Raw genomic sequence first — 281,292 nt, 5'->3', positions numbered from 1 at the left:
CAGCACAAAGATCCAACAAGATCATTACACAGAAAAATCTGAAATCAGAAAGTAATTCTCATTTTTAACAGTGCTGTCTCTAAATCCTGACTGAAAGTGTTGAATAAAATGTTACTATATTAAAGTTCTGAAAACGTATGTGAAAGAACTAACTCACTAGAAAGAAGATATTTAAGACTTTAAATATTCTCTGAGATCTCATACTCATGACTTTATGAAAAAGGAACATTTTGTTTTTTCTTTCGTCACGGAACCACAAAGCTGCACTTCGCAAAGTTTGAGCAACAGTATGGAACATATCTTGTTCATCCAAATGAGCATGTTGTAATCGGCCCAATTCATGGACGTGTCTCAATGGTTCATGTCTCAAAGTTTAGATCGTTATGATAATACGGGAATTCTGGATCTAAATGGAATGACCATTTAGTTTATGGCATCTGTTGAGTTTGTGCATAACATCTTATATTGAAACTCTCATTCCTGGTTGCTCTTTAAGACATATTGACAGACACACACACACACACACACACACACACACACACACACACACACACACAGGGTCTAATGAGAGTGTTTCTCAGCCCCCGTTTGGTGGATTAGCGCTCAGGGCAGCAGAATGGATCTGATTGAGAGAGAGAGGAAACCAGCAGAGAGGTGAAAAAGGAGCGAACAAAGTGAAGGGGGAGAGTAAATAGCACTAACCAATGGGGGGGGGGGCTCTTTCACCAGCTCCCTCCATGAGAATTCACTCTCACTCACTCATTCTCTGCACCTCAACGCACCACTATCTCCTGGGCCTTTTGGGATTCAAATGATATCTCATTAGGTCTTATTGGATTGCAACCTTCATGGGCTGCATAGTGTTTGAGTTGTACTGATTGATAGAAAGGACACTGGTGTCTGGAGTAAAGGGCCCCTTTTGCTTTTCTCCCTTAATCGTCCTTCTCGCCTAATTTCCGCTCCTCTTCCTTCCCTCATTTATTCATTCTCTCACTCCATCTTTGTCTCTCCTCCTTTGTCAATTCAACATGTTGCATCTCTCTATTTCCAACTCCTTTCAATGGAGTCAGGATCCATCCTGCACTCTCATCCTCTTCTGTGCCTTCTCTCTGGCCTCTGGAGCCACAGGGTGTCTTTGTTTGTTTCTAATGTACCATTAACTCTCAGTGCTTGTCAATGGCCCTCAGAACCAAAGGCCAAAGAATTACCCGACACAGAGCGGGAGAACCCAAAACAGTGCAGAGGGAGAAGAGAAGTCGAGCCAACCGATACTTGTTTGGGGTTAACAGGAGGCAAACGGGACAGAACACATCTTAACTTGTTCTTGCTTGATGTTGGTTGGACTTTAAGCATCCAGGCTGATAGAAAGCAGAGGAACCTGTACAGTTAAATGTTACATGTAGCAGTCCCTCCCACCGTGGGGCTGATCAAATCCCTACTGTAAGACACATAGAGTAAATCCAGCTTAATGTGTGTCTGGCTGTGTTTACATTTAAAATCATATTCAATAGGGAAAGTTCTTAACATTACTTGCACACAGTCCTGGCCCTCACTGGCCGTCTCTCTCTTTCTGGAGTAAACATTTGTGAACTTCAGTTTTCGAACCCAAAAGATTGGTCATTTTCCAGTCTTCATAAGTCAGATGTGTGGGGTATTGGGATATCTGCGGTATCATTTATGATGTGCAAACTCTGTACCATCACAATAACCCTGCATTTTACCACCAACACTTTTGTTAGGTTGTGTTGGGAGCCAGTCAATTTCCCCTGCAACTTGTTGTGTCACCTCAAAGAAAATCACCGTGGGCTTGACAGGGGAGTGTTTTTCAGAAAGATATTGAAAGGACTATCCACCTCTGAAACACATGTTTGTGCATTTTCAAAATCCTGAATCAAGGATTGGGATGGAGAGTAGGCCTAACTGTTCATCACAGAAGCCATTTTATCCTTTAAACAACCCAATGTGTCGTAGCTCTTAGGCACATACAATTCTGTTTTGCAGTTAGGGAGAAATGTAGTGGCAACAAACACAGCTGCACAATCACGGTGGTCTGAAAGATGAAGATTGAAGTGACCAAATTATTATTCAATGTGTCCAAACGCAAATTGAATCACTGCCTTGCTTTACTCACGCATGTCAGGGGGACCACAGACAGTCTCTGGTTTCTCCACATAGTCTGGTCTGGTCTCAGGACTAATGTGAGCTTCTGTCTTTCCTCCTTTGAACCACGTGTATTGATGATCACAGGGGCAAAGACTTGCAGCTGTGTAAAAATTGATGGAATCCACCGCCCACAAGTGGTGATGGGTCGATCTGTGTGGTTTTAAATCAGTAAGAGGGAGCAGAGACAAGAGGGCAAAGCAATGGAACAAAAGGGAAGGCATTGATGGGGTGAGACAGAGAATTGATACACAACAGGAATGCTAATGGCTGAGAGGACCAGGAGCCGGCCCCAGGGGCCACACAGCCGACAGACGGACAAGATACCGGCAGACAGCCAGGAGAGTCCCAAGCCTGCATGAGGGAAGTGATGGACGTTTGGATTAATGCCGGGGTGAGAGTGTGAGACTGGGTGGTGGTAGAGGGTTCATCCAGGACCTTAGTGTGCTTCCTGTTCTTCCAACACTTCTACACACTGGCTCACCCAGCACAGCTACAGTCATCACATGACACACCTGTCAATCCAAACAAAAACTCTCGCCATGATGTTGTAAAAACAACTATGTTAACTGAGTAAAACATAAACAATGTAACATAAGTATGGAAAAGAGATCACCAACATAACTTTCAAATATTTAAAAACTACTCAAAGACCTCGTCTTGGGTGATCTCGACTTTTACTAACTGCCTTGTTAGTCATCGCAAAACAGACTTTGAACACAAATTTAAAAAACGATAGAAACAAAATAAATCTCAATTCAATAAATATTAAAACCACCGTGGTTAGTCTTTTGTGAGCATGTTTTCAGGATGAAAAATAGAAGAAATTGATTTTATATGTTCTTCCTACATATATTGTTTAAGAAATGTGCAATACATCGGGATGTGATCTAAAATGGTTGAAAATGTATTTTTTAATTTCAGCACGACTTTAAATTATTTTCAATTTATGTCAAATGGCTATTATATGGCTTTTTAAAACCTGCACAGCTAACCACAGGGTAGCGCTGACTAACCAATCACATTCACATGTAGGGCATTTAGCAACGCAACCTCCAATAAGTACATTTGTTGGAAGAAAGTGCAACATGACATTCTGTAGCCAGCAATCATTTTCATAAGTTAGCCATTGATGATGTTGTGGCCCGCCATCTTGAATAAAAACAGGGTTTGACCCTTTTTTGGTTTGTTGATATGAATGCGGTGTTCCTCTTGTCTGAGACCCAGTGGAACACAGAATGACAGCCGCTGTGCCCTGCAACCAGCCAGAAAAGACCTCGTTGTTTATGTGACTATAGAGATGCATTCCGTGACAAAGCTTCTCCACTCCCTCTTTCTCTCCCTCTCTCCAGGATGTCTGTAGGCTTTAACAGATGGATTAACCTTTTATCTCGCCTCTCTCTGGGGACTGATCCTCAGCTCTGCTTTGTTTTGCTTTTTGGATGACATGAGATCATCTGGAATCAACGCTGTGCTCACCGCCTCTTCTTCCTCTTGCTAAATCCATTTGTATTTTCTTTTCTGGCCTCCTCCTGTGTGCTCTCTTGACCTCTCCAAAGGAACATGGCAGCCCATTCACTAATATTGCCTCTTGTTAGGGGTGAAGATTAGAGTTCCCTAAACAGACACGCACAGATCAGCTAATTGTGTCTGTTGGTTGAAAAGCTTCTACCTTTAAAATGATTTCGCTGCCTAACTTTCAAAGAAAATCGTCCAACCAGGTTATGATATCTTCTCAATCTGAGAGGATTATTTAGATGATGGATTGCTTCAGGTGCATGATATCAAAGCACATTTCTGCAGGATAAGTAGCCCTAATTCCTGCAGGATTTGCAGGATATGTGTGAATGAGCTCAAAAGGAATGAAATAATAGAAATGAAATAATAGAAATGAATACAATATTAAAGACACACAACGTTGACTTGTCAACAGCATTTATAAAACTACATTTTTGAAAATCATCTAATTTTAATGGAATTACCTGTGGGTACACATGTTTGTCACAAGTTCAACTTTGATACATTTCAGTCCAAAATGGAGGCAATGATTATGTGTGGATGGAGATACCAATTATTTAATATGTTTTTGACGAGCCATTTCTTGTTTCATCTCCTGTATGTAAGAATCTCACACCGTGACACGGTTTTGAAGCCTGACTTCAGCATGTTGGCCAACACCATTTTGTTTTGTTTTTTGGAACCAGAAGAGACCCTCATTGGATATCAGTTACTGATTGGACGCTGCAGCTGACTCTGGTAGAGTGAACCTCCTCTGTTGCTCTCCCTATAATCATAATAATAATAATAATAAAAATAATGGCGCCTTTCAAGGAACCCAAGGACGCTTTACACAATGGGACAGAAAACCATAGGTCGTGATGAATATGTGGGTTTTGGGGAGTTTTTTTTTAAAGTGTCCAGCGATGCAGCATTTCTAATCTCAGTAGTGATTTCTTCCTTATTAGATGGATGCTACCGGGACTTTAATTAGGGCCCGAAGCACCGACAACGTTGAACGTTGACGAAGGCCCTATTGTAATTTGAATGTTTATTATTGAAAAATATAATTGATTCACTAAACATCAGAATAAATTGTAGGTCTGAACAAGAACAAAATAACCACAAATAACGTATAGAAAGATTTATCTTGAGTCATGATTTATTATTTATCCCATTAACTTTTATTATGGATATTATTAAAGTAAGATAGAGAAGAGTCTGTCTGTCTGTCAGCAAGAAACATAATTCATCTTCCTTGCTATTCAATCACATGATAGTTCCTGAGCGTCGGCTTTAATGTGAGGAAAATATTTTAAAATATTACCCCAAAAATCTAAATCTGGGTTAACTAAATAATATAAATGATTCTGCCAGTAGAAATACAGAATACATGCGTCTTTATGAGTATTAATACAGGGAACATGTGTCCAGACAAACTGAAAAGTCTGTTGGATCCAGCTGTGATCAGCTGCAGGGAGTGAAAGTGAAAATGGAACTGAGAGATAGAGATATTTTAGTGTGTGTGTGAGAGAGAGAGAGAGAGAGAGCGAGAGAGAGAGAGAGAGAGAGAGAGAGAGAGAGAGAGAGAGAGAGAGAGAGAGAGAGACCATGGGATGGGTGTTTTAGAGTGTGTGTGATGGTATATGTTTTGTGTATAAAAAAGAAGAGGAGGCTAACGGCTGCATGTGAGTATTAAACACTGCGTGTGTGTGTGTTTGCGTGTGTGTGTCTGTGTGTGTTGAGAACAAATCAGTGGCTGCATTTGTGCTGCGCTGTGGTTCACACATCTGTACTTGTTTATATGTGAGAGAGGGAATGTAAATGTGTGTGTGTGGTTCAGATCCAGCCTTTCCTCAGGCCCTGCCTGGCATTGTGCTGCTTCCTGTCCAGGCAGACATTATCAGTGTGGGATCAACAAAGGGACAAAAGGGCTCCGGACACACACACTAGCTAGGCTGCTTTTTCCCAGGCCTCTTGGAGCCATGGATGGTTTGCCGTCTGTCTGTATAACATGACATAACATATCATAACATCTATCTATCCATCCATACATGTCAACCACCATTATTCTGATTCCTCTTTTTACTTAACCCCCCCATAGTCCCCTCTCCCTTTTCTCCTCTTCCTTCCCAAAGATTCCTCTGCACTTCTCTTTTCACTTCTCACAGCTTTCTTTACACGTCGTATCTCCCCCTCTCCCATATTCCCTCCTTCTCCTCCCCTCCCCCAACCCTTGTCTTTCAGCCCTTTACACTGGATCATCCATCCATCCATCCATTATCCTGTTAGGGGTGGCTGGACTGGAGCCGATCCCAGCTGACGTTGAGGCAAAGGCAGGGTACGTCCTGGACGGATCACAGAGCTGACACATAGAGACAGACAACCAGACACGTACAGACAGACAACCAGACACATAGAGACAGACAACCAGACACCTATTTATCACTGATTAACCTGCATGTGTTTGGACTGTGGGAGGAAGCCAGAGAACAAACGCTGACATGGGGAGGACCAGGCATCAACTGCAGGTTCTGAAAAGTGAAGCCATAGCTGAAGTGCCTTAAACTTGCTTTCTCTCTGCTGGCCACCAGGGGGCGACTCCTCTCTGGTTGTATCGAAGTCTATGAGAAAATGTTCCTACTTCTCACTTGATGTATTATCTCAGTAAACATTGTAAACATGAGTTTATGTCTCAATCTCTAGTTTCAAGTCTTCTTCAATCCAGCATGATGTTCAGGGGGATGCTTTAGGGGCGGGGCTACCTGATTGATAGGTTGCTCTTTCCAGGGAGTGTACTTTAACAAACTTCTCATTGACTCCAAATTTGGTCAGAGAAACACCTTTGTGATGAAAATGTATTAAAAGTTTGAGTTACGTAGAAACTGACTGCAGTAGGATTAAATCTGTCCATACTTTGGCATGCTTGATAAAGGTCATGGTCCGAGGAGGTCCACATGCCAATGTTGACTCGTAGTCAGAGTGCCACCTACTGGCAGGAAATCAGAGCTATGTGACCAACGTCATCTGATTTATATGACATTTGTATTCTGTGGTCTACACTTGATATAGAGCATAATAACATGTTTACAGCAAGTTCTCTACCAGGGGAGCATAGATGGGTTCCATGTCCACAGTTCCATGGAGAACCTCATCCACTGCTTACTAGGGGAGCATAGATGGGTTCCATGTCCATAGTCCCACGATGGTGTTGGGAATGACAGTGATGAAGCCAACGAGCTACTCCAGCAGTCCTGGAACATCCTCAGAGGTTCCAGCAGTCCTGGGACATCCTCAGAGGTTCCAGCAGTCCTGGGACATCCTCAGAATCTCCAGCAGTCCTGGGACATCCTCAGAATCTCCAGCAGTCCATGGGACATCCTCAGAAGCTCCAGCAGTCCTGGGACATCCTCAGAAGCTCCAGCAGTCCTGGGACATCCTCAGAGGGTCCAGCAGTCCCGCGGCATCCTCAGAGGTTCCAGCAGTCCTGGGACATCCTCAGAGGCTCGCAGCTGCAGTGTCTGCTCCAAATGTCCAGATCCCTGTGTTGCAGGAACATGATTATTGTTGAGGTTTTATTTTTGTTTATCAGTGGTGCAGTTTATAAGTAATACCACACAGTAGAAGTTGTTACAGACAAATGTTTCCTGTTTAATGTTTTACGATTATATCTGATGTTCTGTACAAATCTAAATAATAAATATCTGAATATATATATATGATTGTTGACTCATGTTTTAGGCCTGCAGGTCTATTTCCCTCCTGCTCTGGAGGAGAGACCCTGCTGCAGTGGTTGGCATCATGGCTGAGGAGATGGGGTGTAGTGGGGTAATAGCAGGTCTTTGCTCCATCACCTCATCCATGACAACAAACATTTCAAGTGTGCAGCAGTGACCTCTCCTCCCTCAGTGCTGACACCGTCAGTTCCTATAAACAACATATACAAACACTTCTCATCATCATTGTTTAGATCAACTATTCACCACTAGTCATATATTATAATATGTACTGTAATACTGTACCACATGGGATCAATTTAATGGACTCTGATGTTTGAACACATTGTAGATATTACCCAGCACTGACTTTGCCTGATTATTTAGAAGAAAGACAACTTCATCTTGTTTCTTTTATGCTTCACATCAAGAATGTAGTGTTCAACACTTTAAACTGCTTCCAACTCACTTTGTATTTCTGCATGAGGGTCTCCCACTTCTTTGCCCATCCGGGCTGTAGCTTCCCTCCATCCCATGTTCTTTAGTTAACATCCTATATGAAGATCAGCATGTAGAAAAGTGTTACAGCTGAAAGGAAGACCGGAACCGGCTGGTTTTGAATTGTTCCCAGTCTGCCGACCGAGTGTTGCGGTGACTCAGACTGTAATCCATCAGTCAACTTTATATGTACAGCACATTTCAAAACGACAGGAGTTGTACCAAAGGGCCTTGTCAGCTGCTATGAAGGTAAGAACTGGACTGTTGGTGGGCAGATGGGATGAGTAGCTGGTTTTAATTTATTTATGTTTGTTAATGGATGGTGAATATGACATTTTGTCAAATTAAGCTTAATTGATTTTATTGTTTTAAAAACAACAGGAAGGACAAACAAACTTGGATCAGCTGGAAAATGCATCGTTACAAATCATCGAACACAAAGCTGAAAAACAGGACTGTGTGAAATTTGAAATTTCACTCTCTTTCTTGGTTCTCAGTGGAAAGTGCTGCTACAAAATACGTATGATAAGTGATGCATTACTGTAGATAGAACTAGCCAACAGTATGTGAAGGAGGTAAAAACATTTACAAGAATAAAATGCAACATACCCATTAATGCAGCATTATTATTAGTAATCCTGAAACAGTCTCCACATAGGGAGGGAGGAGAGGTTGACGGGTCAAAAAGCTGAGGATGTTTGTCCAGGAAACTGCTGTTCTCGTTTTTCATGTGCAAAAGGGACCCTGGAGGGGAGAGCGTCATAGTTGGAAGCTTTGGAGTTATTTGACATATTAGAATAATTGTAAGAACATGTTTTGAAACCTTCTTGCACTTCTGAATCCACACAGTAAACAAACCACGAGGACAGCCTACTTTCACCTGGGTAACATTACTAAAATTAGGCCAATGCTGTCTCAAGAAGATGCAGAAAAACTCGTCCATGCATTTGTTACCTCAAGGCTGGACTATTGTAATTCTTTATTATCAGGCTGCTCTAATAAATCTCTTAAATCTCTCCAGCTGGTCCAGAATGCTGCAGCTCGTGTTCTGACTAAAACCAGAAGAAGGGATCACATTTCTCCTGTATTAGCTTCTCTGCACTGGCTGCCAGTAAAATCCAGAATAGAATTTAAAATCCTTCTCCTCACTTACAAGGCTCTTAATGGACAGGCACCATAATATCTTAAAGAGCTCATTAAACCCTACTGTCCTCCTAGAGCACTACGCTCTCAGAATAAAGGGTTACTTGTAGTTCCTAAAGTCTCAGACAGTGTCTGCCTCAGGTTCGGGAGGCAGACACTGTTCCCACATTTAAGAGTAGGCTTAAAACCTTTCTCTTTGACACCGCTGATAGTAAGGGCTGGCATCAGAGCGGAGGGGGGGGTGGATGTATGATCGCCGAGCATTTTTTTAAAATTATCTCGGTAATTTGTCTGCGTGAGAAACACTAGATGTGGCGTGTGCTGCTTTGTCCTCTGACAATGTAAACAGACTGGGCCCGGTTTCCCGGTAACGTCCACTCTCAGCGCGTTACGAAGACTCCTACGTTATGACTTACCAAAGTTGTTTACCTCTATAGTCGTGGTTCCCGAACGGTCTCTTAGGAGTCTTCTTAAGAAACACTCCTTACGTCGTACGTACACGGCGCTGTCCAGAAAGAAAGTGCTGAAATCGATTGCTCAGAGTTCGATTTTCCATTTCATGCACATGTGCATGACAGCATTATATAATAAAATGTAGGGCTATTGCAGTGTTTGCGAATAAAACATTGCTAGAAATCCTTCTAGGCCTAAACATTTATTTAACCATGGTCGAACATACTACCATAGCCTATACTGATTTTAAAAGAAATATAGAAAATATAGAAACAGCGGAGGAGATAGAGCCAATTACATCCTTAATCACATGCGTATTTGTTGCCGTTGTAGTCGAAACGTATGCAATATAGCAGCGTCGGTCAATATATTCATGGGGTTGAAGTTGATCCTTATTAAATTATGTATCCCAACTAAACGGCTCCGAGGACGGCGACGTCTTTGGTTCAGCACGAGGATGCGTTGTACCACTGCCATAGTTTTGCCACCGTTCACAACCGTCACCGGCGTCCATTTATGACATTTTAGCCACTCAGACCCTAATTGTTTGTCAATGTGCCAATTTCCCAAATTGCTTGCAGGATTGTGCATGCCTTGACATTGACTAGGCCTAATGGGCTAATTAAATAACACTGTAATATACCTAGGCTACTTGTGAGGTTGCGGTAAAGCTTAGCCTTGTGATGAAATGCATGCACATTTTATTTTTATTTTCTTCATGAATTTCTTAAAACCATTTGTTACAGCCACTTTGCTGTTTTTTTACTTTTAATATAATTTATTTTTGGCTTTGAAGTATGGAAAGTTTTTGTATGACAAAATGATTTCGCAGTATCATCTTATTTGTTCTCGTATTTGACGTTTGTCATCGTCATGGGGGCTGACGAATGTTTGTGTTGGCCGATGGATGAGTGGAGCCTGGTAACATACTTTGTTTTGACCACTACTGAGGATATAAATTATTTGTTTGATATTTTCTTCGTTAAGATGGCATTTTTTACCTAATTTACAAGCGCATTGGATTACTTTTTTGTTCCTGGAAAGGATCGAATAAATATTTTTTCTATATCGAGAGTGTGCGTTACAATCCATCAACGTTTTTACATTCTTCATCGCCACAAGAAACTTCGGTCGAAATGGACACCACACGATTGGTGAAACACAACACTGGCAATGTGCAGTTCCATGCGCAACGGGGATTTCTGGATTACCGTACAGTGCGGCGACTAGCGTCAGGAGCTGAAACATCGCTACGGTAGAGCTAAGAAGGCTCTAAGAGCGCTCCAGAACACTCTTACCAATGTATGACCTACGAATGAGATTCGTAGCAAAGAACGTTTCGGGAAACACACGAAATGTTAAGTAGGAACTCTAAGTAGGGGTTACGAATGACGTAGCGTTAAGAAGGCTTTAAGAAGGCTTCGGGAAACCGGGCCCTGGTCTGTCTCAGTAACGGGCTGAATGTAAAGGAGGACTAAGCTGACTTGTTGTTCTATGGAGGGAAAAGGATTCATCATTCTGACTTCACAGCAGAATATTTCCTTGTTTTTTTTTTCCATATTTGCATGTTCTATTGTGGACCTTTTTGAAATGTTCTGTTAGTGCATATAATAAATATGCCTTGTTCAAGCTGACAGTTAATATTGATGGCCTTGATGGTTTCTTTGGAAATCTGTAGTTCACATGAGAGAATCTGTGCTTAAAGTTTAAAAAAGCTGCTATTTAACAATAGTATTTAAATTTAAATACTTCCTTTGGGTTGATTCTACATAAATTCCATAATTTTACATTTAAATATCCATTATAACATACTTTATTCTTAAGAAGAAAGAAAGCGATTAATTGCGATTAATTACGGCAAATTGTGCGATTAATTAGTTAATTTTTTTTAATCGATTGACAGCACTACTACCAATACATGCAGATGGAACCCAAGAGCCTGGTCTGCTAAGGCAGTTTCCCTGGGACTTGGGACTTGAAAATCAGTTTTCAAGTCCTGTGTAAAGTTTCCATATAACTTTTGCTGTGATACTACTCTATAAATACAATTTTAATTGAAAGGACAGAATCTGTGGTCACCTGCCTGACCTGAATGACAGTAGAGTCACACCCTTCCCCCACACTCCAGCTAATGTATGATACAGCAGGTATTTTATGAATCTCAAAAAATGTGAGGCAAAGCCATCTGTGAACTCAGGGTTATTCAGGCAGGCGGTACCGTTCCATGTGTGTGTGTGTGTGTGTGTGTGTGTGCTGATCTGATGGATTAAGAGATTCATTTGAGAAAATGGTGGAGTCACCCGGCTCCTTCTGTTGTTCCCTCCATGAGCCTCACTGCTGTGTGTCCACCAAAGTGGCCTCGGGGGGAGGGGAAGGTGAGAGGAGAGGTCTGCAAGGCCTCGGTGTGGACAAGCCCACACAAACCTCTTCTCTTGGTTGTGTTGCTGTGGCAGAACGTGTGCATGGAGGGTGGGGGAGGGTAGTCTCTCAAGACAAATCTTTCTACCTTTCTTTATTTCACAACTATGAAATAAAGGGAGGCCAAAGAAAATAAGCTCCCCTTCTTATTGCACTTTCATTTTGTTATTGTGCTTCGGTTTTGCTGTGTGGGTTGGTGGAGAGACAGGGACCCACATTAGTTTCAATTTCAGGACAGCATTAAGATGTACAGAGGGAAAAAATAAACAGAAATATGACAGTGAATACCACAGGCTGTCCGGGTGACTGCACCATGCGCTTAATAAATAGGGAGTCATTGTTTCAGTCGCCTGTGAAAGAAAATGACACTTTCAGTGCCAGCTTGAGAGTTATTTTAATTTCCAAACATGGCAGAGTAAAAAGGTCCTTTCCCCCATTGGCACCATGCCTCTAATTGTCATGCACGTTTGTGTTTGTTGATAAGGTCACAAAAGAACGTGACATTGTTTTTGAGGCAAACGTAAACTTTGTGTAGAACAGAACAATCCTCAGTTGACAGAGAGCTGGCTTGGTGTCAATGTGAACAAGTGAAGGGCTGCAAGTCACAGCCACGGAGATAAGATGGAAGTTGCATGGGGGGAAAAGCACACAACATGACAGAAAATTCAAATTTATAATTAAATTGTTGGCATAGATGAGTTGGTACCATACCTGCCAACATTAGCCTGTGGATACGAGGGAAGACTAGTGCATTTGTTACCTCAAGGCTGGACTATTGCAATTCCTTACTAGGCTGTTCCAATAAACCTCTTAAATCTCTCCAGCTGGTCCAGAATGCTGCAGTGCATGTTCTAACTAGAACAAGAAGAAGGGATCACATTTCTCCTGTATTAGCTTCTCTGCACTGGCTCCCAGTAAAATCCAGAATAGAATTCAAAATCAGGTTTGCCTTGAACCAGCTCTTAGTGTTGCTGCTATAGGCCTAGACTGCCGGGGGATTATAGTGACACACTGAGCCTCTCTCTCTCCCTGTGCTTTCTGGTCTAGCAGGTCTCCCTGGACTGTGGTGGAACCTGATCCGGACTGCATCGTTGCTGTGGTCTTGTTTGACTCTTACCGCCAGTATTTTTAAGGCGGCTGACTATTGATTAAAGTAACTGACTAAAATCGGCATCTCTACTGTTACTAACTTGACTACTCCCGGGATCACTCCTGGGAGTCTGGCTATGCTTTCTGGTCCAGCAGAGTCCACTGAGGGCCTGACCAATGCAGACTGCTAACTGGCCTGATGCTGGAAACACCATATTGAAGCTCCACCTGCTGCTGTGTGACTGCTCAACTACTCCTGCTTTTTGGTCTACGGCGACGTGGTTGGGATGGATCCATCTCTGCGTGGCTGTGCCTGCTGCCATGGACTACTACTGTTGATACTATTACTTTTAGATCAAATTAGTTGAAGAAAACAGTTAGTGTTTTCTCCCTTCTGCAGGCAACAATACAATCGCGGGGCTCGGCGATTTAGTCAGCTGACTTCAGACAAAAACGGGTCGTAGAAGTTATCCGTCCTGCTGGCAGCTGGGACGAAGAAAGTGTTTTTCTTCCTTCCGCGGGTAAACAGGGGAGTCGCACGGTCGCGGCGGTCTCCTCAGGATCCAAAATGATAAAAACAAAAGAAAAATAAAGCGAGTAGAGAAAAAAAGAGGGAAAACAGTCTGTTGCTCGTCCAGCGAGTTTGGGGAAAAGACTGCGGCCTAGGACAAAGGAAAATGCTGCAGACGTTAAAAGTTCACCTCCTGTTGTAATGCGTGTCACGGTGGAGAGAGAAAGTTCTTAAGGCGGCGCCGGTTTATATAGCTCACGGCTGCTCCCGGGGACCCCCTGGGGTACCTGTGGTTGTCAGCCAATAGGGCACCAGTTGTGTGACGTTGCACTTCGCACCTAGGTGCGAGGTGAAGCCAAAATGGCAGTTGTAGTTTTTTATCTCCTTTGTTCCTTTGTTCTGACCACATGTGAAGGCTTTTGTAGGCCGCACTGTGTAGTCCTAATGGTGAGGTCCCAACATATACGTGTTGATGATACAACTGCGGCCTCGTACGAGCAACTACCAGCTTTTTATCTTCTTCGGATCAACATTCTCAGCTCGTTAAATCCCCCGGTGGAGCTTTTTACTTGTGATGGCTTCACAGAGCGATTAAGTCACATGGAAAGTTCTGTCGGTGCGTGTGGTGGAGTTTTCTCAGAGGCCGTCCACAAGTACCAAAACAAACTTTTTTTCTCCGTTTTTCCTTGGCGTTGTTTCAAGAAAATCTGCATCCAGACGAATCCACTGAAAACGATGGCAACAAGTGAAAAGGTACGGCTAATATCCACCCGACCACCCGATCAATAATTACCCATAAGATGACAATTTGGCCCGTATAAACAATAACCATCAACAGCCGTCACCCTAAGGAACTTGACGAGGCGTTGTCACACGTTGTGATGGATTAATTAGAAAAATAAATGCGTTGGTTGTTTGTTAGCATTGTAAAAAAGTAGCAAATCTGCAACTTTTTTCCCAGAATATTGCCCCCCTCTCGGCTCCGGTTTTTTCATACAGTGGCCCTGATATCTGCTGCAGCACGTTCACAAGCACGTAGGCCGCCATTGTTGTTGTTGTTGTTAAGAGATGTCGCGGGGAAGAAGTGAGGGTCGAGGAGCGGGGCGATGACGTCAGCGTATGCGTTTTTGCCGTCTACATGAAAACTAACACGAAACAGAGGGGTGCCGTTTTTTCTATTTCACCCTGAGATCTGGTTTCAAAAAAGTGCGTTTTCAGGCAGCGAAAACGCTGGATCTGTATGGACGGCCAGCCAAAACGCACAAGACTTGTGAGTTTACCCACAAAAAACATTTCCGTGTGGACGGCCTCTCAGGCTGGTGTAATAACGGGCCATTATCTGGCTCATCAGTGGATGAACGGTGGCTGGTCTTCATACAGCAGCGAAGAACACACAGCGGGAGTGGGCTTAGATGAAAGAGGGCAGGTCGTAGAAGTTATCCTTCTCTTTCGTGAAGAACGTTGGTCCACATCTTCCTTCTGCAGGTACAATAAGATCACTGCTTGTGCAGTGCTTTCAAAGTGGAAAGGGGGCAGTCTGGGCTGGAGTTTTGGTGGACTTTGTCCAATAGGAGCTCAGAGTTTGAGTTCAAACCAAATTTCACACCTTGGTGAGACTTTTGGAAGCTGGTGGGATTTTGGCTTTTCCTTGTAGTAGTTCAAGCCTTACAATTGTTTTCCCACATGGTGAGGTCCCACAGTACATACTATTAAAGGCACATGCCAACAAACAACAGTGACAAAAACATACAAGCGGAGGTGTAGCAGTAGCAGAAAAATGCAAGCAGAGACGAGAGCAAGCAGAAAAGCACTGTAAGAAAGCAGGTCTAGTCAATTATCAGTACATTATCTGGCCAGATTGACTCCCGACACAGAAAATACACCGGATACAGAAATTATCACAGGAGATCACAATCCTGCGATGGACATCCGTGCACGTCCTCTGTGAACAGCCAAATATTTTCCAAAGGTGCAGAGAGGATGCAGTGGTGCTTCCATGTTGGTAAGGCACGGCCAAAGATGAAGCAAAGATCTCTTGCAAAAGAGTATAGATGTACACCCCATCAAACCTAATTCTACCCGTCACATCTAACTCCCCCGATGCACTCATTGCGTGTGATCCATACCAACGCCTATAGGTAAAAAAGAAAAGTTGGTGTCAGGTCTGTCTTTGTTCCCTAGCAGAATTGAGCACCGGGCATGTCTTTCCATTGAGCATTGAAGGCAGTGTGCTGAAGCTGAAGCAAACCTCCTGTTGATCCAAACATTTCTCATTTTCATCTGGAGACAGGCGGCATAGGAAAAGAGTGCAAAGGGCTTCATAGCTTTGATCAAAAGGCTGCTGGAGAAAAGTATTACATAAGTGGAAGAAAGAGTTTAAGGAGTAGCAGCATGTCAGAAAACAAGTGAAGAAATCAGCAGGAAGTGTAGGGGAAGATGGAGATGCAGCGAGAGATTACAATAAGTGGAGAGATGGACGTTGGAAGGCGGCTACAAAGATGGAAGAAGGAACACATGAAAGGCTGCTGGTGAGAAGCAGCAGGGAGATGAGACGAGTGCAGGGAGAGAGCAACTGACTGTTCCACATCCTTTATGAAAGGAAGTATAGAACAGGATTGTTGTGCTGCCCTCGCTGTATGTGCGGAGTAGACAACATGGCCGTCAGATCAACTCTTTCTCCACATCAAGACTCTGTAGACGCCGTTCCTGGTCCACATGTTTATTGGCGTAAAGAAAGGTGAACTAAACACACAAGAAATGATGACTGTATATTAATATCAACATAAACACACAACGAGCAATAGAAATATACTGGCTAAATTATCAATATGAATTAAAGTCATACATTTTAACAGTGTTCCTTTTTTAACATTTTAATAATATTTTAACCTCAAATGAACTGTATCAATTATATTCTAACATATCATTAATTATTTGTGCACTTATTATTTGTATTTATACTCATATTTTATTATTAATAATAATAATAATAATAATAACTTGGATTTATATAGCGCCTTTCATAGTACTCAAGGTCGCTTCACAAAAAGTGTGTGTGTGTGTGTGTGGGGGGGGGGGGGGGTTTAGGGATCAAAGGACTTAGCGCAAAGAAATGTTTTGAGGTGCTTTTTGAACATGGGCAGGGATGAGGCAGAGCGGATGTGGAGTGGGAGACTATTCCAGTTTGTAGGGGCATGGGCAGAGAAAGCCCTGTCCCCAAATGTTTGCAACCTTGTGCGGGGTATTGCCAGCAGGTCCTTGTCAGAGGACCGCAGGGAGCGTGACTGAGTGTAGGGGTGGAGGAGATCCTTGAGGTATTGTGGTGAGAGTCCATGGAGAGCTTTGTAGGTGAGCAGGAGGATCTTGTAGGTGATGCGTGACTTGACTGGCAACCAGTGGAGCTGTTGGAGGATGGGAGTGATATTCTGCCAGGGCTTGGTGTTGGTTAGAACCCTGGCAGCTGAGTTCTGGACACGCTGGAGCCTGCTAAGGTCCTTGGCGGGCATTCCAGGCAGGACACCGTTGCAGGCGGGAGGTGATGAAGGCGTGGATGAGTGTTTCTGTGACTGAGTGCGTGAGTGAGGGCCGGATTCGTCAGATGTTTCTGAGGTGATAGAAGGCAGACTTGGTGGTGTTGCTGATGTGAGACCGGAAGGTCTCACATCAGCAAGTATTATATACTTGGTTAGCACTGTCGCCTCACATGTCATGTGATAGACTGGTTACCTGTCTGTCTCTACATGTCGGCCCTGTGATAGACTGGTTACCTGTCTGTCTCTACATGTCAGCCCTGTGATAGACTGGTTACCTGTCTGTCTCTACATGTCAGCCCTGTGATAGACTGGTTACCTGTCTGTCTCTACATGTCAGCCCTGTGATAGACTGGTTACCTGTCTGTCTCTACTTGTCAGCCCTGTGATAGACTGGTTACCTGTCTGTCTCTACATGTCGGCCCTGTGATAGACTGGTTACCTGTCTGTCTCTACATGTCAGCCCTGTGATAGACTGGTTACCTGTCTGTCTCTACATGTCAGCCCTGTGATAGACTGGTTACCTGTCTGTCTCTACATGTCTCCCTGTGATAGACTGGTTACCTGTCTGTCTCTACATGTCAGCCATGTGATAGACTGGTTACCTGTCTGTCTCTACATGTCGGCCCTGTGATAGACTGGTTACCTGTCTGTCTCTACATGTCAGCCCTGTGATAGACTGGTTACCTGTCTGTCTCTACATGTCAGCCCTGTGATAGACTGGTTACCTGTCTGTCTCTACATGTCGGCCCTGTGATAGACTGGTTACCTGTCTGTCTCTACATGTCGGCCCTGTGATAGACTGGTTACCTGTCTGTCTCTACATGTCGGCCCTGTGATAGACTGGTTACCTGTCTGTCTCTACATGTCAGCCCTGTGATAGACTGCTTACCTGTCTGTCTCTACTTGTCAGCCCTGTGATAGACTGGTTACCTGTCTGTCTCTACATGTCAGCCCTGTGATAGACTGGTTACCTGTCTGTCTCTACATGTCAGCCCTGTGATAGACTGGTTACCTGTCTGTCTCTACATGTCGGCCCTGTGATAGACTGGTTACCTGTCTGTCTCTACATGTCAGCCCTGTGATAGACTGCTTACCTGTCTGTCTCTACTTGTCAGCCCTGTGATAGACTGGTTACCTGTCTGTCTCTACATGTCAGCCCTGTGATAGACTGGTTACCTGTCTGTCTCTACATGTTGGCCCTGTGATAGACTGGTTACCTGTCTGTCTCTACATGTCAGCCCTGTGATAGACTGGTTACCTGTCTGTCTCTACATGTCGGCCCTGTGATAGACTGGTTACCTGTCTGTCTCTACATGTCAGCCCTGTGATAGACTGCTTACCTGTCTGTCTCTACTTGTCAGCCCTGTGATAGACTGGTTACCTGTCTGTCTCTACATGTCAGCCCTGTGATAGACTGGTTACCTGTCTGTCTCTACATGTTGGCCCTGTGATAGACTGGTTACCTGTCTGTCTCTACATGTCAGCCCTGTGATAGACTGGTTACCTGTCTGTCTCTACATGTCGGCCCTGTGATAGACTGGTTACCTGTCTGTCTCTACATGTCAGCCCTGTGATAGACTGCTTACCTGTCTGTCTCTACTTGTCAGCCCTGTGATAGACTGGTTACCTGTCTGTCTCTACATGTCAGCCCTGTGATAGACTGGTTACCTGTCTGTCTCTACATGTCGGCCCTGTGATAGACTGGTTACCTGTCTGTCTCTACATGTCAGCCCTGTGATAGACTGCTTACCTGTCTGTCTCTACTTGTCAGCCCTGTGATAGACTGGTTACCTGTCTGTCTCTACATGTCGGCCCTGTGATAGACTGGTTACCTGTCTGTCTCTACACATCAGCCCTGTGATAGACTGCTTACCTGTCTGTCTCTACTTGTCAGCCCTGTGATAGACTGGTTACCTGTCTGTCTCTACATGTCAGCCCTGTGATAGACTGGTTACCTGTCTGTCTCTACATGTTGGCCCTGTGATAGACTGGTTACCTGTCTGTCTCTACATGTCAGCCCTGTGATAGACTGGTTACCTGTCTGTTCCTAAGAAGGAAGCTAAATCCACTTCTTATATACAGTCCATAGACCCTTTTACAGTTTGTGAACAATGATGACATAAGGTAGTGTGTGCATGTATTTTGGCAATGGAAGCACAGCAGAGCGCAAAAGCTTGTCATGCTGTGCAGGGCATGTAACAAGCAAACATTTAGTTGCTGCTAACAGTTTAATGGTCTGGATGTCTGGGAACCAGCGCATATTTTCGATGACATCTGCTCAAAAGAGCCTATTCTATTGATTGTGTCTGTGGGAGGGTGCCTGCATATTTGTCTCAGATCTCAGCAGTAATTTAAGTTGTTCTGTTTTTCTTGTCTAGTCTCTTTCATTTCCCCTCTTGTCTCTGTACTTATGTACACTGTATAAATGAAGCAGATTCATTTCTCATCAATTAGGAGTGCAGGTGTGCTAGATTGTAGTGTGATTGGGAGGAGAGCATGAATAATATAGTATTTCCTATCATCATTAAGTAACGTGTATTGATGAGAATCAGTAATTACAACCAAATTATCATCTTTGAATGATGACTTAATAAACGATACATGATTAGTTTGCTTGGAGCTGTGTTGACACTGTTTTACACTGACCAAATCCTCTTAAGGCATTGGCACAAGAATAACATTTCATTGGCCTGTGATTTTCACTGGTTATGCAAAGTGTTTTGGGATTTAAAGGAGAATCATTGTTATCCTTTTCTTTCCACTATCCTTTTTTATGTTTCGACTGGCTTATCTGGATTTGTAAATGGTCCTTGGGTGATTATTATTAAGTCAGATCTCACACCACCTGCTTGCTCCCATGTTAATTAATTACATTTGGAGAATAACCTATTCCATCTGCTTCTTTTTCCTGTCCCTGGCTTTTCTGCAGTCTGCATCTCTCATGTGTTTGCCACCGTAGGACACACTGACAAATAGACTACGAGCACCCAACAAGACTCCATCATTCCATTCCTCTCATTCCTGCAATTAGTAACACGTGGATGAATGGATGACATCCTCTCCTCCCTCTGTTCTTCCCTCCTCTTTGTAATGTCTCACACTGGGACGACTGGAGATGATTGCCTCGGTGAGTAGGGGGGACGAGACACAAGACGCCTCTTCTGTTCATTGAATCCTCCCTCCACCTCCTGCACATTCCTGAGACCAGAGCTTGTGACGAGGAGACATTCCCAGGACTCTTGTTGGGTTCAGGAAGCTGAAAATATATATTCACAAAGCTGGAAGTGGTAGGGAGGTCAGGGGTAATAATGGCCTTATTCCTTTCACTTGTAGTGCATTTGGTGACAAGGAGGTGCAGTTAGGACAAACACTGCACATGTTATGTATGGTACGATATTCAAAATTGATGTGTCATGTAAACATCCTCTTCTGTCGGGTATTCTTGATCATTTTCTGATGAAGACGTGTATTTTCCAGTTTGTACAGCTGGAGTAGAGATTAATGGCCACAAGAAAAGAAGGATAAACACACCTACGTTTACCTAAGTATCTAAATGTAATAATCTGCTCCTTTTGTTGCGTCAAACAGCAGAGAACAGAGTCAACATGGGATTCACCGGCACGCTGATCAGGCAGCGAGCTCCTCAAACAGGCCAGATGATGAAGACAATTACTGGAATATTATTGTAACATTCATTTTCATCAGCTAACAGATTAGTTGGAATATTATCTGTCAGAATAATGTCAAAAACTGGAATATTTGCTGCATGTACACTTTCATTGTTATCCTAACATCTTGATTCTGTGTTTTATTGAATATGTTTATTGTTTTAGCACATTCATGCTGCTGTTACACCTCCCTTCTTTATTCAACCCGTCCTCAGCATTTCGGAGCGGTGGGCTGCTGTGAAACATCCTGTGAGCAGTTAGGTGTCTCACCCAGGGACACTTCGGTGTGTGGACAGTAGAAGCTGGGAATTGAACCGCAGGACCGAGGTCCGGTAGGTCCTCATCTGAGTAAAGTAATAGCTGTTCAGCAAGTATACCTTAAGAACAACAGCGCTATGATCAAAGTGCTATAGGTAAGAACATAGAAGTGCATTTTTTGGGGGGGGACACGTTGCAGACCTGAACAATAAGACGTTCACTGACAATGTGATCGATCTATTTTCCTGACGGGGTTCCGCTCTGCCACGTGTGATCGTCAGATCCCCCCGTTGCTCCTCTGCCGTCCAAATAAGGTCACTTCCCTGCAAAATTTCCAATATGGCGACAGCCAGAATCAAAGACGGCAACGGCCACATTGCCAAACGCAAAACTAAGAGGAGAGTTAATGTTGGAATTACATCAATGAGGGGGACCGACCCGCAACTCCAGATGCACCTCTATACAGTCATACAGATAAATGCAGATTTAATTATTTACACACTGTTGTGGTGCAGTTAAAAGACAAACGTTCATCTTATAGAATACTTTTCCTTTGACAGCATTCAATTGAACAGAATGGACTGCAGCCTTTGAAAGGTCTTCTCAAAAATTGAAGCAAAAATTGTATGCACAATTAGTCCACAGGATTAAAAACAATAAAACTGTCTCTAAGTGTATCAGTCACACAGACTTCACAGGCTCAACGTACACGCTGTGCATTGTTCAGCTTCATTAATCTGCCTGCCATTTCCTTCATCCCCCGCCTTCATCCATGTCCCATTGTTCACCCTTCGGCCTTGATTGCTGTCCGTCTGCCATGCATTAACATTCCTCAGACATGTAGACACACAAACACACACACATATGACGATGCTAGCCTCGTCAGCAACTTGCAGATAAACACAGACCAAAACACACACATTTGTACACACAAAACATTTTCACTGTCGACTGTTCGGTTGAGATAAAGTCATTCAGTCTGGTTCTCAGGCAATACAGTCCCACTCAGACACAAACGTACAGGACACACACACACACACACACACACACACACACACACACACTCTTCCACATACACATCTCTAACAGCTAATATGTTTCACACCAAACGTTGGCAAATGCAGAAATAGCTCACTCAGCCTTTGAATCTCCTAAATGTGTTTGTAGTCCGCCTCAGACTCCAGCCCCGGTTGTCTCTTTCTATTTAAAGAACACACCAGTGCTTCCACAGATTTCAGCAGTTATCATCATTAGGCATTTGCACCTTGGCTTCACTTTTCAGAGCTGGAGGTCGCCGCCAGCTCTGGACAGGGACTTTTACTATGAGAAGTAAACAGACCGACTAGTGAGTCTCGAGCACATCACTTCATTTAGCTGGGAAGTTGTCAGCTGTGTGTCTGCTGATAGAACCTGTCAGGGTTTCACGACGTACTACAGCTGCTAGCACGTAGCGTTAGCAAGTACGGTGGAGAGAGAGAGAGTTTGTCACGTTGAGTATGAAGTCAGCTATAACATTACAGCTGTGAATGTAGCAGTGCATTGTGGGGAAAGTGGATTTGTCTGAATAAATGCTACAACTACATGCTGACAACAAGCTAACGGCCAGCAGGCTCTTTTTCAGAAGAGAAACACGGAGATCTCCGTCTCCGGGGAAAATTAGGGAATCATGCACGACCATTCAAAAGTACTACCGGGTTTCTAACGATGCAGAGCTTAATGCAAATGGGTGAAGTAGTCCTTTAAGGTGGACTGACCTTTAAGGTGGACCAGCACTATTCTCCTTGAAGTGACAGGCTGTATTTTAATATTCCTTTAAACTGTTTAACTGATAGCATGTTTCAGAGTAATTATTAATATCCCTACTGCAAACTTGTATCAGGAAAACGTTGAATGTTAAATCTAACAACAGCATCACGTTGTATTTTTAATTTGTTACAATGAGAAAGGATTGAATGATGAAAGTAAAACATGTTTTTAAAGTTATTGTTATAACTGTAATGTTGTAATGAAGTACTCATAACGGTACCCAGTACCAGCAAGCACTGTAAGTAGGTGTACTTGGTCTGAATAAAAGTGATATATTTGTGCATCCATAACAAGTTATAGCTTATAAAAGACCCATCCACCAAAAATCTGTTTCTCTCGGCTTTTTCTGAGTGAGAGTTCTAATCTCTCTTCAAAGAAAACTCACTCGTTTACTGAAAAGGTGAATAAATATTTGACTTGGTAATTGATCCACGCTGCACTGCACAATGCTGTCGCTGTCTTCTATGTGTCTGGGCCAACAGAGCACTGTGGACTGATATTGAACTGCCATTGTGTCATTGTGACCAACATTCTTACGTTTGGATAACATACAAACCTGCAATTCTTTACAAGCTGAACTATTAGTACAGATTTGACCTGAGGCAGAGAATAGAACCAGTGCAGCGCCTTGATTTATGTTGTGTACAATGTGTACAGCTCAATAATCAGAAGTTATGAGGGAGAGAGAGAAAGCACACACACACACGGAGACACACACACACACACGTTACCCCACATAATCCTCATGTCTGCTGTTTTGTACCACCTAGTTAATCAACAAAAGGAGGGCTAAAATACAGTTTTATTGATCTCTTTTTGTGCTTCTTTGTGTGTGTGTGTGTGTGTGTGTGTGTGTGTGTGTGTGTGTGTGTGTGTGTGTGTGTGTGTGTGTGTGTGTGTGTGTTGGTTTCTCTAGATTATGGGGACATAGTTCTGTGCTTACTCTGAGAACATACCGGACTTGTAAGGACGAAGTGTCCTTAAGATGAGCAGCACTTATTGAGATGTTACGAAGCTCCTACAGCTTTTTCCCTTCCAATCAATATGTTTCTGACTCAGAGGAAATACGACAGAGGAGCCATAAAAAATGACAATCTGCAACTTTAAGGAGCACAGAGAGAGAGAGTGAAGTCTGTGAGCTACTTTTTAAAAAAGTTAAAAAGAAATCTAATGATAAAGAATTCACTAAAACTGTGTATACTTCTCCCCACTCTGAAAGTTGTGTAATATTTTGTTTTCTGTATGACACTTTGTTTGTGTGTATTCCCAGTTCTACCAGTGCGTCCTCGTGAGTAAGGGTCCAGGTTACTAAGCAAGCTTGGGGTGTATTAAATTAGTGTTTCATGTTTTGTACCTGTGCTTTAAAGACTCACTCATGTATCGGTCTGCACCGATGGCTTCGTGCTACAGGAAGTCACAACGTCTCTTTGTCTTTTTATGGCATTTATCAACAGTAAAAATAGAATAAGAACCTCAGCCCTTAACCTTTTTGGAAGACGTGTTCCTGCAGGGCATCAATGAAATGTGTTTAAATAAAGAGCAGGAGTGACATCTATACAATGACTTTATAACCTCTATAGGGGTTCAACAACAGTTGAGTGTTATGCTGTCCGTCACAATCAACCTTATTTTTGTAAATATCCATTTTGAACATGATGGAGCGGTTTTACAGAACACATCTAGCATGTTTATAGAAGCGCTTGTTTGTGGAGACGGCGCATATAAGCTCAAGGTGTCCATTATAGTTTGAGTGAGCGAAACAGCCCCAATAAAGTCCTCTACTTTACTGGTTTATGGCCGAGCCTGGGGAGCTCTGCAGGCTGTAAAACCGCTACTGTTCACACTCTCTCTCTGCCACACACACACGCGCACACACACACACACACAGACACACACATTGACTTCCCTCTCATACAGATGCCCAGCCAGCTCTGATGGGGGCCGGTAAACTCACGGACTGAGGCAGAGCTGCAACTAACCTGTTCAGACAGATGTGTTCCCAGTTCAGCTGCCCCGCTCTGACCCCCTGACCTTGACCCTTTTACCCTCATGACAACCTGGTCTTTTCAGAGTAACATTGGGGTAAAGTGATCAATGAAAGTTTCTCTTATATTCTGGTATTTATGTCCTTTTTGCGAGTTAGAGGTTTCAATCTTCTCATCCATCTTTCAGCAAGACTGAAGGTAAGAATATTATTACTCTAATGTTGAAACTTGAATTCCCCTTTTTTTACTTCCATCTTTGGTCGCCCTGATATTCAAGTTTGAATTGTATTTGGTGCAATTCAGTGTCTGAATTTCGCCGAATATTTAGTTCAGTCAGACAACTCACGTTTAACATATTTATTGTAGCAGCAGCACATAATTAGAGTTTGGCGTCTAGGCTCCGGCCTCATCACTCCCCAGCTAAACTTACAAGAGACAATGGGTAGTGATGAGTAAATATCTTAACCCCCCCTCCGGAGCCTACAGGTGGATGCTGGGGAGGATGGAGAGGTTTGTACGAAGTTGACAGCAGTACTGACGTGCAGCAGAGGCAATGACAGCTGAAGGGGGGACACGGGAAACGTCATAGCTTAAATAGACCGCCAAATAGGGAGGATGTGAGTGGGAGAAGATTATTGGACTATGAAGTATGTCACATGATTATGAAGGCGCGGCTCGAGTTGTCTGCTTGAACTAGCTCGCAGGCTTCGCTCCATTTTGGTCATTTAAATCTTAGACCATAATAACTGTTCTCAAATTAATCTTTGATCTTTTCCCAGCTGAAAGCCAATGTATTTACTGTTGTTGTTGACTGATTCCAGTACAAATCTTGATGTTTAAGCAACACGTTGTAATTCCATTGTTATGAGTATACATAGTGACCGCCCTCTACTGGTTAAAATGACTGTTGCAATTGAATTTAGTTATTGGGCTGATCTGGAGCCAGCTTTTATTGCCAACCATCATCAACAAACCCCCCTTGATTGTAATGATGGTGGTTATGGGAAATGAGCTGACTAGACATGACTTTTTTTTCCAGTTCTAGAGGCATTTTTTTACTTTTGAGGATAGAAGCAATAGAATTGCACAAAACAAAGTAGATTTAACATGAAATAATTATTTTAATGAGGTAAAATACTTCAGTTTCAATTCAGTGACATTTTAATTTCAACATTAAGTAGGTTATGTAGATGTAAGGTGACTATGCAGTCTTATTTTGCTTTTATCATTTAAAAAGACAATATTATACTATATAATATACAGTATTTTAAATGTCTTCCTGTAGTAAAAACTCGGATCCAGTTCATTGCTCCGTTATTGAAACTGTCTTCCATGACTTTAGTAATTAGTGACAACCTAGTTATTGTTCTTTATGAGAGATGCTATTATTTTCAGTTCATCCCCCACACTACTTAAGGGACTCAGCTTACACTTACCTAACACCAGTTCTCTGGCCATTATTCCCAGTTTCCTGCCATTCCCAGTATCCTCTTCCTTCGCTGCAGGGATCAGCTGGGAATGATGTCCCTCGGTGCTCCCAGCTCCTTCCCACGGGCCGAGTGATGGGAACAGCCAGCTAATGGCTGCTTTCTCATGGCTACACCGTTTCAGTGTCACCTGCTCCCACAGACTCACGCTGGCAGCAGCCGTCAGCCACGCAGGGAAGAAAGTCAGCGCAGAGGCTGAGAACGCAGCCTGAACAGAAAAAAGCAAATCATAAAACAAAGCACACCTAGCTGCTCATACATACGTGTTATTTTCACTGAGCACAGAGGGGCACATTTATGTCAAATGTGGACGTTTCTAAACAAGAATGTTTTTCATAAATATGTTTCTGATTGGCCTCGTATCACACTTTCAGAAATAATTATTTATCAACGTTATTATCACGTTCCCATGTACATCTTTCTGTGATTAAACACATTTGTAAATGGTTGGTGAGACACAAATACTTCTCACTTTAGTTACTTAAGCACTACAGATGGAGTTAATCATGAAGTGCAGTATAAATATGTGTTTATGAAGCATTCATTTACACACTCACTCACCATTAGTGCACGTCATGAATCTACTTTATCTTATGAACCACCAACATCTCCCAAATATCTGGTTGGTAAATGGATTAAAACTTCATTTAGAAATAGTGATTCCATCATTTTTATGTATGAAAATATATCATTAAACACAGCATGGGTGACTTTATTATTCAAGAGCATTTTATAACTGTGTTTATGAATTTCACACTAATATGTAGGACAATGATTGAGAAGTATTCACTAATCCTTAAAAACTAATGTTGTGAAGTTATGATAAAGTGTTACAACAACTTTCACTGAATATAAAGTACATAAAGTCATTAAACCTACTTCAGCTAAATGAAATGTATGCATCTGTATTAACAAACGAATAATGTCATATAGAATAAAATATCATTAACGGGACATTTAACTACACAACCACTACTTCTCTTTGATAGTGTAAGTTCATGAATCTCATAATGCTTCTGTAGTTTTACTAAATGGAATACTTTTGTGATGTTTGAACTTGAGTAGAAGAAGGAGACGAGCAAACATGGGCTGGTGTTTAAAGTCTTGGCTCTGGTGAAGTCACCGCTTTATGCAAATACCATGACGTAGAAATGATTTCATTGGCGTCAACTGTGCAGACAGAGACACAACAGCTTTGGGACTGGAACGCGCCAAGACAGAAAACAAAAACATCGAAAAGAAAATGCATTTTTCTCCATTTTGGGTGATGGTTTCTTTCTCAGAAGGGATTTTAATTGACAGAGCAGATCTGTGTGCTTCAGCAAAATCCTTTCAGTTGACTGAAAGAAAAAGTCAAGAACACGAACGCATCAATGCAGAACACCATTTCTGTTAGTCTTTGCATACGACACCATCTCAAAGAAGAAACAGCAGAAAGACGGATTTACAGTCTTCGCTACTCGGCCAATAGCTATCAGTTACACTCTGTTCATACCATAAACTACATACGTAACTTAGAGCTGGACTCTCTTGAACTTGATATTAGCAGCTAGCTCCACCCGGGTCACTGAGGTAAACTGGGAGCAGCCGGACATCAACAAGTGAACCAGAACCTGCTTCTAGCACCAGACATCAGTGTGATTTGATACCAATGTGCACATTTTAATAGTGTTTATTAGAATAATACAGTCATTTTAGATCAAATAAACAACACAAGGAGGTTAAAACAGGGAGGCGGAGCTAAAGTAAACACTGCAGACACAAATGCACACAAGATGTGTTGAAGACAGGAACTCTGCTGATGGAGAGAAGTCACAATTAGACTGGCATGGTCCTTTAAAGCTGTCAATCAGGGTTCAGTTTGAGACACACACTTCCTTCTCGTCCACTTTGACTCTTTTATGATGGGACGTCCTGCTTCAAGAGGCCATCCATCTCACTAGCTCCACCTCAGCACAGCCACACACAAACCCTCGAGTGGGTGTCGGGATCGGAGCACGGCATTGAGACTAAAACCACTCGCTGAACAAGACGTTTTTTTCTTTCTCACTTTGTTAGGCTGGGGGTGAAAGTTCACCCCAGAAAAGAAAGGGGGTCAGATGCATTGATTTGGCCTTGTGACATAGGACTGGGGAGAGGGGAGGGGAGAAAGGGTGAGGGAGGGTCGACCTTTGGTGGGGAATGACCTCTTAGTCACTGTTGCAGTTTCTGGGACTGGTGGTGTTTACTTGAGCACTGGGGGGACACAGGGGTATTAGCTTACCCGAGTGCTCAACTGGGAGCTAACCAGGCGTCCTATTCAGCCAGCACTGTCAGTCAATATCTTCCCCTATTCATCAAAGGTCACTGGCCCGATGACAGGGCAGATGGGTTGGCTGGTACTGTCGGCCGGGACTGTTGCTGGGGTTTATTGTCCTGGGATCTCATATGGAGAAGAAGTCTTCTAAGAGACGGAGGTAGTTAAAGAGTAAGTGCACATTTAAGGTGTTTTTGAACCTGTAGACTAAATGATATGACTGCACTTTCATGAAACACATCAACGGTGGGGTTCATTCAAATCATAATTTCTTAGTTGAAAATGGCTGAAAACTGTATTTTCTTCCATATGCTACAACAAGAGCGTGAAGATGAAGCATTAAGTTGTTTAATCTTTCTCATGTAGTGCCACTGAGTAAGCTAGCTAATATTAGCTCCACCATGTTTTCATGGCAGCATGAAGAAATCATTTTTGTGATTTATTATAAGTTATTTATTGTAGTCATTTATTTAGTAATTACTTGTTATAAGTAGGGCAATTACAATACCAGATTACCATAGAAAAAAATGTTTTATCTCTAAAACATTTGATATAATAATAATAACAGTAACAATTATAATCATAGTAATGCTATCAGTAAAATGCATTCTTTAACTTAGTTTTTGTGTCATTTTTGGCAAATTCATTCATAAATGGAGTGGGAGTGTTACCATAACGATATCTAAAATGATTTAATATTCTCATGTGTTGTGATCTGAGACTCTTTATCGCCGTGTTTTTATGTTCTGATTATGACACACAAACCAGCCATGTAACCAATAAATGCTTTTCATCCCAACTCCACACTCGAGCACCACGGAGTAAAGTCTGCCTGCATCTGTATGTGTCTGTCAGTGTGTTTGCTCCTTGTGTGCATGCTAATGTTATCCACAGATGGCGACGGACACACAGCTGGCCGCTCTGATGTAGAACACATGCATTTTGCATTTAATCTGATTGCAGTGCGTGTTAGTGTGACTATGAATCAAAGGCAGAGGTTTAGACGGGGACATAAAGGCCGACCCTGGCAGTGTGAAACACAACTTGACAGGACAACTGAGAGGATATATTACCACAGAGACGCCAGGTTGTGTGTGTGTGTGTGTGTGTGTGTGTGTGTGAGAGAGAGAGAATCTCCTCTCCACCACAGGGTGTCATTCTCAGTACTGCAGACTTAACTGAGCAGTATAGTCTCATAACAATATTCACAGGCATATAACAGGACTTCGGGAATGCTTTACACACACACACGCACGCACGCACACGCACACACACACACACACACACACACACACACACCCCAGCAAACTTAATAAATGATGAGAATAAGGGTTGTGAGTATGTGTGGGTATTAGCTAGTAAAGGCTGCCCTCTAGTGGATTCTTATGAAAACTTTTCTCCTTGTTCACAGTTGTTTACATTGCTTACATTTACAATTGTTACAATTGCTTACAATTGTTAGCTCAATGTGTCAAAACTCTATAAAGAAGCCTAATTAGACAGACATTAAACATCTCACTTTCATCTCAAAATGAAACTCTGCAATCAAAACCTCACGATCCCTTTTCAAAATAGCATTTTTGCAAAAACATGGTCCACACATGAACCATTTGAAACTCTTTGAAAAAAGACACACTTACTTACATTTTAAATGAGAAATAACGGGAAAGTAATCAATACAATATAACCATGTTTGTAAAAATCTGACGAAGCTTACCTGACATCTATTTGTGTTTGTGTTTGTTGCCATTTTTTTTTTGCCAGGTTTTGCATTTTGAATAAAAGTGTTTTCCCAACGAGAGCGAGCGATTTCATTCTTGAACGTGTGCGTTTTATGTATGAAACACTAGTGTTTTGTAAGAAGTGTGTTGTAGCATTTCAAGCAAGTGCAAAGCTGAAAATGTTTTTGCATTTTTGGTGCCTTTGTTTCAGGCATGGTTACAAAAGTGTAAGCAATTACAAAAACCTTTTACATTACATTATACATTTTTCTTATTCGGGAGGATGTACTTTACATACATTGGCATTTTTATGCTGTAAAATGTTGATTTTGGTTCATAACTGTATTTCAAAGTGAAAAGGAAGTGTTAATTTTTTTTAAATGTAAACTTCAATAAAGAAATGTTAACTTGCAACATTTCAAACATATTAGTGTTTTTCTTTGTCATTACCAGGCCGGACAAGGTGAAAAAAATCAGTATTTCAAAAAGGAAATGCAAAAGAAAAAGAAAAATCTGATCTTTTTGAAGCAGATTTTTTTCTTTACAATCCCTAACTTATTAGCTTTACTACTTAAGGGATGTGAAAGCTCCCTAACATGTAACATGTCCTCCTTGCTCACATATAAATCACTACATGGTCTAGGGCCGAAGTATATCACTGATATGCTCCCACTACATAAGCCTTCTAGACCACTAAGATCTTCTGAGACCAATCTGTTAGTGATTCCCAGAGTAAACAACAATCACGGGAGAGCATCATTTAGTCACTATGCAACAAATAGCTGGAATAAACTTCCTGAAGATGTAAGACTTGCCCCAACTCTGACAACTTTTAAAACTAGACTGAAAACTTTAATGTTCACCTTAGCTTTCTGCTAATCTGTCTGCACTGTTTTTTATTATTGCAAATATGTTTTTATTCTCCTTGTCTTTCTGTAATGCATTTTAATTTTGCCTTTATTTTCTTTTAATTTTTCTATTTTTTCACTTTATTGTATGACATGTTATGATGTGAAGCACTTTGAGTCTGCCTTGTGTATGAAATGTGCTATACGAATAAAGTTGCCTTGCCTAAACATTGTCAAATAAAAATGTACATTAATTCTCCTTTTCACATTTTTGAATTTATAAGATTAATATAATCTGTTATCATATTGGTATTGGCCACAACAAAGAGATTGGTTATCAGCATTGGCCTTGCAATTCCAAATTGGTGCCTCTCTAGTAAACTCTAGTAAAGATGCGACACATATGGAACTGTAAAAGAGAGAAGAAGAACTTGTTTGTCTGTTTCATATTCCTGTGAAAACTGAACTGCTGGTTATGAAACCTAGTATCAGTATCATCAGTACCACTGTTGTGGCCACGTTTTACCACACTGTACACACACACACACCCAGACACTTCTCTCATGTACTTACACTCTGCCTGCTGCAGCGACAACAATGTGAAAGATAAAATACTGTATCATGCTGTGATGGAAACCCCCCCGGGCTAAAAATACACTGAAAAGATAATTGTGTACAAACATACACACACTTTATAACACAGCACACAGTGAAAATTAGTCTCTGCATTTAACATAGGGGCAGTGGGCAGCTACTGCAGTTTGTTTAGTTTTTATTTATCATTGCCCAAATTGTCAGTCTTGGTGATTCTAAAGGTATGCTCCAGTCCCTTCGGCTCCTAGCACCTGCTGTGGCACATGTAGTTCACAGAGGCTGAAATACCCATCAACATACCTCCAGGTATTGGGCCAAGTGGGGCCGGATCCATATCATATTCAATATGATTGAATTGGGTAGGGTCCTGATGTTTCTGTTTGCAAATTCATGTATGACCTTCAGGTTCAGCTATAGGTGTCCCACATTTGGAATCAGGTTAAACTCGTTGAACCTATGAAGACCTTCATTTTAGAGCAACAACTTTGAGGTGTTCAACTGTGTAAAGTGTTTGTAGAGACATTAACGGTTCGCATCACTGATCCCTCCTGACTTTGATGACCTGCTGACATTTCCTCGAGAGCCACCATGAGGTTGAGAGTGTTGATTCAGAGTGAAACGTCTCAAGAACCTTTGGATGGACTGCCAATTTAAGATAGACATTCATGTTCCTCTAAGGAGGAATGTTAATAACTTGGCTGATTCTTTAACCTTTCCCCTAGTGCTGTCATCAGGCAATACTTTGTTTGACCAAACCTACCCCCACCCTACCTAAAACTAAGGGCACACCCATCTCAGTATACCTTATCTAGATTATCTATCTTTGTGTTAAGTAAGCAACGATGGTGAACATAGTGAGCATTATACCTACTTAACGATATGTTTGCATTGACAAGATAGCATAGTATTCAGCTGAAAGCCTCATGGCGTCTGTGCAATATCCAAAAGCGCCCTGCTCAGAAAGGGACTTTAGAGAATGTTTGAAAAGTGTTCAAGCTGTGTCCTTTCTGCTGTCTAAAAAGGAAGAGAAACTTATTCTACACCAGATTCTGCAGAATCTGTGCAAGAGCAACCAACCCCCTGCATGCAAAGATGTGACTTCTTTATTTTCTATAAAATGTAATACCTGACAGACCTGGCTTGTCAGGCTCCTGTTTGGCTCCATGTAAGGATCGGCTATATTTTATAGATGATGTTTTCCAAAAGACAGAGTCCTGACTTACATATGGTCCTGAAGATATAGCCAATTATTTGTGTTCATAGAATCAAAACATTTGGTTTTAAGAGGGCAAAGAAGTAAGCTTAAAGCTATGTCTTACTAACAAGTTTACTAATCAATATTATCAAAGGAAACACAAAAGCACCAGCACTTCTCCTTTACCCAAATGTGATAGTAATTGTGGTTTTATGTCGCTGTGTCATGGAAACAGAAAACTGATTGTGGTAACAATTCACGCTACGGCTAGTCTGTCTACCAAACAGCATCCTCTGTAGAATTAGTGTGTTTTGCTTTGTTTTCTCTTTGGAGGCTGATCCTAGACCAAGTTTGAGGGCAGGAACGTAGCTGTTAGCCCCCTGATCAAAGCTGACTGGGGCCTGAGCACTGTCAGTTGCCATGTTCAGCACCACCATTCTGTTTGGGATTATCACACCTATGGTTCAGGGATTAATCCCAGCAGAGACATGGGAACCAGGGACAAGGGGGCTCTGAAGGTCTAGTGTACAAGCAGATGAGTGGTGTACTGCATAGAGCATCCTAGGATTTGGACCCCATGAGCCCAATAGGTTCCTTTTTTGAAAATTGTCGTTATTGTTTTTTTAAAACAAAACAGCCCTCGGCTGTCATGCAATTCTGAAAATGTAATCATATAAAAACCAGATCTGCCCAGCCCTCCTTTGCACAAACCACATACACCCATAACCCACACACATCCTACTCAGCAACCCAGCCCCTCAGGTCTGACCACTCATTTCTTGTGCCTATACCCAAAAGCAGTAGGCTGAATAAAAATGTACAGGATATTAAAACATTACGAAACATAAAATGCAATAGGGAATAACAGCCCTTGTGTGTTAATTTGGATGTCAGTGCAGGATAAAAAGAAACACAACAAAATCTTTAACTATGAAAAAGGACATGTCTGACTCACACATGACAGTGAGATTATTAGTCCTTATTTGAATATAAAAGGTGTACTATGTTGCTCCACGTTGTTGACTGGTGGGGCTGTGGCCTTCAGAAAACCCACAACCATCTCAACTTCTTTTTGAGCATTGAGGTGGTGGAGCTACAAAAAGCTGGCAACGACAAACATAACTCTAGCAAGCTGCATGCTACTGCACTTACTAAACCTTTATGTACATCGACAGCCATGGACTGCAAAGTCATTGAACTCAACCTGTGCAGTTGGCACAGGTTGAGTGGAACATTTTAAAGGTTGGGTTAGGCTGTACGCCAAGCCAGAAATTCCACGCTCAATAAAGGATATTTGGTGGATATATACAATTCAATTTTATTTATAGTGTAATATCACAACAAAATACACTTTTCATTGACACTTTTCACAAAGAGCAGGACTAGAACATGCTTATGATTTTCAAAGTGAAAAAGTGTTACAGCCCAACAGTGGCAAGGAAAAAGTGCCTTAACAGTAGTGATGTCCAAATGAAGCTTCGTGAAGCATTTTCTTTATTTTCTGAGCCCAATAGATGGCGCTCTCTGTTCAACAAAGGGTTGAAAGCAATGGAAATATATCGGCCTTTAACCCTTTGTTGAACAGAGTGCGCCATCTATTGGGCTCAGAAAATAAAGAAAATGCTTCACGAAGCTTCATTTGGACATCACTACTTAACAGACTATAGGCAGAAATCCATAGCAGACCAGGTTCTTGGGTTCCATCTGCATTTGGTGTTGGTAGTAATGTTAACAGTACACGCCCCTGGTGGCAGGCAACTAAAAAAGGACAACGAAAAAGGTCTTGCAGGGCTTGTCAGGATGGCGGCAGTGGAACTCCCGGATCAGTCAGTTGTCCACAGTATGTCGAGCTGTGGTCAGTGCTGGAGAGTCTCGCATGGGTGGCTAGGGACAATCTGACAATGAGTGAGTGAGCGGGCTAAAATATTGGCTTGATTAGAGATGGGAAGCAGCTGTGTGAAAGAGTCAAAATCTTTTATAAGCTCACTTGTAATCTGTTGGTAGGAGCTACAGTGAACTGAGTCTCTCTCCCACAGCGCTGTCATCCACTGAGCGGTTTTACCTGATAGCAAGCTAATGATAAATGCTACCTACGGAACTGTAGGAAGTAGACTGCTGTTGAAAGACTAACAAGCACTGGTGAAGGAACCCCAAATCCCCAGCATACTGGAGTGAGTGGAGGCTGCACCCTTGTCAAGCCATGACAAAACTGTTGGATTACTTTGCTCCACAGTACCTTGGCTTTTATTGTAGTGGTTTGATCTTTTTAGCTGCTGCCCAGGCATACTTGGTGAAGTGGTCTAGCATAACCAGCATCTTCTGGATTACCTATAGACAGGACATCTAACGACAACAGTTCCCAAGGGGCAAAGGTCTGAATAGGCATCAGTGGTGCAGGTTTAGAGTTAGGAGCCTTTATGCAGAACCCATTGCTGACATTGGGCACACCAGTCTGTTACATCTTTGGTTAAATGTGGCCAGAAAAAAAACCTATTCTGAATCAGAGAAACAGTCTTTTCGGGACCCCAGTGTCCAGCCTGCACATGATACAGCTGCCAAACATGATTATGCTCACCTTCTGGAACCAAGAGTTGCACTATGGGATTACTTTCCTTGGGGTCTTGTCGTGTCCGACACAGCACTCCATCAATCAATGACCAACGAGGCCAGTGATGCAGGAGCTGCCTGACTGAACTGTGTTCCTGCTGCCGCTCTCTCTTATGTACGTACTTCAATACTCTAGCCAATGTGGGATCCATGCTATGAAGACTCAGCCACTGGGCTCAGGAAACAATGGTATGGCATGGCTTGTTGAAGGCCTGTATTTGAGGTGCTTTTTCCTGCACTGATGCACATTGCCTTGGCCGACTGGGCTCCGATGTGGGCTCCGACGGAATTTCCAACCCCTCCCTGGCTTCCTTGTGACACGTATATAACTAAAAGAAGTGATAACTTGTTCTGTAGATTATGTATTTGATTAATGTTGATGTTGTCATAATCTCTGGCGACCTACTCGCATCAGTTGTTGTTGCTAACAACAACAACAACTCTATATCTATAACACAACGTTGTGGTATAGATATAGATATATCGTATGCAACTTTATTTATGCTTTAACTATAATGTGCTATGCTATTGTGGTACCTACTCTTTGCAACAATGCTATTTAAACTTTGTTTCCACAGAAATTGAGAAAAAAAGTATAAAAAACAAAAAAACGGCTGCCTCTCCTGTATCCTGACACAGCCCTAATCATTTGATTTGTCATGTTATTACCATGTTCCTTCCACAACAGAATTATAGTCTGACTCATACTGTGTGAATATGTCAGTGAGTAACACAGCAGTTGCCCGCTGTGCCCCCAACCAGTATCATAGTCCTCGGACTACAAGGTGTTCTGGTGTCTTGTCTGTCCTCGCCAACACAGAAACTCAACAGGAAGTGATCTCACTGTCTGAAAGAAACAAGAGCCAGTTTTTCCATCTGCTCATCTCACCCTCTCTTTGGGATCTGGTGGTTACATTCTTTTGGTTCAGTTTCAGTTCCTACCAACAACAGCTGTTGCTGTACAAATATGAACAGCTCATGCAGCAAGGCCTTAGCTCACACTCTTACCTTAACTCCAAATGTCCGGGACAAACAACATCCTGTTATGGATGGAGCACACACATTCAAAACTTTAAACTTTGTCTCCGGACTGAAATGATCTTGAAGCTCACAGAGAAACTATCATAGAGGTTCTGGATTTAACTCTGGATCCAAAACATCCTGACTCTGTGTTGTTAGGTTTTTGCAAAATAAGCACTTTGGTGGGGGAAAGATCATGGTTCCATTTAAATGTCAATACAGGTCACCAAAACCTAACTGGTGTCAGTGTCTAAACAGGAAAGCATGTGATAATGCTTCAGCTGTTAAAAGCAGATATTATACACAAGCTGGAACCGTACAAATAGACAAGCAGTAAAACGCACTGTTAACCGTTTTCTGTGGTCCTTTACAGACGAAAGTGGTGATTGTTGTTGGTTGTTATGGTGATATGAAACGTGTGAACGGCTCTGTGTCAATCCTGCGATAGACTGGTGATTTGTCCAGGTGTATCCTGCCTTCACCTAATGTCAGCTGGGATCGGCTCCAGTCCCCCTCCCGCTACCCTCAACAGGATAAGCAGTCGCTGATATTTACATTTAGGCCATTTAGCAGACGCTGATATCCAAAGCGACTAACAATAAGTACATTTTTACATTTTGCTGGGAAGTGAAGGGGGGTGAAGCATGGCAAGCTAGCAGAAGTAGAGTACACTAGCTAGCTAATGATGCTAATTTGATGTTGCACTTGTTACAGAAAATTAGCTGAACAATGAGTTGTCAGTGACCTGACAATAGCAATGTTGTTTCGTAAGATAAGAGTGTGTGGATGTAGCATTACATTGTTAAGTTTGACAAATTTATTCTGTCTTTTATGCTTCATAACGTTACTGCACTGATAGTTACTGTAAAACCTCACATCGCATCGTTTGTGGGCAGGCCTAAGAGGGGACACGTTAGCATATTGAAAAGCACCCCAAAACAACAGGTAATACGCAGGAAAAAAATGAGGAAAAGCCACAAAGACAGGATGTCAAACAAACACAGGACACAAGAGGCAGATAACTTAAAAAAAAACATGAAATTAACTAAACAAAAAAACTAAATCATGTCCTTCAGTCTTGAAATACTGAAGGACCCAACAAAGGCCCAACAAAGATACAGCTACTGACATGTGGTTGATGTTGCTGTGATAACATTCTAGGCCACAAGATGGCGCCATAGACAGCCATTCTATGGGTAAAAATTGCTTCCTTGGAAATTGAGAGGCGGTTCCCAAAATAGGAGGAGAGTGGGGCTGAAGAGTGAGGAATGGGAAGAAGGATGAGAAGAAACCCGAGAAAATGGAGTGTGAGTCTGTCATGCTGTCACATCTGAAGCAATCTATCCAGTGTCCCGGGATGTTTTTGGTCTGTCCTTTCTTCTACCCCTCTCCCTCCATCCTGACAGTCTCTCCCTCTCTCTTCTGTTGTCAGACAGCCAGATGAGGTTTTCCAGTCAACCTGCAGACAGGAAGCTGCTCTCACTGCACGAGGAAGCTGGATAGATCAGCCCGGAGCCAGACGGCAGCAGCAGCATGCCATCGTAACCAGCACTGAGCCGTCCACGTAAGTACGCTAAGCTCAAATGCACATGTGCTGTCCTACAGTTGGCTTGTTTCATCAGTGATTTGTCTGCTGCATGCACAGAACACGAGTGCTGCTGATGGCTCACACTCGCAGGCTGTAAAAGATGATTGTTCTTTAATGTTCAATCTAAAAATATAAATACAATTATTTCTCGAATGTGACATGAGCTCACAAATTCCAACAAAAGATATTTACTTGTTTCGTATGGATAAAGGTATCCTTTAAAATCTTTACCGTAACCTGGATGACTGAGAATCTTAAACCTCTTTACAAAAAGTGTGAAATCCAGGAAATTCAAAATGGCCACAATCAGCACGAGTGACCATATCAATTTCATATTTCAAAGGGTTACACTCAGATATGGGCAGTATTTCTGTTATATGCATTTAAAACTTCATTCAAATACCCCCTAGAACCAACACTGGGATCATTTTGACCCCTGACACCACAGCATCAGTAATCGCAATAGACAATTTTGAAGCAGTTTCATTATCCTGTTTTTTTCATAATACACCTGATCTGACCAAAGAACTTAAAATTCAGATTGTACAATTACTATATAGTGTTTAATACAGATCCAAAAGCCATATATTTCGAAATAATCAATCAATAAACTTCATACAAGCAAGAACTAACTTGTAAATTAAAAAATAGTAAGGAACAAAATAAGGCAGTGCACACACATGGCTCGGTGTGTGGACACCGCGTTGCTTAGCAACCGGACCAGTGACAACAATTTTTGCGCGGCTGACAGCAGATAGCTCGCACTTTGGACATTGGCTGCCCAAAGCTGCTGTCAATGGCGGTTGGAGATCAAATTTTTTTTGTAACATTTTTTCCCCTTTTCGACCAACCACCATAATTAGATAGATGATCAATCATTTTAGGATCAGTCAGGATATGTAGGGGTTTCATTTTAACAGAGTTACATGCATTTGAAAAAGTGGGGATAAAAATGACTCCCTTGGCGGTTATAGTGTTAAATACAATTACTTTTGAGTATTTTTTAATTGATATTTGACGGGACATGCACATGTTTCCTGCATCAACTAATGCAGTGGACTATCTATCAAGGTAAGAAATGGATCTGAAGTGCAAGAATACTCTGAGTAGAATAAGGCCAACCATCTGGTTTGCCTGAATAGAACCACTGGATAGAACAGGACCAGATCTGGGTAGAATAAAAACACATTTGGGTAGAATAGGAACAATTGTGGGTAGAATCTGGTCAGATCTGGTGGGAATATGACTAGATCTGGGGTTACCAGGATTTATCTGGGTAGGACCTGGGTGGAGCCAGACCAGATCTGATTAGAATCAGACCAGATATGGGTAGAGACAGACTAGATCTGGGTAGAGTCAGACCAGATCTGGGTAGAGTCAGTCTAGGTCTGGGTAGAGTCAGTCTAGGTCTGGGTAGAGTCAGACTAGATCTGGGTAGAGTCAGACCAGATCTGGGTAGAGTCAGACCAGATCTGGGTAAAGTCAGACCAGATCTGGGTAGAGTCAGACCAGGTCTGGGTAGGGTCAGACCAGGTCTGGGTAGAGTCAGACTAGATCTGGGTAGAGTCAGACCAGATCTGGGTAGAGTCAAACTAGGTCTGGGTAGAGTCAGACTAGGTCTGGGTAGAGTCAGACTAGATCTGGGTAGAGTCAGACTAGATTTGGGTAGAGTAAGACCAGATCTGGGTAGAGTCAGACAAGATCTGGGTAGAGTCAGACCAGATCTGGGTAGAGTCAGACTAGATCTGGGTAGATTTGGGTAGAGTAAGACCAGATCTGGGTAGAGTCAGACTAGGTCTGGGTAGAGTCAGACTAGATCTGGGTAGAGTCAGACCAGATCTAGGTAGAGTCAGACTAGATCTGGATGGACTCACACTAGATTTGGGTAGACTCAGACTAAATCTGGGAAGACTCAGACTAGATCTGGGTAGAGTCAGACTAGATCTGGGAAGACTCAGACTAGATCTGGGTAGAGTCAGACTAGATCTGGGTAGAGTCAGACTAGATCTGGGTAGAACAATTTTAGGTAATTTTCAAAACTTTCCCTTCGTGCAATTCCTGATGACTTTTTTCTTATTCAGAACATGAGTACAAATCCATTCAATGGAATCCATTGAGTTTGTTTTTGTTGCACTTTGTTGACCCACATTTTAGGTAAAATGCATGGACTAAATTAGAAACACATGGCCGTTGAAATCACAAAGAAGCCTACAGAAGCTGAGTTGTGATATAATCTGTCAGCCCAAACCACACAATCTGCTTCCACTGTCACTGTGTATTTGTATGTGTAAAGACTGAGCAAAGAAGGAAATAGTGTGAAACTGTAAAAGCAACGAGTTTCTTGTGAATATTGACTCAAGCAAAAACTGGACTGTTTGTATATTCGGTGTACTGTTGGAATATACCATTCTTTTCTTCGGTAAACTGATGATCTCCAATGAAATTAAAGCGCTGTTATTCGAAGAAATACAGCATTTTAGTCATTTAAAATGGATGACAGAAAAACTTTCCCCCAGAAATGTTTGGAGTGGGAACACATTGTGGTGGCTGAAGAACTGCAGAACAATTATGAAATGGACGTTATTTATCAAAACTGTTCTTTTGTATAGATATTGGGTTGTCCATCCACTTAACTGAGTCCATGGAGTTAGATCCACACAGTGAGTACGGCTCAAGAAGGAAATTGTTAGCTTATTAATTATCAGTCAAATAATCAGAGAAGGCATCCAGATGATCCATATTATTTTTGATTCACATGTGACAGTGATACTACAGAACTGTCACTTTCTGCCCCAGTTCGTCTCTGCCGTCACTGGCCTGTATAATACAAAGTATCCCTTGGGCAAGAACTTGTCGCCAGTGAGGATAACCATGATTATGATGAGACCTGTAACAATATGTTTAAGAAAATAACTAATGTAGGCTAAAGCTAATGGAGTTAGTGAAAGTTGTATTAAAATAGCATGAATTGAATGTTTTCAGGCGAGAAAGTAACCATTTTGATTCCAAAAATGTGGTCAGTTTATCCAAATAACGTCTGCTGGGAAACTTTTCAGAGCAGAGCCTCTGGTGGGATGCCTTGAGACGGCTGTTGATTGAGCATACAACAGTCTGCTCGTAAAATCATACTTCATCATTCATTCATACGTTCATTTAGTAGGCGGTAGGCCATGGCTCCTTGACTTTACATAGTCCAGCCTGGCACAAGTTGCATGTACTGGATAAGATAGATACTCGAAAAGAGAAGGAGGTAGGCCTTATGTGATAAAGATCTGCTGATTTACATGAAATTCACATTAGGTGGTCACATAATATACAGCATTAGACTTATGATTAGTGTGTTCTCTATCGCAAAATAGTGGACAAAGAACGTGAGGCTAAATATGTTTCCTTTGAAATTGATCTATTCTAACATTCTCACGTTATAACAATATATTTTTCACATTATTATAACGTACTTTACTGACACATGGTTGAAAACATGATCAATTGATTCGGATGCCGTGAACCTGAGTAACATTCAAACATTATTCTGTAGCACCTCTATGACTTGTGTATGTTTTATACCTATACATTTGTCAAATGTATTTTCAGACCATACAGTAATCTAATCCAAACTAATCTAAAATGAATGATTTATGAAACTGCTACTCATTGAAATACTGCCTCTGCACTGTGTCTTATATCCAACATAATCATTTTGGAAAATTAAGTTTTGCCCTCATTCTATCTAACCAAACTGACACGCATGGTCTGAAAATTAGCTGCCTATGAGACATGGGAGTTTTGATCACAGCCTCATTACTTGATTGAACTACACAGCAGTCAATAAATATAAATGGTCTGCATTCCCAATGCAAGACAAATGCTTCAGGAGTTTCCACTGTATCTAAAGAATTGTATTTAATTGTAGAGAGAGCCTGAGTGATATACACGTTATATACTGTGTGGGTACACATATTGGAGAAAACACTGTGTAGTAGCCTACTTACCAATAACACTTTGTGTATAATTTGGTATTTACTAATATCAAATTTCATGAAAAATCCAAAACGAACAATGATTTGATCCTCAGCATTATGGGTGTTCCCAAGGCCTGATATATTATTTCTCTGTGCTAGAGAGCTATACTTCCCAGGGGCTGTAAATACCCAAATGTGTATCTGATTCTTATTTCCTCTTATTTTAGTAACTTTAACTTATTTGACTGACTGATTTTTTTTTTTGGACAATTATATATTTGTGAGTTTTGAAGTTTTGAAGAAATAATTCAATATTTAAAGCATACATAATATTTATGTTTTTCTAAAATAACTATCAAATGACAATTGTGAGCTTTATAAATGCCGTATGTGTATAGTATTTTTTACATTTCGAATGAGCCAGGCTAACTGTTTCCCCATGTTTCCAGTCTTTACATTAAGCTAAGCTGAGGAGCACAGAAATTGTATTGGCCAAAATATTCAAGTGATGATAACGCAAATGCCAATTGTTGTTAGTTGTTATGGTGACAACACAGTTCAGTGGGGCTGTAAAGTTAGATAGCTAGCCAGATAGCTAGCTATTTTGCTAATTCCACAGCTTTAATGAGAAAAGTGTTGTTTCCTACGGTTTGGTAAGAGTGTATGACTGAAGCATTACATTCTTAAATGAAGTCTTTCTCTGCATGGTAGCGTTACTCGTCCACTCATACTTGTTACTGGAAAACATCAGTGACTCCGTGACTTGCTGTAAGTCTGTTTACTTTTCAGTCCACTGTAACGGTCGCAATGGCAACAGTGTTCACATGTAGACATAAAAATGTCAGCAGCTCTGACATCCTGCTACATTGAATTGGAATGTCCTTTCTACTATTTTATTTCTATGAACAAATGGGTTAATGTTGGAGCATCTTGGTATCATTAGAGGCGAGACAGTAAACATGGTCAGCAGGAAGTGAAATGATGTAATCCACTGAGTCACCACCATGCTAAAACATTTTTAGAAGCTTGTGCAGTTTTATTCTAAATTAGGCCTTTTTTAAATGTGTCAGCCCAAGTATTCTGAACAGTATTTCAACATTTTTCAATGTATATTTGCCATTTTTTGGAGTTTCTTCTCCGTAGCAGCTACTGAGTGAGAGAGAGGGGAATGAGAGACATTTAGATGAGATGGGTGACAGAGGAAGAGAGGGACTGTAAGTGAGAGGAAGAGAGGATTAGGGTGGGTGCCTGCGGTGGAGCATGATGTCAGAGGAATGCATTGAGCCTCTCCTTTAACAAGCTGGAGCCGCGCAGGGCGGCCGTGCGGAGCGCCGGCCACCTCACGCTCTTTCTCACAAACACAAAAAGTGTCGCCCCATTCTCTGACTGTACATGTACCTGTAAATTATGTAATATTATGAAGTATTAATTTTCATTTCATTCTAAAACCCGCTGCCACTTGAATGTGGAATGTGATTTTCATCTTTGTTTAGCCCTCCAGTCCTGCAGCTGTAGCTTGTTGCAAGGGTTACAGAGATGGAGGAAGCAAAGCAAAAGAGAGGAGAAGAGAAAGGAGAGTTGTGGAGAGGGCAAGGAAAGGCACATGGAAAAAGAAAGAAAGTGACTTAAATAATGTGTGGGAGAGCCAGACGCTGGGAACAGCTGGGAAGACGATGACTAATATTAGCAGTGAGGTAAGACGGTGGAGGATTGAGAGGACAGGCTGTGTGTATGGAGGGCAGCTGCTACTGTAAACCAACCACAGTTAAGTCAAGTGTATTTATAGCAGCACAGTCATGATACCAGAAATGGGACTTTAACGCCAAATTGTAGTTTAACCCCATATGATCCACCTTTCCTGTTTTTTTCCACCTCTTAAGTACCTTTAAGGTTTAACCATAAACTCATGTTTACAATGTTTCCTGAGATAATAAATCTGCAACCAGAGGAGTTGCCTCCTGATGGCCAGTAGAGAATGCAAGTTTAGGGCAGTTCACCATTCCTTTGGTTACCTATGCTACGGGGGGTAGGACCGAAACATCAACCTCCTTCTTGGCCCTCCAGTACATGAACCCATGGGGGAAGCACATAATGGCGAGGAAAGATGACCACAACATGGTAGTGCATAAAAACAGGCAGGGCAGAGGTGGGCCAAGGCCCTGTTGAGGATGGTAGACAGCCTTCAGTTGTGGGCCTCAGTACCGGTAGTCCCTGGAGGCTCTCCTCTGCATCTCATACTTCCCCTGTTGGAAAGAGTGAGGCAGAATCAGTTGTTGGACTTTATGGACCCCAAGGTCACTTTGGTATGGAGAAATTACTCAGATGCTGGCAGCCCAGCCTAGGACCATGCTCCGTTTCAGGGGAGTTTCCTGTCTCAGGAGACGGGTGCAATAGGTGCGTTGCCCACTGTGGGTCATCCTCTCCATGCTGGGGCTCCTGAGATGGACAGGCTTGAGGAGGGCTGGGTGCCTGTGAAGGTTGTGCATACCAAAGAAGGTGGCAAGACCAGGATCCATCATTGCATGTTACAAGGTAAAGTGGTGTTGCACACTCACAATGTGGGAGGAAAAAAATAATAGACTGAATGTAGGGCAAGGAGCCTGAACACGGAGGCCTACTTGAAAATTAAAACCCTGAACAATTCACTGTGAATAGCAGTGGCTGGTTTACTACAGCGGTAAGTACCCCAAATAAACAATGATGCTGTGATTTGTAAATAGTCTGAAGTCATGCTTTGTTAGGTCTGTCTGTAATACAACAAACAAACAACTTTTAAAATGCTTGTTTTATGAATGGAGTCTTGTTGATGGGTGCTAGGCTAAGCTAACATCGTAGCTGGTCCATCAACACTCCAAATAAGGTAATCTAGACAAATATGGCATCGACCTTGTTGTTTGTACCACAGACAGTCTCTGGTTTCTCCACATAGTCTGGTCTGGTCTCTGGACTAATGTGAGCTACTATTGTAGACCTCTGGGGGACCACAGACAGTCTCTGGTTTCTCCACATAGTCTGGTCTGGTCTCTGGACTAATGTGAGATGTATCGTAGACCAATGCTGATAGGCTTTTGAGACACAGTGTCACGCTCAAGTTGAGATATTTCAGCACCAACCAATGTGAATCTATTTGTGTCTTTGCATTGCCTTTGTATGCAATCTTGCTTATGCGCAATAGAGATGCATCAATAGTGATACACATGGAAAATCGGTCCCATATTGACTGAAATCAGGAAACTGTGACTTTAGGCTAGAATAGAATAGAATTTAATTTTATTTATACACGGACGATACAGTAGTTCCAATACAAGGAATGCAACTGATGTACTATACAGAGAGTTTATAGCTATTGCTAATTTTCAACTCTTGTACATGAACAACATAATCAGCACACAATTACATAAACGATCAACATACTAAAACTAGATTACACATTAATATATGCATAATCAGCATAATAGCATATAAAACCTACATAACATAGTACACTAATGTAGGCTACATACCACAAAATCATTCCTGTATATTATTACATATAACACCTTTAAAGTTAAATGTCAGAACACAAAGAGTTAATGGGAACAGCTTCGTTTTTTTTTAGCCAATACTTAAATTTGGTTGTAAACAGTTTTATATTAGGAATTAATTTGATTCCAGTTTAAGAGGCTCAGGGGCTAGACTAGGGCTAATTTGATATATGATGCCATTATTTTAATAACTAACAATCTGGTGTTGCCTTACAAAAGAAAGCATGATCCTGGTCTTTTCCAAATATTGAGGTATAGTGCTTATTTATTATACACAGCTATCAGATCCGTACTATATATCGACTGATACCCAACGTTTGCTGGATTTCATCAGCTTGGGTTAATTTAGTTAATTTTTCATCAAAGATTGAAGCTTTATTTTTTTGAGGCTCCACAGTGGATATTCTACATAGTCTACATAGTTTAAGTGCTTTTAAAATAAAAAAAATCCCATTCTTGGAAAAGATCTTACAAAGAAATCAGAACTAAAGTCTGGGAACCTTTCCATAAATAATGTCCCATGTGCCGAGTAAACAGGCTGCAGAGAAAAGGGAAGTGCTTCCTGGTGACACAAAGGCACCTCGGTCAGAATCAAATGTGCCAACGTCTTGCAAATCTTCTAATTCTTTTTGTGTATATCCCAACTATCTGCAGACCAACTTCACTTGAGTGAGGAAAAGGCCAATGAGCCAAATCCCACACACTGAGTCTATAGCCCCTGTTATAGACGATTCTGCTGAAATGGCAGAATCCTAATGTTTAAACAGAACACCGTATTGCCTCGTTTCTCCTCTGATGCAGCTCTGTGACGACCTCTGTTGGCGTCTCAGAAGGTTAATATTCTGTTACGCCTTTCTGCCTCAGCGAGCATTTAGACTGAATACGGGGCAGAAAACGGTGTGATCGAAAAGGCTGTCTAAAAGGGGCCATTGAGAAGTCCGGTTGTTTGCCTAATTTTCTGTAACCAGTGTAGCAATAAAGAATGATAAGCTAGCTAACTAGCCAGGTGTCTGCCAGTTAGCTAGATAGTTTTCTAATTCCACTTCTTTAATGTTGCACTTCAGCCAACTAAAGTTGTCAGTCATCTGACGATATCAATATTTTTCTTACAGTGTGATGATGTTGCAATGATGATTGTACACATAAAAATGTCTTCCTGCTACAATGATTTGAAGGTGAATGTCCTTTACTCCTATTTTATTTCTATGGTGAACTCAATCAGTCCCTCGACCAATAGCCTATCAATACAGGAGTTAGCCCACTGAAAGTTAGCCCACTGAAAGTACATCCACATCTGGACTTATTACGGTAGCAGAAGCTTATTCATGTTTAAATGTCTCCCTGCTAGCCCGTCTGTTTTCATGGTTCGTCCAAGCTGTCTTGTTGCTACTTGTCTAATCATCAGATGGCTTTTAGATCACTTTATTTAATTAAACTGGTACTTTCCAGAATAGTAATGTTAGCTAGAAACATAATTTTAAATAAATGCCTATTATTTTCAATGGTTACTTTTCATTTATTTTCAGTCTTGTTTTTATACAGTGGTTGATGGAATTAACATCCTAACCACATTGCATTTTAATTGGATTTATACAAAAGTTTATAGAGCCGGTGCCGATATAATGACGTAAAATGTGAAAATGGCATCTTTGGTATCAAATGCGAATTTGGATGGGTGATGGATCAAACCTGTTTTTGAACAATCAAGTAAAGACTGGAAACACTGAAAGTCTGTGGAAGTCAAGAATACTTATTCAGTCCACTTTTCCTGAATGTGGAATTAAAGAGGCCAAGGTTTCATGATGCTGAGAGTTTTATAAGCAACCCAACGCCATCCGCATTAGCCTGGGGCCTGGAAGGACTCAAAGTGGCTCAATTATGTGTGTGTGTGTGTGTGTGTGTGTGTGTGTGTGTGTGTGTGTGTGTGTGTGTGTGTGTGTGTGTGTGTGTGTGTGTGTGTGTGTGTGTGTGTGAGGGAGAGAGAGAGAGAGGGAGGGCTAGACTGGAAAGAGCTGAATTCAGTTGGCTGTTGGTCTTAAGCTGGCCTCCACATGTTGTAAAAAGAGCTGAAGCAGGTTACTGTAGAGCACAGAGAAAGAGAGTTTCTTTGTGTGTCATTTGCTTTTAGTGAAGTAAAGTTATTGGAGTGAGTCATAGAGTGATGATTAAACCTGGGATACTGCTGACTCTGTTCTTTGATGAAAGTTAGTGTCAACACCTACATTCTCAGTACTGTCCTCTACTTATATGTACATGCTAACTTTACTCTTTCTGTCTGTTTACAGCTTCTGCCATCTCTCTAAAATCAGGTCTCTCCACATGGTGAAGATGTAGTCACTTTGAACTCGATGGAGATGTCTCCAAAAACTGTCTCCTCTGTCTTGTTGCCATGGTCACTATGGTTGCTATTCTTCCTGACGGTTGTCACCCAGACAACATGCTCTGCACCCCTATGGGAAACGTCTCTGTCGGTCAATTCCACACTGTTGTTCCACAGTGGCTCCCCGGGCTACAACCTGAGGAACTGCAGCTGCTTCACACCCATCCGGGACTGTGACGAGGCTCTGGCCAACTCACTGTGCAGATGCCACACTGTTTTGCGCTCTGCTCTGCCCCCTGCTGGGATCAGAGAGCCTGGACGACTCACCTTGTGGGTGAAGGAGCTCTGGGTCCTGGAGGAGCTGCTGAACAGGAGCATGGTTGGCCATTTGCGGTTGTCTTTTTGTGGAATAAAACCAATTGACGGTCAGTCCCTGGCTCTGCTAGGTCTACGGACCCTCAGGATCCACAGTGCACTACCAGAGGTTCCCTACCCCGACCAGGAAATTACAATCTCCCCAGCAGCAGGGGTTACAGTGGAACTACAAACCCTCTCATTTGACTTCTATTCTTCCTTCCATGTGACCTTTCTGGATGTAGCAGTTCTCAACGGACTCTCTGCCCTAAAGGCATACAGTGTGGTGGGACCACCTGCTCAATCCCTCTCCCAGCTATTCCCCCACCTGACTTTGGCCCTTGCTCTGCCATCCTCTACTCCTTACAACCCTACGGACCCCAGTGACCAGACTGCAGAGCCTCTGCAAAACTTGCTCATTACTTTTGTCTACTAACAAGAGCAAGCTATGGTCAGGTTTACAAGTGACAAACTATGCACAGGAATTATATGTGTTCTATATCATTTGTGACTTGCTGGATACTTTTTGCTCTCCTTTTCACAAGAAAAATGGAATATAAAACGTTTGTACAACTCTCTGCTGTAGTATAAGTCTGGTCCAAAGGTGGCTTTGAACTGTACTCAAGAGAGGCTGACATATTTCTCAATTTATTGACTTCACAGCTGTTACATGGGTGCTGCATTTCTGCACTCATAACAGGGACAGAAATACGGTTTGGGAACGCCAGCTACATTTTCACGTCTTATTACAGCATATATAAGGTGCCGTAGCATAATTTAAGAGGTGTTGATTTGCTAATCAGGAATCTGTAATGACCCTGATTATTACATCACAAATGAATTGCTCTAGCATGAGACAATGCTTTGATTGTGCATACACTTCAACACCATGGTACTCCTTTAGCTAACATGCATAAATATCATATCATAGCCTTGTTCAAGCTATATATGGGAGTGTTTTACTATACAGATTACGATTACAAATGTTGGCACTCTTTATAAAGGGATTGAAAAGCAATAACAGATGGCTATATATGTGGTTCACTGATCATTTACTAATGCTTAATAGATCAGAGGGCTGTGAACTGTCATACCTATAGACTGAACATTTTGAATTCATCACAATTTATGTATATTTTTCCCACGTCCCAACAACGGTTCATATTTCTAATAGAAATTGAGCATATGAAGCTTTAAATAAGAGCAAGTTTTGGAGTACCAGATTTTGAAAGAAATACCTGGTGTTTATCATGTGTGTTTGTTAATAATATTCTAAATGTTGCTAATATGATGATAAAGGATAGTTGGTGACTTACTTTCTAATAAGTCATGTAAAACATTTTTTGAAATTAATTAATTGAAAACCATTACTTACATCTGATTAACAACATTGGGGCTTCATCAAAATTGATAGTGAAGAGATAAACACCAGTCTTCAACTACTAATTAGAATATAATTTGAAGTGATCTAGAAAGCATTAGGAAATTATTTATTAACCATTAATAAAGTCATGAATTAGAATGTACAAAGTATTTAATAATGTGCCTTAAGGCTCATTTATGCTTCATTATCAACGTTCTAAACATCGCTGCCCTCATGCTTTCATGCGTCCTCTACGTTGGAATGGACGTTGAGCAAAACATCCTCTAGAGGGCATCGTTCACATTAGAAAGTTAGGCCTACTCCAATAAAGTTTAAAAAAAATAAGTTTATCACAACAACAAACATGGCGACTGGACAATGGAGGAGATAACGATCCTGCATCTATTGAGAAGGAGGCAAAATCGCAGGCAGCGTTGAAGACGGCAGTGGTCTGAGTGTGGACGGAGACTTCCAGTCATTGGTTTTAGCGATGAGAGAAATTGACGACGAACGTCATTTTCAGTATATCAGGATGTCCGTCGGGGCTTTCGACAACTGGCTTCGCCGGGTGGCTGCTCACATTAAGCATGGGAACTCGCACAATTCACCGGTGACGCCGGCTGAGCGACTAGCGGTCACCATTCGCTTCCTTGCGTCAGGGATCAGTCATTTTTAAAACGTTTTTTAATTTGTGTATGCTATTCACGGCACTTTCTGTGTACAATGCCCGACACTGCCCCCACGATTTCCGTTGGAACTGCAATGTTTGGTCCGTATCTGTACGCATCCGCAAGCTTGCAGGATACGTATAGAAATACGGACGAAATGTACGCAGAGAACGGACAGAAGGCTCCGTCCGTATCCGTATGCGTGTCTAGCGTAGAGCATAAATGAGCCTTTAGTAGAAATTGGTACACAAATCCCTCTATAGGGATGGATGACTCAATGGAAAATGAGCTTACAGGTGAAGTAAACGCAATCTGATAACATGGCTCAGTATTCAAGCTAATGCATTGCGCATTCCAGCTATCACATCAAACAGTCAGGATGAGAGCTAATACCTACACATGACTCTTTGATGTCCTTAGCCACTCCCAAAATCTGGTCTGCAGAGGTGCTCCTAAATTCTATGATGTAGCTGGAAGTCACACATGCTATGGTCATACTGATATTTCAACACAAGTTATGGAAATCACATCAATGCGGCCACACCTGGCCTAAAAAATGTTACTTCTACATAATCTTTACATCTGCCACATTCATGTTTGGTCCAGAATCTCTGACAGCAATGCTAGTACAAGCTGGTTTTTGCATTGCATCACTGAAAATTACCTGGCGTGATCAGATGATGCACAGCAACTGAACATGGGATGAGTGTAACCATAGCCACAACTGTAAGCCACCTGCTAGGACAATATCCAAGACAAACCACACACCTGCGCCCAGAGAGAGTGTTAGTTCTTTATCGTCCTATCTGGGTGTTGTCAGACATATCAGGGCAGCAGGATAGCATGGTCAGAAGCGAAGAAGCCTCTAATTAGCCAATAGGAATAGAAAAGGAGTGGAACAGATATTGAACTATTTTCAGTGGTCATTTAAGTACAAACGAAAATGGTGATTTTTGTTGGTTGTTAAGTTGAAAACACGCCAGTGTAGCTGACGAGTGTTGTCGCAGCTTGCCAGGAAGAAAGCGGACTCAGCTCTAGGGACGGATGTCTGGATAGTTAGCTATGTAGCTGGTTAGCTAGGTAGCTACTTAGTTATCTAGGTACCTAGTTAGTTAGGTATGTCGTCCTACTGAGTAAATTTGAGTAAGGTGGACCCAGCTTTGACACTGTTCACGCTTGGCTCATTTTCTTTAACCGGTGTTGCATGTTGGCTAGCCAGTTGTCTAGCTAGTTAGCTAGCTGGCTTGCTAATTCCACTGCTAATTCCACTGCTAATTCCACTGCGTAACTACTCCACTAATAGTTGTTACTGGAAAACTTCAGTGAGTTCATCACTTGGCCACAAGTAGGATTATTTTATACAGAAGTGGCCTGCAACAATGATCACAATGGCATTTATTCCTCTGCTTTGGGCACACTGAACTGTACTGCTGTTAATATTACTAGTACTACTAATATTACTACCAACACTCAATGCAGAAGGAACCCAAGAGCCTGGTCTGCTCGAGATTTCTGCCTAAAGTTAAATCGGTTAAGGCAGTTTTTTCTCACCACTGTCGCGCTGAAACGCTCCTGGGTGATGTTGGGACTTTGAAATGCATTGCGTGCATGAGCGTGTTCTAGTGAAAAATGCCCTGAGATAACTTTTGATATGATATGACACTATGAATAAAATGAAATTGAAATGAATTGTACAGCATCAGTTGCTTACGGAGTTTCCTGAAGGGTTCTGAAGAACCCTCTTTTAAAGAAAGGGTTTCTCTGGGCTTCTTTGTGTTGCCCTAAGAGTTTTTCAAGGATTGTAGAAAGGATGGGTGATAAAGTTCCTTGTAGCACCAGGTTATGTCTGGATGAGAATCATGTCCACAGTTTAAGACCAGTATAAAGTCTGCTAACTCAATGGGGACCACCAGAGGCATCCCAGTGGGACTTAAAGTCTTAAGGAGTGTTCACACCGAACGCGACGCAAATCTTCACATTCCGTTTGTCGCACGAGTTTGGTTGCAGAATCAGTTGTTTATCCACATGTCAGTTGAGTTCATTTGCGTCGCCCAGGCTGGACCCACCGGAGAGGACGGAGGGGGGGTTTAACTCTGTGTAGACACCGATAATGTTTCATCATTTAAGGCCGAAATAAACACTATTACTGCTTTGTACATGTTGTGATGCAGATACACCAGGAAACTAAACAGCATCCTGTCTGAGTTAATAACGTTACTCTGAATAGCAAGCCAGAGATCGGCTGGTTCACAGCAGCGTTCGCTATGCTCCGAAATAAAAAAAACAACGTTGTGATTTAACTGCAATACAAGGATAAAGAGTATGCCGAACGATTGGTAAAAAGTCAGAAGTCATGGTTTGTTAAGTCTGTCCGTTAAGACGATACCCAAATAACTTTGAAATGCTTGTTTTGGCAATAGCGTTCGGCTCCCTCAGAGTTAGGCTATGCTAACACTGTAGCTGCTCCGTAAACTCTGAACATAACGTCGTCTCAGCAGAAATATGGCAGTGACCTTGATGTTTGTACCACAGGTTTGTCTCTGTGTGAAACATAGGATCCTATCTCACGCCGCCGTGAGACCACAGACCACTCGAAGGATCGAAACGCTGATTGGCTTTGCATCAGTGTCAACGTGAATTTGGAATTGAATCATTTCGCCTCATTAGCGTAATTTTGTGAATCGTTGCGCTATTCGCGCCACAGAAAACTTGCGTCTGTCAATTGAATTGACATGTAATTAGGTTGTGCAAAAGATTTTCGTTTTGTGTGAACACCCCTTTACAAAGCAACAGGGGAGTCAATAGATGCACCCAGCCCTTTTTATCCCCCCTGGATCAGGGGTGTCAAACTAATCGTAGTTTATCGGCTACATAAAGACCAATTTGATCTCAATTGGGCCAGACCAGTACAACTATTGAATAACAACCTATAATAATAATAATGAAGTACATTCTGAAAACGTGAACAATCCATTTACAAAACAGTAGTGATGTCCAAATTAAGCTTCGTGAAGCATTTTCTTTATTTTCTGAGCCCAATAGATGGTGCTCTCTGTTCAACAAAGGGTTGAAGGCTGATATATTTCCATTGCATGTGACCCGAGGACACTCCAGCCCTAGCTGATTGATCTAAGCCTAATGAGTAAAATCAAAGCCACATTTGTCTAAAAGGGCTTTTTAGATGTCTGGGTTGCGTAATCTGCTCTTTTAGCAGCATTTCTATGGGTGGTTTGCAACATGTGGCAGTTGGCCTACATGTTGAAATACTGTACCATACAGTCTCAATGCTGTTGGAAAAGGAGAAAGCAAGAGGTAAAATTCCTGCTTCAAGGATCAATAGAGCATTATAAAAAAGATGCTCTAGATGTACTGAGGCAGCTGACTGCAGTGAACACTGGCTGGAACCAATCCAAATAATCTGCACCAGAGCTGGATGATACTGTTGTGTCTGAGTGTCACACTGCTCTGTTGAGGAAATTAGAAAAAGTCAAATTTAGTCAAGGTTTTTTTTTGTTGACAAGATAAGGACATCTGCCCGTGGCAAAAACAGAGAAGAATGTAAAAGAAAACAAAAAGTGGAAGACAATGGTGGTGTCCGTCTGCCGCGGTATGAGCTGATGGAGAGGCGCAGTAGGCTCACTGTTATGAAGGCTGCAGTCTGCTGCTGCTGCGTTTTTTCAGCTGCTCTTATTGAGTGCAGATGGCCTAATAAAACAAGTTGTTTTGAAACAGGTTAAAATGGACGCCCAAAGAACATGATTCCCAGGGTTAGGATCCTCTCGCACCAGCCAACAAATCTCACTCTGTTTGGATCTGAACAAGGACTTTGGCCCGGTGTGGAGTTGGATGAGTTGTGCGGTCATTAACACCCACTTCAAGACGTATTGGCAGCGACTGTGAGGGAAGAGGGGGAAGTGAAAAAGAAATTTGCTTTGAATCATGTTGGACCTGATTCAGTTACTCTCCGTCTGTTTATCAGAATCTGAAGCCCCTTGATTTTCTTGAATGGTCTGTGTCTGTGGATTTTGTCGTCACTTTAACCAAATGAGAGAGGCGTTAGAGGACAGTTTGTAATCGTCAAAGTTGGTTTTCTCTGCTTTATGTTCTTTTTCTCTTTCCAGCTCATATCCTGTGAGAGTTTTTGCTGAACACTTTCACAAACAAAATCCGAGGCCAACACTTCTGTTCCGCAGATCATTCAATGACTGTTCTGGGTGTGTGTGTGTGCGGCTCAAACACATATGTAAGGTTGCAGGCGTGAACACTTGGGTGAGTCTTTATGTGCATATGCTCAGATTTATCTCACTTTTGTCAACATCACAGTAAATGTGTCCATCACAGTTCATTTAGATCCCTCACTGTTGCAGCAGCAGATGCAATGTGTTGCATTACAAGTGTTGAACCAAAGTTGCTCAGACAACTTGTGTTGCCTTGTAGAATTCCATTGTGAGTTTTAAAATTGTTTCATGAATCCAAAATGTTGGAGAGGTAGAGAAAGACGGCAGAGGTCATATGCTGCTCCGTTCCTCCCAACACAAGACTTCACACCATACGGAGTGCCTCTTCTTTATGTATGAAGAATCAAACGTGTTTATTACTATAATTAATCAGATAAATGCAACTTGACGTTTTGTCAACCGATTTAATTTATGTATTCACTCTCCTTTTTGCTCTGAGTTGGGCTCCACCAACTCCTGAGAAAAAGATGTCTTTAGCTCCTAAATAAGGTTAGATAAGATAAAACAACAAGAGGCAAAACAGAACAAGAGAGCCGTGAGAGTGAAACAGGAAACCTTCAAGGTTCAGCAGAGCTGAATAAAACTGCAAAGTCCTAATTGAGTGGGTTCAGGCGCTCTATTCCAGAAGAGCTGTGGTGATTTAAACATGCTACTTGCACTGTAAATACCTACCCTATGCTCTTCCTTAAGTTTGCTGTGTTTTTGACTGGGTTCGGGTTGGGATGTACTATATCACTCGCTCTGTGCGTCACTTTGCAGAAAGGTACAATGTGCTGATATTTTTCCTGTTAACTGGGCTGCTGCATCTTGGCACTGAATGCCTCTACTGTGTTTTCAACACATATGGAAACAGGATGGTGACTACAGCGCTTGGGGTTATTTTTAAAACATGCATACCACTTTACATGACTTAATTTGCTCTGCATATATGAAAGAGTTCCTACTGAAGCCTTCCACACACCTTTCGTTTGCCTTTGGGTGCAGATTCACCGCAACATTGGTGCTCTACGGGCATATTGTGCAGCAATCTGCTAAATAACACATCTCCACAAGCCATCTTTTAAAGGAAGAGTTTGAAATGGGCTTGTGTCCGTAGTCAAGACTGTAGATGGTGGTCTGAAGAATCAGGCACTACAGACACGAAAGCAAAACAATATACTGCCATGGACGGAGGCAACAACAGAACCTATTTTAGCCACTTAAAAGAAAAAATCAAGTGTACACTATATTTCGAATATTTTTCCTCACTTCAGCATGCCACCATAGCACCAATACTAATCTGCTAACTGAACTGAAAGTGAGATTCATCGATTCACATAATCAAAGTCACTTGTAAACAAGTTTCACTTTCAGTCCAGTTGCATGTCAGAACATATTTGAAATGTAGCATACATTTAAAGGGATTTTTTTTAGGTGGCTAAAATCCATGTTGCTCGCGTTACGACTGCCATCCACTGTAGCTAATACCCTGACTATGGATTATTACCTCATACACCCCCTTTTCAAAACTCCAGAACTATCCCTTTCACTCAGGCTCACAAGCTTAAAGCATTCCTCAACAAAATGGGTGAAAATGAGATCACCAGATTTTTGGGGTTTGACATCAATCTCACATGTTAGAGGCTCAGCTTCCTCTTCTTTCTTTTCTCCTCCCTTGATCTTCATTACAGCACCTTAAGTATTTGCATCAGGGAATGTTATTATTGAAATGTAAAAGCCAGGTTTGTTGTGATGATGTGTAACCCAGGGCTGTGTGCCTTTAGATGACCCGTACACATCGCAGCAGATCTGTATTTTTACAGCTTTTGACATGTTTGGCGGCTCATGGGTTCATCATGTACTGTTTCAAGAACAGATTGTGTATTTGGAAAGGTTTGATTTGTATATAACTTGGCTTATTGAAGCAAATTCCCAGAGCTTATGTGTTAATTAGGAAAAAACGATGTGGATTATTTCTTTTGTCCACTATCTTTGACCCTCTATAGTCTGGATAATAAAATGTTTTTTTTAAAACATTATGTGCGTTTCGTTTCTGGTTGTATTGTGTTAAAATCCACCTTTACTGCCAAAGCTCATGTTCCAATGTAATACTTCAACCACATTCTCACTCCAAACCAGTCAGTCCACCACTGTATATGAGACTGTATATGAGAAGTGGATGTAGTCATGGTGACGTCACCTGTTGGTTTGTCGACTACGGGTTTGAAGTAGGGGATTTAGCTAAGGAGGTAGAGCGTTTAGCTGGCAACCGCAAGATTGATGGTTCGATCCCCGGCTCCTCCTAGCTGAGTGTCTGGTGTCCCTGAGCAAGGCACCTCACCCCAATTGCTCCTGACAAGCTGGCTGTCGCCCTGCATGGTTGACTCCGCCGTCGGTGTGTGAATGTGTGAGTGAATGGGTGAATGTCAGTCATTCCTGTAAACCGCTTTGGAGAAAAGCGCTATATAAATGAGGCCATTTACCATTTTGAAGTCTTGAGGATGGCATTTTGGCCGTTGCCATCTTGGAATTTTTGCAATCAGTGAAGGAAGTTACCATATTTGGACTGTGGAGGAGCAACAGGTGGATCTGACGAGCACAAGCAGCAGAGCAGCAACCTCACTGGATCTGGATCCATCTGGATTCTGGTGTGGAACTGCTAAGAACGTGAGCTTCATAATTCAAGGTCAACTTTAAAGCAAAGTGTTAAAGTCATTTTAGTAGCTAACTAGCATTGTTAGCGACCTGTTAATCACGTGGTAGTGACCTGTCAATCACAAGTAGCCCCACCCCTAAAGCATCCCCTGCTTTCTAGTCCGTCTGACTCTAACTGGACCATCATGTACTAAATGAACATCATGCTGGATTGAAGAAGACTTGAAACTAGAGATTGAGACCATAAATTTGAGACCAGAGCAGTCGTGCCCTGATGGAGAGAGAATGCAAGTTTAAGGCACTTCAGCATTTGGCTTCACTTTTTTAGTAACGGAGTTTGCCGCCTGCTCTCATTCCACTTTACTTCCTCATTCTGCAGACCAGTAATAGAGAGAGAGAGGTGATTTTGGTGTTTTCAATCTCCAGGGACCTGAAGGCATCGCCGTTACACATGCGAATTACCACATATTATTACTGTAGCAGTTGCAGTTCCAGATCTCAGTAATTACCTTGGTGACGTGTTTTACGCTTGCAGTCAACTGAGGTGTCATATGAAATAATCTCTTGAGAGGATAAGAGAAACCCCGCTTATAGGGGATCTTTTAAATATCTCAGAAAAGACATATCAGACAGCAGAGGAGGATAAACACTGATTCTCCCCGAGGCTCTTCTTTTCCGAGCAGGCATTCAGTCAGTTAAATAACTTATGTAATGGCTTTGTTGAAGCCAGAGAGAGCTGTCTCAAGTTTTTATCTTTCATTTCACTGCCCTCTAGTGGCCTCTGACCCAAGAGCAAAATACACACTGCTCATTCTGGAACATGGAATAACATTTAGAAAGTGAAATTGTGCAGACACTCATTTGCCAATTTGTGAACAAAAGAGATTATTAAATGCAAAAAATGTATAGCATTTACCTCTTGTCGTCAATAGACTGTGATGTTTTTGTAAGAATAAAACCATTTCAGTGATTGTATTTAGAGAGACCTCCGGTTTGTGAAGCAAAGATGGCGATTGTGCGCTCTGGAGCGAGTACCCGCGTACCACTGATTGGACCTCCGGGTGAGTGTGAGGGTTGGTGAGTGATGTCATCAACCAGGGGGCCAAGGCAGATCCTCCATCTCCTAATAGCCCAGTGTTGCTGGACTTTATAATGAATTCCTCAAAGATGCGTCTGTTTAGTTATATACAGGAATAAATGCAGTGGAGGGTTTTGTTTTATTTAAAAAGGCCACCATGCTTTGGAATATAATGAAAATAATATTTGATCAAGATTAAAAATGATAAAAATATTATTGTAATTTAAAATTCTACAGTATTCGGCAACTGTAGAATAGAAAACAATGCAATAACCAATTATTTTTGCACAAATCTGGCGGCACAAGAAAACATTGGTGAATGCCGGAATCTTCGTGAAAAGTGCGTAAGTGGGGTTTAAGAAGAGAATTCTTCTTAAGAACAGCTGGTAAATGAGGTGAATGTTATTAATATGAATGTAGGCTTTTACAAACCCTACTGTGACCCCTTCAGGACTGATCAAATGTCTACCTAAAGTAACACTAAATCTCAAAAGAAGCCATCATAAGTATTGAAATGCTACATTAATATACTCTTGTTTTTTGTGTTGCAGAAGGAGCTGGACACATTCAACCAGCTGGAAACAGACACGTTTGTACCAAAGAAAGCCATTTCTGATGTATAATGTTCCACACTTTATCTTGCAAAAGATGATTTGAATCCATTAGAGTATGACAGAGTGAACAAGTGGACATCGGTCTGTGGAAAACAGATTCCCTACGCCTGTTGACCTGTGAGGTCTGCTGGTTGGCGATGGAGGAAAACAACTTAGCAATAAGCCTTTACAATGACCTGAGAGCTTTGATGAGAGTCCTGTTGCTGCAGCCTGATCAGTGATGTCCTTTGTAGCATGTAAGGCCGTGTTCACACTACACTGCGTTGACGGACTGGTGCCAGACGAGGGTAGGCGTGTCTGGTTCATGGGGGAGATGCTTTTGCGGACGCAGCCAGCAGCCATTGAAATTGCTTCCCGCTAGCCGGCTAATTCAGGCTACTTCCAGCTACTTCCAGCTTCATTATTATCGTGCATATATATGCAAATAAACTACTCTGACAAGGTGTTCCGTTCCAAACATTGTAAACTCCAAAGCCAGTGATTTAATTGAAGTAACTCTGATCTAAATTCTGCATGGTTGCTGTGGTTACATGCCAGTTCCAAAGAACAGGTGCAGGTGTGATCTAAAGGCCGCCTTGTGAACTCAGACATGTCTATGAATGTGACTTTAATGGTCTTGGAACAGGTCCGTGTGCCCTGTGCAGGACCTGAAGAAGAGGCTGTCTCTTTCTCTAAAAGATCTCAGTGGTTGATTTCTGGTGATTGTTTCGACATGTGACATTCCGGGAACTGGATGCATTTCTCGAGGCTAATGCTGCGTTCCAGGCACAATTATTAGCCCGTAAGTTACGACTTCAAGTCACGAGTCACAACTTGGTTCCAGGCAAGTCATGACAATCGCTTCTGCGGCTCTGTTCTGATGGCCTTCGGGCCAGCAAGCCAAGCTCTGCCTGCACAAGTGGCTTCAATGACTTTCATTAAAACCTCACTACACTTCCGCGAGCAGAGCTATGCTTGCTGGTGCGAAGATCTTCTGCGCGTGAGAATAACAACAAAACCTGCCAAACCGTCATGGCCGACCGTGCAGCATTTATATTTTTGTGCGAAACTTTCAATCGCCAAAGGAGCCGGGTCCTTGTTCAACTGAGCGAAGAGGAAGAGGAGGAACTGCACATAATGAATGTTTGAAACCTACTCCCTTCAAGACAAGAAAATAAGGGGCGTCCCATAGGTGGCCGTTTTGCCAGCTGTTTAGTTTGTTGTGCTAACATTAGTGTAGCTATTCCTGAATGATGTTAGCAACAGCTAGCTATCTTAATGGTCATCTTACTGGATCCACCAAGATGATGTGTACTTTTTCCTTGTTAGGATGACAATAACATCAACTATCGCTTCCATGGATTTGAGTGTACATCCAGTGTTGTTGTACAATGATATTCAAAACATGAACTGGTTGATGAACTGTCTGCACTATGCTGCTACGTTGGTGCTACGGTGCTAAGGTGTAACTATCAGGAAGCTCAGAGGCTTTACAATACATTACAATGCCTTTCTATAATAAACAGTAAAAGTTTGAGAGGCCAAACCGGACAGTCATCTGAATGTATCTGACCAGCTTGTGGCGAAAATGTGAACAGTAGAAGTTTACACTTGAAGCCTAGTTTTGATGGTCTGCTTCAACTGTTGAACACGCACACCAATAGCCTACACACAGTTCAATAGCCAACAGTGAAAACCAATCATTTCATCCCACAGTGAAGTGAATGGGCTAGCTGCTAAAATATGAATCACATCATGATCATTGGGTTGAAAGCAATGGAAATATATCGGCCTTCAACCCTTTGTTGAACAGAGAGCGCCATCTATTGGGCTCAGAAAATAAAGAAAATGCTTCACGAAGCTTCATTTGGACATCACTAGCAAAAGGTAGGCCTATGCCCCATTAAAGAATGGCTGTTCGAAGCATCCTGGTGTTTTATGCCAATAGCCATAACACAATTAGATACATAAACTACTTTTCTCCCTTTGCTGTTATTTGTTGAGGGCCTATATGTTTTATTTACAGGTCTCTCTATTCCTCTGGTACCTGGCCAACCAGAACAGCAAGTTTGATGTGTCCCAGTCATCTGCACACAGGTAGTTTTAGATGTTGTTCCTGTTCTAAACATTCTATGATAAGAGTCCATGTCAGCTTGTGTTATGGTCAAAAGTGTTATTGTATTCTATTGTATTCTCTTCTATTCTACAGGTGTGTGGTTGAAGTGATGCAAGCCTTGTGCACAATGGTGCCAATGTTCATCAGCTGGCACATGGATTGTGAGAAGCTGTCAGTGTCTGCTGCATTCAGGGCCATGTGTGGCATTGACAACATCATAGGTGCATTATTATTGCTTTTACTCATCTCCAGGGGATCAGAACATTTTACATTTTCACTGCAAGGTCATTAAAATTGTGCATTGTGGATTGCAGGGGCCATAGACGGATGGCACATCAAATTACAGCAGCATTTGTAGGAGCACCTAGTAAGTGCTATATGAAATCCCTGAATGGACGAGAGGAGGTGGACTCTTGACATTCACACAAAACTAAACGATACTTCGACAAACTTGATTGCATGTGAAAAAATATTTTTTTATATTCAAAAACATTACATTTGTAAACTGTGGCATAATTAAAAAAGGATCAAAATATTATTTGTCACTCACCGTTGACTATCCAAGTTTTTTTCAAAATAATGTCTCATGGGGGACACCGGGTGTTTGTGTCTTTGCCTCAGTATTCCATTCGATTTATCATCAACATTATGGAGTATTTTGAATATTTCATGCTGGACAGTTGGAGACAGTGTGACTCCATTATTTATTCACAAATGAATCTTCAGCGATACCTGATCAGGTATATTAAAGATAAACTTTATGTAAAGTGCACTTTTCAAAGCTCAAAGAGTCACATTTGAACAAGAACAGACAATAAAAAGAAAGTACATTCTAATATTGTGTATATATATATATTGTAAATGTAATTAGTCACTCTCTCATACACACAAACATTATTCAGTGCATGGCTCCATCCAGTGTGTGGTCAAAGTGTATAGTTCAAAATCAAGGACTTTGACTCAAAATTGCCCTGGAGATATCTTCAGGCCGGGACTCTCATCAAAAATGTGAAACTGACCACCAATAATAAAACATTTTTATGGTGAAGCATCAAAATTCTCCATACCAACACGGTCTCAAACTGCCTCACATGTTGTGCAGCTCGGTGACATGTACACTGCACAGACAGCATGTCAGGTACACACACACAGTAACACACGTCATGTGTGTCTCATATATCCGGAGAATTCCTCTTCATCCTCCGACTCTTCCTGCTGTGACTCACCATCGCAGGTTCTCAGACCGCCAGACAAAGTGTCCTCATGTCTGCCTTCGTAGCTGCTCGCACTAAAGTCTTCTTGTGTAGGCAGCATTAATGCCACAGCGGTCTGATCATCCGACTCCATTGGCCGGTCTTCGTGGCTCAGAGGTCGCTTGTAGTCGGTGTGCAGTTGAGGCTCCTCATTGGTCAGTTTCAAAAAGTCTGTGAGAGAATCTCTTGTATACTGCTCCTCCTCCTTGTCCCCTTCCTCACATGCAGCCAGTGCAGAGAGGGTGATTGAGAATAGATTGATATTGCCTGAGTTCTCACACAACTCCTCCTCCTCCTCCTCCTCCTCCTCCTCCTTCTCCTCCTTCACCTCCTCCACCTCACCAGTCAATGGTCCCTCAGGCATCAAAGGAACTCCTGCTCCTTCAGCTTTGGCCTCTGTGTCCTGTACTTCCGCCTCCACTGTCAAACTCCCAGAGTCCCCCGACACCTTGCTGTTCCCCGACACATCAACAGAGCCCTGGCAGGAACTCTCACCTGAGGAAAGCTCTGCATCTCTGTCTATGTAAACATTTTCCCCGTCCTCTACCTCATCTTCTTCCTCCTCATCAGAGTTAGTGCCATGTTGTGGAGTTGTGGGATGGTTTCGCTTCCTCCGTATCTCCGTCCCTGCACCGATGGAGATCTGATCAGGTATGGTCCTCTCCGGTGTCAGGGTGTAGCCTTGGCTCATAGCCTCCTAGAGTGGCAACAGATGACAGTGTCAACTCAAAGATGCACCATATCTGTTAAATACAGTTGAGTGTCATATATTCATCCAGGTCATATCACGGTGAAGTGATCTCAGGCAACACATGTTCAGTGTGAACACCATGGGCTAAGTTCAGGCTACAATATCTCCTAAAGAGCAGTAAGTTAGAGAGTGATCCACTAACAGGTGGATGTTTTCATTCATGTATAATGCCATGTCACTAAGGAAGTGAGTCCTCTTCCACCAGGTCCACTTAGTTGCACCACCATGTTTCTACCATAACCCAGAACAGTGAACCACAATCTGACTCTAGAGAGGGCCTTCCGTATTTTTACATTACCTGAAGGCTACCGAAGGCTAGAACAAGATAGTGAGCGGAGGGATATTCAGTTTACCTTTAAATGCCACTATGCTTAAAGTGGCAATCCATACCATTTGAATTTTACTATCTATCTATGCTGCGTTACTTGGAATGGGAAATCGGTAACTTCCAACTGCTGAGTCAGGCTCCCTCTATTCTAAAGTGTTTGACCAGGTACATTTCACTACTGCTGACTCACAATGGAGGATCAACAGCCAGAGAAAGAAGACCATTCAACTTCCAGTCCAAGAAAAAGAAACAACAAACTAATGGAAGTGAAGAAGGAGAGTCATCAAGAAGCAAAGTGACGCCAACGAGGGAGAACCACGGACCTTCATCACGCAGATGAGAGACAGTCACACTGTTGAGTGAGGGAGATGAGTCCCATGGCTCGCCTACAGTTCCATCTACCGCCACAGAGGCCGCTAGAAGCAACGCATCTCAAATCTTACTGACTGCCACTTTAAAGCAAATTAGTCTCAAGACAGAATTGTTTGTGCTTGTTATGAATGGCATTCATGGCGTTGCACTCAGTTGCTAACACAAAAAGTGACAGAAGTAGTGTCAATGAAAAAAAGAGAACTTGACGGAGATGTCTTAGCCTCGCTTACAATACGACAAGAGTTAAGTATGTAAACATGTTTTTTATTGTAAACGTCAGACTGTTTACAATTCCAATGTCCTGTGCTTGTATATGTACTTATACTTACTCATACTTATATTTAAATCTGTACATAGTCATGTTTATGTTCATCTAGTTGTTTTAGCTGTATGTCTATTTCTGTTTGTGCTGAGAGGAACAGAAAGCCAAAGTCAAGATTCCTTGTGTTCACACTTACTTGGACATTAAAACTGATTCCGATGATTAAACTTCAAAAGGTGTAAAATAATAGTTTGACATTTTGAATTCCATTCCATACAAAAACCCAAATTGTAAACTCATGATAGATGGAAAAATAATAGTTTCTTACAATTAGTACGCTGGGCATGGCCTTCAGTTTACACAGGAATCCAGTGTAGTAGAGGAAATATATGGAGGCCATCAGGACACCAAGAACAAGAATCAGGGAAGCAGCAACTGCACCTAAAACCACAGGGTCTAAAGACACACACGCACACACGCACACACGCACACACGCACACACGCACACACGCACACACACACACACACACACACACACACACACACACACACACACACACACACACACACAGAAGTAAGTCCTTCAGCCTGGAAGTGCTAGTACCTGCCTTTGGTTATTGATTTCATTGGACCCCGTAACAAAAAGCGTGACCAAGACAGGAATTTCATTTTGAGTGCCTGGTGTCCCTGAGCAAGAAACCTCACCCTAATTGCTCCTGACGAGCTGGCTGTCGCCCTGCGTGGTTGACTCCGCCGTCAGTGTATGAATGTGTGCGTGGATGGGTGAATGTCAGTCATTCCTGTAAAGCGCTTTGGAGAAAAGCGCTATATAAATGAGGCCATTTACCATTTATTTTCATTTTACACTTTTTCTGAAGAGACGCTCCAAATGAAAAATTAGCGCTGGGAAACCTCAGACATATACAGTGATGTAATGGCGTGGCTCTCTGGGCTCTAGCCTGTGGAAACGCAAACAGGTTGTCAGAAGTGGGTTCTCCGGCTTCCTCCCACAGTCCAAAGATATGCAGGATGGGGATAGGTTCATTGTTGACTCTAAATTGGCCGTAGGTGTGAATGTGAGTGTGAATGGTTGTCTGTCTCTACATGTCAGCCCTCTGATAGACTGGTTACCTGTCTGTCTCTACATGTCAGCCCTGTGATAGACTGGTTACCTGTCTGTCTCTACATGTCAGCCGTGTGATGGACTGGTTACCTGTCTGTCTCTACATGTCAGCCATGTGATAGACTGGTTACCTGTCTGTCTCTACATGTCAGCCCTGTGATAGACTGGTTACCTGTCTGTCTCTACATGTTGGCCCTGTGATAGACTGGTTACCTGTCTGTCTCTACATGTTGGCCCTGTGATAGACTGGTTACCTGTCTGTCTCTACATGTCAGCCCTGTGATGGACTGGTTACCTGTCTGTCTCTACATGTCAGCCCTGTGATAGACTGGTTACCTGTCTGTCTCTACATGTTGGCCCTGTGATAGACTGGTTACCTGTCTGTCTCTACATGTCAGCCCTGTGATGGACTGGTTACCTGTCTGTCTCTACATGTCAGCCCTGTGATAGACTGGTTACCTGTCTGTATCTACATGTCAGCCCTGTGATAGACTGGTTACCTGTCTGTCTCTACATGTTGGCCCTCTGATAGACTGGTTACCTGTCTGTCTCTACATGTCAGCCCTGTGATAGACTGGTTACCTGTCTGTCTCTACATGTCAGCCCTGTGATAGACTGGTTACCTGTCTGTCTCTACATGTCAGCCGTGTGATGGACTGGTTACCTGTCTGTCTCTACATGTTGGCCCTCTGATAGACTGGTTACCTGTCTGTCTCTACATGTCAGCCCTGTGATAGACTGGTTACCTGTCTGTCTCTACATGTCAGCCCTGTGATAGACTGGTTACCTGTCTGTCTCTACATGTCAGCCGTGTGATGGACTGGTTACCTGTCTGTCTCTACATGTCAGCCATGTGATAGACTGGTTACCTGTCTGTCTCTACATGTCAGCCCTGTGATAGACTGGTTACCTGTCTGTCTCTACATGTCAGCCCTCTGATAGACTGGTTACCTGTCTGTCTCTACATGTCAGCCCTGTGATAGACTGGTTACCTGTCTGTCTCTACATGTCAGCCCTGTGATAGACTGGTTACCTGTCTGTCTCTACATGTCAGCCGTGTGATGGACTGGTTACCTGTCTGTCTCTACATGTCAGCCATGTGATAGACTGGTTACCTGTCTGTCTCTACATGTCAGCCCTGTGATAGACTGGTTACCTGTCTGTCTCTACATGTTGGCCCTGTGATAGACTGGTTACCTGTCTGTCTCTACATGTTGGCCCTGTGATAGACTGGTTACCTGTCTGTCTCTACATGTCAGCCCTGTGATGGACTGGTTACCTGTCTGTCTCTACATGTCAGCCCTGTGATAGACTGGTTACCTGTCTGTCTCTACATGTTGGCCCTGTGATAGACTGGTTACCTGTCTGTCTCTACATGTCAGCCCTGTGATGGACTGGTTACCTGTCTGTCTCTACATGTCAGCCCTGTGATAGACTGGTTACCTGTCTGTATCTACATGTCAGCCCTGTGATAGACTGGTTACCTGTCTGTCTCTACATGTTGGCCCTCTGATAGACTGGTTACCTGTCTGTCTCTACATGTCAGCCCTGTGATAGACTGGTTACCTGTCTGTCTCTACATGTTGGCCCTGTGATAGACTGGTTACCTGTCTGTCTCTACATGTCAGCCCTGTGATAGATGGTTACCTGTCTGTCTCTACATGTCAGCCCTGTGATAGACTGGTTACCTGTCTGTCTCTACATGTTGGCCCTGTGATAGACTGGTTACCTGTCTGTCTCTACATGTCAGCCCTGTGATAGACTGGTTACCTGTCTGTCTCTACATGTCAGCCCTGTGATAGACTGGTTACCTGTCTGTCTCTACATGTTGGCCCTGTGATAGACTGGTTACCTGTCTGTCTCTACATGTCAGCCCTGTGATAGACTGGTTACCTGTCTGTCTCTACATGTTGGCCCTGTGATAGACTGGTTACCTGTCTGTCTCTACATGTCAGCCCTGTGATGGACTGGTTACCTGTCTGTCTCTACATGTCAGCCCTGTGATAGACTGGTTACCTGTCTGTCTCTACATGTCAGCCCTGTGATAGACTGGTTACCTGTCTGTCTCTACATGTTGGCCCTCTGATAGACTGGTTACCTGTCTGTCTCTACATGTCAGCCCTGTGATAGACTGGTTACCTGTCTGTCTCTACATGTTGGCCCTGTGATAGACTGGTTACCTGTCTGTCTCTACATGTCAGCCCTGTGATAGATGGTTACCTGTCTGTCTCTACATGTCAGCCCTGTGATAGACTGGTTACCTGTCTGTCTCTACATGTCAGCCCTGTGATAGACTGGTTACCTGTCTGTCTCTACATGTCAGCCCTGTGATAGACTGGTTACCTGTCTGTCTCTACATGTTGGCCCTGTGATAGACTGGTTACCTGTCTGTCTCTACATGTCAGCCCTGTGATAGACTGGTTACCTGTCTGTCTCTACATGTTGGCCCTGTGATAGACTGGTTACCTGTCTGTCTCTACATGTCAGCCCTGTGATGGACTGGTTACCTGTCTGTCTCTACATGTCAGCCCTGTGATAGACTGGTTACCTGTCTGTCTCTACATGTCAGCCCTGTGATAGACTGGTTACCTGTCTGTCTCTACATGTTGGCCCTCTGATAGACTGGTTACCTGTCTGTCTCTACATGTCAGCCCTGTGATAGACTGGTTACCTGTCTGTCTCTACATGTTGGCCCTGTGATAGACTGGTTACCTGTCTGTCTCTACATGTCAGCCCTGTGATAGATGGTTACCTGTCTGTCTCTACATGTCAGCCCTGTGATAGACTGGTTACCTGTCTGTCTCTACATGTCAGCCCTGTGATAGACTGGTTACCTGTCTGTCTCTACATGTCAGCCCTGTGATAGACTGGTTACCTGTCTGTCTCTACATGCTGGCCCTGTGATAGACTGGTTACCTGTCTGTCTCTACATGTCAGCCCTGTGATAGACTGGTTACCTGTCTGTCTCTACATGTTGGCCCTGTGATAGACTGGTTACCTGTCTGTCTCTACATGTCAGCCCTGTGATAGACTGGTTACCTGTCTGTCTCTACATGTCAGCCCTGTGATAGACTGGTTACCTGTCTGTCTCTACATGTCAGCCCTGTGATAGACTGGTTACCTGTCTGTCTCTACATGTCAGCCCTGTGATAGACTGGTTACCTGTCTGTCTCTACATGTCAGCCCTGTGATAGACTGGTTACCTGTCTGTCTCTACATGTCAGCCCTGTGATAGACTGGTTACCTGTCTGTCTCTACATGTCAGCCCTGTGATAGACTGGTTACCTGTCTGTCTCTACATGTCAGCCCTGTGATAGACTGGTTACCTGTCTGTCTCTACATGTCAGCCCTGTGATAGACTGGTTACCTGTCTGTCTCTACATGTCAGCCCTGTGATAGACTGGTTACCTGTCTGTCTCTACATGTCAGCCCTGTGATAGACTGGTTACCTGTCTGTCTCTACATGTCAGCCCTGTGATAGACTGGTTACCTGTCTGTCTCTACATGTCAGCCCTGTGATAGACTGGTTACCTGTCTGTCTCTACATGTCAGCCCTGTGATAGACTGGTTACCTGTCTGCCTCTACATGTCGGCCCTGTGATAGACTGGTTACCTGTCTGTCTCTACATGTCAGCCCTGTGATAGACTGGTTACCTGTCTGTCTCTACATGTCAGCCCTGTGATAGACTGGTTACCTGTCTGTCTCTACATGTCAGCCCTGTGATAGACTGGTTACCTGTCTGTCTCTACATGTCAGCCCTGTGATATACTGGTTACCTGTCTGTCTCTACATGTCTCCCTGTGATAGACTGGTTACCTGTCCAGGTGTACCCTGCCTTCACCCATTGACAGCTGGGATCGGCTCCAGCCCCCCGGGACCCTGAATACAGGATAAGCCGTAGACGATGGATGGATGGATGTTTGGGGGAAGCATTCCACACAGGAAACATGTAACTTGTGGAGACAGCGTCCTTGAATCACCGACATGCATGGTGGTGCAATGGTGTACGGGCCTGATCATCGCTGCTTCCAGCTTTTATTCTTTTGATCGCAAAAACAAGACGATCACGAGAAATTAATTAAATTAATTTGGCACACCCGTCAGAAAAAAACCTTCTTGGAGCTATACTGTATGACCAATAGGATGTAAGCCATTTTCAATTAACCGCGAAACCGTTTTTTGCCATATCCACGCCCCCATACAGCAACTGCTCTTAGAGTTGTAACCAAATTTGCTCAGTTTGAGGAGCTCTGCGATGAAAAGAACTACGTTGTCGTGAAACACAAAGTTGTTGGAACTTTACTAGTACATTGTCTAATCCGTTGGACATTTCACATGCTTCATACAGTCCTGGCCTGACTCCATTATAGCACCAAGTACTGGCAGGTCAGTATTATGCAATAAACGTTCACCTCAGATTTAAGTTGTGTGGTCTACACACGTGATATAGAGCTAAATAACAAACGTTTTGCATGTTTTTTAGCGCCACATTTTTGTGATTTGTGATGTTTTATATAGATCAGTAAAATTGATTATCGAGTATTAAGGAAAACAACCTGCAGGATTCCCAGGCTGTCATGGCAGGAAAAAGGGATGAAAGCAACCAATCCAATGCAGCCCCAAACACACCCACCTGTGATCCCAACATGTATCCAAGTGTGTTACAAGAGCACTGCTCGCCGTTAAGTGATCCAAACAGCACTGGCACTGACTTAGGGTTATTTAACTGCACTGCACGCCCCCTCTATTTGAAAATGGACCCCAATAACTTCAAATTTCAGTTCAGCATCTTAATGATAACACTATAAAACTGTCACAACATAAAAAACTGGCCTCTGAAAGTTCAGCTCACCTCTGTTTGGCTCCACGATGCTAGTGAAGGTGCATTTCCAAGCAGATGGCAACGTGTTCCTGTTGTAATTAATCTTCGTGTGCACCTGTACGCAGTACTCCGTACCGCTCTCGAGGTTGCTCACAGTATAACTGGTGTTTCGTGTCATGGTGGCCTCCTGCAGGTAAAAGAACTTAGTTATACAAGAAATAACATGGTTGTAATGTGACCCTCAATCGTGACCCCAGCACTCCATTCATTAGTCCGCTGCGTGATCAGTAGAAGAAGATATGAGCCACTGCTGGATAACAGGAAAAATAAAACGTTTGAAAGGAAACTATGTGACCAAATCAGAGTAATGAAAAGTGCTGAGTTCCCAGATGGCATCATATCATATCCACACACAAGCCAAAATGACCAACGTTAAACCTGAAAAGCCACAGAGATAAGAAATGTGGATCCACAGGAGGTAATACAACTAACAGTCCCTTCTCATGGCAGACAGACAACAGGAAATGTGCAATTAATAAGCTTGCATTATTGATGGCGGCTGCATTCCATTTAGGTTAGCCTGTACATGGCTTACTAGGACCACTGGGTCACTGTGATTTTCCTGCTTGAACAAGTCAAAACATCTGCTGAGAAAAAGGTCTGTGACAGTGGACAGAGACCATCTCAGCCTCTGGAAAGTATTTAGTTGACTGGTAGTGTCTATATTACATGGTTAGAGGAATGTTGTGTATTGATGTAAGTGAAAAATGGATGTCTTACGACTGGTTCTTTATCTTTCCTCCAAAAAACTTGGAACTGAGCACCCTTGAAGAACGTCTTCATATTTCCGAATCCTGATTCCTCATCAGCTTCAGGGAGGGAAATGTTGATGTGGATGCAGTTGCCACATCCAGCCAGTGAGACTTTGGGAGGACCTATAATGGCTTGTCATAAAAAAAAAGCACATTCTTTTTAAATTTAGGCAATTTATTTCTCATAACATTAGAAATGTTTGTATTAAAAAGAATGGCAGAGAGTGTGATGTAAAATTAAATCTTATACAGTACATCACAAGTTTACTTGTGATGTACTGTAAATCCGGCCCGCAGGAGCAAAGTGTCCGGCCCGTGCGGACCCAGTGACTAACTAATAACCTGCCATAAGGTGAAATAAAGAGTCGGTAAAGTTGGAAATATATTCACAGATTCGGGATCAATAAATCTGAAGAGAAACGTTTTCAAACACAAATGATACCTCTTTCCCACCGTAATATCATAGACTACGAGCTACAAGGACCAAAACCCAGATTTTTTACATAAATAAGCCGTCTAGTCTGGACGGAGAACATTGATCTCTATGTGCAGCCGGCAGCCGGGCGAGTGCAAAGGGACCGTCTGCAAATTACAAGACAAAAGCAAGACGCTGCAAACAAAAATCATTAACTCTACTGTTATACAATATTGTTTTCCTCTTGTGCGCCACTTGCTGTAGTGCTGTTGTTTTTGTTGTTGATCAAGATATTCTCCAGGGGCATTCAAATAAATAAATCGTTGATATTGGACTTATTTTCTTTCAAGCGTACATTTTTTATCTGTCCCTCAACACAGGCTATGACTACTACTACTACTACTACTACTACTACTACTACTACTATCTGCTACTACTACTACTACTATCTGCTACTACAACCAACTACCACTGGTAGTACTAATCATTACAATAATAATACTTCAAATAATAGCAGCAACAATAATAACATTTACACATAAAATAATGTTTAGTGATCCAATGAAAAAAAACAGACAATTTGGCCCTCGACTTGGCAACCTGGACATAATTTGGCCCTCAGTGAAAACTAATTGGGGAACCCTGGAAGGCTCAGCACTGTGTTTTCATCTTTTCTTGAATGCTTCAACTCCTCAACCCCATTTAGTATGTCAACATTTTGTATTAGTACCAGCAGTTTGTAAGAAATTGGTCAGTAATTGATGTCATATTTTGGTTCTCAAAATAAACCAAATTGATGCATTAAAATGAAATCTATTAAAAGTTTGTTCATAGGCTTCATTGTCTTTCCATCGATACCTGGTGGGCCGGTCTCGGCTGAAAATGCCCGGGCCAATTTTTGGTCCCAGTCCAGCCCTGGCTGAGGCTGATGGAAATGTGATTAGTTTTGCAGATATATGGTTTTTAATAATAGCATGTATTGAACAAGTATTACAACATGACATTAAGGCCTGCTGATGGCCCTAAAGGAAAAGTCAAGGGATCACCAAAGTACCAAATTTCATGACAATCCATCCCAAAGTAGATATTTCATGCATAGTGTTATACGAATATTAAAGGTTGAGTCAGTGATTCTATTCAGAAATGACTTTCTGTCTTATTACTTGATATCCTGATTGCACTCTGCCGCTCTCAAGCACTCGTTTGGCGTTCTGGGGGAGCGGCTTTGAACAGAGGTCTGAATGATGGGGCGGGACCTTTTCCGTTCAGTGATGCGTTCAAAGTCAAAGTCTCTGTGTTTTTTCCAAACAACCTACTATGCTTTTAAGAGCTGGACACATCAAGATAAACAGTGTGCTAATTCTCCAGTAGAGTTCTGTTCAACTATTGCAGACAGTGTAATGAAATGACGTCATCAAAAGAGCGCCCATCAAACCTCGTACAAAGGTTTTCTACCATGACTAAACTGATTTAAACATGGATTTAACTCCATGCAGATCTGATTCCTCTGCCTATAGTTTTCGTCTGTTCAGTGTAGCGGAATCTTTAGTGGATGTTTAAGTCACATGCATCATGGACAACATTAAGTTTCTCTCTCTTGCACTTTGTCACATTTGCTCTTACCTACTTCTCAGCCTCATTTGTGCATTAGTTAACAGCTCAGCTGAAGAGCTGCTACTCGACCATAGGTAAAATGAGAACAACTGCAAAATTCCTCTATTCATATTCTGATTCTATTACCTGGAAGAAGCAGATACACTGCCTGAATAAATGTCATTCATTCAGTCCAAGGCAACAAGCACACAACTCAAAAGAAACTCATGTTGACGTACTCTGTGTATAAGGGGTGAACTCGACTTTGTTGGACTCTTGAGACAGGGTGTCATTGTAGGATGCCTGGACAGTCAGGACATACGTCTCAAGGTAGCGTGGAAGCTTCAGCTTAGCTGATGTCGTCGTTGACAACGGTCGCGGTTTCAGTTCTTTCCGTTTCACCCTGCACAAAGAGAAACGCAATCATTGTATTTTATGCTAGCAGTGCTCTCAGTAAGGCAGGAACATTACTTTTGTTCAGCTGCCTTTCAAATCAAACCTATCTAACAAAACAATCACATACTTGATGGTACAGAATGATTATCAACTGGTGTGTATATACAGCTCTGGAAAAAGAGACCACTGCAAAATGATTTCTTTCTCTGCTTTGACTATTTATAGGTATGTATTCAAGTTAAATTAACATTGTTGTTTATTCTATAAACTACTGACAATAATTCTCCCAAAATCCAAATCCAAATATTGACATTTACAGCATTTTTTTTTATTTTTTTTTTTAGAAAATGACAACTGGTCAAAATATCAGAAAAGATCCAGTGTTTTCAGACCTCGAATAATGCAATGAAAACAAGTTCAAAATTATTTTTAAACAACACATATTTGGTGGAATAACCCTGATTTTTAAACCACATTGGTATCTCTCCACCAGTCTCTCACATTGCTCTTGAGTGACGTTATGCCACTCCTGGTGCAAACATGAAATCAGTCTGGATTTGTTTGATGCTTATGACCTCCATCTTCTTCTTGATCACATTCCAGAGGTTTTCAGTGGGGTTCAGGTCTGGAGATTGGGTTGGCCATGACAGGGTCTTGATCTGGTGGTCCTCCATCAACACCTTCATTGGCCTGGCAGTGTGGCATGGAGCATTGTCCTGCTGGAAGAACCCATCCTGAGTGTTGGGAACATTAGAGGGAAGCAGCTTTTCTTCCAGGAGGACGTTGAACGGGGCTTCAAGATTCCTTCACAAAGACAATCCGAGCGATATAAGACTTGACTTGAATTTGTCTTGCTATTCATGACTTGAGACTTGACTTAGACTTGCATGAAATTACTTGACAAGTTATTGCTGTCTTCATTAATATGTGAATCATTAAAAATATGTTTTTTTTGCGATTTGTTGCAAGTGGGCGAACCTGGCAACCAACGTAACTAAGTGACGCACCCATCACTCCAGCGATGTAGACTAGCATCGCTGCAGACAGACAGCTACAGGGACTAGCAGCGCCGCAGACAGAGAGCTACAGGGGTTAGCATCACTGCAGACAGACAGCTACAGCTCCGTCCCTCTCTGCAGCTGAACACATTCACGTTAACACTGAGCTGACTGAACACAACTAACGCTGCTGCTGGAGGACCTTCAACACCAGTTTAGTAGTCAAGTCAAGCAGCACAACAAACGTGGTGAAGCGTCTCAAAGACCGAAACCATTCATGTCTTCATGGGGACATTAGAGTCAATAAAGCTCCTGTTTATTGACCGAAGTTTCAAACGGTTAAGTCTGTGAGTTAATCACGAAGTTTAATGCATGCAAGTCTTAAACAGACAAATGGCCTCGAAAATGCAAATAAATATTCAAATCAAACAGTAAACAGACTGACAGGGAGACAATGAACAGACTCGAACAGATGCAGCCTGCTCTACCGACTCTATTTGATCAGCAACATTAATATGGTGCCAAGTCACTAGAAACACAGCTGTAGCTGAATACATTTAATATACATTATATACTGGTGGAAGCCCTCATCTCTGCTGCCTTCCTGTAACACTGCACCACAGACAGGCACTATAGACATATACACATATATATATATATATATATATATATATATATATATATATATATATATACATATACATATACATATACATATATATATATATATATATATATATATATATATATATACATATACATATACATATACATATACATATATATATATATATATATATATATATATATATACATACATTCACAAGGTTCATTCTCACATAAAAGAGTGAGGCCCCCTTGAAGGAGTCATGGACATAGAAGTCATTGGTACAAGTTCATTTTTTGATGGAATGTTTTTTTGCAACATATTGAAATATTTGTTGAAAATAAAAGTCCAGCACTTTAAAGGAGTCATCACCTGGTTTTATACGTATCCAGCCCCCCTTGGATCGCTTTGGATCAATTCGTAAAACTTATTAGAAAAAAAAAAAAATTTTAATCAAACATTGAGCTTGTTCTGACCCTTTTTCGTACCGCGATTTTATCATGCGAGATTACGCGCGAGGTTTTGACTGGTCCGGATATGCATTGTATAATATGTAATGAGGCGCGCGTTGATTCGCCGCAGGAAGGACAGAGCCGGGGGGGCTTGCCTGCATGCAGACTCCAAAACATAATGGCGGCGCTTCGGCGATTTCAGGTAGCGGACGGGGCGGGGTTGGGTGGTGAAAGAGGGGTGGGCTTATGCAAGTAGCCGCCACGGTGACGTCACCGAAGGCGCAGAATCAAAATCTCGTGCTTTAGGAATGCACACCCTTGTGTGCTATTCCTGTTCGGAAAAAGAGCAGAAGCGAAAAAACGGCGCCACTTTCAAACTCCAGCCTTTCAGGCAAGTTTCAACTGAGGTCAAACACAGATATGCATGTTTTAACAAGAGAAATTGCGATTTCCAGGTGATGACTCCTTTAAGAAAGTTGTCTTCCAGCTTATTATAATTATCTGACTTGACTTATGATTTGCTTGAACAAAGACATGACTTGACTCTCCCAACAATGACTCGAGACTTGCTTGAGACTTGAAGATTGAGACTTGAAGGCAACAGAAGCAATTTGGATCCACAAGATTAGATCATCTGAAACTAAAAGACGCACACAAACGAGCACTCAAATCCTGTCCCAATGTCTTTTTATATAAGAGAGTTGACTCATGAGTTCCTTTAAAAATATCAGCCGGCCTCTCTGTGGTCACAGCTGCACTGCACGCACACTAATACGTCGTATGGAAACAAACACCACTGTGGCAAAGCTTCTCATCCACGGTCAAAGAAAGCAGAGAGAAAAAGTTTCCCACAGTCAGATATTCCATCAAAGAAGAAAGCCACAGATTGTCAGACAGACCATACACTGAGTGAAAACGTGACCAAATTAAAGGTTGCGGTTGTTCAGAGTGGCTGATATGACATGACTAACTCACACTGATTTTTTTTCGAAAATGTGTGTCACAAATGCAGTTGCCCGTCTCTAAAGTCTATCAATCAGACCATGCAACTTTTAGTTTGTATTTGGCTGAATTTCATATTAATTGAGCAAGCTTTCAACGTAACTAAAGTGAAATGTTTGGCTTTGAACACACAGGAAGTAGCAACACTGTGTTTCAAGTACAAAGGCTGGGGGGTTTAAGCTTCCAACCATGAACCACATTGTTTCATGTTGGCCCCCGTCTCTCTCGCCTGTCATTTCCTGTTGTCTCTCTACTATTTCTTAAGTAAAGGCACAAAATGCAAGAGAAGCGAGGCTGTCCCCGGGATGTCTGATGACACATTATAGATCTAAGGACCTTTTCTTTAAAGGAAAAACATGATTTATTACGATTTTCTAGTCCCCTTGTCTGCTTGTTCTAGAGCTTTCGTCTCTATTATACAGTTTAGAACAGAAGTGTATTCAGTTGTCATGGAAACGTAGATCAACTCCATTATTCTGAAGACTTGTTGGACTTCTTGGGAAGTTTCAAGTGAGTGGATCCTGAGTGGAAATTGTAATCAGCTGCTGTTTGCACGGTTAAGAAACAACAGGAGCTCAGCGTGGCTTTTATTTTCACAGCTCCTCCATCAGCTACAGCTGGTAACAGTGCACTCACCAAGGGAACATTGCCAAAAAAAGTCCAACACAATCAAAAAGGTTGAACCAGTTTACCTTCTATTAATCTCTTAGAGTTGGCTTTTACTTTGTTCATTTTAGATTTATACTTTTTCATTGAACTCGTATAACTTACTGGTTGTGTTCATTTTCTTAGAACAGTGTGACATTTTAACTTGATAAGCAGGAACCCGTTGAATCTTCAAGGCCTCAATCTTCTTTGATCTGACAGTTAGGTTTGCTAGAATAGATACACGCCTCAAGGACAACACCCATACATGTTTCATATTACATTTCTGTAAGTTCACGTCAGAGTTAACTGACCAGTAAGACTCAGTTGAGTGAAAGCTCAACCTCTGTACGATCAGTCTCAGCCCAAGAAGATCAAATGTAACCAGCACCCAGAAACCGGGTTCTTTCTGACTGAGATCCTGTGGGAGCTCTGCCATTCTGAGCCCAGCGCTGCAATACTTTACCTGTGACCTGAATAAATGAAGAGTTCTCTAGTTTATCCTTGGGCTTCCAACAAAAGAACCGGGGGTTAATATAGCAAAGGGAAAGCTTTAAAGGGACAGTGTGTAATATAAGTAATTTATTAGCTAAAATCAATATCTTCATTCATAAATAGGTCCTCAAAAGTGTATAATTACCTCTGCCAATAATCTGATTTATCCTCGTAAGCAAAGAATTTCTTATTTGTATTTACATTGGACGGGTAAGTCCTCAGCAGGCTTCCATGTCGTTCCGCCATTTTGAAGACTATAACTGCCGGAGAGGGACAAAACACCTAAACGCGATTTCGTTCAGAGCCAGCGTGAATGAAAGGAGATCACATCAGCGAGAGGCGCTTCCAGACACGTAGGGTGCGTGCGCAGGATCGGCTCTCCCCCCTGGAGTGGACAGTGACTTTGACTGACTTCTTTTTTTCGCCTGTGGGGCACAGATCTCGGATACTGGTGCACCCACGTCCCGCTGTTCCCCCTGGAGCTCCCAGGGAGCGACTTTTACCGAGCTTTGTTATTCGCCCGTGGTGGACGACCTCTTGCCTTTAACAGTCAGTGTTGTAGAGCAATATAAGTGCTTTAGTTACATTTGTTTGTGTTTGTTGTGTGTTTAGTTGTTAGCTGATGCTATAGGCTACTAATGGAAGGCTACCAAAACTAAACCAATATCAACATGGCAACATAAATCACTATCTTGCTCCAGGAGTAATTACTTACTGGTGAAGTGGTATTGGATGACATGTTGTCATAGCTTCTTGGTACATAACAGCTACCGTAGTTGCAACAAAGCGACGTGCTAGAGAGCACTATTCGTTTGAATGCAAAATACAATTTCACCACTAGATGGGAGTAATTCCTACACACTGTCTCTTTAAGACCATACAAGTGTGGTAAGTGTGCTGCATACAATATGATGCAGATGGTTGGGATGTAAACTACGATGGATGTTTTTAATGGACAGTTTGGGTAATAATTATAATGTCCGCTTATGTTTTACGGCCCGGTGCTGGAATTATTAGGGTCCAAGCACTGAAGTCTTCTGTATAGTCCTCTACATAAACCTCCCTGGATTGTGAGTAGGGAGGAGTCAATGTGTGAGTGATTTTGGACGCAACCATAGTCCAGTTATGTGAAAATCATCCAATTTACATGAAATATATAGTGCGTTGTGTTGTTATAGAGCAACACAATGCATGCTTAGCATGTGTTCTCTACGGGGCAGCATCTAACCATCATCACTTAATCCGTTGATTATTACTTTAGTCAATCATTAAAGTCCTAGTCGGCAACATTTTTTTGATCGTATTCACTGAAGCCGACACTACGCTCCGATAGAACAACATAAATCATCTGGTTTCAGAGAGAAAAAAAACACGCTACGTGCCCGTAGAGCCTTTTGTTTGTTTTGCAAAATATCAACAAAGCCCGGGTCATCCTGTCCAATCAGCACGCAGGGCTGTATTCACAGGGGAGGCGGAGGGAAGTAGCAACAAGCTTCTAATTCCTCGGTTAAAAATAAATGGTAAATGGCCTCATTTATATAGCGCATTTCTCCAAAGCGCTTTACAGGAATGACTGACACTCACCCATTCACACACACATTCATACACTGAATATAAATGTAAATCGGACCTATGCCTGTGCCTAGTTTATAGTGACATCAGACATGCTCACGGTAAACGTATACATATAGATAGAGTACTTCATCACCAAAGGGACATTTCAGTGGTTAAGCACATGCATGACAAATTGCACATATTGCTATCGATGTGCAAATGAAATGTCAAATATAATTATGAATAATTTAACATTATATCTCCATGTTAGAAAATATTCTCATTTGAGTCGACTACTTCAGGGCTTATTTGAGTAGGCCACAAAACTAGAAAAAGTCAGTCAGGAGCCCTGCAGTAGTCAATACGGTATTTGACATGCTTTCCCATTCGTGTATACAATTACTATTACGATTATTATAACTTTAACAGACAGATAATCAGCAGTTGACACGAGCAAGCCCAGCCACACACACACATCCACACACAGTGTTTCTTCGAGATAGTGTTACTAATAAATTAAAGGAACGTTGTTTTGGTGGGCAAAGCCAAGAGTGAATGCAGGAAAAAGGATTTCTACAGCTCATAGTTCCCCCAAGCAGAGCTGCAGGCAGACCCCTCTCCATAGCGCTAGGTCTTGAATGGCCACATGGTGGAGTGAACCACACACACAACTAATTCCTTCTTGCTTGGCCGGTGGCCCAGCACTTCCATCTTTCAACACAACTCTTCCAAGTTAGAATTATATTTAATTAAAGATACACTGATAACTATCAAACAAAAGGAACAGGACACACAACAAAACCTCCGTCATGTTTTAGATTTAATCTCAAAGATGCATAAGACATGTAAATACCGGGAGTCATCATACACACAACAAAAATGGATCTCCCCTTCTCAGTTGGACCACGAAACAGCTTTGATGAAAAAAACATGTAGATAGAGAATATATATGTTGTAAACCTAAATTATAGAAAACAATAGCTGCTTTATATGTATTATGGCTAGGTAACTTTGTAATTGTTTGAAGGTTTATCTCCACAAAAATTATCAGCTACACTTATCTATTGCAGAAGGGAGTAAAAGATCCAATTGATTAAATGAAGCCTGTTTATGGATTAGAAGAAGAATATTGTGGCATTGAAGAAAGAAATGGTGGAAATTGTGGGCACACTTCTGACAATTTTCCAGGGAACTACGATGTCCTGAATACAGTTTATCTGATTTTGTAGAGGGACCTGGATGATTCCTGTGCTGCTAACCTCCATTTAGCCCATGTTTCTAGCTGTATTTTATGTTTAGTTATTTTATTATTGATATTGTTATGTATTAGGTTTGTTATCCATGCTTTGCATTGATTACTCTTTCTGAACAAAGAAAAAGAGTCAATTTCTGAGTAAATTTTGATTATGAATTCGACCAGCTATACAATGTCATCTTTGGGTGTTTATCAATTACAATTTTGTGAAAGAAAATTGCAGAGGTTCGATACCTAGCCCAGGCGAACTCAAGTGAAGTTCGGATAAGATATGCACAATGGAGTGTGATGGGGCTATTTCTCAGACCAAAGAGAAAACGACATAAGGTTGTGTGTGGTAGGAAATCAGAGCAGCCATCAAGATAGTGGATGGGGGATTACCTCCTGTTGATCTTGTACTGTGTTCCTGGCGGGGTGCCGGGACCAGGATCCCAATGCAGGATGTGGCGGAAGTTGACGGAGCTGAGAGACACATTGACTGGAGCAGGAGGGGAACTGAGCGCTGTGTGAACAAGTTCACATGTGACACAATCAGAGGTATGAAGGAAGTACAAGGTACAAAGACACACCTGGCAGCAGGGCACACATAGTAGTGGGTGTGTTGAGGAGGTATTTGAGGCATTCAACAAAGTTGATGTAAAAACAGTGTGATGAACTTTCCTGGGTGAACTTGGTTTACTCACCAAAATCAATAAGTAACATGAGATGAAGCACAAGAGGCAAACAGTTCATCCTCTCACTCATGAAGCAGCTTGGAGTGATTCTGCTTCAGCCTCCGCGGATGGCATCGTTTCTGTCCAAAAACAGACCACCTGTCCTTAAAGTCAGTCAGAAGCATTCAGACAGTCTTCACTTTTGTTCCCCCTCTCTTTACAATAATGCTATCACCGTTTACTTGTTATATAATAGACTTGACCCACTTTTCAGCTTGGAAACGTAGCTTTATGTTAAAGTTCGCGTCGGTAACATTACGTTCATGTGATAACAGAATGCTAAGTGTTCCAGTTTGAGCTCATACTAACTAACTGACCTACCGCCGGTACGTCGATAAAAGAGCTGACACATTGTTAGGCTCAATGTCCTTCAGAATAAAGTTCTATATTACCTTATTAACAGTTGCTTTCCTAGTAATAATTATTCACGCTACAGGTCAGTCTACCGACATACAGTGACGTTAGCTACACTCCAACATGTCACAACAGTGTTGTTAGCTAGCGGCTAAACAACAAACAAGCCTACACTCATGACGCTGACTGTAAAGTCACTTACCAGCTCGTGACCACTTGTTGTTTCAACGCCCGAGAAGCAAAACCGAAGTGTTCGTTGAGCAGCCCGTCCAGTAGCTGTAGTTTCCTTCTGACGTCACCGCTGCTGTCTGACAGACTACACGCACACACTCACACTCTCACACGCACACTCACACACACGCGCGCGCGCGTCAGACACCAGAGCCATGCAAAGAGAGAGTCGCGTCAACGGAAGTTCGAAATACCATATTTTGGGATAACAGGGTTGCCTCGTTTTTTTAATCGCTTTGAATGATTCTGATGTTATTAAACTTGTATGGCAGTCAAGAGCAATCACATCCTAAACCATTTCTTCAATCTATTGAGCTCAATGGCTCAATGGTCTAGCAGCAGCATGGCAATGTCAACTTTGTTGTTTCAGGATATCCATTCATATCTAGGTTTAAATTCATCTTTCTGTTTACAATTCTTACAGGGCTCTGCACTTTGTAATATGCATGCTGATACATATTTAGCAGGGGGCACTAGGACCATGCAAAAGCCCATAGCCAATCAGCAAAGGAACTATTAATTAGTCTGGTTGGCAGCGGGTGAGACATCAGAGTCAGATTTATGTGGATACCAGCTCATAGAGGCATAGAGTGGAAACGAAATGGCCAAACTGAAGCAGGACTGGATTATGGAGGTCACTTTCAGCAAAACAGAAGCAAAAGCTCTTCAGTGGGATGAGGAAATGAAAGGATGCCATCTATACAAAATAAGATAAAAAGTGTGAAGAATGTAAATAAACAAACAAGCAAACAGGGAAAGGTTAAGGAAGAAACTTGGGCAAAGGGCTCGGAGGACAATACATCTTATTGTTATTTCTTAGGCAAAGTAGGAAATTGTAAAGCATTACTTGAATTTTTACAAGAAACTAGATTATAGAAGATAATCTATTTAATCTATTTTTATTTATTTTTTTCATTTTATGTTGGTGTATATTTTATATTTATTTAATTTTCTTTTTCTTTTTTAGTTAAAGAAGGCAGGGGTGAACAGTACTTTCTTCTGCAGATTAGAATACTTAGAGAAATAAACCTCGGAGAAAGAGCTGATCCTGGTTGTTGATCTTTATTGGGCAGATTCATTTTTCCACAACAATTTTAATGGGAAGAGTACTGAAGAAGAAGAAGATGTGATTTTTCAAATAATTTATTTACATATCAGATACGTTTTCCAGTTTTGCTAAAGTGCTGCAGTGGTCAAAGACAGTGCTAGTTTACATACACATATAAAACTGATGAATATATAAATCATAAGGCCACTACTCAGAGAAAAAATGTGCAAACTGCAGCTCATCATTAAAAACAGTGTTGTGGCACCAAATATTTTTTAAACTGTCCAAATCATGGATCATCTTATAAAACCTGAACGCCAGCCTCAGTCTGCTTTTCACATCGCAGCGCCAGACTGAGCCTCCTGTCCCTCCATCAGTAGGACCTTTTCCACCAACGCGAACCTAGTTCAAGAGCCGGGCCGGTGCCGTGCCGGTTCGCAGTTGGTTCAACTTGCGAACCGTCCGAGAACCTGTTTGCGTTTCCACCGGCTAGAGAGCCCAGAGAGCCACGTCATTACATCATTGTATACATCTGAGGTTTCCCCGCAGCGCTAATAGGCGAATTCGACTTGATGTAGCCGCCTGCAGCGCGCTACTTAACGTGATGTATTGTGGGTTGAAAGCGATGCATGATGGCTAGAATTGTGTCCGACTTAGCAGCCGACTGCACAGGGTCGCGACCATATCACGTGGCCCAAAACATCGCGGGAACAAGTTCTTAAGAGCCGCTTCTTGCAGCGCTTGGCAGCGCGGTCTACGGTGGCTGCAACCGGCTTGTCCACACCTCCGCTACAGCGGAATGGTTCTCATTGGTAAAAAGTTCAATGACGTGTATTCAGGTCCGCACTCGGCGGCCACCTTGTGGTGAAATGATACTTTTTATTTTGGTCGCATTGATCTCATGGCTTGATCTTAAGTTCCGTGCATTGTCCTGTGAGTAGGCCTATTATTATGGAAGCAAATCTGTTCCATAATTCAAATTAAAATGGATTAACAGAAATGCTTTTTCATTTTCAGAATATAGCTGCATTTTTTGACTCATAAATAAAATGAGTAATAAATAATCCAAACTGCATTTTCATTTTCTTCTTCAAGACTGCTCATTCTGTAACTTAATTAAAATGAAAAAGAAAAGGACATTTAAGATTTCATTTTCAAAAGATGCCCCAGCAAATAGGTACCAAAATTCAATTTGAAATGTCAAATTTGAAAATGAAAATGCATTAGCAGAAAGGCTTTTGCATTTCAAGGTCATAGCTGCGTTATTTGACTCATAAATAAAATGAGTAATAAATAATCCAAACTGCATTTTCATTTTCTTCTTCAAGACTGCTCATTCTGTGACACAACTAAAAAGAACATTGCTTTTTCGTTTTCATGCCCGACCCCCGCAAAAAAGGTAACATAATTCAATTTGGATTCGCAATCCCAAGCGGCGCAGGAGAGTGACGTCAGTGGCAGTTCTTCTCCTTCCGTGTTGGTTGGGCTCACCTGCACAGGGGGTGCAGTCGAAGGGTGCAGTCGAATAGTCAAAAAATAAGGTCCTAACTCCTATTCCTATCTCCTATTCCTTGACCTCTGGGGAAAACGTCACGGGGTCAAGGAAAGGCGATAGGAGAACTCAAAAGGACTTAGGAATAGTCGACCGCGGTGCTCAGAGAATCCGACCGGACTTTCACTAAGCTACGTCATTATATCGCGGCCGCTGATGATTGACAGCTGATGATCGGCACCGGCGATTGACGTGCGTCTGCGCTGGAGAAACTACAATAATGGACTACAAAAAGCGCATCTTCCACTTCTCCACATGTTGGTTTTATAAACAGCTGGTTCACTGACCGGCTTCAGGTCCAGCAGCTCCTCCTTTCTGTTTGACCGTTGTTTTATTTACTTTTCATTTGTGGTTTTAGTTTCGTTTTTGTCAAACATTTGTAACATGATTGAAATAAATAAAAAAAAACATTAAATTATTATCACTGTCCACACATTTATCATCACTATTCCAATTACTCTGTCTGCATGAAAGTCATTGTTAAATATGTAAATGCACCTATCGTTTGTTTTCATGAACGGCCGAGGTGTGCGGCACTTTAAATGTTGCTCTCGCAAAGAATTGTGGGTCGGCGTAATCTCCTTTCCTATGGCATAGGAAGGTCCGTTGCATCCTATGCTAAAGGAGCTCTGAAAGGAAGCATTGGAGCTCCTTTCCTTTGCATTTAGAGAATTCGAACAGCTCTTATCATGGCGGCCACTTGTTTACTTCCGGGTCACTTCTTCAGTTAGGAACCTTCCTAAGCAAAAAAAGACTATTCGGGTGCAGTCGAATAGTCTTTTTTGCTTAGGAAGGTTCGGAAAGGAGCTCCAATGCTTCCTTTCAGAGCTCCTTTAGCATAGGATGCAACGGACCTTCCTATGCCATAGGAAAGGAGATTACGCCGACCCACAATTCTTTGCGAGAGCAACATTTAAAGTGCCGCACACCTCGGCCGTTCATGAAAACAAACGATAGGTGCATTTACATATTTAACAATGACTTTCATGCAGACAGAGTAATTGGAATAGTGATGATAAATGTGTGGACAGTGATAATAATTTAATGTTTTTTTTTTATTTATTTCAATCATGTTACAAATGTTTGACAAAAACGAAACTAAAACCACAAATGAAAAGTAAATAAAACAACGGTCAAACAGAAAGGAGGAGCTGCTGGACCTGAAGCCGGTCAGTGAACCAGCTGTTTATAAAACCAACATGTGGAGAAGTGGAAGATGCGCTTTTTGTAGTCCATTATTGTAGTTTCTCCAGCGCAGACGCACGTCAATCGCCGGTGCCGATCATCAGCTGTCAATCATCAGCGGCCGCGATATAATGACGTAGCTTAGTGAAAGTCCGGTCGGATTCTCTGAGCACCGCGGTCGACTATTCCTAAGTCCTTTTGAGTTCTCCTATCGCCTTTCCTTGACCCCGTGACGTTTTCCCCAGAGGTCAAGGAATAGGAGATAGGAATAGGAGTTAGGACCTTATTTTTTGACTATTCGACTGCACCCTTTGCGGTCTACGGAGGCAACACCTTCGGAGCAAAAGGAGAGGCGGCTGCGGCGACACCGGCGGCTTGTTTATCTCCGGCTGGGAGAGCCGTGGGGAGGTAACGTTAAAGCTGTTATTTTAACCCATATTAATGTTCATACATAGCTAGCGTAGTACGTGGTAATTAATATACCCGTTAATAAATGATACCGCTAAGTGACGACCCATATTAAGTATAGATTGACATGGATAATGTCATTTAACCATAAGACTTAATACAGGGTTCGTACAGGTGCTTAAAATGTAAAATCTTTGAAAATGCTGTAATTTTAATGCTGTTTTTCAAGGTCTGAAAAGTGCTTGAATCTTAGTTTAAATGCTTGGCTTATAAAGTGATTGAATTGAATAGTAAAATGTGTACGAACCCTGTAAATAACCCCGACTTAATTCAATATTTTATTCTTGCCTCTCTTTTAAACATTTTAGTGACATGGCATCCGTCGATTGCATCAGCCCTGCAAACCCCGATGATGGACGATGTGGTGGACAGTGGAGACATGCATCCCACACCCCCAACCTTCCAGATGATGTCCCGCTCAGAGCCAGAAGAGTCCAGGGTCCTTAGCATCCCATCCAGTCCAGCAGCACCACCAGGGACTCCTGCTCAGTCAATACTGTATGTTCTCTGTAAATAGTCATTTCTGATGATCTTTTGTAAATAGTTCTACATGTTAAGAACACCCACTTGTCAATAGTTATTGTAACTTTGTAAATATTTGTTAATTACACAAAAAATAAATTATTTTCTTGTCACTGAAAAGCAGTTCAAAAGTTGACTTTAGTTGTAAATAAGAAATGGAACAGATAATGTTACAAGGTTATAAGATTTTAATTTAACTATATACAATATTTGGAAAAGAAAATGGAACAATACAATATTTTTAATTATTTAAATTACAAATCAACACAGAACTTAATCGAACAGAAAAAAAACATCCACCACCCCCCCAAAAACTCAACGCCTCTCAACCATTCTCTCCAATAAACTAAAAAGTCTCTCCATCCTCTCTCGTTCTCTCGTTTCCTCGCTCTCCCTCTGTAACTTCATGTCCTCCCTGATCAAATCCAGCATTCATCCGTTTTCCTCTTTCTTGCTGCTGTCGGTGGGCCTGTGTTCTTGGCCTCAACAGGTGGTCGTTCTCATCCCGGACCCGGAGTTTGATCAAATCCTCAGTCTGCTCCTTGCTCTCTACAACAAAACGACATGTAAAGCACATTTCCTGTTATGTCAACATGCAAAACGATTGTACGATATAATAACGATATTAACAGTAATAATGCTCCTAAGGTTAGCTCTGTATTCAATCCAAACGTTTACAGTTTTACAGCCTAGAAATACAGCGGGGCTCACAACCCAGCGTTAACGTCATATATTCAGCTGCGAGAGGAGCGAACTGTAGCCTACACAACTTACAACGAGAACAAATTAACTTAACAGCTCCACGGTTACAATAAGATATAAGTTACCATCGGAGCTTGTAACATTTGAAAGTGAAGGGTTTTAGGCTTACATTACGTTTAAAGGCTAACGTTAACTGAGCTCCTCGTATCAACAGCCTTAAGCTGCATCACGTAGCTGGCCCTACATTCCGGTGGCTACACGTATTAGCATTTTTAACTTCACGCATTTTAACACTCAAATGTGTTTTAAGGCCCCTTGAACGTCCGACGTTAAGCAAAAACCCGTTACTTACATTTAAATGTGTATTCGGCACTGCTGCCGATGCCGCTGCTGCTGCCGTCTTTGGCCGCCATTGTTGGTTGAACAGCGGTGGGGGCTGAAGGAGAAGAACTGCCACTGACGTCACTCTCCTGCGCCGCTTGGGATTGCGAATCCAAATTGAATTATGTTACCTTTTTTGCGGGGGTCGGGCATGAAAACGAAAAAGCAATGTTCTTTTTAGTTGTGTCACAGAATGAGCATTCTTGAAGAAGAAAATGAAAATGCAGTTTGTATTATTTATTACTCATTTTATTTATGAGTCAAATAACGCAGCTATGACCTTGAAATGCAAAAGCCTTTCTGCTAATGCATTTTCATTTTCAAATTTGACATTTCAAATTGAATTTTGGTACCTATTTGCTGGGGCATCTTTTGAAAATTAAATCTTAAAAGTCCTTTTCTTTTTCATTTTAATTAAGTTACACAATGAGCAGTCTTGAAGAAGAACATGAAAATGCAGTTTGTATTATTTATTACTCATTTTATTTATGAGTCAAATAACGCAGCTATGACATTTACATTTACATTTAGGTCATTTAGCAGACGCTTTTGTCCAAAGCGACTTACAATAAGTACATTTGTCAAAAGAAGGAAACAAAGAAACCACGACGTATCATTGCCGATGCAGTAAGAGCTAAAAATAGAACAAGTGTTAGGTCCTCATCTGAGTAAAGTAGTACTTCAAGAGTAACAGTGCTACGATCTGAGTGCTATAGGTAAGTTTTTTTTTACGTTTTTTTTGCGGGGGGGTGGGGGGGGGGTGTCGAGGGAGGGTGTTAGTGGGTCATGCTATGTAGAGTCGAGGTGAAGTCTGAACAGGTGAGTCTTGAGCCTTTTTCGGAAGATGGCAAATGACTCTGCTGTCCTGACATTCGTCGGGAGTTCGTTCCACCACTGAGGCGCCAGAACAGAGAAGAGTCTGGACTTTGCTGAGCGACATTTGTTTGATTTCAGCGATGGTGGTACCAGCCGGCCAGCTGAAGTAGAGGAGCGGAGTGCTCGCTTCGGGGCATGAGGTTTGACCAGTGTTTGAAGGTAGGCAGGTGCCGTTCCATTGATGGCCCTGAAGGCCAGTGTCATCGTCTTGAATTGGATGCGTGCTGCAACAGGGAGCCAGTGGAGGTCACGGAGGAGGGGGGTCACGTGGGAGAATTTGGGTAGATTGAAGATAAGGCGTGCTGCAGCGTTCTGGATACGCTGCAATGGTTTAATCGCATAGGCCGGGAGTCCGGCCAGGAGAGAGTTGCAGTAGTCAAGGCGGGAGATGACCAGTGCTTGGACCAAGAGCTGCGTTGCATCCTTTGTGAGGAAGGTCCGAATCCTGCGGATATTGTAGAGGGCAAATCTGCAGGATCGGGCCACAGCAGTGATGTTGGGGGTGCAGGATAGTTGGTCATCGAGGATTACACCCAGGTTCCTCGCAGTTGAGGAAGGAAATACTGTGATGCCCTCAACAGTGACCGACAGGTCCATGCGAGGGCAGTCTTTCCCTGGGATGAAGAGGAGTTTGGTTTTATTCAGGTTAAGCTTGAGGTGATGTGCAGTTGTCCAGACAGAGATGTCAGCCAGACAGTCCGAGATGCGAGTTGCAATGTGAGCGTCAGAGGACGGGGGAAAAGAGAGGAACAGCTGGGTGTCATCAGCGTAGCAATGGTAGGAGAATCCATGCGATGTGATAACAGAACCTAGTGATCTGGTGTATAGTGAGAACAGAAGCGGTCCTAATACTGAGCCTTGAGGGACACCCGTGTCCAGAGAGCAGGGTTTGGACATAGAGCCATTCCATGTGACCTGAAAGGTGCGGTTTGTCAGGTATGATGTAAACCAGGTGAGAGCAGAGTCGGTTATGCCAAGTTCAGCCAGAGTGGAGAGGAGAATTTGGTGGTTGACTGTGTCGAATGCAGCAGATAGGTCAAGGAGAATGAGAACGGAGGAGTTGGATGATGTTTTGGCGTCTTGCAGGGACTCGGTCACCGTGAGGAGGGCCGTCTCAGTGGAGTGGGCAGTCCTGAATCCTGACTGGTTAGGGTCTAGGAGGTTCTTCCGCAAGAGATAGGATGACAGTTGGTTGTAGGCAGCACGTTCCAAGGTTTTAGAGAGGAATGAAAGAAGAGATACAGGTCTGTAGCTTTGGATGTCAGTAGCGTCAAGGGTGGGTTTTTTCAGGAGAGGCTTCACGATAGCGGTCTTAAAATCCGCTGGAATGACACCTGAGGTGAGGGAGGAGTTGATCAGGGTGGTGAGGAATGGCAAGATGTCGTGTGAGATGTCCTGGAGAAGAGAGGAGGGAATCGGGTCAAGGGAGCAGGTGGTGGCACGGTTAGATGTAACAAGTGCGTGAACGTCTTCAGAGGTGAGGGGGCTAAAGCTGGTAAGACCATCCGAGTTGAGAGTTGGGGGAGATGTCTTCTGGGAGGGAATAGGCGTGAATGAGGAGCTGATGTCATTTACTTTCTTGGTAAAGTAAGTTGCAAAGTCATCGGCAGTAAGGAAGGAAGGGGGCGGAGGGGTAGGAGGGGTGAGGAGGGAAGAGAACATGGAGAAGAGTTTCCTGGGGTTGGAGGCAGAAGAGTTGATCTTTGCCAGGTAGAAGGCAGATTTAGCTGCCGAAACAGTTGAGGTGAAGTCAGAGAGGAGGAGGTGGTAGTGAGCAAGGTCCTCGTGCTGTCCCGATTTCTTCCATTTTCTCTCTGACGCTCGCAACAATGATCTGTTGGTTCGCAGAGGTTCAGACAGCCAGGGAGGGGGGGGAGATGATCGCGCCGGTCGTGAGATTGGGGGACAGAGAGTGTCCAAAGAAGAGGCGAGTGAGGACATCAGGATAGAGGAGGCTTCCTCAGTAGGCATTAAGGAGAACTGTTCCGAGGATGGGAGCGAGGAGATAACAGTTGAGGAGAGAGCGGAGGGAGTGAGGGATTTCAGGTTGCGGCGGCTGGTGACCATTCGAGGCGTAGAGGGGAGGGATGAGGTGGGCTTCATGGGGAGGGAGAAAGTCACAAAGTGGTGGTCGGACACGGTGAGCGGGGTAGCAGAGAGTGCCGAGATGCCACAGGATCTTGTGAAGACAAGGTCAAGTTGGTTCCCGGCCCGGTGAGTTGGTGGAGAGGGGGAGAGTGTAAGGTCAAATGCGGAAAAGAAGTCAATGAATTAAATGAATGCAGCTTTCCCGGGTGGATGTTGAAGTCACCGAGGACGACGAGCGGTGTGCCATCATCAGGGGAGCAGCTCAGGAGGGCATCCATCTCATCCAAAAAGTCACCAAGAGGACCGGGTGGGCGATAGATCACTATGATGTTGAGTTTGAAAGGAATGGTGACAGAGACGGCGTGAAATTCAAGCGTAGATCGGGGTAGGTGGTCGAGAGGAAGGACCTGGTAGGACCATGTGGGTGAGATGAGGAGCCCAGTTCCTCCTCCTCGCCCTGTTCGTCTTGGGGAGTGTGAAAACGAGTAGGCGGTTGAAAGCGCAGCTGGAGTGGCAGTGTTTTCTGGGGTGATCCAGGTCTCTGTGAGGGCCAGGAAGTGGAGAGTCTGCAGGGAGGCATAGGCTGAGATGGTGTCCGCCTTCTTGACTGCAGACTGGCAGTTCCATAGCCCCCCTAGTACCTCAAGTTCCTTACCGGTGGAGATTGGTGGGTAGCAGAGATTGGATGGGTTACAGCCTCGAATGAAGGGACTTCGGTAAAATCTTCTCCAGTGCGATGTCCTGACTGGGATAAGACACATGGCTGCGAGGAGGGGGGGGGTTGATATGTTATACCTATCTCGATGGACTCCCACAGATAGACTCCCTTGTCTTTGTTCAGCTGTCTTCGTTCTGATGGCCCGACGCTGCAGCTGACGCTGTAGTGACAGCCTTTTAAGTGCTCAATTTACCGCAAGTACTGACTGTGGCTCCTCCTTCCCTCTAATCAAGTCTATTCACTACAGGTGAGCTGGCTCAAACAAGCTGATTGCTCACTTACCATAGACAGCTTCACAAGAAGTTCAACAACAAGCTATCAATACTAGACTAAATGTTACCACTAGCTTTACACACACAATGCCTAAACCCAAATCTACAATTAGTTTCTGACTTACCAACAAGAGACAAAGCAGCTTCCTTCCTTTCTCCAGACCAAATGTGACCTTGAAATGCAAAAGCCTTTCTGCTAATGCATTTTAATTTTCAAATTTGACATTTCAAATTGAATTTTGGTACCTATTTGCTGGGGCATCTTTTGAAAATGAAATCTTAAATGTCCTTTTCTTTTTCATTTTAATTAAGTTACAGAATGAGCAGTCTTGAAGAAGAAAATGAAAATGCAGTTTGGATTATTTATTACTCATTTTATTTATGAGTCAAAAAATGCAGCTATATTCTGAAAATGAAAAAGCATTTCTGTTAATACATTTTAATTTGAATTATGGAACAGATTTGCTTCCATACTATAGTCACGTTGACTTTGTTGTCCGACTTGACGGCGTTTGGCTGCCGTCTCTTTTAGAGCCCGCCCCCTCAGACACCTGCAGCTCTCGTCGGCGTGATAAGTCAAGTCAAGCCAAGACCATCCCGAACAAGCCTAATTTCAAGCATAGCAGACATGTCTCTTCAGAAAAAGTGTTTATTTTGACAAATAATACAATAACAATAAAATACACAAAATACTAAAATCACAACATTTTTTAAAGTGTAGAACAGTGTGTGATCAATAGATCGGAGTGTTTGATGTTTAGTCATCTGCAGGTTGGACCTCCGTTCAATATCGCCGATGTCCGACAGCTCTACAAACACAAACCAGAGAACAGCGGTTTAATCACAAACGTGTCCACGTTGCTGTGAAGACAGATGTTATGTTACGTTGGTAGTTGGTAACGTTTAGTGAGCCAACGGCAGTCAGAAAGTGGCATGCTAACGTTGTTGTTAGCAATATCACGCTAGCTGGCTAGCTAGCTGGTCAGCTTACATAACCTGAGGAAGGATAGCCACTAGTTGCTGCTGTTACACACGTAATCACTCGCTTGGTAAACTAAACAGAAATGTGTCGTTGGTTAGCAACGAGGTGAAACATTTTAAAAGTGAAACTTACCGGGAACAGTAACGTGAGTAAAGCTCCGCACGCCGCAGCGGCGTATATTCCACCGTTGCCTCGAGCGTTAACCCCGCCCCCAGCCCCTGACGTAGGTTTGCGAACGGTTCCAGCCCAGCAAGGAGTTGGGGCTGCTCGGGAACCAGTTTTCCTGGCCGAGAGCCGGCTCTTTGTCTGTGGAAACAGGAAGAACTGGTTCGCGATTGGGCACCAGCTACGAACCGGCCCTCAAAATGCCTCAGTGGAAAAGGGGTATAGCCTCTGTCGCCATGCCTCGAGGACCTTCACCACCACCCTGGTGGACTGGAAGCCCAGCAAGGAGCTCATAGCCTGGGAGTCAGTTAGCTCTGGCCCCGCAGCGTCCACCACCTGCTAGGACCAGGATCTTTTTCTGGAGCAAAGCTGCTGTTAGTCCAGGCGGGCTTCACTGGAGACGTCCAGCCTGGCCCCATAGACCAGCGGCTCTTTTAACAACCAGAGTTAGAGCTTTTCCTAGAGCAACATTTAAACAGGGCCCATGATTTAAAAACACCCTGATAAAACAGAGGCAACCCCTTTAACTTTAAAAAATTGGAATCAATTAAAAACAGGGCAGCATCCACTCCCAGGTTACTCACGCGTCGTGCCGGTCAAAACCCTCTGTATGAACCATCCACCAACAGCAAGGGCTTCACTCTTACTCCGGTTCACCCTCGATGCGGACAAAGTGTTAAAAGAATCAGTTAAGTTAATTAAAATGTCAACATCCCTTTGGTCTTTTACTAGGATGATGACGTCATAGTAAAAGATCTTGTTCTTGTTAAAACCAGGTAAAATCAGGCCATCAATGCTTGTGCGTATTTTGCAGAGGAGGGGTTCCAGGGTGCATAGAGCATCCCAGACAGAGCGCAGCCCTGCCGGATGCCTCTATGCACCCTGAGAGGAGCACACAGACTGCCATTGAACTTCAGCATACTCTCAATGTTACTGTACAACACCTGGATCTTGGCAATAAAACCAGTGCTGAACCCAAACCTCTCCATGATCTTCCAGAGGAAGCTGTGTTCAACACGGTCAAATGCCTTTTCCTGGTCTAGCGAAATGAGACCAGTCTTGATGCCCAGTGAGCTGCAGACCTCCAAAACATCTCGAATCAGGTAGACGTTGTCTACCATAGACTTCCCAGGCACACAATAGGTCTGGTCCTGGTCCCTCTGCTCCATAGCTTTCCTCAGCCTGTTAGCCAAAACAATTGACAGGATCTTGTAGTCTGTACACGAGACACAGGACGCTAGTTCTTGATGTCCTGCTAGTTCTTGATGTCCTGATGTCCTTGCCTTTTTTTGGTAGAAGAGCTACAACTGCCCTGTGGCAGGACAGTGGAAGAGAACCTGAAGCCAGACTTAGTTCTAACACTTCTAACATATTAGGCACTATGATGCTCCAGAGGGCTTTGTAAAATTCAACAGTCAGGCCATCGACACCAGGAGACCACCGTTCCTGCATGCTCTGCATAGTGGTGTGCAACTCCTCCATCCTTAAGGGCCGGTCCAGCTGTGAGTTGGTCTCCGTTGTTATATACATTTGGATAATATCTCTGCTTGCATTAAACTATAATAATTGGGTATTCATAAAACATTATAATAATGCATTAAAGGAACCAAAAAATAAGTTTAGTAGTAACTTTTATTATTACTATTGTATGGTTTTGCTTGCATTAAAAGTACTCTCCTTCATGAGTGAAAAAACAGTGTGATAAACCACAATTAGCTCTGTTCTCAGGTCATGATTACCACAGGCCTTACAACACAGGAATTGGTAACCACAGGTCACAATGACAGGAATGAGGGAGACACTTGATTAATAACTGCCATCGCCTACTTGTAGGATACAACTCCTTATAAGGTCTTACTGTACGGATGGTGATAAGAGTACTGTCAAATGTGTTGGTTAATAACATGCATGTATGCAAGATTGGTTAAAGCCCTGGTCTACGTTCGGGTTGAAATAAATATGTTCACAATAAGTCACTGAAACACTTGTCTTGAATATGGAAAAATTCAATAAACAGAATGTTCAAAAAAAAAAAAAGCCCTGGTCTACAATTTGAAAGGTTTGAAAAAAGCAAGGATGGAGTCAGATAAGAGGAAGGAACCTGAAGAGGAACCTGAAGCAGCCAATCTGAGAGGACAACACCCCGCTTGATTGAATATTCAATGTTGTATAAAAGACTGGGTCAGGGAAAACATAGTTGTCAGACTTAGTGAACTGCCAGACTTTGTTGTTCGTCAGGGAAACATAGTCAGAGCCAGTGCTCTGTAGCTTGTGTGATTTTCTGTTTCTTTCGATAAAACTGATTTAGAACCTAAATAGCTGCTCCTATCGTTTCATTCTGAATACAAACAACACCGTGGAGACCTGAGGCAGTTCACCACAGAACCCCTTGCACAGTGTGTCATTCTCCTCATACTCACTGGTGAAGAGAGACGAGTAAAACTCAACAGCTCACCTTCGTATCTCGCCAGGGTCACTTAGCTCCTCCCCCTGTGTCAGACAACAAAAAATGAATTACCTTCCTCTGACCGTGCTTTTTCTCCAGGGAGAAGAAGAAGCTAGAGGGAGCATCCATCTCTGTGATGAACCCGGGACTGGACCAGTGCACCTTGTACTGTGGTATCTAGCAGGTTGGCTAGAGCCATTTTTTTAGACTTTAGGATTTCAACATATCCTTGATTTCCTGTGGAATCACTAAGTGTCTCCAATTCCACAATTTCAGTCTCCAGGTCTTTGATAGATGGACAGCCTGGTGTCTCTTGTGACATTGAGAGTATACTGCTGACACAAGAGCCTTATCTCTGCTTTGCCCCGATCCCACCACTGCCTAAGACATGTACAATCAGCTTTCCTTTGTCTAAAAGAAGTCCAGAAAAAAATTAAATCAACCTCTCTAAAACCTTTATCAAAAGTTAAAACTCAATTAAAATGCCAGTATGCACTCTTAGGTAAAATATTCTTAACAACAACATGACACAAAACCAAAGAATGATCAGTAAAACCAGCTGGCACAATCTTACAATCCTAAAAAAATTTAAAATGGTGCTTAAAGCAATAAAACCGGTCAAGTCTGGCTGAGATCCTGTCCTCTCTCAGGTGGGACCACTGTCTGCAGTCTGTGTGCATTCTTCTCCACACATCCACAAGGCTGTGAGAGTGGACCAGCTGCAGAGCGTGTTGGGAGGCTGGATGAGGCTCTGCATGGTTATGGTCTAAAAACTCGTACTTGGTGCAATTAAAATCCCAACCCAAGAATAAAAGTCCTCCGGGCCGCAGCAGTTCAGTCTAGTCCTGACTTTTTCTAGAAAGCTCCTCCTCTCTGTACCGTTGGTTGGAGCATAAATATTGATAAAAACCAGAGTTTGATGCTCAAACTGTGCTTTGGCTAAAAGACACCTTCCCTTTAATGCGGCGTTCACACCGGACGCGATAGACGCGAATACAATCGCGTGAAGGTGCGTGTCCACAGGCAGCGGTGTTTCCCCGCGTCCCATTCATTGTCTATGTAGGTGCGTGTCCACAGGGGCGATTTTAAACGCGTGTGGACGCGCCGCTTCCCAGTATTGCACGCTTGGCGGGCTGCCACTAGAGGATGATTGACAGGCGCTCTCCTTTAAACAACACATTTTTGCGAGCGTTCGCGAGCGTTCCCGAGGCGGCGAGTCGAGCCCAGCGCCTCTGATTAGCATAAAGTAGATTCGACTTCAACTTTAGGCAAATGAGGAGCGGCCAACTCGCGCGCCGTCTCTCGACATTCGCCGCGACGCTACCAGAATGCATTGCACAGCTTTTCACATAGACAATGAATGGGACGCGGGGAAACACCGCAGCCTGTGGACACGCACCATGAGACGCGTGTATCGCGCCGCTTGATCATTTTGGACTATTCGCGTCATTCGCTTCATTCGCTTCATTCGCGTCATTCGCGTCTTTCGCTTCATTCGCGCATGACGCTCATTTTTGAGGGGAGCCGGCGGGTCACGTCGGCCGACCCTCCTCCTCCGCCTCGGGGTACCCGATGCCAGAGTCCGTGAGCCTCCTCCGGGAGCCACGTCCCTCGCACCTCTCCCCAGAGTCGGGGCCACATTCGACCTCAGATCAGATGAGACAACCCGCTGAATTTAAGCATATTACTAAGCGGAGGAAAATAAACTATCTAGGATTCCCTCAGTAGCGGCGAGCGAAGAGGGAAGAGCCCAGCGCCGAATCCCCGTCCGACGGGCGGGCGGACGTGGGAAATGTGGCGTACGGAAGACCGATTGCCCGGTGTCGCGCGGGGGCGAGTCCTTCTGATCGAGGCTCAGCCCATGGACGGTGTGAGGCCGGTACGGCCCCCGTCGCGCCGGGGTCCGGTCTTCCCTAGTCGGGTTTGGTAATGCAGCCCGTCCATCTCAGCTCATCTGTCTGTCGGCTTGAACTCGTCGCTGATTGGATGTCGCGGCGCGATGCCGCCTGAAAAGTTCGATATTTTCAACTTTATTCGCGCCGCGTCAGACGCGCCATTCGCGCCGCGTCAGACGCGCCATTCGCGCCATTCGCGCCATTCGCGCCGCGTCTCATCGCGCCGCGTCTCATCGCGCCAGACGCTCCATTCGCGCCGCCTCCGCCTGAATCGCGTGTCATCGCGCCATTTACATTGGTTTTCAATGTAGAGTCGCCGCTCAATTCGCGTCTATCGCGTTCGGTGTCCGCTTCACGGGGCGTACCCACCAAACGCGATGAACGCGATTCAATCGCGCGACAAATGAAATCGCGTCGCGCTAGACGCTCCAGTTTTGACGCCGGTCCAATATGCCAAAAAACGCCTCATCGCGGCATCGCGTCATCGCGTCGCGCGACGAGCCCGCCCAAACAACAACATTTCTTCCGCCATTTCATTCTCTCGTCGATCATGGCTGAGATAACCACCATCGCTGCACTGTATCTACTCTGGAGAAGTTCCCAGCTTCCCTGTAGAGGGGACAGGAACTATCATATAGCTCTGGGTGAGCGGTCACGGCGACTATCAGTGTCTCCTCCATCTTCTTCACTGGAGCGGCAAGCCGGCAAAAAGCGAGGGAACACCAGGACGTCCGTACGTCAGCACGTCGGTGACGATCTCAACGCTGATAGGCTGTCGCGGCGCGTCTTCACGCGAATTTGCCGCAAAAGTTCAATTATTTCAACTCGAGCGATGGCGCGATGGCGCGATGAAGCGATGGCGCGATGGCGCGATGGCGCGATGAAGCGATGAAGCGATTTTTCGCGTCCATCGCGCCGCGCTATCGCGTCCATCGCGTCGCCCGGCGCGATGAAGCGTCTAATCGCGTCTTTGCATTGACTTTACATGTAATCTTGTCGCGCGATGAAGTTTCATCGCGTTTGGTGGGTACGCCCTGTTATTCGTGCTGTGTCAAAAAACAATGCCCCTTTCTTTGCCTCTCTGGCCCTGTTTACCGTCCCCACTCTAAAAGAATCCATTATGAGGGAGATGCATCTGATATTTATGTCAAATAGGTTATCTGAGGTTATTTCTCTGTGTGCCTCTGAGCTGGATAGGCTAGTGGAGCAGCTGCAAGTAAAGTAACTCCACCCAAACTTCAGACTCTGGCTCAGCTCTCTGTCACACCCCAGGTTTCCCATTAGCATCCTGCAGGCTGGCATCAAGATGAACACTGAACCACCAAATGTGAGGTGATGCTCACACACAGATTTCCAGACTATATCATACATCATATAAATGTCAACAAATGAACACTGCCTCCTGTGGTTTTCAGGGTGTGTATTAGAAGGGGACATGGTCATCGTGAGGTCACCTGTTGCATGGGTTTGAAGCATAAAATATGTCATTTTGGCCATCTTGGAATTTTGCAACCAGTGAAGGAAGTGACCATATTTGGATGGTGGAGGAGCGACGGGTGGATCTAATGAACACAAGCGGCTGAGTGGCAACCTTACTGGATCTGGATCCATCTGGATTCTGGTGTTAAACTGTTAACAAAGTTAGCTTCATAATTCAAGGTCAATTTTACAGCTAAGTCTTGTAGTCATCTTAGTAGCTAATTGCATTGGTAATATGTTAGTGACCTGTCAATCACAAGGTAGCCCCTAAAGCATCCGCTGCTTTCTGGTCTGTTTGACTCTAAATGGACCATAATGTACTAAATGAACATCATGCTGGATTGAAGAAGACTTGAAACTAGAGATTGAGACATAAACTCATATTTACAATGTTTACTGAGATAATACATCGAGAGAGAAGTAGGCTCATTTTCTTTTTGACTTCCATGCAATCAGATTTCTTTTTACAACTCGAGGAGTCGCCCCCTGTTGGCCAGTAGAGGGAATGCAAGTTTAAGGCACTCCAGTGTTTCAGAACCTGGTCTACACTCAAGACCTCCCAGACTTAAGGGGAGGCTGTCTCACTGTCAAATCCTCGAGTGCTTGAGGGTCTCACAGACACTGGGCTTGTTCCAGATGAGCCAGGCCTACGCAGAATCAATCATCCCCACACAATGCATGCTGGTTAGATGATGTCATGCACACGTAGGCAACAATAATCTCACACTATTGAGACAGCCGCTGTCTTTAGAGCCAGGCCAGTTGCTCTCCACCAACTGCAAGACCCAGGGCATGATGGCAAACGCCTGGCTCTCACCTGATCAAAAGGCTGAGGCTCTAGGTCTCTAGAACACACACATTCCCACAGAAGGGTTAAGTGCTTGTTGTTTAGGGCCGGGTGTGCCAGGGCGGGCCGCTTCCCTTTCACTTCCCGTCTGGGCCAGTTGGGAAAACTGATATATCTTCTCTTAAAGTACACTGAACACTGCAGCCTCTGCATGGCAATAGATGGGTTGTACCATCTGAGGGCACCCCCACCCCCTCTCAAACTGAGTTGGTGGGTCCATATAGACAGTGTTCTCCAAATAGTTACCAGCAATCATCTACCAACGGCCTTGTGTCACGATAAGCGTCAGTGATGATGGAGGAAGAGAGGAGGGCTGCAAAGACCAGGCTGAAAACAAGAAGGCCGTTGGAGGAGGCTGCTGACAACTGACAGACATTTTTACAAGAGGACAGACACAAGTTTTGGTTTGATTTTTTATATCGCATGTGCAAATCAAACATGTCATAATAGTTAGAGTTAAACTGTTGCTTGATTTATGTCACGGGTGTACTAAGAATGAAGGAGGTATGGACCCAAATGCAGTTAAAAAAAGGTTTATTGATAAGCTAATGTAACGGTTACCACAGATAAGTCTTTCGCTTCATTCGCGCATGACGCTCATTTTTGAGGGGAGCCGGCGGGTCACGTCGGCCGACCCTCCTCCTCCGCCTCGGGGTACCCGATGCCAGAGTCCGTGAGCCTCCTCCGGGAGCCACGTCCCTCGCACCTCTCCCCAGAGTCGGGGCCACATTCGACCTCAGATCAGATGAGACAACCCGCTGAATTTAAGCATATTACTAAGCGGAGGAAAATAAACTATCTAGGATTCCCTCAGTAGCGGCGAGCGAAGAGGGAAGAGCCCAGCGCCGAATCCCCGTCCGACGGGCGGGCGGACGTGGGAAATGTGGCGTACGGAAGACCGATTGCCCGGTGTCGCGCGGGGGCGAGTCCTTCTGATCGAGGCTCAGCCCATGGACGGTGTGAGGCCGGTACGGCCCCCGTCGCGCCGGGGTCCGGTCTTCCCTAGTCGGGTTTGGTAATGCAGCCCGTCCATCTCAGCTCATCTGTCTGTCGGCTTGAACTCGTCGCTGATTGGATGTCGCGGCGCGATGCCGCCTGAAAAGTTCGATATTTTCAACTTTATTCGCGCCGCGTCAGACGCGCCATTCGCGCCGCGTCAGACGCGCCATTCGCGCCATTCGCGCCATTCGCGCCATTCGCGCCGCGTCTCATCGCGCCGCGTCTCATCGCGCCAGACGCTCCATTCGCGCCGCCTCCGCCTGAATCGCGTGTCATCGCGCCATTTACATTGGTTTTCAATGTAGAGTCGCCGCTCAATTCGCGTCTATCGCGTTCGGTGTCCGCTTCACGGGGCGTACCCACCAAACGCGATGAACGCGATTCAATCGCGCGACAAATGAAATCGCGTCGCGCTAGACGCTCCAGTTTTGACGCCGGTCCAATATGCCAAAAAACGCCTCATCGCGGCATCGCGTCATCGCGTCGCGCGACGAGCCCGCCCAAACAACAACATTTCTTCCGCCATTTCATTCTCTCGTCGATCATGGCTGAGATAACCACCATCGCTGCACTGTATCTACTCTGGAGAAGTTCCCAGCTTCCCTGTAGAGGGGACAGGAACTATCATATAGCTCTGGGTGAGCGGTCACGGCGACTATCAGTGTCTCCTCCATCTTCTTCACTGGAGCGGCAAGCCGGCAAAAAGCGAGGGAACACCAGGACGTCCGTACGTCAGCACGTCGGTGACGATCTCAACGCTGATAGGCTGTCGCGGCGCGTCTTCACGCGAATTTGCCGCAAAAGTTCAATTATTTCAACTCGAGCGATGGCGCGATGGCGCGATGAAGCGATGGCGCGATGAAGCGATGAAGCGATGAAGCGATTTTTCGCGTCCATCGCGCCGCGCTATCGCGTCCATCGCGTCGCCCGGCGCGATGAAGCGTCTAATCGCGTCTTTGCATTGACTTTACATGTAATCTTGTCGCGCGATGAAGTTTCATCGCGTTTGGTGGGTACGCCCTGTTATTCGTGCTGTGTCAAAAAACAATGCCCCTTTCTTTGCCTCTCTGGCCCTGTTTACCGTCCCCACTCTAAAAGAATCCATTATGAGGGAGATGCATCTGATATTTATGTCAAATAGGTTATCTGAGGTTATTTCTCTGTGTGCCTCTGAGCTGGATAGGCTAGTGGAGCAGCTGCAAGTAAAGTAACTCCACCCAAACTTCAGACTCTGGCTCAGCTCTCTGTCACACCCCAGGTTTCCCATTAGCATCCTGCAGGCTGGCATCAAGATGAACACTGAACCACCAAATGTGAGGTGATGCTCACACACAGATTTCCAGACTATATCATACATCATATAAATGTCAACAAATGAACACTGCCTCCTGTGGTTTTCAGGGTGTGTATTAGAAGGGGACATGGTCATCGTGAGGTCACCTGTTGCATGGGTTTGAAGCATAAAATATGTCATTTTGGCCATCTTGGAATTTTGCAACCAGTGAAGGAAGTGACCATATTTGGATGGTGGAGGAGCGACGGGTGGATCTAATGAACACAAGCGGCTGAGTGGCAACCTTACTGGATCTGGATCCATCTGGATTCTGGTGTTAAACTGTTAACAAAGTTAGCTTCATAATTCAAGGTCAATTTTACAGCTAAGTCTTGTAGTCATCTTAGTAGCTAATTGCATTGGTAATATGTTAGTGACCTGTCAATCACAAGGTAGCCCCTAAAGCATCCGCTGCTTTCTGGTCTGTTTGACTCTAAATGGACCATAATGTACTAAATGAACATCATGCTGGATTGAAGAAGACTTGAAACTAGAGATTGAGACATAAACTCATATTTACAATGTTTACTGAGATAATACATCGAGAGAGAAGTAGGCTCATTTTCTTTTTGACTTCCATGCAATCAGATTTCTTTTTACAACTCGAGGAGTCGCCCCCTGTTGGCCAGTAGAGGGAATGCAAGTTTAAGGCACTCCAGTGTTTCAGAACCTGGTCTACACTCAAGACCTCCCAGACTTAAGGGGAGGCTGTCTCACTGTCAAATCCTCGAGTGCTTGAGGGTCTCACAGACACTGGGCTTGTTCCAGATGAGCCAGGCCTACGCAGAATCAATCATCCCCACACAATGCATGCTGGTTAGATGATGTCATGCACACGTAGGCAACAATAATCTCACACTATTGAGACAGCCGCTGTCTTTAGAGCCAGGCCAGTTGCTCTCCACCAACTGCAAGACCCAGGGCATGATGGCAAACGCCTGGCTCTCACCTGATCAAAAGGCTGAGGCTCTAGGTCTCTAGAACACACACATTCCCACAGAAGGGTTAAGTGCTTGTTGTTTAGGGCCGGGTGTGCCAGGGCGGGCCGCTTCCCTTTCACTTCCCGTCTGGGCCAGTTGGGAAAACTGATATATCTTCTCTTAAAGTACACTGAACACTGCAGCCTCTGCATGGCAATAGATGGGTTGTACCATCTGAGGGCACCCCCACCCCCTCTCAAACTGAGTTGGTGGGTCCATATAGACAGTGTTCTCCAAATAGTTACCAGCAATCATCTACCAACGGCCTTGTGTCACGATAAGCGTCAGTGATGATGGAGGAAGAGAGGAGGGCTGCAAAGACCAGGCTGAAAACAAGAAGGCCGTTGGAGGAGGCTGCTGACAACTGACAGACATTTTTACAAGAGGACAGACACAAGTTTTGGTTTGATTTTTTATATCGCATGTGCAAATCAAACATGTCATAATAGTTAGAGTTAAACTGTTGCTTGATTTATGTCACGGGTGTACTAAGAATGAAGGAGGTATGGACCCAAATGCAGTTAAAAAAAGGTTTATTGATAAGCTAATGTAACGGTTACCACAGGTAAGTATGTTGATGATATTTTACTATTAGACCAGTATCAGTAAGATCCAGGAACGACTGCAGAGCCTGAAAGCCTGTGTCAGCAGAGATACCACACACACACACAACTGGATGGTTTGAATTCAAATGTATTGTACACAAAATAATAAACATAAAGTTATAGACCCTGCCTACCTAAGCCGGCTTTCTAGTGTGCACATATGCACAATAAATGGGCCCAAAATAAATGAAATAAAATAAATAACTTTACTAAAGTGTCCTCTTTGGAGATTTCTTCAAAGAAAATAAGGAGTAAAGTTCAATGTGCACTGCTCCTTTACGGAAAGAAGCAAAGGTCTCTTGTGTATGAGTGTATGTGTTCTTGTAATATCTGTGTTCGAACTACCCGGGTAGATTTTTTTTGAGTGTCAATCTTATCTGTCTGTGAAAAACCCTTTCCCGAAGAAAGGGTTTTTCAAGGGTTCTTGGTGACACTAAGTACTTACTTCCAATAAGAACCATTTTGATCGAGAGAACCCTTTAAAACCCCTTTCCTGAATAAAAGGTTTTAAAAGGGGTCTTGGCAGCGGCGGCGCCAGGGTGGGGCTTGGTTGGGCTATAGCCCCATCGAGAATTGTGTTAGCCCTACCATAAAACCACCAAGAAAAATACAACTACAAAATAACCAAGAAAAGTGCGGAGTCCAACAGCACCACCACGTCACGTCGTAACGGCATTCAGGCAGCTGCGATGACAACTGTCACTGATCTGGGTTCATTAACAGACTGTACTGTCCGTACTGTTGTCTGTACTGTCCGTACGTCAACGTCACTCATGTGAGCCCGCTTTTAGTGTATGCTCGACACAGAGACAGTAGGGTCATTCCGTGTCATTTCATCAAATTTCTGAAAATCTTCCCACCTGACCATCTCACAATGTCCTGAAAAAATTTGAGTACAAAGATACACTTGTTACTAGGAAAAATCCAAAATATTAAGTCTCTACTCTCAATAGTTTTCTCATGAAACATCATTCAATGAAGGGTAGTTTAGACGGTTTTTGGCATCATGCTCTGAAAAGCCATTTTTAAACAGCAATATCTGGAAAACTATCTCACCTGTGGCCTTCAAAATTTCTACATTGTATATCTGTTACTGATGGCCTCCAGACATGGAATATCAGGGGTGTAGCTCAATGATAACCTAGTATGGTAGGTACTTAAAAAGGGGCTTGTTGAAATAAAGTAGTACATTTGAAGAGTGACTGAGCTCCCATTTTTGCAGATAAAAGACTTCTATCACTTCTGCCTCTATCTCTGGTGTTAGCTTAAACATTCTACAAAATATGGTTTCTCTCAGATGATTAGTTTCACAGATATTAAGGCTCAAAAATGGAAGTTAACACATCTTTGCCCAACTTCAGAGTCATATTCCAAAAAACTGACAACACGTATCAGGTCCAAACTTACTTTTTTTGAAAGATCATATTCTTGTTAAAATCATATTAAAAAATCAGGAGGGTGTTTTGCCTCAATTTGTCGCAGTGATTTTTTAAAATCCTGATATTGGTGGGGTTTTTGTGGCCGTTTTGGTACTGCATGTCTTAATATCCTACAAGTAAACATCACAGGAGGGCATTTCAATTGTGTTTTTTTTACCATTTACCAAAGACTTATATGTGACTAAATACTACTGATAAATTTTGCCTTATGAAAACATTAAATTGTAGCACAGTTGTAGTTATAGAGGCAATAAGTCCTTGGATGTGAGTTGAACATGCTGAAAGCAGCTTTTAATGTCTTAAACCATGAACAAATGAATTGAAGACTGTACATTTTGTCATACTTTAAGTATATAAATTACACAACCAAATCAAATAATAATCTTAATTTGAGCATAACGATTTTACATTACAGTAGAAAAGTCTCCAAAGTTTGATATTGAATAACAGTTTGTCTCTGTGCTCACTATGAGACAATATGTGAGTTGTGTGTATGATCAGAAATGGTGGATAGGAAGTATCAGAGATGTTTCAGATGAAGATGTACTGGTTCAGTTCATGCACCCACATGGCCCTGCCAAGAGTTTCTACTGGCCAAGAATAGAAGACATGTGCAATGTCCCACTGCAGCATAGAATTGCAAGGATAGACGTTCCCTCTACTGGGTGCATGTATGCCATCAAAAAAGATGAGCACAATAGAGCAGAGATGTACATTAGACTATTTGTAAAGTCACTGCCAAATTAATGAAGGTGACAAAGGAATTGGATCTAAAAGATGAAAAATGTGTGATCCCTCATAGTGAGCATAGAGACAAACTGTTATTCAATATCGCACTTTGGAGACTTTTGTACTGTAATGTAAAATATTTATGCTCAAATTAAGATTATTATTTGATTTGGTTGTGTAATGTATGTACTTAAAGTATGACAAAATGTACAGTCTTCATTATTTTGCTATGTTTGTTCATGGTTTAAGACCTTAAAAGCTGCTTTCACCATGTTTAACTCACATTCAAGGACGTATTGCCTCTGTAACTACAACTGTGATCCATTTTAATGTTTTCGTGAGGCTAAATTTATCAGTAGCATTTAGTCACATGTTAGTCTTTGGTAAATGATAAAAAGCACAATTGAATTGCCCTCCTGTGATGTTTACAAGTAGGCCGTTAGGACATGCAGTACCAAAACCAGCCACAAAACCCCCACCAATATCAGGATTTTAAAAAATCACTGCGACAAATTGAGGCAAAACACCCTCCCGATTTTTTAATATGATTTTAACAAGAATATGATCTTTAAAAAAAAGTAAGTTTGGACCTGATACGTGTTGTCAGTTTTTTGGAATATGACTCTGAAGTTGGGCAAAGATGTGTTTACTTCCATTTTTGAGCCTTAATATCTGTGAAACTAATCATCTGAGAGAAACCATATTTTGTAGAATGTTTAAGCTAACACCAGAGATAGAGGGAGAAGTGATAGAAGTCTTTTATCTGCAAAAATGGGAGCTCAGCCATCCTTCAAATGTACTACTTTATTTCAACAAGCCCCTTTTTAAGTACCTACCATACTAGGTTATCATTGAGCTACACCCCTGATATTCCATGTCTGGAGGCGTTTAGTAACAGATATACACTGTAGAAATTTTGAAGGCCACAGGTGAGATAGTTTTCTAGATATTGCCGTTTAAAAATGGCTTTTCAGAGCATGATGCCAAAAACCGTCTAAACTACCCTTCATTGAATGATGTTTCATGAGAAAACTATTGAAAGTAGAGACCTAATATTTTGGATTTGTCCTATTAACAAGTGTGTCTTTGTACTTGAATTTTTTCAGGACATTCTGAGATGGTCAGGTGGGAGGCATTTGATGAAATGACACGGAATGACCCAATGGTCTTTGGCTCCAGAAATTGTGGATTTCAGCCTCAACTGGTGCAAAATGTGCAACATTACAATGTCAACTGTCTTGCCTTCCTATTCTCCTGTTTGTTGCTCAGAATTGCCTAAAATTGCCAAAAATAGTCCGGACCCGACCCATTGCTGCACAGCAGCTATACTTGTGTTTATTTTTTAAAGTTTAGTTACACTACTCCCTTCTTCAGGAGGAAATTGACACCCAGCAAATAAGCAGCAAGGGGAATTGAACCCTGGGTCCCTACAGCAAGGATATAACCCCTCTTTCTGGGGCATCTAAGTGAGCTATACTACTCACTGGACAAAGGCTTTTGAAAGTTTGTTACAAGTCACGTGATCTAGAGATACAGTTTGAAGTTGTGAGTTCAAGGCCTGGTTGATGAAGAGTGACCATGTTAATGCCTACTGAGGTGATGTGTGGATTAGTGACAGACAATTAAACACTTATTTTACAGACAATTTTACTCATGTATTTGTCTCCTCCTCATACTTTTCCATGATCGGCCTCATCCCATGGCTGCTGTACCCTGCTTACTGGCTTAGTCAAGTTGTGAAGCTGCACAAAAGTTCAGTGATAAAGAAAGGTCTTTGATGTCAGAGGCCAAGCCTTAACTGATGAAAAAATCATATTGTAACAATTTCCCCCGAACCCAAATATAACTTGCAAAAACATGATAGATATAAAGATGTTATTATTAATAGCATGTTATAGATCCCAATGACAAAGGCATTGCTGCATGCAATTTTCAGCCACATAAATTCCTTTCAGGTGAGTTCATTAATAGGTTCATTGAATGTATTCATTAAATTGTTGAGATAAATGAGTTGGTCAATGTAGATGCATTTACTAGGCCTATCTAAAAAAAAGAGAGAAAGAGAGAGTTCCGGCCAAAGAAAGATATTTCACAATGTTCCATAGTCAGGATTGAACCATGGCCGGCCGCGTGCAAAGCCGGCGCGTTACCTCTACACTATCCCCACGTTAGAGAAATTGTAGTCAGTGTTATATTAGAACATGTTACTCTTACCGGTACTTCCGTATTAAATCGCTCGGCAATTCTTGCCCAAGCAGCCTCGTGATTTTTATTTATCACTACAGTATTCCCTTTTTTGGTTATGATGGGTTTGTACTCCTCATACAGTTCCATCAATAATTTTTGCTCTGGTCTTTTCTGCCATTTTCTCGATGATTCGACATTCACGGTTCTGGTCTGGCTTCATATCCTGTGTACGGCGTAACACAAGACAACGTTAACCTGGCTTGAATTAGCCTCAACAAGGCGCGGCTGAAATGCGTTAATGGAACGGGTTTAGCCGCAAGTGGAAGTTGGCATTAGTTCTAACCAGGCTTAACCAGGTAAGCGCCGCTTTAATTAGCGAGTTTGGTGGAATACCCCTCAGGTGTGACATACCAATAGTGATTACTGCAAACAGAACAGAACAAAGAAGAACAGAAGAGAGAGAGAACAGAAGAAACTTCAGAGAATCAAGGTGAGCTAAATATAATATCTTATTTCAGCATGCTTGACCCTAGCTAGGACTTTTATGGTGAAAGGTGGACTAAGCATTTGTTTCCTGTTATGTTTTGTTCGTTTGCTTGTTTGTTTGTTTTCTCGTAGAAATGACTTACACAGCTTGGACGAAACCCAAAGTGTGCCATTGGCTTGAAAAAGAGGGTTTTGCTGAGATTTCCATTATTGTTACAATATGTAACATTTTGAGTATTTGTTACATAACACTGAAAAGTATTTTAACATTATTTAAATCAATGTGAAAACATTGTTGGGTTCCCTCACTTTCTCATGATTCTGTTCCACTGTCACGATAACTACATACAGTATGTTCTCTGATTCCTTTCATTGGACCATGCATTATTTTATTGTTTGTAGATAGCTTACAATAAGGCACATACTTCTGACGGTGCATTTATTTGGACGTGTCCCATCAATTACACCCACAACACCGGGGAATCCTGCAATGTTGATAAATGCCCTTTTGTGAGCTTGTAAAGTGCGGGCATCCAGCGGAAATGAAACAAATTGTGTCACAATATGAGGTTGTGACAATGCTGTCAGTGTTTGGTTGATGACCCTGCTGATGGAGGGTTGTGACACACGCAAGTCATCACTGCTGTGTTGTTGCATTTTCCTTGTTGCCAAATACCTCAGTGATGACTTTCATTCCGGGTGGTATTGCATTGTGGTGTTGGGTTGGAGAAGTAAGTGCATCTCTAATGAGATCAACCACAAACATGATTCCTGTACGATCCAATCTGTAGCATTTAATTAATTCACTGTCATCCAGTATTTGGAGACTATCTGCCTCTTCCGTCCGCCATTTTGTCCTCTGCTTCGGGATCTCACCTTAGGAGCTCTCTGAAGAGCTAGGATTCTTTAGGAATAACTTTTATCTTTACTAGGATCTACTCTTCACTTTTAGGGGAAATTAGGGGAAAGAAAACATCATGATTCTAAAAATTTTCTTAGAATTTGGCCAATAGGAGCAACTCTTTGCACTAAGAATCTTTAGGGATACAGCCCCTGGTTTATTCATCAGCTATTAATATTAATTTTGCCGATTGGAGCTGTTGTAACTCAAACAAGTAAATAAATTATTTGACTTACCACTCAAGAAGTTTGGAAGATATTCAAATCAGACTTAACAAACCTAAAACAGGAATTCACAATTGTAACATTTGGTTTCACCACAAAGTGCTGTCCCATTCACATCAATACCATTACAAACCCTTCAGCCTCTCACACTTAGTCTACTAGGTCACATGATTTTCTTTCAACGTCTTCGTCAGATGGTGCCTTCATGCTCCGCTGGACAAAGTTTAAGCTGCTCTACGGATATCGTGAAAAGCTCCAAAAGGCGCAATATAATTGGAATAATGTGTTCGGGGTTTCACACGATATCGGACAAAACTTAAATAGGCATGTCACCACCTGTCTGAAAACACTATTGTGATAGTTCAATCTGCCAAATGCCACATCGCGCCGTCAAATTTCGGGTTACAAATTAACTGAAGTTCTTTAAAGGCACCACGGGCCGCTCCGTTACGTGAGCTGATCCCCACATTGTGTCTAGCTGTCTTCCAACATCCGTGGACTGTCTCCGCACAATTGGTGCATAAATCCGGACTTCTCTGGACAGGTCATTGTCATGTTATCTCAAAGCGTTGGTTTGCTAGTTAGTTCGCGTGCATGCTAGTCCGTTAGCTTTGGTTTGCTAGTTAGTTCGCGTCAATGCTAGTCCGTTAGCTTTGGTTTGCTAGTTAGTTCGCGTCCATGCTAGTCCGTTAGCTTTGGTTTGCTAGTGATAGAATCCTTCCCGGCCAGTGGGTCTTGAAAACAGCAGATACACTCGAGATTGTCTGTCGGTTACACGTTGAGGGTCATGAAAACGTTTTCTAATGAATGCCACGGTGAGGTGGGTGCTGTTGAACTAACTAAAAGCCCATACATACGCAAAGTGAAAGTGAAAACCAGCCAGTGCTTACTATGTCAAAGTTAACATGTATTACAGGAACTTGGCTTGTTGTTTATGTAGAATACTTAGTACACATCGTGATTATTTAGCCACGCTAGACGACATATGTTACTACAAAGTCCGCAGCAGTAACTCCACATTCCTTCTGACAGATGCCGTTGTTCATTGCGAAAGCGAAAGCAGCAGCAGAGAGGTGTGGTGGCGGCGGCCGGAGGCGCTGCTGGCAGTGACGCAGAGATGCTTTGGCTGCCATGGCTGCTCTCATTGGGATGCTGGCTTGGCTGCCTCAGGTCCTGCCAGGTGAGTACAGTCAAGAGATGTTGTGCGTTAGTATCATAACCAGGAAACATAGTTGCACCCAGGCGGCAAATACTGTTGGTTCTAGCCAGAGATGGGAGAAGATTCACTCACTCAACTCACCCGAATCAGTTAAAGTGTGTGTGTGTGTGTGTGTGTGTGTGTGTGTGTGTGTGTGTGTGTGTGTGCGCGTGCGTGCGCACTACTCAAAAAAATAAAGGGAACACCTAAACACCACATGCTATTTCTCAACAAATAACATATTCCAGTTGGAAATCTTTATTCATTACAAAGTGCAATGCATTGACAACAAAACAACATAAGGATGATTAATGAAATGGAGGTCTCGATTCAGAATCATACCAAAAATCAGTGGAAAATCAGATCGCAGGCTGATCACACTTTGGTGGAGATTTTTTAAGACAGTAGTGTGTGTGGCCTCCATGTGCCTGTATGCACTCCCTACAACGCCTGGGCATGCTCCTTATGAGACGACGGATGGTCTCCTGAGGGATCTCCTCCCAGACCTGGAGCAGAGCAGCAGTCAACTCCTGGACAGTCTGTGGTGCGACATGGCGTTGGTGGATGAACGAGACATGATGTCCCAGATGTGCTCAATAGGATTCAGGTCTGGGGAACGGGCACGCCAGTCCATAACATCAATGCCTTCATCATGCAGGAACTGCTGATACACTCCAGCCACATGAGGCCTAGCATTGTCATGCATTAGGAGGAACCTAGGGCCCACTGCACCAGCATGGTCTCACAAAGGGTCTGAAGATCTCATCCCGGTACCTAATGGTAGTCAGGGTACCTCCGGCAAGCACATGGAGGGCTGTGCGACCTTCCAAAGAAATGCCTCCCCAGACCATCACTGACCCACCTCCAAACCGGCCATGCTGGAGGATGTTGCAGCAGCAGAACGTTCTCTGCGGTGTCTCCAGACCCTGCACATCGCTCACATGTGCCCAGGGTGAACCTGCTCTCATCCGTGAAGAGCACAGGGCGCCAATGGTGAATCTGCCAATCTCTGTGATCTCTAGCAAATGCCAATTACATTGCACGGTGTTGGGTTGTAAGCACAGGCCCTATTTGTGGAGGTCGGGCCCTCAAACATGGAGTCGATTTCGGACTGTTTGAGTTGAAACTTGAACATCAGCTTGGAAAGCTTGGAGCGAGCAGAGACGTTGGAGGGGAGGGGGGGGGGGGAGGGGGGGAGAGAGATGGTCTGTGGTCACCACCTGCAGAACCATTCCTTTATAGGGATGTCTTGCTAATTTCCACTCGTTTCTACCTGTGGTCTGTTCCATTTGATTTGCACAACAGCAGGTGAAATTGATTCCCAATCAGTGCTGCTTCCTAATTGGACAGGCTGATATCTCAGGAATATGATTGACTTGAAGTTACATGATGTTGTTTAAGTGTTCCCTTTATTTTTTTTAGCAGTGTGTGTGTGTGTGTGTGTGTGTGTGTGTGTGTGTGTGTGTGTGTGTGTGTGTGTGTGTGTGTGTGTGTGTGTGTGTGTGTGTGTGTGTGTATATGTATATATATATTATATTAGTTATAATATATATTATTATAATATTATAGTTAAGTTATATTAGTATATATATATATAGAGAGAAAGAGAACGCAAAAAATGTAATTACTGACTTTATTTTAATAGAAAATCTTAGAACAATAACATATTAATCAGTAAATAAAATAAAATACCACAAAGACAAGCTTTTCTAATGCACACAATTTTAAAATAATGCATGTATGCATTTTACAGCACTGGGAAAAAAAATAAGGGACCACTTCAGATTTATTGTTAATCAGCATGGCTGCCTGTATGGCAAAAAGTTTAAAAATCAATGTGAAAATATAAATATAATAATATAATATACAATATAATAATATAAATAAACCAGCTCTATTTTTTTCTTCCAGAGCTACTTTTGTTAAGAGTGATGGGGGGTAGCGCTTGCTTTTAGCACTGAATGTGGCTTTTTTCCTGAGTAAATGACCTGTCGTTCCCTGAGCTCAGTGTGCAGGTCTGGATGCTTGTCCTTTAAGTGTTTGGATAAGTCGGAGGTGTTTCCGCTGTTAGCCATGCATGTTTTAAACACCGTTTACACAGTGGTGCATCGGCGTTAACTGCCTCGCCTTGCTCATTTGTTTTTAAGCTAAAGTACTGCCATATCGCACTTCTGGTTTGTCCACAAGTTGCGGCGTGGTGACGGTTGCAGCAGCCATTCTCCTCTCCATGCTTCTCTCTCTCTCTCTCTCTCTCTCTCTCTCTCTCTCTCTCTCTCTCTCTCTCTCTCTCTCTCTCTCTCTCTCTCTCTCTTCCCTCTCCAACGTCTCTCTCTCCAAGCTTTCCTCCTGCTCCGTTTGTTGCTCCAGTCCATGCTGCTCGCTAACTTGCTAGCTGTTTCCTCCAGCTTGCTTGCTTTTTCTTTTTATCTCCCCAATCTGCCGGTCGCAGATATATATATATATATATACACACACACAGTGTTGCCACAGTTAATTTGATAAAAGTAATCTGTTTACTGATTACTGCTTTAAAAAGTTAGTAAACTTAGTTACTTTACACATTACTTGATTTTAAAAGTAACTAAGTTAAATTACAAGTTACTTTTATTAGTTACATTCAGCAGCTGCCGACAACACCCTGCCGCCTCAACATAAAAATCAAACACTCACCTTATTGGAAGTGCATTTTTAACAGGAGCTGCTTCGTACCACCTGGTGGGACTTGCTCTGTAAGTTTGACTGTGCACTGCTGCGACTCCAAGGGCCCTAGTTTCGTGGCGCAGCGCAGGGTGGCGGAGCCGGCGTAATGCAAGTTCGGTGGATCGCCTGCGCCAAGATGGGTGTGGCGGCGCAGCAGGGGGAGGCGTCACAGATTCAGCTTGGCGTAGCGGACGTTTCGTGGCAAAAAGCCACAAGGCGCAAATAAAGTCCATTCATTCAAGGCGAATCACAGCTGGCGGAGTGGAAGTTTGGCCGGCGTGCAGTGCGTACACGTCACCAAGACCTCACAGGCAGGTTTCCACAGTTCCAGGCACATTTAAATGCAATAAATAATCACAACAAACACTATTTAATGCAACTCATTGAATCAACACGTGAATTTATATCTATATAGATTGTCCCGTCACATCTGACGTCAGATCAAAGGCGGATGGCACGCGTAACGGAAACTCAGCCTCTCGGACCAAAACATCTCCCTCTCTCTCTCTTGTTTTTTATAATATCGGCATTGTTATTATTATGATTTTACGCACGCACAGCGCGTGATGCGCGTGGTGGGAGCGGCGGCGCTGCTTCTGTCATCGGGTTGTCAAGTGACGGAACTTGCACTGAACCTCCCCTAACGCATTAAAGGTGAGGAGAGGAGCTCATTTGATTGGTGAAGATCTGAATCGGCTGTATTAATCCCAGTCCACGCCTCGTCTCCTCCTCGTCTCCCACTCACGCCTTCTTCTCCTCCCTCTTTCCCACTTGCGCGGGTGGGCGAGACGGGAGGCGTGCCTGCGCGAGCCTGCGCGGTGCACGAAACTTGCAAAGTCCAGGCGGACACACCCCGTCGGCGTGGCGCAGGTGCACTGCGCGCTGACTACGCCTGGTCTACAAAACTAGGGCCCCAAATGTTTTTTCAAACGTTTTTGTAGCTAGATAGCACTTTGTTGCCACCAGCATAGTGTACAATGAACCTTAATATTGCCATCTTTAGCTGACACAAACTCAAAATAGCGACTGTATTTCCAGCTAGCAAACGCGCATCTCTCTCCTCCCTCCATTGTTGTTTATGTTTGTGTCTGCATAGCCGATGTCGATGCCGACATGAACGGTCCTCATGCTGAAAATGTGTCTTGTCACATAGACTGTGACTTCACTCCCAGAGATGCAAGAAGAAAGCAAATATATTTTTATTAAGGAAAATGACAAACATAGTAACTCACAGTGACTTGGATAAGTAACTTTAATCTGATTACTGGTTTGGAAATAGTAACACATTAGATTACTCGTTACTGAAAAAAGTGGTCAGATTCATTGCTCCATTTATACCCATGCATTCAGCATGCATGGAATACATTCCTTCCTACATTCATAGAAATAGTTCACCGTTTCTCATTGATGAGCTTGATTGAGAGAGGGATAAATGTCTGTTGTGTTTTCACAGAGGAACCCTAACCTCCAACCTGAATTCAACAGTATATATTCAGTAGCACTGCCGTATCGCTTAGCGGAGGACTCGTCCCTGTGAATCAATCAGTGAAACTTCCGCTTTAAGGAAACAACGGACCCGTACTCTGTAACCTGACTGAGCGAATCTGCTCGTTCGAGTCCGGAGAAACTGATACTGAAGAGTGGGTTAGACTTCCACAGCACAAATTTGCAGACATTTTTGACAATGCTACGGCTGTTTTTATGTTTGGGAATGTTCCAGAAATGACACAAGATGGAAATGCAACATTTCAGTTCCTTAATCAAAATTAAAAAAGGCACAAACGGCAGACACACAGTTTTAGCCTAAGTTTGAATGTATTTATTTGTAGTAGGAGACAGTGGGCTCTCTTTTCACTGATAGGATTTCCATGTTGTGGGTGATCCTGACTGAAATGACTGGAGGAACTCGGTATACTCGGATCAGTGTAGTGATTAACTCAGAAGTCCCTGAGTCAACACACTGAGTCGAGTTTGCCACCTCTAGTTCCAGCTTTTATGGCACCCTGGGTGAACATAACACCCATATTGACAACAAAACACACAAATAACACACTACTATAAGGCTGGGCGATATTTTTTCAAACAAGATATGGAACGCTATGCTATCGTCAACATCGATATAAAATAATTTGCGTTTAAAGTACTCCACATTTGGTCCAAATAACAGTAATTTCGTGCCACGCCTGCCGATACTCTTTCGCAACTCTCTCTCTCTCTCCCTCTCTCTCTCTCTCTCTCTCTCTCTCTCTCTCTCTCTCTCTCTCTCTCTCTCTCTCTCTCTCCTGCTGTCTTCGGCACACACTGCCCCGCCCGCCCTTCCACTCACTGCACTTTTTTTTTAAATCCCCTCCAGTGTGGAGTCTGGCGACGCCGTGGAGCGCTTGCCGTCTGTACCGCCCGTAGCCTAGTCGTTTCGCCATTGTTGCGAACTTTGCAATTATTTACTAAACCAGAGCCTTCTTCTATAAGTTACACACAGTAAAAAATGTTTCATGATGCATCGGAGCGGCCGGTACACGCCCTGATTCGTCTCCGAAAGATTTGCGGCTCATGACAGGCTGACGGCACATCGAATGCAGCATTTTGGCTTTAATTAAACCACTGTTTCTACTACATTCAAAGTAGACATGCAGACTCATGATGTCCATTGGCAACTTGCGCGAGCGGCCTCGCGCCGTTTAACGGGAACAGGACACACGAGGAGTTCTTGGTGGAAGGCAACGCATCCCGGTTCCAGCCGGACTCACATTGGACCCCCGAGTTCAGCGCTGAGTCTGCCGCAGTCACAACTACAAAGCGGGCTGTCAGCGAACTTGATGCGTCCCTCCACAACACACACACACACTCCCGTGCAGGCGCATCCCAGTTGCGGCAGTGACACGAAAAATAAACAGCCGCAAGAACACAGCTCAACTTTTTCATTGGTAAATGGTAAATGGCCTCATTTATATAGCGCTTTTCTCCAAAGCGCTTTACAGGAATGACTGTCACTCACCCATTCACTCACACATTCACACACTGACGGCGGAGTCAACCACGCAGGGCGACAATTGGGGTGAGGTGTCTTGCTCAGGGACACCAGGCACTCAGCTAGGAGGAGCCGGGGATCAAACCAGCAATCTTGCGGTTGCCAGCCGAACGCTCTACCTCCTGAGCTAAACCCCCCCTCATTTTACAAATTTAGGATTTAGTTTGCAATCAGCCGGTTACGAGTACAAGGACGCAGGCTGGAAATTAATGCACAGTGGTGCTTGATGTAGAATGACGAGTTGGAATGCGGCAATGCCATCTATGTTATTGCGTCAACAAATATCGATATTTATCTTATATTGATATTTTGCTTGAAAATATCCGCATATGACTTTTGGTCCATATCGCCCAGCCCTACACCTCTATTGCACACAGTTGCATAACAGTCATCTAAATCCTGACCTTTCTTGTTTCCTTGATGCAAAGCCATCAATCACATCATCATACAAAATCTCCCCAGCAGTGGCAAATGGCTGGTTAATACTGGTCACAGAAAGACCAGTAAGGCGTTCATGCCACAGCAAGACAAAATAGTTCCACTTGGAGATGTGCACTGATTTTACATTATTCCTAATATTTTCATACAACCCAGAAAGAAAATGCCACATCTGTGAAATGATATATTCACAGTATTATGAATGAATTGGGGTTTATTGTGGTGACTATAATGGATGGATGGTCCCATTTAGCCACTATGGCTACCATGCGATAGACATGTCACTACCTCAGGCCTCACTACCGCTGCTACCACGTTACCACATTACCAATGCAGTTAGCTACTAAAATTACTTTAACACTTAGCTGTAAAGTTGAACTTGAATTATAAAGCTAACTTTGATAACAGCTTCACACCAGAATCCAGATAGATCCAGAAAGGGTGCTGCTCTGCTGCTTGTGTTCACCAGATCCACCCGCAGCTCCTCCTCAGTACAAATATGGTCACTTCCTGGTCAAATTCCAAGATGGCGTCTGCCAAAAACATCAAACTCGAGGCTTCAAAACTGTAGTCCGCAAACCAATGAGTGACGTCATGACTACTTCCACTTCTCATATACAGTCTGAGTTCACATGGATGCACAAATATAAAAAACAACAACAACATGAAAAATGCTCAAAATCTTCTGTACAAATGTACAAATCAACCATCTCTCTGTTGATTTTAAAGAGTATGCTGGGAAACATAATGTTGCATTGATATAGATATAGGGATCTGTCCAGCTGTACCTTATACATCTTTTTCATGAATGCAGTGGTGCTCCTCAAAACTTGTAGATGGACTTTGATATGTAAAATGTTGCAGTTCCCCTTTTAATATGGGCAATTCTTTGGATTACACACTAGTTCAGCACAAACGTAAAAATACTTACAATGACTATAAATGACTCATAACTCAGGGGGTTACCTTGAGGAAAATCTTGAAAAAAAGTATGATTGATGAAAATCTACTATATATCCATTTAACATCCCTTTTGTTTGGATTCCAGCTATGAGTGAACTCCCCCCACCTGTCAACTTGAACTTGACGTCAATCCATTTCAGTCATGTGCTTAAATGGGAGGCTGGACCAGGAACACCCGCTGGAGTCTACTACCATGTCAGCGTTAAGACAGTAACGTAGGTTTCATCTGTGTTCCTGTCAATATGCTTACTTCATATTGTGTGTGTGTATACTAGTGGTTGACCGATTAACCGGTTGGCCGATCAATCGGGCCGATTAATGGTATATTAACATGATCACATTGGCCAAATTTTAAATTGAAAAAATCACCCAACCCTACATCTTTCCCTCCTCTCTGGTCCTCAAGGGGAACTTCCTGGGTGCCAGTGGCTGGCTGCAAGCATGTCCAGCACCCACTGGTATGCAACCTGACAGAGGCCTTCCCAGATCCTAATCAGATCTACTTTACTCGGGTAAAAGCACTGCTGGAAGCACAGGACTCACAAGCAGTCATCTACCGAGGATTTAAACCCATCAGCGACAGTAAGTGGTCTCTAAGTCTATTATTCTCTTCCTACCATGCCACCTAGGGGTGTAACAATACATGCATTCGTATTGAAACGAAACGGTACGGGGGTCACGGTTCGGTGCGTGGATTTACACGGCGAATACACGGTATAAAAATGAATATAACGCAAATTACTGACGGAACTGCTGTTAGAGCCCGTCCACACGGAAACGTTTTTGTGGGTCACAAGTCTTGTGCTTTTCGGCCGGCCGTCCATACGGATCCAGCGTTTTCCGGGGCCTAAAAACGCACTTTTTTGAAACCAGGTCCCAGGGTGAAAAAGAAAAAAACATTACCCCTCCGTTTCATATTCGTTTTCATGTAGACGGCAAAAACGCATACACTGATGTCATCGCCCCGCTCCTCGACCCTCAACCTGATAATACAAGCATTTATAAAAACTCAGCGAAACGTTTTCATACTCTGGCGTGAAACTCGCATCACGGCATCGGCTGGGTAAACACGGAAGTGGCGTCTATGCTGCGGTAGCATAGCAGCCGAAGATAGAAGCTATCAGGCAAGTGTTCTTTTAAATAAACTCCTGGTGTACTTACAAACTTTAAAATGCCTCGTTTTGTGAGTACAGACCCTATGTGTACTACTGCAGAAGTTTGGTAACATTCCATGCATTATTAGTGGCGTCATTTACGAGATATACTATATGTACTATAGCGCTAGTACTAAGCCATTCGGCTTATCGCTAAAAATGCTTCCGAAGGGGTATTTGGCTGTATGTCATGGTGGAAATTACCTAGGGTGCATTTCATTCCGAACCATCACTTTAATATATTTCTCTGCTACTTTCATTACAACTACTACATCTTAGTCATTTAAAAAAAAAATCTCCATGTTGTTATACTCATGGCATCTAACAGATCGTCATCCTCCCCTGCAGTCTCTGAACGATGACAATCAGATGATTAATCTGCCATTTTTAAATGCTTATATGGTTTAACCACTGTTGAGGAGACATCGTATATGGATATGTCATTACCACACTTCTGATATCTCTGGTCACAAAGTGGTCTGATTAGGGATGCAAATTATTGAGTAATTAATTAATCGATAGTTGTGATTAATTGATAAGCGGCAATTCTTCTGAGAAGCTGAATTTCCCTCTGAATAGGTTCTATCTACTGTATACGTAACATAAAATGCTATCTTCCTTATGATATAAAGAAAAAATGCTAATCATATTTTAAATAATTTCATTTTAATGCATCAATTTGGGGAATTTTGAGAACCAAAATATGACATATCGTTTCCTGACCAATTTCTTACAAACTGCTGGTTCTGATCCAAATGTTGACAAACTAAATGGGGTTGAGGAGTTTAAGCATTCAAGAAAAGATGAAAACAAAAATGACTAAAACACAGTGCTGAGCCTTTATACTATTAGTTTATTATGACTATTATTATTAAGTGGGTGACTATTCCTCAGCCTTCCTTGGTGTTTTGGTTTTGACTGAAAGCCTCGTTCACATTCGTCGACACACGCCAATCTCTGAGCGACAGCTGTCAATCAATATGAACGTGTTATAGCGGAATGTGGTCAGGACAGGCGATGCGATGTGGGCGGGGACGGAGATCAAATCAGTTTAACTTTCTGCGATGCGAGTGAAGTGAGTACCAATCGGAATGTAGAATAAAAATGATTGACAGTTGACGTCAACAGAGAGTTCCACAGAGAGTTGCCGCTTGAAACTAGCTGTCGGCGGCAGTGATTTATTTTTTTTTGCCAGCGAGTAGAATTCAGCGAGAAAGCGAGTAGCGACGTATGTGAACGGGGCTATACGCGCCGTCAAACTCGCCAGCTGAGGGGGGGTTATATAATAGTTTAACAACAGAATGTTGAGCATGCTATGCTGAAAACAAAAAAACAAGCAAATAGGGTTTTTCTTGAAGTATCTTGAAGTAGCTGATACTGCATTAGGAACTCTGTACAAAAACCTGCGTTAGTTGCTGAACTGATTTACTGACTGGTTCTGTAATGAAGTGATTCACTTCGAGTTCTGAGAGATTTCTCTTGAACCAGCATTTTGTGCATCTGTGCAACTGCAAGGACTTTATCGAGCTGTTTACCGTTTATGGTACCTGCATTCATACGCAGTAAATTAGCACTTCGGAATAATACTGTATGTCTCATTGGAAATATTTCTGGAGGTTCTATTACCTCATTTTGAATCAGCTATTCACCATGTGGTGGAAATGTATGTTCATGTTTCTAAAGTATCTCTTTTGTCCCTGTTGCTGTGTCCTCCAGCTCACCTTGACCTGCCGCGGCTGACTGTGACGGCCTGTGGTGAAGATCTATGTGTAGACCTTCAGCCTCCCATGGAGCACCTCAGGGGGAGCTATGATTCTCTGCAATACAAACTCAGGATTAAGAGCAGCAGTGCAGACAAAGCCCAGTTATTGGAAGAAGACCAACGTACAGTAAGTAAATTGTTACATACAGAGTTGTATCTAACATCTTTAAGCAGATATTCAAGTGTGTTGACGCCATCCAGCAGGTCCAGTTTGAGTAACACATGTAGGGGTTTTAAGGTTTATCAGGCACAAAGGCTGATCTACACCATGTTCTAAATTATTATGCACATGCGTTTTTTGTTTGTTTATCCTAAACCGTCAATACGATTAAGGATGTTATTACAAGGGAAACTACTGATGATGACAACAGATTTTTTCAATATTTTGAAAAGAACTAAAAATACATTGTTCACAACAATTTAAAACAGAAATCTGTTGTATCTGTTGCATCAACAGATCATTTAAAAAATGCAATTTAAATAAAAAAAAAACATATTTACAGCTCAAGTTGCATATTAATATATGAGCCCTTCTTTGGTATCACTTTAACAACTCTCTCATCCATTGAACTAATAAGTCTGTGTATAGTTTCTGCCTCTATTGCCTCCCAGAGGTGCTGTTTTGAGGTATACTGCCAACCACCATCATAGATCTTCCTTTTAAAGATGGTCCACAGGTTCTCAATAGGGTTGAGGTCAGGGCATGATGATGGGCACATCTTGATTTCTTTCTCCCTTTATGCCCAAAGCAACCAACGAGTCAATGGTGTTTTTTTGCAGCATGGGACGGTGCGTTGTCCTGCATGGAAATAATTTAATCTGTCTGTTAGGAACTCCGCTTATTTTGCAGAGGTAATTTTGACACCTTATTGGGACCCTAAAGGGACCTACCATCTCACTTCCCAATCTTCTAGCCCAAAACATCACGCAGTCCTGTTGGAACACGGTGGCCACCATTCACCAACTATCCAAAACTCGAAATTCATCAGTGAAAAAAACTATTTGAAAAGGAGTCTTCATGTATTTCCCACTGAAAACGCTTCTCTTTGTGAGCATTTGTTAGGGGTGGCCGGAATATAGCTTTAAGCACAACTGCAAGCCTCTGAAGGATCCTGCATCGAGAGGTTCTTAGGACTCCAGAGACACCAGCAGCTTCAAACACCTGTTTGCTGCTCAACAGCTTTTAACATTAATTTGCTTGACAGAAACTTTCTTTAATAAGCCTTTATCAGACTGAACACAAATGACGGAATGCTATACAGAGATGAATGAACGGAACATTTATATTTGGAAAAAAAAAACCTGGATCTATTTGTGGCGCTCGGTGTTGATTCTGTGGCGCTGCGCCACACATTGGTCTGTGTATGTGAAACACTGGCCTTGTACTAATATGACGTCTGTCTGCGGTCTCTCTTGGTGCAGTTCTTCATGGACATCAAGTCTCTGAAAAAGGTCCTGAAGGGCGTGGCCCCTGGCAGATGGTACTGTATCTCTCTCTGCTTCTCGGACAGGGATGTGCCAAGGGAGTCCAACTACAGCCAGCCTATATGTGCTCTCACACCTGGACACCGTACTGCAGGTAGGGGTCACTGTGTTTTTGTGTTTGTCCCTCCCACTGTTGTCTTCCAAGTAACTCATCATTTTAATGGCCTTGCACAACTACAAATATGTTTTCAATTATCCTGGCTGATTAGGCCCGTAATTGGTAGCAGTCGGATGGATTTATAGGCCATTACACACATCTGAAACTGACAATTCACACTTATTTGTACCGTGAAGCTGTAGAGGTGAGAAATGTGCTGGGTTTCAGCTCTCTGAACACGTCATACCAGCTGAGCCTTTATACATCAACTACTCAACTATATTGTTTTTCAGAAAGCTAAGGAGCTAAGGGGCCGGGGGCTGGACATTTTCCCTGACCCACTTGACCCCTTTCTGGCCTATTCAGTTACCACCTCTTTGTCCTTTTGATCGTGTTTTTTGGGTACACTTTCTGACATACACTCCAGATATTAGTTCAATTCTATTGAATTTTATTTATAGTGTCATATCTCAACAAAAATTATCTCAGGACCCTCAGGATCCCCTACCCAGCGTGTGGTCTAGTGTTCGGTCACTTGTTCTGTTCCCTCTGGGTTTAATATTCCCTATGATCCTCTTTCCTCTCGCAGACCCATGGATCTCAGCCGTGCTGTGTTTGTTGGTGATGTCTGTCCTGGTTGTGGTGGCCTTGCTGGTCTATACTGATTCCATCTGTCTGACGAGGAGGCCACTGCCATTGGTTCTGGTAAGTAATGCAATTCATTGTGGTGTTAAAAGCTGGTGGTGCAGCACTAATGGTCGTTGTCTTGGGAAGTATGCAGGCGTCCCCCTTTAAGTTGATCCATTTATTTGTGGTTTTAATGTTTTTCAATAATTCTTTTTTTAAAATGTCCTTTTTGCAAAATGAGCCATTTGTCAGCAGGCATTATTGGAAAATGACATGCCACATCTCTTGCATAAGAATAATATTCACAAATATGCTCAGCTCTTCAATAAACATTACGTCTAAAGTTGTCTTGGGTCACTACATTCATTCGTGCAGTTAACCACATTTTAATCTCAATTACGATTTTGGCTTCCAACAGTAATGTAAACAAGACAATCAAAATAAAACGATTATTTTGCAGCATTCCGTTTTGCAATGATGCTCTCATTTTGTCATGTGTTATAAATCCAGCGCACCCCTTTCCTTTACAGCGGTGCGCTTTTGCCCCTCCCTAAAAGCCCAAACTCACTCTCAGGACGCACTCGCACCAGGGCCAATCGATTTTCAGTCAGAAATCGTCTCAATAGCGTTTTTTTTTTCAGTTGTATTATACACTCACGACCACTTTATTAGGTACACCTGTCCAACTGCTCGTTAACGCAAATCTCTAATCAGCCAATCACATGGCAGCAACTCAATGCATTTAGGCATGCAGACATGGTCAAGACGATCTGCTGCAGTTCAAACTGAGCATCAGAATGGGGAAGAAAGGTGATTTAAGTGACTTTGAACGTGGCATGGTTGTTGGTGGTCTGAGTATTTCAGAAACTGCTGATCTACTGGGATTTTCACGCACAACCATCTCTAGGGTTTACAGATAATGGTCCGGAGAAGAGAAAATATCCAGTGAGCGGCAGTTCTGTGGGCGCAAATGCCTTGTTGATGCCAGAGGTCAGAGGAGAATGGCCAGACTGGTTAGAGCTGATAGAAAGGCAACAGTAACTCAAATAACCACTCGTTACAACCGAGGTATGCAGAAGAGCATCTCTGAACACACAACACGTCGAACCTTGAGGCGGATGGGCTACAGCAGCAGAAGACCACACCGGGTGCCACTCCTGTCAGCTAAGAACAGGAAACTGAGGCTACAATTTGCACAGGCTCACCAAAATTGGACAATAGAAGATTAGAAAAACGTTGCCTGGTCTGATGAGTCTGGATTTCTGCTGCAACATTCGGATGATAGGGTCAGAATTTGGCGTCAACAACATGAAAGCATGGATCCATCCTGCCTTGTATCAACGGTTCAGGCTGGTGGTGGTGGTGGTGTAATGGTGTGGGGGATATTTTCTTGGCACACTTTGGGCCCATTAGTACCAATTGAGCATGGTGTCAACGCCACAGCCTACCTGAGTATTGTTGCTGACCATGTCCATCCCTTTATGACCACAGTGTACCCATCTTCTGATGGCTACTTCCAGCAGGATAACGCGCGAATCATCTCAGACTGGTTTCTTGAACATGACAATGAGTTCACTGTACTCAAATGGCCTCCACAGTCACCAGATCTCAATCCAATAGAGCACCTTTGGGATGTGATGGAACGGGAGATTCGCATCATTGATGTGCAGTCACCAATCAATAAATAAAAAATCAAACATATTAGACTGTGTACACGGGTACTATGTCTTTTGCAATGTGGTATGTTATAGCGTCTGTAATGTCTTTATGTCAGGTGGACGCCGACTCATACGGTGTAATCAAGGGCAATCGTAAAAATTAAGTTTATAGTGACTGCCAGACTTGTACATGCAGGGCGAGCGCGGGGGAAATCTATATCGTTTATATCGTTGCTTTTTCGATATTAATATCTTGAATGTTCATATCTAGATATAGATACGATAACGATATATCGTTCAGCCCTAATGTGCAGCCGACAAGTCTGCAGCAACTGCGTGATGCTATCATGTCAATATGGACCAAACTCTCTGAGGAATGTTTCCAGTACCTTGTTGAATCTATGCCACGAAGGATTTAAGGCTAGGGTTGTCCCGATCACGTTTTTTTGCTCCCGATCCGATCCCGATCGTTTGAGTTTGAGTATCTGCCGATCCCAATATTTCCCTATCCGATCACTTTTTTTTTCTCCCGATACAATTCCGATCATTCCCGATAATTTTTCCCGATCATATACATTTTGGCAATGCATTAAGAAAAAAAAAAGAATAAAACTAGGGATGCTCCGATCAGCGTTTTTGGGGGCCGATCAAATCACCAATCACAGAAATCATAAATCGGCCGATACGATACCGATCACCAATCACCAATCACAGAATGGATGGATGGGAGAATAATAATTATAATAATAGAGCCGTTTTATGACTGAACATACTGTCGATGACTGTGTAGGACACAGCAGGATTCTGGGTCGGGCTTGGGCTTCAGACTCGCGGTGTGAGCGGAGCGGAACCGGACCGGTACTTCGCTCCGCTCTCTGCAAAATCCGCTGCCCGCTCGTGGCCACTTGCTCGTTCAGCTACGCTCGTTTTGACTACAAACATGTGCGCACACCGGAGCGGAACGGGACGGGAACCGGAGCGTACTTTAATAATAAAAATGCCGCTGTGTGCTTCCACTGCCCGCTCGCTCAGCTCCACTCGGGTAGCTGTAATTAAGCTGACGAATGGCTGACGTTCTTGCATGTGATGTTGATACTTCACCTGCGCGGCTCGCGAAGTTGCGCACGTTGTATTTTGGAACAATCCCAGCGGAGCAGCGCGCTGATCAACAGACACGATAACACGAAATTCCCACCCTGTGTCAGGCGCAGAAAAACAGTCTCGGTTAATAAAAATATATAAATATGCGATCGGCTTTTCTGATCGGCACTTTGACCGATCGCCGATCAACCTGTTTAGGGTCCATATCGGCCGATAACGATCGGCAACCGATCGATCGGAGCATCCCTAATTAAGGCAGTTCTGAAGGCAAAAGGGGGTCCAACCCGGTACTAGCAACGTGTCAATTTAAAGGAAATCCACTGTTAAAAAGACACTTTTTTTTTTTTAAAGTTCAATAAATGCATTTTTCCAAGAATCAATGAGTAATCGTGTTAAATAATTGTGATCTTAATATTGACCAAAATAATCGGGATTAAGATTTTTGCCATAATTGAGCAGCCCTAGTTAAACACTGATACTGAAGAAATAACTTGAAAGCGAGGCGTCCTCAATCAAAGGATCACCAGTTCAATCCCCAGCTCGAGTCCACTGTGTGGTAATGTGCACTAGTTAGATGCTGATGGGCAGCTGCCGTCAGTGTGAATGGGTGAATGCTGACCTGTAAAAGAAAAGCCCATTATAAATGCAGGCAGGGCGAGGCAGTGGAGGTGGAAATGAGGCGTCAGACAGAGCTGCATGCTTTAGGCATGATGTTGAGCTCACAGAGACCTAAAGCATGGCCGCAGCAAGCACAGGGGCTGGGATCAGTCATGTTGTAAACATTCCATCATAATCCATCATTTCTGTGATTAAAATGTTTTAAATTAATAGAACCAGCCTCAGCATCTTTAGATCCAAAACACTTTTAGTCAAGTAAAGTGGATCGGACCAAGCCACCAGTCCTGTACTATCCTTTTTTACATTTAGGGCATTTAGCAGACGCTTTTGTCCAATGCGACAATAAATACATTTGTCAAAAGAAAGAAACCACAACATATAATGGCCGATAAAGTAAGAGCTAAAAATAGAAGTGTTAGGTCCTCGTCTGAGTAAAGTAGTAGCATTAAGGACAACAGTGCTATGATCAAAGTGCTATAGGTAAGGTTGTTTTTTTTTTTTTTTCTTAATTCATAGCTTCTTTTGACACTTTTGAATGAAGCTTCGGGGGGATTTCATGAGATCAGAACATGAATTGTGGAAATGATTACTTCTATCTGTTTTCAATGGATTTTGGATTTTTGAATTGAGGGCAGCGGTGCACACGGCGGCGCTTCCTTCTGCAGCAGTGCCACAGATCCACCAACATCGCTCTGTGATCCGTGATGGTCAAAATGACGAACGATCTCCAGGTTTTTCCATCATTTAAAAAAAAGATTCTGTAAAAATGGAAATATCTGGTTGGTGTGACCTCTGCATTCCCCCATTCTAGCGTACAAAGCAGACAGGCTGGTTAACTCAATGTGTGGCGTGCCAGTTTGTTCCATCCCCACAACATACCATCTGTGCAGGTTTTTTCCAGGGCTGTACCGGATAATTTGAAACTTCATAATGTTGACATTCAAATTATTATTATTATTATTATTATTATTATTATTATTATTATGAATAACTTAAAGAAGCATTGAGTATAGTCCACCGGCTTCCATCTTCTCTTCACTTCTCAAAAAACACACATTAAGTGGCGTGGCCGATCAGTCTCAGCCCAAATTCAAAGTGTATTGAAAAAAGATCCATGTAATAATTTCCAAATTTCACAATGTTCATCTAATGAAATGTTCTGCTTCAGTCCAATAGACTGTAAATAAGTTATCGCCCGTTCGGTTTCGTCTCGATTTCTTCTCAATTTTGGCCATCTTTTTTGGCCGAATTTTTGTTACAAGTGAAGGAAGTGACCATATTTGGACTATGGAGGAGCGACGGATAAGATCTGGATGAATTAAAGTCATTGTTTGCATTGCTAGTGTCGTAGCTAGGCCATGTCGTAGTTAGGTGACCTGTCAATCACAAGGTAGCCCCACCCTTAATCATACTCATGCTTTACGTTCTGTTGGACTCTAAATAGATCGTAATGTACGATCATCATGCTGGATTGAAGAAGACTTGAAACTGGAGACTTCTATACAGTCAGACTTTTTTTACAACCCGAGGAGTCACAATCACTCTAAATGAATCTCTGATTTATTTACTTTACAAAATAGACAACTATTGAACTGAACATCTAAGTAAATAATACCTAAATAATTAGCGTATAGAAACCTGATAAATCTGGACCACTGAAAAATATTAGATGACAGCTTTTTTATTTTTTCAAAGAAAGTGAACGGTTTCTCACCACCATTATCGTTACTTTGAGTTCACGACGGCTTTACTTCTGTCGGATACTTGCTCTTACACCGTTTTTAACAAACCAGTTTTTTGTCACACAAAATGTAGTCATTAATGATAAAACATCCTGAAGTTTACATTATTGAAATATTTTCTATTTGTCCACGATGGGCGATGTGCTATTCTGTGACTTATTTCTGGCCAGGATTAGTTCTGTTGTCCATCATGTTGAATTGATAAATTCAATTCTTACAATTAATTCTTCCATTAATGTCTGTGCAATTATCCGGGTTAAGGAAGTGCAGTATGAAGCTAATCACAGTCTGTCTAGTGAGTCTCCACCACATCATTTCATTTAGCTGGGAAGTTGTCAGCTGTCATTTATCTTTCTGTTCCCACAATGATATACAGAGAAAAATTTTATTTTCAGGTATTTCTAAATAATTCTAAATAATCGTGTTAATCCACAGCTACCCTGTGATTAATCTGATTCAATTCAATTTTAATGTTGACAGCCCTAATTTAATATGTTTACAGTGTAAAATATTTGTGTTTAGTGAAATATTTGTGGATCATGGTACACAAACCTTAAAACTATTAAAGTAGAATAAAACTTCATACAAAAAGTAGTAAAAACATTTGTGTAATGGCTCCAAAATTGTGCAAATTAAGAACATCTGTGGTTTAAGATTTCGCTATTTGTCATTCACCATCTGACACTGAGGTGGAATCATCTGTATTGTGATGTCTCAATCAAATCCTGACAGCAGAAAATTTTAAAGATCTTAATCAGAACTCTGTTGTCGTAAAAAAAAATACCTTGACATGATCACATCTGCCATGTGTTACCATCATCAGTTGTGTCTTATACCGTACACTTACGCTTTTCTATTTGTGGTTTGACGTTTTGGAGAAAAGTAACAGGAAAGAACTGCTAACGGAAACCATGCTTGAGCAAAACACACATGTTCTGCACATTAATTGAGAGAAGTGTGCCTTTTTTTGTGGTTGTTTTGTGGTGGGAGACGAAAAGGCACAGAGATGGAACGCTGCAGGAAACATCACTGTTCTGCATAGATGTTAATCAAGAAATTTGGTGTCTGTGTATGCGTAGTAAACATGCTGTTGCTCATACCTTTAGGACCTATTTATTTACAATGATTTATACTTACTTATACTTACATTGAGGGATGTCCCCATCTGATATCACACATATCAAACGTTATATTTCACGCTATAGCTATAATAAGTTGAAGAGTCGTCGCGATACCAAAATTGTGACTTTAATACGATAACCTGCTTTAACATCTTGATACCGACACTGAAACAATACTACGGCAAAAATCTAAAACGGCAGAAAAAGTGATGGAAATTACCTTAAAATTTGTTTTCCTATTAATTAAAAAATGTTAAAAGTTAACAATGAATGAATTAAAAAATATACACGGTATGCAGTAATCTGATGTCCCCTCTACTTGATTGTGATTTCTGATGTGAGTTTGCAACCAGATATCACATTAAAAAAACTTTTAATAAGACTTATTTTTTATAAAACAGCGCCCCCGCTGGCACACCAGAAACGGCTCAGGTCAAGAGTGGTATTGCAGCAGGGAGACAGAGAGAGGCTTCCGGAAGGAAAAAAAATACAGAAGGATAATTAATTAAGATGAATTTCTGTGAGAAGTTGATGAGGGAAAGCTGCTTAAAGGGATAGTTTGGAATTTTGGACATAAGACCTATTTTCCAACTCAGCCGGTGTGTTCGAGACGTCTGGAGACGTTTTCAAGAACTTTCATTCAGTTCTTCTAGTTGCCGAGTTTGCTTGTGCTATGGCTAGCGCAAGTCAATCATTCTAGTTAGCATGGCATTAAAACACTCGTACCGACTCCACAGTGCACCCGAGGCAAATCAATTAAAACACTAGACTGTCGATGTACATATCTGTGTTGATAGAATAATATTTGAAACAAAACTAACCTTGCATCGCATGAATCATCCATTTTTTGAGGGACTAGTTTCTCAGCAGCAGCGGAATTTTACTTTGCTGTAGTACACACCTGAACACCGCCGATTCGTCGGCCCTTAAGCCCCCAAGGCTGTCTGAAAAGCGCTTGGACCTCACGCAAACACCGGGCAGCCCATGGCCCAGCCAACCCACAATTACGCACCGCGAACCCGAACCTCTGCTCCGTCCAGAGAACCGTAAACCCTCGGACGCGTTGCGGGGGATTCCGTTCTGGCACCACCAGTCTCCGTTTGTTCGGTCCCGGTTCTCAGTTCCAGCGGGGGCTATCTCGGTCTCCACAGAAGCTCGTTCACGTTCTGCCCTTTGAGCATCCCTCTCGCGCAATTCTTCCTCTGTATATTCAGGCTTGTACAGGTACGGTTGGGTTTGGGTGGAAAAAAACTCCTCATCAGAGTCTTCAAAAGTTTCAGTATATTCTCCAAAAGTGTCCATTTCTGTGAGATTGAAGAAACTAGCACTGCAGGCTACTCTGCGTCTGTAGCAATGACAGCAGGTAAACAAACTTTTATAGAACCGGTAACTTATAAGTGCTAGGTGATATCAGTCCGCCGCTGCCATAATCTACTAGGAAGTATGACACGCTGCTGCTGCTGCTGAGACATAAATCCTAAAAAAAATGCAAGGTTGGTTTTATTTCAAACCTTCTATCAACACAGATTTGTACATCGATAGTCTGCCGTTACAATTGATTTGCCTCGGGTGCACTGTGGAGTCGGTATGAGTGTTTTTAATGCCATGCTAACTAGAACAATTGACTTGCGCTAGCCATAGCACAAGCGAACTCGGCAACTAGAATAACTGAATGAAATTTCTTGAAAACGTCTTGGAAAATAGGTCTTCTCTCCAAAATTCCGAACTATCCCTTTAAATGAGGAAGACCCCACAGTAAGTGTAGAAAGCTCTGGGTTGTGTTGAAGTGGTGTTTGTGAAGAGAATGTTGCTCACCGTCAGACTGCTTTTACTTTCTGTCCATTTCATGTTACTGAGAAAAACTCTCTGGTGGCCTATGTGTTGGATGATTTACCGGAGATGCTTGGATAGATGCAGAAGTAGTGTGCAACACTTGAATTAGTGTTTTTTAATTTTATAGAACAAGTCATTGATCTATTAATCAAGTCAAATGCAGCCCTGCTCTTGGCCTTTGTTGCCGGTACACGGTGGACGGCACTCTCCCGGTTGGGAATGAGTCATCAAGTCCTATTAAGAGTTGTGTCATTGCGTCTTCATGGCATTTCATAAAATTCTGCAAAATGTACGGTGGAAGGTGGAACACGGTAAAGGGTGACACTGTAATTCCTTAAATGTTACTCATTAAATGAAACTGTTTCACCCTTTGTTTTGAACATGTTTTCTCCTGATGTATCGAGAGGATCGGAGACAGTAGTCAAAAGGAAAAAAGTAACTTTGTCCTATGAAACGTCGGTGATATTGCGGTAGCATTCTTGTAGCGTCGCTCTTCTGTACGTAATGATGAACCCACAGTCTGTTAACATTCTACTTGTCTCTTATATGCAGATGATGCCGTCATTTCGCATTTTCGCATTTCATTGTATTATTATGATAAACACGAAACTCTCTAACTTTAATTCCTGGTTTAAGGCACTACAAATTCAAAAGAAAATAAAGAAACTGAATGCATTAATTTCCATTCTTTAAAATACCTTGTGTTTGTCACTCAGCCCTCATCTATAGCACTTATAAGTATTAATCTCTACTATCAATTAGGAAATTGCCCTCTCACTTCACATTGTTTCAAAATATGATGCTGCAAGATTAACCAGAACCCTCCTCTTTTCTGAACTCATAGTTAACATTGGAGTAAAATCTTATATCCCATTTGAACTACTTCATCAATACAATTAAAATATGTATTTCTTCTCCTGAATCAAAATTGTAATCATGAACATTTCTCAAACAGTATCTTATATCATCCCTTCAAATGAAAATGATTGCTCAGATTTTTTTTGCTTTTCAAAAATTAACTAATTAAAAAAAACATGTCACTCTGGTTAAAATGGGTGAAAGAAAACTATAAGTTGATCCAGTTCAAAACCTAAAGCAACTCAAAAGCCTGATGGCATAACTGGCTTCATCAAACTTTATGATGAGCACTGTCCTCCACTGCAACATGGGTTTACTGCCTCCCCAGTTTCTATCAAAACCACATGTAGTAGTGGAGACAGGTTAATACATAAGGACAAACAAAATATTCATATAAATGGTAACACTTAGCAGGCAAGTTATGCTGCAAAATAAGGGGTTGATAGAGGAAGATATTATCTAAAGTGAGATTATTATTCAGTGGATAGTCACCAATAGCTTTTCTTTCAATCAGTCATTGGCTTTATCTTCTGACAGCATGCTGGGCTGTTGGCGGTGTTGTGGGCGTTGGGTACAGTTCCCCTTTTAATCGTGGTATTTGTCTTCTGCGAGGGGGGTTTGAACATGCTTTTCTGTACACCAAGTTGCTGGTTTCGTGTTCCATTATTAATAACCGTTAGTCAACCAGAGTGACGGTGAACTAGAGAGGGGGTTTCCCTTTACACAGGATGTTCATGTGCGGCCAATACATGAAATGCGAAGGCCATTGGTCGCTCACCCACCCAGTTTCTTTTCCACAACACCGTTGCTGCCAGCACTTACTTTCATATGATTCAGCAACTTCCACTGGTGGGAAACATGTTGGCAGAGAAGAAATACAGCTTTGTTTGTGTAAAATGGAGCAAAACATTCATACATGTGAACGACTATCACCAGAGTCCATTCTGCTGTCTTCATGAGACTCGGCTGCTCTTCCACATAAGCAGTAATCAGAAATTCATGTCTACATGCCGGTATTTGGTAGCAATATATAACATGAACTATATAAACAAATACAGACGGATTTATCTTGTACACAGTATGATTGAAACCCAACCCCATTATTTATGTTTGTCTGTTACATTATCTGTTCATATTCTTTGGAATTTCTGACATCCACGTCCTACCGACTCCTTTTATTGTAATTTGTTAATTCAATTATTATTATTTTAAACCTATTCCTTTTAAGATGGAATTTGTTTTAATATTGTTTTTGGTTTGTTTGTTTGTTTTTCTGTAAAGCGTCTTTGTGGTTGGAAAAGTGCTATACAAATTAAATTCATTATTATCGGGGGTCAAGCAGCGAAGCTGCGACACACCCTATAGTGATTCTATGTTTTCTTATTATTATTCCTCTGCCATTGAAGTCTATAGCAGCCCATAGAACGCCTTGGTAAAAAGTGACCACTGTACTGACCACTCACACTCATTTACGGACCTCTAAACCCAGCGTCTAGCGCCACCAAAGGGTCAAAATTTGGCTGAAAATTGAACCGCTTGGTCAAAAGTTATGAAATTCAGCGCACAGATTCGGGACTGTTCCATGATCACTCTCACCAGTTAACAGAACTCTATGCCCAACACTCTAGCGCCACCAATGGGTGAAATTTGGGACATGCATTCCTGACGTGGACATGGGGCCCTAGTTTCGTAGACCAGCGCAGGGCGGCGCAGGGTGGCGCAGCCGGCGCAGTGCAAGTTTCGACCCGCGCAGCCTTGCGCACCGTCAGTTTGGCAGTTTGGTAGATCGCCTGCGCCAAGATGGGTGTGGCGGCGCAGCAGGGGGAGGCGTCACAGATTCAGCTTGGCGTAGTGGAAGTTTCGTGGCAAAAAGCCTCGCCGAGACTGTGCTGAAAGCTCGCCAGCTCCTACCTGGTCTACTTTCGGCGCAAGGCGTAAATAAAGTCCATTGATTCAATGCGAATCACAGCTGGCGGAGTGGAAGTTTGGTTGACGGCGCGCAGTGCACACACGTCACCGAGACCTCACAGGCAGGTTTCCACAGTTCCAGGCACATTTAAATGCAATAAATAATCACAACAAACACTATTTAATGCAACTCATTGAATCAACACGTGAATTTATATCTATATAGATTGTCCCGTCACATCTGACGTCAGATCAAAGGCGGATGGCAAGCGTAACGGAAACTCAGCCTCTCGGACCAAAACACCTCCCTCTCTCTCTCCTGTTATTTATAATATGGGCATTGTTATTATTATGATACGCGCGCACAGCGCGTGATGAGCGTGGTGGGAGCGCCGGCGCTGCTTCTGTCATCGGGTTGTCAAGTGACGGAACTTGCACTGAACCTCCCCTAACGCATTAAAGGAGAGGAGCTCATTTGATTGGTGAAGATCTGAATCGGCTGTATTAATCCCAGTCCACGCCTCGTCTCCCACTCACGCCTTCTTCTCCTCCCTCTTTCCCACTTGCGCGGGTGGGCGAGACGGGAGGTGTGCCTGCGCGAGCCTGCGCGGTGCACGAAACTTGCAAAGTCCAGGCGGACACACCCCGTCGGCGCGGCGCAGGTGCGCTGAAAGCTGACTGCGCCTGGTCTACGAAACTAGGGCCCCTTGACTCGTGCATCTGATTTTCACAAGTGAGGTAGCGTTGTGATCCTTGGATCAACCCAAGTTCAATGATACATGGCCCGTCACTTTCGGCCATATTGGACCTCCGCCATATTGGATTATCTCAGAAAGCTTTAAAAATCTTCACGGGTCACAAAGTTTGTTCAATTTGCTCGAAACTTGACAGAGATGATCTTAAGACCAATCCGCACAAAAGTTATTTCAAAGATTTTTCAATTCCAAGTTTATTCTCCTGTGAGAGGCAATTGAAAATGGCGGCAAAGCAGCCAAACAGGAAGTGGGCTAACGTCTCACCGATGCTTTGACTCAACGTAACCAAACTTGGTACCTGGAGTAAAGACACTGTCCCAATCACTCACACCAATTTTTAGGCCTCTTCATTGAATGCTCTAGCGCCACCACTAGTTCAATATTTGACATTAATTTATGCTTGTAAATCCTTTTAAATGCATGCTGCTTACTTTGCTTACAACTCTGTGCTGCATAACGTCACAATCACTCACATCAATTTGTGTGCCAATGCATTGAACGCTCTAGCGCCACCATCAGTTCAATATTGGACATGCGTATTTGCTTTTAAGTGCATTAAAGTGCGTACAGCTTATAATGCTTACAGCTCTTTGCTGCATACCTTTCCAATCACTCACATCATTTTTGTGCCTCTGCATTGAACGCTCTAGCGCCACCATCAGTTAAAACAGGAAGTGAATCCATATCTCAGCAACACTTTCATGTATGGAAACCAAACTTGGTACATGGACTCAGGACCCAATCCTGAGGATGCTCAACAGATTTCGTGATTTTTGACCACTTAGTTACCTGTTAATGTTGGTTAATGCTTAACTAATGCTAAGATGTGACCATCATTGTGAAACATTACCCAAGAAAAACTTGGTATATTCTCAAAACCACACTAATGATTCATGATTAAGAATTTACATAGGGCCCTAGTTTCGTGGCGCAGCGCAGGGTGGCGGAGCCGGCGTAATGCAAGTTTCGACCCGCGCAGCCTTGCGCACAGTCAGTTTGGCAGTTTGGTGGATCGCCTGCGCCAAGATGGGTGTGGCGGCGCAGCAGGGGGAGGCGTCACAGATTCAGCTTGGTGCAGCTGAAGTTTCGTGGCAAAAAGCCTCGCAGAGACTTCGCCGAAAGCCCGCCAGCTCCAACCTGGTCTACTCTCGGCGCAAGGCACAAATAAAGTCCATTCATTCAAGGCGAATCAAAGCTGGCGGAGTGGAAGTTTGGCTGACGGCGCGCAGTGCGTACACGTCACCGAGACCTCACAGGCAGGTTTCCACAGTTCCAGGCACATTTAAATGCAATACATAATCACAACAAACACTATTTAAGGCAACTCATTGAATCAACACGTGAATTTATATCTATATAGATTGTCCCGTCACATCTGACGTCAGATCAAAGGCGGATGGCACGCGTAACGGAAACTCAGCCTCTCGGACCAAAACATCTCCCTCTCTCTCTCCTGTTTTTTATAATATCGGCATTATTATTATTATGATACGCGCGCACAGCGCGTGATGCGCGTGGTGGGAGCGGCGGCGCTGCTTCTGTCATCGGGTTGTCAAGTGACGGATCTTGCACTGAACCTCCCCTAACGCATTAAAGGTGAGGAGAGGAGCTCATTTGATTGGTGAAGATCTGAATCGGCTGTATTAATCCCAGTCCACGCCTCGTCTCCTCCTCGTCTCCCACTCACGCCTTCTTCTCCTCCCTCTTTCCCACTTGCGCGGGTGGGCGAGACGGGAGGTGTGCCTGCGCGAGCCTGCGCGGTGCACGAAACTTGCAAAAAGTCCAGGCGGACACACCCCGTCGGCGTGGCGCAGGTGCACTGAGTGCTGACTGCGCCTGGTCTACGAAACTAGGGCCCCTAGACTCAAGATAGCCAGAAGTTTCAGCCCAGCAGCTCTGCAGCCCAGCTTGACCCCCTCATTGCTGCTTGCAGCTATATTTATTATTATATTTGATGGTTGGTGATTTTCATGTGCTTTATATTACTTGTGCAATACCATCAATAATATGCCAAATTTTATATTATCAGATCAGTGCTTTTTTCAAATTAGACCTTAGTAGGTTTTTTTGATTCAATAATAATTCTTACAGCTCTCTTTTAAAGGACAACATCTTGGCTTTTATCAGTTGTAATAAAGGAATTGAACTCAGTCCTTAATTAAGGAAAGCATGGTTATTTTATGTTGGTGGTAGGGGTGTAACGGTACATGTATTTGTATTGAACCGTTTCGGTACGGGGTGCTCGGTTCGGAACGGAGGCGTACCGAACGAGTTTCCATACGGACATATTAAGTAGAGGACCGCATTTGTGGAGCATGCTGCAGCCGCACATGCGCAGTTGCGCACACCGCGACACAATAAACAGCAGTAGTAGCGGACGTCAGGGCTAATGCCGCTAGCGTTGGCAACAAGCCAGAGTTGGAGGACCCTCCCGCGACATTAAGGTCTCCCGTTTGGGAACACTTCGGCAAAGCGGTTTGCCGACATTGTTCATGTGAGGTCGGGTATGTTTCTGGCAACACGTCAAACCTGTTGACGCATTTGAAACGGCACCACCCCCACGTGAACATCGCTACAACGAGGAGAAAGACGAGCGTAACGTTAGTGCAAACACAGCTCCCCACCGCATTTAAACAGCCTCTCCCTGCCCTGTTCAATTTTGCACATCAGATGGAGAAAAGATTTGTTTTTAAAAAAACAGTCTGAGCCTTATTCATGTTATTTAATCTGAGCAACAACTTGAAACTATTTAGTGTTGCAACTGTTCAATTTTGCACATCAGATGGAGAATTTTTTTTAAAGAAACAGTTATTTTTTATTTATTTTTATTTTTTAAATAAATATTTTAAATACTTGTATTTATATTTTTGAGCAGCATTCTAGCTCCAGTGCATGTTCCTACTGTTAAAAGCACAAAAGTAATAAACAACTAGCACATTTATATTTTGCATTTTGTTTTCTTACTGTACCGAAAATGAACCGAACCGTGACCTCAAAACCGAGGTACGTACCGAACCGACATTTTTGTGTACCGTTACACCCCTAGTTGGTGGTGTTTAGTGTTCTTGGTTAGAAACCAGCAGTAAGTCTTGGTTTTCCGTTGTTCATGAGGTAATGTCCTTTGTGGTCGGGTCAGTACTCGTAATCACCTCCTTGACATTTGGAAACAGCAGAATGATGCTCTGTGTACTGTGTAAATGTCATATGTATGATGGCAGAGATCTTGGTGGTAGATTCACTCTCACACCAACCACGGCAGAGAGAGGAGAGGAAGAGAGGTCTACGGTCTTATTTATTTGTCATGTGTGGATGTAAGGTGCAAAAAAGGACATTTTTGGCCAGTTTTGACTATTTGGACCTTTTTATAAGGACAAAATGCACCTGAACTATGAGTAATACACTTTTAATTTTCTTTGTAAAGGTCAAATTTAAGTCTGATCTGTTGTACTGCGTTGCAGTAGATTGTGCAGCGTCTAAAAGTATATGTTGCTGTTTGTTTAATCACTCGAGTCATTTGTGACATGTGAAGAGGTCAGTTTAGGTTCTGCATAACGTGTTTCTCATTATTGATGACATTTTTTAGAAGTGATGTATTAATCAAGTCAGCTGCAGACCTGCTCAGGGCCTGCTCTGCCAGTAAGTGGTGGACAGCTCCCTCCGGGTTGGGATGAGTCACTGAGGGACTTCTACTAACTAGGCAGGCAGGAAGTCAAAGCTCTCACCTCCTATCAGTCCATCTACAGTTTGGGTGGGGACCAAAAGAATGAGATGGCTGATACATGCGTCCCAAATGAGTCCTGAGAGGCTGGACTCAGATAGAAGCTTCTCCTTCGTGTCAAACATCTCTCAAAAATCTTTCCAGATGCCCTTTTATAGGTTTTCCGGGCCCGTCCATCTGGGCAGAGGCCCCGGGGTAGACCCAGAAGACGCTGGAGGGATTATACACTCACCGGCCACTTTATTAGGTACAACTGTCCGACTGCTCGTTAACGCAAATTTCTAATCAGCCAATCACATGGCAGCAACTCAATGCATTTAGGCATGTAGACATGGTCAAGACGATATCAATTGAGCATCGTGTCAACGCCACAGCCTACCTGAGTATTGTTGCTGACCATGTCCATCCCTTTATGACCACAGTGTACCCATCTTCTGATGGCTACTTCCAGCAGGATAACGCGCCATGTCATAAAGCGCGAATCATCTCAGACTGGGTTCTTGAACATGACAATGGGCCCTAGTTTCGTGGCGCAGGGCGGCGCAGGGTGGCGGAGCCGGCGCAATGCAAGTTTCGACCCGCGCAGCCTTGCGCACCGTCAGTTTGGCAGTTTGGTGGATCGCCTGCGCCAAGATGGGTGTGGCGGCGCAGCAGGGGGAGGCGTCACAGATTCAGCTTGGCGTAGCGGAAGTTTCGTGGCAAAAAGCCTCGCCGAGACTGTGCTGAAAGCTCGCCAGCTCCAACCTGGTCTACTTTCGGCGCAAGGCGCCAGGCGTAAAAAAGGTCCATTCATTCAATGCGAATCACAGCTGGCGGAGTGGAAGTTTGGCTGACGGCGCGCAGTGCGCACACGTCACCGAGACCTCACAGGCGGTTTCCACAGTTCCAGGCACATTTAAATGCAATAAATAATCACAACAAACACTATTTAATGCAACTAATTGAATCAACACGTGAATTTATATCTATATAGATTGTCCCGTCACATCTGACGTCAGATCAAAGGCGGATGGCACGCGTAACGGAAACTCAGCCTCTCGGACCGTAACATCTCCCTCTCTCTCTCCTGTTTTTTATAATATGGGCATTGTTATTATTATGATACACGCGCACACCGCGTGATGAGCGTGGTGGGAGCGGCGGCGCTGCTTCTGTCATTGGGTTGTCAAGTGACGGATCTTGCACTGAACCTCCCCTAACGCATTAAAGGAGAGGAGAGGAGCTCATTTGATTGGTGAAGATCTGAATCGGCTGTGTTAATCCCAGTCCACGCCTCGTCTCCTCCTCGTCTCCCACTCACGCCTTCTTCTCCTCCCTCTTTCCCACTTGCGCCGGTGGGCGAGACGGGAGGTGTGCCTGCGCGAGCCTGCGCGGTGCACGAAACTTGCAAAGTCCAGGCGGACACACCCCGTTGGCGCGGCGCAGGTGCGCTGAAAGCTGACTGCGCCTGGTCTACGAAACTAGGGCCCAAAGACTTCACTGTACTCAGATGGCCTCCACAGTCACCAGATCTCAATCCAATAGAGCACCTTTGGGATGTGGTGGAACGGGAGATTCGCATCATGGATGTGCAGCCGACAAATCTGCAGCAACTGTGTGATGCTATCATGTCAATAAGGACCAAACTCTATGAGGAATGTTTCCAGTACCTTGTTGAATCTATGCCACGAAGGGTTAAGGCAGTTCTGAAGGCAACCCGGTACTAGCAAGGTGTACCTAATAAAGTGGCCAGTGAGTGTAGATCCCATCCAGGCTGGGAACACCTTGGGGTCCACCAGGAGGAGCTGGAAAGTGTTGCTGAGGAGAGGACCAACTGGAATGACCTCCTTGGCCTGATGCCCCACCGCAACCCGGGGACGGACAGATGGATGGATGTATTTTGCATCTTAGTTTCCATAAATCCCAAAATTAAGTCCCAAAATAGTGACAACTGTGTATCAAAGCTTGCCATAAGAAATTATCACTAATTTAATGGACTTAATTAATTAAATTAAAAGGACTTAACATATAAATCCATATAATTCTAAAAACAATGAGTCATTAAGAGAAGTGTCATTTGATTGTTTATAATAATAATAAATAATTTATTTTATTTATGGGAACCTTTTGAAACACATGAGTTCACCGTACAAACAAATAAAAACAATTAGAGCATCAATCAAACAGCGAGCACAACATAATACAAAGCCTTTAGTTTTGAACCAGTTGTAGTTTATGGATGGACTTGTCAGGTAAACCAAAAAGGAGAGAGTTACAGTAGTCCAACCGTGATGTGACCTGGATGTGAACTAGAATTTTAGCACTGTTGGGGGAGAGAGATGGCGGAAGGTGCATGTTACGTAGATGGAAGTATGCGGATCAAGTGACGACGTTGATGTGGGACTGGAATGATAGGGTGCAATCCAGGATGACACCCAGACTCTTAACCTGGGGAAAGGGGGAAGCCGATGAATTGTCATTGGAGATGGGAAAGGCATTTCTTTTAGAGAGGGTGGATTTGGTGTCAATAAGGAGGAGTTAGGTTTTGTCACTTTTGAGCTTGAGAAGGTTTTGGGAGAACCAGGATCTGGAGAGGGAGCGGGGGGAAGGGACATTGTGGGTATGTTGGACAGGTAGAGCTGGGTGTCATCTGCATAGCTATGGAACTGATTATATTTACGGCCAAGAGGGAGGAGGTAGATAATGAACAGGAGGGGTCCAAGGACAGAACCTTGGGGAATACCAGAGGAGAGGGGGAAGGAATGGGATCTGAATGTTGGACACATCTGTTTAAAAACCAGTTCATGTGACTTATTGTTTTTTGTCTTTCTTTGCTTTCTCTTTCTTTTCTTTGTCTCAGACATCCATCCATCACATAGAAGACATGCGCATCATGCCATCCTGCAGGCAGTCCTTCTCCTCTGCTCTCTTGAAACTCAAACCATCACTGCCCTCTTCAGGTGAAAAGAGGAACAGCCAAACATCAGATGAGAGCGATAGGGAGAGTGTTACTGAGGGCACAGTTTGGATCAGAGGAGGAGGTTATAAAATCCGAGTGGGCCATAACCTCGTCTCCTCCTCGTCTTCATCTTCTTCATCTTTGGCAGCTCCTTTATCCCCGGGGCCTGAACCGTCGATTTCAATGGACACACATTCCAATGCTGGATTGAACGACCTACTCAGCACACACACGGCCTCGCGCTGTGATTCTTTACTGCTGTCAGACACGGACAGACGGACTACAGGAGCAATCCATTCAAACGAGGAGGAGACGATGGTTGTGGTGAGAGAGGGGGGCAGCGAGGATGTGAACCTCCTCACATTAACCATCGGCAGGCTTGGGAAGTGGGAAGAGGCGGAGGAGGTGGAGAAATCACATTTTGACTCAGCAGAGGTGGAGTCTCTCTCTTCTTCAGAGGTGTACAACAGCACTCCATCACTGTCCTCACACATGAGGGATGGCGAGGAAGCAGCCATGGGAACAGTTTCCTGCTCTGTTGACGAAGAGGAGGAGGAGCCTTCTGGATACATGGAGCGTCCATGTGCAGATGTCACGCAGAACTTAGGATAGAAATATTGGGGGTTTCCAGTTGGAAGTCATCCAGTTGCAAGTGTTTTTTTGTTGTTGTTTTTTTTACAGTTTCATGATGTGTTAAAAACCAGTGTTACAAACATGATCTGTGAAGCCTGTAGCTGTACCCTAATTTAATTTTCATCAGTCCAGACACCTAAAACTGACATTCTGACGGCCAATTCCCATTACAGAATATAATCCTCTCACAAGCACAGTTTCACAAACTAAAACGACTGATTTATTTATAAAAAGTTTAGAACAAGGAGCCTCGTGCAAGAACCACTTGTACGAACATTTCTTCATAATTCTTCATAATTAGGGATTTAAGTGAAGTTGGCAAATATTCTCTGTAATGGTTCTGTCCTCTCGCTGCCTGTCCCATTAGTCCCCCTTTGATTTAGAAAGTGTTATTGCTTTCACATTACAGTGCTGTGATGATGACATGTTTGCAGCTATATTCATATTTTCTAGTGTTTAGACTTATTTAATGACTACCCAAACAGCTGCATCTGTGTGTGTGTGTTTCTGACAGCAGGACCAGAAGCTCACGGTGGGAAAGCCTGGAAGCCTCATGTGGCAATTGACTGGCGTTAATGATCCTGAACATCACATGTCACAAATGTTCAATTCAATTCAATTTTATTTATAGTGTCATATCACCATAGTCATCTCAGGACACTTAACACATTGAGCAGGACTAGAATATACTCAGGATTTTCAGAGTTAATACATTTTCAAAGTCCCAACATCACCAGCAGCAGAGTAACCGCGACAGTGGCGAGAAAAAAGTGCCTTAATAGGCTTTTAGGCAGAAATGTGGTGCAGCCCAGGCCCTTGGGTTCCAACTGCATTTGGTGTTGGTAGTATGGTAGTAGTAGCATTAACAGTAGTGGTAGTATTAACAGAAGCAAAGTATCAACAGTAGTAGTCCATGGCAGCAGGCACAGCCACGCCGAGATGGATCCATCCAACAATGTCGCTAGAGCAGAAAGCAGGAGTAGTTGAGCAGTCACACAGCGGGCAGGTGGAGCTACAATATGGTTTCCAACACCAGTTAGCAGTCTGCATCGGTCAGGACCTCAGTGGACTCTGCTGGACCAGAAAGCATTGCCAGAGTCCTGGTAGTAACAGTAGAGATGCCGATTTTAGTCAGTTACTTTAATCAATAGTCAGCCTCCTTAAAAATACTGGCGGTAAGAGTCAAACAAGACCACAGCGTCGGTGCAGTCCGGATCAGTTTCCACCACAGTCCAGGGAGACCTGCTAGACCAGGGACTCCGGGGGAACATACACAGAGAGAAATGTTGTGAACAGGTGGCACACGTTGAGTTATAATAAATAAAAAGTCTCTTTTTAAGAACACATCAACGAGCAAACCAAACAAGGAAACCGTAAGAGAGGCTTCGGATAAAGTACAATAATAAACAATAGTGTTCTTGCACAAGGCTCTACTGCCATGTACTTCCAGACAGAAACATAAATCTTCATATGCAGCTAAAAGGGCAGTTGAGTTCCAGCTTTGTTTACAGTCGGAGAATAAACGTCTGTATTTCTGATCTATTTGACAAGAACACACTAGCAGCTCATTCGACTGATGCTGGAAATAAAGGCACTTGTTTAATGAGTTGATCTTTAGGGCATTATGGAAATAATGGTCGGTTGTGAATTTCATGCAGAAGATATGTCCCAGGATTGTTTTTGTCTACTCCTGTTTCTGCCAAATGTAGAACATCACACCAACGTTACAGCTTTAGCAGTAAAAGTCAGCTGATGGAACAAGGAATCCTTCTCTACTGCTCTCGGTTTTTCACCTGTTTTATCTCAGTCTGTGTCGGGGAACAGAGAAAGGAGTCCAGCTAGAGAGAAAGCAGGTACACTTCACATGTTATCCATTGTATTGTGCTCAATATCATATCAGTAGTACAGAATGGCTTTTCAAACTGCTTTTTTATGTTCTTATCTGAGAATTCACTCCCTTCAGCTCTCAACACTGAGTATGCAATGATACTAGAGCTGAAACTATGAACTGCTTAATCACAATTCATTTGGATCTTTTTTTTACAAGAAAGCATCATGTTTGAACTGTGTGAAATATTAATGAATGACTTATATCTACAGTATATGGTTACATACATGCCCGTCATTTTACTGTATTTTTTTTTAACTTATCAGGATAGTAAACTAATGCATGTATTATTATGTATTATGTAATCTTATGTTTTATTGCAAGTTACAGTAGGCACATAACTTAATTTATATACAATCATTTTTTATACAATCTTGCCATTTCTATAACTTAGTGTCTCTGCTCAAGATTACTAATCCGTATCAGTGCCATACCCATGTACATTTCACAGTGAATAATGTTCCATTTCGGATAGAAGGTCACATTTTGTTGTTTGTATTATTGCAGTAAAGTTACCAAAGAACAGACAAAACGCATCAACACAATGACTACAAATAAACTCACACAGATCACAAACAAGGCAAGTTAAGTCGTGCTTGCCGCCTCCGGTGTGCACCGGTTTCTGTTCAGCGCTGGATTCAAGGGGCAAAATGCACGGGGAGGTACTTCTGGGGAAATAGAAACTCAGCCCTGCACATGATAACAGTGTTGCTTTCCCAACCCCCGCACCAACCACATGCTCCCTCCCATCCCCTCTATATGTTGTGTGCTGAACCAAGAACAAGCCTCATCTGGAGCAAGACGTTAAACTGCAAGGCCACAGCACGGTCCATGGATGGACGATGGGGCCGTCACTGCTGCTTCTCCTGCATTTGCACCTTGGTAACGCTCCCTGGGTCCAATGTTGGGAGGAAGTGGGGGGTTTATAGGGGGGATTTGTGTTACGAATGCATGTTGTTTATTTTAGAAGTGTTATGAAAGGGAAAGTGTGTGTGTGTGTGTGTGTGTGTAATCAGTAGATAGATAGGTATGTGTATATGAATGTTGGCAGTAGTAAATGTAACTAACTGTAATGATCTAACCCAGATGCAGAGCTACGTACAGGAAATGCTTTGTGATGTGTGCAGACTGTAGACGTATCCGTGTTGAGTTATAATCTCCACATGTTAGGAAATACCCAGCAATAAGTGAAACGTCTCATCTCTGTATTGTTGTCCTGTCGTCTTGTGCAGTGGTGTGTGTCTCCCTCTCCTCACCTTCCAGCGTCTCTATCTCCTCCTTCAACATGAAGCACACACTCAGCTTCCAGCCTGGCATCGAGAACCCATCCAACACCCATTACACTGTTCAAATCCTCCACCTCAGGTATTCAGTCACTTCCATTTCATTGATATAGCCAAGAATCACAAATGTACCCCACAGGGCTTTACAATCTGTACAACAAAGGACAAGCTCTGTCCCAGGATCTTCATATCGGAGAGGGAAAGACTAGATGCAATAGATGTCATGTGACATGTGACTAAACAACATAATAATTACAACATAGTCAATCCATATGACAGACAGGAAAGAGTGTATAGAATGTTCCCTGGTAGTCTATAGCAGGATAACTAAGTTATCAACGAGGAAAGTCTTAATCCTTCTCTTAAATGTGGCGAGGGTGCCTGACGCCCCGACTGAAACTGTTTCTCTTTTCCTAGTTTTGGTCAGTCCATATGCTCAGCATTGGATAACTGGAGAGTCTAAAGAGACTCCACATTTCATTGAATTCTCCTATTTTGTGGCAGTAAATAGAAACTGGATCTGTCCCCGCCAGGTGTAACATGTGCCACCTGCCCAAATCTCAGCCTGTAGCTTCACGTTCACAGCGAGCAGCATGTGGTTGCGCTGCGCGACTTGCCCAAGGGCTCCAGCGACCCTGAACAGGATAGGCGTTGACTGATAATGAATGGATAGAGTCGGTCAGGGTGTAGACCCCGTTTCTATGGGCTTTTGGCTTTGTGACTGCTCCAATGAAGCGTAGAAGACTGCAACACCTGCTCAATCTAATGCATCAAATAATGCGGCTCGGTCAGTGCCTCCAACTATAATGCTCTATGTTCCCCTCGAGCATCACTTTTGCACGCGCCAATCACTGTGTGTCAATATCCACTTGTTACATAAATGACATACATTACATTAAGTAAGGCAACAAATCCACTGAGTTAGATTTAGGAAAAGAGCTGTTGACGTTAACTTGAGCAACTAACTTGTGAGTAACAAACCAAACTAATGATCCACATAAGTGTCAACATTTCTTTTATTTTGACACAGTGGTCACATCGTGGGATGAATGGCGCTCTCCCAATCAGAGCAGTGAGGCAGAATGAGGACCTTTATTCAGGTCTTCATGTCTACTGAGACCAACAATGTCGAGATGATTGCCAGACACAAAGACTTGAAACAGTCTGCCTCTAAAGCTTTACTCCCTGTGGTTTGGCATCATTTCATGTAGACTCTGATGCTTATGATGAGTTATGAACATGAACAACAAACCGACCACCTGTTGGCTGTTTTCCAAACCTCAAACTGAACTGAGAGCTGTGCTTTGCTCAGCTTCAAAAAGATTCACAATAAACACTTGGTTTGATATTGTAACATGTAAGCTTTAGCTGACCAATGAGTCAAATTCATAAAAACATCTGCCGGTCTTACAGAGACACAGAATTTAGAAGCAGGTCTGTCTGCATTTCCTTGATGTTGTAAAAACACATATCAGAAGCAGTTAAACCTTCAATGTTCAGATCGATCTGATTGCAGATTTCTGAACCACATCACTCGTTGAGATGTTTGGGAAGTGAGAACTTTGATCTGGTGCTGAATGTGTTGTAAGGAACAACAGACTCCATGCCTTTGTCTCCTCAAGCCTAGATTACTGGATCTCCTTCTATTCTGGTTGAGGTCAGGGTTCAAACTGGTTCAAAACACACTAGAAAATATGACCATACCACACCCATTTTCAAATCTATTTGAAAATGTTGCTCATAACATTTAAAGCTAAACACGGTATGCTCCGGAATATATCTCTGATCTGCTCATAAATTTTCATATTAATCATTGTCTGATATATTTATGATTATGATGATTATGATGATGATGATGATGATTATTATTATTATTATTATTATTATTATTATTATTATTATTATTATTATTATTATTATTATTATGCCCACCACCTGCTGCGTTGTACAGCAGTTTCATTTTTGTTTCTGAAGCATTTCAAACCTTGTAAGGAAGCATTCTCATTTCTGGGTAACTGTTCTGGCAGCAGCATCATCAGTGTGACTTCCTTATCAGGATGATGCAGTTAGTTTCCTTCTAACTCAGCTGTGAATGTTGTCCATGGTGCTACGTTTTCCCCCCCTCCCTCTCTGCACCCGCGGTAGTGAAAAAGTCAGGATGACACATTATTACTGTGTTATTATCATCACTCTGTATTTCCTTTCACTCTGGAGGAAGAACTCGTGGAGACCGGTGGCTGCTTGCTTGGAGCTGAAGGCCGGACAGACGTGTAACCTGACCCGAGCCATCAAGGACCTGTTTGGTCACTACCAAGCCCGTGTGCAGGCCTTCACCCCCACCCAGACATCCAACTGGACGGTGTCTGGCTGGTTCCAGCCTCTGTCACACGGTAAGACACACACTTCTCCAACCTCAGTTGTTCTGGGTGCAAGGTGGTGATCTTCAATGGCAAACTATAAAATATGGAATATCCAATGTACTTTGTGGAAGAAAACTCTTCTTCAGGTCCAATTCTGTAGCTGGTTCAAATGAGGTTTAATCACTGACAGTGGAGAAAAGAAATTCACAGTGTATCCATGAAGATCCAGTCTCCTGAATGGCCTGGCCGAGTTGGATTTATACAGAACAGTCGAGAGAACAAAAGGGAAGGTGTCATGAGTGGATTTGCATTGAATCAACACATGTCTCTCTGCAGAGGAAGAGACATCTGTTGATATCTACAAGGTGTGACCGTTATCGGGAGAGCTAGACGATGTCACTACAGGGGTCACTCATCGGGCCTTGATCAATGTATTTGAGACAGAGACCATTCAGGAAGAGGGAATGATCAAAGAGTCTTTTCATCAAGACGGCAAGGGTTAACACAATGGAAAACAGCTCAGCAGGACATTTGATGTTTAGAGAGAAAGGAACATTATACCAAAACCAAATAAGAAATGTAAGGTAACACAATTTCTTCTACAACTTCTATTTCATCATGCTGGGAATGAAGTGAACATGGAACAGCTGTCCAACATATGAATCTATACTTGTGCAGGACAAGTGTTTTTCTTTTCTGTAAACTCTGATGTGATCATCTCTTCCCAGTGGACTGAGCGTGAGTGTGTCTCCCGTAGGTGTGTTGGGACCTCCTGATGTGTCCCTGTCCGGCTGTGGGGACTGTTTACTCCTGCAGCTCCGTGTTCCTACGCAGCTGAAGCACTTGTACAGAACAGTGCTCCTCCACGTGCGAAGGTCCAGGGATGGTGCGCAGGTATGTGTCTTTGTTATTTTGTACAAATAGTACAAAATAAAATTGTCTATTTAATACAACTAGTATTAAATAGACAACTGTATACAAGATGAGCGTTTTTTGTCCGTGACCGTACCCCGATGTGACAGCAGGGAAGGACAAGTGGAAGCGTTCACATCAAACGCACACGGTTTTCACCTCGCATTACTCCCACGACTTTGCTTGCGGGGCCATTTGTGTTTCTTCATGCCATTCACACTAGAGAGAAGGTGGGGCTTAATTCCATGTAGACACAGATAAGGTTTCATCCATCACGGCTGAAATCATCACTGTCGCTGCTTTGTACATTGTCTGAGTTCAAAGATTCCTTGCTTCAGAATGACATTGTTCTGGCTCACTGTCATGGCTTACAGAGCAGAACAACCCTCACTGATGTCTTTAATAACAGCACGTCTTCAAGTCTGCTGGTCTACACTGCTTGGAACCAGAGCACACCATTCTCACTGAAATGAGAATGACCTTGGTGTAAATGTGAGCCATGACGAGATATCTCCATCCTCATTCTTCCATGTTAGAGCATAGCTCCACCTTTGCGCAAAATTGAAATAGCTAAACTTCTGGATGTAGTTATTGTGATGTTGGGGAGCAAACGGAACACTGTGGTGTCAAACGCTTTCAACTTTTAAGTTCGTAGAGCCTTTTTTTCCCAGAAACCCCGTTGCTTCCTGTCAGTGAGGGTATAGCTGCTCCTTCCCCTTGTGGGGCTTTGCATGTGGCTGTTTTTGTTTCAGTCCTCAAAGATATCTTGAAGCTTTGCAACAGAACATTCTAGCATGTCATATTCCTTTCTTTATAGCTTCTGTTGATATTTTGCTGACAATACTGCATGTGAAGCTGTGATTTTGGCAAATCTTCAAAATGTAATAATAATAATAATTTATGACCCAGTATCGATGCGTGATTTCACGTGATTTGACTTTAGGACATAATGGAGCTGACGTTGGCGCGTGCTGTCTAAGTGCAAAATGAAGAACAGAATCTCTGTTCTGTCAACAGCTGGCTCGATTGTTTCCAAAGACACATCAGACAAACGTTATTAGCATGTGGGTCTCCTCCTGTTGTAAACAACCTCCTCTCTACAAAACAAATGATGCGTTCAGGGCTTCAACCCTCCCTGGTTCTGTCTTCATTATCCGTCTCCATCAATGCAGCACACACATTTGATCGAGACTCTCTGTGTATGTTATGTATTGGCGGTGGTCAGTGGTGTTTGTTGGGGGGGCAATAATCCAGTAACATTACTCAATTTTACATACTAATGTGCTATTTCACATGGCCTACACAGTTAAACACAGGTGATATCTGACAGCACACACACCCGTTCCCCCCAGCTTGTTGTGAACCTGCTCAAAGCCTTCTTTCATGTGTCCTCTTGCTACTTTCATGCTTGTGATCCGCTCAGAAAGATGTGTCTGTTGTGGAGCAGGATCATCAACACACGGTAAACTTCTCTAACAAGCTAGCAGTTAGACATTTATTTCCTAGAGAACCACACCATGTTCAATGTGATGATTTCTACCAGCAGTTTGGTTTATAACGATATCCTGCAGCTGCATCTTTTTCATTTTTTTTATTTAAATTTAACGTTTTCATCAAGGGCAGACATTAGAAATGCCATAGAAGATGTTTAAATCGTTTGTTTGGGACACAATAAGGGTGTTTTCACACTTGGGGCCCTAGTTTCGTAGACAGTCAGCACGTAGCGCACCTGCGCCACGCCGACAGGGTGTGTCCGCCTGGACTTTGCAAGTTTCGTGCACTGTGCAGGCTAGCGCAGGCACGCCTCCCGTCTCGCCCACCCGCGCAAGTGGGAAAGAGGGAGGAGAAGAAGGCCTGAAGGTCCGTGTCCACAGGGGCGATTTTAAACGCGTGTGGACGCGCCGCTTCCCAGTATTGCACGCTTGGCGGGCTGCCACTAGAGGATGATTGACAGGCGCTCTCCTTTAAACAACACATTTTTGCGAGCGTTCGCGAGCGTTCCCGAGGCAGCGAGTCGAGTCTGATTAGCATAAAGTAGATTCGACTTCAACTTTAGGCAAATGAGGAGCGGCCAACTCGCGCGCCGTCTCTCGACATTCGCCGCGACGCTACCAGAATGCAATGCACGGCTTTTCACATAGACAATGAATGGGACGCGAGGAAACACCGCTGCCTGTGGACACGCACCTTGAGTGGGAGACGAGGAGGAGACGAGGCGTGGACTGGGATTAATACAGCCGATTCAGATCTTCACCAATCAAATGAGCTCCTCTCCTCTCCTTTAATGCGTTTGGGGAGGTTCAGTGCAAGTTCCGTCACTTGACAACCCGATGACAGAAGCAGCGCTGCCGCTCCCACCACGCGCATCACGCGCTGTGCGCGCGTATCATAATGGGCGCGTTTCGGATCGCATGCATTTGCGCCGATGCATGCACGAGACTTGAGAGGATCCGCCGGAACTCGTCATAAACACGCCAAGTTCTCACCACGTCAAGTCGGACACAGGTGCACTTCACGGGCTTTTTTAATTTTTTTTTTTATTTAAACTTTATTAATAATTGTATACATAACAAAAACTATCGCGCCAGGGGAAACTTCACGGACTTTGCACAAAGAATATGGCCTGCCCAGTGGCGCTGGCTTTCTTCGTCGCTGACGAACTCGAGCCGAGGCATTTGAAGTCCCGTTGTTGACGGAGGCTGAGGAATTTTCTCACGTGGGAAATACCACGTGATAATTCTAACCAACTAGGGCAACGTTGAGGGGAGTGTCTTATGTCCGCACTTATTTCAGACCATCTGCAGAGAAAAGCATGCGAAGGGAGGTACCTGGAGATACCGCGAGTTTTTAAAGTCATGTGACATGTCGCAAAGGGAAGTTATCACCAGCATTTCTGACGTTTTTTTCCCAGAATGCCTTGTTTTGCGAGGCAAATGCATGCGCATGCTTGATTCGAAACAAGCCTAATAATAACAATGCCCATATTATAAAAAACAGGAGAGAGAGAGGGAGATGGGAGAGGCTGAGTTTTCGTTACGCGTGCCATCCGCCTTTGATCTGACGGGACAATCTATATAGATATAAATTCACGTGTTGATTCAATTAGTTGCATTAAATAGTGTTTGTTGTGATTATTTATTGCATTTAAATGTGCCTGGAACTGTGGAAACCTGCCTGTGAGGTCTCGGTGACGTGTGCCCACTGCCGCAGGTCAGCCAAACTTCCACTCCGCCAGCTGTGATTCGCCTTGAATGAATGGACTTTATTTGCGCTTTTCGCCTTGCGCCGAGAGTAGACTAGGTTGGAGCTGGCGGGCTTTCAGCGCAGTCTCGGCGAGGCTTTTTGCCATGAAACTCCCGCTACGCCAAGCTGAATCTGTGACGCCTCCCCCTGCTGCGCCGCCACACCCATCTTGGCGCAGGCGATCCACCAAACTGCCAAACTGACCTTGCAAGGCTGCGCGGGTCGAAACTTGCATTACGCCGGCTGCGCCACGAAACTAGGGCCCATAGTGTTGCCATATCCTTTTTGCTGCTGTCATTTCCCCGCTGTGGGACTAACAAAGGATTATCTTTTCTTTTCTGATCTTCAAGAAGGACTGAGATCAATCCCACTATTGCTTGATCATCACAAGCCTTTCAGTAGCTGCACACTCAAAGTCACCAGTCATATTTCTTGAGAAGCATATGCAAATGATTTCTAGTTATTGGGTTAAGTTTCATGTTTCTAGCTTGTTCCAGCTCATGGGAATTCCAGCTGAGGCAGCAGACAACAAACAGTACGTAAGGCAGCGATGTCAGGGCTTCTTCAGCAGGCTGCTTGACGTAGCTGCACATGTCGGAGACATTATTTCCTGTGTGGGGCTGGAAATTACGCAATTGTCAACACTTCCTGTACTCCACCGGCACTGGAGCTCGAGGGCTACAACAGTTCATTTGATCATCAATCAGTTGCCAGAAGGGGCAGAGGCAAACACACAATGACAGGTTGAAGTTGAATACAAACCTAACAGATGAAAGAAATCTCTTCCATCTGTTTTCTTTACGTTCTGTGAAGCATCACTGTAGCGGCGGCCCAGCCTGTGTCCCTGGTCCAGCTGGTTTCAAGCTAACACTACAGTCATATGTACAGCAGGTCCGAAAGCGGGTTTCACAAATACAATTTATTTACATAGCACATTTCAACCAGGCATTGAAAGTGCTTTACATACAACATCAAACGACAAAATGCAAATGAAAAAAAAAAGGATTAAATGGAATTAAAACGTAATTTAAGAGCCGACAGAATAGGCTAAAATAGAATAAGACACATAAAATACAGGGGTAAATATTATTTTATAATTTGATTAATTTAGGTCCATGTTTCAAATACTGTTTTACATTGTATATTTTGTGGGCATCTAAATTCAGACATGTATGAGGAGTAAAAATGACTGAAAATGAAACAAAGTACAGATACAAGTACACCATGAATGAGTTTGTGTTTAATCAAAGGCCACACTTTTGGTCCAGAAAAGTAGCAAAACTGTACACGGCGAGGAAGAGTTGATGGTGGCCCAGCAGGGCCCCAAGCCCTCTAGAAATATGCCAGATATAAATATTGCCAAAGGTATTCACTCACCCATCCAAATAATATAAATCAGGTGTTCCAATCACTTCCATTGCCACAGGTGTATAAAAGCAGCACCTAGGCATGCAGACTGTTTCTACAAACATGTGTGAAAGAAAAGGTCGCTCTCAGGAGCTCAGTGAATTCCAGCGTGGTACTGTGATAGGATGCCACCTGTGCAACAAGCCGTGAAAAGGGTCGGGTGTGTATCGGTTCTGTTACCCCTGACCCGCCCCTCTAGTCTGGTTCCTCCCACTTTACTTTGTGCAGAAGTGTCTACCCAGAGAGCTGGGGGTCTTTCCGTCGCAGGAAACCCCGTTCAATCAGAAGGTTCCTTCATGTGGCATTGGGGTGGCACAGAGGGAGATGATGGAAGCAGATTTGGGCCTGGTTCAGGGAAGCAAAAGTGGATCTATTCGCCAACCGACACAACATCCCGTCACAAATGTAAAACTGCAGAGGATACACATTATTAATCAGTGACAAATATTCATGTGTGAGTTTGAAAAGAGACAGCATGCAGTAGAACTCATAACTGTTTTCCATCTTAATGCCCTTTATCACCTGGTTTGTCTGTTGTGTTGCAGTTCAGTCTGAGTCTGCCGTACAAAGAGGAGAATGTGATCAGGTACCTGCAGCCGGGTGTGGAGTACTGTGTGACCGTCACCGCGACATCACTCTTCAACTCCAGCCCCGTCGCCAGTAAACCTTACTGTGCCTTCAGCAGCCCTGCATCCAGAAGCTCACGTACGTGTTGTTTTAATGTCACACTCAGCATTCATATGAATACGATAAGCAGATTAGCACATTAGAATAATATACTTTCACGTTGTAATGGCATATTTTTCTTTTCATGATGACATACCCAATTATTCAGGTTCAACACCTCTCTAGTCACATGAGCTGTTAGTCGCTGAGGGATATACTCAACAAGCACACATTTGTGCACTTGAATGATATTCTGAGTTTGCAGGTCTGGGATGGAGGAGCATGCGCATCAGGTCCAGGCAGTCCTCCAGCACTGTCTAGGGAAGTCTCTTTTCATCGAGGCTGAAAAGGGCTCACTCCGCCTCAGTCGATAGAGACTATGGGGGAGTTTCGATTTACTGACAGGTCTTCTAAAAGCTGAAGCTTGTCCAGTTGACTATGATAAAGCTTTCAAAGATTCTTCAGCTGTAAACCTTTCATATCTATTGCAATTTTCCTACTTTTTCTTTATTTCACCATCGTAGTCTCAACATACTGTGCTGAATTTGCTAAATAGTCAGGCACATTGATGGCTCATTGTTTTGACAAGTGATTGGATTTCTGACATGAGATGTGTGTATTTCAAACAACCACATGTTTTAACCTGATATATGTTGCTGTCCTCCTGTTTCACAGTGTATGTGGTCTTCAGCCTGCTGGGTGTGTTCTGTGCACTGGGGTTTCCCCTCATTGGACTGGTGGTCTATGGACGTCCACTGAGCTTTAAATTAAGACAACGCCTACCCAGAACTCTGGTAATGGATCCAAATGTGTGTTGTTCATCTCCATCTTCAAGCTTTCACTCAAAACAGAGGGAATGTGCCTCTGTTGTCCAGACGATGATACATGTGATCAGTCAGTTGGTTTCTATAACGGAGCCAATTAAGTTCATACTTTGATTATTAGGGAGATATACTGTACATCTTAACAATCTTACTGGTGGTTCATTAGCTGATACTTGTGTATTTCTTCCCAGAATGCAGCAGGGTGAAAAGACCTCGGATAGGTTTTGTCTTTAAGTATCTTGCTCTTTGCAGGAACCTCTTGTCACCACTATCACTGATGCTAGTAGATGGGTACCAATGATGTGGTTTGTGGAGTCCTCCTGTTCTGCGCTGTGAAGCTCACCTGCCCGTTTTGTAATGTTTCCAGTCAGGATGCTTTCTATCACCCCTCGGTAAAACCTGGGTCACCTGGTAATGGGTTTATATTCTAGTGATTCGATTCCATGTTACAGGAGTGGGGTCGCTGATCATGATGGGTGGATCTTTGATTTGGAAGGTATGATTGAATTGCTTCATGACTGGCGAACCGAAGAGAAGAATGAGTATTCTCTTGCAATTATTGGCAAGACCAAAACCACTCATGAACTGTTTCATTGTTTCTGTGGACTACCAGGTACGCTTAGTATTTGAAATGTTTGAGATGGGTTAATATTCCAAAGTCATGCAGGGTGATTGATGAGTCTATATTGCCTGAAGGTTTAAATGTAAGTGTGAGAGGAAAACAGCAGCAACAAAACACCAGTGAATGCTCTGAGCAGATAATATGGCCGACGTCCTGATATAAAAAAAATTGACATAAATATTGTCCATCAACTTTGACTAAGTTTGACCACTGAGAATGAATGATGTAAACAGAGTCCGAGAGTTTCCTGTTGCTGGTTTAGCACTAGAGTCTTTTTCATCCATTTTATTCTCCAGAGACTGGACAGTAGCTCAGAGCAGGCTTGGAAGTGGAATATCCTTGGGTCCCAGCTCCTTAGCTCTTAACCCAGCTCTCTTTCCTCTTTTCCTGGGGTGGTCACTTCTCTTTTGAAGGAGTTTGGTGTGACTGGTCTGGTGGGCTGCAGATTTTGTGGGTAGTGATAATCTAAAAATCGAAATGCACTTAATCCAATCCTTGTACTTTCTTTTAGGATGTTAATGAGCTTATTTTTTCATAAATGTAGCAAACTATAGGAGCTACCAGCCGCCACATCTGCATGTGCAGCTGTTGCTGTAAACAAAGGGGTAAAGTGTACGTAAGGAAGCTTGCTCTTGTCTTCTTCCGCTGCACTGTAGAACTTCCGTCCGGGCCATGCACGGGTACGCAATGTGGACATGACGTAGGCCATGATCGATAGGCCGTCGTTACCTCTCTGTGTTCAACTCGGATCTCCCCCCCAATATCGCTTTATGACTGAAAATACCGTTGATGACTGTGTCGGACACAGCAGGGTCTTCTTCTGACTTCTGGGGTCGGGCTTGGACTTCAGACTCGTGGTGTGAGCGGTACCGGAGCGGAACTGGATCGGCCCTTTTATCATAATAATGCCACTCTGACCCAACTTGTCAGTAAAGTTTCAGTCATGTTCTCTGTGTTGTTCTCTCATGTGATGACTCTGAGACTTCTTGGAATCTACGTAAAGCCATGCGTGTGTCGTATTACAACTTAATGACGTATTTACAAGAGGCAATCCTTGGTGAAAACCAGCAGGGGACAGCGGAGAGGGGACCATCGTGCTGAGGCACGGTACGGATCAAATGGCCCTAGTATGAGTGCAGAAAGAAAGAAAAACATCACTGTGCCACATTATGGTAAATTATGGTCACATTATGGTAAATAGCACTTTTCCAGCTAACTAGCTACTCAAGGCACTTCACACACACATGTATACACTGATGGCAGAGGAGCCGCCTGCACATCAGGATCTAACTCATTCACACGCCAATGGCACAGCATCAGGGGCAATTGGGGGTTCAGTATCTTGCCCAAGGACACACTTCAACATGCAGACTGGAGGGGCCGGGATTCAAACCGCCAATCTGCTGATTGAAGGACAACTCGCTCTACCTCTCACGCCACAGCCGCCCCACATTATTGCACTGGGTGACTTTTTGCACCGTCCTGCTGCCCAACACACTCACTAGATACAAATGTGTATTATTCCCCAGCTAAAAATAATCCCCAACATATCGCCACACCATTTCCTACTTTTTCACGAGCATTTACCATAACTACAATGACCAGCTGTTTAAGAAAATTGGTAAATCTTAATTTATAATAAAACTATACATCTGTGAGGCGTTTTTAAATAACTGTCTCCAGTAGGAACCACTGAACTAACAAGACAAACACATGTGCAACTAAACAACTCAAAGGCATGCATGTGCACAAGTTATCTTCTTGCTGTGGTGGTTTTAGTGGATCAGCACCATGTCTCTGACACTGTCTCTTTTATCTCCAGTTATACATCATCCTCCAATGCAAGAATCGTGGAAGTTCTCCAATTGTACTCTCGGATCAGATCTCGTCCGGGCAGCAACATAAAGCAGGCTCTGCTGACCTCCTGTGACTGCCAAGAGGCCTGTTCAGTCACTGAGATGAAATCTGAGGATTCATATGTCTAAATTGGAAGGACGGGATGTGGGATAGAGACCAGAAGAGCACATCTGTTTTACTATCAGAGTGAGATATTTTTGTAAACTGTTATAATCCTGTTTTTATGCCAATATGTGTTTTTTCTTTTGACTCTTCTTGATCAAATTTTGAAATTCCTTCATTGATCTATGAAACTCGACCTGAGCATCCAGGTCATATAGGAATAAGCATACCAAATCAGCATGATTCATACATTAGTTTGATTAGTATGTTTTACTGCTTTAAAAGAGTAGCCTATCTTATCTTATCTTACCTAAATGCTGCCATCTTTTACCTTTGTTGCTAATCTTAATGAAAACTTTTTTAGGTCTTTCCCTATTCATGAAGCTAGTGCAATCTTTAAAATGGTGCACCACCCATATGTGTGCAAGATATCAAAAACATTGAGTCGATAAAGCATGGTTTGGAGAGGAGTTGTGCAACTGTTACAACTTAAAGGTACAATATGTAAGAAATCTAAAGCAACTGGCCGTAAAATCATCCTAATATGTCATAGAGACTCAGGAATAATGATCATATAACATACTGAAATCACCAACAACAACAGTACAGCCAAAATATTCGCATTTAAAAAAATCTTTTGCGGACCGCAAATCATGTTTATGTTTAAAAACATGTTTTGGCACGTGGCGCCACCCACTGGCGTCTACAAATCATTGCAGTCAGTAGAGTCTCAGCTGCCGAGCAACCACGGGTTGCCAGTTTCGACTGAGTTACAATGGCGGAGGCAACGAAACCCAAAAGAGCTCGTTATGATCCACAAAAACGCCAAGATAAAAACCGAGGCAAAGCGAGGGTCTATAGGGATGCATTTGAACGGTGGAGACAGTTGAAAGCTGAGAGGAATTTGAAATCGGATGCAGAATTGGCGACACTTCTCCTAGACATGTAAGTTGAGCTTGGCTAACTAAGTTAGCATCATAGCTTGACGGGGATGGACATTTTGAATACTTTGAACTGTCGAGTAACAACGTTATTCATTTCGATCATAGAAACAAACGTTAGTAGCATAGACGTCGGAACTAGGGGTGCGGGGGGGTGTCCGCCCCCCATCAGCCTCCCCGCGGCATCCGAACGCTCTTTCCCAGCCTTGCGCAGGTTGAAAACCTGGCTGCGCAACACTAGGAAGCAGGAAAGACTTACGCATTACGCTGATCATAACTCTACACTATGTTAATTAATCGCTGTTGTTAGCAGGCTCCTTGAGCTGGACACCGACTCACGGAGCGGCTCCCGGTCGGTCAGAGCGCAGCCGACCCCGGCAGTCACCAAGGATCAACAGCTGAGTGGCGGCGGCGAAGAGGCGGAGGCTCCGCTTTTATGTCCGCGTCAGTAGGTTTACTTCAAAACGCGAGCGTCAGACGCTGTCAGAGCGTTTATGAACAGTGTTTTAGAGCTCCCCCTAAATGTCTCAAAGTAGGCTTACAGGTAATTTTGCGGCATAACACAGCGCCTTCCGGGTAAAAAAGACGTACGGCAAAATCTGGAATGAAAAATGGCACTGTTATTTCATCCCATTGATAAACACAATATCTAATATCAGTTAACGAGTCGTTTTCCGTTTTTAAAACGAATAACGGGATACGAGTCATTTTTCCGATTTTCGTTCTTTTATTTTGAAGCGAAAAACAGGAAACGACTCGTTATCCGGCCGCCGTCCAGCTTGCTGACGGAGGATACGCCAACAGCTATGGCAACCTCGAGTCTGGAGGGGAAGGGGCGGAGGGGGAGGCGGATACGACTCGCCGCAGTGTTTTGAATTTGAGTGTCGTACCGTTTTTGGCCACATTCTTACATATGGTGCCTTTAAAAAAAAAATTTAAGGCTCATACGTGTATTTTGATTTTCTACTAAAATATGTTTAAGCGCTGTAATGTAATTTTTTTTCCAAAACATGGATTGCCATTTAAGCCAAATATTAAATGAATACATATACCTGTAAAATGAATCTTGAAATAAATAAATGTAAATATAAATGCATTACATATTTATTTCATGGGACTTTTATTTCACAGCTCTTTATATTTCCATCTTTTATATTCAAAAGAATGGGGCGTTATCTCACCAATTCATACCAAATTAACAGGACCAGAACATTACTTGCTCAGTTTCACACTGTCAGGGTCCGATCTGTCACAGCTGCCCAATCCATTCTATACATTTGGTCTGGAGAAAGGAAGGAAGCTGCTTTGTCTCTTGTTGGTAAGTCAGAAACTAATTGTAGATTTGGGTTTAGGCATTGTGTGTGTAAAGCTAGTGGTAACATTTAGTCTAGTATTGATAGCTTGTTGTTGAACTTCTTGTGAAGCTGTCTATGGTAAGTGAGCAATCAGCTTGTTTGAGCCAGCTCACCTGTAGTGAATAGACTTGATTAGAGGGAAGGAGGAGCCACAGTCAGTACTTGCGGTAAATTGAGCACTTAAAAGGCTGTCACTACAGCGTCGGGCCATCAGAACGAAGACAACTGAACAAAGACAGCTGAACAAAGACACAGGGAGTCTATCTGTGGGAGTCCATCGAGATAGGTATAACATCTCAACCCCCCCCTCCTCGCAGCCATGTGTCTTATCCCAGTCAGGACATCGCACTGGAGAAGATTTTACCGAAGTCCCTTCATTCGAGGCTGTAACCCATCCAATCTCTGCTACCCACCAATCTCCACCGGTAAGGAACTTGAGGTACTAGGGGGGCTGTGGAACTGCCAGTCTGCAGTCAAGAAGGCGGACACCATCTCAGCCTATGCCTCCCTGCAGACTCTCCACGTCCTGGCCCTCACAGAGACCTGAGCTGCGTTTCAATAACGGTTTGAGTCGCCCTCGCTCACTTGCCCTAAGCACTTGCCCTCGGGGGAATCCCCGCCGCCATCTTAAGGGCTGAACAACGATAGTCACTTCAGAGCTGTATATCACCCACAATGCATTGCAGTGGTGCACGAAAAATATGTCCATGCGGTGGCGATAATGAACCTCAAACACCATTGTCTGCTGTCTATTCATCACCAAGGAAGAAGAAGAAAGAAGAAAGTAGAAAATTAATTATATTTAATTCATTTTCTTAAATTGTGCAGTTAGACTGTCTGTTGCAGAGTTATGGCAGAGCCCAACGTTTACAAGTGTAAGTATATAAGCCGATGTATTGCCATCAAGCGTAGAATACGTCTTTGTCTCAATGAAATGAGTCTCCACATATTCTGTGTAATTTGGAATAGGCAGTATAGCGCTACTCCAACAACGTGTGGTTGATCCATGATTGTCTGGGCTGTTAGTGAACGAGGGCAGGTGTGTTCCATTTACCTCTTTCACTCCCCCTCCGCCCTCTTTCCCTCCGCCCTCCAAGGGGCCTCCGTGTGACGTCATAGCAAGGGCTGAGGGCGAGTGAGCGAGGGCGACTCAAACCGTTATTGAAACGCAGCACTGGATCACCCCAGAAAACACTGCCACTCCAGCTGCCCTTTCAACTGCCTACTCGTTTTCACACTCCCCAAGACGAACAGGGCGAGGAGGAGGAACTGGGCTCCTCATCTCACCCACATGGTCCTACCAGGTCCTTCCTCTCGACCACCTACCCCGATCTACGCTTGAATTTCACGCCGTCTCTGTCACCATTCCTTTCAAACTCAACATCATAGTGATCTATCGCCCACCCGGTCCTCTTGGTGACTTTTTGGATGAGATGGATGCCCTCCTGAGCTGCTCCCCTGATGATGTCACACCGCTCGTCGTCCTCGGTGACTTCAACATCCACCCGGGAAAGCTGCATTCATCTGAATTCATTGACTTCTTTTCCGCATTTGACCTCACACTCTCCCCCTCTCCACCAACTCACCGGGCCGGGAACCAACTTGACCTTGTCTTCACAAGATCCTGTGGCATCTCGGCACTCTCTGTTACCCCGCTCACCGTGTCCGACCACCACTTTGTGACTTTCTCCCTCCCCATGAAGCCCACCTCATCCCTCCCCTCTACGCCTCGAATGGTCACCAGCCGCCGCAACCTGAAATCCCTCACTCCCTCCGCTCTCTCCTCAACTGTTATCTCCTCGCTCCCATCCTCGGAACAGTTCTCCTTAATGCCTACTGAGGAAGCCTCCTCTATCCTGATGTCCTCACTCGCCTCTTCTTTGGACACTCTCTGTCCCCCAATCTCACGACCGGCGCGGTCATCTCCCCCCCCTCCCTGGCTGTCTGAACCTCTGCGAACCAACAGATCATTGTTGCGAGCGTCAGAGAGAAAATGGAAGAAATCGGGACAGCACGAGGACCTTGCTCACTACCACCTCCTCCTCTCTGACTTCACCTCAACTGTTTCGGCAGCTAAATCTGCCTTCTACCTGGCAAAGATCAACTCTTCTGCCTCCAACCCCAGGAAACTCTTCTCCATGTTCTCTTCCCTCCTCACCCCTCCTACCCCTCTCCCTCCCTCCTCCCTTACTGCCGATGACTTTGCAACTTACTTTACCAAGAAAGTAAATGACATCAGCTCCTCATTCACGCCTATTCCCTCCCAGAAGACATCTCCCCCAACTCTCAACTCGGATGGTCTTACCAGCTTTAGCCCCCTCACCTCTGAAGACGTTCACGCACTTGTTACATCTAACCGTGCCACCACCTGCTCCCTTGACCCTATTCCCTCCTCTCTTCTCCAGGACATCTCACATGACATCTTGCCATTCCTCACCACCCTGATCAACTCCTCCCTCACCTCAGGTGTCATTCCAGCGGATTTTAAGACCGCTATCGTGAAGCCTCTCCTGAAAAAACCCACCCTTGACGCTACTGACATCCAAAGCTACAGACCTGTATCTCTTCTTTCATTCCTCTCTAAAACCTTGGAACGTGCTGCCTACAACCAACTGTCATCCTATCTCTTGCGGAAGAACCTCCTAGACCCTAACCAATCAGGACTCAGGACTGCCCACTCCACTGAGACGGCCCTCCTCACGGTGACCGAGTCCCTGCGAGACGCCAAAACATCATCCAACTCCTCCGTTCTCATTCTCCTTGACCTATCTGCTGCATTCGACACAGTCAACCACCAAATTCTCCTCTCCACTCTGGCTGAACTTGGCATAACCGACTCTGCTCTCACCTGGTTTACATCATACCTGACAAACCGCACCTTTCAGGTCACATGGAATGGCTCTATGTCCAAACCCTGCTCTCTGGACACGGGTGTCCCTCAAGGCTCAGTATTAGGACCGCTTCTGTTCTCACTATACACCAGATCACTAGGTTCTGTTATCACATCGCATGGATTCTCCTACCATTGCTACGCTGATGACACCCAGCTGTTCCTCTCTTTTCCCCCGTCCTCTGACGCTCACATTGCAACTCGCATCTCGGACTGTCTGGCTGACATCTCTGTCTGGACAACTGCACATCACCTCAAGCTTAACCTGAATAAAACCGAACTCCTCTTCATCCAAGGGAAAGACTGCCCTCGCATGGACCTGTCGGTCACTGTTGAGGGCATCACAGTATTTCCTTCCTCAACTGCGAGGAACCTGGGTGTAATCCTCGATGACCAACTATCCTGCACCCCCAAAATCACTGCTGTGGCCCGATCCTGCAGATTTGCCCTCTACAATATCCGCAGGATTCGGACCTTCCTCACAAAGGATGCAACGCAGCTCTTGGTCCAAGCACTGGTCATCTCCCGCCTTGACTACTGCAACTCTCTCCTGGCCGGACTCCCGGCCTATGCGATTAAACCAATTGCAGCCTATCCAGAACGCTGCAGCACGCCTTATCTTCAATCTACCCAAATTCTCCCACGTGACCCCCCTCCTCCGTGACCTCCACTGGCTCCCTGTTGCAGCACGCATCCAATTCAAGACGATGACACTGGCCTTCAGGGCCATCAATGGAACGGCACCTGCCTACCTTCAAACACTGGTCAAACCTCATGCCCCGAAGCGAGCACTCCGCTCCTCTACTTCAGCTGGCCGGCTGGTACCACCATCGCTGAAATCAAACAAATATCGCTCAGCAAAGTCCAGACTCTTCTCTGTTCTGGCGCCTCAGTGGTGGAACGAACTCCCGACCAATGTCAGGGCGGGCAGAGTCATTTGCCATCTTCCGAAAAAGGCTCAAGACTCACCTGTTCAGACTTCACCTCGACTCTACTTTACTCAGATGAGGACCTAACACTTGTTCTATTTTTAGCTCTTACTGCATCGGCAATGATACGTCGTGGTTTCTTTGTTTCCTTCTTTTGACAAATGTACTTATTGTAAGTCGCTTTGGACAAAAGCGTCTGCTAAATGACCTAAATGTAAATGTAAATGTACATGTGCAGGTGCACCAACCCAATAGGCCTCTGATTGGCTACTGACGGGCTCGACTGGCCACCAGAAATTTCGTCGGATAAGGAACATCATTGTCATTCTCTTGGCAGTATGCATGTACACAGTGGCGGCTGGTAAAAAATATTTAGTATGTGCCAGAAGCTTTCGGTAACTATCCCCATAAAAGAACGCAAACCAAGAGATACCATTGTTTTAGGGATAAACAATAATTATTTAATTGCCCTTTAGAAATCAACAGTTTGACAGATAATGACAACATAACATAACAATTGGATTAAATATATCAGTGAATACTCTTAATACAAATTACAATATTATCTGGAGGTTGTTTTTCATGAAAACCTGGAAGAGAGCCACTGCACCATTGCATGTCTTGAACGCTTCATTTACCAGGGACAGTTCTGTCTTCAGTTTGGCCTCGTCCAGGCCGTAGCCTTCCACAGTGGTTTCCAGTGCTGAATCCAGGAACTTTACACTTTGTTGGGGGCATCATTTAACAAAAAAGTCACTACACATAAACAGTAGAATTAAATATTAATATCTCACCATGTTAATATCATTAGTATCTCTTTACAAGCTGACCATCCATCCATCGTCTACTGCTTATCCTGTATTCAGGGTCGCAGGGGGGCTGGAGCCGATCCCAGCTGACATTGGGCAATGGCAGGGTACACCTGGACAGGTAACCCCAGTCTATCACAGGGCTGACATGTAGAGACAGACAGGTAACCAGTCTATCACAGGGCAGACATGTAGAGAAAGACAGGTAACCAGTCTATCACAGGGCCGACATGAAGAGACAGACAGGTAACCAGTCTATCACAGGGAGACATGTAGAGACAGACAGGTAACCAGTCTATCACAGGGCCGACATGAAGAGACAGGTAACCAGTCTATCACAGGGCAAACATGTAGAGACAGACAGGTAACCAGTCTATCAAAGGGCTGACATGTAGAGACAGGTAACCAGTCTATCACAGGGCAGACATGTAGAGACAGACAGGTAACCAGTCTATCACAGGGCTGACATGTAGAGACAGACAGGTAATCAGTCTATCACAGGGCAGACATGTAGAGACAGACAGGTAACCAGTCTATCAAAGGGCTGACATGTAGAGACAGACAGGTAACCAGTTTATGAACGATGGGATGTATGTGGGTTAAAGACGTGACGCTTGCTTTTTCTGTCCGACGGAACTTTTTACCTAATAATAAACATTAAAATGAATAAAAATATAACATGTATGACTAATACCTTCCTTAAACATGTGCCCACTCTTATTTCTTTAAACATGTTGGTTATTGGTCATTTTCTGCCATCTGAAGTGTGAAAACATCATGTGGGGCGACCGTCCGGCCTTGACTTCTGTTTGGACAACTGGTTTTAAATCACATTAAAACAATTTAAATATAATCCTTGCCCTATTTGGCATAATTTCAAACTTGTTTTCAATTTATTGACAAAGTTATGAAGCATTTGTACATACATTTCAATCATAAAACACAAACAGATCTTGTCCGAATATGTTCATTGTCTGAAATATCATCTGGGGCGACCATCAAGAAAATACAATTATGGGACTTTTATTTTGACAATCATCTCAAGGAGGATGTTGCATCAGCCAGCCACACTGTGAGGGTCCCAGAGAGACAACTTGCAGGTCAGTAGTCTCTCATCTTTACAAATAAATCCTCTTTTTAACTGCTGCATTGTACACGTCACATTGGGATATCATGTGGGGCGACCATCCTAAAACTGTGAATAATGAGTTTTATACGCAAATCTATATTTTGAAGGTAAATTTGTTCGTGATATGTGGTGAGAAGTAGCTAGCTTGGATGCTATAGCTAACCGTTTGCCTGTTATATTTGATCAAACTTGAAAACATCATCTGGGGCGACCGAGCATCATGTGGGGCGACCACCGCAGACGGTTTAAATGATAGATAATACATATCCTGTATTTGTAGTTTCTGTATGCTTATGTTTTCATTCATGATATACATTTAGTTATTTGTTTTAACATAACTCTTTCTATATTTCAACATATGTTTTTCTAAATTTCAATCATTTCCATACTACTTTAGAGATGACCACTTCTTTTTGATTATTGTGTCTTTATCAGAGAAATGTGTGAATATTAAGCATTCATTCTATTTTTCAGTTCCTTTTCTAGCTCTATGTATGTTTAACTATATAACTTTTTTCTAGATGGCCCCACTAACGAGCAAACAAAAGACTGCTCGCTACAGGCAGCGGATCAATGCAGACCCTGCAGCAAGAGCTGACTATCTTACCAGGAAAAAAGAAAGGTAAAAATATATAGGCTAGGTAACATGCAGTATATCTTTCTCATGGCAGGCTCTATTTCAAAATATCATATCACATAAGTATGTATGTTATTTAGGCCACCAGAATCAGTGACACAGTATACATTATTGTTTCAGCTACCAGAGAAGAAAGCAACAGGGCAAGATTAGATACATGAAGTCAGATGAACTTTCAGAGAGAGAGAGGAAGAAACAGAAAGCCAAGTGGAAGGCTGCATCTAGAGGTTACAGGGAGAGGAAAAAGATGGAACAGGCGATGCTGGAACTGACACCACCATCCTTAGAGAACACTCCACCAGTTCTAGTTGGTATAGAGGTTGATGAGCAGCAGGAGAATCCAGGGCAAGTTGTGGTGAATCCCCTACCTCTAAACGAGGAATTTAACCCACCAGTGTCCTCTACACCAGAGAGAGAAAGAGAGAATACATCTGAGAAACGTTGTAAGAGACTGAAGGCTCAGAAGCGTAAACTACGTGAGGAGAACCAAAAACTGAAAAAACAACTAGCAGAGATGAGAAAAAAACAGGAAAGAGCCAGAAAGAGTGAGGTGAGGGCTAAAGAAAGGGTGCGGCTGAGTGAGAAGTTCAAGCCCAAAGGAAAGAAAAAAGTGGCAACACAGAGAGAGCAAGCAGTTGTTAGTTTTTTAACAAGAGATGAGAACAGTCGCCTTTTACCTGGGAAAAAAGACACCATCACTAAAAACAAAGTAAAATATCAACGACGCGTGCTTACAAATCCACTTAAAGAACTACATACACTGTACAACAGTGAGATGGAGAAGAGTCTCCGCCTATCTTACAGGCAGTTCACCCGAAAACGGCCCTTCTATGTAACAGAGCCAAAGATCCGAGATAGGGAGACATGTGCATGTATGGAACATGAAAATGTGCACCTCCTGGCCAACAAGCTCTACAGCAGAGGAGTGCTCAATACAAAAAGCATCTCTGAACTGCTGGGCATGATAGTTTGTGACACCAAAAAGAGAGCCTGCATGGATCGCACTTGTGCCAAGTGCTGCTTTGAAGAAGTAGAGCACCTTGAGACCGAGAGCAGCACACAAGTCACCTGGGAGCAGTGGAAGAGGGTGACATCCACTAATGGACAAAAAACCTTTTCTAATGTGGCCAAACAGACCCAGACCGGAACCATAAAGGACTTGATGGAGCTTTTCCATCAGAAACTAGAAGTGTTGGCAGTCCACCAGTTCAACTGGCTGCACCAGGCAGAGCAGTTCCGCCTCCTCAAACAAAACATCACGGAGTGTGAAGCTGTTCTGCACATCGACTTTTCTGAAAACTATGCCTGCAAGCTAAGCACAGAGATCCAGTCCTTTCACTTTGGAGGCAGTAGACAACAGGCTACTATCCACACAGCAGTCCTGTACACTGTCCATGGGATCAAGTCTTATGCAACACTGTCTGACTGCCTTCGCCATGATGAACGGGCAGTGTGGGCACATCTAGAGCCTATCTTGAAAGAGCTTCGTGAAACCTTCCCACAAATCACTACCCTCCACATTCTGAGTGATGGGCCCCATGGGTACACAGTACCGTAACAAAAATAACTTTTACTTGCTCAGTACTGTTCCTTTCCTCTCAGGATTCACAAATGTGACCTGGAATTATTCAGAAAGATCCCATGGAAAAGGGGCCCCAGATGGGATCGGTGGGGCAATAAAGAGAGAAGCGGATCTCTATGTTAACAGAGGAGGTGAGCTCCAGACACCAGAAGCTCTTTATGAGATGCTGACGAAAAGAGGCTCAAGTATCACTCTCTACTGGGTGACAAGTGAGAGCATTGAAAAATGTGACGAGTTGATTCCTGGCAACTTGGAGGCTGTGAAAGGCACCATGAAGATCCACCAAGTTGTGTCCTCACAGCCTGCAAAGATCACGCACAGGGAGGTGTCTTGCTTCTGTAAGCGCTTAGAGACAAGTCCATGCCCTTGTTACCAGCCAGTAACTGTAGACCTGAAAGCCACCATACGCCAAACTGAGAAACCTGAGCCACCTAGGGAACAAGAAAGTGTTCTAACTGAGAACCCCTCAAGCTCTCCACCTGAGCCACCTAGGGAACAAGAAAGTGTCCTAGATCTATGTGGCAGGTTTGTGATAGTAACCTACAATGGGCTTCCATATGTAGGCCAGGTCCTAAAGGTTGTGGAAGAGGAACTGCAGATTAGCTGTATGCGACAGTCTGATGAAAAGAACTTGTTCTTGTGGCCACAAACTCCGGATGTTACTTTCTACTTTAGGAAAGATGTTCACGCTGTCATTTCAGAGCCTGAGCCAGCAACCTCATGCTTCTCTAAGTTGACCTGCCAAGACTGGCAGGGCTCCAGACTGCGACCAAATGGTCGCATTTTGCGACTTAAATCTGTGACAGTGCGAGTACATTTTTAATCTACTCGCGCATGCGTGACCAGTAAATTTGCAGTTTTTTTGTTTTGTTTTTTTGCTGACAAACTTACAGCCCACTAGTTGGCGGTAATGCAAAAATGAGCTGGTTTGCCAACCGACATTAACTCCAAAAGAAGAAGAAAGGAGACGGCTGGCCAATGTGCGTGAGAGCGGGGGGCGAATGACCACTGTGATAGGCTAATATGTGAAAAGAGGCGGTTCTTTGGGGTTATCGCGCGAATTCACAGATTTCACATACCGGCATCAAAACAATGGACAATGGCGGCGAAGCGGACTATCAGCTCGTACTTTCTACCCAGTTGTGTTAAACATAATGGGCCCTAGTTTCGTAGACCAGGCGCAGTCAGCTTTCAGCGCACCTGCGCCGCGCCGACGGGGTCCGCCTGGACTTTGCAAGTTTCGTGCACCGCGCAGGCTCGCGCAGGCACACCTCCCGTCTCGCCCACCGGCGCAAGTGGGAAAGAGGGAGGAAAAGGAGGCGTGAGTGGGAGACGAGGAGGAGACGAGGCGTGGACTGGGATTAATACAGCCGATTCAGATCTTCACCAATCAAATGAGCTCCTCTCCTCTCCTTTAATGCGTTAGGGGAGGTTCAATGCAAGTTCCGTCTTTTTACAACCCGATGACAGAAGCAGCGCTGTTGCTCCCACCACGCTCATCACGCGCTGTGCGCGTGTATCATAATAATAACAATGCCGATATTATAAAAAACAGGAGAGAGAGAGGGAGATGTTTTGGTCCGAGAGGCTGAGTTTCTGTTACGCGTGCCATCCGCCTTTGATCTGACGTCAGATGTGACGGGACAATCTATATAGATATAAATTCACGTGTTGATTCAATTAGTTGCATTAAATAGTGTTTGTTGTGATTCTTTATTGCATTTAAATGTGCCTGGAACTGTGGAAACCTGCCTGTGAGGTTTCGGTGACGTGTACGCACTGCGCGCCGTCAGCCAAACTTCCACTCCGCCAGCTGTGATTCGCATTGAATGAATGGACTTTATTTACGCCTTGCGCCGAAAGTAGACCAGGTTGGAGCTGGCGAGCTTTCAGCGAAGTCTCGGCGAGGCTTTTTGCCACGAAACTTCCGCTACGCCAAGCTGAATCTGTGACGCCTCCCCATGCTGCGCCGCCACACCCATCTTGGCGCAGGCGATCCACCAAACTGCCAAACTTAAAGCTGTGTACACACCGGAAGAACTGCCCGACTCGCGTCGGTAAATTCGGCGTCGGCTACTTAATATGGCCGACTCGAACAACGACATGGGCGGTTCACACCTACGGAATTACAGCCGACGCCATACGTTCCGCGCTTGCGCGAGATGTAATGTCTCCAAAACAACAGGCGGCGCTTATCTGTATTGTGGGCCAAAAAACACGAAAACTGGAAGTAGGCGGTCCTCTCTAGACCACCTTCTTCGATTCCACTGGTTATCTGGTATGTTTACCATCGTCACTTCCGGGCTTCACTGATTCGCTAGTCAAGCTGCTAGCCTCCACCAATCAGAATGGTAAAAGAATGACCAACTCGAATGGCGGATTACACATTTGAATCGGCTGAAATGAACGCCAACGTGGGCCGATTCGAGCGACCACACCAAGGAGACTCATGTCACGGACGCCGACTCTCTCAAAGACGCCGATTTTCGGTCCGGTGTGAGCCCGCCTTAAGGTGCGTGTCCACAGGCAGCGGTGTTTACCCGCGTCCCATTCATTGTCTATGTGAAAAGCCGTGCAATGCATTCTGGTAGCGTCGCGGCGAATGTCGAGAGACGGCGCGCGAGTTGGCCGCTCCTCATTTGCCTAAAGTTGAAGTCGAATCTACTTTATGCTAATCAGAGGCGCCGGGCTCGACTCGCCGCCTTGGGAACGCTCGCGAACGCTCGCAAAAATGTGTTGTTTAAAGGAGAGCGCCTGTCAATCATTCTCTAGTGGCAGCCCACCAAGCGTGCAATGCTGGGAAGCGGCGCGTCCACAGGCGTTTAAAATCTTAAAGGTGCGTGTCCACAGGCAGCGGTGTTTCCCCGCGTCCCATTCATTGTCTATGTGAAAAGCTGAGCAATGCATTCTGGTAGCGTCGCGGCGAATGTCGAGAGACGGCGCGCGAGTTGGCCGCTCCTCATTTGCCTAAAGTTGAAGTCGAATCTACTTTATGCTAATCAGAGGCGCCGGGCTCGACTCGCCGCCTCGGGAACGCTCGCAAAAAGTTGTTGTTTAAAGGAGAGCGCCTGTCAATCATCCTCTCGTGGCAGCCTGCCAAGCGTGCAATACCGGGAAGCGGCGCGTCCACTGCGCGGGTCGAAACTTGCATTGCGCCGGCTCCGCCGCCCTGAGCTGCGCCACGAAACTAGGGCCCAATGTTCCGGAGGACACAAACGTCGAGAATGAGTCCAACTCAGACTGTGAGGAGACGGTCGTGGCGAAAAAAGCCTGTTTAACTGGTTAATGTTGTTAAAACTGTTGCACAATAAAATATGAATTTATAAGATTGTAGTTTCTGCATTTATTGTCAAAGTATTAATCAGTAATACAGTGAAAATTATAGGAAAACTTTGCAAGTCGATTTCGGTGTGCGCTCCTAAATTATTTTAAGTTAGGGGCCACTGTGCTCCTAGTGAAAAATGTTAGTCTGGAGCCCTGACTGGGTAAAGTTCAGAAATGCCTGGGGTTAAAGAAATGCCTCCAGATTAAGCCTACAATGTGTCTGGAGTTAGGAAAATGCTAATGTTGTTATGTTCAAGTGTTTAATGAAATAGTAAGGAAAATGCTTATGTTATGACGTTTATGTGTCAAATGAAAATGAAATGAAAATAGTTATATGCTGATTCTTTAATAAAATGTTTTTAATTTGTCTCAACTCTGTAAATTATTGAATAGCATTAACTGCCTGCTGTTTCTCATCATTTGGGGCGACCACCTGTCATGTGGGGTAACCAACGATTGACAATTCTGTACTAAATTCAAAAGTTAATGTCTATCAGTTTTGGTTCAAATATTAATCATTGGTATAGCATGCATACGTGGATACTATCTGTACACATTTTAAATCAGTTTTATGAATTCTAGAGTAAAAAATTGATATGTAACGGCTTTATGAGGGAGACACTGCCATTATAGATAACATTTATTTAAAAATGGTTTACAAAAAATTAAAGGACACATGAGTCTATCTTTCTTAAACAGTTAATTTAATTACTGATTTATTAAAATATAAGTTATGTTAAGGAAATCTACTAATTTTGAGATAAATTACGGTCGCCCCAAATTACTTTTTTAAGGTCGTTGCCCTATTAATTTAAGTTTAAAAACACTAAAATATCTTTGTTTGAAGTTTTCACATACATGCATGTGTACACTACATTCCAAATGTTTGGAAAATGGCCAAATATATCTTTATTTTAAGTATTTTAAAAATAGGCCACTCAAAGGTCTTATTCGTCTTTGACCCATGTACAAGTTACATCACGCCTTACAGCAAGAGGGTACCGGGTTCGATTCCCGGGTCGTCCCCCGTGTTCCTTCTGTGTGGAGTTTGCATGTTCTCCCTGTGTAAGCGTGGGTTCTCTCCGGGTTCTCCGGCTTCCTCCAACAGTCCAAAGACATGCATTGGGATAGGTTGATTGATGACTCTAAATTGCCCGTAGGTTTGAATGTGAGCGTGAATGGTTGTCTGTCTCTACATGTCAGCCCTGTGATGGACTGGCGACCTGTCTGTCTCTACATGTCAGCCCTGTGATAGACTGGTGACCTGTCTGTCTCTACATGTCAGCCCTGTGATAGACTGGTTACCTGTCCAGGTGAATCCTGCCTTCGCCCAATGACAACTGGGATCGGTTACATAAAAATACATACAAAAATGCATAAAAAAAGAAGAAGCGAATGCATAAAAAACATGATACAATACGCAGAGTGACTGTGGCTCAGTTGGTAGACAAATCGCACCTTTCAGGTCGCATGGAATGGCTCTATGTCCAAACCCTGTTCTCTGGACACGAGTGTCCCTCAAGGCTCAGTATTATGCGGCGTTCACACCGGACGCGATAGACGCGTGTATCGCGCCGCTTGATCATTTTGGACTATTCGCTTCATTCGCGTCATTCGCTTCATTTGCGTCATTCGCGTCATTTGCGTCATTCGCGCATGACGCTCATTTTTGAGGGGAGCCGGCGGGTCACGTCGGCGGACCCTCCGCCTCGGGGTACCCGATGCCAGAGTCCGTGAGCCTCCTCCGGGAGCCACGTCCCTCGCACCTCTCCCCAGGGAGAGTCGGGGCCACATTCGACTACAACCTCAGATCAGACGAGACAACCCGCTGAATTTAAGCATATTACTAAGCTGAGGAAAATAAACTATCTAGGATTCCCTCAGTAGCGGCAAACGAAGACGGGCGGGCGGACGTAGGAAATGTGGCGTACGGAAGACCGCTTGCCCGGTGTCGCTCGGGGGCCTGAGTCCTTCTGATCGAGGCTCAGCCCGTGGACGGTGTGAGGCCGGTAACGCCCCCCGTCGTGCCGGGGTCCGGTCTTCCCGAGTCGGGTTGTTTGGGAATGCAGCCCGTCCATCTCAGCTCTTCTGTCTGTCGGCTTGAACTCGTCGCTGATTGGCTGTCGCAGCGCGATGCCGCCTGAAAAGTTCGATATTTTCAACTTTATTCGCGTCGCTTCAGACACGCCATTCGCGTCAGACGCGCCATTCGCTTCATTCGCGTCAGACGCGCCATTCGCTTCATTCGCGTCAGACGCGCCATTCGCGCCGCGTCTCATCGCGCCAGACGCTCCATTCGCGCCGCCTCCGCCTGAATCGCGTGTCATCGCGCCATTTACATTGATTTTCAATGTAGAGTCGCCGCTCAATTCGCGTCTATCGCGTCCGGTGTGAACGCCCCTTTAGGACCGCTTCTGTTCTCACTATACACCAGATCACTAGGTTCACATCGCATGGATTCTCCTACCATTGCTACGCAGATGACACCCAGCTGTTCCTCTCTTTTCCCCCAACCTCTGACACTCACATTGCAACTCGCATCTCGGACTGTCTGGCTGACATCTCTGTCTGGACAACTGCACATCACCTTAAGCTAAACCTGAATAAAACCGAACTCCTCTTCATCCCAGGCAGTGTTTCCCCTAGAATTTTTTTCAGGCCCGGTGGTACCCACCGAAAAAACCCTAAACAGACAAGACGCGTGGGAGGGTGTATTGGTGCAGTTGGATTAAGTCAGGTGGCACAGCAAGCAGTCTGCAATTCTGCAATTATTATATTTGCATTCAACATTTTTGTTCAACCTGAGTGTATTCAAGGTTTTCAAGGATTAAAGGAGAGAGTGACTTATTAAGGTGCCGGTTGATGGAAATGATCCAAAATTAGGGGCCGGAAAAATATGGCTGGAAAATGAGGAGCATCACATTAATAGCTACAGATACTTTTATACGTTATAAAACATTATAACGACATATGAGTGCATATATTGTCTTATTTTATCAAGTAAAATATAAGTTATAGGTTTACTCAACAGCCTAATAGTTCATAGAAATTCAGGTAGAACTCAGAGTTCCACAGCTTATCAAAAAACAATCCTTATTTTATTAGGCTGCCTATGGCTTGATGTTGTTTTTAAGCAGCGCCGTCTCTGCATATATTTCTCGACAACACTCGACCTGCATCAGCGAATGTGCGCACGAGCGGATCTGTGCGAGCAGGCAGCGCGAGGAAAGCGGATTTTGGACGGAGACACAGCGGCATTTTTCTTATAAATGCACCGGTCCGGTTCCGCTCACACCACGAGTCTGAAGAGTGCAACAGCTTATCAAAATACAGTGTCAACTTTCCGTGTTTTCAAAGTAGAAAGCGGCATCGTGGTGGTTTAACGAGGCGGAACGGCATCAGAACAACATCAAGCGCGAAAAGGACGAGAAGAAGAACGTAGCGGGAGCGCGCGGCGAGGATTGTTGCGGCCGCGCGTCTTGCGGAGCAAGTCTACTGTGCTGCGCGGAGGCGCTCCTAATGTAAATTATTATTGATTTATGAATGAATTGATAGGTGGCTTATTTTTGGCGTATTGATTTTTTTTTTTGGCCTGGCGGCAGGTCTCCTTGGCCTGGCGGCCCGCCAGGCCTGTACAATGGTAGGGGAAACACTGCCAGGGAAAGACTGCCCTCGCATGGACCTGTCGGTCACTGTCGAGGGCATCACAGTATTACCTTCCTCAACTGCGAGGAACCTGGGTGTAATCCTCGATGACCAACTATCCTGCACCCCCAACATCACTGCTGTGGCCCGATCCTGCAGATTTGCCCTCTACAATATCCGCAGGATTCGGACCTTCCTCACAAAGGATGCAACGCAACTCCTGGTCCAAGCACTGGTCATCTCCCGCCTTGACTACTGCAACTCTCTCCTGGCCGGACTCCCGGCCTCTGCAATTAAACCATTGCAGCGTATCCAGAACGCTGCAGCACGCCTTATCTTCAATCTACCCAAATTCTCCCATGTGACCCCCCTCCTCCGTGACCTCCACTGGCTCCCTGTTGCAGCACGCATCCAATTCAAGACGATGGCACTGGCCTTCAGGGCCATCAATGGAACAGCACCCATCTACCTTCAAACACTGGTCAAACCTCATGCCCCGAAGCGAGCACTTCGCTCCTCTACCTCAGCTGGCCGGCTGGTACCACCATCGCTGAAATCAAACAAATGTCGCTCAGCAAAGTCCAGACTCTTCTCTGTTCTGGCGCCTCAGTGGTGGAACGAACTCCCGACTAATGTCAGGACAGCAGAGTCATTTGCCATCTTCCGAAAAAGGCTCAAGACTCACCTGTTCAGACTTCACCTCGACCCTACATAGCATGACCCACTAACACCCCCCCCCCCCCCCCAAAAAAAAAAGAAAAACCTTACCTATAGCACTCTGATCATAGCACTGTTGCTCTTAAGGTACTACTTTACTCAGATGAGGACCTAACACTTGTTCTATTTTTAGCTCTTACTTTATCGGCAATGATACGTTGTGGTTTCTTTGTTTACTTCTTTCGACAAAGGTACTTATTGTAAGTCGCCTTGGACAAAAGCGTCTGCTAAATGACCTAAATGTAAATGTAGAGCTCCCACAATCATTATACTCTCAAATCCCTTTGTGCGCTGCTCAGGTACACGTCCAGACTGAGAGCGCATTGGCTGAAATGTTTGTATGTATTTTAATTTTTGTATTTGTTTTTCTTCTTGTTTGTTTGCTTGTCTTGTGTGGCTTTTGGACATTAGTCTGGCAAATAAACTGAATTTAATTTAATTTAATTATTGTGTTTCATTTGCAACCAAGTTGTTAAGATTGCACATTGGCCTACCCTGTACAAATGGGTCCCTTGGGAGCTGCCACCACCAGGGTCGGATGACTCCACCCCTTCCATTAAAGGGCGACCCTCACCCTGTGTCGGAGGGCCCCCTCCTGTCTTTGCCCGTGCATTTCTTTTCCTGTTTGCTGCAAGCAATATCAAAGCCATTTTATTGTGCTTTTGTGTAGGCTACAAATATCACCCTACAACAGAGACCGAAGCACTGAAACCTACTTGTACATCTAAGTCTCATAAGTTATGACATTAAGCCTACTTACCACTTTGAATGATTTATATTAATTTTTTATTTGCTCCCAACTCCTCTTTGCACCACCCAGATTGCAGCTGAAAGAATGAAGATATTATCATACACCACACCATAAGAATACGAATATCATATCGAAGCAGCACATTCATTTAACTGAATACACAAATGTAATTATAGTCGGATCTACTCGTGCCTTTATGACGGGGCAGTAATATTATAAGATCTGTAGGGACCTCACCATCAGGACTACACAATGCAGCCTACACGGAGGCCCAGAAGCCTTCACATGCGGTCAGAACAAAGGGACAAAGGGGATAAAGAACTACAACCACAATATTGGCTTTACTTCTCACCAAGGTGCGAAGTGCAACGTCACACAACTGGTGCCCTATTGGCTGACAACCACAGGTACCCCAGGGGGTCCCCGGGAGCAGCCGTGAGGTATAAAACCTGGCGCCGCCTTAAGAACTCTCTCTTCCATCGCAACACCACGTTGCAAGAGGAGGTGAGCTCCTCCACCGCAGCACACCGCGCTGCAACAGGAAACTGTTTGAATAATCTGGACAAGTCTGGTGTCCTTTACTGTGATAAATCTGACCGTATTCCTATATTTAATTTCACTATAACCTCCACAGTTGAACAGCAGGAAACTCAGACACTTTCAATGTGTCTGACATTGATGATTGTTCAACAAAAGAAATATCGACCGATTTGAGAGACGGTTTGATTGTGTAAAATGGGATAATGTATGTACAAATTATAATGTCGAACTTGCATATCAGTCATTTGCAGCATCATTTTACTATTTAATAAGTGTTTTCCCTTGGTTAGTAGCCACGTAAACATTCTCAGTGCATTTAGAAAACCCTGGTTTACTACTGGACTCCACAAGTCTGCATTAACTAACAATAGGTTGTATAAGAAATCCATTGGAAATCCATCTCCTCTGAATACTGATAATGCGCAGTGCGCACACGTCACCGAGACCTCACAGGCAGGTTTCCACAGTTCCAGGCACATTTAAATGCAATAAATAATCACAACAAACACTATTTAATGCAACTAATTGAATCAACACGTGAATTTATATCTATATAGATTGTCCCGTCACATCTGACGTCAGATCAAAGGCAGATGGCACGCGTAACGGAAACTCAGCCTCTCGGACCAAAACATCTCCCTCTCTCTCTCCTGTTTTTTATAATATCGGCATTGTTATTATTATGATACGCGCGCACAGTGCGTGATGCGCGTGGTGGGAGCAGCGGCGCTGCTTCTGTCATCGGGTTGTCAAGTGACGGATCTTGCACTGAACCTCCCCACGCCTTCTTCTCCTCCCTCTTTCCCACTTGCGAGGGTGGGAGTGACGCGAGGTGTGCCTGCGCGAGCTTGCGCGGTGCACGAAACTTGCAAAGTCCAGGCGGACACACCCCGTCGGCGTCTGGTCTACGAAACTAGGGCCCAAAGGGTTCAACTACTCTGCCATCATAGTTTATTGAAGGTTCTAGAGTGTACAGAGAACCATCTGATATTGCTTGTGCTTTCAATAATTATTGTTAGTATTGGTAGTACTCTTGTCAGAAAAGATAAGTCCTATTTCTAATAACTCATCTGAGGTTTTAAGAGGTTGTTATTCTCTCCAGAGTTTTGATTCTCCTACTGAGCAGGAAATTATGGATATCATCGCCAATTTAAAAGATTCAGCAGCTGGTCATGATGAGGTTAGAGCATGTTTAATTTAAATATAGGTCCTCAATTATTAGACCACTGACTTATATACATTTATATATATTTGCCAAATCCCTCGAAACTGGAATAATACCAAATGAGTTGCTCCTGCTTTTAAATCTGTAGACTGTATACACTCTTAGAAATAAAAGTGCTAAGTAGAACCATATAAGGTTCTTCGGCTTGTCCTCATAGGAGAACCCTTTTTGGCAAAAGGTTCTACCTGGAACCCTTTTGGAAGGTTCTACCGAGAACCCCACATAAAGGGTTATACCTAGAACTGTGTGTATAAGGTTCCACCCAGAACCCCCCATGAGAGGTTCTACAAAGAACCCACTAAGAACCCTTTCATATTTCAAGGGTTTCATCTAGAACCTGCACAGGGAGTTCCACTAAGAACCCTTTCGTTTTTCAAGGGTTTCATCTAGAACCTACAAAAGGAGTTCCACCAAGAACCCTTTCATGTTTCAAGGGTTTCATCTAGACCTCACACAGGGGGTTCTAAAAACATCCCTTTTCAAAGGTTTTCACAAATAACTGTCTTGTCCTCTGAGGGTTCTATAAAGAACCATATTGTATTCTACAGATCAGTTTAGTTCATATTATATTGTGGTCATTTATCATGTTGACATTGAACAAACATTCAAAACATTTTAATGAGAAAAACATTTATTTAAAGATAGTCCAACAGAACAGGCTGTGTAGGTCCCAGGGGAGAACAGGTCAGAAGTTAGCATAGGTCCAGTGGAATCAGCAACATGACAGGCCAGACACATCATGCTGTCCTCACTCGTGAATTTGTGTAATCTCCAGCAACGGTGACATGGCAGAACAATATTATTATTTTTTTAACATCAGTTAAGGCTTGGCCTCTGACATCAAAGACCTTCCTTTATCACTGAACTCAGCTTCACAACTTGACTAAGCCAGTCAGCAGGGTACAGCAGCCATGGGATTAGGCCGATCATGGAAAAGTATGAGGAGGAGACAAATACATGAGTAAAATTGTATTGTAATATTTTTCAAATTGTCTGTCACTAATCGACACATCACCTTAGTAGGCATCACCTTAGTTGATGCATTAGAGTAGGCACTCTGCATCAACCAGGCCTTGAACTCACAACTTCAAACTGTATCTCTAGATCACCTGACTTGTAACAAACTTTCAAAAGCCTTTGTCCAGTGAATAGTATAGCTCACTTAAATGCCCCAGAAAGAGGGGTTATATCCTTGCTGTAGGGACCCAGGGTTCAATTCCCCTTGCTGCTTCTTTGCTGTGTGTCATTTCCTCCTGAAGAAGGGAGTAGTGTAACTAAACTTTTAAAAAATAAACACAATTATAGCTGCTGCGCAGCAATGGGTCGGGTCCAGACTATTTTTTGGCAACTTTAGGCAATTCTGAGCAACAAACAGGAGAATAGGAAGGCAAGACAGTTGACATTGTAATGTTGCACATTTTGCACCAGTTGAGGCTGAAATCCACAATTTCTGGAACCAAAGACCATTGTCTATCGCACTGAGCTAATTGATTCCATATATGGATGTGTTTTGGCATATTTCTGTAAAGCCAAAACACTGCACAAACAGCGGGAATTTCTACCCAGACGAGAACCCCACTTCATTTTAAAAGCTGGATCAACAAAGGTATAAGGTACATATTAAAATATTATAAATGTTTACTTAGTAAAGGTTAACTGTAAACACTGATCTGATTTTCTGTCATTGCCTCATCAAAATACCCAATAAGGTTGACGTTTTTGTTTTTGTCTTTAAGTTTGTTAAAGTAACTGTAACTGTAACTGTAGGCTAACTGTGTGGTGGCTAATAAACAAGCTAACTGGTAGCAAACTAGATTCTTGTAAAACAGGCAGACCCAGCCCATTCGATTAAATTACAATATCAATGTTATAACACAGGGAGAACTTAACAGGAAGGAATAGTAAAATAGCCTATAATTGATAGCTTCCTAACCTTTACGCAGATAGCTAGCATATCTAGCTTCCTAACCTTTACTCAGATAGCTAGCATATCTAGCATTGCTCATTCATTTCTCCGCTCCGCCCCGTTGCTGTTTAGCTCCGACTCCAAACTAATTTCCACTGCATGCATCTCCGCTCCGTCTCTGGAGCCCAGAGCAGCTGGAGACCAGTGGTGAACTAAGCTAACCTGATAACAACCATGTAACCGTGTATAAAGTCAGATTGATGTAAACAACGGGTGACTTTGCCTTTCTGAACTCGAATTACTGTTCAACATTATTCGTCCGTGCGTCTGTGCGTCACGGACAGGCTAAGTTGCACACAGTGAAAGCACTACATCCTAAGTTATCTTGAAATCGATTACTATTGTCATTACTGCTATTATAAACAAGTGTTTTCATAGTTCCGTGTCACCTATTGTAGCGGGGGGGACTTTAATTAACGCTACACGAAGACGCTGTAGTCACATAGCTTTATCTTCCCTACAAAACTTGGGAAGCTTTTGTGCAGGTAAGATGGGTTGTGATGCTCTCTGTCTGTTGGTTAACTTAGCATAAGTTATTTTGTCTTAAACTGTATATAAACGTAACAATATCATTGCTAACACACTGCTAAATATTCACATTTGTTTTGGTCGGTGAAAACCGTTTGTTTTGTTAAATTTGATGGAGATTTTACCCTCATTTGCATATTTAACGACCTGCTGCAGCAGACAGAGAGCTCTGACAGCCTATGTGTACCGACTGTGTCCCTCGCTGTCCCTATAGGGGACATCAGATGTGTGGATGTAAGAATTACCAGACACGCACAGACATACATGCACACACACAGAGATAGACAGACAGACAGACAGACAGACAGACAGATAGACAGACACACACATAGAGATAGACAGACACATACACACACACACACAAACAAATAAACAGAGACATACAGACAGACATATGTTTGATATTACAACTAACTTAGGCTATCTCTATCCCGTTTCTCTCATATTCAGCTTTGCTTCATGACTTGCTGGTGAAGCATGAAATAATCATCGAGCAACAGCAAAACATTATAAGAGTGGTCCAAGACCTCCATGCTGCCATGCATAGCAGGACGGACGGGGCAACCAACATGGAGTGTCACCATTCCTATTTCCCCCTTCGCAACATCGAGCAGCTGATGGCCCTGGAGGGAGACCTGCAGTCCCTTCCTGGACTGACAAAAGAATTGGTAAACTGCATTTGATTTGTGTAGGGCACATATGTCAAACTCAAGGCCTGCAGGCCAAAATCCAAATCCAGAGGAACAGCAGAGGCTCCTCTGACAGCTCCTCTGTGGAGCTGTCAGAGGAGCTACAGGTAGACCGGCTGGAGAGAGCAACCATCCTTTTTAAACATTGAACCAGTCCGGCCCTCGACTTGTACCAAATTTTACATTTTGGCCCACAGTGTATTTGAGTTTGAAACCCTTGGTTTAGGGTAATGTAATGGTAGTTCAATGCAAATCAATGCAGGTAATTCTCTTTCACTATTTTCAGGTCACAACTCTAGGACTTGCTGGAGGTGCAACTATGAAAGACACAGTTTGGAGCATCCTCAGACGAGCCATGATGAACGATCTGGCTCTGAAAATTACCTGGAGTGGTGCTAATCAAAAGCTGGCCTTTGACAGGCTTCAGCTAAAAGCTGTGGTAGTGGGTAAGTTTAATAACTGTATTAAAGTTTAAATGAAGCATTCCAAGGTTATAGTTGATTTAGTAAGTCTGTTTATGTTGTCTTTGTATATACTATCACTTTTAGCCGCTGTGAGAAGAAACCCCGCCCGCTCTTCAGCCACCGACGATGAGATTGCCAAATTCAATTCAATTCAATTCAATTTTATTTATAGTGTCAAATCACAACAGAAGTCATCTTAGGACACTTAACACATTGAGCAGGACTAGAATACGCTCAAAATTTCAAGAGTCAACACAATTTCAAATTCCCAACATCACCCAGGGGCAAGCGTTACAGCGACAGTGGCGAGAAAAAACTGCCTTAATAGGCTTTTAGGCAGAAATCTCGTGCAGCCCAGGCCCTTGGGTTCCAACTGCATTTGGTGTTGGTAGTATGGTAGTAGTAGCATTAACAGTAGTGGTGGTATTAACAGAAGCAATAGTATCAACAGTAGTAGTCCATGGCAGCAGGCACAGCCACGCCGAGATGGATCCATCCCAACCACGTCGCCATAGACCAAAAAGCAGGAGTAGTTGAGCAGTCACACAGCGGGCAGGTGGAGCTACAATGTGGTGTTTCCAGCATCAGGCCAGTTAGCAGTCTGCATCGGTCAGGACCTCAGTGGACTCTGCTGGACCAGAAAGCATAGCCAGACTCCCGGTCAAGTTAGTGACAGTAGAGATGCCGATTTTAGTCAATTACTTTAATTAAAAATACTGGCAGTAAGAGGCAAACAAGACCACAACATCGATGCAGTCCGGATCAGGTTCCACCACGGTCCAGGGAGACCTGCTAGGCAAGAGAGCACAGGGACTTACATACACAGAGAGAGAGCGCGAGAGAGAGAGAGAGATAGAGAGAGAGGCTCAGTGTGTCACTATAATCCCCCAGCAGTCTAGCAATACTACCTATAGCAATTATGTCAATTTTTCATTGACATGCACAAACTGAGATCGATTGGATAAATAGGACTTAAACCAGCTTAATGCGGTTCCTTTGATGCCAATTTATTTTTCCAGTCTAGATATTAGAATCTCATGGTTAATGGTGTCAAATGCAGCACTAAGATCTAGCAGGACAAGTACAGAAACCAGTCCTTTGTCAGAAGCAATAAGAAGGTCATTTGTAATTTTCACCAGAGCTGTCTCTGTACTATGATGTACTCTAAATCCTGACTGGATGTCCTCAAGTAGACTGTTATTGTTGAGAAAGTCACACAGCTGATTGGCGACTACTTTCTCAAGGATCTTAGAGAGAAAAGGAAGATTTGATATTGGTCTGTAGTTTGCTAAAACCCCTGGATCTAGAGTAGGCTTCTTAAGAAGAGGTTTAATTACAGCTACTTTAAATGACTGTGGCACATAGCCTGTTAATAAAGACACATTGATCATATCTAATAGCGACGCGCTAACTAAGGGTAAGACTTCTTTCAGTAGCCTGGTTGGTATCGGGTCTAGGAGACAGGTTGAAGGTTTAGAAGAAGAGATCATTGACGTTAGTTGGTTTAGGTTGATTGGAGAAAAGCAGTCTAAATATATATCAGGTCTTAATGCTAGTTCCAATACTCCTGAGTTTGAGGGTAACGCGGTTCCAATTGAAGGCAAGATGCAAGTAATTTTGTCGCGGATTGCTAGAATTTTATCATTAAAGAAGTTCATAAAGTCGTTACTACTAAGATCTCTAGGAATGCATGGCTCAGTAGAGCTGTGACTCTTTGTCAGCCTGGCTACAGTACTGAAAAGAAATCTAGGGTTGTTTTTATTTTCCTCTATTAAAGATGAGTAGTAGGCTGCTCTGGCATTACGGAGAGCCTTCTTATATATTTTAAGACAGTCCTGCCAGACTAGGCGGGATTCTTCCAGTTTGGTGGAGCGCCAGAAGGTTTCAAGTTTACGCAATTTTTGTTTTAATTTACGAGTTTGGGAGTTATACCAGGGAGCTAACTTCCTATGCTTTATAGTTTTCTGTTTTAGCGGAGCAACAGAGTCGAGAGTCGTTCGCAGTAGGCTTCCAGATTCATCTATAAGAGAATCGATCTGGGAGGGACTAAGATTAATATAAAAGTCCTCCGTTTCATTAAGACATGGAAGTGAACTCAAGACTGGCGGAATTACTTCCTTAAACTTAGCTACTGCTCTATCCGATAGACACCGAGAGTAGTAGCTTTTTCCTAGAGGAGCGAAGTCCAGCAGCAATAAGTCAAAGGTTATCAAGTAATGGTCAGATAAAGAAGAATGTTGAGGAAAGATTATTAAGTTTTCGATTTCAACGCCATAAGATAAGACGAGGTCGAGAGTGTGGCTATGACAGTGAGTTGGTTTCTGTACACTCTGACTGAAGCCAATAGAATCTATTAAGGAAGTAAATGCTACACAAAGGCTGTCATTTACAACGTCCACATGGACATTAAAATCCCCCACAATAATTACTTTATCTGATTTAAGTATTTATATATAATATACTTTAAATTTAAGTTTTTGGCTTGCCTTGTCTTTTTCATGTTGTGATGTTGGGGATCTGAACAAATAAAACCAAAACTATAACGTGTTTATAAAGTTGTTATATTTAATATTATTGTTATTGTCTATTTTTGGCCTGCATTCTCTTTGTGTACCTGGCCATAGAACTAATTAAAAAAAAGAAGAAATGATTTAAATCTTCGTATTTGTTTTTCAAATACAGCAGTAAATAATTATGAAATGGGGAGGGGTGGGGGGTGTTATTTAGCTTTGGCTACTTTTTGGCTGGGTTGTGGGGATTTGGGGCTCTTCTGGGACGATTATGGCTGTATTTTGGAAGGCCACAATTAGTTTTGGGTGAGTTTTGGCCTCCTTTTGGTTTGATTTTGGCTTGCCTATTTTGGGCCATTTAGGGCCCGGAAGCCTGGCCATAATCTTGCCAAAATGACCAGCCAGATTTGGGCCAAAATTATGCCAAAAGGTTTTTGCTATCTGGGAGTGGACAAGATAATGCTAACACACTGCTAGTTAGCACTACAGAGAGACAGGAGGGCCGTGTGCAAGGTAATAAATCTACAAGTTATCTCTGGAACTCTCTTGGTGCTAAGCCTAAAAGTAAATCTCCTCCCAGAGAAATGCAAGGGCGATTAACAGGCAGAGCCCAGCACATGGAGATTTGTGATGCGACCGGCTGGCCTGCTTTACCCCGGCATAGCACCTCCTCAACCCCTCCCCTAGATTTTATCACCAAGCACAATCTTGACTGTTTGTTCTTAACTGAAACCTGGTTAGATCAAAATGCAGCGTTGCTGTTCTTATTGAATCAGCTCCACCCAACTTCAGTTTTATGAGTGAAGCGAGAGTGCATAAGAAAGGAGGGGGAGTGGCTGTTTTGTTTAACGATTCCCTCCAATGCTAGCAGATATCTTATGGAAACATTGCATCCTTTGAATATGTGGCTCTTCAGTTGAATTCTTCTTCCCAAGTTATGTTCCTAAATGTCTACAGGCCACCTAAATACTGTGCAACCTTTTTTGATGATTTTTCTGAACTACTGTCTATAATCTGTATTGACTTTGACTGTGTGGTTGTTGTTGGTGATTTTAACATTCATGTTGACAAACTCCATGACAGGGGGACTAAAGAACTGTGTTGTTTCATTGATAACTATGGACTGATTCAACATGTGACAGAGCCCACTCATAACAAAGGTCACACCCTGGACTTGATCATGTCCAAGGGTGTTTCAAAGCATTTCTAAGGTTGTTGTGACTGGCGTTGCTCTTTCTGATCATTCCTGTGTTTTCTTTGAGAGTGCTATCTCTGTGCAGACAAATGTTCAAAGAAAAGTAATCAAAAAACGGTATATCACAGAAAACACCTGTGAAACATTTATCCAGGTGTTCTCCTCCACACCCTCCCTCCCTTGGGTCTCAGTAAATGAGCTTGTTGACAATTTCAATGTGAAAATCACAAATATTATTGATGCCATTGCGCCCACTAAGCTGAAACTGGTCCCTGGCAAAAAAAGATCTCCATGGAGAAATGCCATGTTGGTAAGAACAGAAAAAAGAGAGTGTCGGAAAGCTGAACGTAGGTGGCGTAAAACAAATCTCCAGGTTCACCATGATATCTATAAAGAAAGACTTAGAATCTACAACCTGGAACTGAAAATGCAAGACAATCCTTCTTCTCGGACATCATTGCCAAAAACAACAATAACGCACGGACCTTGTTTGCTACTGTTGACAGGCTAACAAACCCTCCTGTGTCAGTAGCCCCTGAACTGCTTTCTACCAGGGCCTGCAATGACTTTGCCTCCTTCTTCACAGAAAAAATCCAGAAAATTAGGCAAGCAGTCAGCGCCTCCACATCAGGTGCAGGACATGTGTTGCCCATGTTTCCACTCAAGGTCAATTCAGAAACCATGGCACAATTTCATGTGATTAACCATAAAACCTTGGAGGACATCATACAACATCTGAAATCCTCCTCCTGCTGCCTTGATATTCTGCCAACAAGCCTTTTCAAAAATGCATCAAACTGCATGACCCCAGATCTTTTACAGATTGTAAACACTTCTCTTCTGTTAGGTGTCTTCCTACAGGCCTTGAAAACTGCTGTTATCAAGCCTCTCTTAAAAAAGGACAATTTAGACACTTCACTTCACAATTATAGACCAATATCAAACCTCCCATTTCTGAGTAAAATCATCGAAAAAGCAGTTTTTGAGCAGCAACGACTTCAAGGTAATGACGACTGTTTTGATGTCTTCCAGTCAGGATTTAGACCACAGCACCGAGACAGCTCTTGTTAAGGTCTTCAATGATATCCACTTAAACACGGACAATGGTAGAATGTCAGTCTTGGTATTACTTGATCTCAGTGCTGCATTCGACACAGTCAATCACAACATACTCCTAGACCGTCTGGAAAACTGGGTGGGACTCTCTGGCACAGTATTAAAATGGTTTGAATCCTACTTGAAGGACAGGGACTACTTTGTGTCTATAGATAATTACACATCTGAGCGGGCAAAAATTACATGTGGAGTTCCCCAAGGCTCCATTCTGGGCCCTCTTCTGTTCAATATCTACATGCTTCCACTGGCTCAGATCATGAAAAACAACAAAATATGTGACCATAACTACGCAGACGATACACAAGTTCACATAATAATATCACCAGGGCCTATAGTCCAATTCCAGTACTGATTAGACGCATTGAGCAAATCAATAATTGGATGGCGCAGATGGGGCTGCACGGTGGTGTAGTGGGTAGCACTCTCGCCTCACAGCAAGAGGGTCCTGGGTTCGATTCCCGGGTCGGCCCGTGTTCCTTCTGTGTGGAGTTTGCATGTTCTCCCCGTGTAAGCGTGGGTTCTCTCCGGGTTCTCTGGCTTCCTCCCACAGTCCAAAGACATGCAGGATGGGGATAGGTTAATTGGTGACTCTAAATTGCCCATAGGTGTGAATGTGAGTGTGAATGGTTGTTTTGTCTCTACATGTCGGCCCTGCGATAGACTGGCGTCCTGTCCAGGGTGTACCCTGCCTTCGCCCAATGACAGCTGGGATCGGCTCCAGCCCCCCCCCCCCCCCCCCCCCCCCCCCGTGACCCTGAATACAGGATAAGTGGTAGAAGATGGATGGAGCAGAATTTTCTCAAATTAAACAAAGACAAAACTGAAATCATTGTTTTTGGAGCCAAGGAAGAACGGGCAAAAGTTAGCACCCAGCTTCAAACGGTATTGCTAAAAACCACAAACAAAGCCAGAAACTTAGGTGTAGTCATGGACTCAGACCTGAACTTCAACAGCCACATTAAATCAGTTACAAAGTCAGCCTACTATCACCTAAAGAATATATCAAGGATTAAAGGACTTATGATTCAGCAGGATTTGGAAAAACTTGTCCATGCATTTATCTTCAGCAGGCTCGACTACTGTAACAATGTCTTGACAGGTCTCCCTAAAAAGTCCATCAGACAGCTGCAGTTAATTCAGAACGCTGCTGCTCGAGTCCTCACTAAGACCAAAAAAGTGGATCACATTACTCCGGTTCTCACATCTTTACACTGGCTTCCTGTCTATCAAAGAATTGACTTTAAAATACTACTGCTGGTTTACAAAGCACTGAATGGTTTAGGACCAAAATACATTTCTGATCTTTGGGACAGGTCTGCTTTGTGTCCCCAGAGTCAGAACCAAACATGGAGAGGCAGCCTACATTTACATTTAGGTCATTTAGCAGACGCTTTTGTCCAAAGCGACTTACAATAAGTACATTTGTCAAAAGAAGGAAACAAAGAAACCACAACGTATCATTGCTGATAAAGTAAGAGCTAAAAAAAGAACACGTGTTAGGTCCTCATCTGAGTAAAGTAGTACTTCAAGAGCAACAGTGCTAAGATCAGAGTGCTATAGGTAAGTTTTTTTTTTTTTTTTTTTTGGGGGGGGGGGGGGGGGGCGTTGGTGGGTCATGCTATGTAGAGTCGAGGTGAAGTCTGAACACGGCATATATATATATATATATACATACATAGTGGAGACAACATCCTTCTCTTAAGCTGCACTCGTAATGCTTCTCAGTATTTTACGTCTTCCTTTTAGGATTTTCTGCAAATACATCATTGTGCTGTGGAATTGATGTTTTTATTTCAACTCCAGTGTCACCATAGAAATCCTCCAAGTCCCCGCACATGTCCTCAGCTTCCAGATCACCTGGAACTTTCTGCTCACCTGGGAATCGGGAAGCACACTTCACAGGGGTTATTTCATCGTCACTGTAATCTGATAGATATGATGTTGCATCACCTTTATCCTCATCATCCGGCACTCTGGTGTACAGTAACATCTTGTTCATGGCAACGTCAATCAGCCTCTGAACTAAGTCTCTCAGGAATGGAACGCAAAAACAACACAACGTAGTTGTAATTGTGGTTATTATGATTATGGTAACCAGAACTGATTGTATGAGCCCTGACCACCTCCCGAACATGCTCTCCATCCATGAAAAGTAAGGGTGATCGCCAATACCTGAGTTTTCCGCGAGCTCCTCGGATAATGATGTCAAACCTGCCAGCACCCTAGTCACACTGCCGTCAGGGGCGGTGTTATTGGGAATGAAGGTGCAACACATATCCCCAAACATCTTACACACGCCTCCCTTCTCAGCCAGCAGCATGTCCAGCGCCAGCCGTTTCTGCCATGCCAAGAGACTAGTCCTAGCTAATTGCATAGACAATCCCCTGATGCCGTCTCTGGTGTAATTGATGAACCTCTGTTGGTTATAATACAAATAGTTAATCCAATCAATTGTTAATGTTGGTCTAAGTGTCTTACCACCGCAGAACCACCAGATGTCCGCCCTGGTCATAAGTTGTCTTCTCACCCACGCATCCTGCACACCCCCTTCTCCTGCTGATAACTTCAGGGTTAGATTACAGGGAGTCAAAGTTCCTACACTAACCGTACCTTCTTCTCTAGACAGTCAGGTGTAGTTGCTGTCATATGGCTCAAACCAGGGTGGCCGCGTGTGAGTTGGCACAGGGGGAAACAATTGGTGTACAGTGGTGCAGTTCCTGTCAGCGGGTAGAGACACAGAGTTATACAGTTTGCGGCCCGATTTCTCTTTTAGCTCTTAATTTGGCTGGTGTTGAATTAGCTAGCGTTGTATTGGCTAGTGTCAAATTTACAATCAGTGATTCAGCTGCGGTGCGATTGTTGTTGCCATTCGATTGTTGAGACTGACGTTTGTGTACCCAGAGTATCGGAAATACCACTATCACTGCTATCACCAGTACTCGAGTTGTAAAAAAAAAATCAGGGGGGGTGGTGGATTTTAACGTTTAGGGACAGATCATTTGTGTTGATGACGGCACATATGGTGGGAGACCAACGGTGTACCCTTTTGATTATTGTTTAAGCACAAAGATAAGTATTATATTCTATTACTCTAAAACAACATGCATGCTATGGCCATATGATGCTTGGTTCCCAGGCTGGCATGGCTACCACTGCTCCTACATAGTTGTGCAGAGGACACATTTTCCCACAGGGTGCAAGTGCAACTTCATACTCATGATACATATAAATCTATTGGGAATACATCTATTAAATGTTGAAACAAAACCTTACAAAACATTGTAAATGAACATGAATCCTCTCAAGTGTAGTTCATTTTAATTCAAGTATAAGAACAAATGGATTAAACAAATGTACGAAAATAATACATATAATACAAATAATAGGCTACAAATAAATACATAACAACACTAAACTTGAGGTAGCCAAACAAAAGACAAAAGAGGGGAAGCAAAATAAATAATTGACCAGTTAGGGTTACATTTCCCCCTATTCGAAAAAGAAGTGTCTATTTAGAATGATCAAACCTGTCCCTTCCTCCTTCTTCTCTCCATTCTGCTTTCTCGCTATGGTTATCCTCTATATGAAGAAAACAACGACATTATGATTTTGTTAGAATGAACAGACAGTCAAGTACTGTCAAGTTATGTTTTTGGTTAAAATAAGAGGGCAGTCACCTAACCCCATATTCAATTAGAACAATCCTTAGTATTCCAGTAAGATATTTCAGGTGAAACCTTTTAAGCTTTCCCTTTCTATTTTGTGGCTATGTATGTGAGTTTATTTCACCAAAATGTTGTACATTTCAGCCATTTCATGGTAAGTGCGCCCTCTATTGGATAGTGGTGGCTATAGGCTGCATTTTCGCATTCCTAGCTGTCTGCATTCTACCTGACTGAGCGAGGCTGCTTCTGAATGAAGACAGAATCCAGAATAAAGTGCCTACGTGCTAAAGAACGTCAGCGTCTTGTCTTCAGTGCACCGGAACACAACGCAGTAACCGGCTACATAAAGTCTAAACTGACGTTAGCTAGCTAGATGCACGTAACGTACATCGTTAACTGTGTTGTCATTGTCTCTGTCCAGAGATTCCACCTTTGGTGACATATCAAAAGTATAACTGACTCCTGACTTACCTTCAGTGCTACTTTTTGCCCTCTTAAATCCGAAGTCCTGTAGATCAAGCTGTCCTTGTCGCTTGGCCATAATGCTGAAATCACCACCAGCAGCGGCGCTGCTATGTCGCTGACTGACGTGACTTCAATTTTTTTTTTAAAGTCACTATATGTGCGTGTGCCCCTTGTCCACGTTTTTTTTCAGCTTACTCAATATCAAAAAGTTAATATTGAAATAGTGGTAATATTTCCAAATTCATTGCTAAAATTATGCATGGGATGGGAAGGGGGGGTGGCCGTTTCAGAAGGGGGATGATTTTGACCATCTTTATTTCAAGGGGGATGCCATCCCCCCGCATCCCCCCCCAACTCGAGTACTGGCTATCACACTTATTAGACACAGTGTTCCTCTCATGCCGCATCCTGTCCTTCGAAACGGATGCCACGGTCTATCTGCCATGGTGTGGTGCTTTTACTTATCTGTCCCCTCCGGAGTGCTGTATGCTCTCTTACAGCGTGTCAGATGAACCCACGTTCCTCTCTCAGCGATGTGGACTGCAGAGGTTCTCCTTCCGCCACTGGATCTGTCTCTCCCATAGCCTTCCTTAGCTTTGCTTTGATGGTGCCGTTTGTTCTCTCTACTGTCCCTGCCGACTGTGGATGATAGCTGCAATGAAACTTTAGTTGAATGTAAAACATTTCTGATAATTTAGCAATGACCTGGTTCCTGAAATGTGGACCGTTATCACAGTAAATTGTTCCGGGAATCCGAATCTTGGTGAAATAACAGTAGCAAGGATTTTTGCTACCACTATAGCGTTGTTTGTTGCTGTTGGTGTGATTTCAACCCATTTTAAAAACATATCTACTATTACCAGGCAGTATTTCTTCCCCTCTGATTTATTTAGTTTGATGAAGTGCAAGTCCATGCATATTGTTTGGAAAGGATATTCAGCTTTCGGGAATGCTTCTCTTTTAGGTCTCATTCTTCCTTGCGAGTTGTGCTTGAAGCAAACAGGATGCACAAAAATGTTTAGAGTACTTTTGGAACCCATATGTCGTAAAACATTTACTTGTCATTGCCACATCCCTCCTGTTGAGACATGGGTAATTCCATGGCTCAAAATAGCCGCAAATCTATAGAGGGTTTTAGGAAGGATGGGCTATCAGCTACACAAATGTAATCTGAACCCTGTCCCTCTGTCGCTGCGCGTTAAGCTTCTTCGTCTGCTTTGCGGTTTCCTCGTGAAACTGGATCAGTCCTGGTAGTGTGTGCTGCGCATTTACAGACTGCAACTGCTTTTGGTAGGAGAATAGCATCCAATAAAGTTAGTATCAAATCTTTGTGTTGAAAAGCTTTGCCTGTTGATGTTACCATACCTCTGTTTTTCCACTGTTGGTGGAAAACATGCAGTGTGGAGAACACATACTGGCTATCTGTGTAGACTGTGATAGCTTTCCCTTCCCCCGATCTACATGCCTCCGTCAAAGCTACTATCTCTGCTGCCTGTGCTGAGAAGTGTGATGGCAAAGGTGAGGATTTCAGCACCCTCCCCTGTGTCACCACCACACACTACTGGCATTCGTGCCATCTGGATTTTTCCTGCAGGAACCGTCAACAAACATTGTTATGTCTGGATGTGTGAGTGGTGTATCAGTCAGGTCTGCTCTCAGCAAAACAGTCTCCTCAGTTTTAGCTAAGCAGTCATGTTTATCACCATCCTGTTCGTGTGGCAAAAGTGTGGATGGATTCAATGTGTTGCAGCGTTCGATTGTCAAATGTGGCTGCACCATTAGTATTGTCATACAATTGAGATGCCGTGCTGGTGACATGAAAGCTACTTTGCTACTTAGAAACCGCATGTGAAACCTTCAATGTCAATGGATGAAATAACACGAGTGAAGCTGAACACCTTTTTGTCCAAAAGGCTGTGTTAGAACGCTGGTCATGAATCCTTGTCTCGCATCACATGTTTGGATGAAAGATTTTTTGTAGTCTGGGAGTGCTAATACTGATGTGCTCACTAAAACCTGTTTTAGTTGTTTAAAAGCTTGTTCTGCCTCTTGTGTCCAAATAATATTATCTCTGGCTGCCATAGGTTGATCATAGATTACACTCTGCAGTGGCTGTGCTAATTCAGCATAATTAGCAATCCATTGTGTGCAAAAGCCTGTCATGCCTAAGAATGACATAATTTACTTTTTTTGGTTTTGGAGCTTGCATGATGGCTTCTTTGCGTTTGTGATTAAGATGTTTTCCTTCCTGAGATATACTGAAACCCAAATACTGTTTGTTTCCATAACTGGAGTTTGTTTCTACTTGCTTTATGACCTTGTTCAGCTAAAAACTTCAGCAGCACCAGAGTGTCTGTTTTACAGTCAGCTTGAGTTTTAAAGCTATCAGAATATCATCAACATACAATAGAATTTTGGTGGGTTAAATTTAGCTAAATTTGATGACATCGCCTGTGTGCTGTGTATGTGTGTGTCTCAGCATGACCTGTCCGTTGAGATAGTCACGCAGGTGATGATTCTCAGTTCCGGGGAGATGAGTCTCGATGCCGTCTGAGTCCTCTGCCTCCGCCTCTTGCCCCTCCTCCTCGTCCTCCTCCGGACCTGCAGCCTCTCACCCAATGTCCAGTTTTAGCAAACATCGTTCTCTCGATCTACTCCCCTCCGCGCCCCCTCCCTCCTTCTCCTCCTCTCCGCCATCCACCCCGCTTTCTCGGTGCACCCTCTCGGTAAAACACATTGCAATCACTCCTCCAATCATCATCATCATCATCATCAAAACAGAGTAGTCACTTATCTTCTCCTTTCCCTTGTTTCTGTGTATGTGATGAAATAAGAGGATTGAATGTCTTACCGCTACAGGTTTTAAGGCGGGCTCACACCGGACCGAAAGTCGGCGTCTTTGAGAGAGTCGGCGTCCGTGACATGAGTCTCCTTGGTGTGGTCGCTCGAATCGGCCCACGTCGGCGTTCATTTCAGCCGATTCAAATGTGTAATCCGCCATTCGAGTCGGTCATTGTTTTACCATTCTGATTGGTGGAGGCTAGCAGCTTGACTAGCGAATCAGTGAAGCCCGGAAGTGACGATGGTAAACATACCAGATAACCATTAGGCTTGTTTCGAATCAAGCATGCGCATGCATTTGCCTCGCAAAACAAGGCATTCTGGGAAAAAAACGTCACAAATGCTGGTGATAACTTCCCTTTGCGACATGTCACATGACTTTAAAAACTCGCGGTATCTCCAGGTACCTCCCTTCGCATGCTTTTCTCTGCAGATGGTCTGAAATAAGTGCGGACATAAGACACTCCCCTCAACGTTGCCCTAGTTGGTTAGAATTCTCACGTGGTATTTCCCACGTGAGAAAATTCCTCAGCCTCCGTCAACAACGGGACTTCAAATGCCTCGGCTCGAGTTCGTCAGCGACGAAGAAAGCCAGTGCCACTGGGCAGGCCATATTCTTTGTGCAAAGTCCGTGAAGTTTCCCCTGGCGCAATAGTTTTTGTTATGTATACAATTATTAATAAAGTTTAAATTAAAAAAAAAAAAAAAAAGTCCGTGAAGTGCACCTGTGTCCGACTTGACGTGGTGGGAACTTGGCGTGTTTATGACGAGTTCCGGCGGATCCTCTCAAGTCTCGTTCATGCATCGGCGCAAATGCATGCGATCCGAAACGCGCCCAGTGGAATCGAAGAAGGTGGTCTAGAGAGGACCGCCTACTTCCGGTTTTCGTGTTTTTTGGCCCACAATACAGATTAGCGCCGCCTGTTGTTTTGGAGACATTACATCTCGCGCAAGCGCGGAACGTATGGCGTCGGCTGTAATTCCGTAGGTGTGAACCGCCCATGTCGTTGTTCGAGTCGGCCATATTAAGTAGCCGACGCCGAATTTACCGACGCGAGTCGGGCAGTTCTTCCGGTGTGTACACAGCTTTACCCCCTTGTTCTGCGTCCCATGGGTGCCCTGGTATTTGCGGAGTGGAGGCTTCTGGCGGTTCGGAGGAGGCCGGAACATGTGCCGGCCTGGGGTGGAGTGGAGGTGGCCGCAGATGAGGCTGATGGTAGGGGGAGGGACAGGCGTCGGACCCAGAGGGACTTCGTCATCATCTCTTCGTTGTTCTCGGCGAGAATAAAGAACAGGATAAAGATTAGAAGTTGTCTGTTGGTGTGTTTCTTCTTCTTTTCTCCCCTGCTCTAATTTTTCTATTTTATCTTCCTCTTCCTGTTCTAATTTTTTCTTTTTATCTTTCTCTTCCAATCGCTTAGTTTCCCCCACATCAAGTTTTTCCCGAAACCCATATTTGGTTTTCCATAGTTTAAGATGTTTTATGTTATCTTTATCCTTTGCCTGCATACATTTTGCATCTCCTGTATACTGTTCTACCTCAGCTTTAGTGTTCCGGCCGCAACACGAATAACTGTTACCCATCTTATTTTATTTATGTATAGTTCACTTAATTCTATTTTATTCTATATAGGCTATATATAGGCTATATATATATATATATATATATATATATATATATATATATATATATATAAATATTTAAAAAAATACATTTTTAGTTGCTTTTATCTTTTTATTGTCTTTTGCATATATACTGTTTTAATGTTTAATGTTTTATTTGTCTTACCTGAGTTCCAGCGCTTCTCTGTTTTTGTTAACTCAGGCGGCCTGGGGGATCAAAGTAGTTCTCGTCGTTCCAAAGACGTCCGTCCCTTTACTGGTCCCAGACACAGTAACTTAGAGGTATCTGACCTCGTTTTTTTTTTTACTGACTTAGCAAGACTCCCTCCCTACTGATTGTTGATTTTGGTCTATAGAATTTGTGATTTCTTCAACTGAGTCTAATGAAACCATTGATGATGACCTATTTGCTCTGAACCCATATTGATTTTCACTGAGCAGTTTGTGTTTATCTATGAAATGATCCAGTTGATTATTGAATAGCTTTTCAAGAATTTTGGAGAATTGTGGCAATAATGAGACCGGTCTGTAATTTGTGAATTGGTGTTTGTTCCTAGATTTGTACAGAGGTATGACTTTTGCTATTTTCATTTTGTTTGGAAATGTACCAGTTTGGAATGATAAGTTACAGATGCATGTGAATGGTTTTGTTATTCCCTCAACCATTTTTTTTTTTTACCACAGTCATATCAATGTCATCACAACCATTAGACTTTTTGCCCTTACAACTCAAAACAATATCAACAATTTCCCTTTCGTCCACTGCTGTGAGAAACATAGAGTACTCATTTCTATTGATTAATTTTTCCATATTTTGCTCGGATGTCCCTTGATCAGGAATTGTTCCTGCTAGGTCAGGACCAATATTTACAAAAAACTGGTTAAAGCAGTTGGCCACAACATCAATATTGTACTCCTCCTTTTCATTAACCAAAAAGGATCATTTTGGAGTCCAGAACCATTGTTTATAACACTGTTCAGTATGTTCCATATTCCTTTAATATTGTTTTTGTTCTTTTCCAATATATTCCTATAGTAGTCTTTTTATTAGTTCTTATCATTTTAGTTAACTTATTTTTATATGTTTTATATTTATTCTCAGCATCTTCAGTTTTCAGCCTTATAAAATTTCGGTACAGTGTGTTTTTCTTTTTACAGGCATTTTGTAAACCATTCGTGATCCATGGGCATTCCGAGTATTTAATTTTTCTTGTATATTGGGTTATTGGACAGTTTTTATTGTATAATGTTGTGAATATTCTGAGAAATTCTTCATATGCACTGTTAATGTCTATTTTCTCATACATTTCATTCCAGTTATGTGCCAGCAGTTCATTTTTAAAAGCCATTATCGATTCTTCAGATCTAACCCGTCTGTATTCTTTATTTCTGACTGGCTTATTGTTTTTATAGTTCCTGTCATAAACTGTGAAAACTGGTAGGTGGTCACTTATATCATTTATCAATAGTCCGCTTATTGTACTGTTTTCAATGTCATTGGTGAATATGAGATTGGCAGAGTATGATGTGATTCTGCTAGGTCTGGTAATGATCGGATAGTAGCTCATGCTGTACATAGTGTTTATAAATTCATCTGTCATATTGTGATTATTTGGATTTAGAAGGTCAATGTTGAAGTCTCCACAAATGAAAATTGTTTTACCCTTGTTGGAGAATATTCCCTCCATCCAGTCTTTAAAAACCTCAATACTAGAGCCAGGTGCCCTATATAAACAACTAATTATCAGATTTTTACTTTTTCTTTGCAGATTTCTACTGAAATGCATTCCAAAACATTGTTCACTACTGCTGTCATACTGTCCAGCACCTTGTAGTTTAATGTTTTGTCCACATATATGGCAACACCTCCTCCTCCTTTATTTTGTCTATTTATAAAATTGAGTTCATAACCATCCATCTCAAAGCCCTGTCCTTTATCCTTACTGATCCAAGTTTCTGATATGGAGATGATACTGAATGGTTGTGGAAATGTATTTAAGTATTCACTGATAGAAGTGAAGTTTGCATACAGGCTTCTGCTGTTGAAGTGAATAATTGACAATTTGCCATTGGTCTTAATGCTCCGGATGTACTGCTCCCCAGTGTAATAGTGGCAGTTGTTGTTGATGGAAGAGAAAAAATTGTTGTCCGGGTCTATTTCGTGCTCCAAATCCAATATTGTCAATATTCATGATCCCCTGAGTTATGTGGATATTGTCTACAGATGCATTTGAGTGAGTACTTTCAGTTTGTGTCATTGTTGAGTGTAGTTTTTTACCTTATGGTCCAGATCATGTATGCACTCTGGAATTTCTCCAGCTCCTCAATGTGCCTGACGACCAACACTTTTGCCTCCTCGGGGGAACCATTTAGTTTAATGAGTATCTTGCAGTTTGCAGTCCAAGTCTTCTGAATTTTCCTCTGCTTCTTTAAATTGTGAGCCATTCTGGCTATGTCAGCGTTGTGTTTAGTGAGATGCTCGTTTATAAACACGTTTGTTCCTTTCAGTTTCCTCCCCTGTCTCAGCAGCGCGGTCTTGTGCTTTCTGTTAACAAACCTGATGATGATAGCTGGTTTGTCGCTGGAGTTCCTCCTGGGCAGTGGGTGGCATGCCTTGATGTCTTCGCAGGCCAGATCAATACCCCTCGACTGCAGGAAAGCAGCTACCTGTTGCTCGGTGGGGCCGACATCCATTTCTCCGGGCTCCCCCCTGTTGTCATCGGTCACCGCCCGAGCGTATGACCAGGGTTTTACGTGGAGCCCAGTAACGATAACGTTAATTCGTGTGTACTGCTCCAGTTCCGACACTCTGCCTTCCAGGTGGATGATCCGTTTCTCCTTTTCTTCGTTCTGCATCCGCAAAACTTTTACTTCCCCGACCAGGTCTAGGATGCCTTTCTGCTGTTTCTTCATTGCCGCAACTTCTTCGGTTAGAAAGTCGAGCGACCTTTTTATGTCCTTGGCTTCCTTGGCCGTGAGAGTTCTTTGGACCCATTATGCCTGGTTTCGCTCTTTTTCCTGATTTTGACAGCTGTCAGCCGGCCAGCTGTCAGTGCTGTCGGCCGGTGGCCTAGCAGCCAGATACTAGTTGTCACTAGCTCTGCTACTTTTTCAGGGTCCGACCACAACAGTCAGTAGTAGATTTCATCTGCCACCTCCATCTGAGGATGAACTTTAAAAAAAAAGCCTAGTTCCTTACTGTATGCCAAACCAGCAAAAAGAGTTGGTCAAATTTCAGAATTATAAAATAATGTATGAAGCCAGCATGGCTGTGTAAAATTTGCAATCCTTATAGATTAGATAGAAATTAAATTAAATATCTGGGTGACAATCCAGGGAACGAGCCAGGTTATACATAATTTGTTAATTTCCATTTATGTTAATGTATGTTGTAAGGAATAGGCTACTTGTTAATAATTAAATGTAAATGTAAATAAAAGCACATTAATTAATAATATTATTTCATGTGGTGTATTTTTCAGTGTACAAAAAACAATTACACATAGGAAACAAGCATATGTGCCTGTGACGGCCGGCAGGCTGTTTTTTCTGTTCTTCCTCTCTGAGAGAGTGAGAGACACACACAGACAGAGAGAGAAAGAGTGTGTGTATGGTAGTACACAGTAGTAGTGTAGATATACTGTTGAAATACACATATTTGTTTATCTACTCTTCACATTTATTAAATCTATTTTCTCTTCCCGTTTCCCAGTGCGAGTAGACAGGAGGAGAACAAGGGCGCCGAAAGGAAGCGGGCTCCGTTCCGTGGCTATTCGCGGCACTTCGGCGGCCGGTGTGACCCGGGCGTTAGGCTCCGGTGTGCGTGGGCGGGCCAGCTAATCAACACCTGGTTGGCTACACCAGCACGCAGGTGTAGCCAACGCGGGGGACGCCTTGCCATGGCGACGGGGGAAAACAACGTTGATGAGCCAAACCAGCCGTGAGGATTTCCCCTTATAATAAGCACTGCTGCCCTCCTGTTTAGGCCTATCATTAGAGCCGCTAGTTAAGTCCATTCAATGTGTGGGAAACATTGAATAGGTATCATGACTAATACCATTACTAACACTAGAAAAAACAAAAGGCTAGGCCCAAAGTCCCCATCAACCCTTCGGGCAAATGCCCGATTTGCCTGATGGCCAGTCCAGCATTCGGTTTGCCAGAGAGTAATACGTATTCATGTGTCAAGAAAGCTGTGCTTAAAGCATATGAGCGAGTGCCAGAGGCGTATTGACAGAAATTTCAGAGAATGCATAAGCGACCTGGTCAGAATTATGCTGCCTTTGCGCAGGAACTAACCATTCAGTTCAATCGGTGGTGCTCAGCGTCGGAAATTGAGTCTAAATAAGACTTGACCCAATTAATCCTGATTGAGCAATTTAAAAATGGTCTTCCAGACCAGATTGCAACGTACTTTAGTGAACACGCTGTCACAACTGTAGCTGATGCTGTGATATTAGCTGATGATTATGCATTAATTCACAAGCCGAAGTTTTTCGGAGCACACAAGTTTAAAGATGACCGGAGCACACGGAGTGGTCAGACATTCTGAGGTAGAGTAGAGAAAACGGAATCACACTCGGATAAGGCCAAAGGTCGTGCACACGTTAAAAATGATCCAGATACAACCTGCAATTACTGTCTGGGCAAAGGGCACTGGAAAGCTGACTGTGCGTCACTAAAAGCGAAAAATAAAACTTGCACGACGGGTAAGGGCATGGCAAAGGGCTCAAGTTTGACAGTGTCACTTCCTAGTGAGCCCATGGGGGAGCTGGTACCATATTTAGATGTGACTTTCTCTCCATTTATTTTTGCCATTGTGCGCTACAAGTGGGGAGGTCCCAATGAAAATTCTTAGGGACACTGGCTCGGTTGAGTCTTTCGTCTTGCAGGCAGTTTTGCCATTCTCTACTTCGGGCCAGACTGTGTGTTCGGGGAATTGGTTTTAATGTTTTATCCGTGCCCCTGCATAGAATGCATTTAACATCAGAATTAGTCGAAGGTGAGGGTGCTGCTTGGAGTGCGCCCCGAAATTCCAGTCTACGGCGTTTCAGTGATTCTGGGGAATGGGATCGCTGGGGGTCACGTGTCGACTAGTGGTCATGGTAATGATAAAGGGGTGCGGGTAAGTCCTGTGTGTGTGGTTACTCGCTCTGCAAGTCGGTTTCCCAAAAGACCGGTGACCGTCACACGCCACTGGCTGGGCTGCCTAATGCAATTACGCATCAGCAACTAATTGATGCACAAAAGGCTGAAACGCTTCCATCAAACGCTTAAATCTATGTTAAAGGAGAAATCCGGTCATTTTTGACCCCATGTCCGTTGTCCTCAGGGTCATCCCGACTTATTAGAAGCCAAAAACCCGACAAAAATGGACGTTGCCTAGCCCAAGATCTGTACCTGCCTGGCACCCTTCCAGACTCGCTACAATGCTAACCCATTGGGGCACCGTTGTATCTGCTTTCCTGGGCCTCAGAAAACAATTCCAAGACCTATGCAACACAGGTTGGGTCCGTACGAGACACCACGGCGCTCGTTTAGCACAAATAGTGTGGCAAAACGACATAAATATGTGTGTTTTAGCATGAAGTTACTCACCTCAAATCACCCCGTAGAGTAGACATTAGCAGTAGACAGCCGAGCGCCTGTCGTCCCTCCCAGTCACCGCAGAAACGAAAACGTTTTTCACGTAGTTTTGATTTTGTATCCATAAAGAAACGACTGAGCAGTGCAGTCGTCCTGTCCGTAATAAATCCATGAAGATGTTACGTCCGTATGACTGTTACAACATAGCAACATAGCTTCAGCTAGTAACGTTCCGGGCGCTCGTCCGTCCCACTCACCGCAGAAACGAAGACGTTTTCCTCGTAGTTTTGATTTTGTATCCATAAAGAAACGACCGAGCAGTGCAGTCGTCCTATCCGTAATAAATCCATGAAGCCGTTATTTCCGTATGTTGCTATGTCCATATAACATAGCAACATACGTTGCTATGATAGCTTACAGCTAAACAGTAGCCGGGAGCCAAAACAATGCAAGTCTCGCGCAAGTTCCCGTCTGCCGTCCTCACTCTGGAGCTGTTTTCAAGCCAGTACAGTGAAACATCTTGGACAGTCGCGCGAGGGTCACTTTGTTCTCACTCTGTTGATGAGAGACTGCAGTCTGCACGCGCTACACGCTACACGCTACACGCGACTCCCACTCATGCCGTCAACACAACTAGCCTACTGAGACTGCGCGAGATTTGTTGTCGCTGTAGCAGCTTCAACTGTCACAAAGGCTAAGCAATATTACTATGTAGGCTAGCGCCAGTTACACTGTCATATGGACATGACGGCACTACTCGATGGAAAGAAGTTTGTCACTAGTGGCTTGAAAACAGCTCCAGGGTGAGGACGTCGGGAGACGGGAACTTGCGCGAGACTTCCATTGTTTTGGCTCCCGGCTACTGTTTAGCTGTAAGCTATCGTTGCTATGTTTCTGCGGTGACTGGGACAGACGAGCGCCCGGAACGTTACTAGCTGAAGCTATGTTGCTATGTTGTAACAGTCATACATATGGACGTAACATCTTCATGGATTTATTACGGACAGGACGACTGCACTGCTCGGTCGTTTCTTTATGGATACAAAATCAAAACTACGTGAAAAACGTCTTCGTTTCTGCGGTGAGTGGGACGGACGAGCGCCCGGAACGTTACTAGCTGAAGCTATGTTGCTATGTTGTAACAGTCATACATATGGACGTAACATCTTCATGGATTTATTACGGACAGGACGACTGCACTGCTCAGTCGTTTCTTTATGGATACAAAATCAAAAACTACGTGAAAAACGTTTTCGTTTCTGCGGTGACTGGGAGGGACGACAGGCGCTCGGCTGTCTACTGCTAATGTCTACTCTACGGGGTGATTTGAGGTGAGTAACTTCATGCTAAAACACACATATTTATGTCGTTTTGCCACACTATTTGTGCTAAACGAGCGCCGTGGTGTCTCGTACGGACCCAACCTGTGTTGCATAGGTCTTGGAATTGTTTTCTGAGGCCCAGGAAAGCAGATACAACGGTGCCCCAATGGGTTAGCATTGTAGCGAGTCTGGAAGGCTGCCAGGCAGGTACAGATCTCGGGCTAGGCAACGTCAATTTTTGTCGGGTTTTTTGCTTCTAATAAGTCGGGATGACCCTGAGGACAACGGACATGGGGTCAAAAATGACCGGATTTCTCCTTTAAGAGTTTACTGTGTTGAACTGGGGAGGGACTGGGATGACGGCCTCCGGTGGATGCATTTGGCGGCCAGGGAGGTAACCAAAGAAAGCACTGGGTTTAGTCCAAATGCGCTGGTATTCGGTCATACGGTGCGAGGGCAAGTGGCCTCTCTGATTGATGATTGTGCAACAAGTGAACCACCGCCGTCGCTGACGGATTATGTCAATGGCTTTAGTCTGCGTTTGTATGTGGCAGGAAGGTTGGCTAACGAGAAGTTGCAAAATGCACAGGCAAAAATGAAGAAAATGTATGATCGAAAGGCGGTGTCTCGCCCTTTTAAAGGAGAAATCCAGTCATTTTTTACCCCATTTTCGTTGTCCCCAGGGTCATCCCAACTTATTAGAAGCAAAAAACCTGACAAAAATTTACGTTGCCTAGCCCGAGATCTGTACCTGCTTGGCAGCCTTCCAGACTCGCTCCAAAGCTAACCCATTGGGGCAAGTTTTATCTGCTTTTCTGGGCCTCGGAAAATAATTCCAGGACCTATGCAACACAGGTTGGGTCCTTACGAGACACGACAGCGCTCATTTAGCTCAAATAGTGTGGCAAAACGACATAAATATGTGTTTTTGCATGGAGTTACACACCTCAAATCACCGCGTAGACATTAGCAGTAGATTGCCGAGCGCAGAAACGAAAACGTTTTCCTCGTAGTTTTGATTTTGTATCCATAAAGAAACGATCGAGCAGTGCAGTCGTCATGTCCATAATAAATCCATGAAGCTGTTATGTCCATATGTATGACTAGAGCTTGTCACTACAGGGTCAGCTGCAGTGTCAGGACAGCCGAATGAAGACAGCAGAACAAAGACAAGGGAGTCAATCTGCGGGAGTCCATCGAGGTAGGCATAACATCTCCAACCCCCCCTCCCATCGCAGCCATGTGTCCTATCCCAGTCAGGACATCAAACTGGAGAAGATTTTACCAGAGACCCTTTGCTCAAGGCTGTAACCCATCCAATCTCTGCTTCCCACCATCCTCCACCAGTACGGAACTGCCAGTCTGCAGTCAAGAAGGCGGACACCATTTTAGCGTATGCCTTCTTGCAGACTCTCCACTTCCTGGCCCTTACGGAGACCTGGATCACCCCAGAAAACACTGCCACTCCAGCTGCTCTTTCAACTGCCTACTCGTTTTCACACTCCCCAAGACGAACAGTACGAGGAGGAGAAACTGGGCTCCTCATCTCACCCAGGTGGTCCTACCAGGTCCTTCCTCTGGACCACCTACCCCGATCTGCACTTGAATTCCATGCTGTCTCTGTCACCCTTCCTTTTAAGCTCAACATCATAGTGATCTATCGCCCACCCGGTCCTCTCCGTGACTTTTTAGATGAGATGGATGCCCTCCTGAGCTGCTCCCCTGATGATGGCACACCACTCGTCGTCCTCGTTGACTTCAACATCCACCCGGGAAAGCTGCACTCATCTGAATTCATTGACTTCTTCTCCACATTTGACCTCACACTCTCCCCCTCTCCACCCACTCACCGGGCCGGGAACCAACTTGACCTCTGTTACCCCGCTCACCATGTCCGACCACCACTTTGTGACTTTCTCCCTCCCCATGAAGTCCACCACGTCCCTCCCCTCTACGCCTCGAACTGTCACCAGCCGCCGCAACCTGAAATCCCTCACTCCCTCCGCTCTCTCCTCAACTGTTCTTTCCTCACTACCATCCACTGAACAATTCTCCTTAATGCCTACTGAGGAAGCCTCCTCCATCCTGATGTCCTCACTCTCCTCTTCTTTGAATATTTTATTTTCACTTTTTGACTCTCCTCTTCTTTGGACACTCTCTGTCTCCCCCACCTCACGACCAGCGCGATCATCTCCCTCCCCTCCCTGGCTGTCCGAACCTCTGCGAACCAACAGATCATTGTTGCGAGCGGCAGAGAGAAAATGGAAGAAATCGGGCCAGCACGAGGACCTTGCTCACTACCACCACCTCCTCTCTGACTTCACCTCAACTGTTTCAGCAGCTAAAACTGCCTTCTAAATGGTAAATGGCCTCATTTATATAGTGCTTTTCTCCACAATACTTAATGTTGGAATTATTATTGGTTTAAATTGGAAAAGAGATAGAAGATTTAGTTATGCCATTTTTGAAATCATAGGGATTTCATCTTATTGGGGGAGGTGTGTCGCTGTGCTTCTCGATCACAGGGTGTCTTCCCTAACCCTGTTGGCCTCTCTGGTACCCTTTTGCACTAACTGGTAATTAAATACACTGCGCTTTCTGGGAAGGCTGTGTGCGAATGCCCGCATGAGGCTTTCCGGAGTGGAAAGGCCTCGTCAGCCACAAAGACGTGTGGTTGGGGTCCTCGGTGGTCACCTCATAATGGCAGTGTTTCCCCTACCATTGTACAGGCTCGCCAGGCCAAGGAGACCTGCCGCCAGGCCAAAAAAAAAATCAATATACCAAAAATAAGCCACCTATCAATTCATTCATAAATCAATAATCATTTACATTAGGAGCGCCTCCGCGCAGCACAGTAGACTTGCTCCGCAAGACGCGCAGCCGCAACAATCCTCGCCGCGCGCTCCCGCTACTTTTTTCTTCCGTGTACTTTACGCGCTTGATGTTGTTCTGATGCCGTTCCGCCTCGTTAAACCACCACGATGTCGCTTTCTACTTTGAAAACACGGAACGTTGACACTGTATTTTGACAAGCTGTTGCACTCTTCAGACTCGTGGTGTGAGCGGAACCGGTCCATAGGCTCCATAATATTTATTTTATTACATTACATTATTATTTATTTTTACATAATAAAAATGCCGCTGTGTGTCTCCGTCCAAAACCCGCTGCGCTCGCGCTGCCTGCTCGCACAGATCCGCTCGTGCGCACATTCGCTGATGCAGGTCGAGTGTTGTCGAGAAATATAAGCAGAGACGGCGCTCCTTAAAAACAACATCACGCCATGTGTGTGTAGTATTAGGACGTGATGACGTATGTACAACCGGCCAAAGCCCGTTTGCCCCCCCTCCCCGGGGGGGAGGATTGTTTTTGATAAGATGTGGAACTTTGAGTTAACTGCTGTTGAGTAAACCTATAACTTATATTTTACTTGATAAAATAAGACAATATATGCACTCATATGTCGTTGTAGTGTTTTACAGTATCTGTAGCTATTAATGTGATGCTCATCATTTTCCAGCCATATTTTTCTGGACCCTGGTCATTTCCATCAACCAGCACCTTAATAAGTCACTCTCTCCTTGATCTTGAATACACTCTGGTTGAACAAAAATGTTGAATGCAAATATAATAATTGCAGAATTGCAGACTGCTTGCTGTGCCACCTGACTTAATCCAACTGCACCAATACATCATCCCACGCGTCTCGTCTGTTTAGGGTTTTTTCGGTGGGTACCACCGGGCCTGAAAAAAATTCTAGGGGAAACACTGTAATGGTATGTCAGTAGGCAGTGGGAGAGTGGCAGATGGAAGTGCTTGACCAAAAGCTGAGTTGACCAGAATCCCACCATTGCTGGTTCTTCCATAGCCCCCAACGTCAATAACCTGAAAACAATAATTACGGCGTTATATTTTTGCCACATTTATGAAGGAGCAATGTGAGATTTTGAGCGCAGAAAAATATATTTTGCGAGCACAGAAATTATATTTTGAAGAGAAATGATACGCGAGCAAAACAATTTCATTTGAGCAAGCAAAAATATATTCTATGCTCAATAAATGTATTTGCATGTTTGTTATTATTCACTTCATCGTGCAATAATAACCCCTCTCACTCAGTTTTACTCATATGCTCTCTCTCAAACTCTTGCTCAATGTGCTGCAGACCGCTGCACTCGCGCTCTCAATTGCTCCCTTCTGTGGGCGCTCAACTTTGTTTGTATGCTCGCTCAACTTGTGGCACAGCGTTACAAATGTGCCACAATATCAACCAATCAGAGACTTGGAGAAGCTCAATTCTGATTGGCTTTTTGGTCTCCAATTAGATCGCTAGTAGAAGTATTTACAGCCTACATCCGGGAAGCACTAAGAATTATCAACAGACCAGAGTGGAGTTGTTCGACTAGCTGGTTTAACACACATTTTCGGTCAGTATATCTTTATTATGTATTAATAATACAGTGTATTTTAGTGCTGTTGTGTCAAGTTGTTTGGGTTAACATTATATCTCCATGTATCTTGAGATCTCGGCTTTTGTGACGTTAGTAACTGAAATGATGTCGTCAAAAATGTAAATTGTTTATTAAAAGCATCTGCAAAGGCATCACTTCATTACAATGGTAACATGTCTTCTTTGGCATTTTTGAAAAGGGCTGTGAGTCAGGAGGCAGAGGAGATGTGTCTAATGTCTCCTGAAGTGGTACTATGTAAAAAGTGGCTTTGCTGCCTACTGACACAGCTCGCAGTGCTTTGACAGAATACCCCTCTGCTTCTGGTGGAATGACAGTAAGCTTTCGTCGACCACTGCCACCTTCATTGAGAGAAAGAGATTTAAAAAAATGTTTTAATCTGTTTGGTAGAAAAACAGTTACATCTCTAATGCTTACAGCAGGTAATGAATGTATCATATGGGTTTATGTTCACAAAAAATAAATGGGAGTCAACAAAACAATCTTAATCTTACAAACCTGTTGCCTTATGCAAGAGCCACCCTCCACAAAGATCCTCCATTTTTGGATTTGTGTCAGCCAGGAGCTTTGAAATCTTGGTTAAGTAAAAAGAGAGAGAGAAGCATTGACAGTGACACATGACCTAGGCTTATATCTTTAAATAAAAGTCAAATAACTGGACTGACAACTGTACCTCTATGTGGTCAACATCTTCAGGAAAAGACACTGTTTGTCCTCACATGTCCACCTGGAGGAGTTCAAGCTCCTCAGTTGGCAATGGTGTGTGGGATGTATTTTTTGGCAGCAGATAAAAATTGAGAGCAGTTGTCTTACTGGTTATCTTAACAACATGCTTGGTGGCAGTCAAACACCTTTTTCTTTACCACGACTTAAGTTGGATTTGAAATATCCTGGAAAAGATCTGTGGATTAAATGTAAGTTTATATGAGTTTAATGACATTCAAGTGTCGAAATAGCATGTATATACTCTACTTTCTTCCAACGTGATTACAATCCAAAGTCTTGTCTGAAGGTGGCTGAAAATGCATATTTGAACTTTAACATCTTAGCAGTTAAACAGACAGGACATACCAAATTGCATTTACGATGTGGACTTAATACATTTCATCACGGTTTTCAAAAAAATTTAAATATGTGACTGAATTACTAACATTGCCATCTCTTGCTGCACAGTTACATTTCTAGGGGCAGAGTTTTCTGTCTCTGTCAGCCTTGTTGAGCCGGTTGTGGCCATAGTGTTAAGCAGCAAAGACACCAGGTTTCTGGCTGCTGACTCAACTGTTCCGTGGCCCTAAATCAATTCAGAATGTAACATTAACAAGTTTTCAGTGGATGAAACTGGCCTTAAAATTAGGCTACAGTTTGTAAAATGGAAAAACCAGCCATACTTGCTCCAATAACGTTAGCCGTAAAGGTTAGCTTAAGTTAGCCATAAAGCTAAGTCTCCAGCTACAAAAATTCATTTGATTTCAGGTTTAGTCAAAGACATTGCAAACAATAACGCAATATCACAAAACTAGAAATTCAAAACTCACCTGACGTAGCGTATTATTGTTGTTTGCACCATTTGATTCTGCAATTCTGCCAGCTGGAAATCTAAAATCCCACTCATTCGGCGTGTTATGGAAGCGTTGTGATTGGAGACGAAACAGCCAATCAGAATTGAGCTTCTCCAAGTCTGATTGGTCGATATTGTGGCACAGATGCTGTGCCAAGTTGAGCGAGCGTACAGACAAAGTTGAGCGCACACATTATAACCTTTATTTAACCAGGTTTGTCCCATTGAGATCCAAGATCTCTTTTGCAAGAGAGACCTGGCCAAGAATGGCAGCACGTAAAGTTACAAACACATCATCACATTAATCATTCTGTGCTCAAAATCTCACATTGCTTCTTCATAAATGTGGCACAAATATAACGCCATAAATAATCAGCATGCACAACTGCCAAGAGAACTACTGAGAAAGTTCCCGTGTAGTTGTAGAACTGGGACTTAGCCAGGGCTTTGAGGACCAGGGGCCTCATTTATAAAGCTTGCGTACGCACTTTCCACGCAAAAGTTGTGATCTATAAAAAACAAACTTGACGGGAAAGTGTGCGTACCTGTAAGCAAACTCTGAGGCATGGTACCGGTACGCACATTCTGGAGACTGGAAGGGAATCAGCGATACAGATGGAGCTGTAGTGAACTGATGTCAGTTTGTAGGAAGTAAACGTGAGAACTATTACAGTTTAGATGACTCGCACACATTTAATTTCACTCCATATTATACGTTAGATCCGCGTTATCATGATGAACTCCAGCGGTGTTTTTGACGCTTTTACTGAGTGATATTTTTTTCATATTAACACCTTCTTTTAAAATCTCACTTGTATCTTAAATCAAAATCATTTTGAAATATTGAATCAGCGCTGTGTCACCACAGGAGGAGGAGACGGCCCGTCTGCATGTAATACAGGATACAACAAATACCCTCCATTAGATCACTGCAGAACACAGTGGGAATAACTAAATATTCTCCTTATTTACTATGCATGTCATCAACACACATACATACAGCCATTAAGCCATCGTATACTTGTTACACTTTATCCTCGTTTTTTAAACCACCAGAGCGCAGAGGAAATGCGCTATAATGAGTGCCACGCTCGTGCGCGCTCAGTCGTGGAGCGTGGACAGCGCAACTTTAGCAAACTTCAGGAGGCAGACTCTACCGCCCGGTAAAGGTGGTAGAGACCCCAGCATGATGAGCCTCGGCCCCCTGCCCGACTGGAGGGGTATCAACAGGGCGCAAGAATCCGTGAGGATGTCATGCTGCATTTGTAAGATAAGGAAGACAACAGTCAATGTTCATTGTAAACGTATTATTTTATTAATCACAGTGCGCGTTTGCTGTAGCTCATCTGCAACGTTGTTGATGGCGGCAATTGTGTCTCGCTGAAGTTGCAGGACGGCATCAGTGAGCACCCGACCCGCTTGATGTGCCATGCCCTCGGCAGCGTCCGGGTCCGGCGCAAAGCAGCAGCACACCCCGGACACTGGCCCGTCACCCTCCTCACATCACCCTCCTCAACGTCACCCTCTACGCCCAACGCTGCAGACTCTGGAAGGACAGAAACGATTTAACGTTTTGTTTTATATATATATAATAAAAGTTTAAAATCTGTGTAGCCGCCAGAGGAAGGCGGGGTTATAAATTAGGACAACATATTTAAGGAGGCCCTAATCAGGCAGATAGGCAGCTGTCTGTTTGGAGTCCTCACCAGCTAATTTGCTGCAGGATGGTGAGGAGGATTGTGAGGGCACTGCCGACGCTGTTAGGAGCTGTTCCAGGAGTTGCAGGGGGGAAACAAGCCGACGAGTGTCGGGCAGATCAGTATGGGCACCCTGTGACAGTCCTATGGTGCATGAGGGACGGCGGTGCATGGCCTGACTGCTGTTCCTTTTCCTCTTCCTAGTTTGTGTTCAGTTGACGTGTTCAGCTGAGCAGCCATCGCTGAGCGGGATCGCGCTCCTTTGTATGGCTTGGTGCTGATATGCACGGAGCGGAGGTATTCAGCTGAGCTGTCATTTTAACTTTTTGTTGTTTGTTTTTGTTTGTTTTCAACCACTCTCCCAACAGTTGATCAGGTTAAGCAGTCTGCTTTAAATCCCCAGGTGTGCTCAGCCTGCCTTAGACCGAGGGGCCTGGGGGGGGGGGGGGGGGGGTTGCTGTGTACACCGGCAGGAGTTGCTTTCGAGTGTCTGCAGTGGTTATGGTTGCTCTATAGAGGTGCTGTGTTATGGTTACTGCCAGGTGCGCGTGTAATGTTGTAAATCACTGTTTGTTTATCCCCTCTCTCACCTGCAGTAAGCCCGAGGGAGCCAGGCCGGCTGTGAACCTGATCGTTAGGGGAGGTGTTTTTTAGTCATTGTTGTTCGCAACATTCATTTTATATGTGCCAATAAATAAATATATTTGAGCCTAACTTTTGTGTATAAATAAAGAACAAGTGTTTTAAAACTTTATACTGGAGTCCTGGCTCATCTTTAGAACTAGAGGGTAACATCTGTTTACCCTTATCCCTCTGGTCTCAGTCGCGTCTGTGTCTCCCTCCTTTTCAGACACAATCCCTGTCAAAGTCACATCAAAATCAAACTTCCTCAAATACTCAAGTGATACATTGAATACATGTTGGTAAAGGAGCAGAAAGATGTAATGTACCTTCAGATCAGACCACTTTTTCGTAAGTTCTGCCACCGTCCGCTCGGTCCAGCTGACGCCGACTGCAACAGCAATGTGTTGCCACCAATTATTCGTGATCCCGCTGCTGTGGCCACTAAATACAATTATTTACCGGGCCTCCACCTCCCCAACAAGTGTCTCTTCTCCGTTTCTGAAAAGTTACGTTTCTTCGCTTTTTTTTCCTGACCTGTCGCCGTGATTCACCACACGAAAACAATTGCATGCCGGCTCATAAATATGGTAAAATGTGGGCGTGTACAGGGCGGGATTCAGGTACGCACACTTGTAGGTGATCCTGTGATTTATAAAGGAAACATTGCGTACAGCTTGAGTGCGCACAGTTTTATAAATCTGATTTTTTTTTGGCGCACGCAAACTTTGGCTTTTGGGCGTACGTACACTTTTAGTAAGGATCCTACGCACAGTTTTATAAATGAGGCCCCTGATGCATCCCATCCAGTGCTCCACAGCAGAGAGGGAAATTCTACTATGAGGGGCCATATAGGTCATAATTCAAACTCACCTTGTATACACACTATTGAAAATGTTTGGCCTCACTCACACACACACACACACACACACACACACACACACACACACACACACACACACACACACACACACTAGGCCTACTGAAATACTGTCAAATTCATGACTGAACACCTCTCACACTAAGTGAAAATGAAAACTCACACTGAAAACTGGGGTTGGGTTTTATCCGATACTGGTGCCTATTGGTATTTTTGAAACAGTTCCAGTGCTTAAATGGTAAAACCTCAAAATGCACACACTGTCAAAAACAATGCCCTTTTTATTTTCAGGGCCAAATTGTTTTACGACATTAATTATATCTTTAGGCGTGAAATTAAGCCAGACCTTGAGCCTTCGGCATCTTTGCTGGTTTTGTTTGATCTTCTCACTATTAGTTCTGATCAACAAGTGATCTGAGCAGCGGCAGTGACATCACATGCCACCACAATGTCGCTTTCTACTTTGAAAACACAGAAAGTTGACACTGTATTTCGATAAACTGTTGCACTCTTCATACTCGTGGTGTGAGCGGGACCGGAACTGGTACTTTTATAATAAAAACGTGTGTCTCCGTCCGAAATCGGCTACGCTCGCGCTGCCTGCTCGCACAGATCCGCTCGTACGCACATGCTCTGACGCAGGTTGAGTGTTTACCAGAAATATATGCAGAGATGGCGCACCTTCAAAACAACATCAAGCCATGCGTGTGAAGTATTAGGACGAGTTGACGTATGTACAACCGGCAATCGGCCCGTTTGGGCTGAGCAGTGAGTGCAAAGCGGCGGGAGACCCCTTGTGGGGGGGAAATCATGCCGAGCCATGCTATGGATCGCGCCCTTAGGCAGCCTATGTTAATTAAATAAAGTTTGTTTTTTGAAAAGCTGTATATACTGTGTGTATATATAAACAAACTGCTCAAAAAAATAAACGGAACACCTAAACACCAGATGCTAGTTCTCAATGAATAACATATTGCAGTTTGAAATCTTTATTCATTACAAAGTGCAATGCATTGACAACAAAACATAAGGATGATTTAATGAAATAGAAATCCTCATCTCATGGAGGTCTCGATTCAGAATCATACCAAAAATCAAATTATAAAATCAGATCGCAGGCTGATCTAACTTTTGTGGACATTTTTCAAGACATGTCAAAATGATCCCCAGTAGTGTGTGTGGCCTCCACGTGCCTGTATGCACTCCCTACAACGCCTGGGCATGCTCCTGATGAGACGACGGATGGTCTCCTGAGGGATCTCCTCCCATAGACCATGGCGTTGGTGGATAGAACTGTCCAGGAGTTGACTGCTGCTCTGGTCCAGGTCTGGGAGGAGATCCTTAGGAGACCATCCATCGTGGAACGAGACATGATGTCCCAGATGTGCTCAATAGGATTCAGGTCTGGGGAACAGGCAGGCTAGTCCATAACATCAATGCCTTCATCATGCAGGAACTGCTGATACACTCCAGCCACATGAGGCCTAGCATTGTCATGCATTAGGAGGAACCTAGGGCCCACTGCACCAGCATGGTCTCACAAAGGGTCTGAGGATCTCATCCCGGTACCTAATGGTAGTCAGGGTACCTCCGGCAAGCACATGGAGGGCTGTGCGACCATCCAAAGAAATGCCTCCCCAGACCATCACTGACCCACCTCCAAACCGGTCATGCTGGAGGATGTTGCAGCACCAGAACGTTCTCTGCGGCGTCGCCAGACCCTGTCACGTCGGTCACATGTGCTCAGGGTGACCCTGCTCTCATCCGTGAAGAGCACAGGGCGCCAATGGCGAATCTGCCAATCTGTGATCTCTAGCAAATGCCATTCACATTGCACGGTGTTGGGTTGTAAGCACAGGCCCTATTTGTGGACGGCGGGCCCTCAAACCACCCTCACATAGTCGATTACAGACTGTTCGAGTTGAAACTTGAACATCAGTGGCCTGCTGGAGGTCATTTTGTAGGGCTCTGGCAGTGCTCCTCCTGTTCCTCCATGCACAAAGGAGCAGTCCTGCTGTTGGGTTGTTGTCCTTCTTCGCCCCCCTCCACGTCTCCTGGAATCTCCTCCATGCTCTTGACACTGTGCTGGGGGACACAGCATTGATGTGCCATCCTGGATGAGTTGCACTAACTGGGCAACTTCTGTGGGTTGGAGAAACTGCCTCATGCTACCTCTAGTGGTGCAAACACTGCCAAAACACACACACGCACACATATATATATAAACACCCCCACACACACATCGCCACACACACACACCCCCACCCCCACCCCCCCCCCCCCCCCCCCCCCACACACACACACACACACACACACACACACACACACACACACACACACACACACACACACACACACACACACACACACACACACACACACACACACACACACACACACACACACATGTACAATCTAAATAATTTTCGCTCTCAAAAAATACATGCACTATACATGAAACTGAAACATGAAATCAGACTACATCAAACAACACATGAGTAAAAAGATTTAATATTGAAATTACAAGATTCTGTGCAGATCAACCTGGTTGAAATCATGAATTACTCTGGTGGCTTATAAGTGGTTATTGGCTTAATCATGTCAGCTCAGCACCTCTAAGACACTTGCATGTGTTATTTAAGGACACACTTTAAGGCGTTTCACAGCATGGTGATCAGGGACACCTGGTGGTGGTCTCGGCCAGTATCCTCCATTCATCCAGCAGGTGGTCCGGCCAGAATGTGGTTCTCATGTGGTGTTACATTCCATACTTCTCCTTCAACTGCTCCACCAGGGTCACGTACTCGTTCATGGCATCCTCTTTGCTCTTCCCTGAAAGTTGATGGAAAATACAAATGCATACAAGAAAATACATGGATATAAATTCATGAAGACATTAGCATGGCTTGCAGTCCTGAGGTGTCTCACATGGGGTTGATAGTGAATGGGGGCCTGGTCCTCTGGCTATCAGAGATTGCAAATATTAGGTGTAGTGAGAGCAAAAAACTTATACGGATGATTGTGGATAACAACTAGGAATATTGAAGCCTTTTGCTGCCTTATCTTTACAGCTGTCGCTGGGAGCCATGGGGCTCGGCGCCACAGACATCACCGCAGTATGTCCTGTCTTAACAGCTCAATTGGTTAATATAGAGACCCATAATTAACCTCTAGACACCATTTAAAAACATCCTTGTTAACCGTCGACATCCCTAGTTTGGGATTTTATTCAAATGCCACTCTGTCCCCAGCATCTGCCCTACTGATGTGTCGGTACCGTTGGTACCAGCTGTGTGTGGTCAAGAGATGGAGAGAGAATAGTAAATGAGGAGTAGTAATATAGCGGTGACTGTAGCAGAGCAGTGTTATGGCCGGCTGGCACCAAAAACAGATTCTGCCTAAGCCTAGTTATAACAACCTCTACATCTACTCAACATTAAATAGTAAATGGGAGGATACAAGTAAGAGTGCAGATATCTGGAAACAACCCGAGCATATAATCAGGGCTACAGGAACTGTAGAGATGCCACACATGGACCACCAGATCTGATTGGTCAGCCAAGGCTGCTTGTGTACTTATGTAGCCGCTAGTATGTTTCTTTCCAAAAAACAGTCCGTGTTAAGGTGGACTTTCCACAGTCGCTCTGTTCCACAAGCGTAATGAAAGCTTATACACGGCTTTCCATGAGCAGCTACTTTATTACAGACTGTTTTTATTATAAGAAAATGGTTTTAATTAGCTATACTTGTACATTTACAACCACAAGCCTTTGCTACAAAACATTGCATGCGAGATGAGTCACGACAGTCCCTCAAACCGTGATGTGAATAGTTACAGAAGAAGCAACCCTGTCACAGAATACAGGGCTTTTTGTGACTAACGGTTATCAATATTCAGGGAAATAGTAACAGACAGGACTCTGCTGTAACATACAACACCTACATCTCTGATAAGAAAGATGCTTGGTGTGCTGAACTTTAAACCGTCACAACATGCATAGACATTAGTGATGTCCAAATGAAGCTTCGTGAAGCATTTTCTTTATTTTCTGAGCCCAATAGATGGCGCTCTCTGTTCAACAAAGGGTTGAAAGCAATGGAAATTAGGGGTGTCACGATTTCGATTTTTCATCGAAATCGATCGAAATGACGTCACGATCTCGAGCATCGAAGTCAAAGAGAGGATCGACGATCCCCCCTCCCCCCGTGTGCAAAGCTACGCACACTACGCAAAGTTACGCAAATGACGCAGCACATTGTAGCCGACGCCGCTAGTTACCTATCCTGCAGGTTATGACACGATGGCGAGTGCAGATGAAAGAGGAGACGCGGCACCGGAGCTTGAAGCAGCTCCTGCTTCTCTTAAATCACATGTATGGAAATACTTTGCGTTCCCGGTGAGTTATGTCGACGACGTTCGCGTTGTTGACAAGAAGACCACAGTGTGTAAGATATGCTATGCGCGTGTACCATACCCGGCCACGGGAAACACTACGAACATGGCAGGACACATTCGCCGGCATCACAAAGATGTAGATTTGACAGCTGGGAAAGCACCATCACTGGTCCAGCCAACTATTCAATCCTCGTTTGCAATAAAACTTCCACAGACCTCAGCTCGCGCAAAAGCTATAACTAGCGCTATAGGGCTATTTATAGCAGCAGACCTGCAGCCTTACTCGGTGGTGGAAAACACGGGATTTAAACATTTAATTAGCGTACTTGAGCCACGCTACAGTATGCCCAGCAGGTCGCATCTTACAACAAAAGTGGTTCCCTCCATGTATGAAGACGTTAAAGAAAAAGTTGTGAGGGACATGACTGTTATATTTTTTATTTATTTTGTTTTATTGCACCTTTATCATTTTAAAAGTAGTTTGCTGTAACCAAAAAAGAGTCACTAGATGGCAGCCAGGCACCTCTGTGACCTCTCATTGTTGTTTGTTTTTGTTGTTGAAAACAAGATTGTTACTTTTATATTGCAAATAAATAATTTAAATTTGACCATTAGTGCCTAATGTGATACATTATGGAAATTGCATCACTTATATGTAGCCCAACTTTTGAAATAAGATTTACTGTACAAAATTTGATGAATAAAACCAATGATCGTAGACTAGACTAGTCTGAAAATGGCATAGGCATCTGTGCTGTAAGAAAAAGAAAAAAATCGAGAATCGAATCGAATCGTGACCCTAAAATCGAAAATCAAATCGAATCGAGTATTTGGAGAATCGTGACACCCCTAATGGAAATATATCAGCCTTCAACCCTTTGTTGAACAGAGAGCGCCATCTATTGGGCTCAGAAAATAAAGAAAAAGCTTCACGAAGCTTCATTTGGACATCACTAATAGACATGCATCAGAAGTCAGGGTTCAGCTCAGCCTGAGATAATGAGGTCATTGGAAGGAGGTTAGCAGAAGTATTGGAATTTGTTTCAAAAGGTTTGCTTCGCTGAGTTGTGACATGACAAATAGACAGTTTTCAGACCATTTACCTTTCTCCTTCTCCCAGGCGTCCCATTTAGCTTTACCAGTGAAATCAAACATCCCTGGGCGACCTTCAAAGACAAGAAAGACATGAACAGATGAAGTGAAGTGAAGAGGTTTAAGTCAATGAAACCAGTTAGCTGATGTCATGTATTTGAGGTGAAAAGGCCTTAGGTTAAGTGTGGGAACTGTAGGCACGTGGGAAAAGCCTTTAGTGAAGGACAAGGCAGGCGAGTTTAAACCAGCAGTTCCCAAAGTGGGGGTCATAAGGACAAGATTTGAATTTAGAGCATAGTTATATTGTAGAAATGTCCTCACCGCAGTGTTACAACAGTGCCACTTTGTGGTTTGCGGAAATACTGCAACCATACTCCTTGTGTATAACTTTTTTGTTTTACTTTTACCTGCACCGATGAGGTTGTTTTCTCTGCAGCTCGTTTGTGTGTGACATTCTGAAGTGTTGAGCTAGCATCCAGACTACATCCTATATCAAAGGCTTGTTAAAATACAAACATGCATTCAAAAGTTTGTTTTAGTGCAAGTCAACACGTATGAAATAAATAAAACAGTACTGTGTACCCAGTACTGGGCTCAACACCCCCTAATATGATGGTGATGCGGTTATTGTTGCAGCCCGGGAGTTTCTTGATAAAAAATTGCTGCTTGTAGAAATGCCAAATCAATCAATTAAAACACGTTGGTAGGCTTGGCCTATAATTATATTTTTCTTTACAACTTAACGTAACAAAACATGTGAAATTTGTTAACATCTGAATTTAAAAGCAGCTTTCTAAATAAAGAGTTCATATTTATCTGACTGTTTGTTTTAATTGATGAAAAAGCCATTTGTGGTAATATAGAAAATTGAGGATCAAGAAGATGCATCAAGATGCATCATAGAATCGAATCGCATCGTAGACTGGTGAATCGTAATCGAATCGAATCGTGGGGGCAGTGAAGATGCACACCTCTACTTGACAACATGATGAGAGATGCACGTCGGGCTGCCCGAGGCCAAAAGAATGACAAATAAAAGAAGTGAAATAACGGAGTGCTACAGTGTGTTTGTGGGACAGTGAGTAGGAGTGTAACTGGTGTAGGGGTGGAAAGGTAAACTGAATGTCGGTTCAGTATGAACCTCAGGTTTTGGGTCACAGATCGGTACATTTTCAGAATGGGAAAACAAAAATATTCAGAAATTTACTTTTTGTTGTTGAAAATAATTAACATTAAACAGTTGCTCATAGGCCCAAATTCTTATTTCAACAGTTAACCCTGAAATACTGGCATATCATCATAAAAGATCAATAAAGTACGTCTGACTCTGCAATCCTCCATCAGACTCTGATTGTTGGCAAACTGAACTGGGTTGTGAATTCAACTCATCACTAAGACACAATAAGACCCAACAGACGGACATGTTCATGTGGGCTGCAGCGTTACAGAAATGTCCTACAAATGTTTCATCTTTACCTGCACAGATGAGGTCGTTTATTCGTCTGGCTGGACAACGCATTGCGTCAGTCATTGCAGGCTGTTCTTTCTGGCTTAACTCTGATCATTTAACTGAGTTATATTCAACTTTTAGCTACCCTGTTTAAACACACACTATTTCTGCTCCAGCAATCACATCTCTCTTCATTTCGTTGCCTTCTTGCTAAATTCCAGTTGTATCTCGGTTAGCAACTTTAGCATAACAGCTTAAAAGCTGCATTAATGTTTCAAACGGATATCCCCACTCATTTACACACAGAGAAGCCAACTCTGATCATCGGTGAAACGTGAAATTAGCGGCACCAGCGACCAGTCAGATGTGTCCCCGGTATGATATGACACGATAAATACAATTGAATCTACAGTCATGTGGATTTGTTGTTACTACGAGTGAAACGGCTACTTTCATTTGAACGCAACATCTGCTCATTTTAAATTTCTGGCTGACTTGGAAGTATAAATGGCGCTCGTTTTATCAGCCACCAGCCAAGTGGAAAACACCGTGCGATTTCACCGTCTGCACGGAGTCGCATCGGTTCCAGTACACTAACTGCTTCCTGCTTCTCCTCAGTCAGTGTTCTGAATATTTGACAATACACAAGCACAAGCATGACTTCAGACTTTTTACTGATCATCATCATGATGGAATTATTTCACCATCCTTTTTATCTGTTTATTGCTACTAAATGACAATTAAATAGTTTATTCTGGGTTCATCCAGCTGTGGTAAACCAGCTGATGTGTGTCCTTCTGGAGCCAGTGAATCCAGCTTGGTGAAATCCACCGAACAACTCTGGATGATGTCATGAACTCCACCAGGACGGTGTTTGGTTTCCTGGTGGATCTGGGACTTCAACATGTACAAAGCAGCATTTCAGCTGTGATGGAGGGAACCTGGTTGGTGTCTACATGAAGATAAGCCCTGCCTCCTCTCAGGTATGCCTAGCACGATTGATGCAAATACACACAAATGATCCCGCGGTAAAACTCCTCTAAAAAAAATAGAGGAACTGGTTACAGCCCTAGCAGTGAGCTCTTTCTCACCTGTGTTGACATCACCCACAGTAGCCTGCTTGAACAGGGAGTAGACCTGCAGCATTTCTTCATCTGTCGGCTTCGCCTTCAGTTGCTTCACCTCAGCTGCTGCTGCATCAAATTTAGCCTAAAAGAAGGAGAGGTCAGACAGCAGGTCAGGTTCAGGATCACCAACACGGCAGCGCCACAGACTTCTGAATGACATCTTGTTTGGCTCCTGAGAATATCACTTACTCTGGCAATATTATATTAGACTATATATTATTATATTATTATGAAGAGCTGACTATAATAACATTTGCTTATTCTGTTCAATTCATGTGTTACTTCGATGTATTCTTATAGCATAGATTAGTTTATTCACCTAGTTGGAGAAATGAAGGTGTTTGACAATATTTTAGCCTCATGCTTTCAGCTGTAACCCGATGGGGTAAAACTGACTTAAGAGCAAGTAAAAATACCTAGAACATCATTCAAAGCTTTGGTATGTTATAAGTATCAGTATCAAAGTTGGGCTGGGTGATACAGACAGTCTGCAAGACTGGAAGGTCACGACTCCAACATGCCGCTCGGACACATACAGCTCAAGAAGCTGATTCACATGAGCGGATATATGATGAGCATATATAATCAGTCTGTGTTACCTAGGCTATATAAAACTAATTTAGGTAATAACTAGGGATGCAACGGTTCTCAATATAATATTGAATCGTACGGTACGCCATGCACGGTTAAATACGCACTTGTGAATTTTTGGTATTTTGCAATAAAATGTCACGTAATTTCACGTTTCCCTCCTTGAATTCTCTCTGAATTGGCTTTAGAGGATTCTCATTATCAGCTTGTTGACGAAACGGCACAAACAACACTGCTGGCTTTCATGTTCATAATTATGTGTTTGAATCTATAAGTAACACATGATATGAAGGGAAATTACATGTGTGAGGAATCAATTTCTGTAGTTTGCGTCAATAAAACCATCTGCATCGCCAATTTTCCTGGTCCCCATAATGTGCGTACACATGGAGCATACTTTCCATTCATCTCCATGAATGCAGGGAGGCAAACTCCTGAGCACAAAGAGCTCAGTGATTCAGCTGGACCCTCCACATGCAACAGAGTTGTTCCACTCTGTGCCAACTAGGCCAGAGTGGAGGATCCGCTCATAGAAAGATTTCAATAAAGTGCTGCTGCTGTGTAGCCATTTGTAAAAACTAAAAAAATTTAAGACACAATTACAATAGCCAGGAAAAAATATGTACTTTAGTGTATTTCTAATACAAACCATCTGGCATATTGATTGAAGTATACTAACATCATACTTTTAAATAATTGTATCCAGCTTTATAATATTGTAATAAAATACACTTTCTATAAATAAATTATAGAAACATATTTTAAGTGAGGTTACGTGTAATTACTAAAGTGTACTTCTGTTGACTTTGTTGCTAAATATTTTTGGTGTATTATTAAAACTATTGTAACAATGCACTGGAAGCATTTTAAAAAATATACACTGCTCAAAAAAATAAAGGGAACACTAAAATAACACATCCTAGATCTGAATGAATGAAATATTCTTATTAGATACTTTGTTCTTTACATAGTGAATGTGCCGACAACAAAATCACACAAAAATTATCAATGGAAATCAAATGTATTAACCCATGGAGGTCTAGATTTGGAGTCGCACTCAAAATTAAAGTGGAAAAACACACTACAGGTTGATCCAACTTTGATGTATTGTCCTTAAAACAAGTCAAAATGAGGCTTAGTGTGTGTGGCCTCCACGTGCCTGTATTAGAGGTAAGATCGGGCCTAAAAAATCCAGCCCGACCCGACCCAGGCCCGCGGGATTAAAGCCCGACCCGGCCCGAACCCGAGCAATTAACTTGATTTGCAGGCCCGAGCCCGAACCAAACCCGAAATTTCATATTTTATTTGTGAGGACTCAGAGTACGTCCTTAAGAATCTAGCGCGGCACTTTAAGAGAGAGAGAGAGAGAGAGAGAGAGAGCGCAGAGAGAGAGACGGGGAGAGGGAGAGAGAGAGAGAGCGCAGAGAGAGAGACGGGGAGAGGGAGAGAGAGAGAGCGCACAGAGAGAGAGAGCGCGCATCCTCAGTTTAGTATCTTATTCTCCACACATCGTTTATACATTTCTATAAACATATATTAAAAATAAATAAATAAATAAATAAAAAATAAATAAAAAAAAAAAGTCAGCGAGAGAGAAGCCCGGCCCGACCCGACCCGAACGTAATGATTGACATTTTATACCCGACCCGACCCGAAATTCGGGTCGGGTCGGGCTCGGGCTCGGGCTTAAGATCTTACCTCTAGCCTGTATGACCTCCCTACAACGCCTTGGCATGCTCCTGATGAGGTGGCGGATGGTCTCCTGAGGGATCTCCTCCCAGACCTGGACTAAAGCATCCGCCAACCCCTGGACAGTCTGTGGTGCAGGTGTTGGTGGATCAACATTTTCACTGAGCGGCCATGCCCGACTGCTGACAGTCCCAGCACCATCTCATCCAGAGTATCAATCATCGCCTAAAGACATTGACACTACTTGCCCCCCCACCCATGGATGAAGCGAGACATGATGTAAAATGGTAAATGGCCTCATTTATATAGCGCTTTTCTCCAAAGCGCTTTACAGGAATGACTGTCACTCACCCATTCACTCACACATTCACACACTGACGGCGGAGTCAACCACGCAGGGCGACAGCCAGCTCGTCAGGAGCAATTGGGGTGAGGTGTCTTGCTCAGGGACACCAGGCACTCAGCTAGGAGGAGCCGAGGATCGAACCAGCAATCTTGCGGTTGCCAGCCGAACGCTCTACCTCCTGAGCTAAACCCCCCCGATGTCCCAGATGTGCTCAATTGGATTCAGGTCTGGGGAACGGGCGGGCCAGTCCATAGCATCAATGCCCTCGTCTTGCAGGAACTGCTGACATACACCAGCCACATGAGGCCTAGAATTGTCTTGCATTAGGAGGAACCCAACCGCACCAGCATGGTCTCACAATGGGTCTGAGGATCTCATCCCGGTACCTAACGGCAGTCAGGCTACCTCTTTGCACAGATTTGCCAATCTCTGTGTTCTCTGGCAAATGCCAAACGTCCTGCACGGTGTTGGGCTGTAAGCACAACCCCCACCTTGGGACGTTGGGCCCTCATGGAGTCTGTTTCTGACCGTTTTCACACATGCACATTTGTGGCCTGCTGGAGGTCATTTTGCAGGGCTTTGGCAGTGCTCCTGCTGTTCCTCCTTGCACAAAGGCGGAGGTAGCGGTCCTGCTGGGTTGTTGCCCTCCTACGGCCTCCTCCACGTCTCCTGATGTACTGGCCTGTCTCCTGGTAGCGCCTCCATGCTCTGGACACTACGCTGACAGACACAGCAAACCTTCTTGCCACAGCTTGCATTGATGTGCCATCCTGGTCGAGCTGCACTACCTGTGTCACTTGTGTGGGTTGTAGACTCCGTCTCATGCTACCACTAGAGTGAAAGCACCGCCAGCATTCAAAAGTGACCAAAACATCAGCCAGAAAGCATAGGAACTGAGAAGTGGTCTGTGGTCACCACCTGCAGAACCACTCCTTTATTGGGGGTGTCTTGCTAATTGCTTCTTAAGTGGACAGTTTGATTTCACAGAAGTGTGATTGACTTGGAGTTACATTGTGTTGTTTAATGTTCCCTTTATTTTTTTGAGCAGTTTATATTCATTTGAATTAGTGTTGCATGGTATAACAATACTAGAAAAGTATGAAAGCATGATTAGGGGTCGACTGATTATAAGTGCCAATATTTAGAATTTTAATGGTTACTGGCATGGGTCATTTATTAAGCCAGTTTGCAGATAAAATCATTTTCATTTTAAAATGCACTACTTTGGCTCTGATCCAGCCACAGTCACAACTCTCTGGTCTTTATTTTAACTTTGAAACAAATTTGTGTGTTGGTTTATTTGTTCAGTTTCATTATAACACTGCTGATAGCTCCCTGCACCTTTTCTGTTACGGTCATGAAAGTTCTGCGAATTAAACATACGCTTTAAGTAATTTCAACAAGTTTCGTGTACATTTTTACAATGTATGTACACTTTAAACAGGGAGACTTCATGATTCTCTAATTTAAGATTATTTGATCCTTTTTCACTAAAAAAGGGTGTTCACTGAAAAAAGATGTGACATAATAAAATATTTGTTTCTAAACAAAATTTAAAGTGATACCAGTGGGTCTAAGTAGTCTATCTGCAAGTACACTCAGGTATACATTGGAAATAGTAGTATACTAATGTTTCACCATAGTACAAGGTTGGGTTGTAGGAACATTCTTAACAGACATCAGGGTGTGTCTGGATGGCTGTAGGACAAAGGTCATACATGAACCATTTCAACACTCCCAAACTGTTACGTAACCCTCCACACAACTTTGATTCAGCAGCTATGAGGGTTGATATTTCAAGCTTCGATACATATTTGAGCTCTTCAGCCCATTCAGTCCACAGACCGTAGAAACAGAGCTCAGCAACGTTACCGCTGAGAAGATGCCTTCGCGGAGAGAATGACAATCCGGAATCCCGCCACACCTACTGTCTTTACCAGCGACTCACCCTTCGCCAGCTAATGGCGAAAGAAAACCCACCAGCCAACAGCTCACTCTGAAGCAATACCAGCTGACTTCACATCAGCGTATCAATTAAAACGATGCGTTTTGTGTATTTAGCATGTTCTCACAGGACAAAGATACAAGGCTCGCTATCGTTTAGGTTAGCTAACCATCAAACCTCCCGCTACATCTCGTCTAACGGAGCGAAGGAGAGGATACGTTAGTCCGGAAATCTCGAAATGTGGCGGTTGTGGTACACACCTGTAAATCAGCCATTTGTAGTTACAGAGTCGACAGCAGACGGGCGTGAGTGGTGAAAGCAAAGTCCACTGGGTTTCCCAGCATGCAACTCCTGCCGTACCAGCAGCTCCAGTGTCGCGAAAAGACAGAGTTACGTCAATCCTGACGGCTCATCCAGGTGGTCACGTGGCTCACACAACCCAGCGCTCATGTTGCCAGATCCGCATTCTGGCGCAACTTTTGATTAAATGGAGCTGCGGAAATAATAAACTCCACTGACTGCCTTGTGGTTATTGGACCAAAATAAATTAAATATGGTCTCTCTTGCTGAACAATCATCTGAGACTGGAGGATTTTAACACGTATAAAAACGCATTCACTGCTTAAATGTAAGATAGACCATTGCAAATCATCAGTAGGCTATTTTTTGTTGACAGTGGTTTGTAAAGTGTAGAATATTGGCTGAGTTGCTGGTTTCAGGAATTGAGATCAACATAATGGTCCGTCTGCTAGAACAGATGAGCACATATGTTCCAGTCTTTATTATTTATTTTAGCTGGTTTACCTGACAACAAAAACACAAGACAACAAAGCAGTTTCAATAAACAATTCCTGGTTTGAACTTAACAATGGCGTTGAGATGAACAAATCAATGTCAAACACAATCTATATACAAAGTTAGGAATTATGAATGAACTAAATATGAGCATTTAAACCAAATATCTACGTGTCAGGCCTTACCTTCTTTGTTCTTAAGGAAAGGCTGACAGGTGAGCAGTTGAGCTCCTCCCAGAAGCAGAGAGGGCAGGCTGAGGAACCTTGGAGAGGGAGGGGGCTTTCTACACAAAGCCAGATCCATACAGGTTTTCACCTCAGATTCAGCTTTAAAGTAATCCCTTCAAAGTGTGTCTGCAATATCTTTAAATATTTTCTTATGGATGGCCTTGACGCCCACCCATTAGTGTTTTCAGTGTCCTCCATACTACCTGGGGCCCAGGAGTTCACAGTCTGTCACATAAACGTGGTTGGTCGGGGCTGGTTGTAAAGTTTATTGAAGTTGGGATTATCCTTAAGGTCACAACAGGTAACAGTGATGTCAAGCTTCAAAAATGGTCTAATGACAATTTTGTAATGGCTACTAACCTCTTCATAGTTAATTGCTCTCACTGAATGCACAAAAGTCTCAGCATCACACTTGGGCGTTCAGATAATGAACGAATATTTGTGTATTTTTAATGCCAGTTTATTCATTTGAATGCACATTTTTACAATGTTATCATTGGACTTGCATTGATCATTTAAAGCTGACGAGGCTCCTTTTCTGACTGACACAGCAGCTTTGAGCTGTACTTCATTGGTGGTTGTGAAGTTAACTTTCGCACGTACAACAAGATATGTGATAGAGATGAAGAGCAACAAGCAGATATGTGGGACATATTATTACGTTTTTGAAATGAGCATAAAACTTTCTGACACACATGAGCTCTTGTCAATGAATTACAATGAATTAGGGTGAATGGCTGCCACACTACTTCAAACAAAAGACACAGATGGGGTAGACCAGAAGGGAAGTAAATCAGGTTTACATGTTGACTCAACAGGGAGAACGCTAATATAACAAATGGATGTAGACATCGTTAAGTCACCCGTTGGTTTGTGCCCTAGGCTACTACAAGTTTGGGGATTTTGGTCGTCGCCATCTTGGATTTTGCAACCAGTGAAGGAAGTGCCACGGCCGTGCCCATCTGTGCCAGCGTTGTTGCGGGCAGTGGTTTAGAGCAGGGTTAACATGGCGGCATGTGTGTCTTCTTCTGTCTCTCAGAAAGCTGCTGATGCGTTCAACATTTGGCAGATTTTTATCTGTTTTTTTTCTTTCCCTACATTCAACTTCATCTTTCCACTGTTTTGTGAGTTTCTATAATGTTTAAATCCGCCGTTCTCATCGTTTTTCTTTTGGGGATTTGCTTTATACTCTGTTTGTTTTAACTCAATTAAATTAATTTTTGTAACTCCATTTCACTAAAAGACATAGAAAAACCAAACTGTTCGTGCCAGATCGTCATACATTGTACACTACCATCCCCCCGTTTCTTCCTCATGACTGTCATAATGGAGCTGTCCCAGACATACTACTTCCCATTTGGGTTACACATTTGGGTGTCCAAGGGCACAGGCTTTACTGCACACATAACCATACAGACATCTCTGTAAGGCTAATTTCATTTGTGTCAGAAAACCTAAAAAAAAAATGTAAATCATTAGCAGTCAATATCAGATGAAATGGATTGTTTTGAGAATAATTTCACGTACTTGATTTATGAGTTGAATTTCGTTAGTGGAATGCCAGCGATCACGACCAGACTTGTGGAGAGTCCCCTTGTTTCTTAGTTCAGGAGGTTGGGGCTTTTGGGGTCGTTCATGATGTTGGCACTCTGTGGAAACAACGCCATTTTCTCACCTAAGGCAGAGGAGTTTCTGATCACCTCCCTTCCTCTATTGCCGTTTTGTGCAGCGCACACGCAGAGAGGAGACTCTGTCTCCCTGGGAAATGCTCGAGCAGCGCCAGAGACTCTGTGGACCGGGACCTGATGACAAACCTACTCTCCCTAACGGGAGATAACAAACAAAATAACAAAACAATGGTTCACCAAAGTGTTCAGCCCAAAAATACTGTCAGTCATGCATGACATACGCCACACACAATGTTGGTGGCACTAAACTAGCACACCCACCACCACAGCGACGTAATGATGGATTTAATTGGACTCACACCAGCAAACAGTAAAAAGTATTGTCTAGTGATGGTTGACATGTGGTCAAAATGGCTTGAAGCTTTCCAAGCAAAACATGCTAGCAGTCAAACTGTAGCCAAAGCATTGCTGACTGAGATAGTTCCTCGATGGGGGGTCCCGGCAAAGCTATCCAATGAAAATGGCTCCCATTCTGTAAACAAAGCAATAACACAGATGGGCTCATTCTTGGGAATAGCTGTGAGAAGACGTTGCTCCTGTCACCCAGCCCGCCGTGGTGCAGTGGAAAGGGAGAACGGCACCATAAAACTAAGCTCTCAAAGCTCCCAATTGTACTTATGGACATGGGAATGAGACATAGACCAAAGTTGGCCTGAGCCCTTTTGAGATTTTGAGTTGGGCAAAGACCCCCAAGCAGACCACTCCCATCTACATCACTGATTCAATGTTACCAAATTGCAAAAAAATGGCCGTGAAAGTGTCTGTACCGTGACGCATGCCACTGCAACCAATATCAACCCTGCAAACAATTTGAGTTTAAATGAATGTCATCTCTGTTTTGGATATCTTTTCAAACAATACAACTATAAAAACAATATTGAATATAGAGTAAATGTCATCTAAATCTTGGCGATGTGTCTTTAACATTGTATGTAAACACCATCTTACATTATAAGGATGAGATCGCTTTAGAGCTTGACACCATAGAATGTTATTAATTCAACAGGAGGGCGTCTAGAAGTCGTTTAAATGCAATTTAATTCCAGAGACAAACTCAACATCAACACTTCTCTAATTGAGTCAAAACAGCAACAATCACCAAGGTTTTCTTTTCTGTCAGAAGTTTATTCAGCTTCTTTTTTTTTTTTTACATTGGAAAGGAATGTCAATGGTCGCAACTGCCACAAGAAAAAAAAATAATGAAAAGTAGAAATAAAGAAATACCAGCATAGTAAACTAAGTTTTAAAAACAACCCCACAAATTAAAACTCTTTGACCTCTGTCCTTTAAAAATCACCTCTGCTATAAGTTAAAGTAAAGTAAGAGAAATACTGGGTCACCAAGCAGCTTGGGGATTTGCTTTATAGAGACCGTAGTCTTCTTTCCTGAAGAAGGCCACTTCAGTTTCATTCGCTGAAAAAAAAAACCAACACAGAAAAGTAAATAAAGTTATCATTGTGAAAAAAACTATACTTCCAGCCGCTCTTAATATTAGTCAGAGACTAAATATTTCGCCTTTCTGCGAAAAAGGCCATCAAAAAGGGGCTAATGTGGCATGAGTGTTTGTAACGTGATTGTGTAAAGCAGTCGGGTGATCATCTTTTAGTGAGTGCTTATTGAACAACAATAACACAGTCTTACCAACGCCAGCAGCTTGAAGGGTTTGGCCATCTTGCAGAATGAGCGTTTCATCATCCTCTAAACTCATCACCAACTCATTAGTCTGCCAAAAGAAGAGTTTCCAGTTAAATGACACATGGTCTTCAGAGGAGACAGAATTCCTGAGTTTGAGCCATTGATGCCAGGACTTGAACAGCAGCTTAAACGAATGATGACAGTTAAATAAATATTGCACACTGCTTAATTGTTCACATGCTGACATTGAGAACAGTTGACACCTAGTTTGTGGCACAACAATGTGACAGGCTACCTTCGCTCCATGTGCTTGGTGGATGATCTTCATGGTGTCTGAAAATACAAGAAAAAGGAATCAGATGCATTTCTTCCAGATTTGGAGTATTCATCCTAATTACAGGATCCTTAATTACTGAGATGCTATTAGTTCGGTGAATGTCTTTGTTTGTTGGCCAAAGTAAATCAAATATGTCCACGATTTAAAAAGGTTGACTCTGGTTGACTGCACACACATTATAAGATGAATGCTCCGTAGTTTCCCACTGTAATAATCCTACTAGGTTCCTCAACATACAGAACAGAAACTCCGTAAAAACCATGGATAATTATTAGGAAGACTACTACATACCATAAGAGTATTTCTTGAATGGAGGAGGAAGTCCTGGTCGTGTCGCTATATCTGGAAGGTTTACCATGACTTTAATGCATGTCCACTGGTGATAATGTGACAGGTTGTGAAACCGCGTCGGGTTTCCTCACCGTCTCTGACGAGCTGGATGAACTCCTGCACCGTCTGCTCGAGGCGGACTCCGTGAAACACGACCGGCCGGAAGTTTCGGTGCTCGAAGGATCTCACCAGCCGGACGGTGACCACCGCTTCACAGCCCGCCATGTCCTGCTGCCAGCGGGCTGCTCAACTCGGCTGAAGGGCTATTTTAATGCTACTCTTCGTCAAACATTCCTCTTCTTCGTGGTTCTTCTTCTTCTTCTGCTCTGTTCCCTGCTTCTTCTTCTTCGCGGTGTTTTATGGCTGTTGACAAACAACGTTTTGGTGCATTAACGCCACCTACTGGTATGGAGGGTGAATCGGGACTTTATACACTATTAATAGCCTACATAAAAATGTTAATTTTAAATAAACACTAATAAACAAAATTATATTCTCTCTATAAATATTCTTGGATACTGAAACAAAAGGGGATAACACTTCCCCAGAACTTCTCTGTAAAAGATCCCATAAATCATAATTCACCATCATTTGTTTGAGATTCAATATCAGTTCCTTTCTCTCAGCATCACATTTTTGACTATAAATCATAACATGCTCTAAAGTTTCTTCGTGCTGACAAAACTCACATCTTCCTGAACTGTGTTTTCCCATTTTAAATAATGCACTGTTTAATCTTGTATGACCAAAGGGTAACCTGGATATTATTGTTTTTTCTTTGTTCTCCCTGTGCTTCTCATCATGCCTACTGCTCTTTAAATTCTAGAACCATCTTCCTGTTCTCTCTTCTTCTGTTTTGCCATATTATTATATATTATATCATATATATTTTGATTGTAGCTTTCATTTCCATTTTACTAAAAGGAACTTCGATGTCAGTATGATTCCTTTTTGTAGATTCCTTTGCACATTTGTCAGCTACTTCATTTCCTTTGAATCCTATAGGATAGGCTGGTATCCATACAAGTATTATATTTAATCCCATCATTTGAATTCTATATAATGTATGCTTCATCTCTATTAACACATCTGGTCTGCTGTCTGACTTGTTATTCTTCAAGCTGACTAATGAAGAACTGGAATCAGAGCATATTACACTCTTAGAAATAAGGGTTCCAATAGGGTTCTTCTACAAGGGCTGAGGTTCTACCTGGAACCATTTGCTTCTGAAAAACCCTTTCCCAAAGAAAGGGTTTTTCAAGGGTTCTTGGTAACACTAATGGTTCCAGTAAGAACCATTTTGATCGAGAGAACCCTTAAAACCCCTTTCCTGAATAAAGGGTTTTAAAAGGGTTCTTGGTAACACTAATGGTTCCAGTAAGAACTATTTTGATCCAGAGAACCGTTTTTGGAAGAAAGAGGTCTTCAGGGATTGTTGAAAGCATGGGTATAAGATCCTGTGTCACCAGGGAATACTTCCTGATAACACTTACCAATAATGGTGCAAAATACAATTCCTTGTGACTACTGAGAGATTAGCTGTGACTGGGATTTTAACCCCCACCCTCCAAATCTAAAGCCTGTACCATTACCCACTGAGCTATCCAGCAGAATGTGTAGATCAGGGACTCCTCTGATTCGCCACACTCACTCACACAGCCAGGTTGACAGTTCCTTCGTGTCAGTGGTCAGACAGAGGGAGCTGATGTGTCTGTTTAGCTCTGTCTGTATAATGTGTGACTTCTGCTTTTAGGTCACAGTATCAATTCCCATGTTGACAGATATCATACCTTGCTGATTGCACTTCCAGACAATTAGCTCAGTTGGCTAGGAGCTGGTTCTTGGTGCCAGACGATGTGGGTCCAAGCCCCAGCAAGGGTGATAATGGTAATACATCAAAATACCTTGTAGTCTTTGTGTAACAAATGTACAACATTTTAGAGTCATGGTAGATGATGTTTGACAAAAACATATCAGAATTTTACCTCAAACACTGATTTTTGAATGTGAATTGCTTAGTCAATTTGTGAAGCCACAGTTGAGTTGCCACTTGCCAATTAGCTCAGTGCGATAGACAATAGTCTTTGGTTCCAGAAATTGTGGATTTCAGCCTCAACTGGTGCAAAATGTGCAACATTACAATGTCAACTGTCTTGCCTTCCTATTCTCCTGTTTGTTGCTCAGAATTGCCTAAAGTTGCCAAAAATCCCATTGACAGACCCATTGCTGCGCAGCATCTATAATTGTGTTTATTTTTTAAAGTTTAGTTACACTACTCCCTTCTTCAGGAGGAAATGACACACAGCAAAGAAGCAGCCAGGGGAATTGAACCCTGGGTCCCTACAGCAAGGATATAACCTTCTTTCTGGGACATCTAAGTGAGCTATACTACTCACTGGACAAAGGCTTTTGAAAGTTTGTTACAAGTCACGTGATCTAGAGATACAGTTTGAAGTTGTGAGTTCAAGGCCCGGTTGATGCAGAGTGACCATGTTAATGCCTACTGAGATGATGTGTGGATTAGTGACAGACAATTTGAAAAATATTAAACACTTATTTTACAGACAATTTTACTCATGTATTTGTCTCCTCCTCATACTTTTCCATGATCGGCCTCATCCCATGGCTGCTGTACCCTGCTGACTGGCTTAGTCAAGTTGTGAAGCTGCACATAAGTTCAGTGATAAAGGAAGGTCTTTGATGTCAGAGGCCAAGCCTTAACTGATGTTAAAAAAAAATCATATTGTAATGCTGACTTTGGGGCTACTGCATCAGGGTTTGTTGATGCCAGGAATTGAACCTTGATCTCCCAGGGGAAAGGGCAAGGTTTGGTGTGTTGGGCCTGTAAGCTGGCCCAATGGTGGCTGTCATGTGTGAGTTAAGAGCTGGTTGCCCCATGGATTGCACCATATAGTCTGGTCTTCACCCTCTACAAACCAGGGGCCTGTACTACGAAGCAAGTTCAACATACCCAGGGTATCTTTCAGAGATCCAGCTTAAGTAACCCTAACAAAGGCAATCAGAGATAAGCGGTCACACGAAGCTGGTTATCAACTCGTTAACTCAACCCAGGGTTTACCTGTCCAGCTATGAGCGCGTGCACATGAAAGAGGTGGCGTTTGCAGCATTTGACCAATCACAAACATGGATCAGTCTACGGCAGCGGAGCGACGTATTTCACGTACGAGGAGCAAACCATAATCTTACAGAAATACGAAGAAGTTAAACATATAATACAGGCAAAAGGCAAAAGTTTCATCTGCCAAATGCAGGAAGGACAGCTGGCAAAAACTCACCGACTGTGTGAATGCGGAAGTCGTATTAGTAGTAATTTAATATGACTACCCCATCATAAGGACACCTAGATCTGACTGATTACATGATTACTTTAACTTCACTGATAGTTTAGTGGTAGAGTTACCGCCCCATGTACCGAGGCTCCTTGCAGCGCCCCGGTTTGAATCCGCCCTTCGGCCGTCTTTTAAATCATGTCGTCGCTCTCTCTCGTCCCTTTAACTCTTAAGCCCAAGTTATGCTTCTGCGTCGACACAACGCAAGGGGGCTTGCGGACCCCTTACGTCCTTGTGGATCCCCCTTACGTCCAACGCAAGGGCCTAACGTGCACCTCCCAAAAATCCTAGACGCGCGTCGAGGCGACGCAACACCAACGCAACACCAACGCAGCGGCATTGGCTGTGATTGGTCCGCTAACTACATCCGCTGGAGACCGCTTTCCGGTTTCCACTCATAAACACCGCCATTTAAACTTTTAATAGGCTACTTTTATTGTTTGCACCTTGTTTTATTGTTTGCACCTTGTCGCTTTTGCACAAAGAAATAAAACACCAAGTTCGGAAAAATTGTGGATGTTTAAAGCCGGAAAGTAAACGAATAGGCTATAACGAGGCTAACGATGATATACGTCAAGAGTTTGGTCGGTCGGTCAGTTATTTTTAGACATGGACCAAAAAAAGTCTGGCTGAATCGTTGGATGGCGTTCACAGGACAGTGTCGTGGACGCTACTCGTGCTGCCGCCGCCTCTTGTGGCGCAAGTTGAGACACAAGCGATTGACATTCAAAGCCATCCGTCTCTCACGTGCGGTCGTGGAGTGTCTGCGGTCACACGGCAGCGTCGCAGCCGCCTACCTGTGCTGCGCCCGCCTCTCCACCTCCACCTCCTCCATGTTCCGTGTTGTCCCTTGTTTATAACTCATACCAGCTAGCCAGCTACGGCGTTTCACGGGCAGCTTCAGCTCTCGCGTTGTTGTAGAGACGCTGGTGTAATGCCGCCAACCGCTTCAAAGTCTTGCGATACCCGATCCATGACTCTGTAACCGATTCATCTAGGAATTCATTGATAATTCGTATCGATTGAGGAGACTGCTACCGATGCAGCCGTATCTCTCACTTGTTGAACCGAATATCCGGTCGCATCGGTTTATCGTTTACAACCCTAAAATCAATGTGAAAACTTTGTGGGGTTCCCTCACTTTCTCATGATTCTGTTCCACTGTCACGATTACTACGTACAGTATGTACTCTGATTCCTTTCATTGGACCATGCATTATTTTATTGTTTGTAGATAGCTTACAATAAAGGCACAGTAAGTGCACCTTGGATTGATGGAACTAAAACTTTTTTGTCTCCACTTTCTGCCATGTCACCATTGCTGGAGATTACACAAACCACGACTGAGGACAGCATGATGTGTCTGGCCTGTCCGCCACCTGGGGAGTTTCGCCCCAGGAGATAGTTAAGTGTTTAAAGAGGAATAGTTAGGTACCTTTACTATTACAGGCTGCTACAGGTTCGGACACCACTGGGCAGAGACGTTTTTAGAAAAGTATAAAAATAGTTTTTATTTTACAAATAAATGAAATGCGTCAAATCAACATAGGCTGCATATTCAAATACTCAAGCTGGGGCCAAGAGGAGGGGGGTGAACAGGGCTGGGGCTCATCACAGTAGACCTAAATCAAATCAAGGGAGGGATTACTAACCAAAACACCTGTGGCACCGCATACACACACACACACACAAAGGGGGTTCATGAAGAAAACACCACCACCAGGGATTGGGTCGCCACTTTGGCCCACAGCACCTGTCCACAAAGAAAAAGAGGGAAATTCTCTATATATATATCTATATCTATATCTATATATCTATATATCTATATCTATATATATATATATATATATATATATATATATATATATATATATATATATATATATATATAATATACAGGCCTCACAGCTAAATGTTAAATGTTATGTAAATTAACAAAATCAAACTATGTTTTAAATAAGAAAACAAACAAAACAAACAGTAAATCAATATTCGTTAAACAAAATTAACAAAATCCTTTTCACATTAGCACAAATAATTAATAAATCAAACAAAATTCCTGAGGCTGTAACAAGCCCTGACACCAGCTCTGTAAAGAGCATGTCTTAATCACAGCTCCATCATGGCTCTGGAGAGCCGAAGAGCCACAGAACATAGTTTAAATGAGCCAAAACTAAATAGCCGAACAAAACAGCAGCGTCGTCCAGGGAGCCGTGGCGATAAATGGACATATATGGACCTCACCGGCGCAGCGTCACAGCAGACCAGGTAGCAGAGTTACTGCACGGCTTCCGCCTGATCCCAACTGTGGCACAGAATATTAACAATTAGCCGGGAGGGATGAGCAGCGGGTAGAAGGAAAAGGAGGGCGGACAACGCCGACTTACCACGAGGAGCCACAACCACACACGGACGGCCTCCAGCGGGACAACTCGGTCCCACGGCTCCACCACACTCACAGACACACCACAAAGGCTCCAGCGCCTGCACCGGCTCTGCCACACCAGGCCACAGCCACCACGGAGGACGAGCAGAACCGGAAAGGAAGAGAGAGGCCGCAGGTGTGACCAGACCAGTATAAGAAAAGTATGCCCATCAATCAGTGCGCCAGCCCACACCTGATGTGGATGGAGCAAGGAGGAGAGGGAAGGGATGGGAAGGAAAAGACTATCCTGCCACACTTTGAAAAGGGATGTTTTTAGAACCCCCTGTGTGAGGTCTAGATGAAACCCTTGAAACATGAAAGGGTTCTTGGTGGAACTCCTTTTGTAGGTTCTAGATGAAACCCTTGAAAAACGAAAGGGTTCTTAGTGGAACTCCCTGTGTGGGTTCTAGATGAAACCCTTGAAATATGAAAGGGTTCTTAGTGGAACTCCCTCTGTGGGTTCTAGATAAAACCCTTGAAAAATGAAAGGGTTCTTAGTGGAACTCCCTCTGTGGGTTCTAGATGAAACCCTTGAAATATGAAAGGGTTCTTAGTGGAACTCCCTGTGTGGGTTCTAGACGTAACCCTTGAAAAATGAAAGGGTTCTTAGTGGAACTCCCTGTGCAGGTTCTAGATGAAAGCCTTGAAATATGAAAGGGTTCTTAGTGGAACTCCCTGCGTGGGTTCTTTGTAGAACCTCTCATGGGGGGTTCTGGGTGGAACCTTACACACACACAGTTCTAGGTATAACCCTTTATGTGGGGTTCTCGGTAGAACCTTCAAAAAGGGTTCTCCTATGAGGACAAGCCGAAGAACCTTATATGGTTCTACTTAGCACTCAGAGTGTACTGTTCTCAAAGGTCTCACTTCTTCAACCTAATGTTAACAAAATTAATTAATTTATTTGTTTATTTCGGGCATGTACATTTCATCACACATCTTGCTCACACAGTAAACATGAATACACATGGCCGAAAGGGAAAGCGGGAGAAGCCGAGGCTTATCAAGTCCCGCCCCCATTACCCACAGGGGGGAAAAGAAAGAAAAGAAGGAAAAAAAAAAAATATATATATATATATATATATATATATATATATATATAATAAAATTAAAAAAAATGGGTCCAAGGTATTTCTACCTCTTCTGAATCCACTCTGATATTTTGATATATAACCTTTGTTTTCTACGTAATATGTTCATCTTTCATGTATCATTATTTCCATTATTTTGCATACATTAGATGTTAAAGCAATAGGCCTGTAGCTTCCTGGGTTTTTACAATCTTTTCCTGGCTTACGTATCGGAATGACAACAGCTTCTTTCCACATTCGTGGTCATTTCCCCTTCTCCCAAACTTTATTATACAGCTCCAGTAGAATGTTTTGAGATCATTCACTAAGATGATTTAACATAATGTAACAGATCTGATCTTTTCCTGGTGATGACATCTTGGTTTTCTTTAGAGCACGACTCAGTTCTGCCTTTGTAGGTAGAACAGGTAACTAGTCTATCAAAGGGCAGACATGTAGAGACAGACAGGTAACCAGTCTATCACAGGGCCGACATGTAGAGACAGACAGGTAACCAGTCTATCACAGGGCTGACATGTAGAGACAGACAGGTAACCAGTCTATCACAGGGCTGACATGTAGAGACAGACAGGTAACCAGTCTATCACAGGGCTGACATGTAGAGACAGACAGGTAACCAGTCTATCACAGGCAGACATGTAGAGACAGACAGGTAACCAGTCTACCACAGGCAGACATGTAGAGACAGACAGGTAACCAGTCTATCACAGGCAGACATGTAAATATGTAGAGTGTAGTTATACCAGCCAAGGCTGTTTACTTCTAATTGCCTTGCTGTTACTGTAGCATTCCTGAGGGTGTAGCAGAGGAGCACTGCTCCCTTAAAGTGATGGTTCGGAGTAAAATGCACCCTACCTAATTTCCACCATGACATCCAGCCAAATACCCCCTCGGAAGCATTTTTAGCGATGGTCAGCATTGGTCAAGATAAGGCTATCAGCCGAATGGCTTAGTACTGGCATTATGGTACATTTTGTATATCTTGTAATTACCCCACTAATAATGCAAAACGAGGCATTTGAAAGTTTGTAAGTAAAACGTTTCGCTGAATTTTTATAAATGCTTGTCAACACTTGTTGACCTGATAATACAAGCATTTATACAAATTCAGCTAAACTTTTTCATACTCTGGCGTGAAACTCGCGTCACGGCATCGGCTGGGTAAACACGGAAGTGGCGTCTACGCTGCGGTAGCGTTAGCAGCCGAGGATAGAAGCTATCAGACAAGTGTTCTTTTAAATAAACTCCTGATGTACTTACAAACTTTCAAATGCCTCGTTTTATGAGTACAGACCCTATGTGTACTACTACAGAAGTTTGGTATCATTCCATGCATTATTAGTGGGGTCATTTACAAGATATACAAAATGAACCATAGCGCCAGTACTAAGCCATTCGGCTGATAGCCCTATCTTGACCAATGTTGACCATCGCTAAAAATGCTTCTGAGGGGGTATTTGGCTGGATGTCATGATGGAAATGACCTAGGGTGCATTTCACTCCGAACCATCACTTTAACAATAGAGTCCCGCCTTTCTATTTCTGGTACATGGGACCTCAATATGAATTTCTGATGCATGTATTCATATGGTGAGATCAAAATTATTTTCTGCTCCCGTTTGAATTGTGCCATGAATTTCACATATGTTGTTTGTGGTTTTTAAAGATAATTTTTCATGCGAAAAAACACAAAACGGTAGGTTTTGTGTGAGGCCGCTTTGTGAACTACAGCTCATCGCTGCTCTCCGCGTGAATGATAACCGTCAGTTTGAGCAAGCGATTCCTCGTCTTCTCATCGGACGGGAACCGAAAGCATGAACAGCCGTACCTGCTGGAATGGAACATTCAGGAACAAAACACACCGGCATCTTCATTTGATCGGCACTGAATCGCCATGAGAAAGGGTGATGACGTGACGTCACATACGCAACATGTACTCTTTCTCATTGTGTTTTCCCTACAGCCTTAAACTGAACAATTGCACTATAAACGGTCAAACTCTTAACACGAAAAATTATAATTTAAACCCACAAACAACATATTTCTAATTCGGGGCATAACGACTGGGACCAGCAAATAATTATATTTTCTGCATTGAAACCCATACATTTTTTGACGATCTCAGATGTCCAATGGGAGTCTAGTGGAAGGGGCGGGACTAAGCCACAGTATACTATGGCAATTTTTAAGTACAACAGGAAGTTAATATCGCACTGGTTCCCTTGACAAAAAGCCAATGGGGTTTTTCCATTGGATTTTGGTAATTGCAGAAAATAGAACATTAATAATTATAATACATAAATAAAGTTTTTTTATCACAACAAAATAATCTTCACAACCATGACCATCATGAGAAAGCGAGTAATATACACTGATCTAAAATGTTGTAATATATCTCCATTTACTTCCCTGCGATAATCAGTTCTTGATGCCAGTTTTGGGGAGATTTCGAGCATGTTAAGGTGTTTCATTTTCACAAATAATAATTCCTGCAGTTTCCATTGGGCCTTTGCTGATGTTTGTTGGTGTTCAGACTCTAATAGAAACCCTGCCGAATAATAGTCAGTGTGCTGGTTACAAGGCTTCCAGGCTTGGGGGGGATATTTGAAAAAATCACAATACAATATAAGTTTTACAAGTCTAATGTAAGAGATGTTAATCAGTATTGTTTTGTAACTAACCTCAAATACATCTCATTAAACCACACCTGATACATGCATTCTCTAGTATCCACGACAAAAGTAAGGAAAATCAAGAGCAGGACAAAGACCAGGACCAGGACCAAGAAAACCACAATCCATAACTATAAGCTGTGACCATTTTCTCTTGTGGCAACTGTTTAAAGAACATTCTGAATTTGTTTGTTCTAGGAAATTTAACACATCTGATTTTGTGTTTGTTGGGATGTTTACAGTAGTTTGGGAAAAATGTTTTATGTCCCAGTGTTTTACATTCAGTGTGTTTGACATTCATACGTGTTTAATAACTCAGTTTTTTACATTCATACTAATGTGTTTTACATTCATACTAGTGTAATGAGTCAGTTTTTTACATTCATACTAATGTGTTTTACATTCATACTAATGTGTTTTACATTCATACTAGTGTTTAATGAGTCAGTTTTTTACATTCATACTAGTGTTTAATGAGTCAGTTTTTTTATTTATTTTATTTATTTTTTATTTGAAAGGGACAATACACATTAATGGACATCAGTATGTGAATACAAATGTAAATGTGTCGGAGTTAGCAAGCCTGCTAATTTACATCCGCAGTCCCTTGGCAGGTAAAAAATACACAGCAACAGTTAAACAGTGATTCACATCATATACACATTCATACGTAGACATAAAGTGCAGTAATGTCAGCGTGAGTTCTATAAAGTGCCGGGTATAAAGTGTCAGTGTTTTTAAATTGCAAGTGCAAGTTTAAATAGATAGAGTGCATGGATAAATGGATGGATCCAAATGCGATGGCCCTCTCCTGCTGCATAGAGTGGACCAAGACATTAGAGACTTAGCAGCGGGTAGATACAGTAGATCCCATTCTATCACACATACATACAAAGACAAATAAAAGCTAATCAGTACATTAGAAGCATGCAGTTAGAACATTAAAGGTGATTACACGTTTGGTTGGCTCTAAGCCATTCCTTCAGGTGGCTCTTAAAAGTAGTCAAGGTAGGGCATTCCTTTACGGGTAAGGGTAGTGTGTTCCAGATTGCAGTTCCTTTCGTAGACAGGGCATTTTGACTGAGAGAGGTTTTCATGTATTGAACCACACAGTCCCTATTAGTAATTGATCTGGTGGTCCTTGTTTGTTTAAATGCAATAAACTCTTTAAGTGGAGATGGCGCCAGGCCATGAAGTACTTTATATATTAAGCATACAGAGGAGAATTTACAAGAATTAGGAAAACTCAGCAAATTATATTTCACCAGAATGTTACAATGATGGTAAGAAAACGTTTTTTTGTCTAAGATTTTGAGTGCTTTTTTATACAGAAGCTCAATTGGTTTCACGATAGTAGAGCCGGTCATGGACCAGCTAGTAATACAGTAGCTTAAATGAGAAAAAATCATAGAGTGCAGAAACATCAGAGCAGCTGCTTCTGACAACGACCCTCTGATTAGCTTAAAGTTGCAAAGGTGATATTTAATTTTTTTTGATAACATTTTAACATGATTTTTAAAAGAAAGTTTAGAGTCTATAATCACACCTAAATATTTAAATTCATTAACAACTTCCAACTCGTCAGCACCCAAAAAAACACCTGAGCGAGAAGGCATGGAAGAAGCAGATTGCTTCGACAGAAATAGACAAACAGTTTTTTTTGCATTCAAAATAAGACACGAACTTGTAAGCCATGTTTGTATGTGTGTGAGTGCTGTAGAAAGCACCCGTGCTGCCTCCTCAGGATTTTTAGCTTTAGTAAAAATTACCGCATCATCAGCGTAAAGCTGAACATCCACATTTAAACAAAAATCGGGTAAATCATTAATATACAATGTGAATAAAATGGGCCCCAATATGGACCCTTGGGGGACCCCTACTGGACAACCCATAAAAGAGGAGCTGGCACCGGCCACCACAGTTCGTTGTTCTCTATGTGACAAGTATGAGTCAAACCATTTAATAGATTGAAAAGAAAAATTAAAATGAGTTTTTTACATTCATACTCGTGTTTAATGAGTCAGTTTTTTACATTCATACTCGTGTTTTATATTTATACTAGTTGTTCACATTCATATTAGTGTTTTACATTAATACTAGTTTTTCACATTCATACTAGTGTTTTACATTCAAACTAGTGTTTTATGTACCAGTGTTTTGCATTCATACTGGTGTATTTTACATTCATACTAGTGTCTTATGTACCAGTGTTTTTCTAGTGTGTTTTGCACTCATACTAGTGTTGATGAGCCAGTTTTTCTACATTCATACTAGTTTTTCACATTCATACTAGTTTTTCACATTCATACTAGTGTTTTACATTCATACTAGTGTTTTATATTCATGCTATTGTCGTATATACCAGTGTTTTACATTCATATTAGTTTTTCCATAGTAGACCAGTGGTTCTACTGGTAACTGGTTCTTATAATATCTCTTAATATTACAGATTATGTGTCTGTCGGTTGCCCAACAAATACCATTTTAAGAAGAAATATTGTTTTGAATGCAGAGTTTAATTTCTGTTATCAATCCAGACCCTCTTCTCAAAGACAACCTGCATTGTGATTCTGCTTCTACACAGGAGGGAGATAAAAGAGGAAATGTGTCACAGTCTGCTAGAAATCCAAATTGTCAGTAATGCTTCCTGATCCGTTTCCCTGGAGGCTGTGCAGAGGGATTTATCATTCATACATAAAGATGGAATGATTATTGTTGCAGTCTTAATCCAAATTGCAGGAGGCTTTGCCCGAACTTGTTACGTCAGCAGCTCTCCCTTCTCGCACTTGCTGACGAACAAAACCACTTGAAGCCTGTTTCTGCTCGGAGATGTCCAGTAATGCCAAAACGGATATTTCGCCTGTCTGCCGTGACGCAAAGTGACTCTGACACGGCGCTCAACGCTGCGGGCTGAGCTGGGCTTCAGGGTTCCGACGCGCGTTTCTCTCGCTCTCCTCTCTCTCTCCCCCCTTCATTCCGGGGTTATTGGTCAGTTCTCTTTTTGGCTTTTAGCGCTCATCACCTTTCACCATTACGTCCCAAAGGAAAACGGATTTCTTAGCGCTTGCGTCCCGGACTCTCCAGAGGAAAAGTGTCGTCGCCTCTGTGGTCGGCATCGTCATGGTTTTGGCGCTCATCATTGCGATTCCCCTGCTGGTCCAAACATCGAAGACCGACGCGCACTACGAGATGATGGGCACCTGTCGGATGATCTGTGACCCGTACCACCCCAAACCGAGCGCCACAGCTCTGGGGGTCATGCGGGACCTGAGCGCGGTCCCTTCTCCAACCTTTGTGCAAGGGACTAAAGGCGAGCAAGGCCGGCCGGGGAAACCCGGGCTGAGGGGACCACCGGGCGAACCGGGGCCACCGGGTCCGAGAGGGCCGCCGGGGAATAGGGGATATTCTGGAAAGACTGGGTATCCTGGTGTAGAAGGTACAGTGCGCACCGAGACCGGCGGGGAGGAAGGTTCCGCTATCGGCGGGGCAAAGATCGCGTTTTATGTGGGTCTGAAAAACCCTCACGAAGGATACGAGGTGTTACGGTTCGACGACGTCGTCACGAACCTGGGGAACCACTTCGACCCGACAACGGGCAAGTTCACGTGCCAAGTGTCTGGGATCTACTTCTTCACCTATCATGTGCTGATGCGCGGAGGAGACGGCACGAGCATGTGGGCGGACTTGTGCAAAAACGGACAGGTACTTTATTCCCATGAACCCTCAGGCATGCACGCGCTCATTAAACGCATGATTAGGGTGCTCTCCTCGCGCGCAGAGCAGCTCTCCGTTGCGCAACAGAGTGGAGGGCAATTGCGCACTCGGAATAATCTGAAATCCATGTCTGCGTTGTGGATGTTGTTTCTTTTCTTTTTTTTTAACCCCCCCCCCCCCCCCTCTCTCCATGTGCAGGTCCGAGCCAGCGCCATAGCGCAGGACGCCGACCAGAACTACGATTACGCGAGCAACAGCGTTGTCCTGCACCTGGACTCCGGGGACGAGATTTACGTGAAGCTGGACGGCGGAAAGGCGCACGGCGGAAACAACAACAAGTACAGCACGTTTTCCGGCTTCCTTTTGTACCCGGACTGAAACAACACGACGGCTCCGTCTCAGAACTGTCAGGAAAGAAAGAAACGCCCGCAATCCGATCGACGCTGTCGATCAGACCGACAAGAGGAAGATAGCGGAGTGCAACCGACCATATAGTCTCACGATAGTCTCATATTCAGTCTGACTTTTCTCATAGGAAACCATATCATTGGCACAATACACGTCTCTCCTCTGGGCATGTTCAAGGACCGAGACTGAAACGGGTTGTTCTGCTGTGGAAATATGTGAAATAATTAGACTAGGACGAATTCAAATAGTTCAGATAATAATCCGTGACTATAATAACCTCACAGTTCTCTCCCTTCATTGTTAGACTCTGCTGGAGATGAACAGCCTGTGTACACAATGGATTCACAGTCGATATCAACAGTACAGGTGTTTTCTTTATTTCATTGTCCTGGCGAGGACACACACACACATATCTAATATATATTTACAATGTAACCTATTATCTGTCCATACAGTGTCGCAGAAATCTTTCTATACGTTTTCATGTTCCAGTATTAATATTGGTCAATCATTTCAATAAATGATTATGTTTTGTAACTGAGAGTTGGATGTCAGTTTGAGCGCCAAGGTCTACACAGAGCTGACCCGAGGCCAGATGTTTTATCGATCAGGAGAAGTCGGCTTGTACAGCAGAATGTATCATTTTTACAGCAGGCCCATGGGAAAGTTATTCTGCAGGACATTTCACTTCACAGCATTTTCTCTGACTCATCAGCTGGTTTTGAGTTTTCATATTTTCATCTGCTGATCTCAGAATCCGCGTTGTGAGTGACAAACAGCAGTGAAATGTACATTAACTACAGTGTTTTGCAGTACCGAGTAGTTCCATTTCATGCTACTTTATCCTATCTTGTACCGCCTTATACTTCAGGGGGATTAATACTTTTTACAGCACCACGGCTGCACTATTTATATGTTGTAGTTGCTCTGCAGATATGACACGTTGGAAGATTCAACCAGTGGTTCCTTCCTTTCTGACTTTTTTCTGACCTTTCACAAAAACACCCTGGTCCTGTTTCACATTTCAGTGAGTATTTAGCATGTCCACCTAAAGTTATTTCCCTTCCAAACTTTCAACATAGTTTAATTTAAATTTTAAGCCCCACAATGTAAAACATCATTATCAAACATTTCTGAAAAATGTAAAGATAAGAAATACTTGACATTTTTAGCAACTCTTTGGAAGGGACCGATCCCTCCAACTCAAGCAGCTACAACAGTAAAATGGTATTTGCACATTGATGCATAAGTATAAACAATCCAATAATACACAAACAAAATCAGCCACAGGGAAAATGTTGTTACTTTGTCTTATTTGATATAATTTTGAGTGTGTCTGTGTGATCCCTGTTTGCACTGATAAATGTTGAAGTGATGTTTGTCTGCAGTGTGTGTTTGTGAGAGTCCTATTAATTAAGTCAACAGCTCAGCACATCACAGTGCATTCAGGATGGACGTCCTCATTGAGCTGACTGGACATGGCGACCGGGGACACCGGCCGCATGTTAAAACGCCTTATCCTGCAGGTGAATGTGCGTTATTCATCGGTAAACTTGAGTAACATTTAAGGTTTCATCTAATCTACTTTTTTAGTATCAATCTCCCTTCTTGACCTTTTATTTTAAATATGAGGGTTTTAAAGGAGTCTGCTAATGTAATTAATCCATCCATTGTTTGGAACCACTTCTCTTGTCGGGGTCGGGGGGGCTTGAGCAGATCCCAGCTGACGTTTGGGTGAAGGCGGGTTTCACCCTGGAGCACAGGGCTGACATGGCTGCGTAGTATCATTGTGATGTCACCCGTTGGTTTGTGGACTATGATTTGAAGTCTTCGGTTCGGCATTTACCATCTTAGAACATTTTGCGACGGGTGGATCTAATGAAAACAAGCAGCAGACCGGCAACCTTACTGGCTCTGGATCCACCTGGATTCTGGTGTGAAGTTTCAAACAAAGTTAGCTTCGTGATTCAAGGTCAATTTTACAGCTAAGTGTTCAAGTCCTTAGTAACTGCATTGGTAGCATGGTAGCAACCTGTCAATCACAAGGTAGCCTAAAGCATCCCCTGCTTCCTGGTCTGGTGGACTCTAAATGGACCATAATGTACTAAATGAACATCATGCTGGATTGAAGAATAATTGAAACTCGAGATTGAGACATAAACTCATGTTTACAATGTTTATTGAGATAATTACATTTACATTTAGGACATTTAGCAGGAGCTTTTATCCAAAGCGATTTACAATAAGTACATTTGTTGGAAGAAAGTGCAACAGTATATCGCTATCAGTACAGTAAGGATTTCACAAAAACAAGTTTCAGATAATAAATCAAGAGAAGTAGTCATTTTCTCAGAGACTTATACATCCTACATCTGTTTGCAACTAGGAGTCGCCCACTGATGGCCAGCAGAGGGAACGCAAGTTTAATGCATTTCAGCATTGACTTCACTTTTCAGAATGGGGGTTGCTGCCTGGTGCTAACCACTCCCCTAATGTGTAGATATTTCTTCGGTTTCTTTGGGACTGGGACCAAGCAGGAGGTCTTCCACAGCAATGGGACTTTCTCCAGACTCAGGCTCAGGTTGTACAGATGTCCCAGTACAGGGGACAGCTGGCTGGCACAGGTCTTCAGGATCCTAATACTCTATGATTTGTTTTTTTGGTACTCAGTATTGTCCTCACATCCCCAATCTTCCTCTCAGCGTCCTCAAAGTTGATATTTAGAATCTAAACTGTGACAAGATGAGATGAGGTATGTGATGAGAACTATAGTAATACAATATTATAGCATCTTCAACAAATATGAAGCCACAAGAGAAGAAAAAAATGTGTTTGTGTCTGGAATCAGAAGTTGCAATGCTGATCTAAAATGTTGTTAGAAGCTGAAACTGTGTGGCAGTAAAAAAATACATGGCAGGTGATTGGATGAACCGTCTTTCAATCAAACTCATGCTGAGGCCGGTCGTTAGAAGAGTGAATCTTTTCCTTGTAGAAAAGCCTTCAGCGTCGTTCTTCTGTTGCTTCTCACACACCTAAGGAGCGGACCCTTGAATGCACCTCCACATGAAAACTCCAGCACAGAGCCTGCCGTTCTTGCTACTGTCTAAAGGGGGCACAGAAACGTCATAAAGAGTTGCATAACAACATGTAGGCTAGTCTACAGAATGCTCACATTCTCCCACAAGCAATCTGATTCACATCCATTACATGGCACATTTGAGGTTTTAATTTGAATAAAAAATAATTTCATCTCATCAAATTAGCTGGCAGGCTTTCCCTCCAGCACAGAGTCAGAAGTCACACTCATTCATAACATAATTCAACCAGAATATGCAGCCTTAACCAAATAAAGAATCTACTGTAGTACATAAGGCCTTTATAGCTGACGACACATCTAACAACTGTCATAACAACCGGGGAAATAAAATAAATTCATCTCATAATCCCTTATTATTCCCACAGTGGGAAAGTGTACAGTTTTATAGCAACGAGAGGCAAAATAGAACAAATATAATCACATAAGAATCAGTAACCATATAATAAATAAGTAAGTGGGGAAAAACAGAAATATAAAAAATATAATCATTCACAGTCCACATTATTGCCCAAATGGAATAGGATATATGATATTGATATTAGACCAGAATATTTTAGGGCCCCAGAGTGCGAGCATTTTGGGCACACATGCGTCCAAATAGCAGTGAAGTGCGACTTAATATTTTCCTTGGTCGCACTGGTACGCTTACATTCAGCTGGTCTGTGTAGCAAAATGTTCAGAGGCAAAGTAGGGGCGGGTCTTCATCTGTGATTGGCTCTGACACCGGCCTCTTCTTCGCTGAATGATTGTGAGGAAAAGTAATCAGGTGGAATGATGCATGCTTCAAAAATGAAGACAACTGTCGATCGTTTTTTTCGTACAGAAAGTAGTGCCCGTAACACCTGTCTCCCCACCTGTAAGATACCTGTCCTGTCTCACTGTCTCTGCCGGTGTCGCGAACAGGGCGGTCCGGTCGGGCGTAGTTTTAAGAACCGGTTGTCTGATCCGGTGTCCAGTTCGCCATGGGTGAGAGCCAGGCTGGGAACGCTGCCTTTACTGTTGGAGCGTCGTCGTTCAGAATCATTAAAAAGCACCAGAAAACACAACCGGTACCGGGACAGGTGCGTGGTGGGCCGAGCAGCAGACTGAAAAGTTAGTCTGGAGCCCTGTATTTAACCACTTAGTGCAGTGCTTGGTAAAACATGCCTGTTTAGAAGGACCAAGTACTTGGCACGTGGCGTTGCTGCTTGCAGCTTTCTGGTCATACAAACAAGTTCACACTTCCTGGGCTCCTCAACAACACACCTGACATGACAGAAGAATCCCAAACCCAAGTTACAGCTACACAGTCAGAAACACCAGTGAAATACGCTTACAGTCTTCACAGGAGAAAACACCAGACTTCAACAATTCATTGTTGGAGATTTCAAATGCATTATTCTCTGAACTAACTTAGAAAAGGCTCCCAAAGCACATACAGATACAGGGTTTCCCACACATTGCACCGCCATAGTCTTATTTAGGCCGCCATAGTTGTTCGCCCAAAATTATTTTATCAAGGCAAATGGACTTAACTAGCGGCTCTAAAGGCCTAAACAGGAGGGCAGCAGCGCTTATTATGAGGGAAAATCCTCGCGGCTGGTTTGGTTAATCAACGTTCTGTTTTCCCCCATCGCCATGGCAAAGCATCCCCCCCGCCTAGCCCCCCTCAGCTGGCGGGTTTGACAGTGTGTGCGTGTATGTCAAAACCAAAACACCAAGGGAGGCTGAGGAATAGTCACCCACTTATATTAATAATAATAATAGTCAATCATAATAAACTAATAGTATAAAGCAGCCATCCCCAATTAGCGGCCCGCGGGCCAAATCCGGCCCGCAAGAGCAAAGTGTCCGGCCCGTGCGGACCCAGTGACACGATGCAATAACCTGCCATAAGGTGAAATAAAGAGTTTGGTAAAGTTGGAAATATATTCACAGATTCAAACTTCTGGGATCAATAAATCTGAAGTGAAACGTTTTTCAAACACAAATGATGCCTCTGTCCCACCGTAATATCATAGACTACGAGCTACAAGGACCAAAACCCAGATTTTTTTCCAAAAATAAGCCGTCCTCCGAGCTGGACAGAGAGCATTGATCTCTATGCGCAGCCGGGCGAGTGCGCAGGGACGGTCTGCAAAAAATGAACAAGACGCTGCAAACAAAAATCAATAACTCCACTGTCATACAATCTGTTTTTCCTCTTGTGCACCACTTGCTGTAGTGCTGTTGTTTTTTTTTTTTATCAAACTGGTCATATTTTGTTGATCAAAATATTCTCCAGGGGCATTCAAATAAATAAATCATTGATATTGGACTTCAAGTTTTCTTTCAAGTGTGCATTTTTTATCTGTCCCTCAACACAGGCTATGACTACTACTACTACTACTATCTGCTACTACAACCAACAACCAACTACAGTACTAATCATTACAATAATAACACTTCTAATAATAGCAGCAACAATAATAACATTTGCACATAAAACGATGTTAGGTGGTCCTCCTGGACTTGGCAACCTGGACATAATTTAGCCCTCAGTGAAAACTAATTGGGAAACCCTGTAATAAATTAATAGTATAAAGGCTCAGCACTGTGTTTTAGTCATTTTTGTTTTCATCTTTTCTTGAATGCTTAAACCTCAACCCCATTTAGTATGTCAACATTTGTATCAGTACCAGCAGTTTGTAAGAAATTGGTCAGTAATTGATATGTCATATTTTGGTTCTCAATATTCACCAAATTGATGCATTAAAATGAAATCTGTTCGAAATTTTATCCCGGGGGTGCATGCCCCCAAATCCCCCTAGAGGATCGCGAACCCCCCCACCATAGTCTCCAAAAACTCCTGTAGGAAACACTGCAGATACAGTATATAGAATTATATTATGTACCTAAGAGGAAGACATTGTTATTTATCTGACAGAGAAATGTTACTTGGTATGTTGCAGATTCAGAAAATAAAGTTATGATGCAATATTAGTCAAACTATCCAGTATCATATACCTGAAAGCTCCACTTTAAACAGACATCAACAGTTTGTGGAATCTTCTCAAAACTGATAACTGTCATAAGAAAGCGCCTTGTGAAATAACATCTGTGGCCTATGTTTAAGAACTGTTGCATGTTGATCAATGACTGGGCTGTCCAGTTTCTACCAGAGCCCACGACCACAGTGCAGGGTTGGACTGGTAATTAGAGAACTTTTTCTCAGGGAGAGTACATGTCAGCCATGTGATAGACTGGTTACCTGTCTGTCTCTACATGTCAGCCCTGTGATAGACTGGTTACCTGTCTGTCTCTACATGTTGGCCCTGTGATAGACTGGTTACCTGTCTGTCTCTACATGTCAGCCCTGTGATAGACTGGTTACCTGTCTGTCTCTACATGTCAGCCCTGTGATAGACTGGTTAAATGTCTGTCTCTACATGTTGGCCCTGTGATAGACTGGTTACCTGTCTGTCTCTACATGTCAGCCCTGTGATAGACTGGTTACCTGTCTGTCTCTACATGTCGGCCCTGTGCTAGACTGGTTACCTGTCTGTCTCTACATGTCAGCCCTGTGATAGACTGGTTACCTGTCTGTCTCTACATGTCAGCCCTGTGATAGATTGGTTACCTCTCTGTCTCTACATGTCAGCCCTGTGATAGACTGGTTACCTGTCTGTCTCTACATGTCAGCCCTGTGATAGACTGGTTACCTTTCCAGGATGAACCCTGCCTTCGCTTAATGAAAGCTGGGATCGGCTCCAGCCCCCCTGCCAAGGCGGTTGATAATGGATGTATGGGGTCCTTGACATACTGACCCAGAGCTAGAAATTGTTTAATTTTGATGCAAATTCCAGAATTTCAGATTAGACTCAATGCATCTTCAAATAACCAGCACACCTCTTTCTTTGCTTTTTGATTCATCAACAACTTTACAACTGCACTAGCAAGACCACAGATATAAATATCTAGAAACCAGAAGACTAGATTTAATGTGATGAATGTTACCCCTTTAAAAGGCACTCCACTCTGTGACTGAAGTGCCTTTTAACTGGGTGACATTTCACAGACTATACAAATCAGAGCTCTGTAGGTAAAACCTTTGTGAGCCATTGAGGCACACATCTCCATCTCTTTTGGCAGTTGTCAGACTTGATCAGACACACTCGTTTACTGTCACCCTGTCTGTTAAATAAAATGCAACAGGTTTTTATGGCACAACAAAATGTGCCAACGGTGGGACATCGCCACGTCTGGGATAAAACACTCTATTTGTTGCGTTCCTGCCTCTCACATCTCACTTTCAGATGGCCTTTGGCAGGCAGGTGCATGCTTTATGTGTCTGATTGACACCTGAGTTGATGTCTGACACCGATTCCCTCTGCAGCAGCACTAATAAAACAACAGTGGAGCTGGACAGCGCTGCTGGCTGGAGTTGCACATCACACGCTAACGTTTTGTGACAAGAGGCAATGGTTTTAAATAGGTTTGGCCCTGACAGCAAACAGACCAAACTTTAGGTTAAGACAACAAAACCAACATTAGGTTTAGACAACAAAACCAACGTTATGTTAAGACATCAAAACCAACATTAAGTTTAGACAACAAAACCAACGTTATGTTTAGACAACAAAACCAACGTTATGTTTAGACAACAAAACCAACGTTACCTTTAGACAACAAAACCAACGTTAAGTTTAGATAACAAAAGCAACGTTAAATTTAGACAACAAAACCAACGTTAGGTTTAGACAACAAAACCAACGTTAAGTTTAGACAACATAACCAACGTTTAGTTTAGACAACAAAACCAAGTTAGGTTCAAACAACAAAACCAACGTTAGGTTTAGACAACAAAACCAACGTTACCTTTAGACAACAAAACCAACGTTAAGTTTAGATAACAAAACCAACGTTCAATTTAGACAACAAAACCAACGTTAGGTTTAGATAACAAAACCAATGTTAGGTTTAAACAACAAAACCAACGTTAAATTTAGACAACAAAACCAACATTAGGTTTAGACAACAAAACCAAGTTAGGTTTAGACAACAAAACCAAGGTTAAGTTTAGACAACAAAACCAACAATTGGTTCCAATAACCAAAACGTTATTTTAAGACAGCTTTCTTAATGCAAGGTTTACACGACAAAACCACTTTGTCAGAGGGGTATTCCACGAACGGAGGTTTAACAAACACAGAGTTAACGCTGAACTCTAGGTTGATTGACCCTGTGCCAATTAAACCAGAGCTGTCGGTTCCACCGCACCGGTTATGCATTAGTTCAATCAACACGGGGTTGGTTAACACAGGGTTTTGCGCGTCCACGCCAAACCTATAAAGACGTGATTTATGGATCACGGAAACCCTGATCGAAATGGCGAAATGGGCCACATACTTCACAGAACTTGAACTCCAGGTTCTCCTGGAGGGATATGACGAAGCCAGCGCAGCCCAGAGAACCAAAGCCTGGCAGCGGATCGCTGACCGCGTAAATGCGTAAGTTTCATGCATGATCCTTAATATTTGAGCCATGAATCTATTAATATTCCAGTTAAGCATTCTTAACGTTCCTGCCACATAACCCTTTTCTTCTAAAAAAAGATGTACACAAATGGGTCCCAAACGGTCGGCCGACCAAGTCAAAATGAAATATAAAAACGTCATACAAACTGGTAAGCTTTTCCCACCATCGTATTGGCCTATATAGGCTATATTTTGTCAGTCCAGCATTTAAATTGTCATACCAAAAAAAAGCCTAATATATCTTATTCCCTTGTTCAAAAGCGTTCCATCACCGAAATTTTTTTATTAAATGACATTAATGGATCACACCTTTGTACTGGGTGATATTCATCATTCATTATCATGAACACACTATTTGTTATTAAGTACATGTTGAAAATATTCCTCAACAAATACACTATCCTTTTGTGTGAGTGACATTTGCTAAAGCTATTGTCTATGTAAGTGATGTAAGTATTAGTGTTGGTTGCTTATAGGTGCATTTAAAGAAAAAAAAAAGGAAAAGGCAGCAGTCAACATTAACATGTTACCCTGTAACCCACATTATCAGGACTCCAAGAACTCCAAGTGCCCAAATTTATCCCAAACTCAATGCTTCTTCTACAGTCGACTGACCTGTGACTCCTGATGTACTGTATCTGCACCCAGGGTGGCAGAGGCCAAGCGTCAATTTTTGCTAACTAATCAAATGGGTTTCTGTTGCTCATTAGACGCCCTCATTGGTCATGCAATGTGCAGCTGCTAACCTTTGGGACTGACGCTGTGGGGGGGCGCTCTCATTTGTATACAATACATGTCAGTGTTAATGTTAAAGGGCAACCAAACAGCACTCGGATGGTGGGGAGTGGAGGAGTTAGAAACAAGAAGTGTAATTATCCATGTTTTTACCCCTGGGCAAATGAGCCTCCAAATGTACTTGTCCACCAGACATTTAAGCTCTGTAAAGAACAAGTTAAGCACTATAGAGATGGGAGAAATTAACACTTTGTACTAAGGACATTGAACTTTTAGCTGTGAACATTAGACCATACTACCTTCACCGTGAGATAAATGATGAAGGTAGGGGTGCGTTCTGTCTGAGCTGCAGCATTCTGGACCACCTGGAGAGATTTAAGAGATTTATTAGAGCAGCCTGATAATAAAGAATTACAATAGTCCAGCCTTGAGGTAACAAATGCATGGACGAGTTTTTCTGCATCTTTTTGAGACAGCATTGGCCTAATTTTAGTAATGTTACGCAGGTGAAAGTAGGCTGTCCTCGTGGTTTGTTTAATATGCGAGTCAAAGGACAGGTCCTGATCAAAGATAACTCCAAGGTTTCTTACAGTAGCATTTGAGGCGATGGCAATCCCATCAATAGTCGCTATATCTTTAGACAGTGAGCTTCGGAGGAGTTTAGGCCCAAGTACAATAACTTCCGTTTTATCGGAGTTTAACATCAGGAAATTGCAGGTCATCCAGGATTTTATGTCATCAACACATGCCTGGAGTTTAACTAGCTGATTGGTTTCTTCAGGCTTGATCGATAGATATAACTGAGTATCATCAGCATAACAATGGAAGTTTTAGAGTGTCCTCTAATAATGTTGCCTAAAGGAAGCATAAATAAGTTGAAAAGAATTGGTCCGAGCACAGAACCTTGAGGAACACCGTATTTAACTTCAGTGTGCCTGGAGGATTTTTCATTGACATGCACAAACTGAGATCGATTGGATAAATAGGACTTAAACCAGCTTAATGCGGTTCCTTTGATGCCAATTAATTTTTCCAGTCTACATATTAGAATCTCATGGTTAATGGTGTCAAATGCAGCACTAAGATCTAGCAGAACAAGTACAGAAACCAGTCCTTTGTCAGAAGCAATAAGAAGGTCATTTGTAATTTTCACCAGAGCTGTCTCTGTACTATGATGTACTCTAAATCCTGACTGGAAGTCCTCAAGTAGACTGTTAGTGTTGAGAAAGTCACACAGCTGATTGGCGACTACTTTCTCAAGGATCTTAGAGAGAAAAGGAAGATTTGATATTGGTCTGTAGTTTGATAAAACCCCTGGATCTAGAGTAGGCTTCTTAAGAAGAGGTTTAATTACAGCTACTTTAAATGACTGTGGCACATAGCCTGTTAATAAAGACACATTGATCATATCTAATAGCGACGCGCTAACTAAGGGTAAGACTTCTTTCAGTAGCCTGGTTGGTATCGGGTCTAGGAGACAGGTTGAAGGTTTAGAAGAAGAGATCATTGACGTTAGTTGGTTTAGGTTGATTGGAGAAAAGCAGTCTCAATATATATCAGGTCTTAATGCTAGTTCTAAAACTCCTGAGTTTGAGGGTAATGCGGTTCCAATTGAAGGCAAGATGCAAGTAATTTTGTCGCGGATTGCTAGAATTTTATCATTAAAAAAGTTCATAAAGTCGTTACTACTAAGATCTCTAGGAATGCATGGCTCAGTAGAGCTGTGACTCTTTGTCAGCCTGGCTACAGTACTGAAAAGAAATCTAGGGTTGTTTTTATTTATTTTCCTCTATTAAAGATGAGTAGTAGGCTGCTCTGGCATTACGGAGAGCCTTCTTATATATTTTAAGACAGTCCTGCCAAACTAGGTGGGATTCTTCCAGTTTGGTAGAGCGCCAGATGGTTTCAAGTTTACGCAATTTTTGTTTTAATTTACGAGTTTGGGAGTTATACCAGGGAGCTAACTTCCTATGCTTTATAGTTTTCTGTTTTAGCGGAGCAACAGAGTCGAGTGTCGTTTGCAGTAGGCTTCCAGTTTCATCTATAAGAGAATCGATCTGGGAGGGACTAAGATTAATATAAAAGTCCTCCGTTTCATTAAGACATGGAAGTGAACTCAAGACTGGGGAATTACTTCCTTAAGGGGCATTCACACCGGATGCGATAGACGCGAATTGAGCGGCGACTCTACATTGAAAATCAATGTAAATGGCGCGATGACACGCGATTCAGGCGGAGGCGGTGCGAATGGAGCGTCTGGCGTGATGAGACGCGCCGCGAATAGCGCGAATGGCGCGTCTGACGCGAATGAAGCGTCTGACGCGAATGGCGCGTCTGAAGCGACGTGAATAAAGTTGAAAATATCGAACTTTTCAGGCGGCATCGCGCCGCAACATCCAATCAGCGACAAGTTCAAGCCGCCAGACAGATGAGCTGAGATGGACGGGCTGCATTCCCAAACAACCCGACTCGGGAAGACCCCGACGCGACGGGGGCCGTTACCGGCCTCACACCGTCCATGGGCTGAGCCTCGATCAGAAGGACACCGGGCAAGCGGTCTTCCGTACGCCACATTTCCCACGTCCACCCGTCGGACGGGGATTCGGCGCTGGGCTCTTCCCTCTTCTACTGAGGGAATCCTAGATAGTTTATTTTCCTCCGCTTAGTAATATGCTTAAATTCAGCGGGTTGTCTCGTCTGATCTGAGGTCGTAGTCGAATGTGGCCCAGACTCTCCCTGAGGAGGCTCACGGACTCTGGCATCGGGTACCCCGAGGCGGAGGAGGAGGGTCCGCCGACGTGACCCGCCGGCTCCCCGCCAGCACTGCCCTCGTTTCCCCCGCTAGAGCGGCACCGGTTCAAAAATGAGCGTCATGCGCGAATGGCGCATCTGACGCGAATGAAGCGAATGGCGCGTCTGACGCGAATGACGCGAAAAGTCCAAAATGATCAAGCGGCGCGATACAAGCGTCTCACGCGATTGTATTCGCGTCTATCGCGTCCGGTGTGAACGCCGCATTAAACTTAGCTACTGCTCTATCCGATAGACACCGAGAGTAGTAGCTTTTTCCTAGAGGAGCGAAGTCCAGCAGCAATAAGTCAAAGGTTATCAAGTAATGGTCAGATAAAGAAGAATTTTGAGGAAGATTATTAAGTTTTCAATTTCGAATGCCATAAGATAAGACGAGGTCGAGAGTGTGGCTATGACAGTGAGTTGGTTTCTGTACACTCTGACTGAAGCCAATAGAATCTATTGAGGAAGTAAATGCTACACTAAGGCTGTCATTTACAACGTCCACATGGACATTAAAATCCCCCACAATAATTACTTTATCTGATTTAAGGACTAAACTTGATAGCAACTCAGAGAATTCAGATAGGAATTCAGAGTATGAACTAGGAGCACGATACACAATAACAAACAGAATTGGCTGCATTGTTTTCCAGTTTGGGTGCGAAAGGCTGTCTCTCAAATGAGTTATAATTTAGTTTTGGCTTAGGATTGATTGACAGGCTTGAATCAAAAATGGCTGCAACTCCTCCTCCACGTCTGCTGCCTCGAGATATATGAGTATTAATATGGCTGGGAGGACTAGCTTCGTTTAAGCAAACATAGTCTTCATCACGCAGCCAGGTTTCAGTCAGGCAGAATAAATCAATATGATTATCTGATATTAAGTCGTTGACTAATACTGCTTTGGATGAGAGAGATCTAATGTTTAAGAGTCCACATTTAATTCTATTATTTTGTTTTACCACATCGGAAGTGCTAATTTTTATTAGGTTTTCATGTGAAATCTCTCTTCTGTTTGACCTAATTAATTTGGTTGGTCGGGGGACAGACACCGTTCTTATGTGGTTTTGGTTTTGGGTGGGTGACTGCTCTAAAGGAGGCGCAGAGAAGTGTGTAAGACTGCAACTCTGCTTCCAGGTCTCAACACTGGTTTGTCATGTTCTAGGACTACCAATGAGATCAGCGATGTTTCTAGATAGGAGAGCAGCTCCATCCAAAGTGGGGTGGATGCCATCTCTCCTGAGCAGACCAGGGTTTTCCCCAGAAAGGCTGCCAATTATTAACGAAGCCCACATCGTTATCTGGACACCACCTCGACAGCCAGCGGTGGAAAGATGACATGCGGCTATACATGTCATCACTAGTAAAGTTTGGCAGGGGACCAGAGAAAACTACGGAGTCCGACATCGTTTTTGCATATTCGCACACCGAGCCAACATTAATTTTAGTGACCTCCGATTGGCGTAATCGGATGTCATTAACGCCGACGTGAATAACAATCTTACTGTATTTACGTTTATCCTTAGCCAGCAGTTTCAATTGAGCTTCGATGTCGCCCGCTCTGGCCCCTGGGACACATTTGACTATGGTCGCTGGTGACGCTATTTTCACGTGTCTCACTATGGAGCTACCAATGACCAGAGTTGGCTTCTCAGCGGGTGTGTCGCTGAGTGGGAAAAGTCGATTGGACACGTGAACATGGTGGTTAACCGTGGGCTTCGGTTTAGAACTATGCCTCCTTCGGACATTCACCCAGCCTCCCGGCTGCTCGGGGTTTGCCGAGGGACGGCTAGCTGCTACGCTATGTCGGTCCGCACTGTGTACAGCTAGCGTCAGCTGGCTGGTTACAGCAGCAGCCGACGGAGGATTGTTGGTGCGGAGCCGCGCTTCCAAATCATTTATCCTCGCCTCCAAAGCAAAAAGTGAACTACATTTATTACATGTACCGTTATCAGCAGAGGTGGGTAGTATCGCGCTACATTTACTCCGTTACATTTACTTGAGTAACTTCTTGGAAAAATTGTACTTCTATGAGTAGTTTCAAAGCAGCATACTTTTTACTTTTACTTAAGTAAATTTGTGAAGAAGGAGCGGTACTTTTACTCCGTTACATTGGGCTGATTCTGCTCGCTACTTCTTTTTTTTAATCGATCCGTCTGCTGCATGGTCTGTTTTGTTTATGTGCGGACCAGAGCAATGATTTAACGTCGGGACTTCCCAGAGGCTCTGTGACTATCACATGACTGCATCTCACCAATCAAATGTAGCCACTAGCGACGTCTAACTCCGTTTCACCAATCAGGCAGAGCTTAAGCCATCACATGACCGCACACACATTCCCCGCGGCAAACAGGCGGAAAAGAGCGCAGAAACAAAACGATGGAGACCGAGACGGCATGCAATTCGGAAGAAGCCGAAGAGGAGGAGGCACAACACCCCTGGCCCCACATAAAAGAACTCTTCACACTCGAGGCAAAAAAAAAAAAACAGTTACATAATGCGTTGCCATTTGTGTCTCCCGAAACAAGTGGAGGTTTCAGCCTACCAAAGTTCAACTTCGAATTTGCGTAAACACATTGCGGTAAGTAGTACTTTTCCCCCCCTCTTATTTTTTCCCGCTGTCTTCGTAGGCTGACGTTAGCACTGTTTATCATAAAATAACTGTAAAATTAGGGCAGGGCAAGTTAACTCAGTTAGCCAGTCCCAGTCTCTCTAGCGTGTGGCTGTGTGCAGCCACAGCCACGGTGCTCTGCTTTGATCTTTGCTCAGCTGATAGTTACTGTAGATCTTCACATATCTTCAGCAGCTGCAGGTGTGCAGCGTTAGTTTGGAGGGAAAATGTATTTTATTTCATCTATTTAAATATTTTACATATTTTGATCATCAAATGGAACTAGTTTTTATTTATTTATTTATTTTTTATATACATCAAGTAAGGGCTGATGTTAAAAGTGTTTGCACAACAAATGTTATGGCACTTAAGTTCATATGGCAGCAGAACATTGAAATAAAAGTGCACTTTACACTACTTTTGAATTCATTATTAGAATACACACACACACACACACACACACACACACACACACACACACACACACACACACACACACACACACACACACACACACACACACACACACACACACACACACACACACACACACACACACACACACACACACACACACACAGACAAAAGTAAAGCAGAATAAACCAAGTGAAAGCTTGATCTCAGTGAATACAACTTAAATTAAATGTATTTTTAGTAACTTTTTTTTACTTTTTTTTGTGTGTTAGGCCCCACACATGTATGTAAGTATATAAGTATTTTTTTTTCTGTCAACAGAGGGTTCACCCCACCAAGCTGACCAAATACACAGACCTGATAGAATCCCACCGAAAGAGAAGATCGTCTTCTGCTGAGGAACCTCCCACCAAGAATGCAAAGATCACAAGTTCCTTCACTGTCCCTTATCGGCGAGTAACACAGGCAACGCTTGATAAGCTTGTGCTAAATTTTGTGTGCCAAGCCAACCAACCATTTTCTGTTGTTGAGACACCATCCTTCAAGACCATGATAGAAACCTTGCAACCTCAGTGTACAGTTATAACAAGGAAAACATTATGCTGTAGAATACAGGAAGCTGCAAAGACAATGAAGAGCATAGTTATCAAAAAGCTAAAAGCTGTGAACCATGTTGCTACCACAACAGACTGCTGGTCTGCCAGACAACGTAGTTACCTAGGTGTCACCTGCCACTGGATAGACCACAACTCTCTAGAGAGGCACTCCGCTGCATTGGCTTGTAGACGTCTCAAAGGCTCGCACACATTTGATGTCCTTGCTGCAGCATTGGAGGAGATACATTCTGAGTACCACATCAGGGAAAAAGTGACCAGGACGACAACAGACAGTGGTTCAAACTTCATAAAGGCCTTTCGAATATATGGTGTACACGAGAAAGAGGACGAGGCCACTGAGGGACAGGAGGAGAAATACTTAAACATTGATGATGGGTCAGAGGATGAAAATGAGTTGGAGGTGGAGTATCAAGACGTTTCTGCCATTTTGGATGATGACACTGGACTTGAGTACCAGCTTCCAAAACACCAGAGGTGTGCATGTCATCTCCTAAATCTTGTGTCAACAACAGTCGACACCACTGCTGCAGGAACTACAAATGAAACATACAAGAGGTTGTTTCGAGCAGCTTTTGCAAAATGTAATGCTCTGTGGAATAAAACGAGCAGGTCAGCCACAGCAGCTGAAACTGTGGAGCGAGAATGTAAGTTGCAGTTCCTCCGACCAAACCAGACCCGTTGGAGCTCCCTGTTCCTCGCAGTTGAAAGGATTGTGCGCATCCAAAAGGAGCAAGGAGAAAAAGCAATCCGCAATGTATGCATGGCACTGAAGATAAAGATGTAAGTTGGCAGAATTTAATGTATGTTAATCCATCTCTCTTAAGTTCAATATCATGCAATGTAGTTTCTTATTAACCTATTTTATTATTGCATTTGTATGTTCATTGAACACACAATGAACAATAAATATATGTATCAGAAGTTGCTAAAAGCTCATTTTGATCTTTTCATCTTTTACAGGCTCAATACAGCTGAGATGGCATTTTTGACAGAGTACGCTGCAGTGATGAAGCCTGTTGCGATGGCTCTCAATGTCCTCCAAGGGGAAACATCGGTCCACATGGGCTTCCTGCTGCCAACACTTCATCAGCTGCAGGACAAGCTGAAAAAGTTGCAGTCCTCATGCAAAGTGTGTGGCTGTCTCATTGATTCCCTGCAGTGTGGGATCACAAAACGCTTTGGAGACATCATGCAAGAGCCGGAGTTGATTGCTGCGGCAATTTTATTGCCAAAATTCAGGACATCCTGGACTACTGACGATAACATCATAAAAGCTGGTAAATGTACATGTGAATCAATTCAAGTGTAAATCAGTAGTTTGTACAACACCTCTGCCATCAATTCTGCATTTACAAAGATAAGAACACATTTTTAATTGATATTGTCAGAGAAATATTGATTTAACCATATTTTTGTTGAGATTGTGAGGGCTGTAACTTTATTTTGTTAACAAAAACTGAAAAATGATGACAAGCAAGAGTTATAAACACAGAGGGTTTTATATTTTAAAAAAAACAGCAGCTTAGCAGACTATATATTAGATGGGTAAGAAAAGTGTACAAACCTAACTCTTTTGAAAACTATTTATCTTGCCACAGGCCTCGACTACATCAGACGGCACCTGGGTTCCGACTTGCAGCTGGATGAGGAACCCCAAACCAACAGCAGTCATTCAGATGAGGATGATTTTGTTGCATCCATGGGAGAAGGGCAATCAAAGACAGGAGAGTTAGAGAGGTACCTCTCCTGTACGTCACCTGGAGGTATGGACCTTCTCCATTCTTTTCCTGAAGTGAAGAGGCTCTCACTAAAATTGAATACAGCCCTCCCAGCGTCTGCCGCCTATGAGAGGCTGTTTAGTCATACAGGCCTCCTGTACACAGCTAAAAGGTCACAGCTTCAGAGTGAAAATCTTGAGAGCCAGCTGTTGTTGAAGATTAATGGTCACTTTATGGAGTGAACATGCACGCACACACACACACACGCCTACACTTACACACACCTACATACACACAGTATTGTCTTGTTATTCATTGTACAGTAATCTCTGCAGTGCCTATGGAGCCCACTGTTCTGTGTTGACTCTGTTGAGTGTTCTATGGTTTTTAGAAACTTGTTCTTTGTAACCTCAACTGTACCTCCACTATTGAGCCCATTGTTTTGTTATTAATTTATTTTATTTTAATGTATTTTTTTTAAATTTATGTTACTGTGTAAAGATTTAAGTTATTATATTATTTATTTATTTATTATTGTTTATTATAAACTGTTTCAGTTGTGTAAGGGAATTCTCTGTGCATTATTTGACCTGATTAATAAAGGTTACTCGGCAGTTACTCTGTACTTGAGTAGTTTTTTCACCCATTACTTTTTACTCTTACTCAAGTAACACAGGGTGACAATACTTTTTACTTTTACTTGAGTCATATTATTCTAAAGTAAAGTACTCTTACTTGAGTACAATTTTTGGCTACTCTACCCACCTCTGGTTATCAGTAAAGGAGGCAGAGTAGTAGCTGAACATCAGACACACCGGGCAGGAGAGAAGAGAAGGAGGACAGCTAAAGTAGCTAGCAGAGATGGCGCGTAAACAACAGCAAATTTAGCGAGGCAACTCAGAGAGTGAGTGATGTGTCTGCTGAAGCAGGGATAGCGTGTGCTTAGTTTAAACTTGGCGGTAGTAAGCCGCTGAACAGGGAAACTACGTTAAATTAACAGAGTTAGGCTAGAGAGAAAAACACAGCCTGTAGCAACTATCACGGAGAAACAGGAAATGACGCAAAGCGCTTACCGTCAGAGAAGTCTCGCGAGATGAGATGTGAGGGTGATCCACCTCGCATAACAATCCCTCATATAGAAAAATCCTCAATCGCAAAGAATTCCACTATATAAACCGTCATTATACTACCAATAGGATTCAGGACAATACGAGCGGCGGTCTGGTTACCCCTACTTCAATATCATCGACCTCGCATAACAGTCCCTCACATAGAAAAATCCTCAATCACAGAGAATTCTACCATGCAAACTGTCATTATACTACCAAGTTTAGGAATTATGACAATATAGTGTCAGACTGATTCACTCCACTAAAATTGTCCACCTCACATAACAATCCCTCACATAGAGAAACACTCGGGGAATTCCACCATGCAAACTGTCATTATGCTACCAATAGGATTCACGACCATATGTATGGTAGCCTGGTTACTCCATAACAATATCATCCACCTCATATAATAATCCGTTACACAGAGAAAAACTCAAACCCATAAGGTCACTTTATAGAGAATCGCACCCTGTAATCCGTCATTATACTACAAAAGGCCTTTTTGCTTAAAACTCACCAGAACTACAGATGCTATTTGAAAAACGCGTTACCTGCGTCTATGGAAGATCCGAACCTGAGACAGGGCATTGTGAATATCAGCAAAATTTAGGAATTTTACAAGAGGCTTCCTTTACCCTTTGAATTTGGCGCCGATTGCTAATATTCAAAATCACTCCCTCCAGTCCAGACGTCCTCTAGCCCAGGGTTAGCGAGTTGCCGACAACGCCATATTGTGGTAGAAAAACTCTTCAGGTCCAATTCTGTGGCTGGTTCAGATGAGGTTTAATCACTGACATGGGAGAAAGGAAAATACCGCGTTGCGACACAGTCCATTCTGTCGAATGGCCTAGCCGAGAAAGTTTTATACAGAACTCTCTGGAGAAGAAAAGGGAAGGCGTCATGAGTGGATTTGCATTGAATCAACACGTCTCTCTACAGAGGAAGACACAGCTGTGGATGTCTACAAGGTGTGACTGTTCTCGGGACAGCTAGGCAATGTCACAACAGGGGCCACTCATCGGCCTTGATCAATGTATGTGAGACAAAGATGTTACAGAGACAGTTCAGGAAGGGGGAAAGATCAAAGGATCTTTTCATCAAGACTAACAAGTCAACCACAATCAAATAGGGGCAGCAGGACATTTGATGAGTACAAGAGAAAGGAATATTAGTATGAGATTAAAATAAGAATTGTAAGGTAACGCATTTTCTTCTACAGTGTAAAGACAACTTCCTGGCTGTTAACGCAAACAAAACCAAAGAAATGGTGATAGACTTTAGACGCCACAAAAGTGAGATCCCAAATAGCATTGTTAATGACAAACCAATTGAGAGGGTCAGCAGCTACAAATATCTAGGCATTGAAATTGATGACCAACTCAAATTTGACATATGCACTACATCTAAAGCTAAAAAACTACAACAGTGGATGTTCTTCCTACGCAAACTTAATTATTTCAGGGTGGACTGTACCATTTTCGAATTATTTTATATAACAGTCCTGCAGAGCGTATTGTCCTTTGGCTTAGTCTGCGTATTTGGGAGCATGCGCAGAAAAGACCAGGACAAGCTGCAGCGTTTAGTGAAGACAGCTAGCAGAATTATTGGATGTACACAGACATCAGTCTCTGAGTTATGGTCAGACCTAATAATGAACAAAACTGAGCAGATACTTAGGGACCCTACCCACCCCTTACATAGAAAATTTCAATGCAGCAACTGGGGTAGCAGTCGGCTGCTGCAAAGGCCAATTAGAACCAAAAGGTTTGGCGTGTCATTTGTCCCCTCTGCTATCAGACTTTTTAATGAACACAGCCCAGCAGACACTTGACGTTGATGCAACATTAGAACAACGTTGTACTCCAACGTTGGATTACCATTGGATTATGATATGGATTTGAATATTGGGTTTACGTTAAAACTTAACGTTGGCTGGACGTCAGCCCTGAACATTAAATAGACATTGGGTTTTGTACGTAGGCTTAACGTCAACCTTTTGGGCCCTAGTTTCGTAGACCAGGTGCAGTCAGCTTTCAGCGCACCTGCGCCGCGCCCGACGGGGTGTGTCCGCCTGGACTTTGCAAGTTTCGTGCACTGCGCAGGCTCGCGCAGGCACACCTCCCGTCACTCCCACCGGCGCAAGTGGGAAAGAGGGAGGAGAAGAAGGCGTGAGTGGGAGACGAGGAGGAGACGAGGCGTGGACTGGGATTAATACAGCCGATTCAGATCTTCACCAATCAAATGAGCTCCTCTCCTCACCTTTAATGCGTTAGGGGAGGTTCAGTGCAAGATCCGTCACTTGACAACCCGATGACAGAAGCAGCGCCGCCGCTGCCACCACGCGCATCACGCGCTGTGCGCGCGTATCATAATAATAACAATGCCGATATTATAAAAAACAGGAGAGAGAGAGGGAGATGTTTTGGTCCGAGAGGCTGAGTTTCCGTTACGCGTGCCATCCGCCTTTGATCTGACGTCAGATGTGACGGGACAATCTATATAGATATAAATTCGCGTGTTGATTCAATTAGTTGCATTAAATAGTGTTTGTTGTGATTATTTATTGCATTTAAATGTGCCTGGAACTGTGGAAACCTGCCTGTGAGGTCTCGGTGACGTGTGCGCACTGCGCGCCGTCAGCCAAACTTCCACTCCGCCAGCTGTGATTCGCATTGAATGAATGGACTTTATTTACGCCTTGCGCCTTGCGCCGAAAGTAGACCAGGTTGGAGCTGGCGAGCTTTCAGCGCAGTCTCGGCGAGGCTTTTTGCCACGAAACTTCCGCTACGCCAAGCTGAATCTGTGACGCATCCCCCTGCTGCGCCGCCACACCCATCTTGGCGCAGGCGATCCACCAAACTGCCAAACTGACGGTGCGCAAGGCTGCGCGGGTCGAAACTTGCATTGCGCCGGCTCCGCCACCCTGCGCCGCTCTGCGCTGCGCCACGAAACTAGGGCCCTTTACGTTAAATAGACGTTGGATTTTGGTTGTACTCCAACGTTGAATTACCATTGGATTATGATATGGATTTGAAAATTGGGTTTACGTTAAAATTTAACGTTGGCTGGACGTCAGCCCTGAACGTTAAATAGACATTTGATTTTGTAAGTAGCCTTGACGTCAACCTTTTACGTTAAATAGACATTGGATTATGATATTGATTTGAAAGTTAGGTCTACGTCAAACCCTACCATTGTCTTGACGTCAAGCACCACCACTAAATACACATTGGATTTTAGTTAGACTCTAACGTTGATGACCATTGCATTATGGTTGTCATATGGATTACGTCATATCCCAACGTTGACATCACATTTACCTCCTGTGCAGGGGCGGTTTGTCCATAAGGGCGATCGGGCGACGCCCCACCAAAGGGGAAAAAGGAGGGATTTTTTTCTATCATATTAAAAACTGTACTACAGTGGCTGTGACAGGTCAAGACAGTTTGAGCTCCTCTGTATGTCATTGTCCAATCAACGGAGGGCAGTGCTCCATGAAGTACCGCCCCTTTTGGGCGACTTCAGTCAGATTGAGAATCGCCCTGATTGCTCTCATAGACTCTCATGTAAAATCAGTTTTTTTCGAATTTCAGTCCTTACAATGCATTCTCAATGGGTTCCGGGAGGGCTCGCCCTAACGTGCTTTCGTCATAGTAACGTGAGCATAGCCGACGTAGCTAAGCCACCGCACCGCGCTAGTCACGTTCGAGGTCAGCATGGCGGTGAGTGTACGGAGCAACTCCATCGTTTCACTGAAAGAAGTCCCTTTCAGTCGTCGTAGTAACGAAGATAAATTGGCAACGAAACAATTAGGACCTCCCAGACCAAATTTAAACATAAAACAAGTTTCTACCAAGGGGGGGAAATCATACAACCGGGGATTTTCGCGGAGCTGGTATGAGCGGAAAACCTGGCTAGCAGGCTGTGACGCAGCTAACGCCTTATTCTGCTACGCCTGCACACTGTTTCACCCTGATGGCAGCACAACAGACACCACCGCATGGACAACTACAGGAGTCACCGACATGCATCATCTCTCTGAAAAGGTGAAGAAACACGAGTCCTCTAAGACCCACATGGACAGTTGTCTGAGGTTTTCTGCGTTTGGGCAGGTGAACATCGCAACGCAGCTGGATGAGAGCTACCGGCTAGCGGTTCGAGGAGTTTGAGGAGCACCTGAAAACGGCCACAGTTTTCAAGGGCACGTCAAAGACTGTGCAGAATGAGCTCCTGGAAAGCATGCTAGCGGTCATCAGGGGACATATTACGGAGGAGGTAAAGTCCGCTAAATTTGTTGCCATCCAAGCGGATGAGACGACCGACGTGTCAACACAGACGCAGCTGGTGCTGGTGTTGAGATACATCGACTCAAACCATGCGGTGCAGGAGCGTTTCTTTGAGTTTCTGCCTGTTATGGATGCAACATCTGAGTCGATTGCTAGCGTGCTTCTGGAGAGACTGAACGGTCTTTTTTCCGAAGGTGACAGAGAGAAACTCATTGCGCAAGCGTATGATGGAGCCAGTGTGATGAGGGGAGAGCGGGCTGGTGTGCAGCAGAAGGTGGGTGCGCTTTTCAAAAATGCCCATTATGTGCATTGCTATGCACACCAGCTGAATCTGATCATGCAGCAGGCCACTTCTCACGTCCCAGCAGTGAGAGTTTTTTTTCTGACCTGTGCGGTATTGCACCAGCATACTTGACCAGATTGTTGACAGAAGGCTGCCAAGAGCTTCATCCACAAGATGGAACTTCAACAGCAGGATCGTCAACACTGTGCACGAGAACCTTGATGACCTCATGCAGTGTTTTGAATCCATCAGGACATCGGGTTCATTTGACAGCACCACAGTGAGAGAGGCATCAGGCTTCCTGAGGATGCTGCAAGATAAGGACTTCCAGTTTTTTCTGCAGTTGTTTCATCAGATCATGCCTCACGTTGACATGCTGTACCAGCAGCTGCAGAAGAAGGACATTGATGCAGTCTTCATCAAGCGTGCCCTCCAGAGCTTCACAAGCAGTGTGCAGGCAATAAGGTAAGATCAAATAATATTGTTCAATCATTCTCAATACTGAACCTGTCATAAAGAAATACATTCACTGGCCACTTTATTAGGTACACATGTGTAACTTAATACAATCCAAAACAACAGCTCTGCTATAAAATCTACATTAATGTAATTTATACATTTTCAGTTTTTGTTGATGCCAATAAGGTGATAATTCTACTTTATTACTGAGGTCATAGTGGGTGATTGTGGAGTATTGGAGTGCATTATATTGACTGGTGTTCCTAATATTTTGTCCACTCCATTAACATACAAAATATTAGAAAAACTGTTCAAGGTAATGCAATTCAGTACACCACCACCATCCACTGCAACATCAATAATAAAAATAAAGTAGAATTATCACTTTTCTGACGATGTCAAAACTGAAAATGTATAAGCTTGGTAAAAGCAAAAGTTATAGCAGCTGTTGTAATGGATTGAATTTGATTGCACAGGTGTATCTAATTAAGTGGCCGGTGACTGTATATGCATAAAGTAAAGCTAGATACTATTATTACTAATAGCTAGATAAATATTAGTGTTTTGAAATGAGCATTTTCTTAACTTTTCTAAATGCTACCAGGCACTTATATTTTCATGTGCTAACACTGTTGGTCTGCTTGCCCTCAGAGACTCCTCTCAACAGCAGCAGGAAGTAGCGACAGGAAACACAAGACCAAGGAGGGCCTTGGGAGAAGAGGAGAAGCAGAAGCTGTCCAGGGAGATCTGCAACACAATCCTGGCTCACGCCAAACAAAGGTTCTCCTTCAGCGACCACCTCGTGAGTGCCACACTGCTACAGGCAGAGATGTTTGAGCAGCACTGCCATACATTTCCTGTTGAGGCTCTCAATGCCACTGTGAGGGCATATCCCATGCTGAACAAGGCAAAGCTCAGGACAGAACTGTCTCTCATCTATGAGAATCCAGAGTTCAAGGGCTGCTGTGGTGCTCTGGCACTGTACCAGGTTCTGCAGAGATACAACCTCCAGGAGACATTTTCTGAGACTGTGGCTCTGTTGAACAGTCTCATTACCACTCCCATGACGACGGCTGAAGCTGAGCGGTGTTTCTCAACACTGAAGAGAATCAAGACGTTCCTGCGCAATGCAATGGGCCAGGAACGTCTGAATGCACTGGCCATGCTTTCCATGGAGAGGGAGCTAGTCAGGAACATGCCGGATTTTAATGAGAGGGTTATTGATCACTTTGCTGCTCTGAAAGAGAGACGAGCAACATTTCAATACAAGTAATCTAGTGACACTGTCATTCTTAGTGTCTCTCTCTCTCTGTCACACACACACACTGTATTAACTGTTAATGTTGGTTTTTAATAGTTTCTTTTTTCATTCAAATGCTGCTTTCAGGCAATATGTTCATCTGTTTATTTTTGTTCATGTTCATTTTTGCAAATCTATCCAATTGGCCAGAGATTATTTGTATTTATAGTTCACAGTTGAATGTAAGCACTTTTATTTGCACTTAAAGATAATTAAGCTGCACACAATCTTTAAAATGTTGTTACTGATATGGCAATCTGTACATTTACTGCATTTACTGTTTGTTTCTGCAAATACAGAGTATTGTTTGTGCAATGCTGAGCAATTTGAATGCACTACCCCTTTATTTGGATTTATATAAACTATTTGTAATTAAAAAAACGACTTTAAAGAACTGTAAATAAATACTTTTTATGTTGACTTATATGTAGTCCCCTTTGTAATTACTGGTAAAGCAATCGTATCCGTCCATGTTCAAAGATATTTGAAGGTAAACTGATTCACAGTTTCTCTGTTTATCTTCATTTGTAGAGCCAAGATAATTTTATTTGTTGAACACTCCTGTATGTATATACATTTGGTATTGCTATGTAAGTTGACCAGAAAATAACAAGATGTGGCAATTGTCTTGCTGCCTATTAATTTTCCCATATAACGGGTCACCTTAGTCATCATCAGAACAGTTGCCCCCCCTGAGAAATTTGTCAGGAGCCGCCACTGCTCCTGTGTTACAGAGATCTTGGATTATGTTTGGACTCTCACGTTGAATACAATTGTTTTAGTATGTATGTATACACACATATATACATATATATATATATATATATATATATATATATATATATATATATATATATATATATATATATATATATATATATTATATAATATTATATCAAATTGAGCTTAAGAGTCCTCGTTGGCTTGACATCAAAATTGAATGTTGGGTTGAAATCAGCCTCCAATTTCAAAGTCTAGAAAAAAGTTTAAAAACAAAAATCGGTAACCAACATTTATTAAAAACTTAATAAAAAAAAAAAGAGAAGACACTTTCAAATGAAGGTAAAAAAAAATTCAAATATCCGTACAAACAAATAACATCTAGACTAAAACAAACCTTTTAAACAGTAGCGGAGAACTCTGGTCATTTTTGACCCCTATATCATTGTCCGGAATTTTCCAATACTGGGCCCTCCGAAAAGGCTTACCAGGAAGCATACATTGTTATGACTTGTGTTTGTTTTATTTTCAAATGAAATGAAGGTACCACAGGTCATAAACCTGAAATACAACAAACAACAAATGGCAATATATTATTCACACATACCATCATTTAAATAATATGACATAATGATAATGTAAATACTAAATCAAAAGAAGCCAGCAACACCACCAAATGCAGCAAATCTGGCTCAAACCACAGTGACTCCATCACACAGAATGCATAGCGCTAGAGGAGCATGCGCACAGTGACTCTCCGCCGCCACTGGTTGCTATGGACGCACAGGACACAGAACCCATGCCACCACGTGCCTCATCCAAAAAAATCGCAATCGCAAACGCATACAAATGCAGCATAACTTCACCGTGGATAACCAAACCACCGCCTCACCACCGTCACCAGAAACCAGCAGAGTGCTCCAAACAATCAGCGCGACGCGAATGACGAACAACGATACACGCTACGGCATCCGGGTCGCCGAGCGCTAACTAATGCCGACACAGAGGTAAACGCTCAGTACATATAAGTCTTGACAATGTTACTAGGCAGTTTCATACCAACGGGCTGTGTGCTCCTGATGATGGTCGGGGTGAAATGGTTCCCAGGTGCCATAAATAAAGTTTGTAATGAGGCTGCGCATGCGCACGTAACGTAATATACGATCATTAAATAAATCACTCGTTCCCATTTTAATTTATAATTTAAATAATAATTTTCCCTGGGTGTGCTTAAAGTCTCAACAATCATTTTCCTGTGGGTCACCCAGCGTTGGGGGAAGCAAAAAAACTGATTGAAAATGATACAACCACCTACAATGTTGCTTCCCCCAACATTGGGTCACCCTCAGGAAAATGATATAGGGGTCAAAAATGGCCGAAGTCCCCTTTAACTATTTACATTTTTACAATATATTACAGTTCCTCACTCCCGTCATCCACCTTCTTTCTGCCGCCTTTTTGCCTATCTGGGGCAAATTTCAGGTGCTCGCCGATCACCCGACGAATGTTCACCTCTGAGTCAGGCGTGCTCCTCTGGACACTATCTGTAAGACATGAAATAAGATTGGCTGTAGAAAGCAGTGAAAATATTCAGCTGCAGATGCTCTAAAGCTCAGTTCACACCTACACAACTAGTTGCGACTGCAACAAAACAGATAAGTTACTTACTTTTCAAAACCAAGTGTAACTTTCTAAATATAATTTAAAAAAAATGGGATTGAGGTTTGGTAATATTTTTCACCATCAGAATAGCTTTGCTTGCATTTGTTTATGTGCTGAAAGAGTGACAGAGCTGTTTCTGTTCAACTAGTCAATAACCGCTGGAGCCTGCTGGTGAAGCCAAACCACCATTACTGGCAAACAATCATCTCGTGCAGGCACGCCGGTTCAGGTATCAACTTAAAAGTCAATACAGGAACATTCTTGTGCTCCAAGGAAGATATCCACCATGTCTCATCTCAATCCGTCGAGTGGTTGAAGAAATATGACAGTGTTAGATTTGGAGCACTATAGTATAGATGTGCTTTTTTACCTATTACAACAGAGTAGAGGCGGAGCTTCTCAAATGAAAGCTTCTTTTGAGGTCCCCTTCCACACAAATTGAATTGTGCCTGTAGGTTTTGGGTCATCAACCTGTAGGTACAAAAGGGAATTTGAATACAATTATACAGAAGCCATTGTCAGTGCAGCACAAGTCGGCACATCATCTGGCTACACCAATGACACCAATCAATTTTTTAAGTGATTCCTGGCCAGGAACCAGTTTGACAGGGTCCCGGTCCAGCCAGCTGATAATGACAGGTCAGTAAGAAGTCAGATGGTGTCTCTGGGTAACATTAAGCAAGTACGATTGACTACTAAAATTAGAAATGTTAAGCATACAAATTATGTTACAAAATCTGAAAAATACATTTAATTTTTGTTGTACTGCATCTCATGTTGCACATGTTAAGCAATAATTCAATATGACAATATGTATCGATGGATAGACGCGTGGTTCAATAAGAAAAAAAAAATCTGGCCGATAAAAAGTTTGATAGAAAAACATTAAATAAATAGTAGGGCTGTCAAATAGTGGGGGTGTCAAACGATTAAAATTTTTAATCTAATCAATCACAGGGTAGCTGTGGATTAATCAAAATTAATCAACATTCCTAAATACAGGGATGCAAACAGGTAAGGATTGAAAATAATAAACTTTAAAGGTGGACATGAAAAAGGTGAACATGACGTGCAAGGGGGGTACGCAAACTTGTATTATGATAGTTATTTTAATTATTATGATTCATAACATGTTGCCAATAGCACCAATAGACCAACAGTAGAACAACACACTTATAATTTGATATAATAAATAAAGTGATCCAGTGTTTCCCACAGAATCTAGACAGAATAAGGTCATTCGATGGCATGCTTCCCTGGAAGATAATATTGTACATGTTAAAGTCAAATGCATCATTCTGGTCTACTCAGAGCAAAATTAAGAGATTATATTTATATATATAAAATTATTAAATTTAAAAATATGAAAATAATAATAATAATAATAATGATTGTACTTTACAAATTTAACTTGTGACTCTAGTTGGTTGATGGTTGGTTGAGTGATGATGACACAGCCTTAAGCAGTCTTTTTAAATTCAACTAGTTAATTACTGAGGAAAACAAGGTTAGATCTTGACATTTTTCAGTAATTTTGTTTTTCTAACATTGTTTTTTTTTTTCAAATAACTAAACTCTTTGCTTATCAATAAAGACTTCCAGATGACTTAGCAGTGGATCATGATCAGAGTTGATTTTTTGCACAGATGAAATAAAGAAGATCTCTCATTAAGACTTTTTAAAACTAAACCAACCAAAGCAGAATAATGCTACTGCTGTTTATTTGTGCTGTTGAATGTGTCACCACAGCTAACACAACGGTGTCCCGTAACCGCTTACTGACAGCTCTGTCCCCCATATGTCCGGACCTTTTATACACAACAGTGATGAGGAATAACTATTGTAACTATTAATAACTATTCCTGCATTAAACAGACAGACACACACACACACACACACACACACACAGACTGTGTTTGTTTGGGGGAAGAGGCAGGCTACTGAAATACACTGTAGTTACCGTCATCAATGAGTTGTGGGATACGAGGCGGGTCGTTATGCACATGTGCCAATTGCGTTAATAAAAATTGTAATCATCCCAGGTTAACGCATTAATTTTGACCACCCTATATGGTGAAAATGGTGCTGGAAACAAGCAGGCCATAACTGCATCTAAACTAAATAGTCAGACAACATCGCTGTCTGTCACACAGCACTCAGGTGCCCGCTGATACGGAGGAGAGGAGCAGCTAACAGATTCAGTGTGTGAGAGAGATGATGACGCTCTCTTTTGCTCTCAGACAGTACAATCAATGCGGGAAGACTACTACTTTACTCCTCCTTGCTGTTATTTATAAAAACAAATGGAAGACAGAGTCGCTCCGTCAGAGAGCAGCTACAAGACAATGTTAGCTGTGGTGGAGTGAGGTAGAGCTGATGAAGAGAGGGAGCGGTGACGGTAAGAAGCTGGTGAATAAGATCAATATCACGTTACTTAATGATTGTTTCACAGCGGTTACGTTGAACAGCACAAATAAACTTTCACACACCTCCACCCAACCCTGCAGCTCCACCTCAAACCTCTCAATCTGAAACACTCTGATGTTTAAAATACAGCAGCAACATTATGATCTGTTTTAAAGAGCTGTATGTCACACAGAGACAGTGATCCAGGTGAAAACTCAAGGTGAGCTACACTCGTTATTTTACTGTAAGTGCAATAAAATCTACCAGAGTAAAAAACTAAGAAGAATGCTTAAATTTAATCCACAAAAAACGTGGTTATTTGAATTGAAATAATAATTGAATTGAAATTAATTTAAATAGCTTTTCAATTTCCTGGTCAAAACGCAAAAGGAATGAGCAGAAATTAAAAGTGGTTTGATTTTCTTTTCATATTTAGAATAGACACATTGCCCTGGCCTGGAAAAAAATTCAGTCAGAAGATTTTATTATGCTTTAACCCCTGATAAGATGGCCGGGGCCGTACTTAAAATATTTTTTAATTTTTTTGTTAATTAACGATATTGAATTTTTCAATATCAATATGCTTTTTTTCCATGTCATCCAGCCCTAGTTGATCAACAACACTGATGTGTATAACACTGGTTTTACACTTTGCCCTGGTGTCTGTGTATTGTTTTGTCAATTCCGGTTCAATCAATTCTTCCTTAATAACAGACAACTGACAATGATATGGAAAAAAAAAACCTACTTGTCTAAGATCCATTTCACGTTGTTTTTTGTTGATGTCCCTCCTCCAACCATGGACAAGATGGATCTGAAATTGGAGGAAATCAGTGTACAAAAACAAGAGCAAGTTTAGAGTTCAGTATATCCCATGACTGTTGTCTGTGTGGAGAAAAATGTAAATATATAAGCTAATCACACATGTTTTAAATTACTACACACACATACACACCCACAGGCACAGGCGAGAGAGCAGCGGGGGTAGGGGCCAAACAATATACATAGGACACATTCCTTAGCGGAATCCGCACAGGGGGGGAGTATATGATATATGTGCATCTCGACAACATACATACACATACATAGAAGACAGCACCCGGAGGGATGGACCGTATGAGCCAGTGTGGGTGGAGATACCCAGCGCTCCAACCAGGCCGCGGCATGCTAAAATTACGCTCCGCCTGCATCTATAGAATGAGCCAATCAGACTCATGCGGAGTCTCTTGAAATACACTGCGCACTCTGTTGTAAAGCGCCTTTTGAGTGAATTCAACCCTATGTTGAGTTGACTATTAGGTCCGTGCACGTAGAACTGCCGGAATATGTTTTCCTGATATTTGTGCTAATAAAGCGCTGTTATTGATATAACCCATAGACTCTCCTAGTATATTCAAGCTTACTATTTTTTTTCACAACAAATCTGGTAGCAGAGGATGGTTTGGAGAAAAGCTTGAGGAGGAAAGAATTTTAACGACTACCTCCTGTCTTGCAGAAGGAGGGGGGCTTCCTGAAAGAAAGTGGAGGCCAGAAGGATTCATCCATTCTCGGGAACGTTGATCACATGAGCGCTCAACCGAAAAGGTAAGCAGAAACCTATTTAATTGAATTCTGTATATTGAAAAATATAAATTAGGTGATCAACAAGTACCGAGTGTGAGTATGAATACTTTAGACAAAATTTAACTAAAGGATAAAATGTTAAAAATAGAAGGAAAACATATTCTGCAAAAGTGATAAAATAAACCTGCCATAGTGTGTACACATGTGTGACTGAACCTAACAGAAAACACGAGATGAAGGACGAATAGAAGGGCTTTTATGTGTACAGTATCATGAAGTAGCGGACCCACCACACCCCGTGAAACATGAGAATTCTTGCACATAATTAAGTCACTCTATTAACGAACATAGCGTGTTTTGGGTTAACCAACAGACTGCATAAATAGTACTTTGTAATTTGGAAACGATACAACTCCTCCGGGACCTCGCTGTCGAGCAGAGAAGCGTAGGCAGTGGTTGTAATACAGGAAAACTTATAGTAATTTGGAACCGATACAACTCCTCCGGGACCTCGCTGTCGAGCAGAGAAGCGTAGGCAGTGGTTGTAATACAGGAAAACTTATAGTAATTTGGAAACGATACAACTCCTCCGGGACCTCGCTGTCGAGCAGAGAAGCGTAGGCAGTGGTTGTAATACAGGAAAACTTATAGTAATTTGGAAACGATACAATTTCTCCGGAACCGCGCTGTCGAGTAGAGAAGCGTAGGCAGTGGTTGTAATACAAGAAAATTTAGACATGGCATGGAGTTTTATGATATAGACATAGAAGAGTTTAGAGATATAGATAACAAAGAAGAAGAGGAAGCAGCCGACACCCTGTTGCACGCTCCAGGAAGTGACACTCTCCATTCAGCAGCAACAGCAGAGATACATATACCAACGATAACGGTAGTGAGTAGACAGATACTAGAACTAGAAAAACTTATTAAGACGAGTCTGTTAAATAAACCTAGTGGGATTGGGGCTGGTCTGGGTAACGTTAGGAGCGATTCTTTTGATTATATTGAGGGATTGAACGAGGGGGAAATGGAAGACTTCGTAGAGACCTTGAAGGCTAGAGTTATGGCTGAGGATAGAAGTAAAAAGGGAGATGGGAAGATAGTTAAATCAGTAGCGAAAAGGTGGGAGATAAAGGGATGGATCACCAAGGACGGGCTGCCATCAAGAGAAGCTATGAATATAATGGTGAATGATGTCAAACAAAGATTAGAGAGAGCTCGACAGAACATGGAGGCTGAAAAGGACAAGCGATCATTTTTCAAACCACTCAAAAAGATCTTTGAAGAACAAGAAGAAGAGACAAGAGTAACAAATCTAATGCTAAAAGACCTGTTTCAGCAGAGAAGAATGGAGAGGGGAGACAAACATGAAGAGACACAGGGAGGGGGAGGGGGCATATATCCAGTCCTGCCAGAGAAGTTAACAACTGGGCCTCCAGAAACGACATCTCCCCCAACAGCCCCACCTCCCTACACCCACCAAAGATTTATGCCTGCACAGACCACAGACACAGCAGTTCAAGCACCAGTACTAACATTGGCCGGCATGGAAGTCCTCGTACAAGACCAAGACAGAGAGGAAATGAAGAGAGAAGTGGAAAGACTGCAACAGCGAATAACGGCACTGGAGCCCCCTGGAGGATCAAGGAGTCAAGGCGGCTCAGAAAAAACCTGGTCAGAAAGTGAACCAGAAGGACCTCTCACAAAAAATCCCTCGAAGCCACCTAGTGGTGGAAACCATATCGACCCAAGGAAGGAGGGGTCAACCAGAGCAAAGTCACCTGCCACTGCCAAGACAACATGGACTCCCATGTACGGACCACCCAGGAGCTGCAGCGGTTTTGAATGCGGTGAACTCACGATTTTGGACTATAACCCCCCATGACGTAGGAGCCCTGGAAACACAACCAGTGATTGTCACCCTGAAAGACCCAGATGCACCTCCTATTTATCAACGGCAGTATCCTCTAACCCAAGATCAAATGAAGGGAATTGCCCCCACGATACAGGGCCTTCTGGACGTCGGGGTAATATACGAGTGCCACTCCCCATGGAATACTCCCATACTACCGGTACAGAAAGCAGGGGGAAAGGGCTGGAGAATGGTACAAGACTTCCGCCCTATAAATGATGCAACGACTCCAGATGTTCATCCAGTACCAGACCCACACGTAGCACTCACGAGTTTAAGCCCAGTATTTCGATACTTCACTGTCATAGATTTGGCAAACGCTTTCTTCAGTGTTCCACTGGCACAAACATCACAAGCCATGTTTGCTTTCACGTTTGGGGGCAAACAGTACACCTACAATCGGTTGCCACAGGGGTTCAGGGACTCGCCAGGTCTCTTTAATCAGGTACTAAAAGCACACCTACTAGAACTCCAATGGCCACCAGGGGTTGTGCTCATCCAATATGTAGATGATCTTCTCTTGGCAGCAGAAACATCTACCCTCTGCCTGGAGGCCACTGCCCTACTGTTCTCAGTTCTGCACAAAAAGGGCTACAAAGTCAAGAGAGAAAAAGTGCAGCTATGCAGAGAAGAAGTCCTATTCCTAGGCCGACAAATCTCGGCATCAGGATTGGGAGTATCTACGGCCCACAGGGAATCAATCCTACACCATCCAAAGCCCACCACGGTGGCAGACATGCTGTCATTTCTGGGACTAACGGGCTACAGCCGATCCCACATACCTGATTACTCCAATCGGACACAACCTTTGCGGACAATGATCAACGAGGTAGGGGCTCGAAACCTCACAGAACGACTACCCTGGACTTCTGAAGCTGAACAAGCATTCACTGACATGAAACAAGTACTCTCCCAAGCTGCTGCACTCACCTCACCGGACTACACAGAAGTGTTCCATTTGGATGTTTCTGAACAAAATGCATTTTTAAATGCTGTTTTGTATCAGAAAAAAGGGGGAGAGAGGAATGTGTTGATATACTACTCTTCAAAACTCGACGCAATGGAAACCGGACAGTCAATGTGCGCCAGATATGTTGCAGCGGTAGCAAAAGCTCTCCAAAAAACAGCACATGTAGTGATGTGTCACCCATTACAGGTCCACACTGAACATGGAGTTGCAGCGTTTTTGGCAAGTAAGGAGTTTACTTTCAGCATGGCCAGAAAAACCAAGATTCAAAGAGAATGCACCAGGCCACATATAACCTTTGTCGCAGCCGAAAGGAACATGGCTGGAAACTTTGGGAAAGGAACCCCACATTCATGTGAAGAACTTGCGGTCAAAGAAAGTAAGCTCAGACAAGACCTGAAAAATGACATAGATCCCAAAGCAGAACTCTGGCTCTACACTGAAGGATGCTGCTACCAAGGAGAAAACGGACTGAACCAGGCATCATATGCAGTGGTTCAGCAACACTCCAATGGAAGACATGAGACGCTCAAAGCAGAAGTAATACCACAACCCGCTTCAGCGCAAATGGCAGAAGTCAAGGCGCTCACCGAAGCCTTGAAACTGGCCAAAGGAAAGACGGTGAACATCTTTACAGATTCTGCTTACGCACATGGGGCGGCACAAGTAGATGCACCCATGTGGCAACGGAGGGGATTCGTAACATCCAGCAACGCCCCAATCAAACACCAAAGAGAAATACAAGAGCTGGTGGAAGCAATCACCCTACCAAGAGGAGTATCCATAATGAAGTGCAAAGGACATGAGAAAACAGGCACCAGGATCAGTCAAGGAAACGAGGCTGCAGATCAGGCGGCCAAAAAGGCAGGAGGATATCAGCCAAAGCAAATGGTACTCAGGCTGACGCCCCCCCAACCTAAACTCACCGAAGAAGACCTAAAAAAGATACAAGAACAAGCAGGCCCGTACGAATGGTCGACATGGACACAAAAGGGGGCCACAAAGAAAGAAGGTCTCTGGAGATCACATGATGGAAGGATAGTGGCACCAGCAAAACTAGTAGCGACCCTACTAAAAGAAGCCCATGGACCAACCCATGAAGGACAAAGACAAACACTGTTGAACATTTCAGCACTCTGGTGGCACCCACACCTAGACAGCATGGCAAAACTATACTGCGAAGAATGCGTCGTCTGTGGAAACCACAACCCAAGAAAACCATTCAAAACGCCCATGGGATCCTACCCCGTACCTCTCGCACCATTCCAAGATATTAGTATAGATTATACAGATATGGGACAGGAGAACGTAGTACAGGGAAAGAGGTACACCTTGGTAATGGTAGACAGATTTTCAAGATGGGTAGAAGCAATCCCCACAAATAGAGAAGACGGGAAGACAGTAATAAAGTGGTTGCAAACAGAGCTAATACCCAGATATGGGGTACCGAAACGTATCAGATCAGACAACGGGACACATTTTAATAATCAGATGCTGAGTGAAGTGGAGGCATTCCTGGGGATTGCACACAGTTTTGGTTCGGTCTACCATCCACAGTCCCAGGGACTGGTGGAACGCGCAAATCAAACGTTGAAGGCTAAAATAGCCAAGGTATGTGCGGGCAGTAAGATGACATGGTTGGAGGCCCTCCCTTTGGCTCTCATGGCCATGAGAACCTCAAAAGGGGGAGGCACGCACCTGTCGCCCCATGAGTTGTTGACGGGAAGGCCAATGCCTGGCCCGCCACGTGATGGAGGACATATACCTCCTTTAGATGTGTGTCAGATAGAAAAATCCGACTACATGAGAGAACTAATATCTCTTGTCTCAGCCCTCTCAATACAGGTGCAGAAGGCACAGGAGAAGGATCCCGAAGAGCAGGGGACGATAGTCAAAGTAGGAGACTGGGTCAGGGTCAAGGTTCACAAAAGAAAGTGGACAGACCCCAGGTGGACTGGTCCGTACGAAGTGAAGGAGGTTACTTCACACTCGGTCCAGGTCAAGGGAAAAGCAGGAGCACCCTGGCACCACCTGACACATTGTGCCCCAGCATCATCACCTACTCGCTCACTCCAGGAAGTGAGAATAGATTTGGCCCAAAATGACGACTCCGAGGAGTTTTAGGAGACTCTCCGGAGATCCGTCTGTTGCACCGGAGGAAAGACGGAGGTGGAGATATGCAGACTATCTCCCATGGGGGAAAACGATGTGCACCGTGATCATGGGTGTAACCGGGGTGGCGGTAATACTCCTTCTACTAGGACTCGAACTAATAAACAAAGAGCGAGACAATTCCACCAACATTTACCTAACACGTCCCAAAAGGGAACAAACGAAAACTTTCCAGATCCCCGAAGTCGCGTGCGGTGCTAAAATAGTTTTAAATTATACTGCCGGGGATACCACAATGTTCACATTCGACCTGTGCTCCGTGATAGACTGCGGGGAATCCCAAGCAAGTTGGCGGGGCTACGATGTCTATCTGTGTAATAGTCCACGAATAGTGGAGAGCTGCGAGGCCACTGGGAATGCTTACCAAGGTGGGTTTGGGTTCTCGGTGGATTCACAGCCATTTTGTCCCGAGTGGTATCTAGTAACAAAGTACACTGGGACCTGGTCCGGTTTTACCAGACACACACACAGCGAGTTTTGGGACCACATTTCGTTCCAAAGAGATTTCAGTCCAACCGGCAATCCGCTCACTCTCTCTATCAATAACATTAAGGCAAGCTCCACGGGAAAAAATCGCATATGGATCGCATTAGGAGTAGACGTCACCGGAAAAGACCAGATACGAGGAATACAAGTAAACATATACCCGCCCAAATACGCCCCCACTAGTAAAGGTAGTGCAACGAATACGACCACAGCTAATTCCACTGCCCTAAAGCCGCCCACTACCAGTCCGATAGTGATGACCCAGGATTACACAGAATTAACTCCTTTAGACGTCGTAAAAATGGCTACAGGCTTCGGAGAAAGTAACATTTGGTTAAGGTGGATTACGGATAATGCTAAGCGCCAGAACATGACGGGATGTGTAGCATGCGCGGCTGCGCGTCCTGCCATGTTCGTCGAACCTGCCCCCTTATATCCAGACAAAGACAAAGTAGGTTATGAATGTATGATGAACTTAACCAGAAAAGCCACACCCTCAGGATGCCAATCCCTGGCATCAGTCTTCCCACCCATTGATAATAAAACTAGGGCCGGCTATTTTACCGCCATAAAAGGAAAAGATCCCAGGTATCAGTGTTTCAACTTCGCCAGCAGCAAACCAAAAGTTAATGTGGAAAACATACCCTCCGATTGGTGTAATAGGACAACATCTGGGGATGTGATAGGACCATGGGCCCGAGCGGGACTGTTTTACTATTGTGGAGGGTTGCGTCTCTATTCTCGAGTAGAGGCCGACACCACCATAGGCACCTGCGCCATGGTCAGACTAGGGATGCCCCTTACGTTAATAGGCAGTCGAGTGATAAAAAACCCCTCAGGATCTAACGCCCTCGTCCGGCGAAGAAGAAGACATATACTTGCTAAAAGGGACACAAGCTTGCAAGACCCATTTGGAGGGACCACATACGTGGACGCTATAGGTATCCCTCGAGGCGTGCCAGACGAGTATAAATTGGCCAATCAAGTAGGGGCAGGGTTCGAATCGATCTTTCTCTGGATACTCCCCAATAAAAACGTAGACCGCATTAACTATATCCACTATAATCTTTTGCGCCTCGCTAATGCCACTAGGGATGCAGTAGAAGGGCTGGCGGAGCAGCTCGCACCCACATCGATCATCACTATGCAAAATAGAATGGCGCTAGACATGCTCCTAGCTGAAAAAGGGGGTGTCTGTGCCATGTTCGGAAAACTTTGCTGTACCATAATCCCCAATAACACGGCCCCAGATGGCTCAGTCACTCGAGCATTAGAAAACCTAAGAGCACTCTCCAAAGAAATGCACGAAGCATCAGGGGTCGATGACTCGTTCACCAAATGGATGGAACTAGTGTTTGGAAAATGGAAAGCGGTAATAATATCTTTAGCAGCCTCAATAGCCATCTTCCTGGCCATACTAGTCACCTGTGGGTGCTGCTGCATTCCATGTCTGAGAACCATGGTTTCCAGGATAGTGCAAACTGCACTGACTAAAGAAAAAGACCCACCAAAATATATGATGCCCCTACTAGATAATGAGGAACTTGAGGATGGGAGCCTGAACATGGAAGACGAGGAAGGAGAAGAGTACCTTTAAACAAAATGTTCACACCTAGTTGGTGTGAAAAGGGGGATTTGTGGAGAAAAATGTAAATATATAAGCTAATCACACATGTTTTAAATTACTACACACACATACACAGGCACAGGCGAGAGAGCAGCGGGGGTAGGGGCCAAACAATATACATAGGACACATTCCTTAGCGGAATCCGCACAGGGGGGGAGTATATGATATATGTGCATCTCGACAACATACATACACATACATAGAAGACAGCACCCGGAGGGATGGACCGTATGAGCCAGTGTGGGTGGAGATACCCAGCGCTCCAACCAGGCCGCGGCATGCTAAAATTACGCTCCGCCTGCATCTATAGAATGAGCCAATCAGACTCATGCGGAGTCTCTTGAAATACACTGCGCACTCTGTTGTAAAGCGCCTTTTGAGTGAATTCAACCCTATGTTGAGTTGACTATTAGGTCCGTGCACGTAGAACTGCCGGAATATGTTTTCCTGATATTTGTGCTAATAAAGCGCTGTTATTGATATAACCCATAGACTCTCCTAGTATATTCAAGCTTACTATTTTTTTTCACAACATCTGTTACAAGGTGATTTCAACAGTGCACGTTTGAGAAAAAATTCATTACGTTGGTATCACTACTGTAGTCTAATATTGCCAGATTTCTTCTTACCAATACGTCTCTAACATCTAAATTCAATGTAGGTGCTACAACTGAATGTAAATGTCAGAGATTAAAAAAAAAAAACTGTGTGATCCCTGATAATTTGCCATTGTATCCAGATTGGTTTCCAAGGCATTCGGTAAAGATGTGCTAGAGGATTTCTCAATTTACAAAACCTACTAGTTTCTGCATTTCCTCCGTCGATTTGAGGGACTCCTCCAGGTGTTCAAGCTCCTCGAGGGTTGTAGCCTGGTCATAAACAGTGTCTTCTGTTTGATGGGCAATCTTTAAGTCCTTTAACCCATCACGGATCTCTACAAGCAGCTCCATAACCTTTCTATGAAATCCTAAAAGCATTGAAAGAAAGACAATCATAATTAGAATCATCAACACCTTACCGTAGCAACTTAACACTTGCCAAAAAAAATAAACTGAGCCAGGTCATGATTCTATTTGCATGGGTTCATGACTCTGTGTCAACTGTTGTTCATAGTCATTTATATCATGGTACATATTTTTCTCCGGGGGGCGCCCGTTGCTTGAACGTTGTGGTCAGTTTAGCCGGTTGTGTCCTAACAGCATATTCAGCACTCGTGAGTCATTGAATAGCAGACTTTGTTTTATTTCCTTACAAACCCTGTTCGCCTCTGTTTGTGGTCGAGGCTCCCTCCATAAACCCAGTGTCTCCCCACTCCATCCACGCCCCCCCAACCACCACATGGACCCTCAATCCTCTCACCTCTCCCTGGATGTATGCAAGTAGACTGGAATATCAATTTGCGGAACCGAGTCCAACAAAATGTAACGCTTCAGCTTTAACACTGCCAAATGTTTTCAGGGTGGGGGTCCCCAGTTCAAATGATCTTTTGGTGCGGTCA

The 281,292-nt window shown here is 43.3% G+C and overlaps 8 protein-coding genes across 15 annotated transcripts; 5 read left to right on the top strand and 3 right to left on the bottom strand.

Moving 5' to 3' along the window:
- The first annotated feature begins 37,751 nt into the window (after positions 1–37,751).
- LOC311021618 (exosomal polycystin-1-interacting protein-like) lies at positions 37,752–215,804 on the top strand. 3 transcript variants are annotated; one of them, XR_014598022.1, is made up of 4 exons: positions 37,752–37,810; positions 37,936–38,067; positions 47,863–49,910; positions 215,790–215,804. XR_014598022.1 is itself a non-coding variant. In XM_084022287.1 (3 exons), exon 3 carries the CDS (start codon positions 47,926–47,928, stop codon positions 48,685–48,687), a length of 762 nt encoding a protein of 253 aa, XP_083878413.1. In that variant the 5' UTR covers positions 37,752–37,810; positions 37,936–38,067; positions 47,863–47,925; the 3' UTR covers positions 48,688–51,971. The 3 variants fall into 3 exon arrangements, 2 of the variants coding, with proteins under 2 accessions (XP_083878413.1, XP_083878414.1); XM_084022287.1 differs by lacking the exon at positions 215,790–215,804 and having other exon boundaries at positions 47,863–51,971; XM_084022288.1 differs by lacking the exon at positions 215,790–215,804 and having other exon boundaries at positions 37,769–37,810; positions 37,940–38,067; positions 47,863–51,971.
- crfb1 (cytokine receptor family member b1) lies at positions 61,225–81,494 on the bottom strand. Of its 2 annotated transcripts, none has more exons than XM_084023697.1 (8): positions 81,347–81,494; positions 80,761–80,870; positions 80,459–80,579; positions 72,913–73,076; positions 70,634–70,797; positions 69,884–70,040; positions 64,236–64,363; positions 61,225–62,891 (listed from the first exon to the last, which is right to left on the bottom strand). In XM_084023697.1, exons 2-8 carry the CDS (start codon positions 80,819–80,821, stop codon positions 62,103–62,105), a joined length of 1,584 nt encoding a protein of 527 aa, XP_083879823.1. In that variant the 5' UTR covers positions 80,822–80,870; positions 81,347–81,494; the 3' UTR covers positions 61,225–62,102. The 2 variants fall into 2 exon arrangements, with proteins under 2 accessions (XP_083879823.1, XP_083879822.1); XM_084023696.1 differs by having other exon boundaries at positions 80,761–80,894; positions 81,347–81,458.
- On the top strand, positions 109,320–143,589 carry LOC311021604 (uncharacterized protein). The gene is made up of 8 exons (XM_084022260.1): positions 109,320–109,428; positions 109,917–110,064; positions 117,297–117,426; positions 117,618–117,793; positions 120,082–120,254; positions 121,550–121,706; positions 122,299–122,414; positions 140,488–143,589. Exons 2-8 carry the CDS (start codon positions 110,016–110,018, stop codon positions 141,196–141,198), a joined length of 1,512 nt encoding a protein of 503 aa, XP_083878386.1. The 5' UTR covers positions 109,320–109,428; positions 109,917–110,015; the 3' UTR covers positions 141,199–143,589.
- On the top strand, positions 143,730–158,423 carry LOC311021613 (interferon alpha/beta receptor 2-like). 5 transcript variants are annotated; one of them, XM_084022279.1, is made up of 7 exons: positions 143,730–143,989; positions 144,340–144,472; positions 146,609–146,780; positions 147,508–147,644; positions 152,858–153,017; positions 153,654–153,772; positions 156,247–158,423. In XM_084022279.1, the coding sequence occupies exons 1-7, from the start codon at positions 143,943–143,945 to the stop codon at positions 156,352–156,354; spliced, it is 876 nt and encodes a 291-aa protein (XP_083878405.1). In that variant the 5' UTR covers positions 143,730–143,942; the 3' UTR covers positions 156,355–158,423. The 5 variants fall into 5 exon arrangements, with proteins under 5 accessions (XP_083878405.1, XP_083878406.1, XP_083878403.1 ...); XM_084022280.1 differs by having other exon boundaries at positions 144,399–144,472; positions 153,654–158,423; XM_084022277.1 differs by having other exon boundaries at positions 153,654–158,423.
- LOC311022187 (uncharacterized protein) lies at positions 164,010–166,631 on the top strand (the record flags this gene model as incomplete). The annotated part of the gene is made up of 3 exons (XM_084023278.1): positions 164,010–164,407; positions 164,958–165,058; positions 165,194–166,631. The coding sequence occupies exons 2-3, from the start codon at positions 164,958–164,960 to the stop codon at positions 166,629–166,631; spliced, it is 1,539 nt and encodes a 512-aa protein (XP_083879404.1). The 5' UTR covers positions 164,010–164,407.
- On the bottom strand, positions 212,544–223,086 carry dbi (diazepam binding inhibitor (GABA receptor modulator, acyl-CoA binding protein)). The gene is made up of 4 exons (XM_084022290.1): positions 222,947–223,086; positions 218,080–218,197; positions 215,550–215,612; positions 212,544–212,882 (listed from the first exon to the last, which is right to left on the bottom strand). Exons 1-4 carry the CDS (start codon positions 222,959–222,961, stop codon positions 212,809–212,811), a joined length of 270 nt encoding a protein of 89 aa, XP_083878416.1. The 5' UTR covers positions 222,962–223,086; the 3' UTR covers positions 212,544–212,808.
- A 3,141-nt stretch (positions 223,087–226,227) lies between these two features.
- cUnh2orf76 (chromosome Un C2orf76 homolog) lies at positions 226,228–227,940 on the bottom strand. Its single transcript, XM_084023507.1, has 5 exons — positions 227,791–227,940; positions 227,660–227,710; positions 227,327–227,364; positions 227,038–227,119; positions 226,228–226,809 (listed from the first exon to the last, which is right to left on the bottom strand). Exons 1-5 carry the CDS (start codon positions 227,921–227,923, stop codon positions 226,733–226,735), a joined length of 381 nt encoding a protein of 126 aa, XP_083879633.1. The 5' UTR covers positions 227,924–227,940; the 3' UTR covers positions 226,228–226,732.
- Positions 227,941–240,155: 12,215 nt separating this feature from the next.
- Positions 240,156–241,817, top strand: LOC311021617 (complement C1q-like protein 2). Its single transcript, XM_084022286.1, has 2 exons — positions 240,156–240,938; positions 241,149–241,817. Exons 1-2 carry the CDS (start codon positions 240,357–240,359, stop codon positions 241,326–241,328), a joined length of 762 nt encoding a protein of 253 aa, XP_083878412.1. The 5' UTR covers positions 240,156–240,356; the 3' UTR covers positions 241,329–241,817.
- The last annotated feature ends 39,475 nt before the right edge of the window (positions 241,818–281,292 follow it).

Source organism: Eutrigla gurnardus (assembly GCF_963514095.1).
Source record: "Eutrigla gurnardus genome assembly, chromosome: 12".
Classification (NCBI taxonomy): domain Eukaryota; kingdom Metazoa; phylum Chordata; class Actinopteri; order Perciformes; family Triglidae; genus Eutrigla; species Eutrigla gurnardus.
Note: the sequence above shows the minus strand (reverse complement) of the source record. Positions and strands in the feature narration are given on the sequence as shown.

Coding starts and splice junctions, on each gene's coding strand:
- LOC311021618 (XM_084022287.1), top strand. CDS start 47,926: ATGGAGATGTCTCCAAAAACTGTCTCCTCTGTCTTGTTGCCATGGTCA.
- crfb1 (XM_084023697.1), bottom strand. CDS start 80,821: ATGAGTGAGAGGATGAACTGTTTGCCTCTTGTGCTTCATCTCATGTTA. Junction 73,077..80,458: donor CAGTACAAGATCAACAGGAG/GTAATCCCCCAT, acceptor CTCTTTGTGCAG/GGTGAAACGGAAAGAACTGA. Junction 62,892..64,235: donor CCATGCCCAGCGTACTAATT/GTAAGAAACTAT, acceptor TTGCCACTCTAG/GAGGCTATGAGCCAAGGCTA.
- LOC311021604 (XM_084022260.1), top strand. CDS start 110,016: ATGGCTGCTCTCATTGGGATGCTGGCTTGGCTGCCTCAGGTCCTGCCA. Junction 117,794..120,081: donor ATTTAAACCCATCAGCGACA/GTAAGTGGTCTC, acceptor TGTGTCCTCCAG/CTCACCTTGACCTGCCGCGG. Junction 121,707..122,298: donor ACCTGGACACCGTACTGCAG/GTAGGGGTCACT, acceptor TTCCTCTCGCAG/ACCCATGGATCTCAGCCGTG.
- LOC311021613 (XM_084022277.1), top strand. CDS start 143,943: ATGGACGATGGGGCCGTCACTGCTGCTTCTCCTGCATTTGCACCTTG. Junction 147,645..152,857: donor GGTCCAGGGATGGTGCGCAG/GTATGTGTCTTT, acceptor GTTGTGTTGCAG/TTCAGTCTGAGTCTGCCGTA. Junction 153,018..153,653: donor CCCTGCATCCAGAAGCTCAC/GTACGTGTTGTT, acceptor CCTGTTTCACAG/TGTATGTGGTCTTCAGCCTG.
- dbi (XM_084022290.1), bottom strand. Junction 215,613..218,079: donor TGTGGGTGATGTCAACACAG/GTGAGAAAGAGC, acceptor TTGTCTTTGAAG/GTCGCCCAGGGATGTTTGAT. Junction 212,883..215,549: donor CGCCTGGGAGAAGGAGAAAG/GTAAATGGTCTG, acceptor ATCAACTTTCAG/GGAAGAGCAAAGAGGATGCC.
- cUnh2orf76 (XM_084023507.1), bottom strand. CDS start 227,923: ATGGCGGGCTGTGAAGCGGTGGTCACCGTCCGGCTGGTGAGATCCTTC. Junction 227,365..227,659: donor ATTCAAGAAATACTCTTATG/GTATGTAGTAGT, acceptor TTGTATTTTCAG/ACACCATGAAGATCATCCAC. Junction 226,810..227,037: donor CCTTCAAGCTGCTGGCGTTG/GTAAGACTGTGT, acceptor TTTTTTTTTCAG/CGAATGAAACTGAAGTGGCC.
- LOC311021617 (XM_084022286.1), top strand. CDS start 240,357: ATGGTTTTGGCGCTCATCATTGCGATTCCCCTGCTGGTCCAAACATCG. Junction 240,939..241,148: donor ACTTGTGCAAAAACGGACAG/GTACTTTATTCC, acceptor CTCCATGTGCAG/GTCCGAGCCAGCGCCATAGC.